Source organism: Psittacula echo (assembly GCF_963264785.1).
Source record: "Psittacula echo genome assembly, chromosome: 4".
NCBI classification, from domain to species: domain Eukaryota; kingdom Metazoa; phylum Chordata; class Aves; order Psittaciformes; family Psittacidae; genus Psittacula; species Psittacula echo.
The window spans coordinates 59,932,950-60,208,604 of NC_137738.1; the positions used below are offsets into that span (position 1 = coordinate 59,932,950).

The 275,655-nt window shown below is 40.3% G+C and overlaps 3 protein-coding genes across 8 annotated transcripts; 1 reads left to right on the forward strand and 2 right to left on the reverse strand.

Moving 5' to 3' along the window:
- Positions 1 to 43,990: 43,990 nt before the first annotated feature.
- Positions 43,991 to 67,601, reverse strand: CEP57L1 (centrosomal protein 57 like 1). 3 transcript variants are annotated; one of them, XM_080616127.1, is made up of 13 exons: positions 67,480 to 67,601; positions 56,903 to 57,039; positions 56,698 to 56,835; positions 54,763 to 54,907; positions 53,110 to 53,289; positions 52,409 to 52,527; positions 51,878 to 51,994; positions 51,509 to 51,586; positions 49,643 to 49,741; positions 48,822 to 48,899; positions 48,487 to 48,716; positions 46,680 to 46,824; positions 43,991 to 44,698 (listed from the first exon to the last, which is right to left on the reverse strand). In XM_080616127.1, the coding sequence occupies exons 4-13, from the start codon at positions 54,902 to 54,904 to the stop codon at positions 44,468 to 44,470; spliced, it is 1,419 nt and encodes a 472-aa protein (XP_080472253.1). In that variant the 5' UTR covers positions 54,905 to 54,907; positions 56,698 to 56,835; positions 56,903 to 57,039; positions 67,480 to 67,601; the 3' UTR covers positions 43,991 to 44,467. The 3 variants fall into 3 exon arrangements, with proteins under 3 accessions (XP_080472253.1, XP_080472252.1, XP_080472251.1); XM_080616126.1 differs by lacking the exon at positions 43,991 to 44,698 and adding an exon at positions 48,106 to 48,283 and having other exon boundaries at positions 46,697 to 46,824; positions 56,698 to 56,803; XM_080616125.1 differs by lacking the exon at positions 43,991 to 44,698 and adding an exon at positions 48,106 to 48,283 and having other exon boundaries at positions 46,697 to 46,824.
- A 95-nt stretch (positions 67,602 to 67,696) lies between these two features.
- SESN1 (sestrin 1) lies at positions 67,697 to 146,715 on the forward strand. 4 transcript variants are annotated; one of them, XM_080614777.1, is made up of 12 exons: positions 67,697 to 67,928; positions 68,092 to 68,455; positions 137,483 to 137,548; positions 138,461 to 138,661; positions 139,702 to 139,884; positions 140,635 to 140,877; positions 142,132 to 142,279; positions 143,112 to 143,224; positions 143,461 to 143,651; positions 143,901 to 144,045; positions 145,171 to 145,224; positions 145,602 to 146,715. In XM_080614777.1, exons 2-12 carry the CDS (start codon positions 68,174 to 68,176, stop codon positions 145,686 to 145,688), a joined length of 1,713 nt encoding a protein of 570 aa, XP_080470903.1. In that variant the 5' UTR covers positions 67,697 to 67,928; positions 68,092 to 68,173; the 3' UTR covers positions 145,689 to 146,715. The 4 variants fall into 4 exon arrangements, with proteins under 4 accessions (XP_080470903.1, XP_080470904.1, XP_080470905.1 ...); XM_080614778.1 differs by lacking the exon at positions 145,171 to 145,224; XM_080614779.1 differs by lacking the exons at positions 67,697 to 67,928; positions 68,092 to 68,455 and adding an exon at positions 130,412 to 130,519.
- A 2,990-nt stretch (positions 146,716 to 149,705) lies between these two features.
- On the reverse strand, positions 149,706 to 212,490 carry ARMC2 (armadillo repeat containing 2; the record flags this gene model as incomplete). Its single annotated transcript, XM_080615905.1, has 18 exons — positions 212,231 to 212,490; positions 210,805 to 210,877; positions 207,876 to 208,044; positions 206,392 to 206,599; positions 203,130 to 203,180; positions 193,805 to 193,875; positions 190,417 to 190,509; positions 189,160 to 189,335; positions 187,697 to 187,799; positions 184,937 to 185,157; positions 180,336 to 180,481; positions 178,049 to 178,148; positions 161,676 to 161,997; positions 160,015 to 160,137; positions 158,026 to 158,139; positions 156,521 to 156,653; positions 154,186 to 154,343; positions 149,706 to 149,842 (listed from the first exon to the last, which is right to left on the reverse strand). Exons 1-18 carry the CDS (start codon positions 212,446 to 212,448, stop codon positions 149,706 to 149,708), a joined length of 2,616 nt encoding a protein of 871 aa, XP_080472031.1. The 5' UTR covers positions 212,449 to 212,490.
- Between the last annotated feature and the right edge of the window lie 63,165 nt (positions 212,491 to 275,655).

Genomic DNA, 275,655 nt, shown 5'->3' on the forward strand with positions numbered 1-275,655 from the left:
TGCTTCCAACTAATAAGCTCAAAGTTCACAGGAGAACTTCCTATTATTATGTAGAACCTTAAGCTTTGTGTTATTGATGCTTATCTCCTTTCTACTACGCCAGTCCTTAGAACCATGAGTTCTTCCTGTAAGATATTCCATTTCCATATCAGTTTTATCTGCCAGCATTACAATGTCCTGAATTTAATAACACCCTCTTACGTTTTCTATTGAGAACATTAATAAAAATGTCAAGTAATATGGAGCAGAACAATAGGAACTTCACCAATAACCTGCCTCCAAACCTATAGTTCAACACTACCCTTGGTAGTCTCCCCACTACCTCAGTCCTTATCTTCCTTGTCTTCCTGTACAAATTGTTATCTTCTTCAGCTGATAACTCTATAAACACACGACAATGACTTCCCTTGTGTAGATTATCATTGTAAAGATCAGCATAGCCAGAACAATTTTTATGCTTTCCTATCTCTGGTGGTGAACAAAGCTTCTACTTCTTGTATGCCTTTCCTCACATTGCACTCCTCTTCATAAGAAGGTGGTTAAAACAACTGTCTGTCTAAAACTCTGCAGAAGGAGGCATCTTTGAGTTCATTCGGTCACTGGATTCCTGCTGCTCCTCCTCCTTTTGACAAAATTTTATCGTTTTCACTGGCAAAGGGCCTCTCATGGTAGTTTTGAGGAGCAGCATGGCTTCAGCTTTTGAAACTAATGAACATCTGCAAATCCCAGGCAGGCTCCATCTACACATAACAAGCAAACACACCTCCCGCAGCACAAATGCAGGCTCCCTCTCTCTGTGTTTTTTGGTTTTTTTGGTTTTTTGTTTGTCGGTTTGTCTGGGTTTTTTTCCCAAATATAGTAGGTGGTCTAAACCAGTGGAGAAGGGTAGTCATATAAAAGAAAAAATTACTTCAGAAAATACACAAAAGCACAAACAAATCATTATGTCTGTAGACCTTTTATTACTAAAATTGAGAGAAGGAAGGTGCACTCAATGTGTCAGTCACCTTGCACAGAACCTGAACAGTGCAGCAGCAGAACATTAGGCAGCCAAATAGAAGCCAATAGACAGCTTACAAAAAAAAAGACTCGTTCTCAGTGGAAAGGTGATTTTCTCCTAAGAATAAATTTACACTTGCTGTGAAGTTAAAGAAGAGCGCACAGTAGAAAATGATACCTGATAGCAACCACAGCTTGGCTGCTTATAAGACTGTAAACTAAGTACACATAGTATTTGCTGCTCAGAAATGTGCACCTTTCCACAAAAATTTAAATCTGTGGGAAACTACGCACATTGAAATCCACAGAAATGCTTACTCACTGCAACAGTGTTCTGCGTCCAAATTAGATGCCTTTCGTGAGGCAGTAAAGCATTACAAATACAGTACTTTTACCTGCTCACTTTCAAGTTAACTCTTCCCTGCATTTGTAGTAATGTCAACATTGGCAGATCTCTACCATAAAAAAACCAAACCCTAATATGTAAATATTTAAGTCCATTTTTAAGTTCATGTAATCAGTCACAACTGAATACTGAGGACATATTTTTGTTGACCATTCTTCCCTTGCAGTGGCTGTATCTTTAGGTAGATATCAGTAACACGAATTGCAGAGGAGTGAAGTTTTTTCCACATCTCACATAATGAACTGGGGAAGATTTAGGTCTGTGGAGAGTCCCAGAAGCTTCGCGAGATTCCTGGTACTCTCAGGACATATATTGTTAATATGAAGGACAAGTAAGGCACAAGGGAAGGGATGACTTTCCTTCACATCCCCCCGATTCAGAACAACTTGTGAAGCCCTGACATACTTTGGAAGGCTGCTGGGCCATTAGGTGAGCCCCAATTGCACAGCCGACTCCTTGAGAACTCCCAAACTCGATGCTGAACTCTTCCAAGTCCTTCTACTCCTTCCAGCAAGGTTCTCCTACCACTTTCCCTTGATTACTTGCACCTGAAGCTGGCTATGTTCCCACCAGCATCTCTGAAGCTCCGCTCTACCCATCAGCTTGTCCCAACGCAGTGTCCAGGTGATGCTGTTTTAATCCAGGCAGGCTCCAGCCTATAAAACCTGGGGTGGGGAAAAGCAGAGGCCTTTTTCTCAGTCAGGATCAGCTCCTATAGGCAATAGGTGTGGAGCATGTGTCTCTTTTTGGAAGGAAGACCAGCAACACAGCCTGGAAAAAGGTATGGTCTTTGCTACAGTTATTAACTTGCGGTTCTGCCCTGTGGTGTTGTTCTTGCCTGGTGTGGGAAGGTTAATTGGGCAGCTTTGTGGAATCAGAGAATGGTTTGGGCTGGAAGGGACCTCAAAGCTCATCCAGTTCCACCCCTCTGACATGGGCAGGAAAATCTGTTAGACCAGGTTGCTCAAGGCTCCATCCAACCTAGCCTTGGAACACTGGCAGGAATGAGGCAGCCACAGCTTCTCTGAGCAACCTGTGCCAGGGCCTCACCACCCTCACACCGAAGAGCTTCTGCCTAAGATCTCATCTCTGTCTCCCCTCTAGCAGGTTAAAGCTATTCCCCCCTGTCCTGTCCCTGCAGGCCCTTGTCCAAAGTCCCTCTTCAGGTTTCTTGTAGCCTCTTTAGGCACTGGAAGCTGCTCTAAGGTCTTGCTGGATTCTTCCCTTCCCCAGCCTGAACCCACCCAGCTCTCTCAGCCTGTTTCCAGAGCAGAGCTGCTCTAGTCCTTGGAGGTCCAGGGATGGGGCAGCCAGAGTTTCCCGGGGCAACTTGTGCCAGTGCTTCACCACCCTCACAGTGAGGATTCTTTTCCTAATAGCTCATCTAAATCTTTCCCTCTTTAAACTTAAAACCATTACCCCTTGTCCTGCGATTCTAGTCCCTCTCCAGGCATTGTCTCGCCTGGCAGGGTGCATGCCTTCTCTCAGGTTTGTGTTGCCCATTCAGTGGGATGAGGCCGGTGCCTGTCCTGCCGGCATGGAACGCGCTCCATACTCCACTGCGGCGACCGCGGGAGGCCGTGATGCGCTCCGCAGCCGCCCGCGCCTCGGGCCACGTAGCCCGCAGGGCTCTGCCGCGCACAGCCATTGGCCGCCGGTTCCCTCCGCCTTGACGAGGAAAACCTGCCATTGGCTCGGCGGGGCCCAGTTGCTGGGCAGATGGGGGTTGCCAGGCGAACGCTGATTGGACCCATCTCGGGCAGCGGGACCTGCAGAGCCGAGCCGCCATTGTGAAGCGGGCGAATGGTGGGCGGGCTGTGTGGGCCCGCTGCTTCCGTGAAGAGTTCTTAAAAACATCCCGAACAAAGCGCCTCGCCGCAGACCCGCGCTTGTGTGCGCCTCAAAGGGCCGGTGCGCTGCAGGGGCTTGGAAGCGTTTGCCTTGCCGTCAGGGACGCTGCTTGATGTGCACAGCCGCCGGTGTGCTTGCTTCTGTTACGCTTTATTTCTCTACCTGTGACTAAGCTAAGCTGATGCTTTGCTTCCGGCTGTGTGAGACTTCAATAAAATGACATAACTGCTACAAAGCAATGTGCTGTTGTGTGTCCCACAGAGCAGCACGGAGTTCTAGCCAGATGGAGTACCTGCGGTGGTGTGAATCTCACACACAAATCCAGCTCCCGTGCTGTGGCTGTTCCGGGGCTGGATGGGGTGGTCTTTTGCCTGTAGCACTAGCTGTTAGCAAACTAGGAGCTATTTCTACAAAGGAGGTTTGGAGTAAAGAAGCTTGTTCCTTCTTCAGCAGGATGGGTTAGACTGGGAGAAGCTTCTGGGTCTTGTGCTCAAAGCAGGAGCAGCTTCAGGGTTGGACCGGACAGCTCAGGTGGTGTGACTTCTCCTCGGTGGGCAGTGAAGCACCACACGGCTGCTCCCTCGATTCCACTCACTCCTGCTGTGATAGGAGATGGAGGAATAAAAGCAAGAAGAAGGGGGGGGTGTGTGTGTAGGTGTGTGTCAAGAAGTGGAAGAATTGAAGAAAATAACACAAGTGAAGCAGAGGTAACTGCTCGCCACCTCCTGTGGGCAGGCTGATGCCAGTTTCTGAGCAGAAGGTGGCTAATCCTCCTAAACCCCTTTCTGTTCTCTCATTGCTGAGCATGATACCTGTTCAGTTAGTTTGGGTCACCTGCCTGGTGGTGTCCCTTGCAAAGAAAGAAAAGAAGAAAAAAAAAAAGAACCAGAAAGCATTTACATACAGATAACAAAGGTCTTTAAATACTTTAGGAGACCAGTCTTCTTGTTCTTCTTCAGAAGTAAGTCATAACTGGCAACCCATGCAAGGCCAGAATTGTGCCCACCTGACCTGTCCTGACTCCTAAAAATACACTGGTGTTTTGCCACTTGCTTCAAAGGTAAAGACACTGTATCTATAAAGCTGGCTTTACTTGAAGGACTTAATGTTTATCTTATTTATTTTTTCATGTTTAACGCAAGACATTTGCCTTTTTTATAGTAATCAAAATTCAGAAGGCCTTCAGGTGTATATACCTTTCTAAAGCAGGGGCCCTGTAACTTGACTGACTTACGACTAGATGAGGCCATTCCATCTCTGAAGAGTGTGCAGGTCCCAGCACATGTGCCACTGTACATATGATGCTCCCAAAATGAGGACAGTAAACTCATGGTCAACTAACTCAACAGAGCTGAACCTGTTTTCTACTGGGATGGTGGAAGCCTCCAAAAAAGCAGAAACCCCAGGAAAGAAAAATGATCAGAAGCTGCAGCTTGGTTATGTGGAAATCTGGAAAGAAGACAATGGCCCATTGGCTGTTGTGCTGTGGAAGTGGTGGCAGGAACATCTAGCTCTATGTGCATGAAAAGATGGTCCTTGTCTCCAGCTGTCACAACCTGTGCAACTGTGCACCCTGCTCATGACAAATGGGATAGATATGGCCACTGCTATAGCTGAGTGCCTTCACACTGCTTATGACCAGTGAATCACAAATCATGAGGACATCTGAACCCAGCCATGCAGTTGTTAGTAATGAAAGTCCAGATTTCAACACCTGCCATTTGCTACACCTTCACAGCTACACTGAAAACAAAACCCCAAAACAACAAACCCAAGCAATTTTTTCTTTAAAGACAACACCCTGAGGTTTCAGTGTCAGAAGTTGTGCAACTTTATTTTGTCCCTCTTACCTGGTGCTTTACAACATGCTTTTGTAATTCTATGACTCTGGATGGGTGGGACAGGACAACCCATCTTCATGTGCTTCTTCACAAAGCTGCTAGAAGAAAGCATGTTCCATATTTCCAATGAGGACAAGAGAAGGCACAATAAGCTTAGACTGTAACAAGGCAGGTCTGTGCCTTGGTAATGGTGAAGCTGGTGGAGCAGTACAACTAACTGCTTGGAAAAGTCTTATAATCTCTTTAAGAACAGGGCAGCAACTTATCTCATGGGAAGAACATAAGTATAGCTGATCCTGGCTTGGGGTGAGAGAGAAAGATCTCACAGTTTCCTGGGGATCATTTAGTTTTGTAATTTCAGAATTCACTTTTTTTTTTTTTAGGGGCTCTGATATTTCTACATAGGAAACCCACCTGTTCCCAGGCTGGCAGCATCTGTATGTCACCCCTGGGTATTTTGTTTATTATGAAGTTGAAAGATGTTTATGAAGTCAGATGGGGAATAAAAATTGGGTCTTGTAAAACCATCCTTAGGGAAGGGTTGGGAAAACATGAAAGAATAAGGTCCAAGGTCACAAAAGGAACAGTCCAGGAATGACAGAAATGTTGATCTTCGCACATGAAGTCATAAAGAAAAACAATATGTGATCATGTAAAGACTGCATCATCGTGTCTATGCAAAAGGAATTCAAATTAAATCTGCTCTGAGAAAAGTAAATTTCCTAAAATTTAAATGCTAGACTTTTATAACCTTCTAAACATTGTCTGATTGTGTGTGTCTGTCTCACCTGCAGCTTCTGTTGGAGGAAAAGGAATGGGCAAGAAGTTAGCACAACAAAATCCTTCCCTTTCTCCCATGACAACAGCATTGTGGTAACTTTATGATCCATGCACAGATCCCTGCCACTGACTTTTAGGATTTAAAATTTTAAAAGTAAAGAATTGTTTGTGATCTCCTGTGGACAAGAGGGTAGTGGGACACTTGCAGTGGATTTTATTGGCAGCAGAGATATGATGGATAAGTAATTCTTGGGTTTTGTTCTATGGCAGTGAGGGGAGCATCCTAGGAGGCTGTGCGCTTCTGCTTTTACCATTCACTGTCTTCACGGTCTCTTAACTTAACCAGTTCTCCCTCCACACCTCAGACTTTTCATTTTCATCCCCACTCCCTTTATTAGAAAGCCCTTCTACCAGTGGGTTTTGGCAGCTTGTGCCAGCCTATTTACGAAATCCCTCTTGACCCTCCACCACCACCAAAGGTGCCGCCTTGTCCCAGTCCCACTTTGCAGTGTAATTCTCCCCCATATATTTTCCTTCTAAAAGGAAGGAACCCACTGAATCTTTGTTCTAGTCTGTATCTCCCATCTTTTCATCTACTTCAATATTCATTCCCATTAACTGATTGCCACCCCAATTTCCAAGCCAGCTGCATTTTCTCTGCACTCCTGTCCAGCTCCTGCTCCAGTAACAGAGCTGCTGCATCTCCTCTTCAGTCTGCTAAACCAGCTTCCTCCACTGCCTTTGGTGAAGGCAACACAAGTGACAGTGCAGGCTAAAGAGCTCCTCATGCTCACTTTCAATGCTCAGACCCAAATCACATATGGATCACCTAAACCAGAGCTATTATTGCAGTGAAAAGGCCTGATTGCCTCAGGTTATAGATATACCAGGGCACACAACAACTTCAGATAATGTCTTCCTACTGAGCATGTTGCAATAGTGTATTTTAGTTTAGTTTATGCTGGTCAGACTTGGCATATCATTGCCTAATGAGCCTTCCCAAACTTGAAATATATGCTCCAAAGCACAGCTGTATTACTGTTGTGTACAGAAAACATATAAAATCATTTATTTTCCATTTGTTGCTCTCAGCAACAGCTAATAAAAAAAAAAAAACAACAAAAACAACAAAACAACAAAACAAACCCTCAGCCTAATAGAGACATCCAGCATCAGTAATTTCATTCACAATAATTAGCATTTATCAGAATTGCAACCAACCAAATTCCAAGTCCTACACCAGGAAATGGTGGACATTAACTGGTTCCTCATATAACAACATTTGCTTTAATGTCCAGTCTTTTTTTTTTTCCAGACTGTACACACACACGAGCATGAAACCTGGAGGCTTTACTGTGATCTCACATCAGTTGTAAGTGTGCATATTTTCCTTCTCATTAAGCTGATTGTTCTTACTTTCTACCATTGGGAAATCAAGCTGCTAGATATCTTTCTGTGGTCATTCATAGGGAAAAAAAAATCATGTTTTAAAGGTGGATAGAATGGATCTTCACCAGTCTTAAGCAAAATATTGAATTAAGAATGACATCACTAGAACTTTAGCTGGCAAGTGTAATTGAACTAGCAAGATCACAATCTCGGGCATTTTACTTTAAAGGCTAAGGATTATTAACATAAGCAAAAATGGAACTTACATCTTTTTGAATCTGAGAGCTGTAGAAAGTTTCTGGTTTTTTACAGTTAGCTACTCATCAACTACTAGCCAAAGTACTTGCTTTTTTAGATTGATGGCTTTACTAGCTGCTTTTCATCTGCAGGTGCTGTAGAATTCCTGGTAAATATACTCGAGATCTTTGGGTATCAAGCACAGCAGACCAAGGAAAGAGTGAAACTCCAGCAAATAAATATTCTTCAAAGTAGGAATTAAAAACATCAAAACCAAAGAAAGAATAAATAGCTCTCAAATAAGGCTTTTATAAGATGTACATATAAATACACATTGCAATTGCTTAATTTGCAAGCATAAATTGCAATGGCTTTAGTGCACATCAAAGATCAATCATCAAATCTGAAAATAGAACTGAAGCCTTAATAAACATAATTATGTTGGAACACATTTAAGTAGTCTCATTTGCTAATGAAAACAGAAAATGTTTAAAATTCTCTTTCATTGCCTGACATGTTTTATTAACCACATTTTCATGTCTGTTATGCCCACCCATTAAAACTGCCTGCACTTGAAAATAAGGCCTCAGATAACCAGTACAGAATCAAAATATCTGTAGGGGGAGGAATAAGGGCAAGGGGCTTCAGACAGAGGCAGGAAACAGAAGGCACCAGAGCAAGGGGTTCTTGGCTTCTGGGTGCATGTTAGCTGCTATGTGAGTGCTTCACATAACCCACATTGATGCACAACTGAAGGATGGGGCACATGGGGCAGGTCTGTACTGTAGGTATGTGTGAATACCATGTGTGGAAACACAGTACACACGCATCCAACTAGCAGCTGTGCTCAAAAAAATAATAGACTGTCCAGGGACTAGTGAAAATTATAAAGTCAGGTCAGGATACTGGTGTAGCGAGACTCAAGCTATACTAACCTCAGTACCTATGTTCATTCATCATTACTGCTTCATTTCTGTACCCACAGGAATATTAATGTCCCAGTGCACTGCAAGATACAACTGTTAAATCTGTTGTCATGGAAGGACAGTGTAAAGGTGTTGGTGCAGGAATTACTTTGTTCCTTAATTGTTTTTCTGGCTATGTAAGTAGCATGAGATTTCTATGTATTGCTAGATCCACCTGAAGGCTATCATTTTTTCAGATAGTCTTAGTTTTAAGCACTGGCTCCCAAATTTTTACAATCAGTGTGGTGGGTTGACCCTGGCTGAACACCAGGTGCCCACCAAAGCTATCCTCAGCTGAATGGGAGAGAAAATGTAACGAAACGCATGTGGGTTGACATAGATCATTCAGCAATTACTAACACAGGCAAAACAGACTCAACTTGGGAAAGGTAGCTTAAGTCATTACCAATCAAATCAGAGCAGGATAATGAGAAATAAAACTAAATCTTAAAACACCTTCCCTTCTTCCCAGGCTCAACTTCACTCCCAAATTCTCTACTTCCTCCCTCCCTGCCGGTGGCACGGGTGGATGGGGAATGAGGGTTGTGGTCAGCTTGCAGGTTTTCTCTGCTGCTCCTTCCTCCTCAGGGAAGGATGCCTCACACTCTTTCCCTCCTCCAGGGAGGGGTCCTCTGCAAGTAGGTATCTGCTCCACTGTGGACCTCCATGTGCCGCAGGGGGACAGCCTGCCTGAGCATGGTCTGCACCACGGTCTGCAGAGGAATCTCTGCTTGGCACCTGGAGCACCTCTGTCCTTTTCCTGCACTGATCTTGGTGTCTGCAGCTGTTGCTCTCCCATATAGTGTATGTAAGAGCAACACATACTCCTCTCTTCTGACAGCTGCTGGTGTTGCACACAGTTTTTTCTCCTTAAATATGTTATCCCAGAGGTACTACCACTGTCACTGATGAACTGGCAGCAGGTTTGTGTTGGAGCCATCTGGCATTGGCTCTATCAGACACGGGGGAAACTTCTAGCAACTTTTCACAGAAGCCACCCCTGTAGCTATTCCGCTACTAAAACTTGATAGGCAAACCCAATGCAAACAATCACAGAAACTAGAACAGAAACAGTTACATTCCAGAAAAATAAAACTGTATCATTTACCATCCTCCAGTGTTAACAGAGATGAGCTGGTTAATAATTAAATTATAAGGAAGTCCAAATTCACTGATGCCACCTCTCTGTGACTTTCCCAACAAATCTTGTGGAGGTATTCCTTCTGGGTATCTTTCTAAAACTTAGTAATAAACACAAGTTATTAGCCAATAAAATTAATACATAGCTAGAAGTCAAGGCAAGCTCAACTATTTTTCATTTAAACACAAGCTGCAAAAATTTCTATTCAGATAAATAAATGTTCGAGTTAGTTCTATATGTACCCACTCTAGATTAGTTATTCCTGCTAACAGCATTTTGAATATTTCATATGTCTTCAGAAAAAAATTAGAGCTCCATTGCTGCTGACAACACACCATTTTCTACTGCTAGCAATATGGTATCATTAGTGGTGACAGCAGCACAACAGTAGCCTCTTGTACCAAACCCCAGACTTCTATTTGTGGGCTAAAAGCTCAGTTACAAAAGTTAGCTAATTAAACTTCCCAACTTTCAGCCTCTGAAATCAAACCTCAGAGAAACAAAATACTCTGTGGCAGGAAACAGAGGAAAGCTGAAGCAGATTTTTAAGCCAGGGTTAAAACGTGAGGATTTCAAATATTGTGCTTTAATTATTAGCACAGGAATTCACAACTATCTGAAATATACTGCCTTTCAAAGTGCACTTTAAACTAAAAGCTTTGTTTATATTCTCTTTAAAGTCTCTTTTCTCTTACTTTAAACAGGGCTAGCTCCTTATCCACTGCATTACAGAAAAAAAAAAGAAAGGTTATAATTTTATTTATCTTCCACATCTCTCAACTATTTCTGATTGTCTCAGACAATAACAGATGTAGTTTTAACATGACACAATGCTCTGCTATCTTTCCAACATTTTATTTCTGATACTGAGGAATTGATAGCTTTCTGCTCTTGAGACCTTCAATTTATAGAACATCCATCCAAATCAGTATCGACCCATCTTAACACTCTAAACCCATGCAGACTTTAATCAGTTTCCCATTGTGGATTTCACCTCCCCCTTGCCAAAGATAGATATACCATAAATTCAAAACCTAGTCATTGGTTTACTGTGTCCCTCAGCAGTTGGAGGTGAAGCTGCAAACAGATGCATTCATCTTTGTAGATGCTGACAGAATATTCAAGCTTGAGACCAACTCATACATTATGTCAGTTGCTTGGGCCAGAGCAACTCTTTCCTCTGGGTCCAGAGCATGTTGGTAAGCTTCAAAGTAAACATCTAGAAGTTGAATTGATATTCAGAAGCACATTTAGAAGTATTTATTCACCCAAACATTCATTCTTTGCTGGGGAGAAATTTCTGAAGACCAAGGTTGCTACCTATATCAAACCAACAGTAAGCTGATATGGTATCTTGTTTCTGGCACAGGCTATTACCTTCATCAGAAGGCTCAAGAACAGAACATAGAATAAACCACCCACAGGAGGAATTTCTTCCAAAATCTTAGATAGTTAATATTGGGTTTCTTCTACTAAAGCATGAAGATTTTATTCTACATATTTTTTCTTTAAGTAACAAGGCAATGTAATTACTGCTTCAAAAACACCTGCTTCTTTCCATGACTAATCTATTCTCTGTTTCTTTTTCAGCACACATACTGGTTACATATCACTGAAAAACTCCATTTCCCTCAACCTGAAAGCTGCGGACTCATCCAGGACTCTGTTATCTCGTTTGGCAATGACTGTCACAGTTACTTAACGTTTTTTGGAGAAACTCCAAATTAATTTAAGATGTAACTAAAGATGTATAAAGGCACATGCCCTCTTCAGGCTTCTCTACCAGGAATAGCTGTAAATTTTAATTTAAACAAAAATTTTAATTGCAAATACCCACAGCTTAGGACAGAAGATGAAATGTGCTAAGTATGACAGCATGTGTGAATTCTGAAGATGACATTGTAGTACTTTGTGGTCGAGTGGCAGTTAAGGGATTGAAAATATGAACATCCAGAGCTCTTGCTTCTGGACAAATCGGTCATGTCAATATGAAATGATCTAGGTCTGGCTATTTTGCATAGACACAGAAGTAGAAAAGCATCTATGTTACTTTCCATACTGAGACCAGAAAACTGTGGAAGAAGAAGATGCAGAAGGGCTTAGGAGGTAACCCAGTAGCTGAGAATTCAGATTTTAGCAGACAAATTCCCTGATTTAGACCTGCCTGACCTGAACTGTTCTGGAGGAAGCTAGGATAGTGCTTGAGGAATAGGTCGTTAGCAAGTTTTATATTGGTTAAGCTAAGATGTCTCAGCTGCTGAACAAAGTACTGTTTCTTCATTCTGAAAGAACTCTGTCCCAGCTGGAAACAAAACTAGCAAGACCCATTTCCATTTAATTTTAGCTAAAAATTAAAGACATCCAGCAACAGCACATCTGTACATTTAATCTTGCCTAGAGAGCTGGGTTGTGAGAGCAGTTCCAGAATATACTCTTTGATGGCTTTGGAAGAGAATTAATGTATTGTTGCTGTAGAGGTTTCATTCTTCTCCAGTGGGAGTTTTTCTTCCAAAAAGAAAGGAAGTTTCCTTATACGGAAGGTCTGTGATAAAATAGAAATGTAGATTCACAGAGGTTGGATGATCATACAGCAATGGAAAGCAAAGTCTATTGGGATGAGAGCAGAAAGTTAAATAAATTATGCAATTAGATGGTATTTTATATACCTCTGCAACACAAAGCCCCTCTGAAAATGGGTGAGTGGCCTTAAGAGATTTCCTAAGCTACATAAAACCATTTTATTTTAAAAGCTTTTCTATTTAAAGCCTCTTCAGTGGTACACAGGGGATTCCCTAACACCCTCTACCCTTCCTATTTTGAGGGCTGCACTGTTTTGCTCCAGGACTGAGAACAAAACATTTCAAGTGTGTGAAGGCAACCTCAATTAGTGTCATTTCTTTTTGCTTCTGAAGTGGACTACCTGCTCCTTTCCACTTCTGACGCTCACAGCACTGTCCTTGGGACTGGTGGTTCTGACAGACAGAAATATACTTCCAGGCTCCTCTGGGTCCCTTCCGCTTAACTTGTCTAACCTTCATCTTTCAAGACTGAAGTCTTTCGGCAGAAACCCTGTGTGCTTTCATGTCTCATTGGCAAAAAATACAGACACATGACTAGATTCAGAGAAAGAAAGGGATGCCTGCAGGATGTGCAGCAGCCCTTGTGAATCACAAAGCTACAAATCACTTAATGCGGTTTGCATTTCTAGTGTTGGTTTGTTTGCTGTTAAACTCCATACTAAATCATGGAATTCTTTTCTCAAACAGATTAACTAACAAAAAATAAATAAATATGTAATATATAATCATATATATAGGTTTTACTAAGGAATTGATTTTATTTTCATGCAATAACATACAAAATACTTCTCGGGTTCCCTCTGACAAAGGGTAATCCAACTGGTGGGCCTGGCGAGCTGCAGTCTGAGTCTCTCCTCCCTGGGCCTCACAAAGATGCAATAATTACAATCCAAAATTCCCTGCACCAGCCCCAGAAAGCAGGGACAGACAGGACCTCAGAAAAAATTTGCATCTGGGAATTCCTGGTGGCCCAAACATCTCTGGGCTGGACCTGATTCTTCCTTGTCTGCATATGCTCCATTCCCTGGCATGAAGGTAGGGGCAAAAAGCACTCTGCAGTTTTGCTTTGGAGATCATAGAATCACAGAATGTTTTGGGTTGGAAGGGACCTTAAAGATCACCTTCCACTAGACCAGGTTGCTCAAAACCATGTCCAATCTGTCCTTGAACACTGCCAGGGATGGGGCAGCCACAGCTCCTCTGGGCAACCTGTGCCAGTGCCTCACCACCCTCACAGGGAAGAACTTCTTCCTCACATCTCATCTAAATCTACCATCTTTCAGTTTAAAGTAATTTCCCTTTGTCCTGTCACTACATGCCCTTGTAAGAAGTCCCTCTCCATCTTTCTTGTAGTCCCCCTTTAGGTACTGGAAGGCTGCTCTAAGGTCTCCCCGGAGTCTTCTCTTCTCCAGGCTGAACACCCCCAGCTTTCTCAGCCTGTTTTCATACAGGAGGTGCTCCAGTCCCCTGATCATCTTTGTGGCCCTCCTCTGGATTTGCTCCAGCAGGTTCACATCCTTCTTATGTTGGGGACCCCAGAGCTGAATGCAGTGCTCTGGGTGGGGTCTCACAAGAGTGAGATGGCCTTGTCTTTCCAAATCATCCTTTCCAGTGGTGGGGAACTCTCCCTGAGGCCTTGCAGAAATGCTCCCAGCCCCTGGCACAGCAGCTACAGAGGCTGCTGTCTGACCAGGGAATGTCTGCTCCCTTTCTGCAAAGGCTGTACCATGGGGTCCTTTGGACACAACTCACAGCACCCAGCCCAGCACCAGGCTCCCAAAGCATCTGAAACCCATACCACCAACCACAGTTGATGGCCCTGGAATCCATGTGTATACACAATAGGAAATGAAAGGGAACTTCACACAAGCTGACATGAACTGATTGTAAATCACCAGTTTCAGACCAAGAAAAGCTTCTGTACCTGGACTTTTTTTTCCAAGAGAGCAGCTTCACAGGTCCAGAGGTCAAGCAGCACAGCACATCGATCCACAGAGGCACATGCCCAGCCAAGAAGGTTGCTGCCACTGAATTGCTCACAAGTTACATTGCCTAAGATGAGAAAAAAAGTAGGAAACAAGCAGACGTCAGTATCAGAGGGGTTTCCACATGCTTAAGAGTCCCAGGGCTTGTGGTAATTCTATTTATAGCAGAGGGCTCTGGTTTTTGCTTGCCAGGGAACCTTAGACCAGGATAATATTTCAAGTCCCATAAGCTTTGGAGGGACCCAGAGTACTCTGCAAGGCAAAGAACAAGCACAACAAATATTCCTTGAGAGGCTGGAGTTCAAAAGACCCGCATAAGAGATAAAGCCAGAGAAAGCACACAAAAAAATAAAACCAGGGGAGGAAAGTGAAGAGAAACTTAATTTTTCATGGCACCAAATCATGTTGGGATAATCTTCACCTCCTCACCTTCACTCTCAGATCAAAGACAAGCAGCACAGACTACCCAAAGATGCATTTTATAAAGAGATACAGCAGGGCAGAGTGCTGACCCAGGGTGGGCTTTCTTTTCAGATTGCTTGCTATTAGGAAAGTCAGTCTTCATAATTTAAAAATGACTGTGAAGAAAGGCAAAAAGATCACTACACTAGCAGCCCATGAGAAATCATTAAAGTCATGCTTTTGGCTTCTTGGTTGTAACAGTGTCTAAACTGAAAAAATGTTGACAATAAATGATTAATCAAGTAGTGTGAATCTGAAATGTTTGGAGCTACAGAGTTAAAAATCAGCCATGAGGTTCAGCAGCTACCCTTCAGCTCCAGACTTTAAGTATCTTGTTTTTCAAAAGCTGAACAAGGGAGTTATTTGAAGTCCATGATCACTGAGAAGTCAGCGTTAAAAGTGTTTGGGTTTATGGCACACAGAAAGAGGCCATAACAAGAAGGAGTATGAGGAACCTGCACAGGTTATATATGATCAGTCCTCAAGTGTAATGTGCAAGGGTAATAATTTAGTGGCTTATAAATACAAGAACTGCTATACCAGACTCATTCAGTAGTCTGCCTCCTGTAATGACAGAGTCACAAGAATGGCTGATGTTGAAAGGGATCTCTGGAAGACCTCTAGTCAAACCTTCCGCTCTAAAGGAAGGTCACATAGGATGAGTTGCCCCGGACTGTCCAGTCAGATTTTGAGTATCTCCACAGACCTCTTGGCAACCTGTGGCAGTGTTTGATCACCTTTGCAGTAAAAAAACTGTTTTACTGTGTTCAGATGGGTTTTCATGTGTTTCAGTTTGTGCCCAGTGCCTCTGGTCCTGTCAGTGGGGACTGTCTTCTTCATTCTCTTCCACCAGCTATTTATACACATTGATTAGGTCCTTCCTGAGCCTTCTTCAGGAAGAACAGCCCCAGCTCTCTCAGTCTCTCCTCACATGAAAGATGATCCAGAAAATGGTCCGCAATGAAGACCTTCAGGTTACTTGAAAGGAGGTCCTAGCAGGCATTTAGGCATTCAGAGGTTTGTAAAGGTTTTCGGTCATCTTAGTCCTCAACTCGGCCCTGCATTCTATGTCAGAACATTAAATTTTAGGGAAGCATACTAAAACATCAAAAACATTATCCTAGCCATACAGAAAGTAATTCCAGTGCTGTAAGAGATATTTTGTGCAATTCTCTGGATACCACAGGTGTTTGTACTGATTTAATCACTGATTTCTACAATTACTAGCTTCTTCCTCTTCACTATTCTAGAAGTACAGCTGCTGTTTTTAGAAATGTGTAATACAGTCTGCCTCAGCTCAGTTCTTGCTACTAAAAAAAACGTAGCAAGAGAAAAAGGAAGTCTAGAATCTAGAACATCAAATATTTTCCCATATCTTATTTAAAACAGACGAAAGTTTCAAAATGGTCAGAGGTAAATTTAGCTCTGGAGAAAAGCAATCCAATACATTAATTAAGAGACATTCAGAAATAATTAACATTTTTCTTTTCTGACTTCCTCTCTGTGCCTTGAAGATGTGCTTGCTTATTATATTACTTAACTAAATCAGTAAATGTCCCTTCTGTGTTATTTTCCCCTCCAGAATGACTTTGATGTCTATGACCCTGAAGAAGTGCAAAACTGTGACATTAACAACATGTGACGAACAATTCCACATGCTCAGTTAGGTCCTTCACATTTATCACTTAGCTAACTATGAGGATAAAGAAAGGTCCCCAAAATCCAGTCACCACTTGGTCTTGAAGAAATACAGCAACCATTCAAGAAGTCATAAGAATTGGCCTACCTTCAAACCAATTATCACAGGTCTTTTGGACCTGCAAATATCTTCCTTTTATCTTTCTCATTGTACTGGCTGGCCACAAGCAGCAGCTGGTTCTCAAGCTCCTTCAAGCCCTCTGAAGTCACATCATACATTATGTAAATGTCTTGCTGGTCCTGTGTGTGAATATATCCATCTTCACTTGTGTGAAAGTTATCATGGTTTTCCACCTCTGCAAACTCCATGAACTGACTGCTGTGGACCTATGCCGTGAAAAAGAGACACAGAGATACAAGCCATCAGCTCTGCAAGGACTGCAGTTCTGTATAGTGAACATACCTAGGGGGGCCCTGGCCTAGGAACATGGTATTTTATCATTAGCAAAGAACACTAAAATAGAATATTGCCAAAATACTATTTTTTTCACAGGTAACACCTACACTGTAGGTTTATTTATACTATTATACAGTTAGATAAACTACGAAATTTCTATTGTGCTTAGCTTGTCCTTCAGGAATATAAACCCACAAAAACCACCACGAAGGCGTGAAAATGAGATTAGCTCTTGAACTACGATAGAACTTTTTTTCCTTTTTCTAATGTAGCTTAAATTTGGCAAAAGGTGTCTTAAATTCTGATATTTAAATACTATGTCAACATATTTTTTAAAGCCTTCTTGGTTGCACTTGCAAATTATACTTCCAAGATTTGGAGATAAGCTCACACACACACAAAGACTTCAGAACTGATTAAAAGGAACACCCATTGACTGAACTCCTGAATGGCTGTGACATCAGCCCTTGTTCAATACAATAGTTTAGCAATGACCTTAGTTTTCAAGAAAAAAAGAAAACCATCAGCATTTTTAAAAGAGAATCGTCTACCTTAGCCATGAGTCACTGGTTAGCTTGGTGACACCCCAGGCAAGAATCCAGTACTGCAGTCAGCAGAAGTGACATTAGCTTCCAGAACATTCTGTGTCTTGACTACGAGTGCCACAAAATGAATTCCATACATCTATCTCTAGGTGTATAATTAGAGAAGTTAAACCCCTGGTGTAAACACTTGGTATAGGGGTATAGTCGTAAAAGCCTTTAGAAATGGTTCTTTTTGTAAGAAGCTGGCAAGCAAATATAAGCTTCTCTTTTTCCACTGTTTGTTTTTACTATTTCCTGGTATGTAATGAACCTTTGTTCTCACGTCAGTGCCAGATAAGGATGCACAGTGTATTGGGAACTTCCTCCTTTTACTGACTTTCCTAACACCTGCCCTTACAAGATCCCCAGTGCTACTCACATTTACCTGCTAGCACCTGGCTGTCTCAAATTCTCTTAAAAGAAAGAATGGAGGAAAGAAAAAGGTACTCATTTTAGTCATGGAAATCTTAGTCAAATTTAAACGTAGTGGGAAGAACAGCTTGCCTATTGCTTCACATATCTATGCTGATCAGAAATCATTCTTTACCATAAAGTTAATGAGGCAGCCCTGCAAAATATACACCTAATTTCAACGTTATGTTGAATCTTTTTTTCAACATAGTGTTCTGCACTCTCTGTTCTTCCCTTATGCTTCTGAACAGACTATTTGTTTCACCGCTTTTAGTGATGGGGTGCAGAATTTGCTAAAGGTTAAATCAAAGCCCTTTGTAGAATAATTAAATTCAACTTGATTTAGGTAAATAACTGAGCAAATACTAGGCTGACTTCACCATAGTAAGTAGAAGGTTATGTTTTAGTGGTTTTAAACGTCCTTAAGGAGAAAATTCATTGAAATATCTCCACTTTCAAGCTCTTGAATTTTTTTCTAGTGTTTTCTGTTCTGTCACTCTCCTAAAAATCTTAGTAAAGGCTACTGCACTCTGCAGAAGGGAGCATGTGACTACAAAAACAAGACCAAAAAGAAATTAAGACTTTCTCCCTGTCATGTTTCTTTGGGAGTCATATATTAAAGAGACTACCCAAGCCTTCTAAATACTACCTTTGCCTATAACAAAATGTTAATGCCCAGTTATATGTCTGTAGCAACAAAGCAAGTAACCGGATATATATGTGCTATGGTTTTTGCCTGTAGTTTTTGTCTTTGCTCCTCCAGCTCTGCTCAGGTTTACTGGGGCTTAACAAATCCCTTCTGGGTTATAAAGCAACACTTATGCACCTACATATACTATCTACTTTCTTCCAAGCTGAATCTCAACAGGGACAGAAAAGAGTTTTGATTTCACATAATGTATTGTTTTGCAGGGCCTTCTGTCATTGAAACTCACACCTCTGATGATGTCTATTGCAAGCAGCCTGCTAAGGAGGGTGCAACACTGCCTCAGAATCTCAGTTTCAGACAGCTTGTGTCCTGAGCCATCACACTGGCTCATAGCTTACAGTGCAGAGGATTTCATAACACTCCTCCAGTCTGCAGCATAGATTGGATGCTGAAAATATTTTCAAAACAATGCCATACGTTTCAGGTTTATAGCACATGCCAACAAGTATGTTAGATAGGTCTCAGTTAGCTTGCTAGTAAAATGGCTCAATTATTATTTCAGTTCTTGAAAGACAGTCTGTGCAGTATATTAAAAAAAAACCAACCCCAACAACAACAAAACATTAGACACTGTTGTTAAGAAAATACTATTGTCCCTGCTTCTAAATTTGTTGCCATTTAAACTGTAATAGGATTAGTAAATATTTATCTAGTTGAAGTTCAAGTGTATATATCTGTATGTATGTATTAGTCCAGGGGACAGAGAGGCGATAGCTAGGGGCTCTCCAAAGTGTTTCACAGCTAAACTCCAGATCAGAGAATGCTTAGATGGAAGGTCAGAACTGGTCTTTACATCCTTTCTTCTGCAGCAGGAAAAAGGGGAATGAAAATGAAGGTATATTATGCAGAGTTCAGAAGGAGACTTTGTCACAACGCCTTCTTCCCAGAAATCTGATGCCTCCCACTGGGAACCAGACACGTTTTGAAATTACTTCTGACTTGAAAATTCAAAGATTCTGGACCACCCGGTTCAACATTCCTTTAGCGGAAAATCACAATTTCTACTTCCAAGTAGCTTTTCATTTGGGAACACTGATTACATTTAGGAACATTGATTATATTTTTTAAAGGATAAATGTGGCCATATTCAAAATAAAACTAAAGATACCTTAAAAATATCCATGTCCTCCCCACACATTTTATTTATTTCCTAAGAGGTTTAGGTTTTTTCATGTTTAGGAACATGAAGGGTTTTTTTTGTTGTTTGGTATTTTTTTGGAGTGGGAGGGAAGTCTTGTTACTTAAACAAGCATTGCTATAAACTGCAAAACACCTTCGATTTCTCAGAAACATCTACTCTATGTGATGGTCCCATACTCACAAAGGTCCTAGTTTAAGCACAGCCAGTGGCACCCAAGTAGATGACTATGTGGCAGGCCTTATTGACATGGTACTTCCTTGTACCTGAAGTTTCTTAGAACGTTGCAGGCCACTGTTAGGTACAGGTATTCAGCCGGTTAGGGTGAGATACATGATTCTGAGGAACAAGCTACCCTGAATCCCCCAGATGGTTCAGCATTTGATCACAACACAGTTTGCACGGAAGAGAGAAATGGATTATGTGCTACTGTCGAAGCACACATTTTGTAAGACTTAGGTGGTACCTCACCTTGTAGTCAGCTGGTGTGTAGTGAATATATGGCTGAGAACTCAGGCCACCAAAAACACCAGAGCCTCCTTTGGCAGCACCAACCCAGGACATGTTTTTGTGTACTGGGAATTAGGTGACCAGCAGTCCTGATGGTCAGGCTTCTCTCCACAGACCTGAAGTAATAAAGGATCCCCAGCCACACTCTCTTAACCAAACCAGAGCAAATGGACAGTTGCATTTTCAGTTGAACAACCCCTCTCCTCTTAAAAAATTTAACTCTGATCTCTGCAAATTTTATATTGAGGTTTTTTTACCTTTAGCTCCTGGAGTCTCAGGTGACGTAAGAAAAGAATCATAGAATCATAGAATCATAGAATAGTTAGGGTTGGAAAGGACCTTAAGATCATCTAGTTCCAACCCCCCTGCCATGGGCAGGGACACCTCACACTAAACCATGCCACCCAAGGCCTCATCCAACCTGGCCTTGAACACCGCCAAGGATGGGGCATTCACAACCTCCCTGGGCAACCCATTCCAGTGCCTCACCACCCTCTCAGTAAAGAATTTCTTCCATAGATCCAATCTAAACTTCCCCTGTTTAAGTTTGAACCTGTTACCCCTTGTCCTGTCACTACAGTCCCTAATGAATAGTCCATCCCCAGCATCCTTGTAGGCCCCCTTCAGATACTGGAAGGCTGCTATGAGGTCTCCACGCAGCCTTCTCTTTTCCAGGCTGAACAGCCCCAACTTTCTCAGCCTGTCTCCATACAGGAGGTGCTCCAGTCCCCTGATCATCCTTGTGGCCTCCTCTGGACTTGTTCCAACAGTTCCATGTCCTTTTTATGTTGAGGACACCAGAACTGCACACAATACTCCGAGTGAGGTCTCACGAGAGCAGAGTAGAGGGGCAGGATCACCTCCTTTGACCTGCTGGTCATGCTCCTTTTGATGCAGCCCAGGATATAGTTGGCTTTCTGGGCTGCGAGCGCACACTGAAGCCGGCTCATGTTCATTTTCTCATTGACTAACACCCCCAAGTCCTTCTCTGCAGGGCTGCTCTGAATCTCTTCTCTGCCCAACCTGTAGCTGTGCCTGGGATTGCTCCGACCCAGGTGTAGGACCTTGCACTTGGCATGGTTAAACTTCATAAGGTTGGCATCAGCATCGAGCCATTGACCACAACTCTTTGCGTGCGGCCATCCAGCCAGTTCTGTATCCACCGAGTGGTCCACCCATCAAATTGATGTCTCTCCAATTTAGAGACAAGGATGTCGTGTGGGACAGTGTCAAACGCTTTGCACAAGTCCAGGTAGATGACGTCAACTGCTCTGCCCCTGTCCATCAGTTCCGTAGCCCCATCATAGAAGGCCACCAAATTGGTCAGGCAGGATTTCCTCTTAGTGAAGCCATGCTGGCTGTCACCAAGCACCTCCTTGTTTTTCATGTGCCTTAGCATGCCTTCCAGGAGAATCTGCTCCAAGAGTTTGCCATGCTCCTCTCCTCACCACGTGCTCCCTGTGGGCAGTCACTGTGCCCTTTTCTAATTCTAGCAGCTGCAAGCTGCCCATATAACTACACCTTTATTCAGACAGGAAAAATATAATTACATTTTTGCTACTTGAAGTGATTTCTAAACCTTTCTAAATGAGACAGTTTTGCTACGTCTGTTGCCTAAGAGAAGGCTGCTGTTGCCTACAGGACTGACTGTCATGGAAACCTGCGGTATGGAATAATGGAAAAGGATGCTGTTACTGCTTCTGCCAGAGAAACAGTAGGTTGATATAATTTTTCTTCCTTCTTTCAGGTTTTCTTAAATACATTCATACATACATATTAACAGTTTTTTACCCTCTTTCAGTCTTATTTCTGAAGGACGCCAGGGCCTTACCTGAGCTGATATTTCTTACATCCTCCCCACTGTGAGCCACAGCTGTGTTATCATCTTCGATAGTTAGTTCCCAGTTCCAACACATGTTGTTAAAAATTGGTGTGGTAAGTACACATATGATTCTTATTTGACAGCTTTATGCATCGGCTTTATCGTAACAAAAGGAAAATAAAATGCAAGGAAGTGCCATACTGGATGAAATTCATGATCCATCCAGCAGTGAAATCATTGTGACATATAACTCCGTAATAATTGATTGCTTTCCAATCCTTAGTGTTTCACACTTACAAAGTCCTTGGCTGTGTGAAAGAGCTATCCCTGTTTCATTGACAATACTGTGGCAAGGGTCAGATTGAGAAAACTTTCCAAAGAAACTCAGAACATCTCTTCCATCAAAATCTCGAACCAGCTATGGCCAGTGACATGTCTGACTTCCTAATCCACCCTTTATCCTCCTGCCCCAAGTGAAAAACTGGTTTCTGGGCTCCAGCAGATCGTAGGCTGAGCATGAAGCAAAATGATAGCGTGGCAACAAAGAAGTAACATCAGACTAGGCTATGGAAAAGCTTTAATGTGATGTGTACTTAACTACCCCAACACAAGCATATATCAAATGTTCTAGCTAACATTCATAAAATTAAATTCATTAATTGATTGTCTGTGGGTTTTTTTCTCACTCCTTTCCAGCACACTCAACAATGTAATACAAAGAGTAGCAGGAGAGCAGCAAGCAGGGAAACATCTACACCTGCCATGTTACCAACTCCATCAAGGCTTTCTCACATGCATCAGGAGTTACTTCAGCAACATCAGTGAAATTAAACTGGCATTAATACCAGTGTAAATGAGAAGATCATTATGAGTCACACAGTATTTATTAATTGTGGAACATTATGGACAGTGATTTCTAGGCTTTATCCAATTAATTTCCTCGGTCAGTCAAGTATGTAAGAAAAATTTGTCCTCTTAACCTGCTTCTTTATCCCAATTTATTTTACCACTTCATTTGAACTTGGATGGCATAAGTTGGAATTCTTTTCAGTGTGGTAATGGTTTTATAGCATTGATTTTGGCATTGTTGTTTTCTGATTAGAGAAAAACCTAATAATGTATCTTCACAAATTGGTGCTTGTCAAATTTATCCTGTTCAACATGAGACATCTTAACAAAGCTACTCATAGAAGTGACACAGATAAACTCAGGACTACATTGGCTGTTCTATAAATTTTCAAGTTGATGTGAGTGTATCGTCTCCAAAAATTCCTCCAAGCCAAACAAATCTGATTTGTCAAGCTGTCAAACAATGAATTCTTTACAGAATCCTTGCTATGATAGATGGGCTGTTAACTGATTTCTCTGTCCTTACTAAGCATGATCATCCTTACTCATCCTGTCCTCATTGACTCCAAAAGTCTAATTTCTTCAATTTTAGAAAAACTAGATGCTTCTGTCTCTTTTATTTAAAATAATGTGAGGTCAAATAGGATTAACATATATATTCCTGAATCAACAGCATTAATTGTACATCTTTATTAAATACCATAATAAGTATATGGACTATATGGAATGAGGCATTTCCACTTCAGATTTCTAATTTAAAAAGATACAGACAATGCTGTCTGAAAAATGCGAGTGAAATGAGGAAAAAAGTGATGTCATGTTTGTGGGTAGCAGGTGAATTTTTATGTTGAATACACTGAGACCTGGACAGCACTTTTTTTCTTTTTTTTTTTGTGGAGGATCTAATTCTAGTTTTTCAGTCACCATCGTGACTAACCTGCTTCAAAACTGAGATCAGTCACGTCCCTTGCATTGCCTCCAGATAGGTATTTCTTTCCCAACCCAGTCGTGGGCTCAGTGTACTTGACAGAAGATGTACTGTGCAATCTTGTTGTCTTTCTTTTCTTAAATTAATCACCATGTAGCTGGCATGAGTCAACCCAATGTTGGTTTTATTTCCTGAAGTTTTCATTAAGCAATAAAATATTTCTTGGTCAGGGTCAGCTTGAGGTAGGAAAACTGTATGTTTTTACATATGGGAGCTTTTCCTGACAGAAAAATGTGGGTTTATTTTTGAACACAGAACTAGTGTCAGGCTTGAGGCAGATTATTCAGCAGGAAAGAGGGAATGAGGACAGACTAAGTGCTGACTCTCTCTCTTTGTTCCCCTTCCACTGCTTCTGTATTACTCGCTGCCCTGCTTGGTCCTGGCCAAGTGCAGGGGTACAAAATCTTCTCATTAATGTTACGGCTGCATCCAGCCCCAGTAGCTAAGACCGTTCCTCTTTAAAGAACAAGTGGAGCAAGGAGAATTTTCAGTCCTTCCTTCACTAGCCACCAGGGCCCACTGGTGCAGGCAGGCGAGCACGGGTAGAGTGAGCCAAATGAAGATTTGCTGTAGGTACAGGAACTCCTGGGATGTAACAGCTCTGTGTGTAATGCTTTTATATTCATCAAAGCAGCAGCTGTGAACGACTTCTGAGTCAGAAGGACAATAAAGAAATAGGGAATCAAAGTCCATCTTCATCAAAGGGGTAGCTTCAGATTCAGAAGATTAGTCATCAAGCTCACCATGTAAAGCATGCCACAGTTACTACAAATTCCCTAGATACCAGAGGCATAGATCCTACTTCTCATTCACTAACCTGCCAGCAAGGCCATTTGTGGGCTCTTTTTTTTCTTCTCCAAAACTTGAAGATCTCTCACAACTTCCACTTTAACAGCTTCTGAGTCTCCGTGAGGCCATGCCCGCAAATGCTACTTCCTCCCCAAGAAGAGGAACTGCCCCTGCACAAAGCAGACTTCTGCTGTCAGGTCCACAAACCTTCAGCAACCAAGACATCCCACCATCCTTCCTCCCCTCCGTACACACATGGTAACCCATTCCCTAATACCGCTAATTTACTCTCCAATAAATACTAAGACACACTCCTATTTCTTGTGGCCAAATCCACACCCCAGCCCTGCTGCAGGCACATATGCATGTTATTTTTAGGTAGGTGCAATCTCACGCTGTTTATGCTATAACTGGACCAGTGGCTACACAAGCAGCTAGTGAGTACCAAGGAGAAGAGGATATGGCGCATCTGGCTTGGGAATGCAACCATACATTGCAGCTTGGCAGCTCCTGCTTAGCAGCAGTAGCAGAAGACTGGATTTTGAAAAGGGGGAACGCTGGTATCCAAACAGAAAGCTGCTAGAGGAGCCCTCTGTAGCCCTTGATCAGAGCTGACAAATGCCTGCTAGACGTGTTAGTTGACCATTATTCATCATTTCCCTTTCTAAGTACCTGGTGGAGCTCAGTGCAAGCATAGATCTCCTTCCAGACACAATTGTAGCAGAGGCCTGAGAAGAAATGGTAGAACTTGACCACAGAGGATGTGGTTCAAATACTGCTGCCGCATGTTCCTGGATACCCTCCATCACCCTTTCTACGTCTGAGACCTTGTTTCAAACCACATCAAATACAGACAAAAGATTCACAAGGATAACACGTCAGTGTGCCAGCCCCCATCCCACAGTGAGTCAAGGTCAATTCAGAGCATCTTGTGAAGGAGGGAGCCTCCTCAGCACTTCTTTTATTTGGGAAAATTGTCTGCTGCCCCTTCTCCAAGGTTATAATGTAGAAATGGACTTGCCTGTCACAGCATATGGAGAAAATACGCCAGATAAGAAAGAATACAAAAGTGCTTTTTTCCTGAGATTTATGGAGGGGTGTGACTGCTGGGTAATCCCCTCTCTCCTGTTACCCCTCACCCTCAATGAGGTGTACATGTTTTTTGACCAAACTCAAACATATTGCATTTGGTGAGAAGCCACTATGGAAAAAACAAGGAGAATGATCTTTTTATCCTTGTCTCAGAGCAATGGCTGCAAAGCCATTTTTCCTTTTGTTAGTGGTGATGATGGCCTTCACGCAAGCTTTCCACAAAGATTACATGCTGTGGCAAGATTTGAAAGAATGGTTTCTTTGTGAAATATCTGGCATGGGGAAAAGGTCTGAAAACAGGGATCATAAAAGAAGCTTATTTCAGTCCTAAATTTAAAAAAAAAAAGTAAAACAAACAAAAAAATCCAACCCAAACCCACAAAATCACCCCGTAAGTGGCTGATCTTTCCGAGAGTATCATCAAAATCAAATCCATTCAATTATTTAAAATATTGTAAAGCCAACTTCAGCTGCAAAGTCTACACATCCACTTTCTGATTTCTGTGATTTAAAAAGAGTTCTCTCTCAAATGCTTTGTGAGACCCACAGAAGTAAATAACGAATGTTAAATAGGAGCTTTGGAGAATAAATATATACAGAGTACTGCCAAAAAACAGGTTAAACAACATCAGCAGTAGTACAAAAGTAAGTTTTAAAAAACACATCTAATCTTGCAGGATTTTTCTTTAATTGCTGCTTGCACCAGAAGTATAATTTGAAGAACATGGTCATGCTTCAGCAATGATTGGCATCAGTAAAATTCTGTTGACATGAATTCTAGCAAATCATTGACAGGAATTCTAAGGGGATTAAGACCATGAGTTTTACATCTACAATCTGTTTTGAACAAAAATGCTAAGAAGTCAAAACAAATGGAACCTTGCTTAACACAGGAGGGGAAAAAAAAAAAAAAAAAAAAAGCAGCCTTCAATGAAAATGCAAATTACAAATTTCCCAAGCATTTTCTTCATTCATTTTCTGACCGGTTGGGAGTCAACAACTTCTGATCCATACTGTTTCTCTATTAAACACCTTTACTATCTGGTATTCCACTGCCAAGCACCTCTCCTCCCTTAAAGTTATTGTTAGGCTTATTAGACACTGAAACACAAAATCAGAAGTCAGGAAGTGGGAAGAGGCTTGTGAAGAATTGTGTGGGAAGCCAGGAGCTTCCATTTTCCCGTTCCCAAGCCGCAGCACATTTTGCACCAGCACAGCCTTATGGTCCGTCCTCCTGCCTTCAGCCCAAACAAAACTGCTTACAAAGGCTCCCTTGTTGCCATTTCACTGAGGTCAGCTTCAGGTGTAGGCAAAGCAAGTAGCTGCCTAAAGAGGATACAAGAGGCTGATGGGATCCTAAGCAATCCTGAGGGGGCTCGGCAACAGAGCAGGCACCATCCCCACATGTGGACCATGGCTACAGCACTGAGGGCTCTACCCTGCTGAGCTGGCACTAACTGCTTCTGCCTTTTGCTGGGTGTTTTCATGTTGCCTTGGTTGCTTTTTTGACACCTTCTCCCCTGTTCTGACCCAGTCTTCATGCAGATGGGAAGATTCCTTCCCTCTACAGCTAGCACTCCAGTGAAGGCAGCAACCCCTGTAAGGGTCCTAAATCAAGGGTTGCCCAGAACTTGAACATAGTCACAGCATCATCTATGGCTCTGTGACATGTCCACTACTCCATTTCTAGACAGCAGGGGTTCTTTAAACCTGAGGACAGAGGTAATTGTATGGACTGCAGCAGTGGTTCCCTGGGGAGAGAAGACCAAGGAGCCCAGTGATGTTTTAGTAATGAAATAGCTTCATGTGAGCTGGAGACACCGCTTAGGCTGCTCTGGTGTTCCCAAAACCACCCAAGTACTAAAGGAAGAAAGATAGAGCTTGCCAAAGACTTTCCATTTGGCAGGAATGTGACTATTGGTAGGAGGGCAGATAGGGGCACAACTCCTCCACAGCTTCATAAAAGGGATTTATTTTCTAGTTCCTGTGTAAAACTGGGAGCTGAATTACAAGGTCTCCTTATTGTTTGTAGTGCTTCAGGTTCACCTGGGGGATGAGCTGCAGTAATCTCATTCTCTGATTGCCACATTAGTCTAACTGGCTGAGATATCTATACAAGCCCAGTCCTACAGTAGGAGTTCACCATCTTAATTGCATTAGTTTTCCTCATCCTTGAGAAGCAGAGAACACCTATTATACCAGTTTTATAGGTGAGGATTCCCGACCTGTTCAAATTTCACTGGAAAAATGTGCCAAGACCCCAGTCCATCTGACCAGTCCATCTGACCAGCCCTGCAGTTCATTCATGCATCTGCAGCAGTCATGAATAAGCAAAGGTCCCTGGGCACATGCAAGTCAGCCTTGCAGGGTACATTCAGTGAATAAGATGCAGCTAGGACAAATGAATGCTGTTCTTCATAGAGGATCACCATTTGCAAGACAATTATGTGAGTTGTTAGGGATGCCTCAGGCTCATTGCAGATGCAAAGCAGGTCTGAACTGTGAATGCACCTTCACACTTTTCCAAGGAGGCTAGACAGCAGGCAGACTAGACAGAGCTGTCCTGCAGGACATCCTCAAAATGGCCACAAATGTCAATATATCACCAGGACCAAGAGAACCTGTAAAGCTAGAACCAAACTATAGACATTCAGTAATTTCTCCCTAGGGCACACTGTGCCCTACCGAGGTTTAGACTTGTACCTCACTACTGAAGTATCATTCCTTGTCTTTTGAGCACAGGCCACATTATAAATACTCTGTTCTGAGCAATCCTTTGAGCACCAATTCTGGGGCTTATGTTCATCTGACTTAGTTGAACTTCAGAGCTTTTGAATATTTATGCAAGTGTTCAAGCTGTCTTTTGAAACCTCTGAACTGAGAAGCGTGGGGTGGATCTTCATAGCACCTTAGTAATGGATCTTTAATGAATTCACGCATATACACATGATACATAAACCTGAGGCAACCTATCTCTAGAGATTTCAATTTCTATTTCAAGTCCAAAAAATAAATTAAAATAACATTAAATTAAATCACTTTAAGTTGTATTACTTCTACAAATTTTGAATGAAGGTCCATAAGCTTATCCACTTTTTTCCCATTATTTCTGTTTTACCGAAAGCTTTGCTGCCAGGGATCTACTTTAGGCTTAATTTGGTTGACATAAAAGTAACCACAAAACTTATGAATATCACTACATGTTTGTGGTGTAGGAGGCAAGAGTGCAATTCATTCATTTTATATTTTCAACAGACATGAAAAGCAGCTCTTGACTATACAGAAATATAGTAGTTTAATATGGCTTGAATTATTAAAAAATCATCACTCTGTCAAAAGAAACAACTTAAACTGAAATGTATCTTGGTACTGGTTAGGACTAACACAACTGAAAAAGGAAATTTCCTCATAATTACCTTTAGAAAAGGGATCCAGTTGGCTTTCTTCTTAAAAGCCCTGGCAGGATTTAGCATGTCCCAGTTCTCTGACCGAGAAACCTCAGTGTCATAAACTGGAAATGTTCTCATCATCTGCCGTTTGCAGAAGAAGTTTCTAAATTCTCAGACAACCTAAAGCATAAAGGAGATGGTACTGCTATAAATGTCCCAAGCTGGATATTAAATCCTAGAGCAAAGTAATACTGCATATTATCAGCTGAAAAAAAATAGAGAAATGAATGGAGTGATAGAGTGACAAAGGAGACACTCTGGTCCTGTGTTTTCTTTCCTTTGCAGCAGACACGATGAAACTCCCCACTGTTAACTCTGAGGTTTCCAAAAAGAAGACCAGGATTTTCAAACCCACCATCTTTCAGTCAAAGTCAATGGCAAATTTATCATCACTGGCTTCGGTAGGAATAGTATTAGCTTAGAAGATGTACTTTGAAAATCCTGTTCAAGAATTAGTATACCACTGCCAGCTGACCATGAAGGTCGTATACATTATTGCCTAGTTGTGTAAACACCTCTGCCTGTGCTTATCTCGGATGGACTAGTCAAATGTTAATTTGATGAAAGACTTACAGACCAGTTTACGCAACCAAACCTTTGTCCTTTTCCGCTGACCACCTGTTCTCATACAAGGCCCGATTTGCAAGGCAAGCCATGTGTTTGAAAGCAGTATGTAATTCTCATTTAACGGTTAGGCATCTGTTTTGGACGGTGGACACAGGCTGGAGATTTTTGATTGGCTTTCCTTTTGGATGACAGAAAAGATGAAAACCAGAGTCTCCCTGCTGGTTACCCCCCCTGAGCTACAGACAAGGTGAGGTCCTGGGAGATAATGGTGTGTTGCAGCCGACCTCTAGTGGAAGGACCACAGCTCAGGGAGACACCAAACAAGGGCAGGGAAACTCGAGTAAAACACACGAAAAGCACAAGTGACAGCTGGGAGAACAAAGGTACAGACTCAGAGCCATGATGCTGAAAATGTGATGAACATCAGCAGTTACTATAGCTTAGTGGGAGCAAGCTGAGCTTTTCTGCTGCTTCCTGTCAAGACCTAAAACGGACAATCTTAGTTTTCCATGTCGCAAAACACTGACTTGTAATCACAGTATCACAGTATGTTAGAGATTGGAAGGAACCTCAAAAGATCATCTAGTCCAATCCCCCTGCCGGAGCAGGAATACCTAGATAAGGTTACACAGGAATGTGTCCAGGCGGGTTTTGAATGTCTCCAGAGAAGGAGACTCCACAACCCCCCTGGGCAGCCTGTTCCAGTGTTCTGTCACCCTCACTGAGAAGAAGTTTCTTCTCAAGTTTAAGTGGAACCTCTTTTGTTCCAGTTTGTACCCATTACCCCTTGTCCTATCATTGTTTGCCGCTGAGAAGAGCCTGGCTCCATCCTCGTGACACTCCCCCTTTATATATTTATATACACTAATAAGGTCACCCCTCAGTCTCCTCCGAACTATAAAGACCCAGCTCCCTCAGTCTTTCCTCATAAGGGAGATGCTCCACTCCCTTAATCATAATAAATAATAAATGGAACTTCCTTCCATGCTTCCAACCATGTTTGTTTTGTTTGTTTGTTTGTTTGTTTGTTTGTTTTTAGTACTGAGAAGTACATTTCAGTTACCAGGATAAAAAGTTGCATCTCATCAGCTGAGTTCTTGAGATCCTTAAGGTCATAGTCAATACCAAAGTGAGAAAGCAGAAGCTAGAGCTGAGGTTTCAGCTCCTCAATTTCAGTGCTGTGGTTGGGCAAAGTGAATCCAGTGTCCTTGTGGAAGGATTCTGCAAAAAGCCGCAATCAGACCAGCTGGAGAACATCAACACTAAGCAACATGACTGTAAGATGACTGTAAGCAATGCTGTCAGTGCCCTTTGCTTTGCATCCACCTAATCATAGAACAGTTAGTGCTGGAAAGGACCTTAAGATCATCTAATCCCAATTCTCCTAATTCCTCTTTTTTTGTCCTGAACAAATCTATGTCAGAGAATGGCAGGGCTGGGAGGAAAACACATTGTATAGATTTCTATTATTTCTCTTTACAAATTTTCTACCCCAGACCCCCAAAGACTAACAGCTGTTGCAGGTCAGGGCATCTCCACGGTTCTTGGAGGAGTGCCTATCTTCTACCACGGCAAGGACGCCAGCTAACAAATTCTACTGGCTGACCAGAATCCTGGCTCAGGGGTGTACAACATTCTTCTCACACGCACACCTCCCCAATCTTCACATGCCAAAAGAACTTCAAGTATGTTACTATTTCAGGGTTATCACTCCTCCAGTATCTGATTCTGGCATGATGCTGCTATCACAAACTTCTGAAACAAGAGTGTACTGGGGATGGCGGAGTTTGGCCTGGTATCAGTGTTGAAAAGTCTGTTGGCAACATAGAACCCATTTTTAGAAGAACTGAAATGTTTTCTCTTTCTTTATCTCATCTCGGGCTTGCTCAAGGCTTTGAGGATATCAGTATTCCTTCATCCTTGAAGAGCAAAAACTACTGTGTTTCTGTAAGTTTTACCATCTTCCCTCGTTTCAGCTCTTTGACAGGTATACTTAACACTGGGTGTTTGGTTGGTTGGGTTTTGTCTTAGGCCAAGCCATAACAAACAGCAGCACTTTTTCTGCTACTACTTTCCCAAAGATTTTTTCAAGTCCAAACAGGTGTCAACTCATTCTGCTTTACCCAGTACTGGTAGGTACTGCCAATACACACAAAGATCCTACCAGGTAAGTTACAGTTTGCTAAAGTTCAGCAAAACTCCTGGGGTTTAGTGGAGCTACATATAATCTAATTTATTATCTCAGTGTTTCAGCAATAAAGGGCCATCTGTGTTTCTATTCCATGCTTTATTTCAGCTTTGTTTTTAATGTCTTGTTTAATCATCTGCTGTTTCATCTATGAAGCTTAGATCTGGATAGCAGATGAATGAAGTTTATGATGGTAATATGATACTGTTCCTCAAATATTAGATAACTAGATACTGAAGATCAAAATGAACTAGAGCACTTCTAGGTTGCTTTGTAATACCAATTAAGTGTCTACTCCACAGCAAAACAAATGGCATAGTTGAACTCTGTAACACTGTAGGTCTGTGTCCTTTTCTGTACACTATTAGCCCATGGTATCTAAAATAATGGATCATCCCTCCCACTCCCATCCTGCTCATATAAGAGAAATGTGGCCTGTTCAAGGGGTTGGTTTGGAGAGAAGTTTAACCCTCCTTTCCCTGTACCTTAATATTGGTAGTGCTGCACCTCTGGGGCTGTATCTCACCATCATGGGACGCCTTTGAACCTAAGGAGTGAAAGAGGGCTGCACCAGCACAGTTAGACCAGTTAGAACTTAGATCACTAAGGGCTAAAGACCCCTTATCTGTCCCAGGTAATCTGCACTTTCTCTAGCACTGTTCTCAATCCATTGCCACTGATGGTTGGGCAGTGCCACTCCAGGACAGGGCTGTGCCTTGCTCCTCTGTGCAGACCCACAGGCACATCCCTTGTGTAGAGGTTTCCAGTGGAGAAAGGAGACAGGAAAGACAAGTCACAGCTCCTCTACCCTAGCCAGCCCCCTTCTCAACTGCAAGAAGGAGGTGCACATCCTGCCTAGTTCCTAGGAGAGAGGGGTTGTTCTGTTCTTTTCCAAAAACAATCCTGTGAGCTCCCACAGTTCTACACCATTCCCATTCTGAGAAGCATGGGTTAAATCATAGGATTTAAACACTCTGCATCAGGAATGCTGCCTTGCCTGCTAAGTACCACTCATATAGGTAACTACACAAACAACATCACTCCCTTCCTTCAAAATGAAGGAGAACTTGAAAGTAACCACAAGGAGATTTTTCTAGAGATACTTCAGTATAAGTCCTAAAACAATAGTTCTTTCTCCTTAATTTCTCCAGAATCAGGCTACCCACAAAAATATTTTAAGTGATATTCTTGCAGAAAATTGGAAGGATGAGTTTTAGGGTTTGGCATAACTGGGACAATATCCTGCATTCTCCACCGGGTCAATCCCAGAAGTATCCTTCTGAACTACCTGTTTCTGCAGCACAGGGCACAGTAAGGCCAGAGCAGTGACTGCTGCAGATTCAGGGCTCCACACTCTGGAATTTGGACACCAGATTTCCAGGATTCTTGCTGACTTTAAAAACCACACTCCAAATTTCTTAAGCATACAAAACAAAGATGGCAACATTTTCACTTCTAACCTTTCTCAAAGATTATACATCAACAGGTGCATTATCTGTAGGACCTCTGGTTTTAAAGGAAAGCTGATAATTTCTCACTGTTTCTTCCTAAAGCTCTTGAACAGGCAAGCACATCAATATTAAAAATACCTGAATTCTTATCAAAAGCACTTCTTAATTTGTCCCAGTTGTCTTGGGCCACATCAAGGGTGTTTCTGATCAGCCACATTCATTTTGTGAGAAATAGGCAAATGCTGGAGAACCTGGAGTTAACATATCTGTTATTCTCAGTCATCTAGAAAGCATACAAACTGTTCAGTTGCAAATTTAGTAATAAAATAAGACACAAAAGGGAAAAAACAAACCATAGTTATCCATTATGTATAATTTCAGACATTTATTCACTGCCAATGACTTGTAGTACTCATAGAATCACTACAGAAACTAGATAAAATAAGCAAGTATTCAGATTTCAAAAGGAGACACTTAAACAAATACTCAAGTCTGTAGACTATTCACTGAGATGACTCAGCTCCTTGACAGTGTCCTGCTCTACCAAAACATCATCACAGTAATAACACACACAAGAAAGGTCTCTTCAAGCCTTCTCTTTCTCCTCCTGGATCTCTCCAAATCAAAGCAGCCCAACACTATCTACACTGTACCCAGGGATCTCATTATTCCACTTACCTAAATTCAGTATTACCATTGTAGTATTTAATTACAAGCAAAATCAATCTGCTAAAAGAACTGAAAGTCATATGTATGCAATCTAGTTCATTATCTACAAACCTTAGATTTCTTTGACATTGAATTTTATCTTCCTAGGTTTATTTTCTTATCCAAGACTTGAATGTTTCAAAATATATTTCACTATTCAAAAAATGTTTGTTTTACTTGGAGAAAATGGTGAATGACCTCCAGAGAGTGCAGGCGACACACTAAGCACTGGGTGTAAATCATTTGATCTTCCTGTGTCACTACATTCACTGGGTTTTTCTTTCCTGTCAGAAAACTTTCCCTTGCTGCTGAAGGTCTTGCAGCCTCTGAACTGCATCATTGTATTCCTCCATGATGTGACTAACTCGTTCCTGTTTATGTATATAAAGGAGACACTGTCAGTTTTTGCATTTCTGCATCTTCTTCCCTTACTAGCTAGAAGGCGGTTGCATTCCCATTGCATGAGGAATTCTAGTTTTGAGCGTAATCTCAAAGGCTTATTTCCTTCCTAAATGCTTACAAATGCTATTTCCAATCCAATGAGGAAAAGAGATTTCAGCCCAAAGAGTAAATCTCTCTGAGCTGCTAATACTGACAGAAAGCAGACAGCTGAGAGTGAATGTCTGGAGATAAATCATACTTGGGTGGAAAAAAAGCCATTGCTAACATATCTCTTTTCATGAACAGATACTGTGCTAGATATATATGTGCTAGATCCCAGATTTTGGTTCCCACCTGATAGAGAGAATAAAGGTGTTCCATAGCACTGCTGTGTGTACAAAAGCTCTTCCACCTAAGCATGTGCAAATATTTACTCTGGACTAGCTGAGTAATTCTGTCTGTAAAATGCTTGAATAAAATCAGAAATAACCAGCAAATCACACATTTGTAAACCTTAGCATTAGAGGAAACTTAAGCAGTATATAGATCATAGTTAGCATCACAGAATAACACCAAAACAATGCCTAATCAGACACCAAAGACCACTGTGCTGTTACATTTATCCGTGAAGGGTACCTCCCCTGAATTGTCCCAGTGAAAAATATTATTGTGGGAATTAAAAAAAGCAGTTAATACAATGAAAATGGCAGAATTCAGTCTGCTGGATCTAGAAATTTGAGCTCCAGCTTAAAAACGAAAAAGAAAATAACCCACAACACAGACAGACTAGAACAGCACAAAAGCTTCAGGGAATTCTTGTCCCAGCCCACCCTGGCCTGGCTTAGATTCTTGTCCTTTAAAGAAAGAGAAGACATTTTCACATCGTATAAGGCAGCCACAAGCACTAACATCTTCGTGCCCATTTTAAGGAAGGCGTTTCATACTGGTTTTATTTTCAAGTGTGCACAGTGCAACCTGCTGGGCCAGCGGAAAGCTCCCGGATCCTCCCAGCAAGCAGAAGCAACTACCTGGTGGAGCACCAGAGGCAAGTTTGCTACTGCATGCTCTCTTCTCCAGCAGCTCTCTAACTCCCTCTGCACGACATCAGCCTGAATAACAAGAGGTTTTGCTTCTGTTGCCTGCAAACGGAGCACGCGCTGAATAAATCTCTTTTTCAGGAGCTATATATCTATACATATAAAAATACATTAAAAACCAAGTGGTAAATACAGGAAAATGTTCAGGCTTTGAATTTAATTGGGAATTGCAAACAAACAACAAAAACAAATGCTGCAGAGCCAGGGCCACATTATTATTTAATCACAACATCACAGCGTCATGACCCCTTCCATTCTGTGTTTACAGGCCCAGATTCCCAAAAACATATCACTTTCTCTGATTTTTATTTTCAGTTACTACTTAGTGAAGAGCAAATAGACTTCAGCCAACATACATTTTAGCTACCTACCTCTACGCCTTTCTTTACTATTACCTCCCTTTCTTTTCTGAAACAAGATGCATCCTTGGGAATTGCAACAGAACTGCAGGAACAAAAAATGCTCAGCAGGATGTTACAAGCTGGTATAAATCAAACATTTGTCAAGCCCGACAGATGGTGAAGCTACCAGTAAGCAAATTTAATGGTATGAAAATTGTACATTACAGCAGCAGAATTTATTTAATTGGTAGACATTTTTTGGCAAACTGTTTTCCTCCACCTCTACTTTTCATTCAAAACCCTTAAAAAGTTCATTTGGATGCTTGTCAATTCTATAGACACATACTACAACCCATAACTACGCAGTGGAGTTCCTTGACAAGTATCCTTCACAATTTAATTAACTTCCTAATATGCCAGTATCACAGAAGGAAGGGTTGGAGTAAACTTCTGGAGGAGAACTAGTTTTTGATTCTCATGCATCAACACTGAACAATAGGAAAAGGTTCTTCACTGAGAGGGTGGTTGGTCACTAGAACAAGCTCTGCAGGGTAGTGGTCACAGTTCCAAGCCTGTCAGAGTTTAAGGAGCGTCTGGATGATGCTCTTCTGCACATGGTTTAGTTTTAGGTAGTTCTGTGAGGAACAGGGATTTGGACTCAATGATTCCTATGGGTCCCTGCCAACTCAAGATATTCTATGATTCCATGACCGGTATGTTTACAGGAAGAATACAGTACATAGTCTTTGTGTAACTGAATAAAATGAATGCATGAAAACTAAAAACATAAGTGAAAACATGGCTGTCAAAAAAAGGGCTCCTAAGTCTTGTCCAAAAGTGATACACGGGAAACTGCTGGAACACTTCAGAGCCCTAAAGAGGTAAGACTGGGAGGGGTTCTGTGATCAACTACCACTTCCACTGCTCTAAGACAGGAAAAAGTAAATCTGTTCCTTAAAGATGTTTGTCTATTCTGTTCATAAAGATGGATGGCCATCATGGATGGTCAGCAACCTCCTATTCTGGCTATCAGTGTTTAACTTACACTATCTTTGGAAAGCTTGAATTTTAGCCCATTATTTTTTGTCCTGTTTGTAAGTACAAACAGAAGCTTCATCTTTACAGCAATCTCTCATGTGCACGTGTCTGAAGACTTATAATCTACAGAAAATGGACTGGAAACATAAGTCCAGCTCTTTCTGTTTTTAAGTGTCCTACTCAAGTGTTCGTCACCTGTTTTCCCCCGCAAATTCTCCAAGTAGTCTACAGCTTCCTTGAAGCATAATGCCAAACCTGGGTACATTGTCATACCTAGCTTGCGTCTCGTCATCATCACTGAGGAAAGCAAGAGCGTTTGTCTTATATGTGATCATTGTGTTTATATATCCCAGCATTATGTTTGAAGCTACTTCCTCCTCACTGTAGGAAGGAACACTTGACATGCTAGGGAGGTTTAAAGTTTTGCTTACAATATAGAACATGATATCAGTTTAGTTTGTTTTGACATTCTCTTTCATTTCAACCATAATTCTGTGGTAGATACACAATGAAAAAGCTACTATTCCTGGCTCCTGTGTGTGCATTCAGGTCTTGAAATTGAACAGTTACATAGACACATGACTTCTGTATCATGACAAAAAAAAAACCTAAGAAGAGATACAAAGCATTACTATAATCTGACTCTGTCCTTCACTCCCTAGAAAATTCTTGTTACCTGTATGCCCTATTTGGTATTCCCTTCAGGAGTATGCTGTTGTCTCCTATTTCTGCTTTCACCTCTGCCAGCTGTGCTGCTAATTCTTGTTCCAGCTGCTGGACCTTCTCAGTACAAGAGATTTGTTATAATTCATCCATTTTGTATTATTTCAGTTTGGTAGACCAAAAGACAAATCAGTTGAAAAGAAGCTCCTTTCTCAAGAGGAAATCACTTGTGAATTCTGGTCCTGGAGAACTGTCCACGTAGAAAGCACAAATTCCCTATATAGACAATATATAGTATGTGGCAACTTCATTAAAGAATTGTTTATTCAGCATTTCCTTTAACAAGAAGACTTTTCTTTTAATATCAGGAACAGAACTGGGTGAACGTGATTTTCCCCATTTTGGCAGCCAGCCTGAGGAAAATAGAAGAAAAGTGCTTTGAGCCAAATATTTTCAAGTATACTCCTGCATCCAACTAACAAATGCCATCTCCTCCTTCCTTCACCCTGTTTCGTAAGGACACTTCAGGAAGTTTAGGTAATTAATAATTAATTTTGATGTGCTGAATAAAACTTTTCACAAAAGAAGAGAAAACTTGCCTTCACTTTTTTCTGAAACAAAATAAGCTGACATTCAGAATCAATTTTCTCCCCATTTCTCTCACCTTAAGCTATTATTTGAAGTTGGCCAGGTTGGACAGAGCCTTGGGTGGCATGGTTTATTGAGAGGTGTCCCTGCCCATGGCAGGGGGATTGGAACTTGATGATCTTAAGGTCCTTTCCAACCCTAACTATCCTATGATTCTAAGTTAACCAGAATAAAAGGAATTAAAGAATATGCAAGAAATGCCACTTTTTGACAAATGTACTGTCTGCAAATAAACTACTATATCAAATTCACTCAGATCTAATGGGAAACACTTGCTTTGTGAGAATTTCTAAAATAACCATGCTTTCTTCCCAACATCTGGAATTACAGTTACTCTATCCACTTGTCAGTTAAGGGCATAATCAATTAGAAAGAAAAAAAAGAAGGAAATTGTCTTTCTAAGGGAAAAAGCAAGCCATTGTGGAAAGATTTGGGATTTTTTTTCTTGGAAGCAAAGAGGAAGAATGGGCTATTTCATGTTTAATCAATCACAGAGCAACCATCTGTGAGATCTATTTCTCAACGGTTTGCAGACTCTGTTTGGCTGCTCTGGGCACATAACTTCTCCTTTTTTCTTTCATGACAGAACACTGAAAGATAACAGCTGTTGGTCCAGTCACAGGTCTGACTTGACAAATACAGGAGATGGTCAAGAGGCTGAATACAGCAGTGTAGGATGAAGCGTTTGGGAGCTCTTCTCAGTGGATTGTATCCCAAGGTCTTGGGCAAATCTTGTCTCTTGTCATGGGACTGGCCTTGCTGATAATAAGAGCTGTAAATTAAGCAACTGTGGGAAGGAACTGGAGAATTCAGATCTCTGCACCTGAATTTCACAGCTCAGAAAAACAGGAAATTCAGGTAAAGAGGAATATAAAGAAACAGCAGAGGACTGGCTGACTAAAACGAAGAAGGGCTACCTTAAAAAAATAAATCTAGAATATTTTACCCAATGCAAACAGGGATCTGGGTGAAATCAATGATAAGCAGCCAGTATATTCATACACTACAGACAGCCTTAACTAACAACATAAGACATGAAATCTGACACTGGGCATAACATAAACAAGGCAGAATAGCAACCACACCTTGGCAGCAGGATATGGAATGATCTGGAAAAACCTAATTTATGGTAAAGGTAATGGGATAGTCTGGTATTTTAATGAATTGACATTTATGAATGGCTAGCCCCATTCGAAGGTCAAAGGGAATCTATGTGCATTAGATTTACTTACTTCCGGGAATGAAGATAAACATTTTTACTAGATTAGTACTAAAAAAAAAAGTCTGCTGTGCTGCACAAGTGCCTTCAGTTAGTTACTGAACCTAAGTGATATTTCAGTTTTGGTAAGTGCTGAGAGTATTAGAGAAGTGATTATAGTCTGGGTTAGAATGGAAGAACAAAACCAGACATGAATGTAAAGTGTTAACATCCAAAAGGCCCTAATTTAGGGAAATTAATAAAAGTAATTAGAAAACTCAAATGCAACTAATACCTCAAGGATTTTAACATTGATGAATCTAGAGAATCTTTAAATCAATGGTAAAAAGCGAACTGGAACTTACCCTCAAAATAAAAGCAGGGGGAAGAAGCTGGAAGCAAGGATGGTGGAGCCAACCAAAAAGCCATCGAGAGTAGGCAGAGAACCACAGCAGAAAAAAAATAACAAAAAGAGGGAAAAAAACCCCAAAACCAGAAGGCCAGGAAGCCTAGAATTAAAACAAGAAACACCAGCTAAATTAAAAATTGTTAAGGAAAATAAAGAGCAGGCAGGATTTTAGCTATATAAATAAGAAGAAACTGAGAGAAAAGAAATTATGTCACTATGCAGGCAGTGGAGTAGGGATTAAAATAATTCAGATATGGCTGTAAAACTAATGGCGATTACTTAGCTTAGCTTTTTGAGGACACAGAAGTAAACTTAGGGTAGCAGAGTGATGCAGTGGGAATATAAATTACTATTTCTGGGTATAGAGCAAAACTTTTGGCAGAAGAGTAAAGCTGCCCATAAATAAATCCAAATTACAAACAGAAGTCATCTCAAGTACTAGCAAAATAAAATCCTATAGTAGTCTATGTTTTCCTGAACCATACAGCACTGAACCCCCAATTTCCTAGTTTTGGATCAGTCAGACTACTCATCACAGTAAGCATGAGAGGCCAGCACAAAAACAGGAGGAAAAATGGTTGCACGCAGGGCAATGCACAGGATTGCCAGGCTGTCAGCAGCCCAGGACTTACCCAATACCTCAGAAGATTTTGAAGAGCTAACTCAGGATTCCCAGAAATCAGAGGCGAGATTTCTTCAGAGCCACATTTATTCAGTATTTATCTGTCCAAACTCTTTGTACAGGGTAAATATATTCATTCAAGCTCACCATTATCACCATTATTTGGTAGAGAAAACCAGGCATAAGATTCACCTGACCTGTTTTAGCAGTTACCTTAGGCTACACTTTCAGAAATGCTTACTCCTTTCTGCTGATGGAAGAGAGACTATGGTACCCACACTGAGAACCCATGGAGACCTTCAGGTAAGCACTGGAGCCACAACCCAGGTGACGCACAGAAGCTTCAACAGGCCTCAGCCAAGGATGTGGCAGAGGTAGCCTTGACCACATCGGTACAGGCAAGCTGAGGAAAACAAAATGCTTTATCAGAAATACGAGCATATGTTTTATTATCCCCACTTCCTTGGGTTTTTTCTGCTATAAAAATCACCGTGTGTTTGTACAGGACTCTTATTCTGAGAATGTCTTTCAGTCCACACAAACATCTGCATTTAGTTACGTTAGCCAGTGTCCAAATCCCAGCAAGATCCTGCTCTGATTATTTTGCTGGGAGTGTTTTTGCCAGCTTCTATTCCCAGAACACACTGGATTTATAGCTATGTCCAACCTCCAGCTTTGCTGGTTAGCAGATTGTAACACACATGCTCAAACTGAATGCCTTTTGTACTAGAACAAAGTCTTTCCAGCATGCTTAAGTAACAAGCCATTAATTTGTGCTAGCATATTTGATTAGCAGCAGAAAAGTGAACTATTATTGGATACAATTTGCTGGTCTGTATTTTTAATTATACTGTTTGACCTACCTATTTTGTCCAATATTCTTAATGTCTAGCCATAAAATATGATCCTAGATTCAAACTCTAACAAATCCTGTTGTGGCAATTTTGCATAAGAGCATAAAAGAACCTAGATTTTGAGTAAATAAACCAATTAGTCTTGTTTGGAGTCACTGTGTGGTTTTGACTGCTGTCCTGTATAGCTAGATTCAAAATATTCATAAAAAAAAAAAAAAAAAAAAAAAAGCAGTTTCATCTGAAAAGACAAACAAAATCATGCAGGATATAAATCAAAATGAGGATCTGTAAAAGAGTAGAGCAAGCACTTATTAAGCCAAAACATACTGTTCTTGTGAAGAAGCCTGCTTTACCCACTGTGCTTTCTCCAAATGTACATTTATGCGGTTCCAGGCCAAAAGTTTTTGGAACATAAGACATGAAGCATTCAGATCCCAGCAAAACTCACTGTGATGTGCCTGCCTAATTCCTGTGGAGCTGAACTTTGCCAACACTTGTGCACAAGCTTAACTTCATCACTCATGTTTCTGCAGAATTATTGATTGCCGTGTATTTCTTTGAAGACTTACTTTATGTGATTGACAATTGCCTCAAACTGTGAATATGTCAATAAATGAATAAATAAATACATACATACATACACAAACTGATCTCCTACCCTACGCCTCACACACCCAACATACAATCTGAAAACAGATTTTCTGTGCTTCTTCAAGCACGAAAATTTGTTTGGGATACACTTCCTCTGTATCCTTTTTGGCTCTCTCAGCCCACGCTGAAACACATCTGTTTTACTTTAGTGTTTAAAAACACACGCGCTAAAAAAAGACAAGCTCCAGGAAAAGAAAGCACAAAAGAATTATCAAAATACAGTGAAACCTTCCAAATTGAAATGCAAGTGATGTACCCATCAGTTACTGTAAGCTCACATATCATTCATTCATATTTTTCCCTCACAAACCATAGCTCCTGACTCTGAGCAAAACAGCTTTTTCAGCTCCCCATCCCACTCCAAAGCAGGCAAAGATGCGAAATGCCCACCTGCAGACAGCACCAGATTCAGCTGTTTCCCTTTCCCTCCAGCAACTTGCCTCACAGAGAGGCAAACAGAGCAGTTTTATTCTGGGACTGAACAGTCCCTGTTGGCATACACATTTTGAAGAGCAGACTATTCAATGCTTCCATCATTTAAGCACTGCCCCATCCAGTACCTGGTTGACCAACCCAAAGCTGTTTGCCCTCCACCCACAGCCCCTCGTCCAAGAGGGAAACCTGTCCAAGAGGGAAGCCAGGGCCCTTCTTCTCCAGCTCTAGCACCAAAATGGCCTCTTCTCCCCGAGTTTCTATAGTCAACAAAAAAACCCCCAAACAGGTCAAGGCACAGAAGGAGCAGGTGACTGATGTGTCAGCTCCCTGATCGAACAGGCCCAGTTGTCCATATAGCAACCCCAACCAATAGAAGCTACATAGCTGCAAGCCAGGTGCGCTTCTTGCTCTCACTCCTGCCACTGCCCCCACACACAGTCATTCCACCTGGTTTTATGCATCTGGGGCAAATTGCTGGCAATTTTTCTCTTTCAGTTCAGTGCCTGATGAAGGATGGACCTCTGGATGAAATATATTTTATGCTCCTTAGTGCTTGGTAAGGCCCTTCTCACTCGCTCTCTCACACACAGGCACAGAGGTTCAGAGATTATTTAACCACCCCTTGGAATTGCAAACGCTTATCTCATGGCAGCAGAATACCTACAATCTGAAAATGTTAATAGCAGAAATGCCTACTTTTCTTTTGTCTCTGGTATCAGTGATTCCAGTGTCCAGAAATGTGTAAACTTACCTTAGAAATGCTATCTATACCAGGAAAATACCATTCTTAGAACTGTGTTTAAGTGCTTTTAAGCATAAAATATGCTCTTTTCAGACAGAGATAATCCATAAGTAAGAAGGATATCTATACAATTTCACAAAGTGAAGGAAACACATCCCTAAATATCAGCTGAACAACCTGGTCTTCCACAGTTCTGCTGAAGATGTTTAGGGCATATAAACTCCACCTCTCACCCCTAAATGCTCACAAAACCAACTCCTGTCAAAGACTGTAACAGTCTATTCTAAATTTGAATTAATTTTCTGATTTTATTCTTTTTTTAATCCTTTGTCTTGAAAGGTGACAAAGCAAAACTTACAAATCCAAAAGCCCAGTTGTCTATTAGGACCATAAATCATTACTAGCCTTTATTCAAAACCTTGATAACAGAGCATGACTCCAATTTTTATTCTTACCACCACATTCTGTCGTTCTTGCAGCAGAACTTCACTGATATATCCCCAAGAACTTAATTTTTTCTCACATATGCAAACACCCAGGAAAATCAGTGTCAGTCGGTAGCCTCAAGACAAAAATTTACTGCAATTGAATAACCAGTGTTGATTTGAAGTCACTGTTATGTCTTTTACCATATGTACATAGAGGGGGATGGAAATGAGCAGACTCATCATTAGCATAAAAATCCATCTGGCATTTCTATTGAGTACACAGATTCCACAACATGTCCTGGTAGCACTTCAAGGTCTCCTTTGTGACAGTTCAATTATTTTGTATTGTGATAGAAACAGGTTCTGCTGATGACAAGACAAGCACCCAAGCTTTTGGTAGTGGCCCCTTCCATGCACTTATCAAGAACACTGTCATGTTTTTATGGTTTAACCAAGTCATGGCATGCCAGTCCCTACATGTCCCTAAAACTGTCAATAACACTTATAGAGTAATAACATTAATTATAATGAAAACATATATAAATAAGAGATAATACCTCTTCTTCTGCCTTAGTTGCAATGATCTGAATCTTCAGTTTTTAGGGAAAAGGAAAACTACTGTTTTTATTTGAACAGAATCAGTAGCGCAAGTCATTCTCTAAAAGTAAGCTCTGAGTATCCCCTTGGCAGCATGGGGAATGAGACACCAAAGATGGCATACTATTCTAAATGTAAAAAAAGTATAAAATTTCATTATACGAGTTAACAAGTAAGCATTTCATTAATCCATTAAAACACTTTATTACAAGTCAGTGTAGTTGAGTTATAGCTACTCTGCATGAAAGTTAATTCTGAGGTGAACAAACTTGCCTGTTAGTGAGTAGGCAGTTTGGAATGTGTATCTATATCTATGCTATATCTATTTTATTTTTTAAAGGTGTTTTGTGAAATTAAAAACTTAAAACACAGTAAACTTCAGAACTGTTGTTCCCATATGATACCACCTTTTTTCAGTGTTGACTGAAGTTTCTGTACATTTTTTAGCAGCTGAAGAGAGCTTCTGCTTTTCTGCCCAGGACACAATGTACACATACATTTCCTTACAGTGACTGCAATCTCTTTTGCTTCCTTTTGGTCATCACACTTCAGTTTGACCTGAGCTGCCCCTTGCTTCAATTTGTGAGTTTTTCTCTTTAATTTCTGCACCTAGGAAAAAAGATTACTGATCAGAATATTACATACTCAGAAGACCTACAGCTGTAGAATTTACTGAACTGCTAAACTCCAAACTAAAGATGTCTAAGGAACATTTAAAAAAAAAAAAAAAAAAAGAAAATTGAAACCTACTAATCTTGCACACAGTTGTCTCACTGTAACAGAAAGCACTACAGAAAACTGACCTCACCCACACTTAATAGGTTGTTGAACTCCTTAAGGTAAAAATGCTTGCTTGAGAGAGATGGAACTCCATTGGTCAACAATTTATATTTACAATGGTCTTTTTCCATTTCAGATTGTACAACCCTAACCAACCTCTTCCCCAACCAACCTATAAAATGTACACTCTTTATTACTGGTTACTGTATCTAAGCAGCCTACTTCTAAGCCTCATAACAAAACTGGAAAACAAAATAAATAGAGTTGATTGATGAAGAATGTTTTTGTAATGAGAAATAATTAGTCTTGACTTGCACTTGGCATAAAAAGGTCACTCACAAAGATAAAATTAGGCTGGGAGCATTCCACATGCCAATTTATGCTTTAAGTCAATTTCTAAAAATAGTTAGCTTGTATTGCATTCTAGAACATATTATTAACTGTAAAACACAGAGATGACTATGGCATTTTTAGTGTGACAGGTTCTAAAAGCAGAAATATGAATCGATAACCTGGGCATGATGAACAATAATCAGACAAAGACAAAGAATGTGCTATTTACATCATGACCCTAAGGTGTATGGTCCGACAAGGGCACAGATAACTTGCCAGCAGATCTGCAGGCTGATAATAGGCAAGGATGACAACAAGGCTGCACCACATTTTATGTGCTATTCCTCTTCTCATCTTCTGAAAAGGAAGGCAGACTGTAGCCATAAAGATATACAAAAGGAATAAACAAAGGTGCGGTTGTTTGTCCATTGTCTAAGGTTCCTGGAGGATGAAGTCAGAAAGATTCTGAGGCAAGGAATAACACCGTAATTGTTGGCTCCTCAAGAATACCAAAGATTTGTCAAAAAAACAGTTGACATTGCCAGGAGAGGTAGTGAAGATGCAACAGTCAGTGTCCTTTGTCCATATTGCTAACATGCAACTCTGACAATTCTACTTTAACATGTCTGTGCTTGCAGTTAGGTGGACAGTAAAAGATTTGAGTAAGTAAAATCTATCACAGAATGAATGTGAATAAAACTGGTCAGATTTAAATTAACTATCGCCTCTCCCTTTTGTAAGGTCTCACTCAGTTTTGTTTTGTTTCCTGTATAAGCAAAGTTCTTAGATGAGTCTGTTTATCTGGAAACATAAGATGGAAGAACAGAAAACTGTCAGACAGAACTAGGGATTGCATTTTTATCTTTGAGCTGTTCATCTACAGAAGTGTGATCTTATACGGGCATGTATGAAAAGCTCTCTGGCTTTATGTTTCTATAGCTCTAAATCACATACTGATAGAATGCATACAGGTTAGGAGTTAAACAAAACTGAAAGATGTGTCTGGCTATGATTTTGGAGAAGCTGTGGTCAACAGACTATTTGGTTAATAAAAAGCTTCAATATTTCAGTAATATAAAAGACATCTAATACAGTTTGTATGGGACCTATAGCTTCTATTTTCTCATTCCCCAAAGTGACAGGAGACAAAGGAATGAAATCTCAACGTTTTGTCTTAATGCAGTGAGCAGAACTGACAGACTGAGCAACCCAGCTCTGTTTTGCAGAACTGCCACAGGGCAGAAAGCTTTCCCTCTGGCATACATTCCTAGCTGCAAGCTGTAAGCATTTTTTCTTGATCAAAAGAAGGAATTGGAGGTACAAGAACACTGAGCTAGTGCCTAATTATAAACACACATACTGAACACCATGGCTTAAGCATTTCAGTGACACTCTAGTTAATGACAACAGGAGGCAGAATTGTAGCACTACTGTATTACTAGTGTGTTACTACCCAGAGTTTACATTTTATTCTTACAGTAGCCTCATGCTTTTTCAGCTTGGATATTTGTTTTCCTTTAATCTCCATTTGTTTTACAAGGCAATCCAGCTCCTGTTCTAGGTGTTCACGAACTTTGGAGTTTTGAGTCTCCTGTATCTGCTTCAGAAGTTCTTGATGCTCACTGTTAAAGACAAGAATAGCACACAAAGTATTCATGATACGGTCTCTGAGACGTCTTCCAATATTTTCAGTGTATTGCAGGAGTTGCTAGCCATTTTCTCCGAAGTACATCAATTTAGCATGATTTACCCTCTCATACAATACACATTAATGTGGAATATATTCACACCAGAAACAGAAAAGTTTTTCCACTAATTTGCTTATTCCACATTTGTAGCTGATGTGCATCTTATTCCTCCCTCTTGCCAAGCCAAAACAACTACATGTGAAACAGTGTGCAAAATTAGAATTCAGAAAGTGAACAACAGCTATGCAGTATGGTATTTTCACTTCCTGTTCAATTTAGTCCAGACTTTGAAAGCTTAATTTAATACAGAAAAGTATTGTTTAAACTAGTACATTTAAATTACAGTTTTTCCTGACAGATTATTCAAATTAAAATATTCTTCTCAAAACGATTTGCAGTGAAGTGTGCTGGTTAATTAATTTAACCAGCTTAATTAAAAGAAATAGTGCATACACAATTATATCCGTGATACCTAGATATTTGAACTAGCAAAAACCAGAGATACTCTCTTGGATAATCTTTTTACAAAGGTCACAGCTTCTTTTCTGCTTTCTGAGTAAGTGCTGCTCCTTGACGGGTTAATTGAAGCAACTGGTTGTTGCTATAAAAAAGCATAATGCCTGTCCTTGAGTTACCATGAGTAAGCCGAACATTGCTTTTTGAAGAAGAGATTGGTTGCCAGTTTAAATTTTGCCACATCAAGGATTTCAAATCAGTGTGGACACCCTAGCTGGTTTAACCAACACATCCTCCTCTGTTCAAACCACAGCTCATGTTGACATGTTTCCTATGACCAGCTATATAGCTTTGGCCTACAAGCCTGCATTAACGGGAAGATGCCTAAGAAAATGCCTCAGAAGATGCTGTTGTAATCCACATTTACTTGTATGGCTAGAAAGATATATACACTCCCATCTAATGAGTAAGCTTCTTCCACACCCTGCCCACTTTCTGGCAGGAGAGTGTTCCTCTTCCACAACCCCCTTACAGGACTGGCAAGTTCTTCTGCTATCAAGAAGGAAAGAGTATGAACACCAGACTGTCTCATCAACAAAAACCCATCAGGTACCCACGTATGGAGAGAACGCAGAAAGAGTGAGTAGAAAGGAGTAGTCTACACGTTGTGTAACAGGCCTCATCCTGCCACAGTTGAACTAACCTATTCTACCACCCAGACTGATTGCATGCTGCAGGCCTACTCAACGTTAACATCACCTTTGCAACCTTCTCCAGGAGAACATTCTTGGTCTACTCCGTAGATCTCAGAATATGTTCAAGATTTCTGAAAAGCACAAGCTTGAAAGACTTTTCACTTGCTGCAGCTGTTACATCGGTAGTGGCTTGGTTAAGTACAGGATGTGGAAGCAGGAAAACCCAGCTGAAGAGCGTGTCGCTTGCTCACAGGATCAGTTAAACACCAGGAAAGAAAGAATTTTTTGAATGAGAAAAATCCTACCAGTTAGCGCTGCTCAGGCCACTCTGTCAACAAGTAGTCCTATACTTAAAACAGGCCAGGTTCAATTATAACACACCTGCAGCTTCACAGGGCTACCACTGAAGTCACTTTTACTCATAACATTAGGGATGAGTACTCACAAGCTCATTTGGCCCGGCTCATCTTGTATGGCCAACTGAAGGTCAGAAAGGTTTCTGGTGGCAGTAGGTGATGCAGAACAAGAGGATACAGATTCTGAAAGGGCTGTGTGTCCTGAAATCCCAGAGGTAGCTCCTCCTTGGCTTCGTGATGAGGTACATGGATTGCGATGCTTCATAATGTGCAACACACTTTGAACATTTGCACTAACAGAATGGCTGGAGCTGACAGACTTAAAGCAGAATTATTAAGTGGCTTGCATAAGTGATTAACAATTACAGTAAAGAGACTTATTCAAACTGTAGGTGCTAATTTAGCGAGATTTGGTTTCACTCACCTTCCCAGCCACAAAAGGTAGTTCACCAGCCCTTACATGTAATTGTGAAAGGTGCATTTTCTTCACTGTAGGATTTCTCTGCCATAAGATAGACAGAAAAAGTAACACAAGAAATTCCAAACTGGTGACCAAACAGCTTGAACTTTTTTCCTTTTTTTCTTTCCCCTAATAAGTAAAATTCAAATAAACAAGCAGTGAAATGTATCACCTTTGTTTCCCTCTGGTTTAAAAAATAATTTCCCACCTGTAAGTGGAAAGAGTAGTACTTTTCAACAGCCAAGACAAGAAAACTTTACTCCAGATGCATTTAGCAGATATTTTGACAATTAGGTTGACATTAAAGAAACTGAACATCATTTACTTAATTTTGCAAAACCACAGTTGCAAAATTTTGACTGATCTGTAACGTGTTACAAAATGAATGCTCTTGATTTCAGCAATCCCCTCAAAACACACCATCTTAAGATGCCTAGTTAAAATTGCTTTGGAAACTGATCTTGCCAGATAAACTGAAAGGTAGCTAAGACAGGACATGGGGAGTGGCAGCTGAGAGTGTAACAAAGGCTACTGTCGGGCTGGTAAGGCAAAGTTTTCCAGTGAGGTGTTACCTACCAGCCCTAGCACCATCTTAATTATCAAAGGGGAAAAAAACCCCAGCAAACAAAACCAAAGAGGTATTCAGCACTGTTTTCCTTTGGAAATGGAGTAAAGTGCAGCAAACACACCAAGTGCCTCTTACATAAGCATTTTTCATGAATTCCAATCTCTCTCTGAGTCAGATACTATCAGCAACAGTATGGTAATAAAAACTTTCATGTTACCTTCTTAGTTTTTTTCTTCTTCAGGTTTTCCTTTTTAGGTTCATTTTGAGATGTCACTGAAGACAACAAAATTCTGTTTATCTCAAATCCTGTTTGGAGCTGTGGGAATAAGCAACAAAGAAAAAATGTAATATTAGAAGTATGAAACCACATGGTTTAATTAATTCCCTCTTTCATGGATGAGAACCAATTAAGGTTCTCATGGATTAGATGATAAGAACCAATTAAGGGCACTATTAACTGCCCTGCTAAGAAGACATAAAATACACTTAAAAACTGAATGGATTACTCAAATGGCAGGGTATCAGGCAGATCTTCTGCTCTATCTTAGAAGTCCTCAATTTTAAATTCAGCTGCAGCAGCTGTATTTTTCCACTGTGACAACCAGCAACTGAGATAAGCCAATCCTGCCACATGCTGAGAATCTGATCATAAAATCCAAATAATACGAACATTTGGATCTTACATTCTGGGGGCAGAGAGAACTGAGCACACTTGCGTGACACTGATGTCAAACCTGCTGGACAATCCTCAGATTGCTCTCCAGTTTAGCTGACATAAAGTCCTATGATAAACAGGATAACAGCCATTCCCAATCAAACATAGGACTAGGACTTCATTTTGGCATGTGTAATAGTTCCAGCTAAACAATGCTGGAGGTCCATCACAAAAATGAGGTAATTCTGGCTTTTCTGTCATCAAAAGGAAGTGAACCACTCCACACACTATGTTTCCCAACCCAGATCCAGCAGACCTAAATCCATCCTACAGTGAACTAAGATGGTACTAATACTAGTTTAGGACTTGGTTTACTACACCTAAGTCCTTTCTTGAGCAAATGTTTATACTACTGTTCAAGTCAGACTATCTGATCTGTGAAAGTCATTCTTACTATATTTCTCAGGAGATAAAATCTCCAAGCTAGGCCTTCTGCTCTGCACCAGCAAGCAGCTGAAGCAGGAAGCCCAAAACCTGCAAGTTTTCAACTGTGTCATTCTTCTGAATTCTGGAGGTGGTCAGATACCTGGGCTACAATCTGCGATTTATTTCAAGCTTCCTGGACTGATGAAAGCCCATCGTCCTTGGATGAGGTATAAAAACTGACAGCAGTGATGAATTAATTTAATCTGTCAGCTCTGCTTATGGCTATGTTCTTCCAATATAATTCTTCAGCTTTGCACCATCCCCCTCTAGCTCTGAGAACGCCACTACAACTGCTCTCTTTTTAAAATGGCTGGTACTTCTCAGTGAAGTGAGTTTTGGAATACTACTACTTTGTCCCTTTAACAAAAGGTTTCTTTGATTTTGCTTTCTTTGGCAAATATTCCTCTCTTGGATGGTGGTCCAACAAATTGGTTATAGCCTCACAGAATAATGAATTATTCAAGCTCTCACTTAATGAACAATGTAACAGAATCACTGATTAAAGACTTTTCCATGTATAGTCCAATATATTATATTTCAGCAGATCTGAGCAGAAAGAGGAAAACAAACAGAATAACCAACCTTGCTTGGGGTATAAGGTTTCTTATATGACCACTTTCTGGTTACTGTAAGTTAAGGTTACCCGATTTAGTTGCAGATTCTCTAGAAACTAATTTTCTACCCAGATCACTTACAGCAGCTTTTAGGCTGATGAACTGCATTATTAATACAAAACCAAGTATAATCCTCCTTGACTGGGACATGCAATTCACCTAGCAAGCTTTATACTATGTAGTTTATAAGTGGTTTAGGTAGTATTCCAGGAGTTCTGCCTGGATCATAAACATGTGCAGTTTAATGTAATTAAAAAGGGTATTTGAGGCAGACAATAGAATTCTTCAGTCATAAAAAATAAGATAAAATAAAACCTTTTCAGTCTACCTGAGCAGTTTTGTCTTGTACTAGCTTACGCTGATGCTCTTCTTCACAAAGCTTTTCTTCTAAGCGTTTGATCTTGTCCTGCATTTGAAGGCAAGAATGATTAGTCACACTTCAGTTTGCCATGCTGAATCAGAAGTCTGAAGTAGGTTGCAATTGTAATCTGGGATAAAGCAGGACTGTAGGAATTTTTAAAGCCCAGACTGAAAAAATACTCATGCAAATGAAGCCAGCGTGGCATTCAGTCAGGTATGCTTTATAATCTTTAGCTTTAACAGAGGAAACTCTTGCAAAACTTAGTTCTATTAAAAGTATGACATACAAATTATATCAAATGAAGGACATTCAGACTCTCATTCCATGCATGCTTACTTCTGCAATTCTCTGAGTAGCAGTAAGTTTAAGGCATTCTTTTTCTAGCATTTCAAGCTTTTCAAGTTTTGCATGCAGTTTCAACCAGTTCTGATCTTCCTCTTTCTGAAGCTGGGCCTAGAAAAAAGTAAGCAATAATGGAGTTGGCAGCTGACTCAAATTGTTTCAGGCAGCAAAAACCCAAACACACTACCCTAAGGTGTTTAACTAGTTTAAATTTCATATTTCTTAAATTGCTAAGTGATGAAAAACACCAGGCAGACAAAGAAGACTCAAGTTTCCAGCAGCCTTTTTGTCTACCACATGTGCAAGTATTAGTATGGTTTTGCTCATTAGCAGTTCCACCTAGGGAGTCTTTCATACAATTCATTGAATGGTTGTCATCAACAAGTCAGACAGTAAAATGCTTCTGTTTGGTAGCATGCTGATCAGAGCTGAGGAAAAATTATGTCTATGAAGAAGTTCAGATCTTACACATCTCTACACTTTTTAACCACATTACTACTTTGTTACCATGTTAAAGGGCTTCACCTGTTCTAAAACTCTTTTATTTTCCAGTTCTGCACTGAAGACCATTTTCTTCATGTAATCCAGCTGTTTCTCCAGCAGGGAGCAGCGGGATTGTGCTGCATTTAACTGCACACTTACATCTATGGGGAGAAACAAAAGACATTCAGTACAGCAATGGTAGTTACACAGTTAGGCAGTCTGTCATTTCATCGAGGAATTCTCTGTCTTCAAAATATGCAAGAAAAGTTTTGTTAGTCTGAACAAGTCATGTGTTTAAGATACATTTTATATATAAAACATGAGAATCAAAATGTTTTTCCAGAGCTAGCTCCTAATTTGGATTCCAAAGGTGTAAGCACTGCAGTTACTTTGATTTATATCAGCAGATATCTAACCAGAATTTTGTTTCTTCCCTTCTCCTCACTTTTCTCAAGTTAGCAGTGTAATACACATAAGCAGCTGCCTGCTTATTGTAGGAGTTAAACATGCTACCTGAAATCTACTTATGGTCTAAAATAGCTTTATGGGTTACGCAATACTTGGTTAATGTATGCAAAAAAATATTTCAACTTTATTGAGATATCAAGTTCCTGCCCCTCCCCAGTTCTGAAGAAAAAAAAGAAAAGGGAGTGCATTACTTAGAAGTCTGTCAAAACAAACACTCCCTGGATTATGCAGTCTTGGAGTTGCTGTAGATACACCTTATCACTCAAGAGAAATACCTTTCCTCTGTTGCATCAGTTCTTCATGTGCTGTGTCCTTTTTGTAGGATTCATGCTCTACTGCCTTCTTATACTGAGCAGCTGCTATGGAGAGGCTGCACAGATTATCTTCAGCTTTTGACTTCTCCAACTGTAGACGGTGCATCTTTTCCTGAAGAGTTTTCATGGCTGCCACTACAGCTAGCAAACAGTGCTTCAATTTATGAGTGATCTTCCCAGGATCACTCATAAAATGAATTATATTCCCAGGCAGCACACTAACACATAGAGAACTATTCTGGGAGAAAATTGGTATGTTTACTGCATAACTGAGGTATAAAGCACAGGTCCTATGAGCAAAACTATTTTCACTCCAAATGAGTTAAAAAAAGTTAGGTCACAAGTTTTGGTGTAACGCAACTGGTGGGGACAGACTGAAAAAACTAAAACAGACTTGGGTCAGGGGGGAAATCAGATACAAAGGGGCATTTTAGTAGATGATTCATTTAAAAAGCTTATTGTTTCAAAAGCTAATGATTCAGTGTCTAGTTTCTTGTATTTGATGACTCTTTAAACCAATTTCAGCTACAGGAAAAGTCTACTAGCTCTCCAAAAGGTACACACACCATTGTAAGTTTAAGACATATACGGTTAACAACTCAAGCTTCTTTTCTGACATATAATTCTTAATAGTTTCCCAGTACCAATTTTCTCAGTAAAGGAATACCCAGCAAATTTTGCTAGCTCCATAACAACTCTCATCAGCTTATCATAGGCCCATTATAATTAATTAGAAAAAAAAAAAGGCAGAAACCAGAGAGCAAAAAGATCTTTTTCCATCTTTCTATTGGCATGCCAAACTTTTCCTTACTTAAGCACTTAGCTGCATAGTGTTAAACTGTCCATTTTAATCCAAAAAGCCCAAACTCTGTATGACAAAAGATTACTACATAAGTCACATATTCTTCAACTGAAGAACAATGAACACATGCACACACATAGGCTGTGCAATATTGTGAAGTTGTCCGTGATAGCAAACCCAAGCATGGTATCCTTGTGATTCATTGAGCTCTCCAGATATGCTAAACCACCAAGCATTTTCTGGTAAGCTCCAGAGAGTAATCACCCATTAAGGCACATGACAACCATAATAGATCCGTATTTCAAAGAGACTACATTTCATGCTGCTAACTTTCTTGGGAGTCTGTGCCATTCAAAAGTTCTCCCAAGGAGTCATTCCACACAAATAACCTTAGAAGTGATTTTAAGCTAGAGGGGGGTCTAATAGCACTACACAAAGCCAATTTCAAGTCAGTGTACTACCATACGAATTATCTTTTTTTTTTTTTTTTTTTGCTGTATTTGAAGTCATTAACTGCTTCTGCTGAGTTTGAAGCATTTTCCTTTGCTTTTAGAGGAAGTCTGACAATTCTAAGTTAAACAATTTTCAAAGCCAAAGTTTATGAGGATGTTAGAAGACTTGCAGTAGTTTCCATTCCAGACATATGACTTCAGGGGGACTGCTCCCGCAGGACACATATACATCCTGTCTCAATGTCAGTCTGGTAATTGCAGTAAGTCATTGAACTAAGTAAAACAGAACGGGGAGTTTTCTCAAGAGATTTCACATGAAACAATTAAAAAGAACACTTTAAGGACATATTTTGGCTTTACCTTGGTCATTGGAGATAGAAGGCCTGTCACCACCAACAGCTGCCAACTTTTTTGATTCTGTACAAGCAAAGCCTGCAGGAAGCATCCTATCTGGTGGCTGAAGAAAGCTTCCTATGAAACTGTTCTTTGATTTGGAATCCATAGCCTGTAAAACAGAGCTATTTAAAGCTATTAGATCTTTAACAGACTATGCAGCAGTTTTCAAAGTATGTCACTGTGCTGTCCCTGGCCCTGTTCATAGCAAACCAGATCATGTGCAACAAAATAATACTTAAAAAAAAAAACCCCAAACCCAGAAAACACCACAGATGCTCAGATGAATCCTGCATTTTAATGCAATTCCAAAATGATGCCTTTCATAGCATTAAACATACCTCTCCTCAACCACCCAAAATTTTCCAAGATTGGTGCTAATAATTTCTACTGATTTTTGTCCTTTTAAAGCCAAGGATTAACATTTCATATTATCTATTTTTTAAACTTCAGTATCTCCCATTCAGTAGTCCCTGCAGAGCAAGCATTCCAAGTTTTACAGTCTGTTTTCTTTTGCAGCCTTCTTACTGCTCTACTGCCTATCTTTTTACATATAATAAATAACAAAGGTATAGTTCTCCACATTTAGTGTTGAGATAACAAAAGGATATTTAATATGCAATATCCCCAACATTCTCCCTGTTATTAAGTGTATGTATTAAGTCCTAGTTTTCCATTCTCTTTTCACAATATTTATTTTATCAGAATCACATTTGAAGATAGTTTACACCCTGTCACATAGTGATTTTTTTGACACTCAAGACATGGACAGTGAAAGTGCAGAAAGTGCTTTAGTTTAATACAACCTCTAGGAAGTTAAAGCAAGTTTTAAATCACACAGCAGGTACCTAGTAAAGTAGTACCAAGCATTTCACTTGATACAGTGTAAGAAATTAAGAGTTATATACAGCTTCAGCTTATAGAAAACCAGCTTATTTGAAGGTTCAATGATATAACTATGGTATCCCTTGAGTTTAAAATACTAGGCATGCAACTGGAACAGGTTTCTCATGTGGGCAAGGCTATTTACAGACACTAGTTCTCAAGAAAGTCACCCAAAGCAGGTATCTAGTAAGAGAAGGAAGAAACCCAAACCAAGACTGGAACCTGCTGATGAAGCACACCCCAGGAAAAACCATTCATATTGGGTGGGCAGGGAAAAAAGTTTCTGATAACAGAAAAAAGTTTCCAGGAACAGCTCTCCCAGCACTGTTTCAGAGGCTGTGGAAGAGAGAACAAATATCACCTGTCCATACCACCATCCACACAACCAAAGCTACACAGAAATCCTTCCTTCCTCCTCCAAGCTGTCATTACAGAGATGCTGACACAGGCATCTCTTCGCCAGGGTTTTCTTTACTTAGGGACTAACACTCCCAGGGCAAATCCCACAGCTCAGGATGCCCCCCCACCGGCACAGCATGGCCCACCCAGACCCACAAAAGGGGAGCTGCCCAGGCTACCCTTGCACAACAGACCTCCCCATGGGGCCCTGCTGTCTTCCTGCCTGAGCCCAGGCCGCTTGTCTGCAACTGCAGGCAGCCAGGCACACCACCATCACTGGCAAGAGGTCCCAGCTGGTGACCCTGCCACATCTGTGGCCACACAGGCTGTTCATAGGCCTGCACAGCTTTGTCCTGGAGGACTGGGAAACACTGCACAGGGACAGCCGACCGGTAACAGCCAGCTAGGCCGGGCAGGTGTACCGGCCATTTCCAACAGCACAGGCGGCAGTGGCAGTGAAGGGCACAAAGCAAGGAGCAGCAGAAATCACAAGATACGGATGGGAAAGCCCTGTGGCCACACAGGGGGTTACAGGGTCAAGACAGGAGTGGAGATGGGCCTGGCATGGTATGGTGCACCAACAGAGTGTTCCACAAAACAAGAAATAGCAAGACTTACCAAATTTCCCACTGCTTCTCAACCCCTACATGTTGGTGATGAAAGACAATCAAAAAAGGGTCCATATAAATGCACACATGTGCATGCAATGAGCTTTGCACTGCTCCTGTGAACAGAGGAAGGCAACTTTGGAAACTCCTGAGGAAGAAGGTGGGTTTTCCTCAGCCATCTAACCTTTTGTCAGTCAGAATAAGTGGAGACTCACCTTTCCTATGCCCTCCAGTGGAACATGGCTTCCTTGCACACCTGCAGCTGCTTTAGTTTCCTTATGACTTTCACATAAACAACTTCTGCCGTTTCCAAGGAGATGAGTCTGTGGACAGTTGGAAGGAGGGCGGTGATCTGAAGCAAATAATGAATAAGAGAGGGAGGGAATAAAGCACCAGAAAGTTTTAGAGTTTGTGGTCAAGATCAGTAATGCAAAGGTGAAGGAACATGGGGGACACTCTATTCAGGAGAAAGGGAAGCAAACCCCTTTCTTCTGCAAGTGAAGCCAGAGGAAAGTGAAAGAGGCCAGCTCACCAGCCCCGGTGATAATGATCCAGCTAATACAGCATAGACTTCAGTATAAAAAAACCCCGACTTTGCCAGCATAGCAGAGGGTAATATGCACCCTGCAGCTGGAGGGAATGCTCCTCAAGCTACTCCTAAGAGCACAGGCTTAGCAAGGGGCGTGAAGGAATACAACACCGCATGACCAAGACACCTGTGTTTGCAGAACCCTTGCTGTGGACACAGTTACGGACGCCTTGCTCTGCCACAGCTTTCTCAGACGCAGACACTGAGGGGATGGTTGCTATAGTGCTTAGGGGCTCTGTCAGTGTTATTACTCTAGTAGATGTGCTCTGGTGGAGATGAGTCCTTTAATATCTTAGCCAGTAAATATAGTTTATAACAACCATCCTGCACAGGAGTAATGGCTACAACACTGCAGTCTGCAGGGAAGAACATGGGCCAGGAAAAGGACCAAGTCACTCTACATCAGCAAGACATCACCAAACATCCTGGACACTTTCAGGCCACTAGGACAAGAAACCTATCAGGAAATAATTAAGTAGCTTGACGTATGTTTGGACGTCAACTGTCCTGCCATCAACTTTTTCCCTCACAAGTATTTAAGTTTCTATAAAACCATCACAGACAAGTTTGTTTTCTAAAAATGCTTACACAGCCCGAATACAATGCCAGCTTAACCTACCACTCTTTTATTCCATGCTACTGTGGATGATGGTATACAGCCCTAGAGAGGTGCTTTAAAGCAGATATTGCTTCCCCAATAGTGATGTTTGTACTAAGGCTTGTATGAGGCTTAGGGGAATTTAGCACTTGAACAACACTCGCTAAAGCAGCCAAACCACGTTGTTTAGACAAATCCTTCATTGAGGAAATTAGTGCACTCACTTGAGCCTGGGGACCAGCCAAGGTAGAAGTATGCATATTAAACAGAGGCTGTCAAAATACCCCACTTATGGCAGAGCGAGTTGGAGGAAAAGAAGAAGGAAAAAATATTTCTCTCCCACCCCAGTAGCCTGCACTGCTGTGGTGAGTTGGGTGAAGCACTTGCACTGTGCATCTGGAATCAGCATCGGTCCTTTGGATTTTTTAACCAGAACTGACCCAGCCTGTGCTGGTGGATGCAGTGGTGATGCTCAGATGTTCAGTGTTATTTACACAGAAACCCACAAAGTACATACATATGCAGCAACAAACATGGGGCAACTCAATGCTGACCATGGGCTTGCCATTAACCATCAGCCTGGCCAAGCCACCTTTGTTTGACTCCAAGCCTGAGCCAGGAGGCTCCTGGAGTGCAGGGCCACACAGCTGCAACCCTGTGTATGGTGCCAGGCATAGCAAACTGCTCTGTAAAAGCACTTCACTAATGCAATTACACTGCCTACCTCCTACCTTGCTGCAGCTGGTGTGCTCACCCCTGGGATGTGAGCATGAGCAGCGCTGGTCCCTTCAGTGGGACCACTTCTGCCTGTTGGCTCACCATCACATGCAGGCTGGGAGCGAGTTTGCACAACGGCTGTTAGAAAGCAATTCCACAATCAGATCCATACCTGTATATGTGACTTTAATGCCCCAGAGGAGAGCAAGCAAGCTGGAGTTTGGTACCTTGAGACAAACAGAATTTCCCATTTCATCATGGTCATGTAAGTACTAATGTGATTTACCTTTACACTGTTTATATTTGTTTTTGCAGAATGTGGCCTGCATTGAGTGCCAGAGTACTGGATCAGGTTGCTGTAAAAATCAATTGACATTTTAGTTACTGCTGTCTAGCACAAGTAAGCATGTCAGCAGTGGAGAGTTATTGAACACCACTGAAATCCTAAATGTTACAGAAAGGCCAGCTGTGACTTCCTCATCCTCCTCCTCCCCATTCCTTCCCTTTATTCCTAGCCACATCATCAAAAGTTTCAAAAAAATTTTCTCTGATGTTAAAAAGTTCAAAACCATTTTCCTACATATATAGTTATGTCCCATATTGTAAAGCAGCATATGGAGAAGTTTTTTTCCACTGTGAACTATTGCAGATTCAGGGAATAATTCTGGCTTAACAGTTTCCCAAAAGATATACACTACAGCAATAATGTGATAATGTAAGGGATGCTTCCACTAAATTCTTGAATGTTTGTTATCTCACAGAGACCCTGGTTCATTCAAAATCACTGTGAGGGCAACCTTTTAGAACCAAAAACATGCTGTCAGAGCACCTTCAAAAAGGAAAAAGAAAAAAACAGATCAAAGCATTTTTCAGAAAGCAATACAAAGATACCGATCTTTTGACCTGACCCACTGGGCATGCACAATTTATAGTGGGTTTTTTCATAACTGAAAACAAAGTTTCAGATGAATCAAGGAATGATTCACTGTTTATCTGACATAAGAGAAATTTTTAAGACTTGCCCCAACACAGGCTATACCAAGAAACTCCCAGAATGCTGGCTGCTGCTTTTGTCTATTCAAGCCAAGCCTTGCTGGTGAAAGGTTATGTGAGAGGCCATTTTCATGACACAATCCAAATTGGTCTGTTTTTTACCCTTTCATTTTCCTTTGAGAACCAGGGAAAAAGCTTGGTCAGCTGTACTAGCTGTGCTGCAACTCTCTTTCAGCCTTATTCCCGCCAGACAAAGAACAGCCTTTCCACTGACAAAAAGAAATAAATAATGTTGTAGGCAAACTGCATTGTTGGTTTGGGAACACCCAGTCTGTAGCATCCTGACACAACTGCTTTAATCAGCCTGAAACATATGACCTTACTCAGGACATTATCTCAGTAACAGGTACTCCTGTGCCTTCTTTAATCTAAGAGGGTTAGAAACAAAATGGTGACAGCTGCAAAACTAATAGGAAGTGAAACCTCACTGAATCAATAAAGCATTTTAATGTGTTTTTAAGTTCTGTCAAGTCCCACTGTAAATAAGTTTAGAAAAAATGACTAAAATTTGTTAGAGAAATCAAGGAACTTGGGAATTTTTTAAAAAAATTACACAGGCAGATCCATGGGAATTAGTTCGCTGTACAAGCTGTGACATACAAACTGACAGTCTCAGAACTGGATATATAAAGGTTAAATGATTGGTTTCTTCTTTGGCACTACCATAACAAAACCTATTAATTTCTGAATTTCAATTCAAATGCAGAACTTTCATATAATCTTTTTTTTTTCAGTCTTGGAAAAAAAGGAAAATAAATTATATTGTGTTTTTTCATGACACTGTATGTACTGTGAAGTATGATAAAACCTTGTATTTCAATGAAGAAAAAAATTTCTTAAGGCTTTTATTTCATTGTGTGAGACCTTATAAGCATCCATACTGATATTTCTCTAGTTTGTCATTGCTAGAGACAAAAGAGAAGAAAAAAGAGTTGTGTAAGTCATTCCATTTTCTTTCTAAGTACTTTAGGAACAAGGCAAAGAAATAACTGGGTGGGAAAAAAACAGATTTTTTTAAAGACAGGATTTTTAGGAATAAAGCAAACTTGGGTCATAATGCCATTAGAGCTTTGCTGTTTTCTTTAATGAGCACAGCAGACTCAATTCCTCATTAAATTGGGCTTTCGTTCATAAGTGCATGATAAACTCAGATTCAATACTCTGTGGGGAAATAGAGTTGTTGCAAACTTCTTTAACCTGGATGAGCAAATGATAACCGAACTTAGCATTCAGAGGAGCAAGACCACAAATTCCTATCCAGTAACAATTGCTACATTAGCATGAAAGCTAGTGTTATCAAAATATTTACCTTTCTAAGTCTTTAATCAGTCCAAAGTAATTAAATATAATCTTTTTGTAATAAGCATGAAATACAAACCCAAATGCTATCAATGGCCACTAACATACTTTCTTGCTTCCCTTTTAGTACTGTTCCTCGTATCTTCTCCTTTTATCCACCCCCGTCTTATAGTTGCTTTTTCTCCCTCATCACCTCTCTTTTTCATTGTACTTACATCATCCTATAGCTTTGTTGCTTGCTCTTCTCCCTTTGGTACTCTTTTTCTCCTACTCTCTCTTCCAACACAAAAAGTTGTCTTTTTATTTTTTATTTTTTTTTTTTACAAAGTAAAAAGATCCAATTATTTTTCCCACATGGGAATAACTATCAAGTTTTTTCCCTTCATACTTAGAACCCAGTTTCAACAGATGCTGTTTGCTCATAGTACACTGACTGATGTGGAAATTGAAGTTGCTCTCCTCAGTCCTCTACATGCAGAATGTAAAAAATTACGTTTTCTCCCCACTGTTATTTTCTGCTGATAATGCCATCATGCTCTTCCATATGTAGTTTGCTTAGCTTGGTCATTTCTCAAAAAATCTGCTTTTGCTCATTAGATTGGAAGCAGCTCTCACAGCTTTCTAGAGAGCAAAGCAAAGTGTGTAGTGTCCTGATTGGAAGGCAAGAGGAAATTACTGGCTCTGGTTCTTGACTTTTGATTAAAAAAAAAGACTTTGCTGTTGCGGAAAGGGAAGGTTTTCAAGGGTATCTTCAGAATAGAAGACTGTGTATCTATGTACAGGCAGAATAATTAAGAGATTAGAGGGGCAAATGCAAAAAGACATATTAGGGTAGGGTGGGGCAAATGTAAGAGTGGGTTGAAATGACAATCGTAGTGAAGAAATAACATGAGGTAGGGTACTGACTCATTCACAGTGAACACTTCTACTGCATGATAATTTTCACCTTTTACGTCTCAAATATTCCACGGGATCACTGAAAGATAGTTCTGAACATTGCAACTTGCCCTCTAGGCAGATGAAATAGACAGATTGTGTCCTCACTGTCTCCTTGGAACTTATTTTCAAAGTAAACTTCTGTTTTTACCAATACTTTTTCAGGGAAAGTGTCAGTCTCTTCATCCAACATCCTTTAACTCCTACTTCATGAAGATGGAGTAGAAGGTAGATTTTTAGCCAGATAACTAGAAGAACATGGCAGGGACAAGCAGAGAAACACAAAGAGGGTAGTTATTCATAGGATTTGTTTCTTTTTACCTACTACCACCCCTACTTTTTTTTTTTTTTTCATATAATCATTCTGTGCTGCTGATAGCTAGGCACCTGGTGGGGAACAAGAACTCTATTCTGCATTTATACAGCAGGCAACCTAAGAACAAGAATGAAGAAAAAAAAAAAGTACTGACAAGGAAAAGATGTTTCACTCCTGGCAAGAAATGATTCCCAAAGTCACCTCTTCTCGGCAACAGATGAGTCTTTAAAGATGCAGAAAATCTGCAAGCAAATCTGAGTCAGAGTGAGTCCTCAATCTTATTCTGGAGACCTATTTTGTTGAAGAATAATTTAAAATAATTTAATCTGTTTACATGACTCAGAATATTCATAGCAACTCCAACACATCTACATTGTGCATCCTGAACAGGCACAATAACCTACGTATTAATGTCAAATAGTTTGTATATCATATGGTATATAATGAGTACTCAAAAATGGTCTATCACTACTTCTGCCCTAAATTGTCTGGGAAAACTTACAATGTTCAGAGCCATGCAATAGAATCCTTGTTTCATGTAATCTGTATATTTAAACTTCCATGACTTCAGAGATGCAAAGAAAATCTGAATACGATGCTATGAACTCCTGCACAATGTTGCAGATATAAAACTAACTTAAATTGATTACAAATTATTTAAGAGACATTCCTCCCCTATTAACTAGATGTACAGTTTCTGACTGCAAGGTAATTTAGTGAATCTCTAGGAACTTGACTTGAATTCTTGCTAGCCTGTGTGACCTTAATAAATCACCAAGAGATGGGACTAGGACTGATGTTCCAGGATGCCTGAGCCTTTCAGCCTCATTGCTGAATCCTGAGTTTGGTAGTGATAGGCTTACATTCCCTTTATGTAAAAGAAGTGCAGGTATACGGCCAAAACAAGCAGCATGCTCAGAGAGAAGCTAACAAAAGCTGTGTGGGAAACTCTATCAATTTAGATGTGTGTGAAGTCCTACACTAGCACTTAGCACCTTTTTCCTCTTGGGACTCAGAATTTGGAGTCCTCTTCTAGCAGTGAGTGCTCAAATCTGTTCTTCAGAACAATGAATAGAGTTCCTGTATCTTCTCTAGCTTCTCTGGTATATGACTTCATTTCATGTGGCTGCTGGTCACAACATATTTCTTTGTGTTATTACTGGAAATCACCAAGGTTTGTATTAACAGACAGCTTGCCAAAAGTGTTTAAAAGGCCTACTGGGCTGTCAGCAGATAAAAAATTTCCAATAAGCAATGTTCATTTTCCTTTAAAGTGTAGCTGGAGGAAATAGTGTCCATCTTCCCTATGCTGTTACCTCGGAGTTAAAGCATTGGCCAGGAAGTGGGAGTTCCTGGGAAGCATTCATGCTGCCTCCCTGACCACCATACTAGACAGCGAGGAAGACGAGCAGGAAGGAAATGGGGAGTCACCACCTTTTCGTCTGAAGTTAAGACCCTGTTCAGAAAGGCGTGTGAGAGTCTAGGACAAGGAGAAAGCAGCTGAGGCAAAAGACAGAGTAAAACAAAGATGTGTCTCTCTCTCCTAGTTGTTGAAAGTGTCCTGGGTTTTACTTACACATTTTTGTAGTAAATAGTTCCTGGATAAAAACCAGCACTGGCTTGGGAATAACTACCAGAAACCCAGCGTAAATGCCTACAGTTCCCTGTGTCTCCTTCCTTCTATCTCACACCAGTGTCATACATTTGCCATCCTTTCTAATAGGGACACAACTTCAACAGTTGAGGTGATGAATGCTCCCCTTCCATTTTGCAGTCCTTCTGAGCACCTGGGACACTCTCCAGGGAGTTTGAAGTTGTTGATGTAAATCCCTTTGAGCTAAAAGCCAATTCTATCATTGCTGAGTTACTGCACTGACAATGTGCATTCTACCGAATATGGCTGAGCACTGAAGCCAACTGTGGCTATAACAGAAGAACCTGACTTGTTGAGCTCAGAGACGTTCCCCTCAGCTGGACCTCTTTTGGAACTGCTCTACATACTTCCTAGACCACAAACGGGCACAAAGGTGCCAAGATGACCAGCTTGTTTTCTATCCAGAAACAGACTAACAGAATTTAGGTGGCTGCTAAGCGGAGTTTTCGGATCTGAATTTTTAGTTTACCCATACTCTTTTCTGGAGTATAGCCCTTAGTCTTTTTAGGCTACATTTATACAGTTAAATGGTGTATAGTCAGAGATTTGGCAAAGTACAGCAGGACTTTTAGTGACCTGTAGTTCTGGCACATGATAACTCAGCTCTTCTCAAAGCAACCCACCCTTCAGCATAAAACTATTTTACAGTCTTTTTGCTCAAAAAATTTGGTCTCCTAAAAAGAAGCCAGTGACTCACTTGCCCATCCCTGCTGCATTTGTGACATCTAAGGAGGCAGGGTTCTGGCACAACAGGCCAGAACGCATGGCAGATGTACAAACATGTGCTCAGAAGTAAACCAAGTCCATGCTTTCTCCCACATCTTATGCTGTAGCTTGCTCAATCATTGAGGCCAATCTGTGGGATGATACATGCGTCTGGGCTTGACACCAAGCTTGGGCCTGGCTTCAAAGACAGTAGAGGAGAGTAGCCTCTGGCTTTCTGGTGTCTCTCTGCAAAATAGGAGTCACAGAACTTTGCTTCTTCAGAGAGCTGCTACGAAGAAAAAATGTACTAAACACTGTGGAGTGCCCACTTATGGTGGCAACATGCCAATACACAGCTCTAAGAGGGGATTTGAACTTTTAGAAGAAATATTTATTGGTATTTACTAGTTGGAATGAAACAAGCCTCAACAAAACTAGGTGTAAATGAAAGCAGCTGAAGTTATCTAATTTAAAAAGCAGTTCCTTCTAAGTTACACAAGTTTCACTGTGTTATTACTAGTTCTCCAGTAATTGGCTAAGTGTATTCTGCAGTAAAGTGCTGTTTTGTGACATACAGAAACTGGAAAACATTTTAAAAAGTAAATATAATTCAGATCTTACATTTTAGAAAAGATACAACTATTATGTATTGCATTATCAAGAAATAATTCTGCTGTTGCATATGGCTACAGAAGTCCTTATCTAGTTAAAAAAAAAAAAAAAGGAAGTTGATAAATCATCAAGGAAGGAAATACTGAGGTTTAAAACAGCCACAAATTTGTTTTTCTTCAGCTTATCATTTTAGAAACTCAAATGTGGTAACACTGGATGAGTTGCCAGATTGTTTCCTTCATAATTCTGCCTTTCTCTTATCCATTCTTTAGGGATCAAAAACAAGCATATTAACCTCAGTCAGTGAACACACAAATCAAACAAACACATTCCCCTTACTTCAGGCTCTGATTAATTCCACTGGTAGCCTTTGACCTTGATTTCCACAGTGTCTTGCAGCACATACAGGAGCCTGACCTGGTATTGGAAAACTGCAGAGATTTTGTTTGGAAAAAATAAAACCACCTCCATCCCCATTACCAAGTACTACATTAAAAATCTATAAAACAAAGGGCTGAAATCTGAAGTTTAGGCCTTGGAGCCAGTTTCACAATCTGTTTCCTGTAGGCAGGGTTCATTTGCAGACTGTGGAAAAAACAACTTCTAAAAGATAAAAGGCTCTGCCGTGACTTTCAATCAATCTTAGCATTCAGTGTGGGAATTTAGCTGTACCAAAGTCTAATACCAACGCTTCAGTTATGATTCTGGTTGACTTTATATATCTTGGATGTATGCAGCCATTGCCAGAGACACCCCACAAGTGCAAACTTATCATGGGAAAAAGGAGATCTATCCAACTTCTTAAGACCAAGATTAACATAGAAATAAAGCAAGCGTACATGATATGCCTATTCACAGGAAAACTGGGAGACCATAACGAGTGACGACAGAACAGGACAGGAAACTTAAGTCGTAGCTGATGTAAAAACATAAAAGGCACTGGCAGAATTATTTTCTTTGAACCCATCAGTTACGATGGGTGGAGGCTTTGAGTGCTTAGAGAAGTCAAGACTCACATTTATTACAGGTAGTGATGATTTCAGTAGATATATTGTTCACAAGGGTGCCAAAGGCCTACAGGAAGCAGCTGCATGAAGCAGTCCAGGCCTGTCCATGCTGCCAAACAAGGGCAGTGCAGACTACTTGTAGAAAGCATTTTATGGAAAAAAGAGATTGGTCTTCCTTGAAAGGTTCAGGTAATGACAGAATGACACTTATTTTTCAAGCTTTAGAGAAACAGTGCCAGAAAACAAAAGGAATGTCAGATGAAGAAACCAAATTCTTTAAAGCTGTTGATGGGTGGTATCAGTGAGTCTGTCCAGGCGCTGTTCCTGGACTCAGAAATGTGTTTTTTAGTAGTATGTGAGTTGCTGCTTCTCCATCTAACTTCAGTTTTGAGGTTTAAATTTTAGAGAAGTAAATGTGTACCTGAGAAGTCTGAAAGAATTCTGCAAGATCCTATAGGCCTGATTCCTGTTTCCAATTTCCTCGCAAGCATTCTTTTGCCCTTCAGTATACTCAGAATTATGGTTTTATGACTGCTTTAATGTGACAGCTGCAAACAGGTGGTTTTGCCTTTGTTTCCTCCTCTCTGCTAAGAGGTGAATTGGATCAACGAAGTGATTTGGCTGAAAATTAACCTTATCAAAAAAGTGCCATTTTTCCCTGCAGGAAAAGCTAGGGAAACACCAATACCAGCCTGTTTGGTGGTAGATTACTTTATCATAGAGTAGCTGAGGTTGGCAGGGACCTCTGAGGGCCATCTGGTCCAACCTCCCTGCTCAAGCCAGCTACAGCTGGTTGCCCAAGGCCATGTCCAGGGCATAGACTTCTGAATATCCCCGAGGATGGAGACTCCACAACCTCTCTAGGCAAAGGGTTCACACAGGGTTCAGTCATCCTCACAGCAGAAAAACGTTTGCTTTAGTTCAGAGGGAACCTCCTGTGTTTCAGTTTGTGCCCACTGCTTCTGGTCCTGTCAATGACAAAAGCCTAGCTTCATTGTCTTTGCAACTCCCTTCATGTATTAATATACATGGATGAGAGCTCCACAGTATGTTTACTTAGGCTACATCAAAGGCTTCTGCTGCAGCCCACACCTGACAAGCCTTTGCAGTGGCTAGAACCACGGGTCTGCCGCATTTTTTGCCAATACAAATTTCTGAGGCAAGCCCACGACCGGCATTGCTTTACTCCTGGCTGCTGCCAGCCAGCTACCTGCTCCCGATAACCTGTTGCGGTGCAACACACACAAAACGAAACACCACCACGGGCACAGCCTGTGCGGAAACGGCGGCGACCGCTCTCTCTTACCCTCCCTCGGCAGCCTGCGGCGCTGACACCGCACGGCGGTGGCAGCTCCGGCTGGGCTCGGGCCCGCTGCGCGCTGCCTGCCGGGACGCGTAGTTATCCACATCGGGTGCAGGGCCGCCCTCTGGCCGGACTACACATCCCAACACCCCCTTCGGGAGCTGCTGCTCCCCGCTGCGATTGGGCTGCCGGCAGCGAGTGCTGAAAGGTGGTTGGCGGGTGGGCGCATCCGTCATGTGGGTTCCCGGCCATCCCTCTCTGCCCCCTACCCGCTCCGGGTGAGGGGTTCGTCGGGGATCTGTGGCTGCCTGGCCCCGGCGGGTAGGATTGAGGGGGCCGCCCCGCGGCGGAGAGGCAGGGCTGGGGCCGTCCCCTTCCCTCCATGCCTGGGGCGAGAAGGAGGAGCCGCCGGCGGCGCGGGGTGGTGGCTGCCCCGCTCCTCGCCGAGAGAGGTGAAGCGCCAGCGGCGTTGCTCGTTCGGCAGCCCCGGCGTCGGTGGCCGGCGGTTGGCGCGGGCGCCGGCCGGGGCTGAGAGAGCTCCTGCCCGTTCTGCCCCTATGCGGTGCAGGCAGAGGTCTCTCCGCTCACCGCCGTGTTTGTCGTCTCTGTGGGCAGGTTGGCTGCTGCCGGGAGACCGCCATGGAGCGGCGGCGTCGGGGCTGCTGAGGAGGCGTTGGGGAAGCAGCCCGGCGGCCCCATGGAGGAGCGGGAAGGTGAGGTGCGCTGGGACGGGCTGTGCAGCCGCGACGCTGCCACCCGCGCCGCCGCCTTGGACACCATCGGGCAAGCCGTTCGCCGCCGTAGCGAGACCATCGCTCCCGTGGCGGCGGTGCCTCCTACCCGGGCCGCCGACGGGCTCCTGGTTCCCGCCGCCCGCGACGGCCTGAGCGAGGTGCTGGCCCGCCTGCTCATGCTCTCCAAGCGCTGCCCCTTCCCCGACGTGAGGGAGAAGAGCGAGGTGATCCTCAGCGGGGTGCAGGTAAGCACGGCAAACCCCACCTCCGCCGTGGGACTGGGCACCCTCGGCTTTCAGCTGTGCAAAGAGGTGGGTGCCTGACCCAGGTTGGTCAGATTTATTCGTGCAGTAACGCATGCTAAATGTCTCCTTCTCCTTTCCTTCCTCCGCGAAGAAACATTTGGAAAAACATTAAAAAACGGAGGGGAAGCGTCAAGTTTTTGAGTGTAATCCCGCAGAGGGGATTTAGCGGTGAATGGCTGGAAAGTAGCTGGTCTTTGGGGCATCCCGAAGGGAGTGCTAAAATGATAACTGTAGTGCTGTAGTTTTGGTCTGTATGACCAGTGTTGTGATGTGACTAGTGTGCTTTAAACAAAAGCAGGAAAGATTTGGGTATAAACGTTCGAGGTGGTCAATTAAAAATGTAAATCAGTATGGGAAGTTTTGTAGCTTTTAAAAGCTGTGTCAGCTTCAAGACTATTAAGGCAGAGCATGTTAAAATTCCCCTTTTGTTGTTTATCGATAAATATTTTCTCCACTGCAATCGGTAATATCAAAAATATTTTGTTTATAGCTTGTAGGCTGTCTATCCAATAGAGGATTACATTTACTGACCTTTTATGCTAACAAAAATAAATGTTACTTTGTACTCTTCCACTGTTACAGTCTAATTATAGTTACTTGCATTGCAGTTCTCTTGCTCACCTAAAGTTTTTGTGCCGGTTTTGAAATTCTGATGAAGGGCTTGTATCAACGGGTCCCCAACACTGCCAACAATACCACTTGCTGCAGAGTAGGAAAAGGAAATTCTGGTATCTCTTAATCACAAGTGGATACATAGAGCTGTTCTCAGAGTTAACTGTCTGATTCCCACTATTGTGCTTTTTCTCCCTGAACATTAACAGGTTTAATACAGGGGAATCTAAGGGAAAAGTAAAATATATAAAACCATTATGAATATATTATGTACAATGTACACAAATATGTATTAATTAGATATACTAATATATATAAAAATACATGTATATAAGTATTTTAAAGGAACTTGAGATGGATAGGTTCATATTTGCTCTGTCCTACTTTGAAGTGGTTCAGAGAAAATCTGAAAATCAGGTTTGGATTTTTGAAGCTGAGAAAGACAAAATAAGCAGCCTAACTTTTCAGTAGTGTGCAATGTCATATGTACAGTATAATTTATTTTATACAGTTTGGGCTGTATTGGGGCATTTTCCTCAAAGCAGATTTTGCCAGTAGAAGCTATAAACACAATATATGGTCTTGACATCTGTACTGCTTTTCTTTAAAAAACCCAAACGAACAGAACAAAAAGACCAAAACAAGAACAAGCAAGCAAAAACTTTAATATTGAAAACTTAATCTGGCACTTTTGCATCAACATCTTCCCTATTAAAGATTCAAATGAGAAGTGAGCCCATTACCAGTGAGAATGATGAGTCAGTTGAACAGATTGCTAAGGGAAGATTTGCCCTTATCAGGCACAAGTTATCGGAGCCTATTCAAAGGCCAAGCAGGTGGTGATCTCACGTAACTCTTGGAGGAGGTCAGAATACATGATCTAATGACTCCCTTTTTAGGTTTTTATATATGAAGTTAATGGCATGTTCAACTATTAGTCTTGTTTAGAAACTTTGTTACTAGTTTGTTTTTTTTTTTAAAGAGGTCAAAAATTTCTGGCAGTAAAGATGTCCATCTTGATAGACCAAGTTCAAATCCCATGGTCATACCTGGCTTGATTAATGAAAATAAATGGCAAAGATATAATAAATATGAAACCAATTATGTACACACCAACTGCAGTAAAGGTTTAACAACAAGTTAAGCAAAATAAAATGAAATACATCATTACCTTAAAAAAAATCTTTAAAAACTGCTTTTGTAACTTTTATTTTTAGGGAATAGATCTAAGAGAGAAATATTCTATATTCTATGAATATAGAGTGGCAATTTTTAGTTTTTATGGCTGTACTCATAAATGAAATTTTTTATTGTAAACTTTGTATCCATATTTGTGGAAGAAATAATCCCATCCAAGGATTCCATTTTGGATGCTGTGGACTACTGTCAGGTGTGAAATGGTTTTCTGTTGATTTCATGGCCAAGAGGAATTTTATTCAAATCTCTGCAATGACGATGGTGGATAAAGCAAACTATTAAATTAAATATAATTATCCTATGGAGCTCATGGCCTTCAGCAGTGATTCTAAAGGTAAACAGCTTGGTAACATTATAAAAACATGAAATTCTATTCAGAACAGTATCAGTACTTAAAAGACTGACTTGTTCTACCTTATCTCCCTGTTTTGGAGTACAAAACAATCTTCAAGTTCACAGCAATATGTACCATTATGTCTAAACCTTACTGTCTTCCAAGTTATTCAATGACATAGAGCCCAGAGCAGGAGAGACAACTCTGAACCCAAAGATTCTCCTAGGAACTGGTCCTGCCCTCCTCCTCTGTCCTGTGGGATGGTCCAGCTTGGAGTGGTCATCTCAGCTTAGACTGACATCCCACACCCTATGAAATGGAAAATTGTAAAATGTGCTTTCTTCGTCTTTCTGCCCTGCATCCAGGATAGGTCAGTGAGGAAATTAAAAAACTGAATTTTCCATGTGGTCTGACAACTGTTTCTTTCTGAGGCTACTGCCCTTTTGTCTGTTGAGCTAAGTAAATAATATTGCATGAGTGACTATACTGCTGGTATTTTTACAGCTTTGTGTCTGGAGCAAGGTGGCACAATGCCTTACGTGGCTGGTGTAAGCTGCAAGGCTTGTTGGCAGCCTCTGTCAGCACAGCATACCTCTAAGTCTGTCTTTGCTGTGGTCTCTTTTTTGGAGAAAAATTCCTCTGGAATATGGTGGAATCCTAAGTGTGCAACTTTCTTCTTTGCTGTTAATAAATAGTAGTATTAACACCATTGTTAACAAATAGTAATGCCTGGTATTACTTCCAATACTACCATAGTATAAAAATCTATACGAATAAATTATTGCTTAATGTAAATTCCTGTTGTTTTGACCTGTATTGAGGATAATGAGTTTCTTATTGCTGGCTATATATATAATAATATGTTTTTCTTAGCCTAAGAAAATATATCTCTCATTTAGATTAGACAAGTTGTTTTTGTAAGAATTATTACAAAGACAGGATCAGCAAACTAGCCCCAAGCCCCCTTGTCCCTAATTGAAACTTTCTTGCTCTTATTAATAACAGTGAGGTTGCTGAAGACCACATATCTATATAGATACTTCGACAGCAATGCTTTAACCAAGTGAAAAGAGTTTGAATGTTTGCATATGAAAATACTTTGAATATTTTTTGAGCTAAACCCCCAAATATATATCATAGCTTTCTGATAACTTCTAGCACATGTGGTATTTTGCACGCATTTATAGCATATTGCTTATGACCTTGCAGAACAATAATAGGTCATTCCAGCTAGCATGCTAGGTGTCTGCACATTAACAGATACATGGGAAATGAACAGCAGCGGAAAGTCTTAACATGTGATCATTAAAAACATTCTGAGCAGCCTTAATCAGATCAAGTATATGTATGTGACTGGGATATAAATACATGGTGTATGTCAGTAGCTGGAGAAGAATCATTGAAAGTGTGAGATCTGCTACTTAAAATCTCTCATAACTATCCAATGTCTTTTGGTAAAGGCTGAGCAGATCATATTGCTCTGCTGAAGTAAGTAAATTGATAAAAATACTCTTTTAGATTAGCAAAGAGAATGCATAGATGGAAGACAGGTTCTGCAGGATTGACAAGATGCTAACCTACATAGGAAAAAAAAAAAAAAAAGATGACAGATCAGTAAAATAAAACCCACAAATGTAAAAAAGCTTAGAATTTGGCATGGAAAGCTTGACTGGGGCCAAATATAAGGAAGAAAGAAACTGGTCTCAGCCTCTTTCAGAAGTATTGTAATAGTACCAGACACTTTCATTGGGGGGAAAAATTAGTAATGAAAAAGACCTTTGCTCTCTATTGATCTCTTCATTGCTGTAAACACTAGAAACATACAGGAAATGGGAACCGGTGTTTGGCTGAAGATGCACACGAAGTGCATGAAGATGCATGAACAAAACTGGAACAGTCAAATAATGAGGTGTAGCTAAAACGGATATTGGAAGAAAGCAAGAAATAAAAGATCCACATGTTAATGGATTAACAGACAATGCTTAGGTGATTAAAATGTTCTCTGAAATGGTTAATCCAGCCATTGCAGTTAACGGTCATGATAAAAGTATAAATACTTCTAGGCTAGGGGGGGAAAAACCTGTGGGTTGCTTGGATAAACAAGATTTTCAGTCTGTTAGGGCCTGATGAAATTTGTTCTGAGGTGCTTAAAAAAAACCAAACAAAAAAATAGACAAACAAAAAACCCAAAACCACAAAACCCCCAAACAACTATCTGAAGCAATATCATATAGTGGATAGCAGTTTCAAGATAGTGGAGGGAAGCAGCAGACTCAAAAAGAATCATGGTGCATACCTCTTCAGTATGGGATAAAAGGGATGGGATGAAGAGGAAACTGATGTTTTTTAACTTTAACTCAAAGAAAAATACTGGAGCAGTGATGAAACACTCTTTTAGTGCCTAGAAAAATAAGTTGAGTAACAGCCAGAACGGACATACTCAAGATAAATTATTTTAAATCCAGTTTTTCTTTTATTTCTGTGGTGGAGTAACAGGCCTTGTGGTACAGAGAGATGCTATAACATTAATATTTTGATATACTGGAGTCCTCAATATTCACATGATATTCTCATTAACAAGCTAAGGAATTATGATCTAGAAACTACTGTGCACTGAGTAAAATTAGCTGGAAAACTATCCTCAGAGAGTAAGCAAGGTCAGGTAACATGTGCTTGGTACAGACTCTACAAGGTCTTGTCCAGCATGATCTTGATTAACAAAGGTTTGCACTTGTTGAATTGCAGATTACAAGCTGGGAGGGAGAGTAAGAATACTGGAGAGCAGCCATAGAATTTAAAGTTATGTTAATGGTTAATGGGAGCTTGGATCCTATCTTCTAGACCTCTGTTTTTTTTCTGAAGAAAGTTTGAAGAAGACTGATGGTGGTATGGTCAGCTAAAAAGGAGGTTAACACAGTATGTTCCAAATAAATGGCGGATGGAGGGGATGAAAAGGCTGGTGCAAAAAGGAAGGAAACTAGAATGAACGGGTTCAAACTTAAGCAGGGGAAGTTTAGGTTGGATCTAAGGAAGAAATTCTTTAATGAGAGGGTGGTGAGGCACTGGAATGGGTTGCCCAGGGAGGTTGTGAATGCTCCATCCTTGGCGGTGTTCAAGGCCAGGTTGGATGAGGCCTTGGGTGACATGGTTTAGTGTGGGGTGTCCCTGCCCATGGCAGGGGGGTTGGAACTAGATGATGTTAAGGTCCTTTCCAACCCTAACTATTCTATGATTTTATGATTCTAAGTTTAGATTGCATGTAAGGAAGAAGTTCTTTATTGTAAGGGTGGTGAGGCACTGGAATGGGTTGCCCAGAGAAGTTGTGAATGCTCCATCCCTGGCAGTGTTCAAGGCCAGGCTGGACAGAGCCTTGAGTGGCATGGTTTAGTGTGAGGTGTCCCTGCCCACAGCAGAGGGTTTGGAACTAGATGATCTTAAGGTCCTTTCCAACCCTAACTATTCTATGATTCTATAATTCTATGATTCTATGAATGATTATTGGTCTGAATTCCAGCAAGACTTGGGTTAGACATTTGTGTCAAAATTTCAAGGCTTAGGATAGTAAGGCAATGGCATAGGCTATCCAGTCGTGTTCATCACTAGAACTCACCTAAACTGTTCCTAAACATCAGGCAGGAGTGATATGCTTATTTGATCTCTCCCTGGGAAAGGCAGAACATGGCTGACTGGATGATATTTCCTTCCAGCCTCTTTTCCTGTGTTTTGTGTTGGTAACTGCTTGGAGGGACTCGCTAAGTGCTTTCTTTCCCTTTGATCTCTGAGACTGTATTTACCCAATATGCAGCACTAGAACTTGTTGTCTATAACTGTTGTCTCTTACTAAAAAGCAGCAGGTGGTCTGAGGAGGACTTTTGAGTACCTTCTTGTTTTCTTAGGCCTACTGGTCTAGTGGATAAATGTAACAGAATCCCATAGTTTGGAGAGGGCTGTATGGTGCATAACAAGAGGGGTCATGTCAGCAGCCAAATATTATTATGACCTTTAGGTACTACTTGTGACCTAAGCTTGTTTGGCAGGGGATATGGAGTACAATACCCTTACCTTTCCCAATCCTGGCAAAATACTTGTATGGTTTTAAATGAGCATCCAGAAAGGATGGGAAGACATGTTAAAATGTGACATGGGAAGTCACAGCCAGAGCAAGCATCCTGTCCTCTTCCTCCACCACAGTGTGTGGGACAAATAAAGCCTCTACGAGAAGGGGAGGTAGTAATTCCCTTGTGCAAGTCCATAAAGGATAAAATAGGAGTTACTTTTCTGTTTCATTGCTAGATTTTCTCACAGTGGAGTTTAGTATCTCTTCGCTTTATCTGTGCTCCACGTGTGAGCTCTGTGGTGCATGCTTTTTAAGAGCAATAAGAATGAAACTCAGGCTCCTTACTCTCAAATGGTTTATCTTGATGAGTCCAGTATTACAGGAGACTGGCTAACTTTCCAGATCTTTAGTCTGCTTCTGGCATAATGTATGATAAATGACCTCATAACTCTGTCTTTTTAGCTTTCCTGCACAATGAAAGTAACTTTCTGTAGTGAACTTTGGAATCTGTAGCTAGGCAGATCTGTTAGGTTGTGGGATTTTTCTGAGTTAATTTGACTGGGTCCTAATGCGTGACAGTGATGTTCCCCTGTGATGCCTACTGTTGATCAGTCATCGTGTGTCTCAGATGAAATTTATAGTCTATTCAAGCCTATGAATTCCAACATAGTATTCTCACTGCTGGTGGTGAATCTGATCCATCTGGAAGTTGGCTAGTCTCCTTACACAATGCAAATACCAACTTATTTTCTGTTTCCCATAGCAATGTTATGTAAAGTGAATAAAGACCTCTCTTTTTTTTTCCATACTGTGAGGTCACTTCAGAGCAGAAGTGTGTTCTGTCTCTTCCAGTCATTAGGTGGAATGGGTTTATTATGTACTGTAGGGTGCTCCCTTCAAAGGCCACATGTCATTGACAGATTGCTAATTTAAAAAACATTTGTTTGTTACGGTGGGTTTTTTTGTTGTTCAGATACTCTTGTTTTTAATATTAGGAGAGCTACCGAGGTAATGACATGATGCAATTAAGTGATCAGTCTTACTTAAAGCTTCTGCCAGGCTACAAAAATAATTGTCTCTCTGCAGTATTTATTGTAAACATGTTTTGATGATGGGTCAATATCACGTGTGGGGTGAGGCTGGCTGGAGCAGTTAAGGAAGAAGACTTAATCTTGACATGTCAGGGAGTGTTCTGAGCAGGGCTGTGAGCATATTTTTTTAAAAAAACTTGAATTGTCAGTAGTCTTTAGATTCCCCTATCTGTCTCCTCTCTCCTTCAGCCTACTTGATGCCTTTCTGAAGGTTTCAGTCTGTTAGTTGAGAGAGATGAAGGGAAAATTTCTTTCATTGAGCTTGTCAACTGCAGAATTGCTTGACCCTGAGAACATTTTGGTTGGAATAAAGAGTTGCTTGAAAACAGAAGGTTCTCAAAATGATGTGTAGTAAGATAGCTGGGTCACTTCTAATGCTGGTTCTGTGTTTGGAGCCTTTCCATAATTTTCCATGCTAGCTGTATGCCATTCTTGTATGGAAATGAGCATTGCTTAGTCAACATTTTCTTATGCTTATTTGGGGTAATGTAATTTATGGGTTTATGTGATTCTGATGATTGATTTTGAGAACATCATAACTAGAGTTTTTACTTTTAAAAGAAGCAACGAATGAAGCACACATTTGATAATGTGGCTGCATTGATTTTTATTTTTTACTTCATAGAAATGTTTTAAACTGAAGAAATGGAACACAAACATTTCCTAATCTCTTACTGTTTATTAATGTGGTAAGCAGCTGTAGGATGTGCATTAGTGGCTTACATGAAAACAAAAGGTTTGTTTCCCGATTTTTTTTCTTTTCCATAGGAGCTAATATCTAGAAATCTATAGAAACAAGAAATGCTTCAGCTTGAATACATTTTGTAAATAACAGCATCTGTTCTCCTGATCTAACAGTTGCTGAATCACACCAGCTCTGGTTTAGATTATTTTATTCTGCCTCTCTTTCTAGAGGTAATTCTAAAAGTTGGCTGTTCTTTTAAACTCATAGCTGGAGATGCTCCCTTCCAGTCTCATGTATTATAGTGTCAATTTAGTCCCTTATCTTAAATGATTTTTCTCACTCTGATAATAATGGTGTATGGGTAGCAGGGATTTTTCCCCTCTTTGCATTGATTTTGATAAAAGTTCTGCTCTGCTTTCAGTTGCCAAAAAGCCAACGTTTTTTGATTTTCTCAAAAAAAAAAAATCTTACTATTTGTTTTTCCTATTTAGTATATCAATAACTGTCTTTCTTTTGGGCCATTAGCATGCATTTGGATGATTTTTGCTAACAGATGGAGAAATTTTATGCATCTTTAGATGTTCAAACGAAATGCAAACCACTAAGAATTTGGAAAGGTTTAGAAATTAGCATGCAATATGCCAAATATCAAGTGAAAAAAAAAAGTATGGACTTCTAGGTTGTGTAAAATACATCTTCCATTAGCTTGACCAAAACACATTGTTTAAAAGAAAACTATATTGTCCTACTGTGACAAGTGTGAAGTGATCATTGAAGAAATACTTGCTGTTTTGTCATCATACTCTTGACTTTTTCTCCAGGTCAGGGTTTCTCCTTTTAAAATAAACATAGTGGAAAAGTACTGAATATACCATTGTGCGACAGAAAAATAGTTTTGAAAGCTTGAGTATATTTTCCCGTGGATACTGAGTGTTTAAATTTCCAAAAATATGGTTTGCTGTCAGTATGGTTTTCTATTCCAGTAAGTTGTTTACAGTTTAAGGGGGGAGGAAAGGGGGAAGCTTAGCTCTCTCTCCAGAAATCAAGTGAAACATGGAAATCTTCACTTGGAGCTATATACATGAATTAAATCCAAAAATTTAAGTGGTGGTTTTTTTCTTGTTTACCACTTTCATGATGTTTCCAGTTACTTTGACTTTATTTTTTTTTTTGTGTTTTCTTCTGGAAAGCTTATGTTAGATTGCTGCCAAAAGTTGGGTTGGGAAGGTGAACTGGTTTAGTTATATTTAAACCTAGTAAACAATTAACCATTTTCCTTACTCCAGCATTATGTAGAAACCAAGCTTGTTCTTTCAAGTCATTTTGGGTCAAAAGTACCACCCAGTGTTGTGTATTAGTGCCTGAATATTACCCCAAAATATACCGGGCTGGTATTTTAAAAATAGAGGTGATGCTAGAACACATACTGCTACTTATGTAATCTGATGGAAGTCTTCCTTCTGTGCAACTACAAGAATTTACTTTCAATCCAGGCATAGTGCAAAGGAAAGCACAGTGCTTCTGAAAACATGGGGTTGTTTTTTACTGTAAATGAATTTGAAATTGTAACTTCACTTTTCTATGCTTTCTGGGGTCAGTAATAAAATTTTTGCAGTTGCAAGTCTTTTGTCTTTGTAAATATCTGTTCGGCTCTGTCAGCCTGTTTTGAGAGTCAAAGTAACAGCCTCTTAGTTCTGCCTGGGATATTCTTGCTTGCTGTTTATTTGCTATTTAATTAAACAGCTGTTCTTCCAAAATAGATAGTCAAGGATTCCTTAGCTCATATAGAGTAAACATGGAATAATATGACATTTGTTCAAAGGAGGAACAATGTTGAAAATGGAAACTTACTTGGAACTCTAAAGCCTTTCCTGTGCACTTTTTTTTTTTTTTTTTTTTTTTTTTTTTGGCGGAGGGGAACCTCTTTTCTGAAAGACTTTTCCATTGCAGCTTGTTGCTGAGCCTTCACTGTTCCTGGGTGTTTTGGTGCAATAAAACTTTTAGCTTTAAAATGCAGCCTGTTTGCCAATAGCACATTCCACTTAGATTAAACTGTGTGTTTGGATTTGCCATTTATTTCAGTTTTAGTTCTAATCTAGATTTGCACTGATTTCCATGCAGAAAGACAGATTGAAGAGAAAAAAAGTTTAAGAAAAACTTTCTATTTCTCTGAATTTCAAATCAATGCTGAATGCCAACTTATGTCTGTTTAACAGTACTAAATAATTGGCAGCTGCTATGCATGCAAGGATTTCTGGAGCTCATCATGTTATGAAGATAAGGCCTTATCAGGAAAAAATTTGACCTAACTTCATATGTGTCCATTTTGTCCTTCCCATTTGTGTTACAGGAAAGGATTTGAAAGCATTGTAACTTTACCTGGATTACTTTTTTTTTTTTTTTTTTTAGAAAAAGAGCTATGTTTTAAAAGTTGCTTGTATTTACCTAGAAATTAATATTTAAATAATGTTCTATAAGAAAAGCTTTATTCTGACATTTTTATTGCTACTATTCTGTTCCAGGGTGGAGGAAAAGAAGCCAAATGGAAATGTTTTTGTCTGGATTTTAGAAGACATATTGGTATCTTGGCTTCTAGCATTCTGCTTTTCTAACTATTCAGAACATGGCAACTCTGCTTGGCTGATATTTTCTGGAATCTGTCAGAAGAAGAGTATGTGTAGATCTGGAAGGTCAAATGCTTCTCTTTCTTTCATTACTTTGTGTCAGACATTTCTGTTAAAGGATTCAAGTACTTGGATAAGGTTTCACTAGGAATAAAAGCTGTGTTTTTTAATGCAGAAAGTACTGATTGTATTGCACAGTGTAAAATATCTTGAAATTTTAGATTCTAAAGGTAGTAGTTAACTTGTTATTGCTTATGCATTAAATGAATACCTGATACTGAAGCATAGGTTGTTTTGTGTTTTTTCTACTTTTAGAGTTAGCTAGTATGTTTGCTCACAGTGCTATAAGAGACTTGGGGGAAGTGCAGTCTTCATAGACTCTGAATCCAGGGTGAAAATCATTCATTTCATCTAGGGCCAGTGGAAAATATGGCTGCTTCATGGTGCTTCTAGTGCAAAAATTAAATTTATAGTGACAGGCTGTGATGTGCTTCCTATGTATGTGGCTTACACCTATGTTCCTCCTCTCAGAGCCAGAGGTCCGCATTAGAGGGTTCAGCAACGCAATGTCTCTCACATATTTGCGTGTTTTGTGGAGAGGTATAATTCCTGTATCTCGGATCTTCTGGGGTAGGGTAGCCACATGTCTCAAAATTAGTTCCCAGTAGCAATAAATCTTCATGCATGAAGATTAATCATGGTAAGATGATTAAGAAGATTCTTCTGAAAATCTCATGTGGAAGCTGAATGACTTGCTGTTCCCTCAAAAACTAGTTTTCTAAAAACTTTGAAAGATGTCCTTGAAGTTAGACATCCAAAGCAATTTACAAATAATAAATTCAGATTTTAATATCAACTTCTGAACATGTTCTTGATGGGGTTGGGAAACTGAGGATTTCTATAGATGTACACTTTCAAATTGTCTGTTTAAAGATGACTTCAGGAATAAACATGTCTTCTGAGATATAGCATCAGATTTTATGTAGGGGGCAGACTAGATGGAGGAATTGTTTTGTTTTAAGAAGTAACTTAACATATGAAGCAAGGCACGAAGTCCTTCCAGTTAATGTGTTCAGTCAGGAAGGAAAGATTCTTGGATTTTAATTTTTAATATTGATAGACTTCCAAATAGATCTGTGGTGGCATATATACATCAGTAACAGTGTTATATAAATAAACAGAAATGGCATTAAGGTAAAATACTGGTCAAAAATACTTTTTTTTCCTGAGAAAACTTTACAGTTAACTTAAAAAATTACTTTAATTGTAGACTTGCATGACTAAAGAGAAAGAATTTGGACAAAATGGGCCTTTGAAGTGGACTGTTCAGTGCCCACACCTCAGAAATAAGACTTTAGCTTTTTCATGTTGGTTGAAACAGCTCATTTCAGTGCAGCTTATCAGAAATGTCTGAGTTCTTGTAAATGCTTATTACGCAACCTGAGAAGCTTTCTCTGAAGTAAATGGGCAAAATGTAGACATATCCCTCAATCCTTGTAACATCTCATCTTAATTTCAGGACTAAACGGTGTGCTGTCTGGGGACTGTTTGGGACCTTTGTTATTCTGTACCTGTTACCTAGATGCCTCAGTGCTTACCTCTTACTGATAAACCAGAATACTGCTGCAAATCCCTCAATGCAGCAATGACAACTGACTCTTCAGTCCTAGCCCTGTTTAACCCTAGTTTGTAATGGCCTGTTTCAGTTGGCAGTTGTAACAGCATTTGCACTTTATTCAGGGTTGCTGTCATGGGACATCGAAAGCAGTATGTTTCAGTGAAAGCCTTGTGCTGAAGATATTGCTTGGGTGCAACCCAGGTCATCCTTCACTAATATAACCTGTCTGGTTCTGTCCTGTGTGAAGAAGTCTAGCCTGTATGTGGAGATTCTGCAGTAGCAACTCCTTACATCTCTTATTTCATATTTGCACACAGAAGTTGCCAGAAAGGTACCTTGGTGGGAGATCAAATGGGCCAGATGCCAGAGTTGTAATCTGTTAGGGTGGCCTTTGTTGTGTTCATCCAGTCCCTCACGCATTAGCAGTCCAGCCAAAGCAGAAATCTGTCTGGCCATGCTGGTACTTGGCATTGTCTGCAATGGCTTAAAATTTGTCTCGGCGCACTTGCTAAATAGCTTGTTATTGTGGAGGGATAGGCTAGCGAGAAAGATACTTTCTTCCGAGTTACTCCAAAACATTTTCTAGCTTTGCCAAGCATATTTAAGCTGTGAATTAGTCCCTTGGATGTTACAGTCTCACCTTGGCTGCAGTGGTCTTGAACTGAATGGAACTATATAGGATTAAGCATAGTGGGCTTTGCTGTCTAGAGCTTGGCAAATTTGGAACCAAGAACTCTGTCACTTGCTGCTGCTGAAAATAGTTCATTTGTTGCCAGTTCTGTTAGGACTAACTGGGTATGGCATATTTTTCCCCAAAGACTTAAATTTCATTACAAAAACCCTCAGTTGTTTGTTTGTTTATCTGTGGGGTTTTTTGTGGGGCTTTTGGTTTGGGTTTTTTTTTTTCTTTATATGTAGTTGGCTTAGGCAGCTATGAGGAGATACCATCGGGTATACGAATGTATAAATCTGTATCATCATGTGAGTGTTTCCATAGCTTCAGCAGAAAAATTAATACTAATCTTTAAATAGTTCCTCTATATAATATTTGAATATTTGAATATTTGTTTACAAATAACAGAACAGGCAATTGAACTAAGTAGGACTAGTAAAAAGCATCTAGTTCCTTTGTTGTCCCAAACTTTCAAGAAACATAAAAGGTAATCAGTTTGGAAATGGCACGTGCTGTAAGTTGTTGTTAAGCATATACGATATGGTAAGAGGCAGGTGATCTAAGAACGAACTCTAAATTCTTAGTGAAGTCTTAGTTCTTACTGAAGCAAATTATGAAGTCTAGAAATGTCTTAAAACATTCTTTCTTATTTCTCTCATAGTGGAAGTAAGTCTAGGAGATGCGTGGGGCTGGTTATTGAATTGATTCCCCTCTACCCCTTTCTCTGTATTTGAATTTGGTTTGTGTGGCAAGGTTTTGGTAGCAGGGAAGGGGGACGACATGACTACAGGGGTGGCTTCTGTGAGAAGCTGCTAGAGTTTCCCCCATGTCCAACAGAGCCAATGCCATACAGCTCCAACACCAACCCGCTGCTGGCCAAGGCCAAGCCTGTGAGTGACGGTGGTAGGGCCTCTGGGATAACAGAGTTAAGAAGGGGAAAAAAGCCTTGAGCAGCTGTAGTGAGAATATGTGAGAGCAACAGCCCTGCAGACCCCAGGGTCAGTGCAGAAGGATGTCAGGAGGTGCCAGAGCAGAGATTCCCCTGCAGACCATGCTGAGGCAGGCTGTGCCCCTGCAGCCAATGGAGGTCCATGATGGAGCAGATCTCAACCTGTATCCCTTGGAGGACCCCACACTGGAGCAGGGGGATGCCCGAAGGAGGCTGTGACTCTGTGGGAGGCCTGGCAGGACCTGTGGCCCCATAGAGAGAGGAGACCACACTGGAGCAGGTTTGCTGCAGGATTTGTGACCCTGTGGGGGATCCACACTGGAGCGGACTGTTACTTAAGGGCAGCATTGTGTGGAAGGGGCACACATTGGAGCAGTTCAAGAAGAACTGCAGCTCATGGGAAGGACTATGTTGATGAAGTTCATGGAGGACTGTCTGCTATGGGAGGGACCCCATGCTGGAGCAGAGAAAGAGTGAGAGGAGTCCTCCCCTGAGGAGGAAGGAGCAGCAGAGACAACCTGTGATGAACTGATGACAACCCTCATTCCCCATCCCCCTACACCACTGCAGGGGAGGAGCTGAGAAACTGGGAGTGAAGTTGAGTCTGGGAAGAAGGAGGGGAGAGAGGGGGAGAAGGTGTTTTAAGATTTGGTTTCACTGTCTCATTATCCTACTCTGATTTGATTGTAGTTTCCCCAAGTCGAGTCTTGGTTTGCCTCTGACATTAATTGTTGAGTGATCTCCTCCTGTCCTTATCTTGATCCCTGAGCCTTTTGTTACATTTACTGTCCCCTGTCCAGCTGAGGACAGGTGGCTTTGGTGGGCACCTAGTTTCTAGCCAAGGTCAACTCACCATGGTATTTCAGCTATTTCTTTGGTGTTTTTGTTTAGAATTTGCTGGGATATCAGTGTTTGCTTGATTGTTTCAAAGATGATCGGTATATCAATAAAAACCCTTTTAATGTGAAAACATGTTGCTTTTGACAAAGTGCTTGCATAGGAAGGTCTTCTCAGTAACAAGTGACAGTCCTGTGAAGACTACGACAGAAAAATAGGGTTAGAATAGCCAGAAACTATAAGCATGAAGGTCTTGTATTCCAGTCTGTGCTTTGCCCCCCTCACATCACTGACCTGAGAGGGCAGTTGAATAGACAAAATAGATATTCTCAAGTGTATAAATTTCATGTTTTTCTCTAAAGTGAAATTAATTTTCCCCAGTGCAAAAGTGCTTTATATCAAAGCCAAAGTGGTGAGGAAGTTTCTAAGGCACTCTGAGGCAGGATGAAGGATTTTACCCAACTAAGTAGTTGTAAATTAATTTTTAAATTAATGAGATGAGCTGATTTTGGTGAAGATTGAAACATGCTAAAATTATTTTGCCAATTATAATGTTCACTATCTCTTGTTTCTTTTTTAGAACACTTCTAAATACATGCACTTCAGAAAACTAGTACATGTTTATATAGCTTGTTTAAAGTTCAGCTACTAGGATCTTTTTTTGGAGAGAGGAAAAAAATGTTATATTGTGCTACAGAAATAGGTCAGGATTTTCTTGTACCACAAGGGCATAGTATTTTTTTCTTTATTCAGATGAAAGGTTTCTATCCCTATATCCCTTACTGTGATATTAAACATATCTATTTAATTAGAACTTTGTTGTGAATTGCCTTTTTTTTTTCTTTTTTTACATAGCGATTTTAATTTTGAGCTGGAGTATTTGTTGTTTTAGCAATAGTTGTTTCGCCACCTACTCTCACATTTGCAGTGGAAACTGTTTATTACGGGTAGTTACATTATTACCATCTGATGATCAAAGAACTATGGATGAAAAATAAACCAACAGATTTCTTCATAAACCAACAGGTACTTCATAAAAATGTTGTGCACAACAGACAATTTTCACATTATCCTGAAAAAAATCACAACTGCTTCATGTTTTTTACTGGGAGCAGCCCTGAATTAACAGGACTGCTCGTGTGGTAAAGTGAAGCATACGCGTGTTTGCAGGATTGAGGCTGTGTGCTAGTTGGTTTGTCCAAAAGCATCTTGATACCCTGCTGCATGATTCCATTTCAAAATATTATTAGTACGTTCTTTTATTATGAACAATTGTGTGTTTCCTCTTACAGGTTTCCTGAACCTTTTGTGGCCATAAGTTTTGTGATCCCTTTGCCAACCTGATAGTCACAGTTGTCTCTTCATCTGTGAAGTTCCATTGTGACTACAGAGACGTAGGAAGAAGGTTCTGAATATGCCATAATGAGCCTGGAAGCACAGTGTATTTATTTGTGTGGTGGGGTACCTTTTAGCAGGGCCTAGGAGGTTAAATGTAATGTTGTGTGAATGCAGGTGCAATGTTTTCAGGACCAAATTGGCTCACTGATTGTGGGCTACCAGATGTGCCAGTTACCATAGCACAGATAAAAAGTCCATGCCAGTGCTTACAGTTAATTCAGCTTAAGCAAACTTCTGCTCACTTGAATATGCTTCACAGAATTCCACATGGAAAGGGTTTGATAGCAGATAGCAGTCTTGAAATAACAACCTGCTACAGTTCAGCTCTGCCACACTTCTTGGAGAAAGGAATAGCAGTTTTTTAGATCCCAAGCTGTACTGGAGCAAACCATTTTCTTTGGATAGTATCCAGATCCTTTTGTTTCTTACATAGGTTTGTTTTAATGTGTAGGGGATCTAAGTGAACTGAAGCTGATGCACCCTCTGCAGAAAGATGTAATGAATTTGAAGGAACACTTGGGGGAGACTTCATGTCTCAGTTTTATTTTCAGTTTTTGATTTGTTTAAAGTAATGTCACTGTGAATCTAGATCTATAATTCTAAAACTTTTGAAGAAAGAAACTTTCATTCTTAAATTACTATGTTGTGCTATTTTTGGTTATAGAATAGCAACCTCAAAGCTTCTTGAGATGGCGCATATTTTCAGGTATTTTTTGTTGGTGACGATATATTACTGGTTTTCTTTAAATATTACATAATTGTAACTGAGTGACTTCTCTACCTAGTTATGAAAGCAATGATGAGTGATACAGTTGTGCAGAAGGGAAAAGAGGTGTAATGCGTGAATAAGAAGTTTGTGATAGTAGGCAAACCAGATCATTGTAGCACTTCATATATTTGTAGTTATGAATGCCACCATTATATTAAAATTGCATTGCCTATTTCTATTTTAATCCCTGACTCTCAGTAGCTCTGTTTTACAAGGAATTTATCTTCAATGGAAACTTCCTAAATTTATCTCTGTAGTGTTAAATAAGATATGCATCAATATGTGTTTTAAAAACAAAAATGAAATAATGCACATAACAGCAGGAATTCACCTCTTATGAACATGAGACGTGCATTCCCATATATTAAATAACAAACAAAAGATCCCCCAAAACCAAACAAAAAACCAAAACCAAACAAAATAACCCTCCTTCCCAACCATAGTGACATTTTAATAGTTGAAACCGTTGGACTCAAAAAGCCATTTGTGAAGGAAATCAGTCTTCTGAGTATGTATGATGGTGTCTTCTGTTGCTGGCCATGGCAACAACGTGATAGAATGTTGTTCTATCCTGACAGAATCAGAAAATACTAGCATAGGTACTAGAAGACAATAATAGCCATAATCAGTCTGTTTTCTTTTTCTGAGTGATCTATTGAGAGGGGGAAATGAAATTCTCTGAGAACTTAGGTGAATAACTCCTAACTTTAATAATGAGTTTACCAATGAAGAGTTTTAGATTAGCATATGGCAGCTAAATAATACTTTAAACTGACAGATTATGAAAGCATAGATTCTAGTTGAGGGGAGTGGGCTGACATTTAATGTTTTGGGACTTTTTAGTTCATATTAAGCAAAACTTAACCAGTGAATGAGTTTAAGCTATCTCTAGAATAAAATCAGTTTTTCTGCTGCACTCTATTACCTGTAAAATCAAATCATGTGTTGTGTGGTAGTGTTGCTGTTTGCTAGCTTTCCCCCCCCCCATTACAAGCAGAGTAAAACTACTGCATTGTCCAGGCTGAGTTTTGGAAAAACCTATTTAAATACTGTTTATTGTCCCCTATTATAAAGAAAGATAGCGGAAAAGATAATTCTTTGCCATTGGCAATTCACACTTGCTAGAAGAAACTAGATTATTTGCTCTGTGACTGTAGTCCATTACAAAGAACTTGCTCAGTCATGCTAAAAGGGACCTTGCACAGTGAAACTTGCTGGCTGCTGTGCTTCATTTTAGCTTCTCTCCTGCTGCAGGTAGAAGGGTGCTCTACTCGATTCAGCTGTGGCTGTAACAGTGCCCCACCAGACTGCATGTATGGTCAGAGTTCTACTACCAGGCTCTAATGTATTGGAACATAGGTGGTGTTTTGAATTAAAGAAGGGGGGGAAGGAGAGGGAAGTGTTGGAGCTTGTGGCCTCTTAGATGAAAATACTCTTCAAATTGCTTCAATTCCCTTACTATATATATGCAACTGAAAGAGTTACACAGCTTATATCTTTGAGGCATTTTCATATGCAATACTGTAATACTTCTTACAGCTCTGGATGTGCATTGTATAGCCTCCCAAAATAATTTGAATGGTAATTCAGCCACTTGGTGTATATTTAGATCATGATTGTGACCTTAGTGTGCAGTGTTTTCATTGACCAATTTGCCCCTGCTTTGTTTGTGGTACATAGCTCATGGTAACAATAAGAGGTGAGGTTCTGCAACAGGTGGAACTGTAGGAAAAGGTAACCCCAACAGAAGATTTCCCCATAATAACAGAATGTAAACTTGAAAGCTGGAATCATCTAGACAGACTCAAGTTCTGGTAGTTCCTAGCATCAGAATGGTATACATTCCAAACTCGATGCTTTTATAATACAGGGTTGGTTTGTTTTGGGGTTTTTTTAATGGAATAAGATACCTTAAGATTTGTGGCACTTACAGTGGGGATTCCTTTGTCCTGTATGGTAACTAACTACTCATCAAGGCAAAGGTCCTGGTTTTCACTAAGTCGCTGAAAGACAATTCTGCAGCCCAAAGACTCTAGCTGAATTCAGAAAGCTTGTGTTTATGTCCCAACTCAGAGCTTCAAAACTCAGGATTCTTCTAACCTTGTAAGTGAAGTCAGTGAGCAGCTAGGCACAACTCTATCAGATGTTCAGCCATGTGTAAGAGCATTTGAGTTTTGAAAGTGGGCAATAGTTCCACACCTATGCTCAAACTTGCTCTGCATCCAGAGATTAAATGTTTCCCTCTCTATCTCCTCTCAGAGCTTGCAGAACATGGTGTTCTCGCAGCGTGTTTATTGAAGAACTATCAGATGGGCTTTGCACAAAACAAACCAGAGCTACCCCTCCCACTCCTGAGTAATAGCATAGTGGTTAAAGCATTCCCAAAGAGTGAGGACTCTAGGTTCAGCACCTTTTCTGCCTGAGGTGATTCAAAGTCATGCCTCTTGCATGCCTGGGCTCCCAAGATGAGAGAACTGGACTAGCTTTTGCACTCACTTCTGGGCCAGTGAACACCTTGAGGATTACATCTAAAGCAGGACTAGTGCAGTTGGAAGTGCTGACAGTGTTGCCATCATTAAATAGCTTAACTTTGTTTAGGGGAGGGGAAGCTGAAATCACCTCAGGCTTATTAATGAGCTGAACTTGGCCTCTATCTTGTTTAAGTGATCTAATAGCTGAGGTGAGAAAGCCAGTCTCTGGTCTTGAGGTTGTGGTCTTGAACAGAAGCAGGTGCCTTCTGGTGGGTGGTGTTGGCTAATTTAGGTGGCTTCTAACTTGACCTACAGGTTTTTGTGAGTGCTAGTTAAGGTGTATCATCCACCTCAATTGTTATATAACTAAAATAAATATAACTTGTGTGTTTTTGTTGATAGACCAAAGTGTGATCTTTACCAAGAGATGCAGGCACTGAAGTGTTGTTGTCTTGAGCATCACTGGACTTATTTCTACACTGTAAAATTTGACCTTCCACTAAGATATTTCTTCCTTTAAATACCATTTAAAGGCTACTACACTAGATAATTAAATTACCTTTGTGGTGTTCCCCTGTTCAAGTAAGCAGGTTTTGCTTCAGTCAGGGTCCTTTCTGAAGGTTTGAGAGCTTTTCTCTTCCCAGTAGATCTCTAGCCTTCTTTCACATTCACATCCCCCCACACTTGAGGGCACTGTGGTTTCATTGTTCCTTTATACTTGAATAGCTCTACAAGCACTTAGTGAAGGTTTGAACTAGGACTGGGTATCTCTTGAATATTTTTTTGTGAGTTTTCTCTATTTATCTTTAGTCTTGGAGAAAAATGTCATGATCTATAAATTTACATTGAAGGAAAAGAAAAATAGTTCTTTAAAATATAAGACTTTATAGTAAAGTTTGGCACCTTTCACAGTAAATAACTGGTCTCAGATGGATTTGCAACTTGCTTTCAAAACCCAGGTGCAACTAGATGTGTGTAACCTGCACTGCTGCAGCTAACAGGCTTACAGAACCAGCAGAACAGTCTGGAGGAAGAGCAAAATAGTGTCAACAAGTACTGTACACTGTGTTGATTTTTAATAGAGTGAAGCTTAAATTCTTATTGAAGAGAAATGTGTATGTTTGTTGCTATTTAAGTTTTCCCATGCCAGGCTTTTTTACTTGACTGTACTGTACAGGAACTAGATCATTACCATTAAAAGAACCTGAAGTTCTTCCAAGTTTGTATTCAGGCCAAATGAAGTAAGCCTCTAGCAGACATGCAACTAGATGGCATAATAACATATATTAAATGTGCAGAGGCCTTCTTGTTTCTCATCCCCTAATTATATCAAACAATAGGAGATGCTTCTTTAGCGACACTATGCTTCAACTCTGTTTAACAGAACTTCATTCAAACATAAATCTGTGTGCAGTTGAATCTTGTTCATAGTGGATTGCCATAAGCATCCTGAAATGCCAGAGATTCTGTGAACAGTACTCTGAAAATCTGTGACCTGACTCACAGGGTATGCTGCAACACTTCATACTCAAGTTTTCTGATTTTAGGGTAACTTCATATGACTGCACGTGAACTAAACTACCATGCACTTCCGCGTATCTCATCCGTAAAAACTGACTTGTCTGATTTACTGTGTAAAACATGTCAAGCAGGGAGCATACTGTCAGTTGTTGTGGCTGCAGTGACAAGATTTAACTCAGAAGACTGTGGTAAATTGATTGTTTGCAGTTGTGTGAACTTACTCTGGTAACAGCTCTTATTAATGTTAATTTTGCCTTCTGTGTTAACACATGCCTGCATGCTAAGGCATATATTCCATCATTTTCAAAACTTCTTAAAAGATTTTTGAAGAGGAAGGAAATGTAGCAAATGCCAAACATCAAGTGGTGCTGTAGACAATTACTGGTTTACTCTATTGGCAGTAGATTAAAGGAGGTGGCAGATGATGGCTGCTTCTTTCCCTGTTTTCCCACAAGACTGGGCTAGTAGTTTCCCTCACCTCCCTCAAGTGACATGAATTAGTTACACAATTCCTGGGGTGACTGTTTAGTGACCTCCTAGTTGTAAAAGCTTTTATGAATGTTCAGAAGCCTAGAGTTATAAATACAGAACTTCAAAATGGTGCAGGGTTTTTTGTTTTTTGTTTCTGGAATAGCTAGCATAAAACTGAAGGTTGGCCTGTTGTCTGGTTAGCAGGCTTCCTTTCCGGTGCATCCTTCCCTCTTCCCTAAAGTTTTAATCTTCGAATATCAGATGGAGAAACAAGCAACAAAACCAGAGGAAAACAAAACCCAGTAGCTTTCTTTTTAAGATTAAGTTATCAGTATCCTTGAAAGGAGGGACAGACTCCATTCAGTCCTTTGCTTGTGGGTTATTACACCTAGCGTGCGGAACCAGGGAATGCAGCAGTTTGTGCAAAGTAGAATCTAATGAGATTGTGCTTCTGTAATGATCCACTGCTTGATTTCTCCCTGCTGGAAATCTGGGAATCTCCCCAGCCTAGACAATGTACATTTATTAAACTATCCCACATTGGCTTGTTTCACTGTGGGCCTAAGATCTTGCTTAGTCAGGCCTTGTTATTAGACCCAGTTGTTTGGGTAAAGGGTGATCTATAGCAACTTGAGTGACTGTAGTTAGACCTCTGCCTGGACCAAACAGAGTCCAGAAACAGCAGAGATGTAAAGAAAGAGTAAAAACCTCTCTGGGCCCCTACAGTTTACATTATCTGAATGCTGGCTTAAGAGCTTTGACTTTTATAAGAATTATGTTGTAAGCTGAAGGGGAAAACAGACATTTAACTCTGGCATAAGGTTTCACGGAATGAGGAGATGGTCCATGCTCTAAAAATCCCATTGCTTCTAGTAATTCCTTTTCTTACTTCTTAGGGTAGAAGAATTTGAGATGCTGTTTTCAGTTTATGACAGTCTAGCAGTTTGCACTTCTGGCTCAAGATCCAGCCTCTTGGAGGATAGAGGCTTTTTTGGCTCATTGCTTCATGTGAGTTTGGAGCCTTGTCCAACAGTGCTGGTGGAATAGCGCCCAGAAGCAAGCAGGGATTGTAATGCATCCTACTGGCTTCTATGAAGATAGAGCTGAGCAAGTCTAGTTACTGTTTCTGGAGTGGGAAAGAGAGAGCTTGGTGAGGGGGATCAACACAACAGCATATGAAGTTAGGAAGATTTTTTGGAAGCTTGTACAGTGTTACCTCTTTCACTGGTACACTTAGGTTTCCCCTTTCAGAAAATTCTGTACTTTATAAAGGTTGTGAGAACATAAAGCTTTGAGAATATATTGAAAACTAAGCAGCACTTTTCACTAAGTTAGTGTTTAAATGGGTCAGTAGGGAAAGGTATGAGGAAAAAGTATAGCTGCTATTAACATAATAAATGTTGCTTTAGAATTGAGACACCTCTGGCTGATTGTTTTGTGTTCTTGTCCTTGAAAAGTGCCCTGTGAAATATGCAGATTTCTGTAGAGAACTTTTTTGAAACCTTTTTGCCCGTTTTAGCCTTTTGATAGTCCAATTACAAAATGTCAGGGAGAAAGACATTTGTTCAGTGTTAAGACAACCAAGTAGTGAATCATAACCCTAATGCCCATTTTGCATCAACTGCCAAATAAAATCATATTATTGGACAGAAATAGCATATGTCCTGCTAAGGCATAAGAATACTTGCCAGTTAGCAATCGATCATTTCACTAAGTTTCCAAATGTCGAACTGGCAGGATCTGGAAATGAAAGCACCTTGGATGGTAAAATCCATGCAATAAATGTCTTTATACCTACGTTAACTGCACATTTTTAAGCAGCGGCTGTGTGCAAATGCCGTGTTCCATGTTAATTACACTTGCATGGTATTCTTTTTGTAGCCCTGTTTTGCACTTTACACCATCGAACTTATCCATGTTTTCCATGTTAATTTTCTTTGAGGTAGACCATCTCTTATTTTTGATTTGCAGACTCCATTTTCCATCTTAGCAGTCTGTGAATAGGTCAGATTCATGCCTGTACTTGAGGACTACCATAGTTAGAATATACTAAGCTGAACTTCTTTCAGTCTTTCTGTTCCCTTGTCTCTCATCAAGTCTTCTCATTGCTCTTCCTTACAACTCTGCCATCATCTTACTATTTTCCTACAGTATTTCATGCTGCCAACTGATGTGTCATGAAATCAATGCATTGTTTTTTAAACATCTGTTCAGCTCTTACTGGCACTTACTACACGAGGCTATTGATTCTTGTGTTGACTGTTCAGACAGAATCTGTCTAACTTTGTGTGCCTATAAAGCACATAACATACTGGGCCTGTATCAATAACAGTCCTTCCAGATTGCACATACTTGCATCATACAGGATGCGTGGCTGCAGTAACGCATCCCTCTGACGCATGGTAGCACAACAGAAGAGGTATTGCTGAGCCAGGACATGGGAGTGGGGGTGTGTGTGTGAGGAAATAAAGCACACAAAGTTTAACTGTCTGAAATCCAAAATGAAAGAATGAAGTCACAATTTAGTTGCAGCTTCTTGAAGAGCATGACAACACAGCTCTAAGGGCTGACAGCAGACAAATGTAGTAGTACATTTTTAGTTGTGTGTGTTTTGGTTTTTTGTTTGTTTTCCTTCTAGGTTACTTTGACGTGTTTTATTCAAGATGCTTGTGCAGAGCTTTTTTGCTATTTCTCCAGTGCTTACTGGTGAACCAAATGAAAACCGCTTGGTAGCATGACTTAACTGTGTTTTGTCTTACCATTAGAATATCATTCAAAATTTCTAGTTTGTCTGTCTGAACACACAACACAGCCCCTGTCCTGGAATTCTTCTTGAAGGTGCTAAATTCCTTGAACAATCTTAAAACTGATCTAAAGATTAAAATACTTTCTAAAATGAAACTTACGTAATACTGTAATATAAACTGTACAAACAGACAATTCTCTCATGAAATTATTCTGATTTCTTCCTAAGAGATTAGAACAGGGGTTGTGGTTATTTTGTTGTTCAGTCATTGTATTTGCAAAGTTTTACAGTGAATCTATGAACTTGTCAGCTGCAAATTCTGGTAATGAAACCCACTGTAGGTAGCCTTTAAGATCGTATCTTAACTTCTGCAGGCTTTGCCACTTGGCAAAACACATACATTCCCATTCATGTGTCCTGTTGAAAGATACTTCAGTGTGTTGGTTTGTTGTAAGAAGGGACTGGAAGTATAATGGAGGCTTTGATCTCTCAAGGACTTGGCAGATCAGTGTTCTCACTGGCTTCTCCAGACTCCTTACTAAGAAATCTTCCCCTGGCTTTTCTCCCCAGAAATGGACCTTCTGCTTCTTTAGTAATACTGAAATGGGCATAACAGTTCTGGGACTGGCCTGGGAGTACAGATGAGTTCTCTTCCTGGCCCTGTCACTCAGCGATTTGCTGTGTGATCTTTGATGAATTAATAGCCCTATTTCAGCTTGCTTATCTGTAAAATGGAATTTACACTCTTGGAACTTTACAGTAATTTTAAGTTACGTGAAAAGCTGCTTGGATAAAGTTAGAGAAATGTTTACTTGACACTGCAATACTTCCAGAGAAGTTTTATATACTACTGTGCTTAAGAAAACAGAACGAAGTTACAGATAGATGGAATTTGGTGGGAGTTATCTCAAATAAGAGATGTAATAATTTCTTTTGATATTATGAACAGGCAATCTACAGTGCTGCTATTTGCTTTTTCATTTCAATTTATTGGCATTTCAGTTTTAATTTACTTTTATTCACTTTTAATTTGCCTTAATTCAGAAGTGGCTAAACATGTTCAAGCTTTCAAAGAAATTGAATGGAAGTTGGGGGAGAGAACTAGAGTATGAGTAATAAAAGGAGGTGAAAACAACCATTTTACAGTCGTTGAATCCACATGTGCTTGCACTTGCCTTCCTTAGAATCCTAAAACATTTGAAATTGGTGGTAAGGTAGATATTTCCATCAAGGCACTGAGGTTTTTTTTGTTGGCCATTGAAATGTTAGCTAGCTTTGAGAAGTCAGGATACAAAGAACAACATACTGAAAGTATAAAAGAAAGCAGGATTTGGCCAAACTGTAATCTGGGCAGAAAGCTTGGGCTTAATTTACGTCAAGAGTGGTGTTTGAAAACAAAAGAAAAACCCCATTGTTTGTGTGTTTGCTAGTCTCTTCAGCTTAGAAATTAGTAGTGGGTTTTAGTGTAAAGCATTCCTTTAAAACTGTGATCCTTGGTGCCAGGCGCAATTGGCATACATTATGCTAGCACAACCTCAGCACAAATGGAAGATAAGCAAGGCTTGTATGTTAGGTCTTTGTATATTTGAAGGGCATATTCTAATAAACATACTCTGCTTGCATGTTATTTCTTCTGCCATCTTAAAAGTCATATTGCAAAGTCACAGTGGCAGGAGGAAGAAAGGGGGAGAATGCCATCATCTTAGTTTTAAGATCACTGCAAAGCTGACTTTTAAAAACTGTACAATCAAGCTATGTTACGCTATACCTTTTCTGTAAGGTGGATCCAAAATAATAGTGAATTTCCACAGCTGCTCACAGAAGTTCCAGTGTTCAGTTTGAGAATGAGAGGACAAATTAAAGCCATGTTTTCACTTACATAAATGTTTTCTCTTATGAAATTCACATGCACTTAATGTAGGGTGCCAGACAGACCACTGCAGCTGTTTAAAATAGAAAAGCAAATGGAACAAACAGATTTACCACACAGTTTGATCTCTATCCCTGAAGCAGCCATTCATCATCAGCACTCCTGAAACAAACAGCAAAGCCGAGTTTCCCTTCAGAGCTGCGATTGGGTTTAGAGAGGTGGCAGAGCTGCACAACAGCCTCGGGATTGGCTGGGCTGGAACACACCTCTCGAATCTGTTTATCTCCTAAAAATAAGATACGATCTTTTAGGTTTCATCTAGAGATCTTTTATCTTGCATTTAATATCCAAATAAACTTGAATGAGCACAGTTAACCTCTTTGTAACAGCTGTAATGCTTGAGCTAAATGAGTAGACTGAATTCAGGGGGGTTATTTTTGGGGTGTTTTTGTTTTTTTCTTCTGAGTACAGTGGGGCCTGTGTGAGTTGTCTAGATCTGTTTTGTATTTTTTCTGGGTGGGTATGTATGGTATTGAAGAACTTTCCTGCGTCTTAACTAGAGCTGAAAGTTGTTTTTCAGATTTCATAATGTACTGACTTCAGCTTATACTGAAAGCAGTTATTCATTTAAAACTGTTTTTATGTCTGTTCTGTAAAACTTTGTTTACACTTGCAATAATGTCTTTCATTGTTCCTGTAAATACCAAGTTACCATTCCTGATCATGTTTTAGTGAGCTGTGGCTGCTGCTGCTGCTTTTTTTTTTTCCCCAAAAAAATTAAGGACTTAAACCCCTGTGAAGTCCTTTGTACAATAACTTCAGACCATAACTGTATTAAGACAGATTTGCTAAACTGCAGTGTATGTTCCAGCTGATGAAGTGTCTGCCATAACTCATTAACCTACTTCTTCTCAAAAAAAAAAAAAGGGAAGAAAATTATATGGAAAGCAGATAGGATTTTCATTGTGGTTCAGATGAGAGGCATGCAGAACCAGAAGGCTGTGAAAAGCTAGTTTGTGAAGCAGAAACTTGTGGGGTTTATCAAGTAACAAGGGTTTGAACAAGCACAAAATACAGGAACATTGACCATAGGGGTTGTTGTTTTCAGGAGGAAGAGGAAAGATATGTAGGAGAAGGAAAACAGAAATGGATCAGAGGGAAGATTAAAGACAAGAGAAACTGACTGCCAGAAAGCTCTTTAAACCCAAGTTCGGTGCCCCCACCATCCACCCTGAATAACTGGTTTTGCTTCTGTTATATTTAAATACGGATAAAGGCAGTAATTGGTAATATTTAAATTGCCAATCAGCTTTTGGTTAAGCACCTATATTTTCCTCATCTAAATAGAATCAACATTATAAGCTTTTCAAAAGATTAGCCTTGTTACATTATTGGTGCTGCTTAACCAGTAGTAAACATTCCATTCTTAAATATCTGCACCCTCAGTGATGGTTTTATCAGCTTCCACATTATCCCATTAAAATTCCCTATTCTTTGGAGTGAAGTGATGAGGAAATAACACCTCAGCTTATGGAGGAGTTACCAGCAAAGAGATTCTAAATTCTGTGATGCACAAGTGTCTTTGTTTAAATTCTTAACCCAGAAAAGTAACTGAGAGTAGATTTCCTCAGAAGCTTAAAAAGTAAATAAATACTTAATTCAGCAGCTACAAATGAAGGAGTAAAATGGGAATGGTATTTGTGATTTCTAATTTGTTGTTGTTGTTGTTAATTACAAGCTATGTAACAACCAAAAGTGAGAAGTGACTTTTGCCATAGAGAAAATATTTTTCCTGTTGGATAGGAATGGGAGAGCTAGCAACCTTATTTCTTTTATGCTCACTTTAATAACTCGTGAGTGGAATATATTCTTAAATTAGTGTAATTAAGGATAGCTGTGTGAAGGGGGGAAGCTTGTTAGCTGATGCAGAGATTCCTGAAGACTGGCTTAGAGAAAGGGGCTTCTCTAGCTGCTTACCCCATCCCTAGTTTTTTTTCATGTAAGCTGTAGGGACTCTTGAGAAGAACTTTTTATAACTATGCTTTACTGCTGATAAAACTATTTAGGGCTTCCTTAATTTATCAGCATTATGTTTGTATAACCTAGGTCTTCGTAAGCTTGAAGTATGAATCTAGGCTTTAAGATTTCTTTCTAGGCTTTAAAAAACTAGTGAGGAAATCCTGAAGGTTCTTATTTTGTTAAGTGACACTTTCAAAAAAAGAAAACTGGAAGCTGGTAGCAGAGATCTTCAAAAAGTGTGATTGGATCGCAGATGGCGTTTTGTACTGATAAGTGCAAGACAGGCATGTAAGGGGAAACAAATTCTCGGTTTACATAATTTGGTGGGCTGTGCTCTGTTTACTACTCAGATCTGTCTGTTCCATTCTTGGTCAAATAGCAGACAAAGAGTGAAATAAAGAAGCATCGTAACAATTAATCCCAGGTGTATTCTAGTTTAAAAAAAAAATAAAAAAAAATAGAATAACAAGAAGGGTGAATGGAGGAGTGGGGCAAGGATGATCAGAAGGAGGGAAAATATTAAAACTAAACAGAGAGCCAGGGTGGAATAGAATAGTGAAGTAGTGGTATGGCTCATTATTAAATCAGTAGTGTTGAGAACAGGAACAGTATTTCACTTACTCCTCCTAATTTGGAAGAATAAAGAGCTCTCAGTGGCATTACTGGGTGGTAGCAAAATGAGCATTGCAGGCAAAATGAGATGGCTTTCTTTTAATTTTTTTTTTTCCTTCCCCAAGAAATATATGTCAGATTTTGGCCATGTCCATAGATGCAAGAAAACCAGGAATTACTTGCATTTGTTTTACTCTAGTCTATGAAAATTATTTTAAGTCTCCCATTTTAATGTTAGATCACTATGATAAAATGTTAAAGTGGTTTGGTTTTGAAGCTGTTGACTCTGCTGTTAGGAAAACCTCTTTTCCTCAGTCTGACCTCTTAGTCTGGTCTTGGCTCCCAGCAGCCTCCCAAAACAGTGAGACTTGTAGGTTTTATTCCCTTCTGGTTCTTCAGCCTGTGGGATTCATATACTACAGAGTCATTTCTTTTTTCATTTAAGATTCTTACATTTACAGGTTTTTCTAACCTGGGCAATACATATACGACTAAAATGTGTTATGAATTGACAACACTGGGTTCTGTAGCATTTCATCACGTTTATGTTATTAAATGAAATGGAAATGGCCAATTGAGTAACAGTGCACACAGGCAAAACCAAGTAAATGTTTAATGATGGTTACAGTGGTTTGTAGGAATGTGTTCATGTTGATTATAAATGGCCTTCTCCCTAGTCTGCTTTAGAACAAATGTAGCATATATATGTTTTTATATATTATATATATTTTTATATAGATGTGTATGTATAGATATTTGGAGTCCTTGCTCTTGGCTTGTCTTTGCATTTGTCTTAATTTTTTAATATCTTAATTTTAATCTTGGAAAAACTGGCATGCGTGACTTACCCATGTTTAAACAAAAGAGATGAACAAGCCTCTGGTTGATGTGTTTCATCTTATCACCTCAGTTTAGTCATGAGGAAAAGATGGAGTGATAGAAAAGACGGAAGGCATCCTCATTCAGGAAAGCATCCATCTATTGTCTAGTGAAACTGTAAAGGAAGTTGCAGTGGTTGATATGGTAAGCTAACTCAAGAGTAAGAACAGCAGATGAGGAAGGGCAAGTACAGATGCTTGGCTGGGAAAACAGAAAGTGGATTGGTTGGGTAGCTCAGAGAACTGATTAATTCCTTATGCTGAGAGGGTGCAGTAGTTTACAAATAATAAAGATAAAATTAAGAGGAAAAAAGTGCAAAGTCCTCTTGCATGTAAGTTCCTTCTTTTAAATCTTCAAGGAAAAGGTGAATTTTTTTAAAAAGTTGAGATTTCTTCTAGAGGCCAAAATTCTATCCTTGAATGAGGGAAATGTTTAGCTTCAATTATGCTCACTTGTTCAGGATCTTTTGTCATGCAGCCCAGGGAATAGGCAGAGCACAAACATTTAATGAATTCTGGAATTTAATTACATGTATCCTGGAGGAATTAGGAAGATATCTGTTGTGTCAGCAACTGAAAGCTAAATAAAGAAATAGATTTTATCAAATCTTTAGTGACTTCATAGTAGATGTGTAGTATTTCAGAGCTTAACCAAAGCATTAGCTTCATTAGCTGGTGCTAACTATTTCTTACAATGAAGAATCTTCATCTAGAAATGGAGGTGGAAGCCATATAAGAGTTAATTTCTTTAGGCTAGCTTTTGGAACAGCATGTACACACCTGTTAGAAGGTGAGACCTGACAGAAGAAACCCAGAGTTTTAGTAACATGGTGTGGAGTGTTTGTACATGTGTGCGCGCGTGTGTGTGTATACACACAAAAATAAAACTGTCAGTTATCTCTGTGGGGTTAGGTGTAACTTATTCATAATACTGTGAACATTCCAACTGGGGAGAATGGAGAGGGGGGAAGTAGTGCCTGAATATACCAGCAGTCCATACAATGCTGTGGATAAGCATGCATTAACAGCTCTTGCTTTGGTAGGAGAACATTTGGAGTTAGAAGCCCGCCTCGGTGGTAATTAGAAGTATATTCCCTGTACTGTGGGGCATTACACTTTCTGTGATAGTCTTTTATCTTGTGTTTCTTGTTAAAACAAATCATAAGCCTGCTCTGATAAATGACAAAGCAGGAAACACCTTGGTACCCTCAGTGCCTTAAAATAAGAGGTGAAAGTAATGTTTGCCAAGAGGAAGCTGATAAATAATTGACTCTTGCACAGAGGGATTGGACTGAGTTACACCATTCTGCTTCAAGTGGAAACTAAGGCAAAAATATGTAAACAGTTTGTTCAGTCATTGTAAAAGCTCCAAACCCTGTAACATAAACCCCCTCTTCTCTGTTTTTACTTATGCAGACAGGTGGCTGTAACTTCTCTGTATTGAAAAACTGAAGGAAAAGAATGAAATCCCCTGAAGTAAGTGTACTTAAGAGTAAAGAAAGACTTGAAGCAAAAGGGTAGATTACAAGTGACTAATCTAATGTTTGAGGCCACTAAATCAGAGCTGGAGAAAGCACTGAATAGGGTTTGATTTGGAGGAAAAAGTGCATGATTCAGTAGACTGGGTTGGTTGGCTGGCTTATAGATCAAATAGAAGATGGAAATCACCCTGCATCAAGGTAGGTTTCAGTGTTTTTGCAACTTCTAGGGCTTCTTGGGTTTTGCACCCCCCCCTTTTTTTTAAACATATTTACCTATTTTTTTTACCTGTTTTATTTATAATGCTCAGAAATGTTTCTGTCAGTCTAAAATGTCAACATCACAAATTATCCATTTTATCCACAGCTATAAACTGTAGCAATAGAAGTGCTTTTGTCGTTACTGTATATTTGGAGGTTATAGCTATACCTGTATCTCTTTCTAAATAAGCATTGCTTTGTATTGCTGAGGTAAATTATATGCAAAATCTCCATAGATATGCCCTAACCTTTTCTTGGAAAGGATTGTTACGACTTTGAGAGAATCTATCCATTTTTTTGCAGCAGATTTTTTGATATTTGAAGGCAGCAGTTGAAATACACAAGAGGTGAAATACACCTTTTGGTTTTTTTTTTTTTTTTTACTATGACTACCACTCAGATTTGTCTGGGGTATAAATATTAAAAAGAAGGATTTCCCTTTGCACAGTCACATGCCCATGAAAACTTTGCAGCAGTTGTGAATATTGCCTAGGAATAGGAGGCAGCTGTCAGATTAGTTGTGAGAGTGGAGGTGTAGGAGAGTAAAACTGGGCTCTATCCACAAATCTGCGGTCTAGTCGTGTAGTCATGGTAGATTTTCCTTTCCCCTGGAGGTGAAATGGGGGAAAAAAAATTACAGTTAGAATATGGGTATAAAATTGCAGTTCACCAGAACTTCTGGAGTCTAAGAGCCTTCGGCGTGTAAAGAAATTTCTATTTGTGAATAAAGTTATCCCTCTACCATGGGGCAGCAGCATTGTGCCAGTTTCCAGGATTGCAGCTTAGTGGGGTTTTATGCAAGGTGCTGTTTGTGTTTGAAATCATACATGCAACCTGAATTATGTCCCCTTGAGTTTTGATTTTCTCTTCAATTACACAAGAAATGTGATCCTCACCACAATCACTGCCCGGTTAAATTTTAGAATATAAACTAAAATTTTAGTCAAGGGCAAGTTTAGCATTTTCCCCTGTCCAAATTATATCTTCTAAACTTTTTGATGCAGGATATTATATGGGTTAGGGACTATCAAAAGTTGAAAAAGGGAAGTTCCTGTATTTGCGTACATTGTCTCAGCTCTCTGGTGGAGCTCTGTTTCATTGTTGTAGTCTATTTATGCCTTCCTGCAAGTTCTGGAAGTGCTGAAGCTGCAGAAAACAAGAGCGTGGTTCTGAGCAACTATACAGCAAGTTCTATTTTAATCACTTTCATCAGCTTTATCCTACAGTAAAAGCTGTGTACTGTATCTCTTCATCATGGGGAAGGAGGGGGAATTTAAATTGTAATTAAGACCTATTTTAAAAATCTAATTTACATATGAAAATCAGAAATATGAATATGTTACAACTTTTCCTAGGTCTGTCAGAGCACTATGAATCAATAAATGGTAGGCTGAACGGTTTTGCACTAGCAATAAAAGTACAAGCCTATACAGTACAATACAGTACTGCTTTTTTGGCTAACAGACTCAGTATTAGGAAAAGTATGTGAAATGTTAGTTTGCTTCCTAGAATAACAGCATTGCAACATGAATTTTATGTTAAGTAAAAAACTCAAACCTGCTCTGGATTCTGGAGGACCGAGTATTTGATCTCCCAGGAATTTTATATTGGCTGCTTGAAGTAGTTTGACTAGGGAACACCTATGCAGTACTGGCATTGGTACAGATACTGAGGTAAAAAATAAACCAATAGCCTGATTGTTTTGCAAAGTTTGGAGTTGTTCTTCCTAGGTAGGTTGCGTATGTTCTCAGCTTCCATGTGAAAATTAAGTCTTGACCAAAGCAGACAACTCCTGGTAGGCCTGTTCAGCTGACAAATACTTGTAATATGCTGACAAATACCCTATAATATGCGTATGTCCTAGCTCAGTAAGGAGGTATTGCTGCTAACGCATCCCCTGGATAATAAATTAGCAAGAATTTAAAACTCAGCCTTCAGCTTAAAAATAAAATAAGAATGTTTACAACATTTAATTGGAGTCCAGTTAATATGAACTGATGTTAAATATCTACATTAAAAGCAATTATCCAAAATACCTCAGAAAGTGATGCTTTTCTTTTAATGTAATTTGCTGTACTATCACTCAGGCTTCTGCTTTAGTGATACCACACTTTTGTTCTGCATAGGAAGCACTGTCTGTAAGACATCTGAAGTTCAATTCAAGTGTTATGAACATTTAAAAGCAGGATTTTAGAGGTTTTGATAATCTTGCAGTTTTAGAAATTCATAATGTTAAATTGAAAGCTATTGAAGTGGCTGTAAAGTAACCAAAACATTGAAAAGAGGAGCAGAACCTGCTTTAAAATCCTGTGAAAAATCCTCATCTTATAAACAAACCCTTTGTCTCAGTATGCTTGGTAGAGCGTTTTATCTCCCAGAATGTTTCCCGTGTTTGTTAGATGGCTCAGCTCCAGGAGTGCTTTAGCATAGTCAGCTTGTTCTTTTCTTGTATGCCTTGCTGATGACGTTTTCATTTTCTTCATTAATTCAGGTCAATAATGTGTGCCATATTATAATTTCTTACATTTTTATATATATATATATGTTTCTTCACATATTTAAATTCCTCCACATTCAGTTATTTCTATATCACATATAGAACAAGCTTTTATATTTCTTTTATATTTTCTGAGTTCCATTAACTTAGAATTTTACTCAGGCAGAAATGGGACTTCAGGATTGAGCTGCTCTAGGCCTGTTTTTTTGAAGGGCACCTTTCCATATCGCCCTCTGTTCTGTGGATTTATAGCACTCTTTTAGAAAGATGTGGTAGATATGCATATGATTCCAAATCCTAAATATTTTATTACTGAGATTGATGTAAGACAACCATAGGCCTAACTGGTATTACGAAATCACAATTTTACTCTGAAGAAGTTCGGGATCTCCTGTTATTTTCCTGCACATGACTTCAGCCCCAGATCACTAAGTTCTTTCTGTAGCCGGTTTCTTGTCTAACATGTACCACACTTAACTCTGTCTGTCATTCCTTTTCTTCGTATGTCCCTCCTGCATTCCCCTGCATCTCTTAGCAGTCTCTGAAAGCTTGATAACCCTATATTATAACCTCCTTTCATTCTTATGTTTGGGGACTCTGCTCCCCAGGTCATCATCCCTTAGGACTCCTTTCTGAGTGTTCCTGTCCAAGCTTCAGTACACATCTAATCTAACTGTAATTTAATTTAAGTGTATATATGGCTTGATTTCTTTTAACATCACAAATATATTTATTCATGGCTATAGAGCATGAATGTATTCTGTCTCTCAGCTTACTCTGACATGTCTTGCAAAACAGCAAAAAAGTCCTAAGGTTCCCCTCTTCTGTTCTGTGAGTAAATGTCTGGGTACTCTGGAGTCATATATATGTTTGCAGCTTAATCTCTCATGTTATTAGATTTTAAGGAATCCTTTCTACAGTAATGTCTTAATTTTTAAAAATTAGTTATATTTAGCTTAGGTTCTGTTTTCCAATCACTTTATAATTTATTTTGACATACAAAATGTCATTATTATTAAATTTTTATGACATCATAGTGGCAAAAATATTGAGACCTTAAGCCTGGGACCTGTAAGTTATAAGCATGTCAGATATGCTATTTTGCTGTCACAGAAAAGGTCCAGCTGTGCTAGCAATCTTAAATTTTCTTTAGCAGATAGGCAGCATGAATTAGTTACATTGCTGAAGTGTTCTGCTGAGGATCCAGTAGCAGCCTTGACAGTGTTTTGCAGTATGACTTAATGCATTGCTGAGAGAATTTGTTCTAGCAGTACTTGTTAGGATGGCCTGAAGGTTAAATTGTCATGACAAATAACCACACTTGGAAACATAGTCTATTATTGGAAATTTATTTCCTGGTTGTTACTATAGGGAAGGGAAAGATTCCTTTGGAACAGCTTGTACAGTAATTAAAATGTAAACGCTGACTATATGTAATGTACAGGGTAGGCTTAGACATGGATTAGTCAGTACAGCAATAACAATAACATGCCTGCTTGCTTTTTGTGACATTCCTGAAAACAAAGTGACTTTGGAACTGCTTTATCAGGCAAGTTTGAGCTTATGGAGGAACAACAGAAAGCCTCAGGTACAATTAACATGAAACATGTCAGGCAGCTTTTAGGAAAAGTGGAATATTTTTTTTTTTTTTTAATAGTCTTTGGGACCAGATGAATTTAATTTCCTTTTACACATATTTCGTGCCCTGAGCCTTTTCAGGAGGCAGCTCACCATTTCTTCCCTGATGGACAGTGGGCATCTTCTTCCTGCTGTGTTCTTTTTTCTCCTTGCATCTTTTCTCTTGGCCTTTTGAGTTTTCTACTTGCCAAGTCTTAAAAGTTCCTTTCTTTGTGGAATTTAAGGAATGATTTTTATATGGCTATTGCCTTTGAGGTACCCTGAAGTATTCTTTCTGCCTATTTCTGCATCAGGTCACTTTTGTATTCAGTTCATTTGGTTCTCTTCTGCTGCAAAACACATAGACTAGGAAGTATCTAATGGAATAGCTGAGGGAAAGATGTTTTGAGGCTGCTTAGCTGTGGTAGAGAATTGTGATAATTTGATTCGATGTTTTGTGTATGTAGGCTATGGAGTTTTGTTTTTCTCCCAGAAGCTGAATATAAGAATATCTTTCTGAAAAATATCTAACCTTAGAAAATTGAAGCAGTGATGTCCATTTCCTGTAGTAAGAGATTTCAGAGTTTAATCATTCTTGCTGATAGGAAATTATATCCCTGCAAGATACATTCATGTAATGTCAGTCTCCATTAATTGTAGTTTTCTATGAGTTGATCTATGAACCTAAAAAATCTTGATTCCAGCCCCCCCAATCTTTTTCTCCTTTTCAGACATCTTAATGAGTCTTAGGGGTATGTATGTATATAAATATATATGTCCATATATATGAAAAAAATGAAGTAATCTCTCAACTTTCAGAATTTGCCTAGACTGAGGTTTTTAAGCTGTTTATTAAGGTTCCCCTTTTCTTTATCAAACAAACGGGAACCATAAAAATCTTTCCAGTACTTCCTGATAGTTTTAACACCAGAAAAGTAATCATATTCTTAAAAAGTCAGATCAACATAGTGTATATAGGAAATGTGATTGTTTGTTCTACCTGATATTCCTACTTTTATGCATTTTAGATCAAATGACCCTTCTAGGCACTATAAATGCACAGCAGAGCCTGATTTGCAGTTCTCAATATTCTTTTTGGAGACAATGATTTCCAAATTACTTTCCCATATGTACATGCTGATTATTTATTTTGTCCTTATGTGTGTGATGGCTAGCTATCTTTAGAGATCTGTTGTATCTATCAAGATTCAGCAGGGAAGAACCAATTATTACATCTAGGCTGTGCATAAGAAGTTTATCTGCTCATTTTAAAGACTACCAGCAGTCAAGAATCAATTATCTTTCTTCTCAGTCTCTTTCTCCTTAGATCAAATGTCATTGTGCTGGTTTTGCTTATAAAAAATCGTAGAATCCTAGAATGGTTGGGGTTGGAGAGGACCTTAAAATCATCTCGTTCCAACCCCCTGCCATGAGCAGGGACACCTCCCATTAGATCAGGTTGTTCAAGGCCCCATCCAGCCTGGCCTTGAACACTGCCAGGGATGCTTTCGAGTTATCTTTTCTAGGCATCTGACCATTTTTGTTGGTGAGAATGCAGAGGACAGCATTCAGTTGACACCTTTGATATGTGTTGGCCAATGATGGTGTGTTCCTGCAGAGTAGAGCAGAGAGGTTTGCTTCCTCTGTCTTGCAAGCTAAATTACTGTGTATGAATCACATTAAAGTTTTGTTGTTTGCTTGTTTCATGTTGACCTCATGATGCCATAATCCTTTATAACCTTAATTCTTTTTAAAGCCAGATGTCTCTTACATCTTGTTACCCTTTCCTATCTTTGTATAGTTCATAATTTCTACCAGAGAGTAATAATTTAAATATCTTCCCTAAGAACTGTGTTCTCTTTTTTAGGTGATTTTAGAACATTTCCCTAATTTTTCAAGAAACTTTAAAGTTCAAGCTTGTCCTCTCAGGTTCTCTCAGTCCTTACAAGCTTTGTATTACGGGTTCATAAATGTAAGCATTCTCTTGGTTCTATAATTCAAGTTGCCATTCTATGTAGAGGCAGATTTAGTGGGCATTTGCTATGGAATCCCATGTGCTATTGTCCTGTCATGATGTCGGTGAGCCATTGAGCATCAGACAATTTTGTGTTCATAGTGCTGTAGTTTCATCAAAAAGAGTTATGGTCATACTTGTAACATAGACTAGCATCTTCCTGTTGAGGAAGGGAAGGTAGAAAAATTTGTTGAGGATCTGTCCTCAACATGCATGTCAAACTGATTTTTGGCTTTCTTTCAGTTGCATATTATTGTCCAGGCTCTTACAAACTGTTTTGCCAAATTTTTGGTTGGTTTTTTTTTTTGTTGTTCCATTTTTTTTCAGGAATTGAAATTGAGCTGGCTGAACTCGTTCCCTTTTTATTTCCTTCTTTAAATAAAAATACTGTGTTTCTTGTTTCTTTGGGTACTTCTTGAAAATAACACTTGCCAGTGCAGTCAATTCTTTATATATTTAAGGTGAAATTAAAGAATCCCAGCCAATTACAAAAATTATTTCAGTTCTCTCTAGCCTGACTTTCTGTCTTCTGGTCTGACAGTTTGTGTTGATGTTGAGCTCTGAGGGTTAAAAAAGGAAATTCAGATGGTTTTGTATGAGTGCTGTTACCTTTTTGTTATTTTCCATTCCACTTACTATCTCATTTCCGAATTTCAAAATATTTGCTTTTAATTCCAGGTTAGAAGGACAATAGATGCTGAAATACTGGACCTTCTGAATTTGAGGTTTTGGCAGTCTTTCACCTTTCAGGGCTATGTAAGCGGGTTTTCCATGATATAGCCATATGTCCGTGCGTTGCCTATGTCACAGCATCTTGTTAGGTCCTAATTGCATATCTTAATGGAAATAGCAGCTGTACCAAATAATTCAAGTTATTTTTGATTGTTAACAATATAGACATACGATAAGCAGGCAAGGATAATGTTGTTTCTAATTGGAATATGGGCATAAGATCCATAAGACAAGGCATAAAACAAGGATTTTTATTAAGATAATATCAGGTTAGCTTGGCCTTGATACTTGAACTCTTTAACTGGCTTGTACCAATGTTTTCCTGGAGAAGCAGCAACGTGCACTCTTATTTGCCTTGACTTCTCATTTAGGACTAATGAAAGAGCAGGAAGTCTGCTATGGCTTTTGTAGCTGAGACCAGTTTCCTTGTCAGGAAGATGCTTTTATTTAAAACATGCATATTGTGTACACACATACTGACACATTATGTTACAGTTAACACAGAACATTTAAAGCTGGATCACTGAAATACAAGTCTTTTTAGCCATTTTTGTGGAAGAAGGTCTTCTCAATTTATGAATAGCATTTAAGCAGGGCACTACTCCCTCTGTTTATGAAATAGCTGTGAATTATTTACCAAAGTCCCAGTAATTTGTAATCAAATTAATTAATGTGAATCTTTCAAGCTATTTAAAGATGTAGAGGTTTGTGTGTGTGGGTGGGTGTGTGTTCAGACATACTTGAAAAGGTGAATGTTTATTTCAGAATTTCAAAAACAGCTGAATTTTCTTGGTGATAGACTTTGACAATCTTTGTCTGATTAAGTTGAAAATGAAAAGAGAAATGTCCTGTTCAAAGTCAGGAAGAAAGTTCCGTTATAAAAGAATGGTTGCATCATGCTAATTTAAACTCTCAATAAAACTGTAAGTTCATTTAAATTTTTTAGATATAGCTGTATATTTTACCTCTAATCTTTGTAATATTTTTCTATTTATTAACTAGTTCTTTACTGGGAGGGTGGTGAGGCAGTGGAACTGCTGTGGCTGTTCCAGAGAACCTGTGGCTGCCTTATCCGTGGCAGTGTTCAAGGCCAGGTTGGATGCGGCTTTGAAGAACCTGGTCTAGTGGAAGGTGTCCCTGCCCATGGCATGGGGTTTGGAACTAGATGATCTTTAAGGTCCTTTCCAACCCAAACCATTCTGTGATTCTGTGATTCTATGACACAAAGTAAAAAAGAAAATAATCTTTTCTTAACAGAAGGTAAGTGCAGCTTACCAGTGATTCCTTTCTCCATTTCTGTAAATTCCCTTTTAATCCAGAATGAAATCCTTTGGTAGCCACTCTTTATTTCAGTTTTTCTCCCTGTGCTTATTAAGATGAGTATTAGACTTTAGCAGTCAAGTTATATGGCCTAAGACTGGACCAGAGGACCAAAGAGTCTGGAGTAAAGTGCCTTGTCAACAAGGCTACCATTTAAACCAGGGATGCTTACTCTTGTATGTCTGTGTCATATGGCTGGAAGGAGCTTATCTAGAGCTTGGGCTTCTCTCATTGATAACAAAACCTACTTGTAAGCCATTAGGCAGGTGTACAAAAAAGATGGTATTCCTGTAAACAAGCTGATTGGCAGGGCCTTTTAGATACTAAGGCACAGTTTCAAAATGAATGAGGTCATGCCAAGCTTGGCGATACACACTGTATTTTATGACCAGAGTTTTATTTGCTTAAAATTGCATTGTAGCTGTGCTCATTCTCCAGTGGCTCAGGTAGACAAGACCTGAATTTCCAAGCTTAGCAAATAAAGCATCCGTTACCTCTGCGTGGTTTTTTTTTTGTTTTGGAAAGGGGAGGAGCAGTGCATCACACAGGCTTTCTTAACTACATTAAAGACTGTTGCAGATCTATTTACATTTTTTTTTGCTAGTCTCATTAAGCCATGTAGCATACATTTTTGGAGTAATATAACCAGTGTCTCCCTGCCAATTATTGTTTTGAAAAATTACATGCATTGAAGTATTCATGTTATACAGGTGTCATCGTAGACAGCATTTCCAGAGGTTAATTACAGACAATACCAAAATGTATAATTTTTAGCTGTTATCACAGCTGTGTTTCTTTGGTTTTGAGTTTTATGATTTGTCAATTCCAGAACTTTCTCCCTGTACCTGAAGACGCACAGTGGAGAGAGCCACTTCCCCTTCATGCTTTGCTTATGCATCTCTCTGAAACAATATTATTACAGTTCAGGTAATGTGGTTTTTGTTTTAGAGGGTATATTACCATATTTGAGAAGTAAAGAAGGCTGTGTCTCCAGCATGCAAACTTTGTGGATGCCCAAGTAAGGGCTGAGTGAGTGATTCTTGAGTTTCCACTCTGTCCTCTGCCATTTATACTGTCTGTATGAAATTAGCATTTCAACAATAAGTTGACATCAGTAATCCAGAATTTTTTGAATGCTGTTACGGAGAACTGTACCTAATTCTGAATTACAGGTAAGTAACATGCAGATATTTGGATTATGCATACTTAAATTTGCTAATTTGGAAGTTAAACTCCTCATAAATATCTTGTCTAAAGCTGGAAAGGGCCAGAGTTTGAAATCTTGCTTGGCTCATCCAGTACTTAACAGGCAGTGTCAAGTTCAAATACTTAAGCTTCAGACTTGCAGTTTTCATGTTTAAAGCGCAGAATAACTTGCACATATGTCACACAGAGCTTTTATTATCCTAGTGTATGTATGAGGATGAAGAGTTGAAACTGAATTTCTGTCTTTATTATAATATATACTCCTACAATGTCTCTTATCAGATTGTAAAGTGCTTAGACTTTCACAAGGAAACCACAGCAGTAGCTGCTCCCAAGCTGAGTTGACAGTACTGTGAGAACAACAGCAGCCATTTGCATAGCTTTGTCAGTAGTCTGTTTTACAAATGTTGTTCCATACATAACCCAGCTCATCAGTGATATACATGCTGGTTTGAATCCTGATGTAAATAAATGTACACTGGCTTATAAAAGCTTGTTATTGATTTGGTTTTCTCTCTTTCTTAAGCCATTTGTAAACAGTGTTTAAAAAAGTACACACATAGTTTGTGAGAGTTTAACCAAACCCATTTTAAATAACTGGTAGCCGTTTTAACTACAAATACTGCATATAGCTGAAGCTAGAAAAAGACTGCTTTCTCAACAGATCTTGTCTCATCTCTCCATATAGTTATCTGCTGAGCATACCAATTTGCATGAATGCTCACTTTTGACTCTTGTTAGCTTGTGAACTCTCTAGTAGAGTAAGAATGAATCAGGTGGTGATCCAGGATTAAGCAGCATCAGCAGAGCCATTTTAGCTGCTTGAAATCCGATACAATTTCTAGTTTTGTATGGTTGTTGCTGATCTGAGCAGAGTGATACTACAGGTATGTATCTGGATGTAACTTGACCTTCATAATGATTGGGTGTCTTCCAGGAGGCGTAGACCTGTTTCTCACATTAAGAGGCAGGGTTTATTAGCTCTGAAATGGTGAGTGAAAACAGTGTCATGGTGATACAGTTCCTGCACTGGAGCTGGCTTGTGTTCAGACACATTTTTGCACTGGCACAGTAAGAGTAGGACTTCACTCTGTAGATTTGCACTTTAGACTTTTGGACCTGGATGAATTTGCAAGCCCAGCTGTAAAATTGTATAAAACTTTTTAAAAACACCTTTGTTAATGGGCTTAGTATATTTCATATGGAATCACTGAGATATAGTGCAAGGGCAATCAAATAATGCTGCTTGAACACAAATATATTTTAAAGGAAATGTAAAAGAACTCTTTTAGACTTAAACTGTGGAAAAAGAATTGCCTTTCCTGATAAAGTAAGCTCTGAGCTTCAGTACAGTGCTTTATAAATAAGATTAGCATATTTAAAGAGGACAATAATAATAATAGTAATAAATCTCTATCAGATATTTGTAGAGTGGGAGTTCACATTGCATTTGATTACATATGTAGGCATTTTGCCTTCATGGATTAGTGTACTAATTCATATAATTTGACAACAGATTTCAGTCTTTTTCCCTAGGTTTTCATTTATTGCTGTTATGTTACGGCAGCTCCTAGAAGTTGTCATTGGCTGGGTTTCCCACTGTGGTAACTGCTCTAGCATGCTGTTTTCTTTCTGCTGCTTTCAAATGAGATTATAAACTTCTAAGTAGGGAAAAAATGTCTTTCTAAGACTTCATCTGCATGGGAAATTATTCCATGCAGACTGAAGTTCCTGATCATTGCCTCAAACTGAGCCATAATGATGAATGAACAGCCAGTTTAACAGAGAAGAAAACCTAGCACTGATTGACAAATAAAGGGGGAAATAGGGATTATATTCATAACTACAATAAGTATGTGTTGCAACTAAATAGCTGCTCACTTTACAAAGTTATCTGAAAAATAGCAAAGCTGTTGGCTAAACCTCTTTATCACTTGGCTACTACAGAGTTTTTCTCTGCAATCCCATTTAATGCTGAGAGTGTATGTCTAGAATTAATTGTTTGACCAGTATTTCTTCTCCTGCTCTGATACTTGCATCAGTAGACCCTTTAAGGAAAGAATTGCTATTTTCATAGAGAGAAAAAACAACTAAAACCTCTTAGCAAGTGTTCTAAACTCGTTCTTTCTTCTTTGGATAGAGTTGTAGCTGTGATAACAGCAAATCAGACTTGTGGGGAGAGGTAGTGGCTTTTCTTAGATGTGCTCATGCAATTAATAAAAGTAGATAAGCTTTTAAGCCTGATCTGAAGTAGAGCTTGCCCCCTGTAGTTTTCCAACTGCATTAGTTGATCTAATGAAATACATTATTTAAAAATAAACCTTATTTACAGGTTTATTTGGTAAATATTCTGCAAGCCAGAAATTTCATATTCAGTGATTTCTGTATTTATTTCTATGGAACTTCTGTTCTAGAACGCTGCTTCACATGAAATAATTTCTGCTCTAAGTATTATTAATGGAAGACATAGTATAGTGGAGACTAAATGCACGTAAATAGGATTTACCCTCTTGTAATTTGGGCAGAACTGGAGTTTAGCTGTTTCTGTGTGAGACCACTAGAACTGAATCTACCCATTCTTGGGTTTTAGTCACTTTCTGATAGGCCTTGCAAATAACCAAAGATTTAATTTTCCTGTTAGTTTGCCAACAAGTAAGTAATATTTATTGGGTTAAGGAATAAGGTACACAAATACCGGTATTTGTTCAATATCAGTATCAATATCCTTCAAAGTGTTTGAACTTAACTTTTTTTTCTTTCAGAACTTACATTCAGTTTCACTGTCATGTCCAAGGACCTTAAATAGTACTTCTCCAAAATGTATTAAGAGGGAGAATCCGTCCTGTTCCAGCAGTGTACATTTATTCAAACAGGACACTCTGAATTGCTGTCAGTTCTTGCGTATAGCAGCAGAATACTTCCTAATGGAAATAGGTATTCAGAAAGCAAGATTTCTGGGTTGGGACATACTATTTAGAAAAGTTATTCTTCAAAGTATGGTATGCTAAATTACCACAATAGCAAACCCCTTCTTTGAAGGCATTTTTGTTGTTTCTGTAAATTTTCTTTACAGAAAATTTGTGGGGAGGTAGGGGAGGAGAAAACCACCAAAAGGCCTATTTATATGTTTCAAGGCAACACAGTAAATATTCTTCATAGAATAACCTTAAGTACACTCAGAAGCTTGTCATATTTGTGTGGCTGTGATGTGTTTACACAAGCTGCCTAGGTGAGATCACTTACTTTGCAGTGTGATTGGTACATGCCATGCTATTAGCAGTTCTGCTGCATGGAGATCTGGCTATTCATAAATATGCCCAAATAACATCATGAGGTTACAGTGAGGGAGCCAAACTGCACTTTTTTAGATCATAATTCTCTAACTACGTGCACTGAGGCAGGGGACCTGTGACTAATACTCTTAAGGAGTTTCAGTAAGGCAGCTGCCTGAGTGTATTCAGATACAAGGTGGTTTTTTCAGTTTTTAAGGTTCACCTCATCTTTCATAGCCCTTCTAGAATGGCAATCCAGGCCTTTTTGTTGTCATATAAACAGATTGGGGCACTAATAAATAGGGAGACCCAACTATCTTATCCATGCTGACTTTGTAGCCCAAACAGAAGTAAGTACCAAGAAACTCCCCCTTTTTCAGCAGTAGGAGCTGTATAGAAGAATTACGAGCTTTGAGGAGGGATTGGTTTTGCTATGTGTATTTCCATGTCTTTGGTGGGGATTCCCTGGGTATATCATCCAGAGTAATGACTGGACAACAAAAACATTGCTGCAAAATGAGTAGTCACAACTGTGTTTTGAATGACAATATCCTTCTTACTTTGCAGGACATAAAACCATATTTGCAAAATACAAGGAGTAGAACTCATGAATACAGACAGCATACAGTAACCAGATAACAACTGTATGATGACATCTGTTGGAGATATTCATCAAACAATATTTGCACTAGGGCTTTAGCTTCCTCACTTACATGAAGGCAAAGGGAGAGCGAGAAGTTTGCTGCTGTCATGGTAGTTTCATGCTCTAGCAGACTAGAAGAAATGGGGTTGTGCTGACTTACAGTAAAACTGCATTTTAAAGATTAACTTTGCAGCCATAAGAGTTAGGAAAGTGTATGTCCTACAGCATTTGTGTGTTTTGTGTGGTTTATACAAAAACGGCAAGTAAGCTGATTATTTATTTGAATCTCCCTAGGGCTATTGTATATCGATGTTCTTCATTTCCACCCTAAATTTGCATGGAGGCAATGTACTCCCAAATATCTGTGGCTTATTTGTTTGTTTCTTAACTATAACTCTACTTCCCAGTGGAATAGCTGTCTCCTTCTGCAAGTAATACTCTGGTTATGTTTATGTAATAGTTTGCGCGATCCCTTGGAAAAAGCATAGGCTGCTAAATATCACAGATGAGTAATCAGAGTATGTTTACAACATGTTTTGTGGTGCTGTGTTGGACACATCTGAACTAGCTCTGACAGGCTGGTGCAGTGCGGTGAAGGACTGCACCAATAGATAACCTCAGGTCCCAGAAGCTGTCCAGCTTTGCTCCCTAGCCCTGCACTGAAATGGCAATACTGCTTCCAGAGCTGTCTTGTTGAGCAGTTCTCTTTGGTGCTGTGTGTCAAGTCTAAATAGTCCTTGTTCAAATCAATGGCCCAGATTCTTATAGAGCTTTCTCATAAAGCTCTTATTGTATCCTGGACAAGACTAAGGGAACCAAATCAAATGTTAGGCTATGTTACTGGCTAGGGAAACCAAGACAAGACATGGTATTGTACATTTTACCTTGAATGCTCTTTAGCTTTGGCTGTCTTACAAAGCACATCAGAAATAGGCAACTTAGGTTACCAGAATAGGCTGGAGCTTGGATGATGGGAAGATGAGAAAGGATAGGGGAGGGATTAATGAATGAAAAGAGCTAGTTGTGTGTTTGTCTGTTGTCTTATTCTAAGAAGTGATATATAAATTAAAAACCATAATAACTTTTGTGTAAAGAAGAATGTTCTAGGATACTTTGGAGGCAATAAGAAAAAAACCCTTAAAGCCTAGTTCTCATCTCCCACCCGGTCCTCCTCCTCCCAGAAATCCCCACTTCCCTTCCCACTGTCAATATTTACACTAGTTATATTGAAGGTGTACAGTTATAAAAGTTTAACAGAGAATAGCAAGATCATCTGTTACATAAAGGAGGGAAAACAACTAATTGTGATAGCATGCCTGGACAGACTCTTACAATTTATTTCTCTACTTGATATCTTCTAGCTGTACCTGGTGGGGAGGATAAATGTATACAGCTTTAAAGAGGAAGGTGGGGAGTGAGGAACAATATAGCATAAAGCACTGTACAAGCATTGAATAGCTCTAGCACAGAGCCCACCTCACCAGCTGTGCATAAGGCAGCCTGTTTTACCCATGCTGTGTGCCAAGAGACTGAAACAGAGATAAGGTTAAACAGTATGTACGGAATTCAAGGGCACAGTTTCTTTTTGCTTTCTTATCTGTACAGGGCTTTTCAATTGACTTTTAATCCTTCTTACACAGGCTGCTTAAATCCCATCAACACTGTTTATAAATGGAGATTTTTTTAATAACTCAGCCTTACCCAAGCAGACAGTTTTGAAATTGCTGCTGAATGTTGCTGTATTCATTAACTCTCTTCGTGTTGCCAGCTGTCCACTATTGCTTGCCTACTAAAAGACTTTGAGTCCCTCTTTACTTTGGGATTTAACTGTTTTTGTTAAATGGTGTTAACAGGTGCTCCTGCATCTTTTATCACTGGCCTGTGGTGTTAATTGCAAAGTCAGTTCTGAAAAATCTGGGTGAAAAATAGATGCTTTTTGTAATTTATTGTACTTTTTCTGAAGAGGAAAAATAAAGGCAGGCATCTGGATTTTCTTTCTCAGATGCTATAGATCTAATAACATATAAGGTTGTCTCTAAATAATGCTGCTGATTTTAGAAGGAAATTGTAATAAAGTCCATAGAGTTATACTGGAGACTAGTTTTTGTATCTAACTGCTGCTGTATGATCCAGTGACAAAACCAGCTGGAATTGTCCCAAGTTTGGGTTAGTGTTTGTCCAAAAAGAGAAAACAAATAAAGTAGCTGCAGTGGAAGGAATAGATAGGATACCATTTTATTTTCACATCAAATTTGTGTGTTTCTGTTTGCTAGCAGCTCTGCTTAATACTAAAACTTGAAAGTTCAATTCTAAGAATTGAATCCCTCTGCAGAGGTTATACAGCAAAGCTCTCAGGCCATTGGGAAAAATTCTGTTGCAGTCTGGTCACTGACTCGGGTAACCCATGTTTTCCATGAAATAACTGTATAAACTTTCACTGTTTGAAATTAAGTTGAATCCCATACCAAACCTCACCCCTTGAAAATGGCTTTTAGTCTGAGAGATGTGGTTTCTGCTCCTTGCTGATGCACTACACAGCAATTTATGAAGCTGCAGTCCTGGGTGCATCCCTATACTAAAGGGGCTGTCTCTAAGCCGGACAAGTAGAGAGATGCTTTTCCCTAGGAGTCCTTAGTCCCAGATGCTATTTCTTACTTTCCCCACCTAAGCCTCTGGTTTCCATCCTTCATTTCCAGAAACTGCCTTTTCCAGCTTTGCACTCCCCTGTCCTTAATGACCAGTGAGTCCAGCTGTCAGGCAGTAGCCTGGAGTGCAGCCTGTTTTCTTCTACTTTTACTAGGTATGATATATGGAGAGAGTTTTCAACCTCTACCCTCTACCCTCTGAGTTCTTTAGAGGTAGAAGGAAGTTGCGGTGTGGCGCTAGCTGAAACTCAGTCTGAACTCAGTGAACTTGTGCAAGTTTCAGGTTCGTAATAAGCTCAAGCCCCAGTAACTTCTGCCAGACTTTGTATTTCCTGGGGCAGTTCAGACAATTTCAGTCTGCAAGTGGCTTTGATAGCAAGCAGTCAGCAAAGCCATTCGCTCTTGCAGAGCTAGAGGTCTTTTGGAAATAGCAGCAACCTGCAACTTAGCAGAAATCAGATTTTTGCATACCTTAGAAGAAGGTCTTTGCTGGAACTAACACGTTCTCCGGGGAGAACATCCTCTGTTCTGCGCATGGCACCACTAAGTAATCACCAGTGCTCATAGTACTAGTGTCTAGAGTCAGACAAGCAGGCAGAGCTGCTGTACAAATCCAGAGCACTATTCAGTTAATTACAGCCCAGCCAGGCTAACAGTAAGCAATTTTTAAGATAGAGTAATAAGAAAATCAGATTCACTCTACAGTAATGTCTGGTTCTTTGAACTTAAATAGACAAGTAATGGTGGGGAAGGTGGAACAGTGAGAGAAATTAAGGGGCGATGTTGTAAGGAGGAGAGAGCCCCGGCTTGGAAGAAGGAAGTCAGCTTGTGACTGAATTGTGATTAGTGTGCACTGATCTGCATCTAAAAGCCCAGCTGTTCTCTGTACATTCTCATCTTTTTAGGTACTGCCTTCAGTAACTGGCTTTTGTGTTCTGAATTTTGTGACTGTATTTGCTGGACAGGCTTCCTATCAGGGAAGAACTTAGTGTACAAGCCTTACCTGTACACGTGTGTTAAGGAATAGGCACATTGGTTGATGTAATCTAAATGTAAAGAGTTTCAGTACCTACATTTGATTCATATTTAAGCAGATTTCCTTTATTTAAAATAGGTCATGAACCCTGTTGAAATGTATTTTAGTGTGCACTCTTCAGAGTCTCCCATCTGTGTTTGGCTGTACTAGCTACTTTGCAAAAATACTGGGCAAAGAAAAAAGGGCTGGAAAACAATTTCTCAATATGGAACAGATGAGCTGATCCTTACAAGTGTCACTTAGAAGTTAATTGAAAACCTTGGAAAATTTCTTTCTGGGTCTTTCCCCACCCACTTTTCACATTAATTGCAACACTGTTTTAATAAGTTTTCAAGCTGGTTTAAAGGCACCTAAGATAGGATCCCCTGCTTGATGTAAACTGTTGCATGTAAGCAGCAAGCCATGGAGATGAAGCACCCTTCCACCACAAGCGCTGTGTGCTTTCCAGGGTAATGATACACTTACGTAATGATCGAGGTTGTTAGTTGCAAACTTTATGAGCAGCTGCCCACTCACTTTGCCCCCTGAGACAAGTGGGAACATGGGCTGAAGGTTGTAGATGGTCTGAGCAGGAAGTTCACATTAGTGTCAAATGCAATTGAGTAGCTTCTCCAGCAGTTGGTGGAAGTTTTGTGTGAGGAGAGAAGGAAAACATATTCAGGGAGAGACCTGTATAAAACGTATGGGAAAAAATGGATGCAGCTGTATTCCTTCACATCTGATAGTGACCAAAATAGGAGGATAAATCCATTCACATTTAGTTGATAACTTGCTAGACAGAGAAAACAAAATAAATTTGATTTCAGAGGTTTTATTTACTGTTTGAAAACTATACTGTAAAGTGTTGTGGCTTTATTCTGTCAGAAAACTGATCACAAAAAACCCCAGTTATATTCTTGTATTTTACAAAAATAAAAGTTTTAACCATACATAGTTCAGTTGAGAATTTAGTAAGATACTCAAATTCAATGATGTTAAATTAGACAACTCCCATCAAGAGAGTTTGTTCTAAAGAGGAGCGGAAAAGCCATTTACTTGCAAAGTTCAGACTTCTCTTTTTACTACACCTCTTGATGATATTACTGACTTTTAAATAGGCTGCAGTCCTTCCCATGCTCTAGGTGCTTGGGATTGAGCATATTTTCAGCTATTGTTGACTAAGAATTGTTAGCTAGTAACTCTCAACATAAGCTGATTGCTTTAAGACTGGCTTGGACACCTCTGTGTTCAATGTTCCTTAGTGTTGTGCTTTTAGAAAAATTTTTGCGTTGTGGCTTGTTTGTGGTTGTTCTCTCTTTTTTAATAGCCACATAAATGTCAGCAAGCACACAAGGCAGCATAGCAGAGGTGTAGGATAACTGTGGCCAGTACCCCTCTGTCATTCTTGTATCCAGATGCCTGCTTAATTCACCCTCTCTCTTGGAGAGTATTCTTGTGATTCCTTTATACTCAGACCTGGATTTGTGCCATCTATCCCATACATGCTTGTTGCTTATTACCAGGCAGGCCTGTCAGTGCTTGAGAATGTAGTGTCCCTGTTTTGGGAAACTTGTGGCCGATAAGGCTTTCTTAAAACAAAGGATCATTTGTTGATATGTAGAGCAACAATTCAGAGGCAAGAATATTGAGCCAAAAATCTAAAATGTGTGTTTTGTTTTATGTGAACGTCTGTCTTGTTATGAGGCAGAGCAGGCAGTTGTCTTGTTTTTTTTAATCAGTGAGTACCCATGCAGAGAGTTAGTCTGGTTTTAGGACTACATAAATAGTGCTGTCATTACCCACACACATTCCTGTCCCTTCCACCCCTGCCCTCTCCTGTGCTTCTGGAAGACTGTATAGACAAGGGAAAAAAAGAACGTGGTCATTTGGGGCTTCTGGTGGCTAGCTACACAGTCTCTGTCAAATGAATGCTGTGTGTGTACATACAGGTGTCTGATCTGTTTGGGGCAGGTTCAGACCTATCATACATGCAATATTTGTGAGGTCACAGCCCAGTGAGATGTGTTCTGGATGCACCACAGTTACTTTGCATGTTTCTTCAAAATTTGTTGATTTAACACCATGTATGTATGCTATGCCCACATTCCCATCCAGAAATGCGGAGCCCCTATCCAGTGATTTCTTTTATTGAGTTTCTCCCTGTGAATCAACTCCCTAGCCTGCCTACTAGCTACTTTCTTCTGTCTGCCCCTCAGAGCAGCTGTGTTTTAGAAAGGTTCAGAATCGTTAGAAGAATTTGTCCAGTTGCTGTGTCATGTGAAACAGGGCACAGTCCTCCACTCCTAACCTGTTTGCTGTACAAGTTTATATGGGGGTTATCTTTCTTTCCTGTTGAGGTCAGCTTAGGCGTGGTCAGACGGTGAATTCTGGTTGCTTCTACAGGACCGTTTCTCTCAGCCAGCACAATGTGCTGCCAGGAACAACCTGAAGTCTCAAGTGACCCTAGCATAAAACATTCCCTCCCAGCAATCTCTTGATTGTATTTCAACAAAATAATTAATGCAGGACAGCTATTAAGAAAGTGCCTGCCTGTGTGTGTAATGCTCTATTAATCTTCTATAGCCTTGAGAACAAATTTACTGTAGAAAACTTGGCCCTTGCATGTGAAAGAAAGAATACAGATGATATTGAAATATAAATTCAGGGTCACAGAGTTTTATTTATTTATTCTTACAGACAGAGAATCAGCCTCTGGGAAACAACAAGAAGGGCCCAGGGACCCCTCTCGTTTGCCATAGCTGAACCTCCCTTTCTGGATCCTGAGTAGTGCAACTCTAAACTTCACCTGCTGGCTGTGGACGTACAAACACCTTGCCTGAACGAAATGACTCCCACTAGGCTTAAGTTTAAATCTAGGCAGATGATACTCAGGAGTCCTCTCTCTCCCTAGCCCAATGCCCAAGTCATGCCCTGCCTGTCTTCGCTGCTTCAAATCCTAATGCAGATCCTAGCTCTGGTTTCTCTGTGATCCTCAGCTCTAAGCTCACCAAAATGCTTTATTCTGGACTCATCCCAGTCTTGTTTGCTTTTAGCCATTGTGCAGTGATCCTTGACAAGTCCAGACTCTAGGGATTGGTCTCCAGCCCTTGGTGGCTATGATCCAAACTTCGTTAAGCCTCAGCCCTGCCAGCTTCAGAAGAGCGTGACAGTAGCTGCAAATTTCTTTGAAGTCGCATTTCACATTAGGATATAATTAAATTTATCTTTACATTTACAAAAATAATAGCATGAATTATTTTTGTGGTAGTCTCTCTCAAGAAGAGGACTTCTCAAGAAGACTTCTCAAACACACCCTGATAAAGAGAAATCATCCTCTCTGCTGCTGTTAGTAATTAAGGCATGTCAGCAAATGAACCAGAGTTTTTTGCTAGTAGTTCAGTTTACAGGCTTCAGTGGTCATTCTTGCATTTTCATTGGTAGTGAAAATGTTGCCCAGTTCTGCCCAAGTTTTCATTTGTTGCCTTGTTTTGCTGACTTTGGAATCCCTGCTAAGCAGTTAGAGGGTACTTGTCTCACTGGTGAGAAACAGAGGGACAGGTATGGATTTGTAGCTTTACTGACAAAAGGAGAAGGTGTTTGCTATAGCTTCGTATCCAGTAAAACAGATTTATAAGCTCAAATGTCAACTGAAAGCACCAAACCCCTTATTTAAGGACATTATCCCTATTTTAATACTTAGTAAAATTTCTGTGTGTTTACTGTGGTTTGTGTGCATTTTTTGTTTATTGTACTTTGTTGCTGTCATTTGAAAACTGCTATAAATCAGGATTTAATGCTAGCTTGATTGCAAAATATTGCTTCTGCTATGGAAATCTGAGAGCATTGTGTCTTCTGCAGCATGTCTGCTGTGAGTATTTCGTGTGTGGTTTCCGCACGTTTGAATCTGAGGGGCTACACATACAGTGCTGGCCTTTCCCAGGACTTCTGAAGTATCGCATGTTTAAAATGCTGTAGAGTAAGTAGTCAGGGTGGTCCAACAACAGTAGGTGGCCTTTCCTCTCTCACAATAGCAAGTGGTTGATTTAAAATTCTGATTGTTGACAAACAGTGGATTTAAGGCTAAGTTCCAATATTGTGGTTAACTTTAAAAAAAATCAAAACAAACAGACATTTAGCAGTATTTGAGCAGAAAGTGCAAGAATTGGTTTCAAGCCTGTTTAGACTTAGTTTCCCTAGCAAATATACTTTTGAGAAGGTAGGTGGGGGAAGGTATTAACAGTTCCACTGTCTGGAGGTCACCATCGCAGACAGCAACATTGCAAAGTGCAGAAAAGTTTGTAGGTTTATTGAGATCCCCAGCAGCTCAGCTACAGAGATCTCCCTGCGATTTTACAGTTGTCCTGCAGAGACCCAAAGCCTCTGTGGCCAGTGGAAAAGCACCAGGCTGGCAGTGGGGGTTGGAGGATAAGGAAGTTGACCAGCAGGCAGCAGGGTGGCAGGCCAGCTTATCCCAGTGGTGTTGAGGGAGCTCTCCAAGCTCCGAAGAACTGCAGGACTTGAGAGGATGCAGAAGTTGTGCTGTATTAAACCAGGCACATGTACAATGTCCTTGAAGCACATGAACGTTGCTAGTGGCACTGCAGCTTGCTGTGCCCACCCTGGGGCTTGTAGGAGTGGGTGTTTGCTACCACTGCTGCTGATCACAAGGCAGGGGTGGCCCATGATGGACAGAGGGGCTTTGCTTCCTCATTTACCCCTGGGCATGTGTCAGTGTCCTTTCAACTTACAGTAACAGAAAGAAATGGCATATTAATGTCAGTGTTAAAATAGTAAAATCCAGTCTAGGAAATGGTCTTGATTGCTTAATAGAAGACCAGATCTTTTAGAATTTTTATCAGCAGGAAAGCAAGGCTTTTTTCAGAAAAAAAGGCAAAGGCTGTTTTAGAAAGCAGAGGCTGATTTGGGTCAAAATGTCTTAGCCACGTCATCTTCTCAAATCAGGAAGAATGAAGAATACAGCACTGTTGGAACTTAAAGAAAACACTAGCAATAACTCCCAAAAAATGGCAAAAAATACATGATTAACGTGTTGTTGTTGGGGTTTTTTGGGGGGGTGTAGGGGAGGTGTTAATGCTTCTTCTCAAGCAGAGGTCTGCATGGGGTGGAATAAAAAAAGTAAAAAAACCCAGGTTTGATACAAAAATGGCAGATCTGGTATTATCTCCTTAATTTATAACAATCAGGTGTTGAGTAGTAGTACCTAGAGGATGATCTGTTTTCTTAACTGCTATCATTAAATCAATGATGTGGTTTACTCTTCTAGGATAATGTTACTTACTGTTGTACTTAACTTTTTGCCAAGATAATGTTCTAGGGGAGTTGATAAATCCTAAGTTATTATTATTTTTGGCTCTATATATTAAACAGCTATGGAGATTGTCTCAAGGAACTTGCAAACTTGCCATCAAGATAGGTCATTACAGAAGAGGAATAGAACTTTATAGGTATATTTGGATGTTTTCCCCTAATAAAGCAACAACATTGTTGGTTTTCCAAACCTCACAAACTCAGATAACTAACATCTGTTATTTGGGTCACAGCTAGACTGTGAAAACAGGAAAAAAAAAAAAAGAATGATTTTTCTTTTCTTTTTTTCCCTTTGTCTGCTGCTCTGAGGCACACTGAGCACGTGCTTGAAAGTGGCAAGTGTAAGAAGAAAGCCACAAAACAGTTCCCCAAACTGCAGTAATTGATATAAAGGTTCACAAATCTCTAATCCCATGTTAATTTAGTAATATTTCACTTGATTTTATCTCACTGTAAGAAGCAAGCTATAGAAAAATAGCTGTGAGTCTTCTTGAAGTGCATTGAATGACATGCCATGCCTTTGTTGCATTCTGTTCTACTTGACTTTTCATGGGGAAAACAATTATTTAAAAAAGAAAAAGTTGCTTAGGTTTTGGCTGTAGTGTGGATACAAGTGAGATTAAAGGCTGACTTGAAGTCTAACAAGCATTTTAGAAGTTGCTACTTTGTTCCTTGGTGAAGGCTCTGGAGAAATAAGCTTTTTCTTTATTGTACATACAAAACCAAGTCAGGCCTGAACCTCAGGTCAGAGTTTCAATAAATTTTCTAGAAATATACCTGAGCCCTTAAGCGTAAAGATGAAAAAATGCTTTTGGTGAGGAGAACAGCTTCTGGGTTGGATGTCTGTCTGTACCAGAGCGTGAAAGTAGGTTTTAGTTGGAACTTCTCCACAGGACACTCGTCCAGCATTTCTTGTATTGTCAGTGTAACTCACTGCAATGCAGCTCTGGATCATTTGCTGTCACAGAATCATAGAATAGTTAGGGTTGGAAAGGACCTTAAGATCATCTAGTTCCAACCCCACTGCCATGGGCAGGGACACCCCACACTAAACCATGCCACCCAAGGCTCTGTCCAGCCTGGCCTTGAAAACTGGTGGGGATGGAGTACACCACCGGGGATGGAGTACACAACCTCCCTGGGCAACCCATTCCAATGCTTCACTACCCTCTCAGTAAAGAACTTCTTCCTTATATCCAACCTAAACTTCTCCTCTTTAAGTTTTAACCCATTACCCCTTGTCCTATCACTACAATCCCTAATGAAGAGTTCCTCCCCAGCATCCCTGTAGCCCCCCTTCAGATACTGGAAGGCTGCTATGAGGTCTCCATGCACCCTTCTCTTCTCCAGGCTGAACAGCCCCAACTTTCTCAGCCTGTCTTCATACGGGAGGTGCTCCACTCCCCTGATCATCCTCATGGCCCTCCTCTGGACTTGTTCCAACAGTTCCATGTCCTTTTTATGTTGAGGACACCAGAACTGCACACAATACTCCAAGTGAGGTCTGACGAGAGCAGAGTAGAGAGGCAGGATCACCTCCTTCATGCTCCTCTTGATGCAGCCCAGGATACGGTTGGCTTTCTGGCTGCGAGCGCACACTGAAGCCGGCTCATGTTCATTTTCTCATCGACCAACACCCCCAAGACCTTCTCTGCAGGGCTGCTCTGAATCTCTTCTTTGCCCAACCTGTAGCTGTGCCTGGGATTGCTCCGACCCAGGTGTAGGACCTTGCACTTGGCATGGTTAAACTTCATAAGGTTGGCATCAGCCCACCTCACAAGTGTGTCAAGGTCCCTCCGGATGCCATCCCTTCCCTCCGGCGTATCAACCGAACCACACAGCTTGGTGTCATCAGCAAACTTGCTGAGGGCGCACTCAATCCCACTGTCCATGTCACCGACAAAGATGTTGAACAGGACCGGTCCCAATACCAGTCCCTGAGGGACACCACTCATTACTGGTCTCCAGCCAGACATTGAGCCATTGACCACAACTCTTTGCATGCGGCCATCCAGCCAGTTCTGTATCCACCGAGTGGTCCACCCATCAAATTGATGTCTCTCCAATTTAGAGACAAGGATGTCATGTGGGACAGTGTTGAAGGCTTTGCACAAATCCAGGTAAGATGATGTCAACTGCTCTGCCCCTGTCCATCAGTTCCGTAGCCCCATCATAGAAGGCCACCAAATTGGTCAGGCAGGATTTCCCCTTAGTGAAGCCATGCTGGCTGTCACCAACCACCTCCCTGTTTTTCATGTGCCTTAGCATGCCTTCCAGGAGAATCTGCTCCAAGAGTTTGCCAGGCACAGAGGTGAGACTGACTGGTCTGTAGTTCCCTTGGTCATGCATTTTCCCCTTCTTGAAATTGGGGCTTATATTTCCCTTTTTCCAGTCATCAGGAACTTTACCTGACTGCCATGATTTTTCAAATGTGATGGTTTTGCCCAATTCCAGTAAGCCAGGTGTTAACACACCAGTACTGCTAAAGGCGTTTGTTTCCCTGTGTGCTTGCTGTTGTGTCAGATTTCTGTCAGAAGCTAATAAGGAGATATATTTCATTGCTTTTTCATCTGTTTATATGTAAAGATTATTTCCAAGGTCAAATGCAATTTAAAAAAACCCAGAAGCTTTAAACTCCCTTCCTTTCCTATGAAGCCAGATATTTGCATTGCGTAAAAGGTTTTGTTTGCAGTGGAGCCCCCAGAGTGGTAAGACAACCTCCATCCCTGTAGGACAGGCCTTCCAACAGCATCCTTGCACAGTAGGAGTGAAGCACAGTCAGACAGCATTCCAGGCAACATAGAAAGTAAGGTACTGCCTTGTCTCATTGCTCTTAACTGAGTCAATTATGAGGACTAGGAGTTGCAGGAAGTTCCCAAAGGTGAAATTTCACTCAACTGATAAAGGGTATTTGTCTCTTTTCAGTATTCATCTTGGGGAGAGAGGGCCTGAGAAAAAGATAGTAAAATGGATCCCAGCTCCAAGGAGTTGTGCAAAATGCCTTGGACATTGGTGTTAGCAGTTTGCTAACTGAAGGGAAGAGGGGAGACCTCTTTAGGCCAAACCAGTTTTAGACACCTATGAGCTATGTTAAATTTTATTTTTCTTGACTGAACCCCAAATATACTCTTCTAATAAGGTTAAACCCGTTTTCTTTATCCTTAATGTTTATTTAATACTGAGGGAGACTGCAGAGTGGCTGGCAGCCTGCAAATGTTCTGTTCTCCAGAGAGTGGCAATCTGCAGCTGGACAACTGATCCCCTCTCCATACATGTTCTAGATACCAAAAGATCAGAAGGTATCTGTGAGTTACCATGGTCAGTTTTGAAACTAGTAAATATGGACATTTGCTCTCAGAGAGCTGGGTTGGGGTGTTGTTAACCATGGTATTCCTGCATAGTGTGTGAGCCTGGGGCCACCTCAGAACACTAGCAGAAGAATCCACTTCTCTAATACTGGCTATTTGCAGCATGCCAGGCAAACAACTTCCGTAGTTTAGCTGCTGTTTATCAGCCTAGGAGGAGCTGGGTACCCTTATAAAAAGGAGTAAGAATAATCTTGTAAGGCATTCTTTCAATCTACTAAGCTCTAGATACGCATCTTTCATCTACCTATTTGTAGCAGTCTCAGAAACCATAAGTCCGTTTTCGTGTCCTTGCCAAAGCATGAATAATCTCAAGATCTCAGCCTCTTACAGCTCCTTAAATTAAACTTCGTACTTCTCCTTAGCTAATAACTGCAGAAGGGAATGTTAAATTTGCACAAGCTTTAGGGAGAGAAGAAACAAAACAACTCGTAGTTTAGAGGTGGGGGTGAGCTGCAGGAATCTTAAAGGCAGAAGTTACCAGAAGAATGACTGTTTTGGGGGATGAATCCTGAGTGATGAACCAGATAGTTCAGGGAACAGATAAAGCCACTGGAGTTCTTGGAGCTTGCTTCGCAAGTTGAAGTTAGCTATGAGAACAGCTCAGATATAGCAACCGAGTTTTACAGCCTCTTGCAGCTTTGAGAGAAAAGATGCTGTCTCTTTCAGTGGGGATACAGTGCGCTAGGAATGACCTGATGTGTAATTATTCACAAACCACCTTAATTACTTGGAAGTCATTTGCCTATTAAAGCTGAAGGTGGGGCCATTGAGAAAGCAGTACGTAAGAAAGACCTAGAAACAGAAAAATAGCATTTCAAAGATGGATAATGTTCAAAGAACTGGCAATAAATATAATCTCTAAATATTGTAAAAAGTTCAGTCTTAGCCAGCCTTGCAATCCAAGAGACTATAAAAGGAAAACTTCTGTATATTGGTTTAAACTTACTTCCTGATGTGGCCAGTTGTCAGCCCTCCATTCTGCTAAGCAACTTGGTTTTGTTATTATTATAAAGGTATCGGGTGCAATGCCCTTCCTAAGTGCTGATCCTTTTTGACACATACAGCAAGAATTTTAAGTGTACAAAGAATACAGTTTATCCTCCTCCCAGAATTATGTACTAATTCTAATAATAGAGTGAGTTTTTTGAAGACTGAGAGATCAGATTGTTAAGGTTAAATCAAGAATGCTTTGAAATACTGACCTTGCATACTAGGATGATACATTCTATTTAATTTAAATTCTTTCATCACTGTAATGAACGGTTTGATTGCTGTGCCTGCCATACTGTTATCATGATAAAGATTTTTACTGTTTTCGAAATAACAGGTGTATAATACAGAAAAGATTAGGAGATACATTTGAAATTTATGATGAAAAGGGTAGTGGCTGTGGACAGCTTGGAACGAGAGGAATCCACAGGGAAATGTTTGGAGTGGCCAGTGTGGGGCTGCTTAGTCATTGCTGAAACACCTGATGACTTCACTAAGGCAACATATTAGGTGGAGCTGCTTGAGCTGTTCTGGTTGAATTGATTCTTGCCCCTATGCTTTTATTGCGGCTGCTTTGCTAGGAGTTACGTCTCTTGAGCGCTGGTCATTGTTAGCAATGCCTAACCTCCGAGTGTCAAATAAGTCAAACAATTTAAAAAAACCCCAAACAATCAAAAAAACCCAACTCAAAATAGCCCTCCGTTGCTTACTCTGACTGTGCAGTATGGTGTGCTGTTTGCAGCAGCTGGGTGGCAGGTCTTAGGAGAGAGACCTGTTCTCCCTGAGGGGCATTGACACCAAGGTTAGTATGAATAACCTCTTCAGCTGGAGGTCTAGTTGCCATGGGAGACACCATGCCCCAGCAGCCCTTAGGGGCCCTCATCTCAGGGGGTTCAAAAACATTTGGATGTGAATGCTGGTATTTACATCCATTCTGCTGAGCTTGCTGCATCTTGCCACAGCTGGCACTACCCCACGAAACCACAAGAGAGAAATCTAGTCCTACGAACTAATGCAAATCGGGTAGCTCAGAGCCCCAAAGAATTATCTGGTTTTACTTGTAAATGTTCCTGGGAAAGGATTGTCTGATCATCTGCTGGGATATTAATTTGATGTCCAGGGCATTGCAGTAACAGGCACTTTGAGTGCTCCTGCTTGGATAGCTTTTCTATGGAAAGAATTTAAGACCTTGGCTTGCCAATTCTTCAGAGTCATTTGTTTGTGCTGAACTTGACTCAAAAAAGTCACCCAATTGGACTGAAATGGAACTATTCCAGTTACAGTGGCTAAGTACAGACATATGATTATGCAGGATCAGGCTTTTCACATTGTAACTGGTTGGTCTTCTTTTAGTTTCACCAAGATGTTTCTTTAACTGTAGCAATAAGGAAAAACTGCATTTCTGATGACTTCACTTGGATTGCACAGATGTTAAATGTCATCCCTTTATGCAAGCAGCTTTTATGGAAGTGCTTGCTATGAAAGAATACATTTCCATGTTTTAGGTGGTGTTTGCTTTAGGTGACTTCATGTGTATCTATCCTACACTCTTTCTGGGTGAAAGGAAAATCGGTATCTATCAATATTTCATGCTAAACATTTGCTGCTGTTTGTTTCCCTTATGAGCATTTTACTAGATCTCTGTTTACTTGCATCGATACATGGTAAAACATAATGCTGTGTTTCCCCAGGGGAACACTCAAGATATGCAAACAGTACCATAGATCTCTCCCCATATCTCCTGGCTGCACTGGGGTCTGCACTTGTTAGTACCCAAATGACCTTTGTGCTCATTTGTGTCAGACCATATTCCCTCATGAAAGTGCTCCTGTAGCTTGTCTTACTAGCCCCCAAGAGGAAATAATTTCAGTCTCCAGTTGTGTACTGATTTATAGATGACCACGTAGCTCAGTTTTGCATGTTCTTCCATTTGGAGGAGTTGCACCTTGGAAGTAGTGGTGTGAGGGCTGGGGTGGAGAACATGCAGCGGAGTGGGGTGATGAGATTCTGCTAAGGCAGAGAAATACCTGGGGCCTGAGCAGAGGCTGTGTACTCAGGCCATATGGGAGAGCTTTTAAGAGCATTATTATTTGTTTGCTATGGCTGTGCAACTTCCTCTTCCCCTTTGTACATGCTTTTTCTGACGTGCTGTCACTGCCTTCATCTATCCTGATGCAGCAAGCAAAGAACATGGTATGATTTTCTACCTTCTGCTTTTGAGCTGGTTGTTTAATGTGAGAGATTTTCCCTTGGAACATGTCACAGAAAAATCTGTATCTGCCAAGGTTCTTTGTATAGCAACAAATGTTCACATAAACAGGCTTCCAAAACTAATATCTAGGCAGGGCAAGCCACCACAGTGGGGAAAAACACTTCTGGGAACTGCGAGATTGCTGCCCTCCCTCCCCTGCCCCTTCCTGCCAAAGGTGTTGAGTTCATGGAAGGGGTGACCTTTCAGCTGACATCTGAGAAGACTCCTTATGGTGAGGTGGCATCTTACATTTCAGCTTCCAGGGAGTTACTCTTTTTCAACAGTTTTTCAGAGCACAAGCCAGTTCTTTGCCTGTGTAGCAAGAGGAGCCCATTCCTTCTAGTTTTGTTATGTCTTGGCCTGAAGTAAGGAAGCGGTTGGTGGGAATGAAACAGTGTTCTTCATTAGTTTATTTTATTACCTCACAAAGTGCAACCTTCCTTGCCAGTATCACATTCTTCTTTTTCCATGCTTCTGGTAAGCATTTTATGAAGTGCAAGTAGGTATAAAGCACACTTCATTTCTTCTGGAAAGACTTATCAGCTTAAAGCCAAGGCCCCAGATAAGGAGCTGTGGTACCTGGGCATCTCTAGGTAATTGAACCTCATAGCTGCTGCTAAGCCTTCAGAAGTAGAGTAGCCCTTGGCTCACCAAGTTAATTGTATAGCCCAGAGTGGTTGGTGGTGATATTTAGAGAGTGGAGAGGAAAGGAAGCCTTTAAAGCTTTAGCATTAGAAATGTGCAGAACTGCTGCCTCGAGTTATGTTGCCACATTCCCCTGACAGCACTGTCCTCGGTGTTTTCTGCACTTCACTGCAAGGTTCTTACACCTGTAACAGGAACAGCCTGTAAACAATTTTTCAGTGTTCAGTTTTACATTTAACGGAAGTGTAAAGTTCAGTGTCACGGAATTTCCCTGCTTGGTTGTTAGATGGCTTGGTAGGACTTGAAAATGAGCTGCCTGAATTGTAGACAGAGGCCTTCCTCCCCCAAATGAGTGTGTTCAGAGCTGTACTCATCTTGTGGTCTATCGTAGTTTATTTTCATTCAAAATATTTGAAGGAAAGTGATCTAACAAAATTTAGCTTTATAAATCTTAGATTGCTGAGGAAGGGAAACCCCCCAAAACAACAGAATCACACAGGCCAGCTCAGGGACTTGTTTCTTTTGGAATAATTGATGACATAAAACCCCAGAGCAAAAAAAGGTGGGAGATGTAAGGCATCTGGCAGAGCTTACAGCCCTGGGGGGTCAGCGAGAGGAGTACAGCCTGCTGCAAACAAAGGCTGAGTGTTTTGCTGATGAGATTGCAAAACATATGTTTGCCCAGGACTGTTATGATCTTGGGAATAGGCAGGAGGCCAAATGTCTGCAGCAGCACACTTAGTCACACAGATAGCTACAAAATGTTAACCTCGTGCGATTTCTCAGTTTAAACCCCGTAATTACGTTGTTGCTTAAAGAGAAGGTAGAAACTCTTGCATAAGGAACAAGGGAGAGGGGGAAAGGTTGTCCGAGGGTTTGCTCCGTGCGGGGAGGGCTGGGGAGCGGAGGAGACCGGGGCTCCATGGGGGAAGAGGAACCCTTCGCCTCAACCCTGCTCTCCGGCCGGCTCTGAGCCGGGGCTTATTCTCCTGTCCGGGAAATGTGTTGGGGGTCCCGGAGCTGGAGAAAGGCGCAACCGGCGACACACAGCTCCCACCCGACCGGCGCTGCCCTCCACTCCGCCCCGTCGGGGCAGTGCCCTGCGAGCTGCTCCGCCCGGGGGGTGGGCAGGAGGCCGGGCCGCGGGGCGGGGAGGGGAGAGCCCGTTCCGTGCCGGCTGTGCCGGGCCGTGTGGTAGAGCTGCCGTGGGGTGCGAGGGGAGCGTGCCCGGCCTCGGCCCCGGCCCCCAGCGCTGGCGTGAGGGAGGCGAGGTCGGGCCCTCAGCACCAGGTACCGAGGGAGGAGAGGGGCTGGGCCCCCGGGGTGGTAGGTCGGTCCTGCTCTCCGGATTCATCCTCAGGGAGAGAGCCCTGCTGGGAAGTGGGGCTGGGGCCCCTTGCAGCGAGCTGGGGAGGCAGGGGGAGCGCTTCCTTGCGGGCTCCTCTCTCGACCCCTGAGGACTTTCGTTGCTACAGGAGGTGACTTTGGGGGATTTTCAGGTCCTTTGTAGCTCCCTCCAAGGGGACATCCAGCTGCTGCCTTGCAGTACCAGTGCGGATGCTGTCGTTAGCTTCCCCACTGCCACCTGGTCCCGGAAGGGCTGTGCACCGCCTGTGTGTGCGGTGGTGGGGTGTCTGCTGGGGTTTTAGGCTCATCCAAGTACTTTTTGTCTATGAATTGCCCGGTATTTATTTCGTTCTTGCACAGACTTGGATTATCCTTTTGAAACAGTGGGGCCGGAGTTCTGTTTCTGATAAGAGCTTGCTGTAATTGCAAACAAAGGCAAGTCAATAGCATTTTGGACAGTAATTAAAGTGATGATTTGGATCTCTTGTCTAAGTTTCTTAGTGTCACCACATTAAGATTTTTCTTTTAAAGGATCTTTTTAAATCCTATTTTGCTTGTTTGTATAGATCTGGTACTCTTGGATACAAATGGCTTTGCTTTGACATAACCCAGCAGTGCAGTCTACATAATGCATACTGTAACTGTCATGTTTTAACTTTTCTTCTGTGTCACTGATTTATTGGCATTTAAACAGTGTTGATGGCATGGACATTGCAGATGTGCCTTCCAAATCCCTTCCCTTTTAATAGTTTTTCTGTCATTGTACATGTTACGGAATTGGCATATAGAAAAGCCAAGCACCAATCATTGAAATTCACCCTCTTGGTTTCAGTGAGCTCATATCAAAAGTAGATTGGGTTGTGGTGTCTAGGCAGTTGTGTCACAAAACCACTTCAGGAAGAGCTATTACTGCTGAGGAAGAATAGGTAGCACTTGAGACTGCTCCGGTTAGACCTGCTCTTACTGCTTGGTCCCAGAAGCTGGCCATGGAAGAGGTGCTGGAGTTTGAGGGTGAGGAGCCTGGGCTTTGCTTTTATTCCTGCCATGGAATTGTGAACAGGGTGTGTGACTGTGGGCACACAGTCGCCTTGATTTCTGTCTTGAATCAAGTCACACAAACTGGTTGGGGATGTTTTTAAAACCTGATATTTCAGACGACTTTGAGATACTCAGGGAAAGTACACTTACTGGTATTTAAATTGGAGTAATTTAAGTATTTAAATTCATGTAAGAATAATGTATTCTCTCTGAAACAGCAACAGTTCAATGTTTGCTATGCTCTCGTCTTGGTGAAGAGCAGTGGAACAAAGTGCTTTGTAACAGAGAGGGAGTACTTGCTCTCACTTCTTAAAATCTATCCAAGTGTGGACATGTCCAGTGCTTCAGCTGAATGATAGGCTGAGCCTTTAGTAGAACTGAAGATACAGCTTTTGAGCTGAGTATGTATCGGTTTGGTGATAAATAACTTGTCACTGAGATTCTAAACAAGAAAAGTCCGATTTGTGGCCTGTCTGTGTCACTACAGTGAGGTTTTGCTGTTGGTGACCTTTAAAGAGGAAATAGGAACCAGACACAGTGAGTGAAGCAACAGCAGCACAAGGCCTCTTAGACTGGTAAGTGCCAAAGCCTGCCTTGGATGGTTTGGGACATTTTATCTTATAAGCATATAACGCTCTAAATGGGTATTTTTAATGTCAGCTTCAGATTCACCATAGTAAACACTAAGCTGAATTTTCAGCCCTGGCACATTTTTTGGGGGGGGAGGTTATTCTACTAGGAGATTATGTTGGAAGAGCTTTTAAGCCACAGCCCATTGTGCCTTTCTTAACCCTAAGCTTGGGCAGGAATGCACTTAGATTATGTGAAACGGTCACTGGTTGTCTGGGAAAATGTTACAGCCAAAAAAGGTCACCTCAAACTAATTTCCCTTCTCTGTTTCCTTCCTTTAGATTGTTTTATATTGCATAAGGGCATGATTTTCATATAATTTTGTTTGGCTCTAGCAGTATTTAGTGCTTAATTGGGACGCGGATGATTCAGACGAAGATGTTAATCCAAATGTGGTTTAGTGAAGTGAATCGATAATTATATTTTCACTTTGCCTGTGGCTTGTCTATGATAAAATGTTCTTTTGCACTTAGAGGAGGCTTAAGTAAGTACGTAAATAAGTTTCTCTGGGAGATAACATTTGATATTGGTACTGACTGTGCTTGAGGGGAGCAAAATGACTCACTGTGCTAACACCAGGGAAGCAGTCTGAAGGTTGTGGTTCATAGCTAGTTCTCAGCTCGTGAATCCCAAATGACTGAAAAGTAATAGTTTGGTACAAGTCCCCATACTCACCTGACAAAACTCAGAGTTTGGGAGAGGTTTTGTGGGAAGAGCTCTGGCTGCCAGGAGCCAGCAGTGGAGAGGAACAGGGATCTGAAAAAGTAGTTTAGGTGCCCCATGGAGCAAGAGCTGTGCCTGAGGCAGGGAGCTGTTCCTGATCTGGAGATCGTGCATCTTGCCGTGTTGCTTAACTCGGCTCCAGTGTTCCTGGGTGGAATTTCTGATATTGGGTGTCTGTTTAGAAGTGTCTTCTTTTGTTTTCTTCACTTCTATTTTGAAGAGGTTCAGAACCAAAGCAGATGGTATTCTGTCACTTGCAGAGCTGACCTCTTCTAAGCATTTGCAGTTCAACTGTTACTTAAATTCCGTAGGAATCCTGCTTTTGTCAGGGCACTTTAAAAAATTACTTGAAAGTGGGCTTGACTGACCGAGTCTGAAGATACAGAACAGCTGTAAGTAAGTAGAGTGAGTTTGTACATCTTTGTGGTTTTAGAGTGGTCTTCTCTGAGCACATATGTGCATGCAGCACAGAGTTTTGGTCTGGTTGTCGTTGGATGCACTGTAAGAGGGCCAGGCTGGTGGGACAGAATGGTAACTGAGAAGTACATAATGAAGTTTGCAGACTCGTCTCGTTAACTCTTCTGTCTCAGCTCTCAAGAGCTATTTCTTGGTCCAGATTTGCATAAAGCATATTTCCTGGCTGAGAAGTCTCTGAAAAGACACACAGTCTAGTGGCTAGGGCATTAGCCCATGACTTGAGAGAGCTCAGCTCAAGCCACCAGTCTTCTGTAGCAGCCTCTGATAGATATGTAGTGTTTATGTTTCTCAGGTGTGGGTTTTTTCAATGGGATGTAATACTCTTGCCCTCCCTCAGGATTGTTGCATGAATTAAATGCATGAGGTGAGGTGCTCAGATATGGCAGTGATGAGGGATGTGTAGATTCAGAAACTGTAGGTATCTGGTGACCATAGGACCCATGGAGATAATAGTAGTGGCTGTAGAGAAATAGAAGTTACATCACAGAAGAGCAAAGAGGAGGCTTTTCTGTGATTCCTGAGGGTCTCTGCCAGCACAGTGATACATTTGTACGGCTAAAGTCTTGCTTCTCTGTCAAGGTACCTCTGGGAAGTGGGCAGTGGAATGGATTGCCAGCTGGTGAGGTCCAGCTTCCTCCATTAGCTGAGAACTTCTGGGTGTTGAAAGTGGAATCACTTCTACCCTTGGTGCTCAGCTTTGCAGCCATCTGGGGTTTATGTTCTGGCTTTGAAGATGGAGTGCCTCTGATGTATTGTTGTTATTATTGTTGTTGTTGTCACCTCAGTTGTGGTTGGTTTTCTGCTGAGTTTGGAGCTGTATCAAGCTGCAGAGTTTCTAGGCCGAATGGAAGTGGAGTGGCAAGGTTAACAAGGGGAAGGAACAAAGCCAGGAGAACTTTGATGCAGGAAACATGGCACTAAGTAGGTCACTTTGGTGTCCGACTCGCTGGTCTGGAATCACATGGAAGGTGCTTCTTTAATAACCGAAACAAATTCTGTTTGCTCACAACTGCTGCTCGTCCCAGTCCCCCCACGGCTGCTTTGCCAAGTCCTTGTCGGTGTCCTGGGTGCTTCTACATGGGGAAGGTGCTGGAGAGAGACCTGGTGGTGTGGCTGGCCAGGATTTGGGTATTGCCTTTGAGAGGGAAAGCTGGAGAGTGGTGATTCTTGGGTGTATTTGGAAGATGGATTGATTAGTGAAGGATAACGTGGAGCACAGAAATATATTCAAAATTAAGGGAAGATACTTCTAGAACTGTTTTGAGTATTATGTCTATGTCGTATTTGAATTGTTGGGATACTGGGGGCAGCCAGAGATGCCTGCTATTTCTCCAGTACTAGGAGAATTTGATTAAACGCTGCTTTTGAAAAAGAGGGGAAGCAGTTGTTAAAAGGTTGCCACAGCTTCTAAGCGAATAATAACAATTTTCAGACGATTTCCAATGGGTCAGATTTTATACAGCTCTCATGACTGTGGTAACCATGGGCCTCACAATAAGAATCTGTTCTGAGCACCCTCTGGAAGAAACGTTTTGCAGATGGGAAACTGAGGCTCATCTTCACAGATCCCTGGCAAGGTCTATGTCAAAACAGAGGCTTGAACCCAGGCATCTGGGGTGCTAGGCTGGTGCCATGAGGGGGATGCAACTTACTCAATCCTTATAAAACTCTTTAAGTCACTTTGCAGAGAGGGTTTGGTTACTTCGGTAATGTGACCTGTTAGATGCAGTGTAATCGGAGTAGTTTGACTTCTGCAAGGTTGTAAAAAATGTGAAGTGTATTGGTACTGATGTATTTTAGATTGTGAGGCAAAACACAGCAGCAGCCTGCTGATCGCAGGTTCTTAAAGCTTCTGCTGTTGGTTTGGTTTGGTTTTTTCTTCCTATAATTGTTCCGGAAAAAGAGAAGATTGAAACATGGTGTTCAAGAGTTAAACTTCAAGGTATTTCTGTTGGAGAGCTTGATTTGCAGACAACTGCAGCCATCTGCTAAGTTAAATGATGCATACAGACTTTTTTCCCTTGCTGTCATTTGGATGTAAGATGTTTCTCTAATTTGCTGGTGTACTTGTAGCCGAGATAAGAACAGCGCTAGGGCTTTGAGGAGAGAGGGTGGTTTTAAGATGAAAAATCCATCCTATGAGTGACATAACTAGAGACTTAGCTGACAGGCAGAAAATGTTTGTGGATGTTGGGACCCTCAGCAGGATAAAGCTACATTACAAACATCATTGTCCCAGGGAGAATCTGAAAAGACAAACAGCGAGAGCTGCCCTTTGATCTCGCTTTATCCAAGTAAGATTTGAGAAATGAAGGTGTCTCACTTAGGATTTAAGGAGAATGACAGGCTCTGATGGGCTTCAGCAGTTCTGCCTTAGATCTGCTATGATTGTTTCTGGCTCTCTGAAGCTGTTTTTTAATCTTAGGGGAAAGTTCAGGGAACAGTAACTGATTAATAAAACTGCTTCTCGTACAATGAACTTGTGCAAATAGAAACCTCAGCTAAGACAGAAGAAGTGCAATAGTGAGTGCAACTGGTATTGCTTGTTACAACAGCCTTTGCCTATGTAGCAAAGTTAAAGACTGCAGTCAGGTTTTAGGAACTTGGTTTGCTCTTGAGGCCTAAAGCAGCTGAAGGAGTCCCTCTGCCCTACATGGCCTGAACTGGCTCAGTGCTCCATACAAGGCATTTATTAATCTAAACCCAGTTGAGAACCTGGATGGAGTTGGTATCATCAGAAGATGTGTGGGGGCTATGGGAGCTATGGAACGTTGGCAATGGAACGTTGGCAATGGATAGGTTTTAAAAGGTGACCAGGGAAGAGGGAAGAACAAGTAAGTATCCCAGACTGTTAGTTTTTGTATAGCCTGGTGTTTAGCACTTAGCTCCATCCTCAGCTTTAATTCCAAGTCTCCATCCATCTTCAAGAGCACTGTGCCATCAGCTTGCCCCATTGGGAGCTCCCATCTTTCCTGGGGAAGCCATGCCGCTGCCTGGGGACCAGTTCCCACAGTAGAGCTGGCTTGCAGTGAGTGCTGTGCACATGAAGTAGTGAGCCTCTGTGGTGATGGGGAGGTGGGCACGTGTGACTATGCAAGGTGAGGCCATGTCCTGCTTTGGTACATGCCCCATGGACCCTGCTGGGTCTTCTATGAGGGCTGATTGTGCCAAATGCAGAAGCTGCTCTTGAGCCCATGGCTCCCACCCTTCCAAACAGAATGGTTTAACAGGTGGGACACAAATGCACCCAAGTCTTTGTCTTTCATGCAGTTTGCTTCTTGGATACAGGCTCAGGGTGCTGTAGGCCTGGCAGAAAGCTTCATCTAGCCAAAGGAGAGGGCAAGTAGAGAACTTGCTGGAGGGGTATCCTATTCAGCTTCCCTCTCATCTGCAGGGCAACTTGTCCATAGCATGGCTGCTGCTGTTCTGATTGAGCAAAACCCCCTTCCTCCCTCCCAGTGTGAATAGCTTTTTATCCTGTCTTGAAAAGAAGCAGATGCAAATGTAGATCAGGTACTTTCAGCAGTTTAAGAGCTCTTTGAGGTTGGGAAAAAGAAATCTGATTAGGGTTACAGCTGTTCCATTTCCTGACAGATGCACAGAGTGTTATGTGCTGGTGTACTGCGGATGTACACACACACCAGTCTCATTTTGTATCAGTGGCATAACCACACAGCAGACGGCTGTGTACTGAACTCCATGTCCTGGACACCCTGCCAAAATATGCTTGATGCAGAATTTTTTGTGAACCAGGCTGTAGTGTGCATATGAATTTGTGTGTGTTTGCTTCGGTTGGCAGGGCCTTTTGTTGTTGTGGTTTTTGTTGCTGGAGTGGGGAGTACACCGTAAACAAGTGTGCCTAATTATAAAGCACTTGTATAAAACATGATTTGTATTTGTACAAATGGTACTAGTAGAAGTACCTGTGTAAGAGTACCACTAGTACCCAAATAAGCCCGGCTCTGAATGCAGAACTCTTTTCCTTCTAGCAGTCACAGCTATAACTAAATGCTGAGATGGTGTAATTTTCTTTTCTAGGAACTTGGAATAAGAATTCCTAGACCACTGGGACACGGACCAAGCAGATTCATCCCGGAGAAGGAGGTGTGGTAATGTTTTCAAGTACACAGTGAACTTTATGCTTTTAAAGAACAACCTTTTAGCAGTAACCCACACTTGGTTTCAGGACAGCTGCTGAGCTGTCAAAGATTTTCAGTTGTGATCACATTCAGTCCTGGTGAGACTTTGGCCACGGTTCCAGTGTACAGAAGCAGTGAGAGCCCTGGGGAGCTTTGGAAAAGTTATGACTCCTTAATACTGCTATCTAGCATAAGAGAAACCCAATACTGTTTAAGTGCCTGTTTCCTTGTGAACACCCGGATGTAGTTTCCTACTGGTCTACGAAGCACCTGCCCCCTGCTCTGGGGCTGCTTTATCTTGAGCTGCCTCTACTGTTCTGAATAATCTGAGAAGTGTCAGTGTTGTGGCTGAGTGTTTCTGGTGCCTCTCTTGGGATCATCTGGTAAGTGAATCTGGAGCGGGGGAAACATTAGTAATATGCCTGTGGTTTTCTAGGAATTTTAGAGCCTAAAGTTTCAATTTCCTTTTATTTCTCTCTCTTGGCATCTTAGCTTTTTTACTTCTTTCCTTCTTTTCCCCATAGTAAAAATGATTATTCAGTTAGCTTTTTGTTGTTATAATAAACTAAGTTAGATCAAATAGGGGCACTGAAGAAAGTGAAGTTGAGACAGTTAAAAATGAGAAGTCAGTGCTGTACAAGAGAAAGTGTAAAGCCAAAAACCTTTTGCTGATACAACCACTTGTGATCTCCTAAATGAGCGGTATTAAAGGGATTTTATAAGCCTTGCCTTATGCGCACTGATTTAATGCCATTAACAGATTTATAACACAGTTTCTTTCACCAGGATCTCTGGGATGCTGTGGCTAATATATGTATTTGTTGTTTTTCTGGTACTCCGTCGACAGCATTGCTGATTGCTCTTTCTGTTCATTCAGACGATCCAGGTGGGAAACGAAGACGCCACGATGCACGCGCTGTTTGCGGATTCTTTCGCTGCGCTGGGCCGGTTGGACAACGTTACCTTGGTGATGGTTTTCCACCCCCAGTATCTTGAGAGCTTTCTAAAAACTCAGCACTATCTGCTGCAAATGGATGGCCCACTCCCGCTTCATTACCGACACTACATCGGGATAATGGTATGCTGGAACAGAAAGCAGAAAGAGCCGCTTTGGCAACAGTCTCGTCTTGTTTAATAGCAATGATCACTGTGTTTTGCAGTTTCTAGTTGGAGAGGCATTTCATCAGGAGCTAAGGGGAAAAGCAGAGTAGGTTTGTTTGTATCTGGTTTACAAATTGTTTCATAAGTTCATAGTTTTTGTAGGACTGTGAGAAAGAGGGGGGAAACAAATCTGTTATAAAAATAAGACAATTGTTTAATTTTGATTTCCTTAGTGTCTCAGAATCTTTTTCAGGAAGGCTTGTTTGTGTGTGTGTCCTGTCAAATACACCTCCCTCTAACTAGACGGTCCATCCCATCATCTGTTTCTGAATCTCTATATTCTAAGCAAGTTTTCTGCCAGAAGTGGTTGATTTCATAACTTTCAGTCTGCCAGTTCAGTGGTCTTTGCTCACTGAAGTTGAATTAAAATCTTGGGCTGTGTCCTAATATGAGGAGTAAAGTGGTCTAGTGGGAGGTGTCCCTGCCCGTGGCAGCGGGTTGGACCTAGATGAGCTTTAAGGTCCCTTTCACCACAAACCATTCTATGATTCTGTGATTCTATTTCTTTTTGAATAAATGATACCGGGTCTGCTCTTTGCTGAAAAGCTGCCCTGAGTCTTTCTTGCTTATATGTGTTCTGAAACTTGCTTTTGTTTTTGCTGGTGAAGATTCACTGGAGGCAGCCTTGCTTCTTCCCTACTGGGCAGTACTGTGCAGTATGGATTGCTTACTTCAGGTCACACCATAAAGCTATGTCTGTGCTTCTCCCTGGATACAGGCATGTTGCATCTGTAGCCAGCATAGTTATAATGTGTGAGGAATGGGGAATAATTATGTTGTGAGAACAATAATCAAAACAGGCTGATTTATTCATCTCAACTTGTTCTTACTTCAACCTTTGATCACTGCAAGTCTTATTCTTGAATATTTTGAGGAAACAATGACTTACGGTATTTGCCATAAAGCACCAACTTACTGTAATTGTTTTCAGTATCACAACTGCCTTTTCCTTTCTAGGCTGCAGCACGACACCAGTGCTCTTACCTTGTTAACCTCCATGTGAATGACTTCCTTCATGTCGGTGGAGACCCTAAATGGTTGAATGGTCTAGAAAATGCACCTCAAAAACTGCAAAATTTAGGAGAATTGAACAAAATGTTGGCTCACCGACCCTGGCTTATCACCAAGGAGCATATTGAGGTAAATCTTCCATGGAGTAACGTGAGTGTACCCTTAGTTATCAGTAATGCAATCACAGATTCTTAGGGTTAAGAACCAGTCAGGATGAAAGATGTTCTGTGTTACTGGCTTTCAGTGTTGTATCTCTGTGATACTGTGCGATATTGTGCCCTTGTACAGCTCATGTGAGGGAGGGTGCTGGGCCAGGGGGGGAGGGCTTGCACTCCACCAGAAGGCCCCAAACCTCCCACTCTTTCCTGCCTGAAAGGGAAGTTGGGGCTTGAAGCATCTTGTTAAATATAGAGCATTCCACCACCCACAGGGACATGATGGAGGGAGCCCAGACCTGGTGCTGAGTTTTCACACAGCTGGTGCAAAAGGAGTTGCCAGGGTTTGCTGAGACTGTAAAGGCCAGTTGAAGAAATGTGCAACTGTTGTGGTTGCATCTTCCACCAGAGGTGTGAAATTTCTGATGTCAGTCAGTCTGGCCTCAATACAAACCATATGGTGCAAAGTGAAAACCCCAACTGATTGAATAACTGAAGGCCAGAGAGGGGAGAGAAGCCATCTCCTTTGTGGCTCAACCACATGAGTCTATGCCTGGCAGGTCTCCTGGTGAGGGCACTGAGCACGCTATTGGCAGCAGAGGGTTAGGAAGCATGTGTGGACATTGGAAAAATAATTCTACCTAGTAAAGAACTGTGTTGATAAACTGCATTAAGGTGGAATCATTTGAATGACTTTAATACTTGTCTTGCATTATTTTTAAAGCAACTTTTGAAGACCGAAGAGAACAGCTGGTCCCTGGCAGAGCTCATCCATGCAGTTGTTCTCCTCACACATTACCACTCCCTTGCTTCCTTCACGTTTGGCTGTGGAATCAGCCCAGAGATCGACTGTGAAGGGGGTCACACCTTCAGGCCCCCTTCCATCAGTAACTACTGCATGTGTGATATTACAAATGGTTACCACGGGGTGGATGAAATTCATGCCAGCCCAACTGGAAGTATTCCAGTAAGTACCTGTCTGCACAAGCAGTCTTGTTCAGTAGCAGTAGTTTCTTTGTAAACTTAATACATGGAGGGTGCCTGTGTGTGTTCAGTGAGAGTGGGGTTGATGAACCTAATCCACATGAGTGCCAGCCAGAAGAAAGATGTTTAGGAGAACCTGTAATGACACTGCTAAACTAGGGAGAATTACCAAAGTGACAGACAAAGATACAGTCTCTTAAGTTGTCTATTTTTTTTGGTCTCTTGTCATTCATACTAACAAACTGAGACCACTCCAGATCTCAGCCAGTTTATGATACACATCCTGAGCAGCAGTGGCCAGGAGTGCTTCTTCCATGGGTGTCTGGGAAAGTTGGCTCTCCCTTTGATTCCAGTCTTTGACTTTGCTGCCGTGAGGTTTTTGTGATACATCCCACCACAGGCCACGCCAAATTCTCTGTCTCTAAATGAGTATTCCCTGCCTGCAGCAGTTGTGCTTGCTGATCTGTACTTGCTTCCACTTAGTGAAGAGCATGACGTGAACCACGCGTTGGCTGAAGAACAGCAGTAACAGGGTATTTTCAGTGCAGGTTCCCTGCTGTGAGAGGTCACTGCAGTGCTGTGGGTGGCATTTAAATGTTATTTGCTGGAGCTTGCTGCTTCTCTGAAGGAGCAAACTGCAAAAGTCAGAGGAGAAGGGGGCAGAAGTGTATAGACTGGAGGTAACTTTGCTATGTGTTGATGGATTTTTACAAGGCCAGATGTTGAATTAAGTGTGTTGTGGTGTTGAAAGAGTTCTTGTGAAATACAATTATCTTGCACTAGCTTTCCTTTGAGGCTTTGTTAAATCTGCCTTTACACTCACTCTTCCTTTTTCCTCCAGTATGTTTCTTTGTGAGCAGAGAGGGGGGAAAATTCAGTTGGGCAGTAAATTGTGGTTACTTCCTCTATCAGAATTTCTGTTACAGCTCCTTGGTTTTCAGTTATTAAACATTTAGATGAAGTAAGAGAAATTAATTTTAGTGTGAGAACCACTTGTTCCCAAAAGCTGTGAAGCTAAAAATATGCTAAAAAATACCAGGGATCTAATTGAGAAAAGATAATGACTAAATGTGAACATTGGGTCAGTACAGATTTCTTTTGAGAATTGTTTTCCTCAGGAACTCAGTACTTGAAGATGTAAATGAAGGATGTAAGTTGTGTTGTAATCTGATTTCTTGATGATTTCTGTCACAGTTCTTGTGACATGGAAATAAGATGCTTCTCACTCCTTTTCAAGTCTACAGAGTCTGTCTGTGAAGTTGAAGCTCTAATGGAGAAAATGAAGCAGCTACAGGAGTGTAGAGATGAAGAGGAAGCCACCCAGGAAGAGATGGCTACGCGTTTTGAAAGGGAGAAGAGAGAGAGCATGTTTGTCTGTTCTTCAGGTAGAACAGCTGTAGTGTGTGTGTGTATGTACTTAGACTTTCCCAAATCACTTGAAGAAATACTACCACAAAAGGGGGAGGAAAATGTTATTAGATACGTCAAAACCACCACGGTTTCTTTGAAAGGATGAAAGTTGGGGGTGCCTTGTTTTCTTTCAAGAATGCCTCAAAGCAAAGTAGTGCCAAGATTTGTGGCTTCTCTCAAAAACACCATAACACCCACTGGCCAATATTATGTTGAATAGAAATTTCCAACAGAAATAGAATTGAGAGAGAGAGAGAGAGATTGCAAGAGATTTAAACATATCACAACACACTGTAAAAAGAAGCCCTTAAAACAAGCAGCTATTAGAGCATGTGAAATGTTGCTTTCCACACAATTGTGAGGCAGTCCTTAATCTCTTACAAGTTTAGGGTTGTTCACTCTTCAGTAGTTCCCTCTGAAATAAACTTGGTGTGGAAGTCTTAGAGGTCTCTGTTTTGGAACAAGAGCTTAGTAGAACAGATTTTCCCTTGACATTTTCACAGACCTCTTGAGCTAGGAGCAGAGTATCTCCTAGACATAGGGGACAGGATGAAGAATGGCAGACAAAAGAAGGGGGAAAGAGGTGTTTGTCTGTAAGAAAGAATCAGTGTTTTTCATGGAGTTGCCTCTAAAACCCAGAGCTGCAGTGACACTGAGCTGTAACAAAAGCTTTTAATACAGGTAGTCCAGGGAAACTGTGAGTTTAGTTAAAAAGCACAGAGACCCCCATTCTTCTGCAAGAGTTCTGCTAGTACACGTCCAGTCTGTTCTTACTGAAATTGTGTGAAATTCTGTTTGAATTTACAGAAGATGAAGAATCAGCACCTGCAAGAGACGTGTCTCGCCACTTTGAGGACACCAGCTATGGTTACAAAGACTTCTCCAGACACGGGATGCATGTGCCCACCTTTCGTGTTCAGGTAACAAGGCTGGGGGCTGCTCTCAGGAGGCTTAGGGTGCTATGAGTTTGTTGTGCCAGATGCCAGACCTGGACATTGCTAGGCTGTAACTTAGTGCCCCATGGATGCAAAGGCTCAAAGCAAGCAAATGAACACACACCATAGATCACCTGCCCCAAGATAAATTGCAGTAAAGAGCTATGTGTGCACAAGTTAATTTCTGAAATGCTCCATTCTCCATTTTTACTTATTCTAAGGATTATTCCTGGGAAGACCACGGCTATTCTTTGGTTAATCGTCTTTACCCAGATGTGGGACAACTACTTGATGAGAAGTTTCACATTGCTTATAATCTGACTTACAACACCATGGCCATGCACAAAGATGTGGATACCTCAATGCTACGACGAGCTATTTGGAACTATATTCATTGTATGTTTGGAATAAGGTCAGTTTTACTGCTTTTGTTCTAAGCAAACACATCAGACTTGTTAGCACTGGCCTTTTGTTCTTTATCAGATTGAAGCAAAGTTATTTATAGCAAACATGCAAGTATTTTTAAACATAATTTTGTCTATGGGAGAGAGACAGAGGTACAAATTACACAGTAATTTATTTTGCCATAGGAACTTAAAACCTCTGCAAGTGAAATAACTCGCTCTCAAAAATGAAAGTGTTTTTCTTTCTTTCTGAACAGATACGATGATTATGACTACGGTGAAATTAATCAGTTGTTGGACCGCAGCTTTAAAGTTTATATCAAGACTGTGGTTTGCACTCCTGAAAAGACCACAAAAAGAATGTATGATAGCTTCTGGAGGCAGTTTGAACACTCTGAGAAGGTACGGTTTGCATACGGGCCGTAGGTCCACTTGCCACACTTAACAGCCCCAGCCACCCAAGTAGCATTGAGGCTTTTAGCTGGTGTTAATGGGATTCTGCTCACATCCAGTAAATTCTTTAGGAGCTATAGTACTTCCTAGGCCAAAATAATTTATTTCCTACTGCATGTTTGCTAGCGAACAGCTGACACAGACTGCACGAGCTCTGAACTGTACGGGAGGATAAACACATAAGTGGCGCAGCGTTCCCCTTGGCTGTTGGGTGGCAGCTCCTGTGCCCCAGAGAGGCTGCGAGGTGATGTGAGGCCCTCAGACCCAGAACAGCCACCATCCTGGCCCAGGGTCTTTGCAGCCCAGTGGTTGTTTTTAGTCTGAATGGGCCAAAGCTGTTACTTCGTGTTAAAGCCTAAAGTCCTGCTGCTGGGTTACAGGCTGAATTGCACCTCCCAGAAATATGTTGTGCTGTTAACTCTTGGACATCGGCTCCATCAAGTTCATATCCTCCAGGTCTTCTTTGGAAGAAAAGCCTACTTAAAAATGAATGCTGATACAGTGCTGAGACATAAATGTGCCTTAATCAGTGCTCATATCATTGGAGGCTCTATTTCTTGCTAAACTTGTGAAAATAGTTTAGAGGTACCCAGTTATAGGGTACTATAACCACATTGATTTAAGGTTGTTCAAGTTAAATACTATACATTTGTTTTAGTTAGACTGAAAGCTTTTCAAGCACACAAATCCTTATTTAAAGCCCCAAACTTTGCATCTCCAAAGCCATCAAAATCCAAAGATCATACATGTACATGTCACTGAATGCCATCACCATCCATCCTCATGGAAGGCAGCACACGCAGCCATTTCATGCCACAACAAACTCACAGCTGACCTTCTGTCAGTGAGAGAGTATTCTTCACCTTCTTCCCCACATGGTTTCTGATCTCATCCTCAAGGAAATACAGTAAAGACATGGAGGAGATGAGCTGGGGAACTTCAGTTCTTACCTCCAGCAGCTACTGTCTCAATAAAGACAATAATTTTATGGCATGTTATCTTGTGCTTCATCTCAGCTCACCACTCCATCCTGTTCAGGTGATAATTACCTGTGTGTTTCTCTCTGTCCCACAGGGGCAAACGACCTTATCACCTCCTCCTTTGTTAACAACCCCCTCTGCTCCACAGGTACCAACTACCCTTTTGCCTTTAATTGATTAACTTTTAAGCTAAATTTGAACAATTATTTCCAAGCTGTGCACAATCTGCTGCTGCAGAAGGGCTTGTGTGTTTGAAAGCTGCTCTGTTTTTCCCAGCTAAACCAGTTGGTCTATTAAAGGGGACTGCCTCTTCCTGTGACCCTGCCCCGCTTAAGGGTCTCTGTGACCCGATACAGACATGTTTGCTCAGTCTTTGCTCCCTCAGCAAGCTTTACACATAGAACTAATTATCTGGGTAGCCAAAACACAAAGTGCTGCCCCACTGCTGCTGCTTATTAGCAGCCCCAAAGCCGTCCTTTCACTGTGAGCACACTGTTAAAGTGCAGCTTGTTTTCTTTCCTAAAGGTCCATGTAAATTTGCTTCTGGTAGAAGCTCGGATGCAAGCCGAACTACTTTATGCTCTGAGAGCTATTACTCGCTATATGACCTGATATCTCCCGGCTGCCTGTCGATGTTGGAATGTTCTGCAGCTGCAGCGTGGCAGAGGAAGATATGAAACCTCAGGACCAATGGTAGCTCTAAGTTACGATGCCCATTGTGCCATAACTCCTTTAGTTTCAGCTATTTCCGTGTTTGGAATATCACTGCTGCTGCTCGGCAGTGAATGCTTGGCAGTTGAAAAAACAGGGGTGTGTGGCAGTGCTGCCTGCTCCTGGTATTTTGGCTTTAGACAGCACGGGACTCCCTGTGAACTTGTGGCAATATAGCAAATGATAGATGCATAGATCTTGTGTTAAGGCAAATCCTAGGGGAGTTGGAGCATGAACAAAGTGGGACCTGATGACATTTGCTTTCCCTATGAGAATAATTTTAGAAAAATCTTGATGCTGCTATTTGTGCTGGTGAAGTGGACAGCCCCGGGCTGTTCCAGTTAAGCTACAAGTGAAAGTGAGCACTGCTATTGTCTGAGCCTTCGTTGTGTGTGGTTTCGAAAAGCCTTGTTATTTAGATTTCTTCTTTAATCAGAACGAAACCTCTTCTGTCCACACTGATCATTTGAAAGATAGCAGTCAGTTTTCTCAAATAGTTTAGCCTTAAAATGCTAAGGGACAGCTGCCCAGCATAGTGTGGTGAGCTCCAAAGTGCAATGGGCTTCCTGTGGGAAGCAGGGGACTTGTGTCCTCAGAGCTGTCTCGAGATAGAACTGCACAAAGTGTCGAGTGGCTCCTCATCCTGTTTGTCAAGGATGGACCAAGGAGGAGCTAGGACAGGTGTGGGAATGTGTTCTAGGCTGCCAAACAGTCCTACTGTATTACGTGCCCAACGCTGGTCTTACTGATTTTTGCAGTTGCTTAAATAACTAGGCTAAACCCATCTATTTTTAGCAAATCAAAACATGATTACAATGCTGACGTTTAATACACCATGGGTTTGGAGAACACATGAATACTTTTGTATGAGTGTGAATTGCTTTTTAAATTTGTCAGTATTACTGGTATTTTTTAAATAAAGGTAACAACTTTTTCTCTTGGCGTTTCTGCATGGTTGAACTTTGCGCTTCCGTTCTTGCTGGTATACTCAGAAACGGTTCAGAGACCATTGTAAACTGTTGGTAACTGAGGAAACATACTTAAAATGGCAACAAGAGATTTTTTTCAGTTGAGTCTAAAATGATGGGAGAAAACACAGCTTAAAAAAAACATCGTTTCAGTGAAGATCTAAATCTATATTACAGTGTTTTCATTCTTCCCATAGTCCTCCACCCTGTGTTGAGGAATACTCTGTCATACTGAGTTTTCTCTCTCCTCCCAGGTAATGGGCAGAGATTACATCTGTATATTTATATAGTCACCTGTTTTCAATAACCAGCTCTAAATATTATTTTAAGAATTGAATTACACTGATTTCGAAATCCTCCTGTAGTGAACTTAGCTCCAACTTTGGCTGCTGATTTCCACAGCCTGGTGCCAGAAGGGCATCTGCCACTGGAAGGACAACCAGGTCTGTGCAGCTAGACTGAGGATTTCATGGCAAGAGATAACAGGCAGCAGGAGGAGGGTTTGCCACAAGTGAGTAACAAAGCTTTTTGGACACGCTCCTACCGCTGGCTGTGATGGGGGTTACCCTGTAAGTGTAGAAACCCCACCTGCTTACAGGAAGGAGCCTTATCCGTAGGGCAGGAGAGAAACAGATTTTCCCAAGTCCACCGGCAGAATGATATTAAGATCCCTGTCCCTTGGCCTGGTTCTCAGCTCAAATTGGTTGCTCTGAATACAGAACATTCTGAGAACAGTTTTAAGTTTACAGTCCAAGAAGCTAAAATATCTAAAAAGATCTAGGGGAGAAAGATTAATAAACTGTCAAAAAATGTGACTAACAGGAAGCATCTGCTGTTTCCTCTTAACTAAAAATACAGGATTTTTAATGTTCCACAGCCAGAGCAAAACTTTCCTGTGTAAGGCCACAGCATAAAGCTAAGCTCTGCCTATGGACACAGAAGTGTCTCTCCAGTCTGTAAATGGAGTTTCTGAAGCACCTGATTCTCCGGTTGCTTTTTGGGGGTGGTCAAAGGTAGACAGGAAATTTTCTGAGAAGCCTGAACTGGCTGTTTCTGTCCTGTGCTACCCAGGCAAATGCAGGTACCTGCAGACACACTCTGCCTTCTCAAGCAGCAAACACTGCAGCGTGTGTGTGCTAGTGGCTTCGTACGGTCACATTTTCAACCGGAGCAGTAACCACAACCTGCAGCCAACCCTAACTACACACCATGCTACTTACTTTGGAGAAAGGGCCTGAAGATGGTTGGGCATTTTCCATGCTGAGGTGTTTGTGGTGCTAAGCAAAAGAGACCAAGCCAAAGCTGTTAAGTACAGTGGCAACCAAAGTCAGTGGGGTTAGTCTTTAAACAAGAAGGGGTTGAGCTGCCAGATGCTTCATGAGTGGTGATCACTGCAGAGAGCACCAGCTGTGTGTGACAGCAGGGCAGGAGGGAGAAGCCACGGCACTGCTTCGGCCACTGGTGTGGGCTGCCCTTCCCTGCAGGCTATAAGCCCTGATGACTACACCAAGCAGCTCTTACAGAGCCTCTGAACCACTCCCAAAACCAGGGCCATGAAATCTCTCTTCCCCTGTCCCATCAACAATAAAGAAGTCCCTGAGAAGCAGGGACCTAAACTACAAAGAAAGTTTCCCTGCCCTTCTACTACAGCTCTGCTTCTCAGCCTCCTTGCTTCATCTCCTCACCTGGAAGCAGAGGTCCAAGCAATGTCAAAGGTACAGCGGTGCCTCTGAGGGAGCTCCAAATCACTGCCTCAAACCAATTCCTCCAGCCTCTCTGAGGGGATGGCCAGGGAAGACTTGCTCTCCTGACGCACACAGCACAACCTGAGGCTGCTGACCCTCAGGATCAGAGCCAGCAGCCCAGCAGCCCCTGCTCAGTGGTTTGTTCTTAGTGATCTGAGGTCAGAAAAGAGGCAAATTGGTCAGGTCTGTGAAGCTTTCTGTAGCCAGTCAGGCTGTTAATGCTTGAGGCCAGTGATGCACCTGCTGAGCAACACAATTACACAAGCAACAAGCAGGGACTTCTACACTCTGAAAGGATGAAAACCGAGCAATAATACAGCATCAGTCAGAAGGAACGTGAAGGATGCAAAGCCTTTTTGTGCCCTGTGGATGGAAACATGAGCCCAGGGGAGATGGCTGGCCAAGACAATCTGAGCAGTACAGGCATACAGGCCTGGGAACGTGGGAACAGCTGAAAGAACAACACACCAGACTACTTAAAATCTCCACTTACATCAGGGATGGGGGTGTTTTGCCTTAAGACTTGAAGGTCTCAATTCAGAAAAGCCTCTTTCCAGCATAGCTGGACCCACATCCCACAAACACCAAGGAAGATACCCAAGCCACCCAGTATCAGGTAGAGAAAGGGGGATTTTGCAAAGAAAAAGGAAGCAGCTTTCCCCCTGGCCATGGACAGCACTTGATCTGGAGAATGAAGCTCAGGATTTAAGAGCAGAATGCCTCAATAGCATTTGGGTTATTCTTGCTGGAGAATTTCATAGAAAGTAAAAGTGTGTCAAAGCCTGTAGGCAAGATGCGATTCCAAGCACGTAGCACACTTTTACAGTGCACAGCATTTTTGGTACCACGGAGGCCCATTGGTACCACTCAGTGGTAATTTACCTTTCAAAAATGAAACATTCAGCAAATAGTTTAATTTCATTTTCCCAGCCAAGAAACTATGCAATTAATAGATCACACTGAACAGCTGCTTCATCAGCTTAAATACCTTGTAAAAAGTAATTACATATGCAAACACTGGATGCAAGCTTCTCAACAGGTAGGATCCAGTATATAAATGCCAGGCTTTACTGACTTCTTTAAAATTAAATTGCCACACTATGCAACACACTTACCAATGGTAAAGTACAGGTATCTTAGAAATGTAAAGCTGGTCAATCTATAGCACCAAAAAATATGACTGATTAAAATGGAGTAATAGCCAGTCACAGCTGTAAGGACTGATGATTTTGAATTCTATCAAGAAGCTTTTCTGCCACAGGCTTGAACTCTCTTTCCCAATACAGTTTGTGGTAGTCCCTTACATCTCTGTCGAGGCTGTAATCCAGTGCTAGTTCTGCATCTGTAATCAAAGAAATATCATCAGCAGTTCTGAGTAAAAATATACCCAACTATGTACTTTATGGCCACAGCACATACAACTTAGCATTTGTGTATGTTGGTGGATTCAAGACAACTCTATGTGGAAGACAAACTAAGCATCACTATCTGAGGGACTTGATTTAACTGAAAATAAACGATGTTAAGGTCAGTAACATGGTAAAAAGGAGACTGCAAGTTCTTTTTATTCTCACACCTCACAGGTGTAGATAAACTGTATCCCCAAGATCAAGCATTTACTGTGGCTGTCAGCCTGGAAACTACCGGAGTTTTAACATCACCCACAGCAATTCTGCTAATGTAAGCAATCAGCTCATCTGACTACAACTATGTTTTTCTTGTCAGAAATTGCTCTGCTAATCTGGTTCATTAAGACTTTCAAACTGTATTTACTATTATACTTAAAAAACTTGAACCACACTAGTTACTGTATCACTGATGCCCTCTCTTCCTCACAAACTTCATAATTAAAGTAGTAGGATACTCTTAAGAGATAAGCCATGTTAGGAATGACAGGAGGTCATCACTCATTATTCCACATCCATTTCACCTGGGATTGGATGAAACACAGAAACAAACCCTTACTGAAAAGAAGAAACTGGTCTGCAGCCTGGAGCTTGCTCCTGACTTATAACACTGAACAAATGTTTTCATGCAGTTTAGGAGAAGGCTATTTGACAGCCTTAAGGCCATAAATGTACCTAAAATGAAGATACAACCCTGCACCCAATGGGCAGTGTGACTTATCTTTGTCCTAGACTGTGAATCTGTTCAATAAATAATGCTGTAAAGGGAGCTCACTGCACATTGACAGCAGGTAAAAGACAACTCTGAAGATAAACTTAGAGCTGAAGATGCCCATATTTTAAGTCAAACTTTGTGTAGAAGACAGATGCTCAAACAGCAATTATCCGCATTTAAGTGAATGCCAAGGTGCCTATGCAGAGCATATGGCCTGAGCTGCCACGGCTATGAAAAAAGAGATGATGTTACTTTGGCACAAAGATGGGCTCCATTCCACAGTTACCAGTAACTGCAAACAATACGTGACTTCTATGCCACTACAGTGTTTCTAAATTAACAAAATTAAAGAGATGCTGATTGTGAGGTAGGTTACAATAGGGGTTCTGCACAAGGAGAACATGTCATATAGAGGATTTCTGTGATAAAGAGGAAAAAAAAGTATTTCAAGAAAGAAGACATGTCATACCTCTGCAGGAAGAAACCCTGTAATCAGAGACAAAATCCAGCCTCAGATATCAGATCTATATTTGTTATATCATAGGTCCTGTCCAACCCAAATTATCCTCTGGAACAGAGCCACCACAGATCAGGTTGCTCTGATCTACGTACTGTTGAGTACTGAGTATCTCTGAGGATGAAGATTCCACAGCCTTTCTGGGCAGCAAGTAACAGTGCTTGGCCCCTGCCATGGTGGATTACTTCTTTTCCTAATATTTAATTGGAATTTTTCTTATTGCAACTTGTGCTCCAGTGCCTCTTGTCCCATTTAATGGCACCACCCAACATACCTAAAATGAATCGCAGCAGCAGAGAAGTGAAAGGAAGAAGAGGAAGATAAAGGATTATGGGTTTTGTTTTCAGGGAGAATTGCTTTGCCTACTCCTGAAATGATTGTTCTAGCCAAAGTAACTATCTTCTAACATGGAGCAAAAGGCATTACTCGCTTTTATTATACAGCTGTGCCCCCCAGAAGTTGATTGAATGGTTATGGAATCACTGAGGTCAGGAATTCTAGTCTATCAGAACAAGGGTCAGAACCAGTTCAAAAGCTGAAGTGTGAAACCGAAACAGTGTCTATCTCCCAAAGTAGAATGAAAGTAAGACGGGATAGGCGAGGCTCAGTGTCCCACATCTAAGCTGTGCATCCTCAGGTATTTTAATTTTCTCACGACCCTCCTCAAAACTAGCAAAATTGGGTACTGGCCAAACAGCCTATGAACTGGCTGTGAGCCCAGGAGCAAGACAAGCACACGGGGTCTGCAAGCTATGAGGGAAGCACAAAGCTAGAGTACAGACTGCCTGCAAGGGCTACCCATCCCTATAACTCTGGCAAGAGAGGGGCCAGGAAGCCCTGAAAGCTGGTATCTTGCCATGTAAGAGGTCATGTATACTGAGATTCCAAAATAACCCCCTCGAATTGATAGTGCAAGTAAAGGTGAACAGAAGAAAGGTCTGGAAAAAAGAGAGGTAGAAAGGAGATTTCACTGAACAACCAAAGAGAATAATGTTCTCAAGACAGAGGCTCATCTCCACTGCTGCTCCTGAGGGACAGAGGCAAAGCAAAGCTGCTGCCAGGGGCCTGGAAACACCAGCCTGCAGCTGTGAAACTCAAGGGCAGCTGAAAGAAGGGAAATGATAGTGCCACTGGAAAGCAGTGCTACTGCATCTCAGCTGCTGGGACCAGACAGGGAAAAAGAAAAACAAAGGGTGCCTTTTGTCCAACCTTTCTTGGGCCCAACATCTTTTGAAGCTATTTCCACTCCCTTTTGGCTCCCTCATATCTTTTGTCATCTTGTGCCAGGTAGGGGAAAGAAAAACAAAGGGGACGAGGCCAAGCACAGCAGGTGAAGTGAGGTGTCTGCTGTGCCATGCTCCACTTTTTCCGTTTCCTGAGGGCGTGCTGATGCTTAAGTACAGTCCACTGACTGTCAGCAGTTGCCTCCTGCTTCCTGAATGATAGAATCAGAGCAAAGACAGTTCAAGGCTGTTACTGGATACAATGGGAGGAGGAAGATGTAGGACAATATTAATCAGCTGCTATTACTAAAATTTGTTGGCTCTTAAGACATAGAAGAACCAGATCCAATAAGATGCACTTTTTCTACAGCTATTCTTCTGAGCAGTGTGAAGACAGACTTGCCTTCTCATTTAATTGTGACCTACTTTTAATTAATTGTCATTACAGTTGCATTACAATTGCAACTGCAATTGTACATGAACTTCCAGTTCACTAAAGCTGCACCAGTTAATGAGAATTCCAATTACTACCCAGCCTGGATTCTGCAATCAAATTAACTGCTGGAATAAGCAGTGTTAAATACAGTGACAAAAATAAGTAAGAACTTTCCTGGACAAAGACATATATTTCTTGCTGCACGCCAGAAAATTCAAGCATGACTGTGGCTGTGAAGTGTGCAGTTCTGTTTCAGAATGTTAAAAAGTGCACTAATGATCTTGAAACACAGGATTTTCAGATAAATAGATGGAATTACTGCTGACATTAAGGTATGTTCCATCAAAGCAAGGAATGTAATGAAAGAAAGATTAGAACAAGAATAACAGTAATTCTGGCCTCACAAATCCACCCACCTTTCTGATTGTCTAGAACCAAACCAGACCACTGGGATTTCACTTTCTGTCTGGGCCTGACTAACACACAGCCTTCTCCACAGCAAGCATACATACATCTTCCTTAAATTTCCAAATAAAATATAATCTAAATTAGGTAAGGTTTGCTTCAATTTCGTTTACATTTTAAAGATCTTGTTCTAAAAGATAATTGCAACTGACCTACCCAAAATAAAATCATATCCAAAGCAGTGCTCATAAAGGAGGAAAATTGCGTATAAACTATATAGAACTATTGCATAGCAATCAAACTCTGTAAAAGCAAACACAAATGTGCAGATGAAAAGATCCAAGTGGGTAAGCAAATCAGGGTCTTAACATTCACTTGTCAGCACCTTCCAGCCTGTGCCTGTGAAGAGGCACAGCCTCCCTTGCTTTAGGGAGCAGATGAGAAATTCTCAAGATGTTGTCCTTGCCCACAAGGAGATCATGATGGGAAAAGGAGTGCAGCCAAAGGGCTGAGCAGCAAGCTCAGACCGTTTTACCACTCAGCCCTTAGGCTGAGGGGAAAAGCCACATTCCCTGTGCATGCTGTGCAGTAACCAGGTGCACCACAGCTGAGCCTCTGCTTCTGTCAATACCTGCAGTGCTTTGAGGCCAGAAGGGCCCACATCCAGTGAAAAGTATCTTTTGCACTGAAGGTCTATGAGATAGTTGGCTCAAGCAGGCAAAAAGGCAGCTGGTGACAAGCATTAGCAGCATGCTAACTAGACAAACTAGAGTGGGGAGCGACAACAGCCAATTCCACCCTGGCAATCCGTAAGATCTGGGGGAATGTGCTGAATGGCAATGAACCAGTGTACTGCTGGATAGTCCACACCAGCCAACCACTTAAAGCTGCATGACAGACTTCCCACCCAAATGAATACTGCCTTGATTTTGCTCTATTTATTGCCTTTATAAAGGAAAAGAGACCAAGATTATGAATCTCACCTAAGAGTGATGTGAGCAGCACCAGCAACGTCTCAGTATCTTCTCCAAAGCATGAGGCCGAAATTGTGATGTTTTCGCTGTAGTTCCACAGGGTTTTGCATATCAAACAAGCCAGCTGCCAGTCTGATGGCCCAAAGTCTTGTAAACAGTCAACTAACCTGTCGGTATAAAAAACCCCCCGTGTTTTGCTCCATGTAGTTTTCTTCTAAGCCCTTCAAAATCTGGTAGCCTAGAAATGTATGCAGACTCCATGAAAGTCTGCAGGAAAATTCTCTATTAATAAACTTAAGATGCTACTTTCTCCCTCAGTAACTTCTCCTTTCCATTTAGTCTAGTTCCCTAGGGATGTGAACATGCCTTTTGTCTACACATATGTGCATTTGCCTGCCTGCATCTGTCTATCCCCTAGAACTTTTTAACCCAACTGACCAATTCCAATCACACACATACAAATGTAACCATTTGAAAGACACTAAAATTCTATCAGATTTCATGACTATCTGTAACTGTCCCAGATCCATGGCTACCAGTAGAGCAGAAACTGCAATGTGAGCTGAGCCTTATCAGGCACCAAGAATTCATCTGCAACAGACAGTATGAATGCAGAAAAAGCTTCGGTCAGAATATCCAGCTTATTACACATCAGAGGATCTGACCAGAAGACAAATCCAAAGGAATTTACTTCCATGACTCACAGAATTACCTTTAACATCCAGTGAAGCCTGACTGTTCTGCAGATCTCACCCTTTATTGTATTTCCTCAACCTGTGCTCCTCCCATCCACTGGGAATGCCAGTTTTATTAAGGACCATTAGGTTCTTGACCTTTCTCCCAGTCTCATTTCCTTGCAAGTACCAAATGCAGGCTAGATCATAAGCAGGACTCTGAAATTAAGCTGTAACTTTTCTGCCTGCACCAGCTATCCAGAATTCCCATTACCAAACAGCAGTGTTCACAAGTCCCAGGGCAGCAGAAGTAAATGTTGTTTTTCACTTGCTGTCCCTAGTGAGCTCTCATAACAGTAACCCTTCACTGCTGCTCTTTTCCCTAACCCTATGACCTTCTCTTTCTACTTCACTGTGAGATTTATAATCTGGTGATTAGTAAAGGGAACACAGGATAACTATTAGATTCGGGTATGGCTGAAAATAGCAGTAACTGAAAAGCAACCAAAAGAGGTTTGCTCTTTCTCTCCTCTCTGAAGGCAGACACTGTGGAAGACCAGGAGGCATACAATGAAAAGCCAAATGGATTTGCCCTATTTTTCTTTTTTAAATTTAACTCTCTGATGAGACTAATTCCATGTTTTATTAGGGCCACCATATAGTAATACAATAACCTCTTTTTCAAAAATCCACAGAGCCAGTTTGGCATAGTCAGGGTGACCTCCTTAACAATCACTTCCAAATTCTCTAGATTTATTTCATAATATTACTTTTTTCCCCTTCCTTCTTCACAAATCTTCAGAGAGAATATAGAAAGTTCTATATTCTACAGAACATAAATTTCTCACATTTATTATTCAATTTGCCTCTAACATTTTTATTTTTCTTTTTCAGCTTTATATTTGGTCTGGTAACTAGAAAATGGGAAGGAAGGATGAGCATACTATGCATAGTTTATATTGTATTAAAAAGTAATTATATGATGTATGAACAAGAAAGCATTTCAAAGTTAGGCATATGGTTGCATAAATGTCAGTTGTATCAACTGCTTTACAAGCACAGCAACATGATCTTTCACGTTGCTCCAGTTAAGCTGGATCCACTATTATCTGAACATCAAGGCCACAAGTGTTGCATCCACAGTGGTTTTTCAAGATCTAATACCTCTTATAATACAAGTGCCTTAAACTTGAGTTATTCTGCTGAGCATGGCTACATCAGGTAGCTTTCCCTACAATACTAAGTAGTTATAAAAACTGCAAGAGACCATATGGGATATCCTAGTTCCTGAAGTAATCTTCACGCTTACAACAGATGATACACGTTAATGGTGCATATTAACTGTAGCCCACATAGGATCCAGTTAAGTCAAGCATGAGCCATGCCTTAGTTGCTTTGTTGTATGGTACTCTCTTCTGCTGTATCAATCAGGAGGATCATTGGGAGATTATTCTATGGGGTTTGGCTCTGCAGTAGGCTAATACTTTTGCAAAAAAAAAAAACATGGGAAAAAAGATGAAAGGCTCTTGAAGAGTATTAGATGCTGACGATCTATTTAGTATATATCCTTATTAGAAGTTATTTGCCCCAGTAAAAAAAAGAATCTGATTGAAACTCTTCATCTAAACTACTCAAAATTGCATTTTTCATAAACATAATCAGGAACTTACTTTCCAATTCCTCCTTCCTCCATCAGAAATGCTCGTTTGTTCTTATCTACTGTGAGATTGAGCAGAACTCCACAGGCAGAAAAACAGACATCTTGATTTTTGGCATCAAGCAAAGCAATCATGAACTTGTGTACTGTATTGTAAAGGAGGAGACAGTATTACTGGAAAGATGGACTTACGTTACAAGTGGCATTACAACATCCTTATTAAATATGTATACTCAGAAAGCAGTCAAATGCAGGGTGCCCTACCCAAAAATTTTAACCTTGTAGCATACTCCTGTGACATTTGTAGAGTAGGCACATGACCCATTGTAACAGCCACGATTATTTCATCATGCTGAACACCAGTTTTCTTCAATACAACACAGAGTCATAGTTATAAAAATACACTGACACAATGTGAAAACCCAATCAGAAGAGGTTAAATTGACAAAATTAATTACAGCTTATTTCTTAAAAGTATGACTCTCTTTTCAATTGTAGTCAGCAGAAACTGCTGAGATTCGGCATTTGGTACTCCCAGAGGAACATTCTCACCTCTGCGAGTGGCCAGGTTGCCCTACACTGCATCAAGCCCAGCTGGAAGTGCTGCAGCCTGGAGCTCCTGCAGGAGACAGGCAAGAATCAGACACTGGACATGCAGCATTCTTGCAGCGCTTGCTGACACTGAACTCAGTAGGCAGTGGAAGGCAAAACAGCAGCAAAGGAGTCAGTCTTGCCTAATGGAGAGGCAGCCTCTCAGCTGTTCCTCAGCTTGGCACATTGATACCACAGTCCTAGTTGGAAAACTTAGCTCTTTGCCTGAGACAGCTCATCAGCAATTGTCAAAAAAAAAGCTATTGTCAATTCGCCCTTTGCAGATACCTTCTCCTCCAAAGTCAGTAATACATCCACCCTTCAAAGAAGGAGTTGTGTTTTGTTGCGTATCCCCTCAACTTCAGCACTGACAGGTAGGTAGGTAGATACAAAAAAATTTACAGTGAACTGGTGTTTAATTAAACTTATGACACACCCTCTGTGAATAGCAAGAAGTTGCCATTTTTCCCAAAGCTCTTCAGATACCCAAAAGCAAAGCGACTTGAGAAGACTTGTATCCTACTTCACCCAGAGGCAAATAGGAGATCTCTTTATTGAGACAGTCGAACATCTTAAATGCATGTTACAAAGTGCTAACAAGCTGTTGAACTGTGATTATGAGCCTAAATGAGAATTTAGTTGGATTTTCATTTATATCATACCACTACTAACCTGCAGGATTTGAAAAACTGAAGGAGAAAGGGCACCATGGCGTATTTTTCCTACTCCACTATTTCCGTTTTAATGAAACTGAAATAAAATGGTGTTTATAATGACTGCGACTGGATTCTAACATTTGTGTTAATTTGCAAAACATCAGAGAAGATTGCTTCTCCCCTTGAACTAAGACAGCTTATTAACAATCTTCCCTTTTTAGAACTATGGACATTTAAAAACAGGACTCCTACAAATGCAAAAGTAACTCACTCTTTTTCTGTATGATGAAGTCACAGATCTCATGATACTGGGAAAGATTGCCAAATGCTCTGACAGCCTCCACAACTCCATCCATATTGCTGCTCATTAACAGCTTTAAAAGCACTATTGGTTTGCAGAGAAATAAAAAACAATTAGTTGTATATCACAAACATGTGCTTGGCTTTTTATCAATAAATACAAAACACAAACAGCAACAGCAATAAATGTAATAAATGGGAATAGTTATGTATCGCCTGGTTGCAGTGAAGGGGGTGAGCTGATGGTAGAACAAGAGCTAAATTGTGTAGGGCTTTGAAGATGAGACAAAGAGCTCCAATATGGGGCTAAACGCAAAGGAACAAATGAGGAGTTATGAAGACAGCCTACACACAGTGGTAATAATGGGAGCCAGTTTTGCTATACAGTTTTGAGTGGGCTTATGTGAAAATACAGGAAGACAAAGAAGAAAAAAAATGTTGTAATATATAAGAGAATGGATTTAGATCCTGAACAGATGGTCTTATGGTGGGATGTCTCTTAAAACTCAAATTATTCTCTGACTTTAGCTCAGTGCTCCTATAACAAGCAAATACATTTTCTCTGAAAAGGGCTACTTAATATTGCCCCTGATCTGAAGCATTTACTTGCTTGCTGCTTTTCTGCTTAGTGGTTACACATATGACTAGCGTATGTTTTCATATGTCTTCAGCAGATAGAATAAGACCTTCAGTACTTCCTAGGAAAAGCTACTATCATGTAGGTTTTTGATGCACAGCAAAGGAGCAATGTCAGAGGAGTTACATTTATCAGTCTCTTATGAGCATGAAGTGAATCACTGAAACCAGTTTATAGTGTAAAGGACTCAAATCAGTCAACCTTTAACTCTTCTACCACAGAAAAGTGAGAGAAAGAAAAATCCTAGGAAAAGATGTTGGCTTCACTCCCGTTATTTCCATCTTCGAATGTTGCAATACTGAACATGCCTTGAACTTGTCTTAAAGAGATATCTGCAATGATTCCCTTTTTCTCTTTGGGATCCACCATTTGTATCAAATAGCAAGTATTCTCAAAATGTCTCCTGGAGGAGGAAGCCTGCTGGTTTTCCATCAACGGGCTTTCTCTCTCCTCAGTTCAGGCAGAGAAAAGTGATGGGGCTGTTTCCACAGGCTAACAATAAAAACAGGACAGGGAGAGCAAACAGGACAGGCAGAGAAGTCATTTGTTTCCACATTTCTCCAACTAGCAATGAGAGACAGTTGGCTTAGGGGTGATAAAATGACTCATGACAAAACAGCAGAATGTTACCTAAAGAGAATCTGATGTCTACCAGTCAGGGCACTAGGTTGACAGAATATTTTTTTCTACTCTTCATTCTACCTGTTGTGCGAATTTCAGGCTCCATCTCTCCCCCATATTTTGTCTATTTAAAGAGAAAGATATGCAAGACATAGACTCTACCTTCTGTATAACAGTAACACGAGTCCCAGAACTCAGATGCAGTTCCTACACATCACTAAAATATGACTATTGTCTACTACTGTCAGAGGGGAGAGAATCACACAACTCCTATATTGCCAATGGATTTGTAAGCCAGAAATAGACATAAATCAGATTTTGCAGGTCTAGAAGATACCAAGAAGAAAAAAAACCCAAAACTTTTACTATACTCTGATAAGAAGTAAAAAGCAACATGATTATTTTGGCTCAGGCATATGGGTTTTGAACAAGCTTAGCAAAAATTGCTAAACAGAAAACATGGCAAATTCCTTTCAGGAAGAAAAGAAGGGGTTTTGTCAACAACTTAGCTATTTTCAGACAAGTCATAGAACTACGTTCCAAAAGAATGAGAAATCATTATGGGAAGAGTTTAGCCCTATGAAGTTTATATTCATACAATATGATACCACAAAACGCTAGCACTGTCTTTATTTCCTGTGGTGTCAAAATATTTTCACTTTCAAAAACCTATACATAAAGTACTAATTTAAAAGTCCTTACTTTCAGCAATGTGTAGCTTTTTGTCTTGAACAGCAGAGTTCTTCACTTTGTAGTAGGATAAATTGTTGATTGTTATTGCAGCATTGATGACCAACTCCTCACACTCATCAACTGACTTGTATTCTGAGAGTGAAAAAAACCCCAACAAACATGAACATACACATTTGCAGATACACAGAGATGAGTCTAATTTAGCTGTACATTATACCTCAGAAACAAGCTAAATCATAGTTTACAGGGCCACTATTACAGACAACTATTCTGTTTTGCAGTAACATGGCAGAAGCTAACAGGAACAGCTGATCCAAAAATGGCAATACAAAGTCACTCTTTCCAACTCTTCATCTGCAGAAATCATTGTGACTAAGGCAACATGGTTTAAAATCTACTTACTTAAGACATTTTACAGATTCTATTTGCTATTTTAAGATGGAACTGAGGAGAATCCACATGCAGAAATAGGCCTGTGTGATAGTCACAGACAAATACCAAGGACTATTATACTGAAGTGTCAGGTATCATGAAAAACTGGGGCAAAAAAGAAAAATTAACAGTATTTTGAAAGATTCTTTCTCTCAGAGTTCCTAACAGAATGTTAACCAGTGTAAAGTCTACATCAGCAAGTCTGAAAGTCATGTATACCTATTTATCTGAGGTTTCTGGCCTCAGAAACCAAGAGTGAAGGAAATAAAAAGAAGGTTAAGTTCATAGGCAGAGAGAACATTTGGTAGTAAACTGATACAGTGCTCAAGAAGAGGGGAGGGTGGCAGACAGAAGCTTTGAGGCTCAAAAGCACTTACACAATGATTAACACAGTTCCAGTGCAGGAAGCTCCTACACTGATTAAGACAGAACAGACAAAATTGTAAATCTTCCTTCTTTAACTCACCATGTCTGGTGGTTAAGACTTGTAAGCTAGCATATAATAAGGTTGATTGTCTTTACGTAATATTTAATGCTCTCATCGCATCCTAAAATACACTAAGTTATTTGTGATGTATCTTGTCACTGCTAAACTATGGGGAGAAAAGGCTACACAGTCCTAGCCTGTAATTAGATTTACAATGGGATCAGTAAGTGGTAAAGGAACTGCAGTCCTAAGCCTTCGTTTGGGCAGAAAGGGCCATTTTCTTCTGTCTGAAAGAGATAAAGGTTGGAAATTTGAAAAAGAAGAAAAAATAAGAAGAGGCTGAAAGTTACGGGTACAGGGAACAAAAAGAATACTGAATCCACAACAGTCACGAAACCTGCAAACCTAAAGAGAAATAAATTACCAAACACATCAATGTAGCACCTGATAAGAACAGACTTCCCTTACAAATGAACTCTGAGAGATGTATTTAAAGTAAAATTTATCTACTCCTCCTTAATGATCGTATCTGCAAATCTAATCACTAATTTCTACAACATCTTTCCCCAGAAACTGAGAAGTCAGTAACAAAGCAGCAATGCCTCCACTGTCTCAAACAGGCTTTCTACATAAAACAGGTTATGAATATCAGCAGATTGACTTTGTTCTTTAGCAATGGAACCAATTTAGTTATGGATCAACCTGTGTGTTGATCCATAGTGAAAAGTGATCCAAGAAGGTCAAGTAGAAAAATTCTAAACTCTTCTTATAGACTGAACAAAGGTAACAAACACAACATAGATTTTATTACCTAGTACTGTAACAAGCAATTCTACAACATGATGGGCAACTGCCAGAGCTGTTCCTATGCTGGGATGAACAGAGAGATTGGCCAGCACTCTTATCAGTTTTATCAGAACATCTTCTGCTTCTGAAGGATACTTTCGTTGTTTTTTTGCTTCCCTTCCTTTTTCTTGGTACCATTTCTGTGTATTCAAATCAAGTTCATGGTAGGTTTGGAATAATGATATTAAGGTGTTAATGCTTCCTTTTTCTTGAAAAAATTGCTCACGGGGCTGGTCATTCTTTGCCGTTAAATTACCAAGAATGAAGAGAATACGGATAACCAAATCCTGCAATAAAACAAATATTACACAGAGAACATCAGAAGTTATTAGCTGCTTAAAAAGAAGATACTACTTAATTTGCTTCACAATTCACTTAGTAACAGGTCCAGAACAACTGAAGGAATGCCAAATACAGCAACTAGAAATAATTTTTATGCTACTATTTTTCATAAACCGGTTTACAGAAGAAATCAAAAACATCTGACAGAACTAATATAGAATTGGGATATTTACTAATGGGATATACTTAGTATAGGTCATCTATTTTTACCAAGCCCACAGTAATCCTAAAACATCTTAAAACAGCACTTTATATAACTAGAATAATAATATGGGCCAGAGCTTATTAATCTTTCAAGTAAGCAAGTGTCAGCTGGGATGGCCAAAGGCCATGACCTTCTCTTCTCTAGGCCTGCTACCCATTGTAGAGGTTAAACTACTTCCCCTTGATTTGTTAAATCCATGTTAGCTCTTACTCATTTCCTTGTTAAGTCTTACAGATAGCTGAATTATTTGTTCCAGATTTTTACCAGAAATGTTATCTAAATTGACTGGTTTGTTAGACCCCGATTTCTCCTCTTTCCTCTTTTAAAGACAGAAGCCCTACAAACTCACAATCCTACACAACTTTACAAGAATCCCAGAGACATTACCCTTCCTGTCCTTTTGTAAGCACCAAAGGGTAAGTTTCATCAGGCCTAGCTGGTTTGAAGACACTTAATTATGCTCCAGCTCATTTTCTAGTGATAAAAGAACTCAGGCTGAAGTAGAGATTAATCATTTGATCATACTTAACCCCTTCAGAAAAAGAAGCAAAAAAAGGCATTCCACACTTCGCTATTCACAGTGGCATTTGTCAATAATAATCTGAACACCACAGCAATTATTTCCTTATTTTATTCTCACAGTTAATATACCATACAAAGCTTTTGTGTTTCTTTCTATGTCCCTTTCAAGTTGCATCTCATTTTGTGCTTTTTTTTTTCTGATGATGATTTTATGTGTTCTTGCTACCCTTTTATTCTTACAATTGCTAAATAAGACCTATTTCTATTTTTGTATGGTATCTTAATCTTATGATTTAACCAAGCTGCTCTCTTAAAGCACTTTCTATCTCTGCCCTTCAGTGGAATACAGAATTACATCTCTTGCTTCATTTGGGACATGAATACTGAGAAACAGTATTCAACAACATGCTCATCTTTTTCTTACCCACCTGTACAGAAGAAAAAAATAAAATTTTGAAGTCTGAACTGACCTAAGTATAAACTTATTATAACATTTCCTCTGTCAGTTGCATCAAAACCTACTCATTTTCCAAAAGCCCATAGTTTTATTTTAACAGTACAGATAAAGTAACATTTCTTCAAGTACAGCACAGCCATCTACTCTCAGCTGCTAAAGTGCTGTACTTGCACTAACCTAGAATTTCACTAAACAATTCACATGCTGGTTTTCTTCAAATATAATTATATTGACAGATATTCTAACCCTCCCTGGTATTAACAACGTAACTTAACCAGGCACAGCCTAACTTGTTGAAGTATAGATACTAATATTGAAGGAAAAAAAGAGATGTGTCAGCAGTGAATTCTTCTTTCATACATGTCTTTATCAATAAGTTTCAGGTCTTAAGCCTCTGCCACAAGACACTGGCAATAACATCCTCCTAGGTGAGACAAGGAGGCACAAAAGCACAGAATGTAATCAGTTCTAAGTAACATTAAGTTTGATGGCTTTGTAATGGAAAATAACTGAGATGCTTGAAGATAAACCGTTGTAGTTGACATAGTTTTAGGTCCTTAAGACATTAGTACAAAAAGTGTAAGAAAAACAGGACCTGGGGATGGGGAGTATCTGGGACTAGCAGATGTCCAGGATTGGAGCAGTTAAACTAACTGATAAGTAGAAGGACAGGATGATTGCTATGTCTGTAATGTGAATTAAGCTGGTGCTTCAAAGGCTGCCAGAAGTTATGAAGATTGTTGGAAGAAGTAAACGACCCTCAGAGACCACCACCACATTTGTGTACGCATGCAGGAAACTTTCTGGAAAATGATATAATTCATACGTAGCCTCATGAATATGTATGTATGCCCACTGACTACATAAGGACGGCTTGTGTGGCAATACGGTGACACACGTTAGGAGGAGCTATCCCCCGTGTCTCCCAGTGCCGCAATAAAGAATACCTGCTTGTCAACTCGAAAACCTTGTCGGCGAGTTTGTTCCTGGAGTTTTCTCCAAATCATAGGGTCAAGAAGATAAATGCCATCCCTGAATATGAGAAGCGGGCAGTCGCCTAAGTAAGGAAAAGTTTCTCACTTTCCTGTATTTAATACGATCATTACACAGGACCAACTTTTTTTTTTTTTAACTAGGCACTATATTTTTGCTAACATCTAAATGTCATTGAGACAAATTTCTATGAACATTCTTACTGACTAACCACTAAAAGCTTTCACCTTTGCTGGCACAACCCCCAATTCACAAAGGCTGTAAGAATTTGAAACAAACAACTGATGAATCAGAAGAGAGAACTGAAAAGAGCAGGCAGTCTAGTTTGACTCGTTTATATTGACTTTCTAATTTTGGTCAAAACAGTATCAGCCCAGCAACAGCTCTACCCAATCAGAAAACAGACAAACAGGTACTGTACAGCAATCAACTGATATTTTGAGAAGTGTGATCTCAACTGTGCTTTCCACCTACAGGCTAGCAAAACAAACTTATAAAGTACTTCTTTTTAGCTAAGCACATCCAATTTTAATAGCACATTACCAAAGCTTCATTATCTTGCAGTGAAAATTTAACTTGCAGAGTCAAAGAGAAAAGCTGGTACAACTTCTCCTGAGTAGTATAATACTTAAGGTTTTGTATTATTTTTGGCTATATATATTTTTTTAATGCTCATTAGTAAGCACTACAAGAGTAAGAAACACCAGCTTAGAATTGCTGTGTAAAGAAATACATGTAATGATGAATGGCATTCTGAAACTGCTTGCGAGACTAAACCTGTACAAGGCCCATAGGCCTTTCTGTACATAATGAAAAAATCAGTACAATAAACGAGATTATTATGCATCTCTAAATGTTGGGAATATTAACTGCATATGGAATTTCAGACATTCTTGCATACTTACAGACAAATAACATCACATTAATTTATATAATTTGGAGGTTTTAACATGTAGGACAGTAATGACAAATTAGATTAAAGATAGGAATTACACTCAGCCCTTTCATCTTTTTATAAGGAGGCATTCATGCGAGACATGCTGTCCAGAGTGTGCACCCAAACCTGACTGGAAGGTTATATATGAGACCACATAGTTTCACTTATACAAATTTGAAGAAACAAGCCAAGAAAAGCTTGAGAAGGAGAACTGATTTTTTTCTTTGCTTCCAATCTGCAAAGCCACTGTGATATTTTTTTAAAGTGGTAATGGCACCATATATTTCATCAGCATTTAATTCCTATGTTTCTGACAACTGGAACATATACATTTGATCACTGAAATGAAAGATTTCTTTGCTTATCTACTTTAAAAATCTCTTCTTGCACTGCCCTAGTAGCTTAAGGTACCCAATGTACTTGCTGAGTCACGGAATTTGACAGCAGTTTATATTGGCAATTGAAAGTGTACCTGCCTTTCAGTGTAAAGCATGATGAACAGAGATGCAAATAATACAGGTTTGCTTCTCAGTAGGAAAGGAAACCCAATTAGGTCAGTAATTTCTAACTAAAACAAGAAAAATAAGGGAGAGGAATGCATTCTAGAGTTTGTACAAGTTGGCCAAGTACCTGTTGTTAGTCTGGTTAGTTGTTAGTTTGTTGTTAGTTGTTAGGGTGACTGGACCCTCAAAAGGGGAGGAGTAGTGTGAAAAAGAAAAATATTCAGATGTCAGCAGCTGAGTTCCTATTTAATCTCCATCTCCAAATGAAATGTGCTTTCCATGTTACACAAACTTCAATGGAGGTAGCCAAAATTCAAGATGAACTGCTTCTCATTCAAATCTAATTTACACTTCATTTTCAAATTTGTATTTCTGCTTTATTATGTACCTTGGAAAGAAAATTTGAGAGTTTTCTTTGCAGGATCTGATAGTCTGCTTACAGACAAAATAACAGTAGTTATGGCATCCTGGAGCTAATCTATTACAAACACAGTTAGGATTCATCTTGAAGTGACAAAGCGGCTGTGAAAATTCCTGGTCAAGTCCAGAAATAACAAATGACTCAAAATGAAACACAGTTTCAAGAAGAAAAAAGGAGGGGTCGAGTAGGGTGTAGAATACATTGGAAGTATCAAAAGCAAATGAAGCTCTTGACTGAGGGACCTGAGATAAGGAGCAGAAAGAAGCTTGTCCACAGTGATAGCAGGGAGTACTTTGCCAGTAAAGCACTCCCTCCCCTGCAAATATGAATGAATTCGAGAAGAGGCCATTACAAGAATATGGTTGTATCTCGGTGTATCACACACCACAATTAGGACCTTACCCTATAATTTCATACACCCCCAAAATATAATCTGTTTAGTTAGATTTTTCAGAAAAGGGTTCAACTGCACTTAGTGATTTTTACCAATGAAGAACTCTGTGCACTTACGTTTGTTTGAGGACATGTGGAGATGAAGAAAAGCAAGCAAATCGTCACCAAAACAACATCTGAAGAAAAGCAATATACACTCTCTAAAAATACATTTCAGAAAACACGAATTGAAAAAGAAGTTCAAAACTGTTATCTCCTCATAGTATTGCTCAAGCGACTACTGATCTCCCTCATTAAAATCATTATTCTTATTACTAGTTTAAATTTGTACAGCTTCAGCCACTCTCTCTTTTTCCCTTTTCTCCTATAGAATGGTCTACTAACAGAAACGTCTTCTTTGTGCATTCTACTAATAGCCAACTTGCTAATGGTCTGACTTTTGTCACTGATAAATTAATGTCGTGGTTTAAGCCCAGGCCATAAATTAGAACCACGCAGTCTACTTCCCCCCCCACCTTTCTTCCCTTCGCTCCTGGAGGGATGGGGAGGAGAATCAAAAGAATGCAGCTCCCATGGGTTGAGATAAGAACAGTTTAATAACTAAGGTATAACACAAATCACTACTGCTACCACCAATAGTAATAATGATAAAGGAAATAACAAGGAAGAGAATACAACCGCTCACCAACCGGTACCTCGCCCCCACCCCACCATGATCTAGCCCTTCCGGGAACTCTCAGTTCTACATCCTGGGCATGATGTGCTGTGGTATGGAATACCTCTTTGGCTAGTTTGGGTCAGGTGTCCTGTCCCTGCTTCCTCCTGGCTTCTCCTCCTCCCCGGCAGAGCATGAGACTCACAAAGTCCTTGGTCAGTCTAAACATTGGTGTTATCAGCTCTGTTCCCAGGCTGAAAGTCAAAAACACAGTGCTGCAACAGCTACTAAGAAGGAGAAAAAATGACTGCTACTGCTGAACCCAGGACAATTAATTTGCTTAAATCTTGGGGTCTTTTTAACACATCATTGTTTTAACTCTTTTCAGAGCTGTTGCAAATCTTTCAATATGTTTTGTAGAAATTAATACCAAAAAACTAAGGCAAAATATTTTAGTGAAAGCGTCTGTCATACCAAGCACTAATATCTACTTTTTTTTATTTGATATTCTAATGTTTACCTATCTGGTAATTACATTAATTTTCTTGTATCTCTGTGCCTGGCAAACTCTTGGAGCAGATTCTCCTGGAAGGCATGCTAAGGCACATGAAAAACAGGGAGGTGGTTGGTGACAGCCAGCATGGCTTCACTAAGGGGAAATCCTTGCCTGACCAATTTGGTGGCATTCTATGATGGGGCTACGAAACTGATGGACAGAGGCAGAGCAGTTGATGTCATCTACCTGGACTTGTGCAAAGCGTTTGACACTGTCCCACATGACATCCTTGTCTCTAAATTGGAGAGACATCAATTTGATGGGTGGACCACTCAGTGGATAAAGAACTGGCTGGATGGCCGCATGCAAAGAGTTGTGGTCAATGGCTCAATGTCCAGCTGGAGACCAGTAACGAGTGGTGTCCCTCAGGGATTGGTGTTGGGACCGGTCTTGTTCAACATCTTTGTCAGCGACATGGACAGTGGGATTGAGTGCACCCTCAGCAAGTTTGCCGATGACACCAAGCTGTATGGTTCAGTTGATACACTGGAGGGAAGGGATGCCATCCAGAGGGACCTTGACATGCTTGTGAGGTGGGCCAATGCCAACCTTATGAAGTTTAACCATGCCAAGTGCAAGGTCCTACACCTGGGTCGGAGCAATCCCAGGCACAGCTACAGGTTGGGCAGAGAAGAGATTCAGAGCAGCCCTGCAGAGAAGGACTTGGGGGTGTTGGTCGATGAGAAAATGAACATGAGCCGGCTTCAGCGTGTGCTCGCAGACCAGAAAGCCAACCGTATCCTGGGCTGCATCAAGAGGAGCATGACCAGCAGGTCAAAGGAGGTGATCCTGCCTCTCTACTCTGCTCTCGTCAGACCTCACTTGGAGTATTGTGTGCAGTTCTGGTGTCCTCAACATAAAAAGGACATGGAACTGTTGGAACAAGTCCAGAGGAGGGCCACGAGGATGATCAGGGGACTGGAGCACCTCCTGTATGAAGACAGGCTGAGAAAGTTGGGGCTGTTCAGCCTGGAGAGAAGGCTGTGTGGAGACCTCATAGCAGCCTTCCAGTATCTGAAGGGGGCCTACAAGGATGCGGGGGAGGAACTATTCATCAGGGACTGTAGTGACAGGACAAGGGGTAACGGGTTAAAACTTAAAGAGGAGAAGTTTAGATTGGATATAAGGAAGAAATTCTTTACTGAGAGGGTGGTGAGGCACTGCAATGGGTTGCCCAGGGAGGTTGTGAATGCTCCATCCTTGGCGGTGTTCAAGGCCAGGTTGGATGAGGCCTTAGGTGGCATGGTTTAGTGTGGGGTGTCCCTGCCCATGGCAGGGGTGTTGGAACTAGCTGATCTTAAGATCCTTTCCAACCTTAACTATTCTATAATTCTATGATATATCAGAACAGCAGATTTCTTCTTATATATGCCAGTGAAGGCTGCTTGACTACAAACTTGGAGTTCTGCATTCCTGATCATTTTATATTCAGAGTACACTTACATATTCTGAATTTTCCTTATCACCTTTGCCTTTTCTTTCACACACACAAAAAACCCCCCCAAAAACTAACAACGAAAACCAAACCAACCAACCCAAACCAACAAAACCCCCACAATCCAAATATTAGGAAGATGCAAATACACCATCAGCACAGCATGTTGACATAAATCATTCTATAGGGAAAGAGTGACCTTCTGTGTTTATTCAGACTTATGAGCAGGGATATTCCTTCAGAGTTGTCAGAATATTTATCCTAAAATGGGTAATTCCTTTTGAAAAAAAGTTAATTCAGAGAGAATGAATGATGAGTTATGAATATGCATGTGCATACACACAACAGAGGAGAAAAATCTCATATTTTTATGATCATCTTTAATGGTCAATTGCTATATTCCCTTCATAGCTTTTTTTCACTGTCCAAGGCACTATTATAATATTGGGCAAGGAGGAATGCAACTGAAAATATGTATTTGTAAACACAAGAGAAAAGAACACACTACCTATGTAAGTTCGTCATGAGGTTATCTTGACAAGCATTTCAGCAGAAGTGGTGGCATAAATAGCACCCACCCTTCATTCACAGCTTGGTTCCTCTCCCATATTGTTTCCTCAGTATTTGTAAAGAAGGAATTATTTGTGCGGCTGTTCAACAAACTACGCTGGAAAGCAAGGCATGTGATTATCTAGCAAAGGACTGGGATTGGGGTTTTTTTCCAGTTTTAAAGTTACTGGAAGCTGGATCAGTTCTGTGGCATGATGTATCACTCTGTCACACAAACAGCTGTCCTGAGCCCAAATGAGGGATGGCACAGAGGGGAAAAAATAAGTAACCAAAACACAAAGAACACTTGCATCAGCAATGATGACCATTTCTTTAAAGGAAACTATGGATACAGAAACATCACCACCCCCCCCAATAAAAATAACAGTAATTAAAAAAAGCTCCATTCATATCTGATAAGACTATGGTGCCACTGAGCAGAGTACCAATAATACTACCACACCACTTCTGAAGGGAACATGTATATCTGAACTAAACATAGCTGCAGCATTAGACTCTATTGTTAAGGGCTTGTGGCTGCTTTGGGTGACATGTTGTATGACTGACAAACAGACAGCGTTCCTGGGAGCTCATCACAGAATTCTCCATAAACCAGCGAAAAAACAGCCACTAAGGCCAGTCAATGCATGCAGATAAGCCTTCATCTAATAAATAAAGCCAGAAACAAAGTGGAGAAATTCTTTTCCACCTGTGGGGAAATTCTATGCATTTCAGGCCCCATCTGTGACAACCTTTCCCGTTGCAGCAATCCTAAGAGCAAAAAGGACATTTAACAGCCCTGAAGTGAGTCTTTTTCTTGGAGGAAGACAAGAAAAAGCCTCACAAGCAGAAGCCTGCACGCTCACAGAAGACTATAAATTTATTTAGGACCTGCTACCTGGTAGATGCACTTGGGAAGAAAGCTGCGCAAATCCAGGAACAGTCAGTGAACCTGACAAATGAGGACATATCCTTAGAGAGGATGCCAAGACAACATCAGTCTAGTCTTCATTTAATAAATTGTTTCTGACAAAGTGATTGTTAACTCAAACAGGTAAAGCAGCATGCAAATCAGAATTGTAAATTAGTGCAGTTCTACTAGCTGATGCAAGAGATGCAAAACCAATAACAAATCTTTTCAGACACACCAGGACCAGGAAGTTGGCCAGAATCTGCAGAACTAATTGATAACCAGGATGAAACAGAAGCATTCAGGAAAGAAAATGTCATTACAGAGAAGAAAAATGAGTTCTTTGCATTGATCAGCTGACTAGCAAATTTGGTGGCCTTCTTAGACAGGGAGGAATATAAGGCTGCTGCTAGAGGATGTAGGAAGGCAGCTAGGATGGCTAAGGCCTCCTTAGAATTAAATCTGGCGAGAGGAGTCAAGGACAGCAGAAAGAGCTTTTTCAAATACACGGCAGATAAAACTAACACCAGAGGCAAGGTTGGCCCACTGGTGAACGGGATGGGTGCCCTGGTGACAGAAGATACAGAGATGGCAGAGTTATTGAATGCCTTCTTTGTCTCTGTCTACTCTGCCGGAGGCAGTCCTGAAGAGCCCTGTACCCCTGAGACCTCAGATGAAGTCAGGTCAACGGAGCAGTTTGCCTTAGTTGATGAGGAATGGGTTAGAGACCAGTTGATCAATCTGGACATCCATAAATCCATGGGTCCAGATGGGATGCACCCGCGGGTGCTGAGGGAACTGGCGGAAGTCATTGCTAGACCACTCTCCATCATCTTTACCAAGTCTTGGGAAACGGGAGAGGTGCCTGAGGACTGGAGGAAAGCAAATGTCACTCCAGTCTTCAAAAAGGGCAAGAAGGAGGACCCGGGTAACTATAGACCGGTCAGCCTCACCTCCATCCCTGGGAAAGTGATGGAACACCTTATCCTTGGTGCCATCTTAAGGCATGTCAAGGATAAGAGGCTTATGAGGGGCAGTCAACATGGCTTTACCAAGGGGAAGTCATGCTTGACCAACCTCCTAGCCTTTTATGAGGAAATAACATTGTGGATGGATGATGGCAGAGCGGTGGATGTGGTCTACCTTGACTTCAGCAAAGCATTTGACACAGTCTCCCACAGCATCCTCACAGCTAAACTGAGGAAGTGTGGTCTGGATGATCAGGTGGTGAGGTGGACTGCAAACTGGCTGAAGGACAGAAGCCAGAGTTGTAGTCTATGGGGCAGAGTCTAGTTGGAGGCCTGTATCTAGTGGAGTGCCTCAAGGGTCAGTACTGGGACCAGTATTATTTAATATATTCATCAACAATTTAGATGAGGGAATTGAGTGTACTGTCAGCAAGTTTGCTGATGACACTAAGCTGGGAGGAGTGGCTGACATGCCAGAAGGCTGTGCTGCCATCCAGCGGGACCTGGACAGGCTGGAGAGTTGGGCAGGGAGAAACTTGATGAAATATAACAAGGGAAAGTGTAGAGTCCTGCATCTGGGCAGGAACAACCCCAGGTTCCAGTATAGGTTGGGGAACGACCTGTTAGAGAGTAGTGTAGGGGAGAGGGACCTGGGGGTCCTAGTGGATGGCAAGGATGACCATGAGCCAGCACTGTGCCCTTGTGGCCAAGAAGGCCAATGGCATCCTGGGGTGTATTAGAAGGGGGGTGGTCAGTAGGTCGAGAGAGGTCCTCCTTCCCCTCTACTCTGCCCTGGTGAGACCGCATCTGGAATATTGTGTCCAGTTCTGGGCCCCTCAGTTCAAGGAGGACAGGGAACTGCTGGAGAGAGTCCAGCGCAGGGCAACTAAGATGATTAAGGGAGTGGAGCATCTCCCTTATGAGGAAAGGCTGAGGGAGCTGGGTCTCTATAGTTTGGAGGAGACTGACGGGTGACCTTATTAGTGTATATAAATATATAAAGGGGGAGTGTCACGAGGATGGAGCCAGGCTCTTCTCAGTGGCAAACAATGATAGGACAAGGGGTAATGGGTACAAACTGGAACACAAGAGGTTCCACTTCAACTTGAGAAGAAACTTCTTCTCAGTGAGGGTGACAGAACACTGGAACAGGCTGCCCAGGGGGGTTGTGGAGTCTCCCTCTCTGGAGACATTCAAAACCCGCCTGGACACATTCCTGTGTAACCTTATCTAGGTGTTCCTGCTCCGGCAGGGGGATTGGACTAGATGATCTTTTGAGGTCCCTTCCAATCTCTAGCATACTGTGATACTGTGGTTACAGTGCTGGTGGATAAGGGAAGAGCAACCGATTTCATCTGCCTGTACTCGTGCAAACATTTGACACTGTCCCACACGACATCCTTTTCTCTAAACTGGAAAGACATGGATTTGACGGATGGACCACTTGGTGGCTAAGGAATTGGCTGGATGGCCGAATGCAGAGAGCTGTGGTCAATGGCTCGATATCCAGGTGGACATCAATGATGAGTGGCGTTCCTCAAGGGTTGGTTCCTGAGACCAGCACTGTTTAACACCTTTGTCAGCAACATGGACATTGAGATCAAGTGCACCCTCAGCAAGTTTACCAATGACACCCAGCTGTGTGGTGCAGTTGATATGTTAGAGGGGAGGGATACCATCCAGAGGGACCCTGACATGCTTGAGAGGTGGGCCAAGCACAAATACAGGCTGTGCAGAGAACGGATTGAGAGCAGTCCTAAGGAGAAGGACTTGGGGGTGTTGGTTGATGAGAAGCTCAAAATGAGCTGGCAGTGTAAATCTGCAGCCCAGAAAGCCAACCATGTCCTGGGCTACATCAAAAGGAGCTTGACCAGAAGGTCAAAGGAGGTGATTCTTCCACTCTGTGCCTCTCTCATGAGACCCCACCTAGAGCACTGCATTCAGCTCTGAGGCCCTGAACATAGGAGGAGATTTACCTCTTGGAGCAAGTCCAGAAGGAGGGCCACTAAGTTGCTCTGATGGCTGGAGCACCCCTCCTATGAAGACAGGCTGAGAGAGGTTGGGCTTGTTCAGCCTGGAAAAGAGAAGGCTCCAGGGAGACCTTAGAGCAGCTTCCAGTACCTAAAGGGGACCTACAAGAAACCTGAAGAGGGACTTTCTACAAAGGCATGTAGTGATAAGACAAGGGAGAATGGCTTTAAACTGAAAGAGAGTAGATTGAGATTAGATATTAGGAAGAAGTTCTTCACTATGAGGGTGGTGAGGCACTGGCACAGGTTGCCCAGAGAATCCGTGGCTGCCCCATTGCTGGCAGTGTTCAAGGCCAGGTTGGATGGGGCTTTGAGCAACCTGGTCTAGTGGAAGGTGCCCCTGCCCGGGGCAGCAGGGTTGGAACTAGATGAGTTTTAACCCATTCTGTGATTCTACGATATTCTCCTTCATGAAAGCACTTGTTGTGTGTCTGCTTTCAGAAGGAAAAACTATTTTCATGGGAGAGTTTGGTGCTGATGTTAAGATATTCAAAGCAGCAAAGATGAAGGCTGGCGGAAGAGCAGAAAAAGGATTTGTTGTCAACTGGTAATAAAACAGCAGATGAAATTTAAATGCAGATAAACATGAAATGATGCATGTGGAAAAACACAGAGTAGACATACCTTCATTTATAAAATTACAGCCTTTGAACCAACCATAACCTCCTGGAGAGCAGTCTTAGGGATAATGACAGATTCCGCATGGGGGTTTAATGCTCACAGGAGATCAAGAAAGCAAATAAAATCTGGGAATTATTGGGAAATAAACTTATGAAGGCATGTAAATCTATGATATGGCCACATCTTGATTGCCATGTTCTGGTTACCTCACCTCAAAAATAAAGATACAGGAATCAGGATTGTAAAAAGTTCTGAGAAAAGCAACACAGATACACAATGGTATGGAATAGCCTCTATATCAGAAAGTACTATGGAAGCAAGGACTCTTAACTAAGCAAGGGCTCTTCAGCCTGGAGAAGAGGTAACTCAGAGAGGATATGATAAAGGTCTAGAAAGTCAAGGGTACTGTGAAGTGAATGATGGGATTAAATATTCACCAGTTTTTCAATACAAGAACCTGAGGGCATCAAATAAAGATAGTAAAGGCCAAATTCAAAACAAGCAAAAGGAATTATTTGTGCAATAGACAGTTGCTATGACATTTCCTTGCCAATGGATGGTTAACATGTTAGAAGTTTATTTGGGGCAGAGGAGAGACTGTCAAATTTCATGGAAGTCAACTGAGGTTTATTTCATACACACAAATCTACAGCTGGCTGAGGAAGTTTCCAAACTGGAAAGAGACAGAGGTTTCGTTAAGTATACAGAGGAAGTTTCACATGTGCTTGCTCTGTTTTTACTGTTCTTTAGGCACCTGATTTTCACCACTGCTGAGTATGAATAGTAGGCTGGATGAATCTTTCACATGACCTAATGTGATTATTCTTTGCTGAATAGGCAGTTGTTGTATCCAGTGTTGTCAGATGTTTACAAATGTTTCCTAATTAAAAAGTAGGCTACACTAAAGAATAAAGGGGCTTTTGTATACAACAGGGACAAGATTTCCTCTATGCAAATATTAGTAGCACACCCTGTGTTTATGCACTTAGGATTGAAAACAGATTCCTAACTGTACACTGATAAAAGATCACACTGAAGCTGGCAGGGACACAGAAGGCCACCTAAGCTCGGGTAGTGTCAGAAGCTACTGCCCTATTTAGGCAACCTCCCTGTTCCAAAAGCATGGCTTCCTGGTGACTTATGACATTAACCACAGCCTGGGAAAGTCATCCTTTATATAGCTCATCTGAAAAGCTTAGAGATGATTATGATCTGGGAAAGGGGAACAGCATCTCGTTAAAAGATTTCTGGAGATGGGCAAAAGTCTACAATGCTGACTAGAAACAGAAGTATGCAAAGCTCACCCTCAAGGTAGAGGCTCTACAAGAACACCTCTGACAGGTCTCACAGCATGTGGCAACTACCAAGGGTTTTTACACATGTAAGCCACAACACCAACCACAAGTCGACAAGTGAAATCCAACAGAATACGTACTTCAGATGTGTAGACAAGCACTGCTGAATACTCAAGTCCTACCTTGCAGATCCAGCTTTTCCAATCCCTTCCTTACCCAAGGAATTACACATGAATTTAGCAAGTCTTGCCAACTCCATTTCCCAAAAAGTCTTTCTCAGAGTTAAATTACTACTCTCCCATTCCTTCTGACTCTTTTACCCAAGAGAAAAATGAGCTGAGAAAAAAAAAAAAAGAATAGAGCTGAAACTGTAGTGTGGTGAGAAAAACAGACACTATTTGGGTGGCAGCTGTGGAATTCAGTGAGTGGTATGGAAGCAAGTCATTAATCCTATTTTCAGTGCTCACATTTTTATTTTCACTTATGAGAAAGTCTGAATGCTCATTTTCTTTTATTTTTTCCCATTAGATTTCTGCTGCCATGATTGCTAGTAAAAAAACCTGATCCCATAAACTCTGCAACCTGAAAATACAGAAAACACACTTCCTTTCTTAACATATTGGTTCTTAGTCCTGAGGATTTTTAATGCTTTGAGTTAATAATACTGATTTATCCTCCTCTTTGCTTCTTACATAGCAATTTTACTCACACTGCTGTTACTTGTTTTCCTTTCAACACATCCCAACTCATGCTATAACTCACTAGCTATCAGCATTTTAAAAGAAAGATTAGCAGTGCCAACTACACCTCAGGAAAAACATTTGCACTCCTCATAGCTAAAGTGTTTATTATATGCTACAGAAAAAAGTGGCGCACTACATTACCTATGTCCTTTTTGTTTCTGCAGGGCTTCACAAAGCTGACAATTGACAGTTGCATGCTTGTTTAAAAACTGCAGCAAGAAATAGTTACTCTGAAGACTGCACATATAATCATCACAACATAATAACTAAGTTGGTTTTTTTTTAATACATGAGCTATTTCTTTACTAACTTGTATTTTGGTAAAACAACTGACAGTTTAACACAAAAAGCAATGCTAATCTAGTGAAGAATGATACATTTTAGGACCACTTAATAAAGTAGACAAATGAGAAGCTAAATTCTCAGCACTACCTGGCACCAAATGATTTGAATTTAGGTTTGAGCCTACAATTTGTTGTAACACAAAACTGTTATCTCAGAGGCCCAGAAAACTTCCCCTTAAAATTACAGATGAAGATTGAGAGGAAGATTTAATTCAATTTAAGCTTTTTATTCCCAGTCCCATCATTTGTTGAGTTTTTAATGCAGTGCTCACAAGGAAAAATAACTATAAATCTAGTAAAATATCATGCCTTTGATATTTATCATATTATTTACATAGCATGTACATAGCATTTTTAGACCATACAATCCAAGAGCAGCCTGAACCTAGAAATACTGAAATATGCTGAAGAAATGTTAATCGACAGGCATTTAGAAGAATAGAAACAACTTCATCTTTGTTCCTTTCCCATGAGTGTGACCACCAAAAACAGGGATGCAGGTAAACAGGAAAGGGAGAAATTATTTTTGTATTTGGCAAGAGAGAGAACAGATTGTTCAGCATAGCTGATATGGTCACCTTCTGCCTTTAACAATAGCAGCACGGAAGACCTCTTTTCAACAATCCTTCAGGAATTACTAACCCTGGGAGAAATTGTATAGGATAACCAAATGTCCTCCAGCTAATTTAGATGCTGGAGCAGCCAAGAAAGTTCCTTACTTTTAAGACTAATCTGAATACAATATAATGTTCTGTGTTTTGAAACCTCATTCCACCTTTGAACATCTATGCTTTACATAAAAATTATTTTCTTCTTAAATCTTACCTGGCAATAGAGCTAAGTTAATTGCCAGACATGGGGAACACCACTCTTACCTATGTGGCAGTCTTTAAAACCATGATCCTGCACCAAACCCCCTGAGCCTGGTGCTCCAGTAAACATACAAAAGACCACTGATACAGCAGGACAACATAGCAACATCTGACCTCTGAAGGTCAAAATTTAAACATCTATTTCTAGGTGTATGTTTCAAATGCACTATCCTAGGCATATGGTTTTCTCTGGTAGATGATACATTCTGATACCTTCTGCAGTTATCAAGGAAAAAATTTTCCTTTGTTTTCCGACTGCTTAACTCTGAAAAATCCACACTCGTTTTTCAGAGAAGGAAGGCAGGAGAAATCCCAATAATTTCCTATTATTAAATACTCAAACAATTTGCTTTCTGCACATGCAAAGGATAGACAAGTTAATCAACTATCTGTCCTCTGTATTGCTTTGGAATTTTAATCTAAATTATTTCATTTCAATTATTTACTACTTAAAAATGCTGTCAACCATTTAAAATTTTTATTTGGTAAATGCATAGAAGTAGGTCACTGAAAACAAGCTTATACACAATAATACATAGACACATCCAAGGATTAATATATAAAAATCAAGAGATTTAAAAACTGACCTGCTGTTTCTGGTGTTGGTTTAGTAGGGCTAAAAATAAGACGTAACATCTGGAGCAGTCTGCTAAAGCTGCGCAGAAATCATTGTAAGAAGAAAGTTTGCTGCAAAGATACAAAAATATAACAGATGAGAATGAAAGCACTTTTTTTTGCACAAAAGATCCTTTTAAAAAAAATCACTCTACTTTTGACTCTCAGAGCTGTATTTTCCAACAAATGAAATGAATGCTAACACTCTAACTTCTAGGAGAGAAATCTAGCTACCCATGCCACAGTGAATTACAGCAAGAAGTGAACATAAGAAGCTTCCCAACCTGCTTGCCATATGGGCACAGTATGCTAACACTAGCACTTCTTAGTGTTAAATGGCAGAACTGTAATTTCAAGATGACATAGTCAGACAAGAGAGGAAGTAAAGGGTCCCTTCCTAATGCACACCTCGTGGAGCCCAGCACTGACAGAACACATCTCTCACCAGCAAATACGAAGAACAAGCCTTTGTGCAGTTGCAATTTTATCTCTGTGCATTCCCTAACAGCTGCTGCTGTCCTACACTGCTCACCTTGACCATTACAAAAACAGAGAATTTGACGTGCTTTGGTCATACCAGAAATACTGCAATGACAGAACAAACTAGGACAACTTGTTACTTCCCATAAAGTCAAAACCAGCAAATAACTGTGTTGATGTTCAATTACAACCAATTACAGCAAGACCTACAGACTTGGAAAAATTAATCATCTGAATAGATTGATCATATTCTCTACAAGGAAGCTACCTAAAGTAAACCGACTGAGAGAAAAGAATAATCATTCTGTATTACTAGAAGACAAAACAGAACTCAAATCTGTGCTCCGTAAGGTACAGTATTTTTTGTAACGTGACTGTAATTTCCAGGAAGCTAATTACACTGATTTTACGGCTAATTTGTATTCTTGGAGCATGCAGTTCACTAAACTTAAGAAAAAAATAGTAAAACAGTAGGAAACTTTAAATAAGACAAATAATTTTTGCTCCATATTGAATTCTAGATCAAATAAATGTCCTTGCCAGAATTACAGTATAAATATTGATATCAATTACAATTACAAACCCATTGCCCCACTTTCCATGGCATTTTCCAAGTAAACGAAATGCTCTCTCCTTAGAAGAAGTAAATATGCTCAAAGTGGTGTAATTTATTGCCAGAATTCAACTTATTTTTAGGAACAAAATTAGAGAGGCAAATGTGGACAATGCGGCTTGGAACTGTGGAAGCAATTCACATGTTTTACAGGTAGCACAAACAGCAAAGGACAAGATTTGCCTGGTTTTAGCTGTGGAGAGGAAGAAGGAATGACACTCCTTCACGTAGCTGCTCTTCCAAGCACAACTCAGTCTCATCTAGCAAAGAGAATGTGATGGATAATTTGGAGGGGCTGAACAGGAAAAGCAGTCCATAGCAGAATTTCAATGAACATGGAGACACAGGTGACATGACTCAATACAGTAACAAAGCAGCAATGTTAAACACTTCATCCAGAACAGCATTCATAAATTGTGCTTATAACCCAGCTTCTCTTGAAATTACTAACAGCTACTTTCACAACTTCTTCAAAATCCTTGAATTGTTTGCAAGTTCATTTAGCATTGGATATTGCAAGCTGGTACTTGGTAGCTGGAAGATTTTTGACTGAGAAACTATTCAGACTACAAAAGGATCTCTTGGGGTGATTCACTCCTACTGATCTCCCTCTAAAAAACACATCTTGGGAAGCAGCCACTGAGCTGCTCATAAAATGGAGATTCTTTCAGTGCTTCCATCTGCACACTCAAGCCCTGATCCCACAGATTAATCTCAAACACTCTCTGACAGCTCAAAACAATGAACACTGGTCACATTTTCTCTCTTTTGCATTTTATTTTATAAAACACAGTCCCTGATGCCATTTAAGCTTGTGTAACGGATCTCATTATTTTTATTAAACATGGCCCAACATAATATTTATGCAGCTTTAAAATATAAGAAACAGTACTTTAAAAATCTTGATCAAAATTTATAGGATCAAAGAATGACACAATACAACAAAACATTTTTCACAGGAACAACGAATCCAAGTTTTGTATGGCTATAATTAAACAATTCTACCAGTATTAATAAAGACACAATTATTGTACAAAATCATTAAAAATCTACACAGAGCTTTTAAGAAAACAGTTCAATGTAAATCTTTCAATTTTAGCGGGGTCACTCGAAGCACTAACACCAACTTGACTGCAAGAAGAAATAGGACTACGTTCTACACATACCTGAGTATCCTGGCAATGTAGGTGCACACATCCTTATCCCTCATGCGCTGCTCTAGCGCCACACAGAGCTCAGAGACTGCACCACTGCGAATGAGCTGGCGTCTCGCCGGAGCCAAGTCAGCCAAGTTTCGCAAGGTAGCTGTCAGCTGCAAACACAATATTTGAAGATTTATTAATCACAGCCGCTTACAGCAGAATCCACGCTGTTCCGAAAATCTAATAAAGCTCACGTCTCACTCGTAATGTCTAAGGCAGTCTGAATGCTCTGCTAACATTCTGCAGGGATGTATCTACCAACAATGTAACAGGAAATGTGAGAGTAACAAAATCGTGTATACTGAGTGCTTGAAAATGAAAGCTTCATACTGGTCTTTGCCAGCATGTAGCCTCCTTCTCTGAGGGAAACATGATCTTCCATACGTTTTAAAATCTTGTATGCATCTATACAAGCATATACCAATCGGAAATTAGGTTAAATGCTGTGGATAAAGTGACTTTTTGCATAATATCCAATTTTGCAAATTTACATTTAAGTCTTACAAAGCAACCCTTTGTATATATTTTGATAATATATACATTATATATTATATCATATAATAATATATATTATAATATATATCAGTTATGTATACACTATATATAACTATGCATTATGTATTTGATAATATATATATTTTTATAATAATTGTAAGTTGCAAACTAAGTTAAATTTATTTTAAAAGGCAGTAAAATTTATTGTGATCTAGAATTTTAGAAGTTGATCAAGATAAATCTACTATTTGAACAGTACAAAAATGAAAAGGTTAAGCCCTCAAGTTTATTTTGGAAAAAACAAAATATTTTCAGAAGATATCGTTCTATTTCAAGGTGTTTTAAGCATAAAATATCTAATCTCTTGTAGGTTAGATACATGCAAAATGAATAATCTATTGCATATTTTGAAATGTTCCGGTTCTCTTCCAAGGTAAGGGTATTCAAATGCCAAGGTCAGACAGGCAACGACATGCAAGTTAACAGTTGATCTAAACCAGAATTTACTATAAAAATTAATGTGAAGCCATTCAATCTCTGTGAATATGGGAATTCTTCACATTTTCTTTATTCTAGGAGTAGGTTATTTAACTTCAATTTGGTTTTAAATGTAGTCTGATAAGACACAAAAGCGGTTTGTTTAAATTTTTTGTTATCACAAAAAAACCTCTAGAAGTTAAGTATTTTATCACTGAATTGGACCTCCTGTCCAGTTACACGTGATTGTTAATTTCAAAGGAAAAATCTGGCAAAGAGCAGGTTAAGTTGCTGTGTTTGAGGAGCTTTTGCTCATAGGATTCTATGCACTACTCTGCCCATTCTCAAGTTGCTTAAATATTCACTGCCCTGCTTCAACAAATTTGACAAAAGTGTATATGTCTTCAGTTACCGCTCAGTGTTCTGTGATGGAGGAGTGGGAGAAGGAATAATGTGTCAAAATAAGAGGAGCAAGGTACAGAGGGGAAAAAAAAAAAAGTGATACGATGTGAACATGATACGTAAATGGATTTAGCTTCAGAACTAAATATGAAATGCATATTATCTTCAGAATAAACAGAAACTGAATCAGTGGAAGCCATTTGCTTCATATTGCTCATACTTCTATAAAGACACCTGGAGTTTCTTGTTATTTTAAGTGAACAACTGTAAAAAAATACATTTCCAGGTATGCATTCACAAGCATAACACAAGTCATAATGGTTCAAAAAGCAACAAAATACTGGAGACGTATTTTAAAATAAAAATGTTCCAATATATACTTTGCTATTCAGAAGTTTTAGTGGACGAACTCCTGCCAAAAGGAATAGACACAGAAGACTCCATTCAATCCTCACATACAAGACATTCACATTCAGCTTAGGACGACACTTGAGGTCTAGCTAAACTTTGCAATAAAAAGTTGGAAAGGAAAAGTAATGCAAAATAGTGTACATATTTAAATGTGAGACAATGAAATTCAAAAGAACAGCTAGTACGCAAGTGAAATTTGAAGAGTACACATTAAAAAAAATAATAGAAGCTAGCCAGACAGCAAATGAATTCAAGAGATACTCTGATTGCTTCAAGCAGATGCCATGATTCAGGAAGAAATGCATAACAATTGGCTCTAGTAATCCTCACCAGCCCTAATCCTTATATTGCCATGCAAAAGATCAAATTCACCCAAACAGAAAAATTTCACAGCAGACAAATGCTATTTTTAAAGGAGAAGACATTTAAGTGCTTTTCAATTAAAGAACATGGAATACTTGTTAAGTCTTGTCAGCAACACTTCAAAAGCCTTGGCTTTTGAATAAGCAATACCATATTTCATACAAATATAATCAGACTATTAAGTGAAGCAACATAACATGAGTCAAAACTGACCTTGGTTTCATGTCCTCTGTTAAGGAAAAATAATTATTATTACAAATATTTTTATTCTTGTATTGTGGAATTTCTACATAAAATCTGTTGAGTAACACTGAAGAAATCAGAGAGGAGTTTATTCCCACAAAAAGGACCTGGCAAGATTATGTGTAACACTGCCATCTGGTGATTGTGCAATTATACAGTTAAAGAACAGACAGTTGGTACCAGTTAACTGAGCTCATTCAGTCATCAGCACTAAAAGATGGCAGAGCCTCTCTCAGAGACCACTATGACTATTTAAGGTGTTTTCTCCTCCAATATAATTTTCTCTTTATTCCTGGAGACTTGTATTTATCCATTATTTTCTGTATGCCACTGGATATTTCATCTTTTGCTACAATTTAAAGTATGCCACAAAAATTTCCTTTATTCAGAAGACATAAATCGCAGACAAAACTTTCTTCAATACGGTATACCTGAAGACAGAACTATTCCCATGCCTGTCTATAAGGACTGAACAATTAACTCACACGTAAGAAATGGTGCACATGAATGTAAATTTGTTAAAGAAACTGATATGAGAAAGTCACATAGCAGCAGGAAGTACTGCTTTTCTCACAGGAGGAAGAAAAATTAAGTATCTGCACTACTATAGATGATTTTATAAATCACAGAATCATGAAATGATTAGGGTTGGAAAGGACCTGAAAGATCATCTAGTTCCAACCCCCCTGCCATGGGCAGGGACACCTTTCACTAGACCAGGCTGCTCAAAGCTCCATCCAATCTGGCCTCAAACACTGTGAGGGATGGGGCAACCACAACTTCTCTGGGCAACGTGTGCCAGTGCCTTGCCACCCTCACAGTAAAGAACTTCTTCCTAATATCTAATCTCAATCTACCATCTTTCAGGGGGAGAATTCACAGTGCCACAAGAAAGTTAACATTCCCAATTCTAAAACCAGAAGTGTATAAAAGGCAATTTTGTGATTTATATAGGAATTTAATGATGAGAGGACCACATAGGAAAGAAAACAGGAACATGACAAGCACAAAATTTCCGGTCTCATCACATATTCTTCCAGTCTTCAGCAATTTGCCACTTTGGGACTTTCTCAGCCAAACGTATGTACTAAGCCACATCATTTCATTCAGTATTTTCTAGCGTATCCCATTTCATTCAGCACTTTCTAGCATATCCCATTTCATTCAGCACTTTCTAGCATCTTCCAGTTTGTTTGTTTGGTTTATGACTATCCTGGAGAGACACACCTCATAGCTCCACTAAAATAAACAGACAAAACCCAGTAATAGTAACTTGATGATGTAAGCTGTTTCCTCATACAATTTCAAGTAGCATAAAATCCCTTGCTTGTAAGTTAGCAGAGAACAAAATAAACCTGGCATAATTAGTAGAGAAATTGAATGTAAAGATGACCTCAGTAAACTCTTCAGTGTATTTTCCTATGAAGTACCCCAAAACCTTAAAATTACACCATTCACTGCTCTTTACTTCAATAATTTCAACAAACAATGCCAGGAATCTATCTGTCAAATGCTTGACAAATACGAAAAAACCCTACATCCTATACATATCTTAAGATTTAGCTACATCTCATCCACTACCTCATCAAGGTACCTTATATGTGAAAAGATAGTTTTGAGCCTGATACATGAAACGATAGTTTTGAGCCTGCTGCCTTCAAAATTATTCAAAAAGTGTTGGCTTTTACAGATACCTTTTCCTTAAATCAGTTCTTCAAAAACACTTTGTCAGAGAAACAGTTATATTTTCCTATGCATTCTTTGAAATATATTATTCTTGTAATAAAAAGTGTTTTGTCACCTCCCAAAGTATTGTAAAACCAGTTTGTATTTACTATTTCAGTTTAAAGAATTTAAACAGGGAACACATTTTTATCTGTTTACTATAATATCCAGAATATTAACAGCACCATAAAGTAATAAGAAAAAACTGGTTTATTATGTACATAAAAATATTTGGCAACTTCAGAATTGCTAAAGCCTTTAAAATTCACTACACAAAAATATCTATGATAATTAAATTTAGGTCCTGAACAACTTCACGTAAACTTTAAAGACTATTCAAATACAGGTACAACTCTGTCTGTGGCACGCAAGGTTATCTTATCACCTTTAATTAAATTTTGAATTGACTCTTTAAGTGTATACTTTTAGAAATAAAAGTAAATGCTAACCTGGACTAATAGGTGCCCCAAGTTGGAGAAATATTTGTCATTTTCTTCTATATTATTAATCTGCTTCATTAATTGCAGCAACATTTCAACAGCTCCTTTTTTCATCATTTCATTAAGGAGTACTGCATTTCCAGACATGAATTTTATAGCTCCCATGCAATACAAGAGAGCTTCATTGTTTTTTTGTAGATCTTCAGTTCTCAGAACCTCCAACAAACAATCTAAAAGGAAAATAATTATTCAGAAAGTCTAATATTAATATTTATATTTGATACAGTCAAGTTACTTAAGAGATTAACAATTGGGAAAAAATCTCAGATTGAACTGTTACATTTCTAATACGTGGGCCAGAAAACTTGGGCATTTGGATTGAAACCAAGAAACAATTATTGATGAACAGAGAATGGGCCTGACTTCTGCTCTCTCAGGCTTCAAGAACCAGCACCAGCTGTACACACATAGCAGTAATCACTGAAAATCTCAGTCAAGATTTGCAAGAGTGAGTGTGTGTGTGCGCGTGTGTGTGTAATTTTGTGTACTAAACTTGAGACATTCTTGAGAGGTTTATTCTACTACTTGCTTAATAATCAAATGTCTTAAGCATCTCAAATGGAGCACTAAAAAGCATAGGTGCCTAACTCAAAACTCACATCTTAAGTCTGTTCATATCCTTTTTAGATTTACTTTCTATGTAGATAAAGTTCCTGTAAAGGTTTTGCTTTATGCTACCACTGTCAGATATTTGAAACGTTAAAATTAACAGCTGTTAGCACAAGCCCAATGTATCTTTCACAGTCAAACAGACATGAATTTGGTAGGTGTATCTTGAATAAGTAATCCTGTCCAATTTTTTAATTTTGAATGTCTAGGAACTGATTGAAACTGATACTTACTTCTGCTTCCTGTGTTCCATCCAGCTAAATAACAACATTTTCCCACCTCATTAAACTTAAGAGATTTCTAAAGTTTTTTCAGTCTCAAGTTGAAACTTTCTCCAAGTGCATGGGTGTATATGGTTGAAGTACACACACTCTAGGATATTGCTCCAACTCCCACTTTTGTCAAATGCCTAGTGGTCAGCTAAATCAACTGGGCTGTGGCAATGTGAGAAGTCAGTTTCAGGTTCCTGTTCTGCTCAGTATCAAAATGGGTCTTGAACAGTAGTTGTTTATTTTAGAACAAACAGTTAATTTCTTTCTTCTACTGAAGCTGCTCCAGATGCACATAAATAGTTCACAGGGCCCGAGAAACAAAAAGCAATTGAATATAAGGAATCTCGATTATGATGACAACCCAGATTACGATGAGGTCCATGTCTTCAGCGTGGATAAGGTGGGTCAAAAACGCAAACTGAATAAACAAACAAGAAAACCCCTACCAAAAGCGTCTTTCCTTCACTAGTTTTAAAATCCAGGGAAAGATGAGCAAGTGAAAGAAAAGTGAGTAAAGATGGAAATGAGATCAAAAATCCCAGTGCTTAAACAGACGTAGCCACTCAGCTCGTCCAAAATTTTGTATGATGCTCATCTCTACAAAACTGTAGTTCTCAGTATTCAAAGTCAGTTGAGCAACCTGAGCTGTTCTCTTTTCTCCAAGTCCTTTCCTGTTGATCTTACCACTGGAAAGGTTTATCTGGTCTTTATCTCTGACAACACTTATATACTAAACTCTAAGACCGTGAATACTCTCATTTATTTAAGCAGATATACACATATGCTTTAACTTATGCACATGCTACAAAAAAAAAAAAATATGCAAAGTCAAAGCCTACATTAATAAAACATAGTGAAGTTTTAATGAAAGGAATGACCACCAATTGATACTGAGTATCATTCATAGCCTGTCATTTTCCTGGTATTTGTAAGATGTTTGTGTATGATACAAGTGCAGTTACAATAACAAAAGAGATCTTAAAGCCACTGCTGCCAATTCTCCAAAACCATCAGCTAAACATGCAGAGGCAGCTAAAAAGGCAACAATTGTTCTCAGTACCCTTCCCAATGATGGCCAACAACACAGACAGCATTATTTCACTTGTATAAAAATTGGTGTAGACACATTCTGACTTCCATGGACAGCTTTGTTCTGTACATCTCAAGAAGGATCTGCTGGAGTTGGAGAAGTTACAGAAAAGGGCTACTGAAAAAACCAAAAGAATGACACAATATTCTTTCAAAGAGATAGCTAAAAGGCTGAGGTGCCCAAGTCTGAAAAGGAGAAGGCAAAGATATGTGATATGACTGCAGTTTACCAAATCATGAAGGCGGAAGGTCAGCTGACTGTAGAAACTCTTCCAAATCATGCAAAGCTACAAGCAGGGGCATAATGAAAAGCAGATAGGTTTGAAACAGCAGACAGAGAACTTCTGAAACTTACTGCTCTATGAGATTGTAGAGACAGACAAAAGCTGAAAGTTCAAAAAGGAATTAGGCAAATTTATGAACAAGAGGTCTATAAACAGAAGCTCAGAAGGATTAGGCAAGGATGCACCATTTAATGTCCTTAATACAACATAACAATTCTAGATGCTGTGATAGCACAAGGGAAATGGATCAGAGAAAACACATGGGCTTTCATACTCTCCCTAAAGAGCATGCCCTGTCACAATCATTAGACACAGAATACTAGACTAGATGGACTGCTAGTTTGACCTAGTAAGCAACTTCTAATGCATGACTAAGTTAACTCTGAGAATGTTTCTTGAAAGATCTAACTACTGCATTTCAACACCTAACTTACATACAAGAAGAGAATACATACCCAATAAACCGTCATTTTGAATGATGTAATCATTTTTTTCATTCCTGCAAATTTTAAATGCAAGCTTGCAAACACTGAGAAGACTTTTTCCATCCACTTTCATCTGCAAAGAATGTAAAACACATAAAAATCACAACCAAAATCTACATACAAAAATGTACCATAACATTTTACAAGTTCAGACACCACGGCAAACTTGTATTCTCACAGAACTACTAAATTCCAACCAAAACCCTGACAGCACACTCAGCCAAACTGTCAAGTTTGCAGAATTAAAGGACTCTGAAACCTAGCTAGTTTAAGCTCTCTTTAGCAAACTGTGCTGGCTGACTTTAAAATAACAGATGATATAAAAACTTCTAATGTATCCTCTGCAGTATATCAATAACTTGCAGATTTTTTTTCTGTAATTCACTCTTACAAAGAAATTCTGCACAGATTCACTGGTTTGGCATCTATGGACATGCATAAGGAACTCCAGTGCAACAACACATGTCATAACGAAAGTTGTTCTCAAATCTCAGAAAACATTGTATTATGGTGTACTAATGGTCATTGAGAGATCATGAAAAGGACAATTTTTTATCTTGTTAATGATTTTTAAAACATACGACAGAAAAATCTCTGTGACAGAACTTTTTTTTTTAATTAGCACCACTTGACATCTATGTAGTATCTAAATTTATATCTTCTGATAAAAATAACACATATACCTCTTACAGGAAACACATACACTCTCCCCAACACACACACACGTATTGTGCTAGCTAGTATCCTTTCACCAGCGACTGTCCATACATACTTAGAAGCTGAACCAATAGGTTCAAGAGTACCAATAAACTGAGAGTTTTAAGTGGAAATACTAGAGAAAAGAGATAATTATACCTACTTTCTAAAAGAACAGTTTTGTCATGTTCAAATAAACATGTTCAATATGGTCAAGATGCTATTAAAAAACTAAGCTTCATCCCTGGAATTGTTCAAGGCCAGGCTAGATGTGGCATTGAGGAATGTGGCCTAGTGGAAGGTGTCCCTGCCCATCACAAGGTGCTGGAACTAGGTGATCTTTAAAGGCCCTTTCCAATCAAAACCATTCTATGACTCATTTTCATGTGTAATTTTTTTCATTGTTGTTTTCATTGTTGTTTTAAATCCCTGCATGCGTATCCTGGCTTAGGACACTGTCCCTTTTCCATGCCTAAGCAATATTCCTACCAACATACACCAGTTATTCTATTTTATGTATATCCTTCCTCCCACAGATGCAATTTCTTTGCAAAAAATAGGCTCCAACAAGTGTTGATCTGGATGACTAGGAGCCTAGTATCCATGTGGCAAGAAATTGTGCTTAGGAAAGGATTAGTTTAGACACAGCTTAAAAGTATGAAATGAAAATTAAATGCAAGTTGTAGTTCATGATTTTGAACTTCCTATTCTAACAAACAACATTTTAAAACACTTACAGACAGAATAATCTTTGCCAGCTTTAGGCAAAGTGGGTCTGAATCAATGTCTACAAGTTTATATAATATCTTCAGAAGCATATTTCTTCTTTTAAATCTTTTTCCAAGCATATTTTCCTCATTCAGGGCTTGATAGAGCTTGGTGCAAGCCAGACAAAGATTTTCTACATTGTCTTCTATTTGAAAGGAGTGGGAAGGGAGACAAAAATAAAAAAATAAGTATCAGTACAACCTTTTTCAGAACATCTCAATAGACAAAGAAACAGAACAACAAAAGAAAGAATGGGTTGCACAACAACAAAAATAAGGCACCCAACGAATCTCTTAAAATGATGCGATTCTCAGAAACAGTTTTATTCTGCTCTTACAAAAAGAAAAAACTCGAGCCAAGCAATCACGAAGCCAAAATAATAAAATGATACCCACTTACTTTAGCCTAAACCTAAAATGATACTCACCTTTAATGCTTAATAATCACGCTGACTAAATATCTACCAGGGAACTGTCACTGAACATATTCTTTAAAGAGCTCCACCAAACATGTCATGTGAAAAAGTGGCAGTTAACAAATATTTTTCTGCCTACATGCATAAACTAATACGTAAAACCTTGCCGGGACTAAGAAAAAGTGAATGTAAAAATTCAGTAGAACTTTCCAATGAATAGTAGAGGTGCAAGATACATCTGAGTGGACAGTCTGGCTATTGATAAAAAAGTCATCTACCTCTTCACCAGAGTCCCTCAGACACTATTTAAAAAATACAAAAATAAAACCTGCAGTAAATTATTACAAATCTGCATCTCAACACAATGCAATCATGTACATGTTTGTTTTAGAGGAAAAAGAAAAAGTCTTGCCTATTTTTAAAATTCAAGAGATTTGGGGTGGTTTTTTGTTTGGTGTTTGTTTGTTTGTTTGTTTTTGTTTTGGTGGTGTTTTTTTTTTTTTTCTTTCTTTTCTTACAAGACAACATCTTCTTTAAACCAGTACTATATTTTTTTTTTAATAGAATCACTGAATGGTTGAGATTGGAAGGGACATCTGGAGGTCATCCAGTCCAATCCCCCTGCGCAACCAGGGCCAACTAGAGAGAGGTGCCCAGGCCAGTTTTACACTGCAAAGTCACAGAACATATGAAAGCATAAATGGCTACATAGTTCAACTACTGCTATTCTTTTGTAGTAAACGCAAGTGAGTCCCATGTTTCCTGCAGGAAATAGTACAGAAAATACACCTTTTCAACAACAGTTACCTACCTTTTTCCAGTTCACGAAGAATTGGTAGAATCTTTAAATGCCAAAAGATTTCTTCCTCTTCTGATTCATTTATTCCTGTTTCAACTTGTAAGCCTACAAAATACATTCAAAACAAAAGCACATATTCAGCAAAGGTTTCAACTTCTACACAAACAAATAGCTACAAATATTTTACTCATCAGTCAGAAAAAAGAAATAAACAAAAAATGTCACATTTTGCTATATTCTAGGTTATTCTACCTCTTCAAGCTTTTGTTTTTATTTGCATTTTCTCAAAAACAAAACTAGATGGATAAATGTTGTGATATGTAAAGCTGTACTGTAAAGCCAGATCTGGTTTTGTTTACTGACACTGTTCCATTTGATTGCTGAATTGGAAGGTAATGACTACTTTTACATCAAGATGTCCTACTACTTTTCAGCTCTGAAAAGTCCACATGACAACTTATTCTGTGTTAGAAAACATCCGTAGTACAGGCAATCCTCCAGGATTGTACAATTTTATCTAGTACACATGCACAATATTACATTAAGCTTCATTAACTGAGACTCTGGTCAGTTAGAGAAAAAACAGTCTTGTTAGTTATTACATCCTGTTAAAATTCTAATCACTTCATGCAATTAGTTTTGAGAACTTCTTAGCTAAATTTTGTAAAATGCATGTTTCCCTCCTAATCACTGGGAATTATTCCAAGTTGCTGAACATGCTTTTCACATTCACATGGCACTATGTGAAGTGGCAGAATCCTGGTCTTGCCCATGGGCCCACTACAGAGCCAGAGTTTCTGCACAACTTGAGTTTTAAAAGATCTAACAAGTGCTTACAAGGTGCATGTAGGCATATTTTTGGAGTTCAGCATTAGGTTAAGCTCCTTATCTTGCAGGCAACCAAAGCTGTTGTTATAAAGATGGGGTTTGGTTTGTTTGGTTTGGCTTTTTGTTTGTTTTTTTAATAAGGAAGTAAGAGTCACACAGCTCCACTAAATAACATGAAGAAAACCATTAAGACTAGAATATATACATTAAGTGACAGATTTGTCAGAAGAAAGCATCTCCTACTGTTCATTACTAGCTCTTGCATTTAAATGGCAATATAAATTCTTAATATAATCATTAACACAAAAAATACATGAGAACACTGACATTCAGAGGTTTGCATCATGAGAACAGTCTCAGAACTTGAAAAAATTACTGAGTTATTTCTTGGAATACTGAAACAATTAAAACCTTCCTATTTTAGAAGTTTGTTCTTTTTAAAAAAAACCCAACAAACCAGACTGTATTAACTGAATCCTTATTAACTTTAACTGTCTACCTATATTTTACACAGAATTAATCTATCAATTGTATCTATTTCATCAGATTATTCAAAAATCCTGCTGTTTCATAAATAATAACTAGGTAAGTATGTTATTACAATAGCTATAGATTTGTGCATATATAAATTTTATATTTGTGCATATATAAATATTAGTGTAAGTACATGTTATTAGGTAATATTACTTATTTTGCAACCTTTTCCATTTTCTAGATTGACAGTTAATAGTCTTATTTAGATCAATGAGTAGCTTAATTAATAAAACACTACGCAGTATTTACAATGAAGTGAAAGTTCTGCTCTGGATAATATAAGAGCAGAGCTGAAGTGAGAACATTAGAATAGTTTGCACTGTTCCTTCCTGCCACAAAACCCGCATATTGACTCATTTATTTTCTTTCCAATTTGTAGCTACCTCTCAAACTGAAAGATGGGACTCACTTTCTAAGTATGCACATGCTTAACTTTATTAAGCAAGAAATAGAATAGCTCATGTATGCATTTGCAGATATGATCACACTCGTCAACTAGGGGGAAAAAAAAACCCCCAAAAACCCAAACAAAGCCATTCAATTTTTAGTTCAGAACTAAAAGGACTGATTTTCTTGTGTCACTGCTGCACTTGTCTCACATTCATCAGAAAAATATAAAAACCTGAAAGTTGTAACAGCTTTTGTTGTAATTAGGAAAACAAACATAATCAGCTTTTAATAAAAAATATTAATCCTAGCCATAAGAATAATCAGAAAATACATTATTATGAAAAAAGGCAATATTAAGAAATTGTAGACTTGCACATGGCTCAGTCTTGGGAGATTTTTAAGGTGCTGATGAAAAGTTATGGCACTAGCTGTATTCAAAATACTGCAGAGGCTGCCCTGAACTTTCTAATTGAGCGAATCACAACTCAACAGCAAAACTACCCAAGCAAAAGAATTCAGCAAGTTGAAGTTCGTTGTCTCAGTTTTTCATAGGTCTTAACCACAGCTTTGCATTCTGGTCAAAAAAAAAAAAAAAAAAAAAGTCACTAATCAGTCTACATTTATTGGTTGCTGTTTTTAGCATGTAAATACAAGAGCCTTAGCAACACTGAGCTTTCAAAAGCTGTGTACTGCCTGACTTATCACGTTTAGCCTTTTCACAGAATACTGAGTGGCTATGAATATATCTATATTAAAACAGTCTACCTCCTCTCTAAAATGTGAAAGTATAAACATAAATCATATCAGAAAATAGAAATAATCTGAAAATGAACACTCCCCCAGGACTCAACTATAGAGAAGAAATGACTGAGAATTCCTACTCCTATCCCACTGATTATTCTGGGATTAAAGATGAAGTATGCACAAACTAAGGAAGCTACATAATGTTATAAAAAAGAAACAATCCTAATAATACATACTATATTTTCAATAGCACCAATAAAACAGCACAAATAAATTAAAAGACTTATAAAGAGAGAAAATACAGCCCCAAAGAATACTAACTCTCATGACATGTAAATATTCTCAGCCTTCGCCAGAATGATCCAGAATAATGCATCTCCTCAGTTCTAGAAAAACAGTAATAAACCATAATAACAGAAGAGCAGAAACTTCAGCTTTCCATACCAGACTCTCAAATAGGTACTTGCCATGTATGAAATGTGCTAGCTATGAAGAAAAATGAATTAAAATCTGTTATGTAAAATCAGCAAAATGCATCCCTACAGGGCAATGCAGAATCTGTATCTTCAAACAATATTGCCTGGCATGACTTCATTAGTTTCTGTGCAACTACACCAGTTTACAAAAAGCAGTGGGCAAACAAGGTGTTAATGGACTGGCAAATTCTTAAGCCTGCATACGAGAAAAATAAGAGGGAAAATAGCAACAGATTTTGAGTCAAGATCTCTTGAATATTGTTTCTCTTTTCTAATAATGGTAAAAAACCCACATACACCTAGAAAACAAAAAATATTGTTCAGTGAATACATAAGAAAAAGATCTTCAAATCACAAAATTTAGATTATTTCTATTTTACTGTAATTCACATTTTTTTGACTGGAGATTGAAATGCCTTATGAAGTACCTGTTTCTCTTCCCTTCCAGTCTGTACTTCTTGGCTGTGATGGACTTGTGGCTGGCTTTTTCATCTGCTCACTAAAAGATACAGTAGAGACACACAATGTATATTAGAATACAATGCTCAAAATGCTTCTTCCTTCATATGCACTCAGTATGAGATCTGCATATTAGTAACTAATTGTAGAAGATTATAAGTTATTTTACTGTTAGTAGCTTGTCTGCTCATTAAAAATGATAATACAACTTCCTCCAGTATATATTACAGAAAGCTCCTCCAGAAATACTGGATTTCACCACAAGAGGTCACTATTATAGAACACAAAACCTAAAGCATTTGCACTTGCACAATAAATCTGAAAGCTGAACTAAACTGAATTCAGAACAAATTTTTGGTTTATCATCAGTTTATTAAATGAATATAAATTCAACTAGCTTAAAACTTGCAAGTTCATCCATTCACAAGGACAGTGATTTCTTCTGATACAATCAACGCTTTTGCAAGATGAGAATAATTTGCAAAGAAACAAACACTTCAGCAACCTTTAATGTAAATATTAGAATATCCAGGTTTGCCTGTGAACTACTGTTGAGTAGTGGTCACTAATTCTGTTAGTACAAGAAAAAGGTATGCTGTCATTTCTTTGTAAAGCAACAGTGTGTAATTCTTGCTGGTTGAGCCAGAGGAAACTACCACATACATCTGTGATAAACCTATTCTATTTGTCTAGGTACACACTCAAGCAGCACTGACCTAAAGAAATACACCAGATAGAGACTCTCTTTGCTGTTAAACAGGGATCTTGCCTCCTTTAAATTCTGTACTAAAGACAAAGGTCTTAATCTACCTTTTCTATTCTCAGTGTAAGTTTAACCCTTTTTAATCTATTTATAGTTCATGTACCAATAAAACCTAATCTCCTGAATTTCCTTCTCAAGATAACAGTTGTGCGCCAGCAATGGTTTTTTTTCGGTTTTGGTGTTTGGGGTTTTTTTACCTGTTAATTTTGTTTCTATAAGGCTTAAAGCTAAACTGTTGTTTAAGTGGTTTGCTGGATTGGCGCCTAAATCCTGTCTGCCAGTCCAGACAGAAGATGTAAGTCATCCTATCAACAGATGGAGACAGAATAAAAGACAAAGCTCTTATAAGATCACTTCCCTACAAAAGGGACTGGATAGCTCACTATGATCAGTCAAAAATTTCCCAAGCAATCACATTACAGAGGAACACTTGCTTCATTAACATCACTAACAGTGAATAATGCTTTCTTTTACAACATGAGAATTTAAGCATTCCAAAATCCAAAGGCTTACACAAACTACCTGGAGATTATTTCAGCTCATACATTGCAATTTCTACTCTGCTGGGGAAGCAACGCTTAAAAAAAAAAAAAAAAAAGTAAAAAAATAATAGACTGACATTTGTAAGAAAGAGGATTTCTATAGCACACATTAAATACAGTTCAGCCTACTAATATAAATCAAAATTTAATTCCATTTATGCAAATAACCTGTCCTAAAAACATCAGATGTTTAAGAAATAATTGTACAAGGTTCATCCATCCCTGAAATCAAGGAAATTGTCCTGAAAGGACACTAGATAAGCAAGAGAAAAACAAATTCAGTCACCTCACCCTAACCCAGATATATTAAGAAACCAGATTACTTAGAATTTTACGCAGGCATGATGGTGCTATCTACCTATATGAATACAGATGTTTGAGTTTGCTTTCCTCAGAAAAAAAGAGTTTTATAACTATATCCTGACTATGTCTCCTCCCCCAAAATATAAGTCCAAAGGCTGAATCTAAGAAACCTCAACACAGACAATCCTACAAGTTTTGCAGGAAACAAAAGTAGCTGAATAGAAAAGTCAGAAGAAAAGGATGTGGTAACCTGAACACTTATCAGAGAGAAACACCACATACGTGAGACGAAGGGCAAGACCATGTCAAAGTCTGAACTGTGTAAAAAAAAAATAAAAATGTTGGTTGGAACCTATTATCTCTTAAACACCAGTATCACCCAGTTTAGAGGCCTATGCGAGTAGGAAAGCAGATTGCTGGTATTTAGAGAACTATCTGTAGTATTTTCAAAAAACCAGAATATACTGAACACAACCATGAGAATGACTGGTGAGCAGGCTTATCTTTAGGAATTATGTACAATTTATGAATTTTGTGAAGATAATAAAATTCCTCTACGTATCTTTACCATGCTGTCACCTCCATTTTAGCTACAGAGACTTTTGCTTCTTTATCTTTTCACTTGCATTCAAGGCTGAAACTTAAGCAGCAATATCTTGTTAAGAACTATGCAGTTAAAATGTAATCAACCTACTCTAAAAAATAAGTTACCTACTATTGAAGGGAACTGGCTTGTCAAGAGAGTGGTTGCCTTGGAAACAAAGTCAATTGGCAGAAATCTGATCATCTGATAAGGGACTCATCAAGAAATCAACCGACAGAGGCTCTGATGATTTATAGAGGAAGAAGAACTTGGCAACTGGATCATCTCGATCCTTCTCATATAAGGGAGATCATAGTAGCCCCTGTAAGGAACACTGCTTTCCTGAATGGACACAGACCATGAGGACTTCCCAAAAGAAGGAGAGCCAGTGCTGCAGTAGTGTGCTGTGGTGGGTTGACCTTGGCTAGACTCCAGGAACTCACCAAGCAGCTCTATCACTGCCCTCCTCAGCAGGACAATGGGGAGAAAATAAGGCAGAAAAAAACCTCATGGGTAAAGATAAAGGCAGTTTCATAAAGTGAAAGAAAAGGCCACACACGGAAGTGAAGGAAAACAAAATATTTGTTCTCTACTTCCCATCAGAAGGCAATATCCAGCCACTTCCTGGGAATTAGGACTTCAGGTTGCTCTGGAAGACAAGCGATATAATAACAAATATCTCTCTCCTATTGCTTAAGACATGGTATGGTATGAAAAATCCCTTTGGTCAGTTTGGGTCAGCTGTCCTGCCTATGACCCTCCCCAAGATCTTGCCCACCTCCCAGCCTACTGGTGAGGGAGGAATGTTGGAGAGACAGCCTTAATGCTGTGCCGAAACACTGGTGTGTCACCAACACCTTTCTAGCCACCAATACAAAGCACAGCACTATGAAGGCTGCTATGTGGAAAATTAACTCCATTTCAGCCAGACCAAATACATGCGTTCAGTACTTTTCCCTGGTAAAAGAACGCATAATTAAGTGAAAGCAGCACTCATTCAGAAACTCTGTATGTTTAGACATTTACTTGTTTCTGCCATGAGCCTCATGTTAATAGTAAATCTGCAAACTCTCACCTTCAGTGGTATTCCAGAGAAAAATACAATTGCATTGCAGAGGCAAAGAGTTGGGCTATTTCTCTCGAAGAAGCTGCACACAACAGCAAGGTCTGATTCATAAACATCAGTGTAAGATCCCAACAGAAGAACAGTGTTTGGGCTCTTCCCTCACAACGCAGAGCCTTAAACATCTGAGAACCTGGCTACCTCTTTACTTGTAAAGCAGAGTCTGGCAGTGGGCCTGAATTTTGGACCACACAGCCTTACATACAGTTAGACCCTTCACATGGTCCTTGCTACGGTTTTGGCCCAAGAAAGGTAGTACTTTAATTGACAAATGCTTGTGCATAGGGCACAGACAAGCAGAGGCAGGCACATTCCTACCTCTGGGTGGCAGGGAGGGGGTTAAAAACACTTTCATTGTAACATAACCCATGACACAGCAGGTGGCCACCAAGCCAGAAACTAACTCCTTTGTTTAATTTTTATTAATTATTAGTAGAGATGTAGCCCTTGTGCCCCATGGATTATTTAGTTACCAGTTAAGAGGGACACAAAGCCTAATGCTAACAAGTTAATGCTTCTCTGCAGAACTGCCTCTAGCAAGCACTTTTGATCAATGAGGTAGCAAAGCTTAACTAGAAAGAAAAGAGAACTCATGGTAGTTCTTGTAACACCTACATATCCTTACAACTTCGAGAAGCAAAACTCAAAAATATGGAAGTGGGAGAAGAACAGGGGAGCACAGTTAATGGAGACAGTGCAATAAAGGATGAAGAATATGGGGTTAGTTTTCAAAGAGAAGAGTAGGAGTAATGGGGAATGAGCAGATCAGGGCAGTAGGTAAGGAAAAGTCCATAAGCCCCATACTATCTGCTTCTGCAAGTACCAAGATCTCACATGACTTTGCTTCTCCAGAGATTACGACCCTCTTGCACCCACGTAAACTGAACATGTGGACTCTCTATCAGAGATAGGAGCTAGGACTATCCTGGAACGGACTCTTACAAAGGCAGAATGCTACTCACATGCAGATGGTACACAGCATGACCTGAGCAAATACCATGGGGAAGCCATATACAGTAGAAAATAGCTTATGTCTGGAAATAGATTTCCTCTCCACTTTTAAATAGAAATTGAAAATTAATTACCAATTTTGTGATACAGAAGATAATAAGGTGCTCCGCATCTGTATTTGTATTTATAGGCATCTTTTGATGGCAATTTCTACATGACTAAAGCAACTTCTTTGGGGGGGGTGAGGAGGAGGTGGTTGAAGACATCAGAAGCACCAAACTGCTTTCCACTGACAGAAATAAAAGGAATATTAGGCTTAACATCCAAGGACTTCATGGAGGCTGACTAACAAAAACATCACTTTCTTTCAGTCAGTTTCACGCAAAATTTTCCAAATAGCATTAAATCTCAAACATCAGCAACACTTAAACCGGAAAAGGTTAACTTGGAAGACAGTTGGAAAAAATACACAGCACACTGCCTTCTGAAGGAGTCACCTGCTGAAACTACACTACACTAAAATTTACATTTAGAAACTTTTTTCAAATACAAAACAGAGCATGGTCTAATTAGTCCAAAAGCCTGTCTTCAGCTACCTCTTTTTACTGTATCAGAAGAAGACATAAGACTGGAAAGTACAGACACTCACAGAAAAACCTCTTCAGAAGTTCCTTCCTGATAAGAAGCCTTAGTTTGTGTTGCCACCACGTGAAAGATCTCTTATCATCCATCTGTTCTCAATAAAATGCTGGCCTCATTGCTAACTTCTAGTAGCATTTCCTAAAGTAAAGTAATATTTGGTTTGGGGTGGGATTCAGTTTATTTTTAAATAAATTTCTAAGGCATTGAGTTTATTGTCTCTCAATTTCCTTTTATTTCTTTGACGCTCTTTTTCTAAGTCGAAAACTGTAATTACGCGAATACAATTTCAGCACATTCATAACTGCAGAGCATTTTCTGTATTTATAGAACCACAATTCTAATCTTCTAAGTTACTTACTCATAAGCAAATCTAAGCCCCTAATAGTTTCATTGTTTGTCCTTACAGCCCTTTTATTTTTCGTCTTTATTTTGATAAGGCAAACAAAACCAATGATACTTAATCTAAAAGTACACTAGCCATTTATATAACAAAAACATACAAAGGCCACAACAGGTCATGCTGAAAGTCCACCTTTCTCAGTACCTTCTAACAGCTTTTGAGATGCCTCCAGCAAATACAGCATGCTCTTGGGCTGCCCTGCCTTCAGTTTTCTTTCAGTTTCTGCCTTCACATTTTTCACTTTGATGCACTCCCCCACTCTACTTTCTTCTATTTTCCCACCCATAATTTCTCCCCAATGTATTTTTCTTCATTCCACCCCCTTCAGCCCCCACATAATTCCTTTCTTCTAGTTGATTTAAAACCCCAAAACGTGACTCAAATTTTTACAAACTTTATTTTGGATCGTTGATATATCAATGTTTTCAGGTCTTCAAACATCTAGGAGAGCAATTTCTAACTTCTCACAAGGCTCTAAAAACAGCCTAGACACTGCAGTATATAAAAGATGCAGACTGTTTATACATAAATACAAGCACCGAACATCTGATCTTACAAACATACATTGTGTGCATTGGAAAGCCAGACATGATGTATCTACACCCAAAAAATCAAGAAGAGATTTAGAGCAATGCTCTAAAGATCCTGGGGGCCTGGCTCAGGCAAGCTGGATGTATCAAGGGACTACTAAGCACAAAGGTGTTTCAGACTAGATCAGAGCTCAGTCCCCCGACTATGTATAATCACAAAACAGATATGTCATTTAGAAAGACTGTTCTTTGAGATGTTACTGACATGTATATTTAGAGTGTGACTACATCTACACTGTAATCTGAGTTTATTTTTAATGACAGCAGTATCCAGGATGGCTATTAATCTTCTATAATTCTACAGATAAGAATCATTTAGCTATTTAAGCAGTTGTGTATTTTCCTTTCAATCAAAGATTCCCAAATTCTGTACAGACTACAAAGGGAAAAGCTACAAGGAAAGTACTTACAAAAGTGGAAGTCTCAACCAATAAGTCTCTAAAAGGAATATTAACAGGCAAACAGCTATTTTTTTTTCTTCTTTTGAGTGCCTGCCACGGGAGAGAAGGAAAAGCTCTTGCCACACAATTAATGAGGGTGTCATAATGCACCCTCCCTTCAGGTATTTATATTCATTGATAGGAAGCCTTCTGAGCCTTTTCTTCTTCAAATTAAACAGTTCCAGCTCTCCCAGCCTTTCCTCATATGAATGACTCCATTGTAGCTGGACTCTCTCCAGCTGCTCTGTATCTCTATTGCACTGGGGAATCCAGAACTGAAACCAGCACTCCACATATGGTGGAAAATTTCAAGATGTAAATGAACAAGGTGCTAGATAATCTCATCTAGGCTCCCTTTTCCACAACAGATTGGACCAGATGATCTTCTGAGGTCCTTTCCAACCTGAGCTGTTCTATGAACGTGGTGTCCACTAGGACCCTGAGGTCTTTTTCCCAAAGATACCTCCCAGATGGATGTCCCCCAGTATATACTGGTGCCTGGGGGTGTTCCTTCACAGGTGCAGGACTTTGCGCTTGCCCTTGTCAAACTGCATCAGGTTCCTGTCAATCCATTTCTCCAGCCTATTGAGGTCCTTCTGGATGGCTGCACAACCCTCTGGTGTATGAGACAACGGGTTGCTTATATACTGTCAGTTGTAATTTTTCTAAATTATTCACAACTGTGGTCTCACGACCTGCCCATCAAATGTCTTGGCAGGAGCACAGTACAAAGATGCATAAGGCATAATCAAGTTTATCAGGGCACAGCCAGACTCAGCAGCTTCATCTCAAAAAGAAGAATGACATCTCCAGGGAAAGTTAAAAGAAACTAATGGTGATCCTGGGAATAAGGGCAAGATGCAGCAGATCCTGAGTCAGCAGCAGGGGATAGGATGGTGGAAGAACCCAAGGCAAAGGAGAAGAAGAGTCAGATGTAGAGCTGGAACAAGTAAGAGAGGCTGCAATTGATTTTCTCAGACAGCTTGATTATTTTTTTTTTTTTTGGGGGGGGGGTGTTAACTATTTTCCTTTCAGAAAACAATGGGTACATAGTAAATTACTTGCAGGCAGCTAAAAGAAATATGAATTAAAGTATTAAACCAATTACACACACCTCTAGTCAATTCTGTTTCTCAGTTTTTCAAAAGCATGCAAATAATTTAAAAACTGATAATATAGATGTCCTGAAATTACTTCAGGAATTATAGAGGATTATATCATAAGTAACACCACCAGAAAAGAGAAAAACAAAGGGAGTGAAAACTATAACTGAGACTGATACCACTGATACAAGAAAGGATAAATAGTAGAAAGGCAACATAATTTGCAAAAATACGTTGACAAATAGTCCAACTACACTCTGAGTCATCCTAAAGATGAGCAAATAACAATTTCTCTGTAAACACAATCATGGGCATAGCCCATTACCTATGACAGCTCCAGTGATAAAAAGAATATAGAATTCTATTTATACAGGCTGTTGATGAAGAACTTCATGCACATGTTAAATAGTATGGCTTAAAAGAATAATAGAGGTTGATGAAAAAGCTATATCCTTATCCTTTTTCTTCTTTGCATCTTCTGCCTAATTCAGAAAATATTAACAATATCTACTTGTGGCAGAGTATCTCTAAGCAAGCAGACAACTGACGGCCTAATTCTAACTATAAAAAACACCTAAAATACTAGCCTAAATATATTTGAGTCTGAAAACCATAGCATCTTCATCTTCCTAACTTGAATACGCATTCTCATCTAAACAAAATTTCAATCCAAATCCATCGTTACTATACCTAGACTGAATTGGCATTCCTTCTTTACCCCTTGCAAGGCACACTTTCCCATTCTACAATTGCCATTCAATTGGCAATAAAGGCTCTCAAGACCTAGATCTCCCACACTTGGAGACCAACGACCTTATCCTGAAATTAATGACTACAGTGGAGAGACTCCCATTGTCATAGGCAGTAGAAGTGAGCCTAAACTCCAATATTTCACAAGTGAAGAGACCAGAGATAACAGCTACGTATTGCTCTTTTCTTCAGAAGTCTAAAGAAAGTTAAGAAAAAAGAATTCTTTATTCTCAATTTTCTCTCAGTGTCCCATAACCCTACATAAGCACCTTCTTAGAAGGACAGGTGTCATACATCCTTGGAAAACAATGCAGAAGGCTCTACTTGTGACAGCTTTGCCACCACTCAATTGTTTCTTTCTTAAATTAGTGGTCTCAATAGCTAGTGGAACTGAGGCAGAAATAGAGAAAGTAGATTAATGTCCCATTTCCATGGCTTTATGAGAACTCCAGAAATTGTGAATATACATAATAAGACAAATTCTGAAAGAAGTCTGGAGAATCTTCAGCAATATCAACTAAACCACACAACAAACTAATGTCCACATCATGTCATTCATTTCAGAGTGAACCAGAATGGGTGTTCCCTTCAGGAAAGAAATCTACCTCCTCCATAGGAATCCTTTTCTTTGGGGAGAGGATGAATGAATATTTTGGGCACAGATGTGAAGCTCATTTAAGCCATCAGACAGAAGCCATTTCCAGTAATCACTTGTCCCCTGCTTTTATCATTTTCTACTGAACCATTCCAAAACCATAAAAGGCACAAAAAAGAGAGAAACTAGTCCTACAGAAGCAGTTAATGAATACCTCTCAAGGATTCTGTCAAACAGGCATTTAACATGGACAGCAATGGTGAAAGAAAACAGGGCATAGTTTATGTTCTTTACAGCACCTTCTAATTCTTTGGCAGATATTTATAGAAACCACTTTAGAGAAAGCGTAGAGCAGGCCACTGTTCGTCAACTGTTTGTCACCAAGCTTTTCCTCACCAAAGGCAGCTATGTTTCTAAGGAGTCCCGCAACAACATCTAAGCTTTCAGAACACTGAAAAATTGGAAGGAAAAAAAAAAAAAAAAAAAGAATAAAATTCATTTTTTCTCACCACGGAAACTGTTGCTCTTCATCAGCAAATCTGCCATCACTGTTGATACTTCTGTTGAAATATATGAATGCAGAAAACATTTTAGACTTTCATTTCTATAGCAATCACAATAGATGGCAAGGTACAATGGCTGGATGAAGATATAAACAAAAGCTAGTTTCCTTATGGTTGTCAGAAATTGTTCCTTGCTTTCCTGAGGCAACATGTCAATAAATTCAATCTACTTCAATTAATCTACCTATTCTAACTAGATGGTTATTTGAAAAACAGAATTGCAGACAAAACGATGAATAACTCTTCTCCTCAAAAGGTCTTTTTCTCCTCCTCTCTCCCCTTCACTCCCCAGTATCTTTATAAAGCAGTAGCGATTTCATCAGCACTGTTCATCTCTTCATCAGTCCTTGGGACAAAAGAATCCAAGATGGAAAGTGAGCAAGTCACTTTCTGGAATACTTCCCTTCTGTTCTTTTTGAAATAAAAGTAATAGCATTAAAGGCAAGAATCACCATGCTATTTTGGCATGCTCTACAGTTCCATCAGAAAAAAAAAAATTAAAAAAAACAAACAGCTTTATTGGAAAAGTTATTTTGGTACATATGTAGGAACTGTGGGGAAAGGGAAGTAAGGAGTCTCATGTACCTTCTCCTGCATGAAGTGTACTATTTCTATGATTCTCTTTCTTAATTCCTGCAAGGATTTTAGATCACTAGGATACAGAACTGAGGATGACAACTGCTTCATATGGAAAATGACAGGACTCAAGGTGATACAAGTTTTCTCATTCCTTTAAGCCTTCATTCTATTACTCCTGAATACAATGTACTTTAAGTAGAAATATCTTTAAATTTCATACAAGATGCCTCAAGTATTTATGACATAGAAGCAGATGCAATCTAATCAGAGCAATCATCTAGTACCTGTAAATATGTTATATGAAGAAAGAATGACAAAACTCTGTTACTGCAATAACACCTCTATGGTACTGGAACCTTTTATACAGCTCCTATGAGACCAAACTCAGTGAACTATACTGAAGGATAGGTTTGTGGTATCTTTCAACTACCCTGTCAGACAAAAAATGGCATCTCTGAACTCCGAAAAGGATATCGATCAGGATCTGCCTGACTTGTGAGTATCATATGTGAATACCAAACCAACGTGTCTATTGTCATTAAGCCTTAGCAATGAGCTAGAATGTATGAGAGCAGTTGAGATTACCTAGAGCCATTCCATCATACGATGGCATGAAATGCTTGGAATGATACAGATGAAGGATCTTTGTCTTTACTAAAGGGAAAGCATTCTGTATTATTTTTGCGCATACTGCAGCACTGCAGGTATGTCTGGTAGTCTAAGCCATATGAGCACCTAAATGTTGCTAGTGATACTTGGCACAAGGGTATAAAGCAGCACAGGCAATATCAGCCAAAATAATCTCAGTCTCAAGTCCACAGAAAGCATGCACAACTTGCAGGAGAAGGTAAAGCACCATTCAAAAATACAGATCTTGCATTCAACACAGGAAGAGGGAGGAATAATACGTTGCTCTTCTATGTTGGAGAAAACTAGTCAGAACAGGATTGGAAAATACTTTCTTATCTTAAGGCCAATAATTTGAGAAGTAATTTAAGTGAGATTCAACTACTTACAGAAGTATTCTCCCTAGTTCAAACATGGACATAATAAGCTTCATGCATTAACAACCCATCTTTTATGGTTAGAATAATTATTATTTTAGCTATCACCGTAAGAGTCAGAAAAGTGAGTTAACAGGTCAAAAAGAAATTAAGCAAGCAGAGGTTATGCAAAACAAAGCTTGACAAAATATTCTTCAAATATGCATAATGGTACTTGAAGAATATAAAATTGAAAATATATCATTTTCCCCTTTCAACTTCTCATATTTTCTAAAACTCCTCTTACACAGAGAAAGAGACAGAAAATGTCCTATAAGACCTCATGTTGCAACAAGCAGTCTTTTTGGTAAAAGGCCTTTCTCTTTTTTTCTCCGCCTGTTCCTAAGAATATCTCAGTAGAGAAATGTGTCCTTCACCCACATTTTTCATTGCTGGGTTTATTGTCTCATTTTCCCTCCATTCATACTCATGAAACTTTTTCTTTGCTCCTACAAGTCTCCAGTCTTTTCTTAAATCCTCTTTCAGTTTAATATACAAGAACAGTGCTACGATAGCTCTGCTATGTATCATTTGCTGTAACAGCCTCAATGGACAATATCCTCTGAACTATACGATACTATCAGCAAGTTAGCAAATGAAAAGCATTTCCTTTTTTAAAGCTAAGAAACTGCTCATTAATATCGAAGGTGTTTAAAATATCCAGGGAAATAATTTTTTCCTAAGCATAAAAACATGCTAGAAAGAAAATATCTGCTGGCTAATATTTACATTTAACATTGACCAAGTGTTTATAGGATGCGTTTTGAAAATAAACTGTTATTTATTCTTTGTTGTAGAGATTGTTAGTTCTGTCAATGTTATTAGCACAAAACAGTTGTCCATCCAACTAATAATGCAGCAACTGATACACCTGCTGAACATAGTGCCACGAACTATTTCTTCCTGTGCAAGAATTCAGATCTGAATGAAAAGGGGAAAAAAAAAAAAGAAGAAGAAGAAAAAGACTCAATTATGAATTACAGAATGGAAGTAATGATCTAGGTTCAGATTCAGGCATGTACATACATCTCATCAATCTCTTATGCCGGTTTGGTCATCAAAAAAAAAAAAGAACTAAAAAACTTCAAAGCCACAAAAAAATTCTTTCTGTATGGCAATGAGTTTAAGCCTGATTTTTGTGTATGATCATGTATTTCCCCAATACTAGAACTGAAAATACAGCTCTACTCATCTGTGGAGCTAAAGGAAGAACGTATAGTACCTTAAAACAACAGGCTTGAACTGTAAAAGCAAGCACACTGAATTTAAACTTGAGCATTCTATATGCAGTTATGAGACAACTTAGTTTTGAAATGTTAATGATCAAACAAAGTTATTTCATATAATGCAACTTACTACCAACAATTCTTGGACGAATCAAGTCTTCTGAGTGTAGAAACTTCTTAAGAACAGAAGTGTAAAGATTTTTTTTTTTATTAATAACTTAAACATAGTTTTGTTGTAATGCATGAATAGTGCTACCTTCAAATTCCATCAATTTTAAATATTTTGATACTTAAAAACTTAAATATATAGGAATAGGGTTGTGTGGAAGGCGCATATTACTATACTCAATCAATACTGACCTTTCTCCTCTCATTTGAAACAAAAGTTTTCCAGCTGTCCCTTTTACGAAGTCTCTACTCTCCAATTCGCTGATATGCTCATTACAAATTAATTGTCTGCTTTCACTATTCCATGATGTGTTTGACCTTTGCTCTGCTAAGCAATCACTATTAGTCCTGCAAAGATTATTCATCCTAGCTGGTTGTTCAGAATCTAGCTTTTCTTCCTCTGAAATAGCCAAAGAGAAGACATTTTGTAGAAGCATTCATACACAATAAATACAGAAGATGGAGCTAAAATGAACTACCTTAAATGTGCTTGTATCAGTTTAAAAAGTGAGAAAGCTTAAGAATAATTAGAGCAAAGTATAAAGTCGTTAAGTCTTTCCATAGAATAGTTAGGGTTGGAAAGGACCTTAAGATCATCTAGTTCCAATCCCCCGCCATGAGCATTCCATTTTGTGTTTTAACATTTTTACCTTGAATCAATTTTTTTATTTTCCTTTTAGAGATAGGTGGATTGTACCATGTGAAAAAAGTGATCATATTTCAGGATCTAAATATTATGAAGGAACTCACTCAAAAAGCAGCTGTTAATATTGTACTTTGGTATCTATACGTGACAAGAACATGCCCAAAAAACCTTACATAAACATTTGCATGATCTCCAAAGATGAGAAGAGGGAAAACTCAGGCTATCGCTACATTAGGTTCTCAACTTCTTCAGTTAGTAACATCAACTTATTCAGGCTAATGGCTTAAACTACATATACGATAAACTGCATAAACTACTAAATAGACATCTACAGAATATATACACAATAATGAAGTAAAATTTACTACTTTTTGTGTAAGACTTATTTTGCAGTAAGGTAAAAAGTGAGATAGTTTATTAAGTAAAGTAACAATCCCAAGCCATGTAAGAATTGTCATTATTACAAATAAGTCTTCATTAAAGACAGATTTCCAGCACGTTTTACGATGAGCCAATGTGCAGGAAACCAAGATGTCAAGACATTTCAATCTGCAAAAAATTACTTTTAAAGTCCATGTTTGTGACCTTTATTAAGTCTCCACTAACTAAACTCTTAACAACAAATGCAATGTAGTTGGAAGTCTGTCAAGACATATAATTTCTTTTTACTCCTCCTTTATACTCAATAGTCCATCAGGGAATCTCCTTAGAGGATGCCATCTTATTAACTCCTTAAACACTTCAGCAGTAAATGTGAATTTTACCCACTGAAGAAAACTTCCAGTAAGAATTCCATTACTTAAAAACTTATAGGAAAAAAAAAAAAAAGGCACGAGTAGCTTTCAACTCACTTTCAGAAGTGAAAACCAGTATAATTTTTTAAATCATATTTTCAAAACTGCCTTAAAGCCATTTAAGTAATTTTTAAATTATGCAGGTCATTTAATAGAATAATTCATGTAATTAACAATATTAAAACCCATCACACAGTTATTTTTCTAGGAAATAATATATATTAAAATAGTCTTACTCTGATCAGGAGGCACCGTTTTAGCAGAAAGGAAATTTCCACAAGAAGTTCTTCTAAATAAGTGTGCTCGAGCATTGCTGACTTTTCTGATCTCTGCAGCATCAGCAAGAGTTTTTGGAAAGGAAATGGAAGAATCTTCATCTTTTGCAGAAGTGACTAGTACTGGCTTCTGTAACAAAGATAAAGACAATGTTTTAATAAAAGCACAAATAACTTCACTTTCATATAAGCAAAAAAAGCAAATTATTTACACAAAAAAGTAAGTTCAGAATAGGGCAGATAAAAAGTCACATATATTTGCTCACTAAGAAATTTTCATATAGATTTCACTACCTTTTATCACCACAGAAAGCCATTTAAAAGCAAATATTCAGTGAGGGGCAGAAAACAAACAAAAACTAGCCTGAGTAGAGCAACTGAAACTCAGGATCATTTATTTCCCTCATAAATACTCATTTAGCATCAACTGCAGTATGATTATTTGTAAAAAAAAAAAAAAAAAAAAAAAAAGTTGAACCAAAGACTTGTACTAACAATTCTAGAGGCATATTTGTTCATTATTTGGTTTTGAGCATTAAACTAGTATTTCCAAAACACTTCAAATGTGTTCATATCACATGTACCACTTCCTATCACACTAAAACAAATCATGCAGATCCAGACACATGCAAGTTCCAGGTTTATTTATGTCAGTACCTTGCATTTGAGGATGTGCCAAGGCCCTGAACCTCTGGTATAGAACACTTCTTGTGCCCTATATAAAGACATTGCCCTCCAAGATCAAGGCTCTACCAATTTCCTTACAATAAAGGATCCATTCAAAAGTCTCCAGTCTGATCCTTCAGAGCTCTCCCCATTAGCAGTTGGGGATAGCAAACAGGTGAGATGCACTCCACACGGTCACCGTGACTAACACAAGCTCTTCATTTACAATGTGCTAACTTCTCTCCATTGGTAAAGTAGAAAAGGCAGGTTTTGCATTGGTCTTAACAGATACTCTTCCACAATCACGCACAAGATAAATGAAAACTTAACACCAGTTATTAAATACAACTGCAGATACATTTAATCTAAGTATGGTCATAATTTTTAAATTTGATTCATATAAACACGTTAACTTATCAAAATTATTGAAGTATAACATTTCTTAGATTCCCCCTCCCTAATTTCCTAAAGAATATTATCTTGAAGAAACAATATATGCAGCAAGCATACTTACCTGTTTTTGCACGCTCTGTTCTCTTAGGTACTAAACAAATGATCATGACTCAATCTTATATTTAAAGATTAAATATAAAAAAAAATTGAAACAGAAGATACGCTTACAAACTGAAAAAAAAAATCTAATTTTTCACGGGGGGGGAAATTTTACAAGTACTTCTATTTGTTTTTAAATACAGTACAAACATTAAATTTTATAGATGCGTAAGTCAAATACGAAGCACAATCCATCTAGTTACTTTCAAGTCATTGATCACAGAACCACAGCATAGTTGAGGCTGGAAGGGATTTCTGGAGCTTATCTTGCCCAAACCACCCGCTCAGATAGGACACCCAGATCCAGTTGCTCAGGACCACATCCAGGAAGATCTGAAGACCTCTGAGCAACCTGTGACAGTGCTTTGTCACCCACATGGCAGAAAAAGTGTTTCCTGAAGTTTGAAGGGTACCTCCTGTGTTTCAGTTTGTGCCTCTGGTTTTGTCATTGAAAAAACACTGCCTCTGTCCCCCTTCCCCTCTCCCTCTGTTGTTTTTTTTTTTTGCACTTTCCCTTTGGGTATACATGGATAAGATCCCCCCTGAGCCTTCTCTTTTCCAGGCTGCATGTTCCCAGCTCTCCCAGCCTTGGTTCTGGCCTTTCATCATCTTTTTTCATCATCTTTGTGGCCCTTCATTGGATTTTCTCCAGTAGCTCTACCTCTCTCTTTCAATGGGGAGCCCAGAACTGAACCCAGCATTCCACGTGTGGCAACTCACTGGCAACACTCCTCCTAATGCAGCCCAGAATACCATTAGCTGTCTTTTTAGTGGCAAGGGTACGTTGCTGGCTCATGTTGATGCTCATAACCTTTTTCTATTTTAGTAATCTTACACAAGAAAGCTGACTCAAGTATCCATCTTCTGATTCTTGTTAATGTCACTTAGAAATATAATGCAATACAGAGATATTTAAATAGCTTTTAATTATTTTCATATTTCTTTTGGGGGGAAAAAAAGACAAAACTGACTTTTGAAGTCTCAGACCAACATTACAACAGCCTTCCACTTCTCCCTGACCTATTTAAACTTCATCTTTTCCTTATGCTACAAATTAACGGATTTTTATGTCAGTATTGCCTGAGTTATTTCTAGAGTACTGTGTCAAGGACAATAGATAATGGTCCATGGTGAAATACACTAAGATGGAAAAGTACTGTTTGTCCACTCTGGCTCCTACCCAGAGAGTCCTGCTTTGGCTGCTCCCCGGAAAGTCCAGCTTTGGTTCCTACCTGGAAAGTTCTGCTTTAGAAATCTCTGGAAAAGTCTCAGCCTTTAGAGACCTTTCTAGATATTGCTGGCCACTTCTTGTGACTTAGGCTGGCCCCCTGAGTCGGAACGAGTACGCATTTTTGTCAGTATAAAAGCCCAAGCCTCATGCGATGTGGGGGAGGCAGAACCTCATATCACCCAGGTCAATGTTGCCTCTGCAGGGACGGCTGCTAAGGTTGAGCCTTCCACCTCGCACTGCGATGATGATTCTCGGAGCTGGTTTCCTGATAGTCTTCACAGGGTCCTTGGGGTTGGTAAGATAACCAAACATCAGAAGTATCCTTGACTGTATCCTTTACTATCTTTGTATTTTCCTATATTAATAAACTAGTTGTGAGTTCTCTATTTGTCTCTCATTTTCTCTCACCTGGAATCCTCGAACTCTGGAACAAGTACTTACATGTTGCAGTGGGCTAAGACGAACACCAGACACTGGTCTTGATTCAGCCAAATCAAAACTGGATGCATGAAGACTAGTATAAAGAAATTACACATAATATGAATAAAGCAGATCCAACGTTTTGTGTTTTGGGGATTTTGTTTCTTGGTGGGGTTTTCTGGTTGGTTGGGTTTTATTTTTTTGTTTTTATTTTATTACTTGCTTCTTGTATTTGCCAATGAATATGGCGAAAAGGAAGAAGAAAGGAAAACTGACAGAGCACTTTATCACTCTTCTTCCATGAACTCTGTTTAAGTTTGGTATGTGGGAATCCAGCAGCATCAAGGGAGAAGAATTAAAAGATCGCCTGCACACCTGCCATCACACGGCTTATTTCATGCACATCTATAACAATTCTCTAATACAAGCCTAAATCCATCCACAAACTAACTGTGGTTAGTGCCCAAGCTATCTGACACAAGCTGCAGAACACTACAGGGCAGAAACCCGAGGTTTGTGTAGGCATAAGCCTGCTCCTTCCTGTATACAGAAGAAGCACAGGCAGAACAAGCATGGATGTCAGCCAGAGGGATCTCATTACCTAGTCACCAACAAACACCAAGTCACTCTCAGTCTCTCGCCTCCTCTAAGGACACAACATGATGCAGTAAGGAGTATCAGATACATTGAGTGCCTGAAGTCATGCTGCCATGAAAACAGCATGAACACTGACTCACTTGTATGGCTTTTCCAACACATTTCAGTATCCTTTCTGGCATGCCTGACACCTAACATTATGAATACAGTTCATATCTCCTCCCTACAGTCACTACAGAATTGGCATATATGGGGAGTTTAAAATATAACTGGGAAAATGGATTTTAAAAGCCCAATATACAATTTTTTTTCTCTTTTGTCACAAGAGACAGACTTATTGAGCTCTGTGAATTATAGTACTTAACAAAATGCCACACAAATAATTCTGAAGTAGTATAAATTTTGATTAAAAATGAGCATTTCAAACTTCAAGACCTACAATTTATGATTAAAAATACATGAGAAAGCTCTGAAAAAAAAAAGATCGAGCATACAGTTTATGTGGAAACAAGCAAGCTTTCTCAGTTTTGTTTTTTTTCCACAGGGAAAAAACTGAAGCATATATTAAAAGCATACATTGTCTTAAGAAAAAAGTGAGTTACTATTTTCCTATACTACTCTTTACATACAAAAGTACTGTAAAGACTGCCTCTGGTATCTCTAGTCCACAGGAACTTCCTGGACATGTAGATTAACACCAACAGTAAGGATCATTAGAAGGCGGAGAAGGATTAGGAATACAGATTAATACAAGTGAAAAAAATTCACCAGAAACATAATTACATAATCAAATCTCTTGCTGTTAAAACATATTTGAAAAAAAAAAAAAAAAATCTTAAAGCCACAGTACCTAAAAACTGAAGGGGGTCTATTTTGGGGAGCTCGTGAGGATCCAGATCCAAAAAGTCTCCTTTGTTCTTCTGTAGGTGTAAATGGTCTCCGAGTTCTTACTGTTCGTAGAAAATTTCTGGCTTCATTTATAATCTCAGAACTGGTCTTCTGCTTTGGCACTGAAAGCTTGTAGAATGGTTCTGCCTTTTCTGTATTTTTATTCTTTGAAGCTTGCATTCCTCTGCAAAGTAGAGCACAGGAAGAACACTACAGCATATATGGAAGGCACAGAATATAATGCTAGTTCAAAATGATGAACTATTAATTCATCAAAGGATCATGCTCCCACAGTGTAGTTAAAAAGGATACTATAACAAAATTCTAGACAGTCCTGCACTATTTCTCAGTTCTGCAGGAAAACACTAAAGAGCAGGAAGCATCTGACATGGAGGACCTTTAGTTTTTTAGAGGAAGCTGAAGTACACCACACTCAGTACCACAGTGCTTTCTGGGCCAAATGTAGTACTCTCCAATACTACAGAAAATCTGCTTCTTAACACCTGGTTACTTATAAACCACCACAGCCCCAACAGGAATGCAGTAATATGCTGTAAAGAGACACTTCCTTTCCAATGAACTTAGGAAATCAAATATAAGTTATTGACCTGACCAAGGGCAGTTTCCTAATAAGTCAAAGATTCTCAGTAACAGAAGCACACATATCGGTAACCAATAAGCAGAGACAAGAAAGAATAAGCAATCCAAACTGAGAGAAATGCCTCCCCAATCTACCCTCAAGCACACGCAAATGAACTTAACACTAAATCAATAATTCAATCCGTGTTCTGTTCTGCTGCATCTTCTAGCAAATGCAGTGGGCAGTGAAAGACTTCCTTCATTGTCTCTGGAGCCCTCCAAAATCAATCACTATCCTTGTGCAGTTCTCTGCAGATACCATCCTTGTCATTTTACAGAAAATTCATCATGAGCCTTAAACCATTCAAAATTCCTCTTGTGCTTTTCAAACTTACCTAAAAAGAAAAATATGTCTCTGCACTGTCTGTGACTCAGACCATCTGGTAATTTCTACTCTCTCACATAATTTATGACAATGAACCGACAGTAGATCAGACACCAGTATCTTGGTTATTTCTAAACTATGGAGAAAAAAAAAAAAAAATCCCATTTCTCTAGTTTCTTGGTTCACTTCTTCCTGTTTGGCGTTTTCACATGTCCAATTGCCTCTCCTGTTCTTTCTTTGAGAGCCTGTACATTCTGGCACAGTTTCTTTAATTAATACACAACCGAACACCTTCAGCTGAACTACACAAGATAAAATTGGAAGCTAAGGAGCAGTGCACCAACCTCTTTCACTAAAAGGTGCACAATTACAAAACACAGGAACAGATCAGGAGCCTGAGCCTGTCAGTGTTTTTAATCTTTCTGACTACCATTAATACATCTCTGTGACTGAATTTGGCTCCCTATGCTCCCTACTCTTCCCTCTGTTACAACATGATTCAGAAGAGCTAAGTAAGGAATTCCACTGCAGTAGTCTGTCTGGAGCAATTATACAGCCATTCCTCACAGAATAGGGAAGGTAGGTTTCTATTCCCTGTTCTCCCAGCTACTGGGAGTCAAGATTTTGACCTTTACATGGAAGGTCTTCTGCACAGGCCATATGTCTGACACTATTACTATCAAGCAGATGTAGAAACAACAGCTATGAATAAACACTAAACCATAGTTAACATGATTCCACAAATCATAAATTTGAATTAGTTCACAAATATTCTTTTCTGGTCTATATATTTCCATCCACCTTGCTAAAATTTAAAATAAATCTTCTCAAGTAATCAACTATCTTTCATTTCATTTCTGAAGGACACTGTTCTTAAAATCTCTGTACTCTGACACTGAAACATGTATTTTATGGGATTTACATATATGTACCTCACAGTTAAACTAAGATGTGCTTCTTATACATCTCTGATACAATCGGCATAAGGTTTTGTTAATTCCACTGTCCACTGCAAATTTTCTATCCTAGAAGTATATTTATTTGCCAGTTAAGATTAAGCTTCCATTATAATAACTTTTTGTTGAAGCATTCATCTCTTACCTATTTCTTATTAACTGTCACAAGCTTTACTATGAGCTTAACTAGTGAAGTGTTACTATTTTGGCACAGTTAGTCACCCTTCCAATCCATTGAAAATAAAGTTTTAACAATTAAAGTCGCAAAGGGAACCTATGCCTTAGTTCAGATGCTGGACTGAGCTCACTGCTGCATTGATACTTGAGAGGAGAGGCGCGGACCGGCCTTGCCCGGCGCTGGCGGAGGGCAGCCTTCGGCTCCCGGCACCTAGAGCAGAGCGGGGCGGGAGCTGTCACTGGGAGGCGGCACCAAGCAGAGCTTGAGATAGCGCCGAACCGGTGAGAGCATTAACACCTCGTCATTTCGGCGTAAAGGGATGGTATTAGACACACTCGGCACTGAGGCAGTGATAGGATACAAATATATCATTAATAGATATCCCATAATTATTAGCCAGAAAATGTAACAGAACACAGAATAACAAGTCAGCAGTGTCACAAAATGAGATGTGTGAGTAGATACATATGATAGAGTACGCTTTCTTACCCTTTCTTGCAAACATGAAAGATCCATAAGTAATTTTTTTTATCTGAATGAGCCTGGCTGCTGTGCCATCATGGCACAACCAGTCTCTTTTGAGAAAGACAGCTAGAGAAAGAAAATTTGTACAGTTTTGAAACCATAGAATGGTTTGGGTTGGAAGGGACCTTAAAGCTCACTCAGTTGCAACCCCCTGCCACAGGCAGGAGCACCTTCCACTTAGACCAGGTTGCTCAAAGCCCCACACAGCCTAGCCTTGAACACTGAAAGGGATGGGGCAGCCACAACTTCTCTGGGCAACCTGTGCCAGTGCCTCACCACCCTCACAATAAAGAATTTCACCCTAATAACTAATCTAAATTTACCCTCTTTCAATTTAGAACCATTATCCCTTGTTCTATTGCTACTTGCTCTCATAAGTCCTTCTGCGTCTTTCTTGTAGGCCTAAGGCTGACTCATTCAAGCATCAAGCAATTGCCCTGCTGCAGCAGCCCTCAAGAAAGAAGCTTCATCTGCTACCCAGAGTCCCACACCTCAGAAGCTTTGAGGAAGCCCCTTCAGCTATATCACACCAGTTCTGCTCCTAGAAAACTACCACCTAGATCTGTGCATATAGAAAAAACCTTCCAGTCACCAGAAGCTTTCTTGAATTTGATGAGCATAAGGGCCTGAATCATTCAATCTCAATGCCAAAGACTATTTTAAATTAAGGTGCAACAAATGAGTGCAACAAGCATAAGGTAGAAGTATAGGATAAAGAAGCAGCACAAGAATGGAAGGGAAACTACTGAGCTGGCTGCCCAGCGTACAATCTGGTTTTACCCTTGGCTTTCACTGTTTACACAAGCCTAGTTCTACCTTTGTATTTATTTGTAAGAATTTCTATTTTTTTCCACAAACTCTGTCCTTTAAATAAAGTAACCCAATTGCAAATCAGAAATAATTCTAATTATTAGTGCTTCTTCTTGAAAACCCATTATTGTTCCCATTTTGCTCCCCAATCATAGCAGGGGACAGACAAAGGGAATGTCACAGTGTCAATGGGAACAGCATAATTGGTATACACAGATCTTGTCACCCACTGCTGTCACTGTTCCCCATGTACCTTTTAACTCACACACATGAACAGCTCTTCTCTGACTCAACTGGAAGGCAGAATATTGCAACAGTGTCAGAAATGCCATACTTAAGTTCTTGTCTTTTCTTCCCCAGTTGTTTACTCCAGAGGACTGGTCTTCTCTGTACAGGAAGACTTGAAAGCAGTAGACAGCGGTACAGGATCAGAGAACATGGAATTAGTCCTAGTGAGATGCTGCACCCATTGAACACTTACCTGGGGCCCACCAGCACATGAAAGCAGCACGGCTGACGACATCAAATGCGACACCACACTGACTCTGCCATCGTATCTCCCATTGCAAAACCACTGTCATTTAATTGCTACTGCACAGAGTGGGTGTACTTGCAATCACTATGTACAGTGAGGAGAAACCCTGCATTCGAGCCCTGAACACTCTGTTCCCCAACATCTGAACCCAGCTTTTGTCTTCCCAAGCAAATCTCTATAGAAAAGTTAGCACCCAAACACAGGTTTAGTAACAGTGAACTAAGAATGGGTATCATTAGATACAATTTTAAACATCAGTGAGCTACCAGTCATGCTTTCAGCATGGTGAAATTTTGCAGCAGAGAAATCACTATCAAAAAGAAATGAGGACAAAGTAATGAGAAACAGCCTATAGCCCCAGTAAACAGAGCAAGGTTTTCAGCCCTTAGATACCATGTTCCAAGTAAGCAGCACCTGTGGAGCACACGCTGACCGGGGCTTTGCGGAGTAACCAAACCAAGCCCGGCAAACAACTCTCCCGGACGCGGTGCACAGCAAGCTGCCGGTAAACAGAACGCAGGTTCTCCCTCTCCGGCCGATTTGCAGCACGCCCCAGGCCGGGCCTCCACGCACCGCGGCAAGGGGGCACCCTCGAGGGCACCCCCACCTGGCGGGTGGGGCAGGGCTGACGCCGGCACCGGACGCTGGCCGCGGGACCTGCTGCCTAACGGCCCCGCCGACACGCCTTCCCCAGCGGCGGCACGCTATTACCCCTCACCCGCCGCGCCGCGCTCGGCGGCACCGGCACTCGCTGTTCCCATGGCAACAGTACACACCATGGCCGCCGAGCCGAGGGCGAAAGGCGGCCCTACCCGGCGGCGCGCCTGGGCCAGGCGGGTCCCTCACTCACCTCCGCCGAGAGTAGACCGCGGCCTTACCGCAGCACCAGTACCGGTACGCGCCGCGCGCTCTCCTTAGGCGCACCTGCAGGGTCGGGGTCGGGGAGTCCGGAGACGGGAGGGCGCCTGCGCAGGCACCTGCAGGCGCATGCGCAGCTCGGCGCAGGCCTCGGCGCGCTGAGCGGGATTGCGGTAATGTTGTGGCGGTGCCGTTGTGGTCGTTGCTGTTGGATGTGGGCTCCCGGGGGTGGTGGCAGGGAGGGGTTTTGCTGCAGCCTTGGGCTGTAGAATGGTGGCTTTCAGGTGGAGGGCACTTCCCCTGTTCTGTTCTGGCTCACGTTTGGCGTGTAGGAGCAGGTGGCAAAAGCCCAGGTTAAGGATGGTGAAAGTTACTCGGAAATGCTGGATGTGACCTGTTACGATACTCTCTCTCTAGGGTCTGATTTACGGAGTGGACACAGTGACGTTGACAGTTTATCACAGTAAAACAAAACTGGGGGTCAGTGAGGCACTGGCACAGGTTGCCCAGAGAAGCTGTGGATGCCCTGAAGCACGAAATCAGACTCTACAACTCAAAGAGAGTTATAAAGCAGGTACATTTATTACAGGCCCGAGTGTAAGTGGGACCACTCCTCCTAACTTGCACACCGAGGAGTTAAGAAAGCAGATATTTATTACTCACAAATATGCATATTCATTAGGTTCCCGAGAGAGCAGCGGGGATATTACAGTTAGTTTAGGTACTCATTATCATAAGTCTCCTCCCTCTTGGTGCTTGCGCACTGCCCTCTGATGGTCGTGGGCAGGGGTCTTCAAGATGAACTAAGTAGTCTTCCTCACCATGCACTTTTCACCTTTGGCACAGTTGGATGCCCCAGTAATCACAAAAATAGCTGAAACCAGCCATATCTGTAAGTTTCTGGTAGCTGGCAAAGATTTAGAACAGTGTGACCTTCGTACAAAATTTATTGCAAGCAAAACAGGATGGGCAGACAAGGAGTATCCTAAGCTAGCAGATGTTTGGGAGTCACTGTCTCCAAACTAACTGATAATTAGAAGGATGGTAAGAAATAATTCACTCATTAAAAGGATGGAAAGAAATAATTCACTCTTCTTAGTAAGACTACTAAATTCTGTTATCACACCACAGACTTACAACACAAACATTGTTCTCTGTCTTAGACCTAAGTTAAGTTAAAAGTATCTTAACCCTGTGTTTTCCAGGCACTTGCTTTCCCTGAAAGTGCTCAAGGCCAGGTTGAAAGGGACTTTGAGCAACCAGCTCTAGTGGAAGCTGTCCCCGCCCATGGCAGGGGATTGAAACTAGATGATCTTTAAAGTCCCTTCCAACACAAACCATTCTATGGTTCTATGAGCTGGGCACAGTGTAGCAGCCGGCACAAAACCTCTTCCCTGAGTCCTGCTGGTCAGTCATGGAGGGTCGGATCCCTCATCTTGATGGCTTCCTACCAGGCCACAAGTGCTATTGCATCTCCTGCTCCCCTTCTGTTCTCTGGGAGGCCATTTTCACAGTGTCCGTAGAAGTGTTCCACACAAATCAGTCCCACAGGCTGGAGAACTTTGTTGGCATGGCACTAGGGGGCCACCTGCAGTGTCTCCCCCAAGGTGCCTTCTGGGCAAGGTCCTACCAAAGATACAGCCACCTCCAAGTTTTCGCCCCATTCCCAGGTGCACCAGACACTTGCTGAACTGCTCCCTCGAATGCCTTTTTCTAGAGGGATGGGGAATGCAATTGTGGCCTGTGTCAGGAAATCTCCAGATGTGTAGCAACAAGCAAGATGGGTCTGTTGTGGCAAGTGAATTGTTCATAACTGACAAGGACAGTCTTTGTTCACCATCTCTGAACGCATTTTGTAATTTATCTAAAAACTGCTATAGGAGGGTGGTTATTGCCTTTTGTGAATAATAGAAAGCCACAACAAATAGAGCTCCATCTGAACAACCTTCTTCTGTGGCTCTTTTATAACATACCTAAGATATATCTGAAACCATTCTGAGGATAAATTCATCTTGTATATACATATTTATATGTAAATATACATATATTTCTGATTTGAAGTTCCTTTTGCTAATTGCTCACAAATATCATAACTTTTACTTCCTCTTCTTAGACAAGAACCCCCTGGACATTTTAAATTTAATTTGCCTTTCTGAATGCTGTTACACATCTGTTATGCCCCTTTCTTCTAGAAAAATGTCCTCTTACAGTTCCTCTTTTGATTTTGACAGGCATTATGATAGCAGTAAAAAGATTTACACTGTCCCACATGACATCCTTATCTCTAAATTGGAGAGACATCAATTTGATGGGTGGACCACTCGGATAAAGAACTGGCTGGATGGCCACACGCAAAGAGTTGTGGTCAATGGCTCGATGTCCGGCTGGAGACCAGTAACGAGTGGTGTCCCTCAGGGACTGGTGTTGGGACTGGTCTTGTTCAACATCTTTGTCAGCGACATGGACAGTGGGATTGAGTGCGCCCTCAGCAAGTTTGCCGCTGACACCAAGCTGTGTGGTTCAGTTGATACACTGGAGGGAAGGGATGCCATCCAGAGGGACCTTGACACGCTTGTGAGGTGGGCTTATGCCAACCTTATGAAGTTTAACCATGCCAAGTGCAAGATCCTACACCTGGGTCAGAGCAATCCCAGGCACAGCTACAGGTTGGGCAAAGAAGAGATTCAGAGCAGCCCTGCAGAGAAGGACTTGGGGGTGTTGGTCGATGAGAAAATGAACATGAGCCGGCTTCAGCGTGTGCTTGCAGCCCAGAAAGCCAACCACATCCTGGGCTGCATCAAAAGGAGCATGACCAGCAGGTCGAAGGAGGTGATCCTGCCCCTCTACTCTGCTCTTGTGAGACCTCACTTGGAGTATTGTGTGCAATTCTGGTGTCCTCAACATAAAAAGGACATGGAACTGTTGGAATCCAGAGGAGGGCCTCAGGGATGATCAGGGGACTGGAGCACCTCCCGTATGAAGATAGGCTGAGAAAGCTGGGGCTGTTCAGCCTGGAGAAGAGAAGGCTGCATGGAGATCTCATAGCAGCCTTCCAGTATCTGAAGGGGGCCTATAAGGATGAATGATGGGGAGGGACTCTTCATTAGGGAATGTAGTGATAGGACAAGGGGTAATGCGTTCAAACTTAAACAGGGGAAGTTTAGATTGAATATAAGGAGGAAGTTCTTTACCATAAAGGTGGTGAGGCACTGGAATGGGTTGCCCAGGGAGGTTGTGAATGCTCCATCCTTGGCGGTGTTCAAGGCCAGGTTGGATGAGGCCTTGGGTGACATGGTTTAGTGTGAGGTGTCCCTGCCCATGGCAGGGGGGTTGGAACTAGATGTTCTTAAGGTCCTTTCCAACCCTAACTGTTCTATGATTCTATGATCTCTGTGTGTAACCCTACCCAGTTTACATAACACATGCCATTATCTCTGCTAGCTTCTACATTATCTCTAATTATTAGACATCTAGTCCTCTTTCTTCTGCAGCCAAGTTCAATACCTCAATATCTCAGAAGTAATGAAAACCCTGTTAGTATTGTACTTGCTTTTCTTTGTACATTCTTCCTCAAAAGCCAAGAGAATGTGTGTTCATGTGCATGCACGCTATTTTCAGATCAGTCACAGTTAGCTCATTCTCTGTTGTTTTCTTCTGAACCTTTCTTCTATTGAGGTAATACAAGCAAAGTTTCACAGAAAAATGTGTAGATCTATTTCCTGGTAAAGCCAGTTTGGAGCTCTTTTAACTGTTATCATCTCATCATACTTTAAACAAATTTTAAATCCACCCAGTTAAACCCACTAAGCCTTCCTTCTTGGCATCTTCTTTAATCCTTTTCATATGCACATTATTTCTCCTCTATTTTCTAGGTCATCAAATTGAAGAATTAATTTTTTATTCATTTTCTGGTCTTTGGCAGTTATAGCAAATATTTTTTTTTGTGCTGTTTCTCTATGTCTCAACTGTTATAACTTTCTCACTTAAATCCCTTTTCTCATGGGCTTTTTATTGCATGAACTCTCTTGGCACCTATTTTAAATCCGGGTATTTAATTAAATCTCCTTGTTTCAATAACACTGCTTTAGAATGGAAGTATCATCAAAACTCATAAACTGATTTGGTCTAGGCAAGCAGTGTTAGCTCAAGAGATTGCTGAGGTGAAAGCAGTGTGTTCTGAGGAGTTCTGTCTAACTAATGAAATAACGTGAAATATTCAGTTATGTCATATTCATTCAGATTATTTTTCAGATTTGAAAATCATGAAAGGGATTTTGTGCTGGTATCTAGTCTCCATTTTCAGTTTAGTGAACTTAAATCTGTCTCGAAATGAAACTTATTTGGATATCTAAGGATACAAGGCCTATATTTCAGTGCAATTCAGAATTAGTTAACAGTGTTAAACACTTTGCCTGCCAAGTGTTCATTGATCATACTTGCTGCTTCTTACTGCTGACCTGTAAGAGCAGCCTCCAGTGCAATTTCAGCAACACAAGTGGCAGTGCAATCCCCATTTCTCCTGATTTCTTTCCTCTTTTTTCAAAACAAAACAACAGTCCCACCCCCAATCTGGACAAAAATGTTCCTGTCATATTCAACTTTGCATAGACCATCTGGTATGTGCTGTTAAATAAGCTCTGTGTTTCATATCACTCATAGCTCATTACAAAGGCAGGTGAAGTAGTTCATTTTACGGCAGTTAGAAACAACTCCTGTACTAGATGGCCTAGTAAGTTTCAATCAAACAGGTTTATGAAGATCTCCACTACATGTGGCAGGGAAATCTGTGACAGGAAGAGAGCACTGGTTATATGATGAGATGACCAGTTGGTGGGTTAGGGGAGAGTGATGTATGCTGTTTATGTTAGGTAAGGCTTTTGACTGTTTCCCGTTACATCCTCACAGACAAACTGGTGGAGTATTGGCCATTTAAGTGGATAGTGAGCTGGATGAAATTTGGCCAAACTGCAGATCTCAAAGGGTTGAGATCAGCAGCGCAAAATGCAGCTGGAGGCTGGTCATCAGCAGTTGTGCACACTCAGCAAGATTGCTTATGTTGCAAAACTGGGTGGAGTAGCTGTTACCCCAGATTGTTGGGCTGCCATTCAGAGGGACCTTGGCAGGCTGGAAAACTGGGCCAAGAGGGATCTTCAGAACCTCAGCAAATGGAAATATAATACCCTGCACCTGGGGAGGAATAACCCCATGCACCAGTACATGTGAGGGGCCAACTGGCTGGAAAGGAGCTTGGCAGAAAAAGACCTGGGGATCCCAGCTGACACCAAGTTGAACACAAGCCAGCAATGTTCAAAGGTGGCCAGCAGCCTTCTGGGCTGCATTAGGAAGACCATTGCCAGCAGGTGGAAAGAGCTGATCCTTTTCTTTGCACAGCACTGATGAGGACATGGCTGGAGTGCTGGGTCCAGTCATGGGCTTACCAGTACAACAAAGACACAGACATGCTGGAGTAAGCCCAGTGAAGGACCACTAAGATGACTAAAGGACTGGACTGTCTTTAGTATGAGGAAAGGCCGAGAGGGCTGGGACTGTTTAGCTCAGAAAAGAGAAGGCTCTGGGTGGGATCTTACCTGTGTGTATAAGTATCTGAAGGGTGCAACAAAGGTGGAGTCAGACTTCTTGGTGGTGCCCAGTGATAGGATAGGGGGCAGTAAACACAAACTGAAATACAAGAAACTCCATTTAAACAGAACAAATTTCTGTGGTAAGGGTGGTCAAACACTGGAACAGGTTGCTCATAGAGGTCTCCATCTTTGGAGGTATTCAAAATCTGGTTGAAAAAGTCCCTGAGTGACCTGCTATAGTTGACTGCTTTGAGCAAGGGGGTTGGATTAGATGATCTCCAGAGGTCTCTTCCAACCTTAAATATTGTGTGATAGATTTTTTTTTTAATTTTATTTTTTTTATTCCTTGAAATCTTACTTCGATTTGGCTGAAATTTAAGATTTTGGGAATTGCCATGTCTAGCTTGCATTGCTCAGTATGATGTGGTCACTGTGCACCTTACCCTCACTCTGACCAGCTCTTGATTCCCTCCATGCTCACTGTTGAGTCCCATCAGTAAACCCCTGAGATTTCCCGATGTAGTTGTGCTGGCTTCCTAAGTGAAATACCCTTCAGCTGGTACATTTGCGCTGACATACAGCATGCAAGAAGGACTTCTTGTACCAGCTAAGCATTGTAAGCGATCTACCAGCCACACACCCACTATGCAATTGTCCCTACATCAATGACTGCTTTCATTGATTTCCTGTTAATTCTGCTGCCTCTGCGAGTCACTGGAAATCCGTGGTGTATTAGCAGAATGCCTGCTTTTCTTCTAGTCTGCCTTTTGACCTGACTAGACAGACAGGACTCCACATGACTTTGGTGCTGCTACTCAATTTAAAACCCAAATTTCTACAGGCAGACCTGGAAGGAATGCTTGGGGAAACAGCCTTTTTTCAATAAAAAATAGGTATGGAAGGAAAATGTGAAGCTCATGGAGGCCACAATCCAATGTAAAGTGTAAAAACAGAGATAAGATGCAGTGCCAGGTAAAGAAAAAAAGGCAATTTATTTTCTCGCAGGACACAACCTTAAGTTTAGGGGTCCAAGGTGTTCCTTTTAGGACCAGTTTGTTGTGCACACCTTTTGATGGTTGTGTGTTCATTGCAGGGAACATACTGAGCTGGTATACTGCTCTTATCATTCACGTAAGCCTATGAAGGATACCAAGAACTGGCTTAATCAAAAGAGATTTTGAGGAACAGACAGGGATGGAGTCAAAACTACTGAGATACAGAACCACTTAGGGAGCTCACTGAACCCACATAGCTAATTGAGGAAGGGAATTCAGTGTAATAGGGCTGGTGTATTAACATAGTGATCTTACTTTCGCAAGGTTTCTACATAGGCATTCTTTGACTTTTCCTCCTACCACATTCTCTTATCAAACTGTATCAACCAACTGGTGGGGGAGGGAATATTAAGAGTATATTAAGAGTACTGAAATGTCAGTATTTGCCAAAAGTCAAAACCAAAACTTTCACGGAGCAGAAACAAAGCTATTGCAAAGCACTGAGTGAGCACATTCATCATATTGCTTTAAACCAATAATATGCAGTATCATTGGAAGAAAGCCAAATTACTTTAGATGATTTTTAGAGACAGTGGAACCAAATGGGTGAGTATATATTTTCAGTAAATAGAACTAAAGAAACTTGAATTCCTGACTTATATCCAGGAAATCTAAAACAGCAGTCTCAGTCCGTGTGGAGCACAGTGCATACGGTCATGCCAGACCTTCTTTGCATGTGCTAAGCAGAATATCTGTGAATATGTGATAAACTGAACCTGTCCAGAACACATTGTACTTACTGTATGTATACAGACTGCCTGCAGACCAGAGGTGCTGCATGTCCATAACATGTCAGACTCATTGTTCGGGAATTCACATTACACATGTAGTTACTGGGGCCATCAGGTTCCATGCATGCGTATGGTCTCTAAGCTCTCTGTATTTTCCATCTATCTATTCTACATATATGATAAAAGGAGTGCATTTGTGTGTAATATCTGGAAATGTCATTGGAAAAAAAGCACTAAAGCACTGCTTTGTGCTGAATTCAGGCAAGGGGATGAAGCTTTGCTCAGCAAATGAAGGTACCCTCTGAGACCCTTCATTGGTTTTTGTAGAAGACCACTAAATAAGAGTTTTCTGGTTTGGTGGCTATTTCTGTTATTTTTTTTTCAGTTACAGGGTTTTGTTTTTACAAACACCTTTCCAACCAAAGCTGCCTTGTCTCTGTTGCCAGAGTTGGCTTTGTAACTCTATTAATGACAACAGTATAGATGGGGAGAGAATATTTGAGAGAGAGATGTTTGGGCTTTCTCCCAAACAACTTTCATGTAACATACTGTCTAGAGATCACCATGGAGAAGCACTGCTTTCATTTTTTGTATTCAAAACAAGGTGGGACTGAATTGGACACAAATCTTATTTGCTGTTCCACCACAGTTAGCAAAGCTCATTGTATCAGGTATATCTCATATTTCCAGTACGTTGCCCAGAATGAAAAGACCATGCAGCAGGAAATACTTAATTTTGTGTAGCTCCCTGGAGACTGAGCACCCCAAATAATGCCAAAATGCCCAGATCGGAACAGCTTTTCAGAAAACTGGCACCACCTATTCCTCCGCTGTCTCCTTTCAAACAGCTCGTGAGTCAGGGTGAATGAGTTATGAGGTTAACACAAACTTGACATTCAACTCTGAAATTGTTCACAGTATGACTGAAAACAACAATTTATTCTTGTAGTTTAGCAAATACTTACTGCAAATAGTTAGCTACCATTCATTGTCTCTATGTTGCAGTTGTCCACAGTACCCAATATTTTAGGTTGCTCTTTAGACATGAAAGAATCCTTTCATCTGCCCTAATTGAAAGAAAGAGCTCTGCTGTTTGATATAGTCTGGGTTTCTGGCAGTGAGAAATCTGCAATGTGGAGGAACAATACATATAAAAATAGGTTATAGCGAAAGATAGAAGTTTTTTAAAATCTGACGGAATATTTACGCAGACTTTGTGATGTGACATTGTACCTCACAGTATATAATGGCTCCTCCACAATATGTGGCAATAAATTAACAGAAGGCAATCTACCAAACATGGCACAAGGTATTCCGGGCTATCCTCCGATAATGCCAGACTTCTTTTGCTGATAAAAGCCCAAAGCTCTGAGAACATACTGCATCTTTAAAAAACAGCCAAACATGAACACATCCTGCTGAAACAGCTATGTCGGTAGCACATGCCAGCAGAACTTCTGCCAGTAAAACTTTCTAGTTCAAACAAGGCCAGCAGCAGCAGTAACAGTGGTACACAGCCTCAGGGCATCTCATGAGCAGGGATCCCGGTGGCTGCTTGCACAGTGGCAGCAGTGCAAGAGGTAAGGGGAGAGCCCAGCTGCCTTTCTCCTTACCAACACCCAGGCCACTGCAGGTTGTAACCCATATCTCCTCTGTATGCTTCAGCTGCTGACCTTGTTCTAACAATGCAGTTTTACTGTCAGAAGTTCTACTAGGACAAACTCTTGATATTCAACAGTTGATCTGCAGGGGTTTTCTTCACAGGTCCAGTTACACTGATGTTACACAGCACTTCTCACTAGGCTGCTGTGCATCCATCCATCTTACTTGGCTTACTCCTGCCTTACTACCAGCAGTCCCATCTCTGCAGTGCTATGCCAATGCAGCAAGCCCATCTTCCAGTAGGTCATTTTCTGCTAAATGATAATAGGACTCTGTCTGCACTCTGTTGGGAAAAAAAAATAATCTCCCACTCTTTTCAGATTGATCAGCAACACAAATGTAGCATGTATTGCATGACACATGTATATGAATATATATATATGTATATATGAATGACACATGTAGTGAGACAGATACAAACTTCAGTTTGGCTGCTGTAAGTGGAACATCAACATTTTTGACAAAAGATCATGTACAGCAGTGACAATCATTTTGCAAATAAAATACTACCAGGAAAAAAGAAATATTGCTGATCATTATTGAGGGATTTTCATTGATTTTGCTGATAGTGAACTCTCCAGCTGGAAAAAGCGATAAGAAGTAGAGAAGAGCTGAAAAGGTCATGAATCTGGGCCCAGTGTACCTTGCGAGAAGAATGGTACGGCAGCCCACAGTGGGAAGATGAGGAAATATGATTTTTTAGACCCACAGAGAGCAGGAATTCACAGAGAATGTGATCTTAAGCATGGGGATCTTCTGCTCCAAGAAGGCTGTTGTTTGCTGGAATAGTATGAAAGTGAAAAGAAATTAAATATGAGAGTGGCTAGAGGGTAAAATTGACTGCTATGGTATAAATAACTTTAAAACAAACATTTTAAGTACCAGAGTTAAATGCTTAGAAACCAGCAAAATGATCACTACACCATGGGTACAATTTATACAGTCCAAATTTTAGCTGTAAAGAGGTATGGAATTATGGAATACAATATCCCATACTTAGAATTATGAAAATCCTTACTCTAATATTTTAAGTAGGTGTTATTAAATTTCAGGTATGAAATAGTTCAGATTTGCAAAGGCAAGAGGTTGGAAAGTTTATATCCACTAGGATATGAAATTTAATTTTCACTCAGCTGAATTGTTATTTCCTGCAAATGTGAAATTGAAGCACTTCCTGCTATTGTGATACCTGGCCTTGAATGATATTTTATGATGCTCAAGGATACTGGTGTATTCTTATTCATTACCTTAAAATAGGAAGAAGGAGTTTGCTAATGAAATCTGCTGATGACAAGAAAATGGGAGACATGATTAGTATGGAAGGGGATGGCAATGTGATATGGGAAAAACTGAATAACCTTGAGAACTAGAGTAATAGAAATGGAATGAAACTTAATAGTGTAAATGGCAAGTGTGTGCCGTTGTGAACGAATACAAATTTCTGTTATAAGTTGCAAGGTCATCAGTTCAGAAACAGAAATATGCAAGTTGTGCCTGGAAGTGCAATTTGACCACTGGCTTTATATGCAAAGGGAATGTGAAAAAGGCGAATTTGAACCTTGGGTTTATGGGGTGAGATTATTTCCAGTAAGTGAGTGTGGCTGGAGAAGGCAGTGCTGAGAGCCCCTCTGGAACTCAGTGCCATCTAGAGCATCTGTGTTCAGGTGAGAGGAATTAAGACAGGAATGGGTGCTAGACGAGACTGTTCAAGGCACAAGCCTACTGTGGCATAAGGCTACAGTGGCACAGTTTGTTCTGCCAAAGTTAAGGGTGAGAGGCTCTCTCCATATAATCTCTTTAAAGAAGACAAGGAGCAGTTTACGCTAGAAGACAGTGTTGATTCAGGAACAGATGGGCATTATCTGACCTGGAAATGCAAAATTTTTTACAAATTTAAAACTACTGGAAACATAGAATTCTGAAACAACCTCCCTGGAACGCTGGAGGAGGCAAAACCTGGAATATATTAAGAGCTGTATTAAAGTTGTATAAAAAGAATGGGGTGAGGCAGTTGCCCAAAATAGCTGGAGCTCAGACCCACTTGTCCCATTCAGTATTCCTGTGAAAACTTTGAAGTGATTTAGTAGCCATTCATAAAAAAAGCGAAAGTAAATAGCCTTCATTTCTGAACAAGCTCTGCATTAGCATAAATTTAAGTAATTTTTCAATTGGTGAGCCAGTTCTTTGTTTTACTTGGTAATATGGATAGCAGTACCAGTTCCAAGGACAAGATTAATACATGTGGAATTTTGTATTTCTAATTATAGAAACTAAAAAAACCCCAAATATTATTTCTCCCTCAGGTAACACTGAAGTTCTTAGGGTATTAGTTTTGCCAGCAGATTGCTTGCTGTAAGGCCAGTTGCCTGCCTTACTCAAATGGATTGCCATTTGAAAGCTGAGAAAAGAGGCAGTGTAGCACTGTGAGCTTTGAACAGAAAACAACTGTTTTCGCTTTGTATGTGTGTGTGTGTCTGTGTGTTTTCTCTGTTATGGTTTGTTGTGCAACAGCAATAATCTCTATTGCTTTGTAGTATACTCACAATAAATGGCTTTTTAGATTGATTACATGCCTCAACTTTGCTTTGGCTATTAATCAATCTCGGCAGCTGTTTATTGCTTTGTACATTACAAAGCAATAAAGATTATCCCTTAAAGAGCTGTTAATGCCTCATGGAAAAGTTTGAAAACCATTATTTTTAGAAATAGTACTGCTGATATATAATTTTCTGGCTTTTCTTTCTTCCTTCCGTGTTATTTTAAGAGAGCTCAGTATTTGTGAAACACACAACCATGTGTCTACCATCTTTGTTGCTTTTCTGGATTATTTTCTATTGCCTCGCATATCTTTCCTAAATTGCTAAACACTGTGTTTCATTGCTCACAGTATTTTGTGTAATGTCCAGATTCATCCCTACACAGCAATGGATTCTACTTAAGAAGGTAACATCCCCAGGACATCCCAGCATCAATTCCTGTCCTTCCTCAAGTTTTTTTATCAAGTAGTGGGTTTAGGACTTGCTTACACTGAAAATGAACCAGTAAAAATCTAGCAATATATTTATGAATGTAAAGCTCCCTGAGTGGACACTTCTATTCCATGATAAATGAACTAAGGAAGAAGACATTCTTTGTTATCTTGAAACGAGAACCTCCATGTGGGGCATGATTCTATGCTATAGGTAAAAATATAATTCTACCTGTAAAATTACAGTGACAAAAATACACTTCCTGGCAGCAACTGAAGCTCAAGTATTCATAGGTATTTGAGTAGTATTTGCATGACCTTGTGACTGTTGTACATGTGCTTTCTTCATACTTGTGCCAAGCCCACCTCCTCTTGCACCCTGCTGGCCTGCTCAGCACCACCTCCAAAGATAGGTTGGGCTGGTTTGAATTTTTGCAGCCACTGTTTTTCAGCACTTCTTGTGTTCTACAACCTGTCCCTGAGCGCAGAAAGGAAGGGTTGGGTGAATTATTTTTACTTTTGTCCTTGTCCCCATGCATATCTGCCCAGCAAACTACGATCTGGGCCATCATTTCTGTCATAGTGCACAGGGGATTTACTGTCAGTGTTAAACCATAAGCTCAGGTTTTGCAGGCTTTAATGTGGCCTCCTGTCAGTGCAGCCTTCAGTCATAATGTAAGGAAAACCATTCTAGTGGTGAGAAGGTAGGTTACATTCAGTCATCTACTTTTTCTACTTAAGGTATCAAGGAAGGTCCAGGGTGTGCACAAAATTTTGTAATAGTTAACCTCTCCTTCAAAATTGGATTGTTATCTGCCCATTCTTACCACAAATACTAAGATCACTAATCAGCCATTGGTTGATGCTGAATTTGGTTCCAATCTCATTCTCATTAATAATAAAATATAGAAAATACCTGGAAATGAGTAGAAATATTCTCTCACGTAGTGGTAGTGCAACGTAGAATATTGTGGTGGTTTCAGCTGGGATAGTTAATTTTCTTCTTAGTAGCTGGTACAGTGCTGTGATTTGGATTTAGGATGAGAACAATGTTGATAACACACCAGTGTTCTAGTTGTTGCTAAGCAGTGGTCAGGAACTTTTCAGTTTCTCATGCTGACCTGCCAGCAGGTAGGCTGGAGGGCTCAAGAAGCTGGGAGGAGACCCAGCTAGGACAGCTGACCTCAGCTGACCAAAGAGATATTCCATGTGGTGTCATGCTCAGCATATACACTCTGCGGAAAGCCAGGCAGGGGCTGCTGCTCAGGGCCTGGGTGGGGGTGACGGTCAGCAGGGAGTGAGCAATTACATTGTTTACCACTTGTTTCTATATTCTATATTCTACGTATTCTATATTCTGTATTCTAATTCTATTATTATTTTCCCCCTTCCTTTTCTGTACCATTAGACTGTCTTTATCTCAACCCACAAACTTTACTTTTTTTCCCAGTTCTCTCCTCCATCACACTGAGAGGGGAAGGAAGTGAGTGGCTATGTGGTTTTTAGCTGCCTGCTGGGTTAAGCCACAACAACTACACAAAAGTAAAGAATCAAAAAAAAAAATAGATGCACAAAATGGCAAAATTAACTTTGTGACAGAAAGATTACCTGAGTAAAGAAGCGATAAAAGCAAATATGGTGAAGAAGAGGAAGTAAGTGTGAAAGGGGGGATGGAATCCCTCCCCTTTCTTTTTCCTTCTAAATGACATCTATCCTTAGGATTTTTTAAATCATCAAAATATTCCTAGAGGATACAATTTTGTGTTTTGTTAGTAGTGGAATGCAGCCCATTCATCTTACAAGTCTTCAGTTTTGTAAAATCAGTTACAGAATTAGATCCTGCAGACTGACACATGTGAGAGGAAAAGACTCAGTCATCTAAGAACAGCCATTTATAGTAGGTGTATCAGGTGGCATGGATAAATAAAGTAGGTAACATGCCATGATGAATTTTCCTGGAGAACCTCATGTAGAACATCTAGAGAACTTACTGTAGACAGACAGTTTGTAGTGGAGGATTACTTATCTTTTGAGACATCACCTGTCATCATGCCTGAGAAGAAGATACAGAATACAGTCAGAGCACAGAAGTGCTCATAAATGATACAAAAATTCCCATTCACCAAGGTTCAATATAATCAGAAGGGCCAGCATTGCCAGATGCCATGAAATGCTAAGTCAGTGTTGCATAAAAAGAGCCCTAAAAATAGCCCTGTTATAGATCTAGTAAGGTTTTTCAGCTACATTTAAGTCTAAATTTAATGGAAGTAGAGTAAGTGCAAGTTGCTAAAACCAACACTACAACATGGTCTAATTTCCTTTAATTTCCACAATATAAATACTTTAAAAGTATATCCCTTATTCTGAAAGCTGAGGTTATGCTTCTGAAGCATAGACAGATTGAACTCAGATAAAGTATTTTCATTATGCAAGGTAGCATGACTGTAGTACCACTGCCTGCTGCAGCGTCACTCAGCCTGGTCCAGGAAGGATGCACTTTGCAGTCAGATTAGATTATCAACAATGGTCTGTGCAGATACATGTTCTTTTGCTATTCCCATAATGATTATGAATTTCTGTTTCTTTACTGCAAAAATCAAGCAGGCCTCTGGGCATCAAACGACAGAACCTTGTTTGCTCTTTACTGCTGGTTTAAAAGTGATTAAGTCCTTCACGCATTAAAAGGATTTGGCACAGATTCAAGCAATGAAAATTTGTCCAAGATGTTTAATCTCTGTAGGTACAGGAGGTCAGTCACTAACAAAACTATCATTAAGTGTACTCCAGAGTCACACTAGAAATATTGCCTTTCCAGTTTGGCATATGTTTAAACATAGTCAACAGACAGGAAATAAGATATCACACCCTCTGGGGTCTTGCAGCTGCTGACACCTTCATTCCAAAACCAGAGTAACTTTGAAAGGCAAGCATATTTGGTAGGATAGACGGTGAGAAGCAGAAGAAACTGAAGGTACAAGAAACAGCATTTCTAGGTGGGAGGGGTTTAAATCTCTGGTATTTCTTTTAGCTGACTTCTTTTATCCCACCACTTTTTTAGACAGTGCTTTTCTACCTTTCAGCTCTCTACTCACTGCTCCTGGAGCAAGCCCACACAAGGGAAAAATACAAGAAGTTTTGTTCAGTAGGCTCATAAATACTTTTTAACAGTCTTCAGCTGTGATACAAGCAAAACAACGTAACATTAAGAAATGTGAGATGGAAATACTTTACAGGTGCAACTACAAATATGTGATAAAAGATAACTTACTGCCAAGCTAAAGCCAGCCTATCATGTTTTATGGTGATGTAGTATATTGACCAACACTTCTACTTCCTCAGGTGTCTAGTCATCTTTAGGACTGTGTTTAACAATTCTATGTCATCTCTGGGATGGAGCATCATTCTGCTAGTGTGTTCATACCTCATCTGACATTATGAAGAACTAGCCATGATTGAACTCCAGGGCGTTACTAGTCTGCAAATGATAGATGAAGCAAACAAATGAAGCTGAACCACAGCTGGGTTCAAGGTGAAAAATAAGAATATATTGGTCACTTAGAGCAAATTTTCTGATTTTATGATTTTTAGAAGACAGTTCTTCCCAGATATTGAGGTTTTTCCTATGTCAGGGTTATGAAAGATATTTATGAAAAACCAATAGACATAATTTCTGAAGCAACTGTGCCCTGCCCTTGAAAATCTGATCACTGGCTAGCTAATCAAAAGGGAATTTTGGAGCCATCAAGTTCAATAGAGAAGTTCTGTCTTTATACTCTGGCAGCGATGTCAAGTGCTAATAAAAGAATACATTTTCTAGTCCCAGGAAGTTCAAACTGCAAATTAAATGTGGAATCTATCAAAAACAAAAACAAAAGAAAAAAAAACCACAAAACAAAACAAAACAAAACAAAACAAAAAAAAAAAAAAAAAAAAAAAACAAAAAAAAAACAAAAACCACAAAAAAACCTCCCAAAAACCCCACAAGCACAGAAATTAAAAATTAAATAATAATAATTGCCCCCATCATCACACAGTAAGGATTTATTAGAATACATAGTAGAAGATGGAGACTGTCTGTCCCATCTCTTGAACGCCAGTGCAGTAATTCAAAGCCAGAAGTGGGGTGTGCAACCACAGTTTTGATTCCCCACTGTGTCACCTTCATTCCAGTTGGATGTGAGGACTGAAACCTTCCTCCAGCAAAGGCTGGCAGATAGAGATCCTCTGGGTTATTGCAGACCGTGCAGACAGCAGAGCCATTCCTTCCCCATTTCAGGCCTAGCTATTGTTAATCATCATTATTTAACAATGATCATTATTAATCAAACTGTAGTCAGCAGAGCCCCATCATATTTTATGTAAAATCTGGTTTCATTTTAAAAATAAAATTAAACATTCAATTGGTAGGAGGTGCCAGCCTTGAAGCAGGTCTCAAGGCCCTTGTGGAAGAGAAAATCAGTGCTACATGAGAGGATGTGGCTTTTGTGGATGTGCTTTGCAACAACAAGGGTCAAGTTACTGGTAAGTAAAATTCTGACTGACTAAAGAGAGGTAACAACCAGAAAGATCATAGCTTACAACACTGCATGGATTCTTCATCTTGCCTTGACTAGTTTCTTATTTTCTTTTTCATCAACAGCAATAAAATATCATCTCATGTTTTTAACATGTGGCAAATAGTATTTTGGAAGATTCCTCCACACCTTTTTCTGTCATAGAATCATAGAATAGTTAGGGTTGGAAAGGACCTTAAGAACATCTAGTTCCAACCCCCCTGCCATGGGCAGGGACACCTCACACTAAACCATGTCACCCAAGGCCTCATCCAACCTGGCCTTGAACACCGCCAAGGATGGAGCATTCACAACCTCCCTGGGCAACCCATTCCAGTGCCTCACCACCTTTATGGTAAAGAACTTCCTCCTTATATCCAATCTAAACTTCCCCTGTTTAAGTTTGAACCCGTTACCCCTTGTCCTATCACTACATTCCCTAATGAAGAGTCCCTCCCCATCATTCATCCTTATAGGCCCCCTTCAGATACTGGAAGGCTGCTATGAGGTCTCCATGCAGCCTTCTCTTCTCCAGGCTGAACAGCCCCAGCTTTCTCAGCCTATCTTCATACGGGAGGTGCTCCAGTCCCCTGATCATCCCTGAGGCCCTCCTCTGGATTCCAACAGTTCCATGTCCTTTTTATGTTGAGGACACCAGAACTGCACACAATACTCCAAGTGAGGTCTGACAAGAGCAGAGTAGAGAGGCAGGATCACCTCCTTCGACCTGCTGGTCATGCTCCTTTTGATGCAGCCCAGGATGCGGTTGGCTTTCTGGGCTGTGAGTACACGCTGAAGCCGGCTCATGTTCAATTTCTCATCGACCAACACCCCCAAGACCTTCTCTGCAGGGCTGCTCTGAATCTCTTCTTTGCCCAACCTGTAGCTGTGCCTGGGATTGCTCCGACCCAGGTGTAGGACCTTGCACTTGGCATGGTTAAACTTCATAAGGTTGGCATCAGCCCACCTCACAAGTGTGTCAAGGTCCCTCCGGATGCCATCCCTTCCCTCCGGCGTATCAACTGAACCACACAGCTTGGTGTCATCAGCAAACTTGCTGAGGGCGCACTCAATCCCACTGTCCATGTCACCGACAAAGATGTTGAACAAGATTGGTCCCAACACCGATCCCTGAGGGACACCACTCGTTACCAGTCTCCATCCGGACATTGAGTCATTGACCACAACTCTTTGCGTGCGGCCATCCAGCCAGTTCTGTATCCACCGAGTGGTCCACCCATCAAATTGATGTCTCTCCAATTTAGAGACAAGGATGTTGTGTGGGACAGTGTCAAAGGCTTTGCACAAGTCCAGGTAGATGATGTCAACTGCGCTACCCCTGTCCATCAGGGCTATTGTCCATTCTAATCTTTCCTATCCCTGACATTCAAAACTCATGAATTTGTTCCCCAGATCATAATTTCAGATAAAAAATTCTTCATGTTTATTGTGTCTTTTCATGTTTGCTTTTTAAGTATTCTACTCCTTAAACCTTTGTATATTTACATTTTCATCTTTTCTTCAAAAGTACAAGGCTAGGGACAAATTTTTCCTCAAATGAAAGCTGAGAATGTCATGAGAGTCACTTGACCTTTTGAGTTTGTGCATTAATAACTATGATAAATACCACAAGAGTCAAATGCAGCCCATGATAATGGACTTAGCTTGTGAGACTACATTCTCCCAGGCCAGACACAATCCCTAACACAGGTCTTCAGTGACACTCCCCACTTGACCTTGCACATTGCCCCAGCGTGGTGGAGCAACTCAAGAAACTCCTGCTGAAAAGCCATGAGGAGGTGACAGAACTGTAACCTGGGTTCAGAACTTTGCTGTCATGCTAACAGTAACTTCCTATTGCACATTAATGTGAACGAATGAATAATGATCCGGAGTCCAATTTTCAGTATAGCTTATATTTATTTTTCATGCAGAACTTCTGACTTCCATTTTTCCTCTGTGAAAATTAAAGTTTCCACTTAAATAAAGTGATTGCATTTACATCAAAATACAAACTGTTCTACAGTGGTAATTAGTGATGTTTAAAAAATGGTCTAACCTGGAAAAAGGCCGAATCAAAACTGTAGAGCTAACATGGCTGTCCTTCAGGGTACTTAGACTGTGTCACTTTGTAAGGTGAAAATAAAGATCACCAAACAGGTTTTCCCTCTAAATAGAAGGGGTAAACATTATTACTTTGTGTCTCACTGCCAGGAGTATTTCGCTTTGATTAAGAACAAAGGAAAGAAAGAGCGTGTAGTCTGGGAAAATTAAAATTGGCCCTCATCTTAGTAATAAACAATTCTAAGTATTTTGTGTCAAATTATGGTTTGTCATCCCTAGGGCACAGGACAGCTGCAATAAAACAAATAAAACTAATAAGAAAGTCAGGTAATTACAATACCATTGTGAGGCTCAGGGATTTAATTTTAAAGGCTCCCTGGACTCACCTGCGATGTGCTACTTAGTTACCTGCATGATTACAGGAGAACATGATAAAGGATGTTCACCTGCTATACAACTTTTAAAGAAATGGTCAGACTGTCAATCATAGAATCCACAGAATGGTTAGGGTTGGAGAGGACCTTAAGATCATCTAGATCCACCTCCACTGCTATGGGCAGGGACACCTTATCTAGACCATGTTGCCAAAGGCTCTGTCCAGCCTGGCCTTGAACACTGCCAGGAATGGAGCATTCACCACTTCTCTGGGCAATCTGTTACAGTGCCTCAGCACCCTCACGGTAAAGAAGTTCTTTGTTATATCTAAAGTATATCCTGGATCTGGCGATGATTCTAGACACTATACTCATAGACTTCCTGATAGTGGACATAGTTGCTTCTCTTGTTTATTCTCATTTAACAGTATAAAGTTACAAACTTTACAGTGGTACCTGTATTGCTGTACATCAAAAGGGAGAGGGGGATACAGATGAAGGCCATTGTCTGCCTCAATTTTTCTCCATGTTTAGGAAGGTGAGTAATACTGCATTTTTTAGGTGGTTGTTATGTCTGAGATAGTACTGATGTGAAGAGTAATATATAAAACCTTGTGTAAAGGAGACTTCACATATAGTTAAAAAATTATCATGCAGTGTATATTGAAGGGTTTTTTTTTTACTGTATCCTCTGCCTTTTCTTTTTTTTTCTGTCTTCGAAGTATAGAATTTGCAAACATTTTTCTTTAAAATTTCTTATGATATTACCTGGTGTTGAATTTAGTTGGGCTACATCTGACTAGTGATCAGTCACCAGTGGTGTTTTTCAGGGTTCAATTCTATGGTTAGTTCTGTTCATTATATTTATCAGTGATCTGGATGAAGGTGTTGAATGCATGAATGCACCATTAGCAAGTTTGCTGATAGTACCAAACTGGGATGTGCTTCTGACTCTCTTGAAGGACAGGAGGCCTTGCAAAAGGATCTAGATAAATTGGAACACTGGGCTATATTTAATAAGATGAAATTTAACAAGTCCAAATGCCATACTCTGTATCTAGGATGGAGTAATGTCGGGCACAGGTATAAAATGGGAAAGGAGTGTCTGGCAAGAAGCCCTGCAGAAAGGGATTTGGGATTGCTCATCGACAGCAGGCTCACTATGGGGCAGCAGTGTGCCCTGGCAGCCAAGAGAGCAAACCACATCTTGGCAGGCATCAAACACAGTATAAGCAGCCAGTCAAAAGATGGAATTATCCCACTGCATTCAGTGTTGGTATGGCCTCACCTGGAATACTGTGTGCAGTTCTGGCCCCACCAGTAAAGGAGGAGGTGAAGGTAGTCAAAATGCATCCAGAGATGAGCAACAAAGCTGGTGACAGGTCTGGAAGGAATGTCCTATGAGGAGCGGCTGAGGACTTTGGGCTTGTCTAGTTTGAAGAAAATGAGGTTGAGGGACAACCTCATTGCTTTCTACAGCTTCCTGAGGAGGGGAAGCAGAGAGGGAGATGCTGAGATCTTCTCCCTTGTACCCAGTAATAGGATGCATGGGAATGGCTCAAAGCTGCATCAGGGGAGGGTCAAACTTGATATTAGGAAGCATTTCTCTATGAGAGTGTGGTCAAACAGTGGAGTAGGCTTCCTAAAAAGGCAATTGATGCCCCAAGCTTGCCAGTCTATTGAAAAAGGCATTTGGACAATGCCCTTAATAACATGTTTAAACTTTTGGTCAACCCTGAATTGATTAGGTAGTTGGACTCAATGATCACTGTAGGTTCCTTCCAACTGAAATAGTTATTCTAGTCTTTTTCATTCCATTCCAGTCTGTTCTAACTATAACACAGCCAATGCAGCAGCAGCAGCTGCCATTATCACGATCTTGGCTTGCCCTTGTTGGGGTCACACAACCTTGTCTACATGAAACTCTGACCACTTTTTGACAACTGAGCCATTTTAATTGTTGCAAATAAAATCAGCAACCTGATGTAGATGATGTTGTAGATCTGGCTTCGGTCAAGAGGGAAAGATGTGCAGCATGGCAGCACTCGGAGATTGATATATTGGGCTGAAATACATTTTGCTGAAATATGGGCAGGAAAATTAAACACTGACTGGAGCTAAGATCATTCCCCATGAATTGTCAGAGGGCTGTTATGGGAATATGTATGCAATTAAATAGCTGCAAAGAGATATTATCAGCTTCTGTTATGTGTGCCAGCTGTTGTGGAACTACAGAAAATAATGGCAGAGATACCCAATCTATGTGATGGGAGTGGTGTTTATACAAAACTGTACAGTATCTGAAAAGGCTAAACCTGCCTCTTCACTTTAGGACACTAACATTTTGGAGTAAGGAAGATATGTATTGATATTTTAGTTAAGGCTTAAAACCTTTTCCTCTTCCATTATATTTTACTCAAGTTGTTTGAGGCTAAATAGTATTTTAGTTGAAGTGGGTTTACCAGTCAGTATGCATTGCTAAGTGATGGGCTCCCAAAAAGGTTGCCAAGCCAGTTCACTCTGTGGCACAATTTCTGTACTGGTAAACTAATCAGGGGCAGGGCATTTAGTCTGGATTCTGGTTTGCCACTATTCATACTGTTAAATTATTAGACTGATACCTGCCATGACTTTGGATCAGGCACACTTGGGACCTCAGACATAACCAGGAAGGATTTCCACTGGGCACTTTGGCTGGTTCTTACTGTAAGAAGCAGAAAAGGCAGCCAAGCAGCGCAGTTACAGAGACATCCTTGGGCAGATTTTATGAGGTGAATCACCCAATGCAATTTTTTAAAATTTTTTTGTGTGTGTGATTTTTTTCTTGTGTTACCCAAAATCTTTGGGGTGAAATTGTAACTTCATTGGACTGAAAGACTTGCCAAGGATTTCAATGAGACCAGGATTCAGCTGATACGCCTGGAGATATTTCAACCTAGTTGAAGCATTTTCCATGTTTCCCATTTCTGCATGGAGCCTAAGTGTCTGTGCAGTGTGTAACTGTAGCATTTGATACTGGATATCTGATGTAAAAATTTGACTAAAGATGACCAGGCCTTAGACACAACAAAAAATGTTCCTTCCATTCTCTTCTCATTTTGCATTTCAAAGGAATTTCTGATATTTTTCATTTCCTACCCCCAGAGGAATATGGCCTGCTGAGCAACAATTCCATTTTGGTAGCTCATCCTAGCAATTTCGAGTAGCAGCATTTCCTATGTAGTCATATTTATACCAAAGTAACGCATTATCTAAATGCACCGTATTTTAAATAACTTCAGTTATGATGCTGTCACTTTTTATAACAGATGGTAGCACAGAAAAACAATAGTCCATCAGTGTACCAGTGTAAAAAATTAGTTGTGATTGGGTGAAAAATTGAGCATTTTTTTCTATGACTTAAGACATTGGAGACAAGGTCTTTCATATAAAAAATAAAATTTCAACAATAAATCAGTAAAAGCAGCTTTTAGATGTGTGCTCTATACTTTCATTAATACTTTTTTATATTGGTTGAGTCTCTTTTGTAATTAACTTATCAAGGAGTAATGGTCTAATTTTAAAAAGCTGACTGGATGACAGAAATACTATTTGTTGTAAATTGAAAATATTTCAGCATCTGCCAAGATCAGATTTCTTTAAATTACCCTTTAAAAACATTGATTTCTAATACCGTATTTCCTTTTCTCAATAAAAGAGAAAAATGTGTTCAGGGGAAGCTGTTTTTAAGGAGGCATTGCTGAAAAACAAAGCAATTCCAGTAATATTAACCCCTCTCAGATGATCTGTCAAAAATACAGTCTCCATTTAATGCTACAGGTTTGGTGGGTAGTCATTTTTTATTATCCACCAGGCTGAGGATCTGAAATTAAATGTTCAGCAATATGTGTATAAATAAAGGAGCCCCCAGCTCTATACTTTGACATAACTAGGACACTCTTAACGTAATAACTATATAAAGATTAATTCTCCCCCAAATTAGTGCCTGATAAAAACATATGGCATGGTGTTTACCAGGTGAAAGAGCTCTGGACTCATATGTAGGCTTGTTGCCTTCATGGCATACAACCAGTGCCACATGAAGGATGCCCAGTAACGGCCCTTTGGATATATCATTGCTGTTATCACGGCAATATGGAGCTAAATATAATATCTGAAATATCCTTTACCTCTGCTAACCTCACATTATGTGGTTGATAGTAGAAGCCTCATTAAATTCATTTATTCTGTTTGGAAAGTAAAAGTTGAGATGTCTGTGTAGGGATTGGTGCATGGACGGGAAGCTGCTAGGAGGGACAGGAACCAGCTGACCCTGGGGAGGTGCTTGGGCGGCAAATATAAGGAATTCTAACTGCGCAATAAATCGTTGGTGACCCGCATTCCATGAATGCTCTATGTCTCAGCCCTAGTTCGGAGGGAACTAGTGCTTCCATCCCTCACCACACAAGTAGCGAGAAACTACAGTCTGTACTTGGACAGACCAAAGGTCTTTGTAGCTTGGTTCCCTCTTTCCCACAGTGGCCAATTGTAAATGCTTACGAAAAGCTTATTAGACATCTAAACTGATCATTTCCAGGGCATATTCTGTAGCTCCCAGTAATACAAAGCTGAGGATTTCTTTCTAGACCACTGTATAATAGTCTTCGATAGGCCTCTCAGATTGCTCTCTTTTTTTAACCTATTCCCGTTTTTGTTACCATAACTGCATATGTATTCTACATCCAATTGTACATTACAGGAAAAATTACTTCCTTGTGTTTTAAACCTGCCAAATGAGAATTTTATAGACTCCACTCAGTTCTTTTGTTGTGAGAAGCCGTACATGATTGCTCCCTGTCTGCCCTAGTACCAGTCACCATTTTCATAGGTTTATTTCATAGTAGCCTCTCAGTTACCCTTTCTCCAAACAGAAACATCTTAGTTTGCTTACTTTTCATTCCTCATATGGAAAAGTTCCACACCTTTGTTCCTCTTGCTCTGTCTTGTAACCTAGAGAAGTAGGTTTTAATGGAACCTTAGGTTCCTCTACACACTGAACTCTTTTCTCATCTATTAGGGATCTTAATATAAGCCAGGCCCCTGATGCACCATGGCTAAAGCTTGGACTGTGACTTACAGGCTTGCAGGATACAGGAAAGCCATAGTTTAGTAGAAAGAAGGTTGATAAGAAAGATCTTCTTTATCATCAAACCTACTTGCTAGTAATGGTCCTAATTCAGGAAAGCACTAAAAAGAGTGGGACTTGGTCAGAAGTAAAAATTTAATTTCTATATCCTGCCCTGTTATTCCCATGGTACATCCAGAGATCTGTATTATGATTTTTAGCTCTAGTGCTGGAAGAATGGTACTCCTGAGCTGGGGGAACAAAGGACAAGCATTGCTCAAGTTCCACATTCCCATCAGGTCTGGGATTTTCAAATATTTCCAGAGAGGAAAATCCCACAATCTGCTTTCTTAGTTGTCTTGTCTTTTGTCTTCAAATATATTATTAAATTCCTTTAATTGTAAAAATACATTCAATGATTATGCCAAAAAAAAATCTTGCATTTTTTGGGAAGGGGAGGGTATTCTTGGGCTTTGTGATGGCCCAGCCAGATGGTGTTCTTTAAGAATCTGGTGAGATTATACAGCTTAGAAAATCTATTACTTTAAGTATCTGAAAGAATGCACACTTACTGAGGTTTTGAAACTGCTCTGCCCTGATATCACAGCACTCCTGCAGTGAAGGTTGATCCAGTTTACGATCTTAGGTGAGGGTCCAGATAAACACTAGAAGTGCTGGTTTTACAAACAAGGTTAAGAGGAGGGACTCCATGGCAATTTGAGCAATGGAGAAGAAGTTTTGTGAATAGAATCCTGAATCAGTAAGTTTGAGTTTTCTCTCAGGAATATTCCATAAAAATCTCTTAAAATACTCCCTAAAATCAAGTTATTTTAAAATGAATACATAAAGAAAAAAATACATGTATTTCTGTAATATCTAGGAATTCAGTCACAAATGATAAGCCAATGGTGTTACATGTTTCTCTAAATACTGAGCAAAATTACAACATTCTTGGTCACAGAGATTTTGCAATCTAATTATTAGAAAAAATAGAGGTGAATGCAGAGAGAGAGAGATGGTATTTATGAGGGAGTGGCTATGATGGTAAGTATAAATCCCAGAGTGTCTGCAACTAGATTCCTATCATGACAGGCAGTTTTGGAGAGTGTCTGCAAAAAAGATAACATTTAAAGTAGTCTACCATACATGTTTGTAAAGGACTACTTAGACTTCAAGACTAGTGAGGAAGAAAGCATTTTGGAGCATGAGTTGAAACTCATATAGGGAAAGCGGTATGCAAGCATTGGCTGAGTAAAGATAGGAACCAGCTTCCTTGAAAACCAGGAGAGGGAACAAAAGGCTTCTCAAACCATTGAAACTGACTTTCCTTAGTAAAGCTATGTGATGGAAAAGGCCCAGATAAGTTTAAATTATTTGAGAAGACTGAACTATTTTAAGGATAACTTAGGGTAAGAATCAGCCAGTTTTACACACTGCAGGGATATGAGGACCCTGAGGAGACCAAAGTCAACACCTGAATAAAGAGATGATTAGTCATCTAAGCATAGCTTGCAAGAAACACAGAGAACTGTGATTTATTTATGTGAGGAAACAGAGGACAGTGGGGTGGATAGGTCAACTGGCCAAGAAATTATTTTGGATAGAAATCAGATCTGGAACAAAGAAGAAAATGTTTTTACTCCATCCATATGCACTCAGCCTTGCTCATTTTAGCTAGACACAAAGTTGCATACATGTAACTTCTACATGCAGTGGAAGGTGGAGAGACAAAAGAGACTACTGTGCCCACTAGATCACTCCTCATTGAGCTATGATCCTGTCTGACTATCACTGCACTGGGAAACAGACTTTGGAGGGCAGAAACTAGGAGAGGAGCTTGGAGAGAGTGTGCAGGAAATACATACCATTAATTGATCTTGGTTTAGAAACTTACAAGGCAGGCTTAAACTGACTCAAAAGACTTTGGCATCTTGTGGTTTAGGTCAGGATGAGCTAAATGCATGCATTAATTATTATATATAACTGATTAATAATGCAAAAAGCACTACAAATTTACAGAAAAGTGGTTATCTCTACTTCCCCTTTCTTTGCTGACAGGACTGGTGGTTGTCACTAGTCAGGAGGAGTAGTGCTAAGTGTGCTGGTTCCAACTATGCAAGCTTGGTCCTAGATGTTCCTGAAAGTCCTCCATGGTCAGGTGTCCTTGAAGGCAGGGCTGTGTTACTGTCCTTCAGGCTGACGTAGAGACCACCATCCAGGTTGGCTGATCTTTACTGGTTGGTAATCTGCTCTAAAGTGTTGCTTTATGATGGGTGTAGCAAGTCACTGGGCAAGTATTATTGTATTAGGTTAGTTCTGTTATTTCCACCAGTTATGTTTTCTTCATGAAACTTCCCCTGTCATGCTTTACCTAACAAAAGCTACATCCCTTACAACTACGTAACAACATAATGAAGATCAAACTGTGGGCCTTTAACATCAGCATGACTACTTGAGTGATGTCAGCTCAGTAGGCCAAGACAAGGTAGGGGCAGCTGAAAACTGCCTTTGCCTGTGCTATGGGAGATAGAACCTGCTGTTCTGGCCTAAATAATCCTCACCCACCTTCTGCCCCCTCTTTGTTTTGTAACAGGAGTCACACCAGCATTGTCCTCTTATCACCAGAGAATAAAGGCTACAGCAAAGCCATGAAGAGGTTTTTTTCCTAGGCAGAATTGAGTTGATAGAGGAAGGCAGCTATAGGTGGGAAGGAGACAGTTACAGACTTTGGAAACAATCTGAAACTCCAAGAACATGAGGAGCCACCCCTGGGAGGAAGAGATAGGGCAGGTTGAGAAAAAGAGGCTGAGTACAGTCTCCCCCTCCTACCGGGTCTGCCACAGATACACGATACCCTGCTGACCCCTCCCAGATTCCCTCCACATCCCCACACACATCTCCCAGATGTCTCACAAATACTCCCTGAGATTCCCCTTCTGACTCTCAGGAGCCTGCTCCACTGCCATAGAAGCTGAAAAACAGCAACTGCTGCCAAGGAGCTTTAAGCTGCAAATTCCTAACAGCATTCCACCCTGGAGGCTTGCCCTAGGCAATTAGGTCTGAAGAGCTTTAACTCAAGCTAACTCCGGAACAAGCAACATTATTGTTTGACAGCTATAGCTGTTTGAACCACAGAACCAAGTATACCGTGGCTCTCCTTTACTAAGCTTCCTCCCCTCCTGCCAGCCACATACCAAATTAGGGGGACCACAGGCATCAGCATCTGCAGATCCCAGCAGCTGAACTGCCTGTACTGCTGTGTCCACATTGCAGTACAGCTTGCACATTACTTGTATTCTAGAAATACTACAGAAAATTATTAGATAAGCAGGTCTGCCATGCTAAGCAAAGGGCACTGACAAACTCTACAGCTTCCCACAGGTCCTAGCATCCCTAGGTAGGGTCTTAAACTATACCATAATGGTACACTTCTGTTCCATCTTTGCACTCCAAGCTTGTTCACTTCTGCCTCTCTCCATTGCCTTCTGCTCCTATGAATCCTTGCACCTTCCAGCTGTTGCTGTGTCCATTCCAGTGCTGCATGCCATTCAGACTCCCTTCCTCGGAGTCCTTCAAATAACCTCCAAATTGCCATGAAACAGCACTGTGTAGTCATAACAGGCAGAAAGTAGAAGTTAAGGTTAGCAGAAAATAGAAGTTAGCATTTGAATTCTGCCTGATCAACAGCATGTGACACAAGTTAATATATGATCCTGCAGCTAGTATGAAAAGTCTTACAAGATTTTCCAGCAACACGTTTCTCCACATACCCAACCAGCTTGTTTTGCTGTGCACGTTATTACCACCCACACCTACAACATGGTTATCTCTCCCCAACATCTTATCATAGCTGATTTAATGGTAAATTAAATTTACCTAAATTAAAGAGTAACATGTGCCCTCAGCTCTCTGCAGCAGATCGCAACTTCTTCCTGGCTCTCATTTTTCTGTGGACACCATGCAGAGCTTCATTTCTTTTTTTGAGCAGCAGCTGACTTGCCATCAGACACGGTTTCTGCTTAACAGTCTTTATTTTATTTACCCTGGAAAAAATCATGCAAGATTCAAGCAAATGATTAAGTGGGACCATGCTATTTCTTATTTTATGCTGCAGCCTAGACTGTCACATTCTTTAATGACATCTTTATGAATGCTGTGCACTTTGGTGCTGTATGTTTCCTACCAGATATCGAATGCACTGTACAAAAGCAGGATACCAAAGCACTTGTGACACCAGTGTGTCCGTAAATGCCTGTTTTCTCTCTTTGTTTTCCTTTTTTGATGTGGGTATTTGGATAACTTAGAAATGAAAATTATATTCTGCTCTAAGTGATAATTCGTATCAGACAGCATGAAAAGGGTACTTCTTATCCTTCCTACTGCTGCATGCTTTGCTGTCTCATGAGCACATATCCTTTAATTTATCTGTTATAAATCATGGTATGTATATTCATTATGGACTAGGATTGTTTGTGCAAATGAGTTATGATTCCCTGGGAAAAACAAAACCAAAACATGATACCAACCAAACACACGGACACAGCTCTTAAACAGATAAGTAATACTGGATTCACTCCAGGGGCTTATGGTTTGTGTTAACAAGTTAACCCAGTAGCTGCTCAGCGTTCTGTGTTGCTCAGGACAAGAAATGCCCTGTAAATGCTTCTTCTTGCAGGTGTTGCCTTGTGAATGGTTGATGATTCCATTTCAGCCCATAAATTTGATATGCAGTTCTGCATGCTGAATTGTATAAATTGAAAAGCACTATGTAACTTACAACTCCTAACAAAATAATTATTCAAAGGATGCAAGAGAAGTTGAAGTAGAGTATGTGTACCAGAGTGAAGGTGTATATTTTTTATCTCAGAAATTAAAGACCTAAGGTAATAGCACTCTGTCTGTCTACTCAGAAGTCAGACACCATTTCAGTTCTTGTGTTAAAATTACCCCTTTTCTTACTCCAGACCAGGAATTCCACAGAAACCAGAGAAATAGAGCATTTTAAGTTGTCATAGAAAAGTCTCATGCAAGCATGGCAGAGAATGAAAATCAACTCTGAAGACTATGTCTAAGTAGTGTCTTACTAAGGCTGTGTCATGATTCCACTTGTGCCACTAGGGTGAGATTTCTTATTTAGTAAGCAGGAATTGACTGAGAGTGCTGAAAGTCTCATTTCCTCAGCAAGGCCTCTATTGGTGACCATGAGACAAGAGGTGGACAATAGCCATCTCTGCTGGTTTGTATTCTTGACTGGAAATAGCTCTGTTCTGAACTCTGTAAACTCCATGTATGCTAAAGATGCAGCTGTCTTCATTAAGCCATTCCACATAGGACTGAAACAGTATCACAAAGATGGTAGGTGTCTGCATATGCTCAGATAATGAAGAGGTGACGAGTGGTTTAAATGGATTTGCTTTTTTGGAATGTGGTGCTTAAACCCTACCTAGATCATACTCTAGTACCAACACATACATATACATATCTATAGGATCTAGGCTTTATTGCAGATATTTTAGGCAAGAACTTACATTTAATGTCATGCTGGTATTTACTGGAACAGTCATCTCCAGACTTCAAATTTCATGCTAGCTACTGAATAGGCTGTTCTTCAGGACTGGGGAGAGAAGGAAGGCAACTCTGAAATGTGAGAGCTAGCTTTTAAAAACAAAAATACTCCATATACATGACAGTCAGCTGACACGGTTCCCCCTTCATTATATGGGTTTATAAAAGGCCATTCCTCTCAAGTTCCCTGCCGTTTATGGAAAATTGTGCAAAGATTAGTATTACCTACTAAAATGATCATCCCAATCTAAGAGTAGTTGCCCAAACAGCCCAATACTTAATAAACCAGACTTTGTTATATACGTATAGATAAGTTTCATGAAATAATGAAATTCTATACTGCCTTAGGAATACTGTACCTAGGAAATAATACATAAAATACCTCCCTGGGCTATTTTGAACACATTCTTATTGCCTTCTTTGGTGTCCCCTGCCTTTTGAGATGTGGTCCCAAGCTACTAACAGTCAAAATAATCAAAATGCTAGTCATACAGCTTTACCACAACAGGAAAACTACAATTCAGTCCATTTTAGGAATACTGATCAATAACATTTAAAAATCCTTTGAGTCTCAGTGATGGTAAATAATTTCTTCAGCCTTCATAGATTGGTCTGTTTTATTCTGCTCCCTACACGTCAGCACACAGGAGTTCACCGTACTTGAATTGCAAATGAGTGGTATAAAAGTTAAAAACGTTTCTGTGTGTTATTTTCATTGGCATCAGTCTTAGTAATATTTTAGAGATGGAAGAACTTTTACAAGCCTCAGCAGGGCTGCAAGAAAACACACATTTCCCCTGTTTGATTGCCAGAACAGAGAACTAGCTTTATTCAAGTTCTTGATCTTTTCCCTGCAATCCTCATTAGCCTGATCTGGCCCTTAACTGACCACTGAGTACTAGTGCAACCATCCTCTTTATAATCCTAGACAGTCACCAGCATCCTACATGTTTGTCTCTGGCAAGCTGGAAGAGACTTTTTCCAAAGGCTTCACGAGATGCCTGTTGCAAGTGCTCACTAGGCAACACTGTGGAAGAAGCTGATGTGGCCTTCTATATCACATATCTTAGGAAACAAACTAGATCTGCTACCTAAGCATTGGCTGTGAAATTGAACAGAGGACTGCTTAGAGCTCTGAGCTACTGGTGCTACACCAGAGGAGAAAGCTTGGAAGTTAGCTTATACTCTAGGAGAACTTTTGTGTGTTGTAGGCACATTTAGTTAATCAACATTTGTCTGTACTCTCTAATCTAGGGCAATCTCTTCAGGCTGAAGAGCCCACGTCTGCATTTTTTTTGGCATACTGAAGCCTCCCGCTGACTGCCAGGAGGGCTGTTAGGTCCAACACACATAAAGATTGAAGCATTTTATTCCTTCAGGACTGGTGCTGCCAATTACAAAACTTTGTCTTGAAGGCAGGACAAAACAACTCTCTAGGAAAACAGAAGTGACAGTTACCATCCTGTGTAGCTTTGCAAAGCCTGATGGTGTAGCACCTAGATGTGCAGAACTGCTCACAGCAGAGCCTGGGACATACTTCTGACACAAACTATTCTTCAAAGAACCTTAGGAACAAAGACCTGATCATCAAAATTAATTCAAAGATGATCTTATCTTCTATTTCATAAAAGTAATCATTTGTAACTCCATTTCTGTGAGGAAAAGGTTAAATCTGAACAGCTTTTTGTGCCAAATTCTTCATTTTAAACACAATGAGTGTCCATTGATACCTAAGACTAATTCATGCAATAGCAGCTGCAGTGATGATTTTTTTTTTTTGCCACCTGAGAAAAATTTACACTGAAATGTGGACTAAGACTATGTCAAAGGTAAAATAAATAAACCATCATAGCCAATGCCAGCCAAGAAAATAAGAGCCAGCACTGCAATCCTCTGTGGTGTTGAACCACTCACTGTCTGACTTTCACATTCTCAGCTTGTGCAGATTTTTTTCTTTATAAACTCAAATGTCTGCTGGGGCTTGGAGTAGAAGAAAAGTTGTGGTTAAACACGTTTTCTGTCCATCCCCATTCTTTGAATAATCAGATGTAAAACAAACGAACTATGAAGTCTCTCTTCCAGGAGTGAGAGTATCACAAAATAAATTGCAGTTAATCTGTAGCAGCAGAACTGTCCCTTTCTTCCAGGCAGATGAAATATAAAATATGCAGTAATACTTACAGCACTTGCTAATTATTTAACAGAGGGATTTTTGACATGAAACATGTTTAAGAACTGAAAAGCTTCACTAGGCCTGACCAGAACATTTAAAATAGATTATTATCAATGATAATTCAGCTGAAACCTACACAGTATTATAGACAGACCCTTGTGCAGAGTGTGTTCTTAGCAACAACAACAAAAAAAAAAACAAAACAAAAAAACCAAAAACCCTGGTATCATGTACCACTAGCCTGAAACCAGAAGGAGTTCTAAAGACTGGCCAGGAAGCAGCAGTGTCAAGGCTGGGAGGGGATTTCCACTTCCACCTTGTCGAAACTTCAAGTCACTCATTTGTCTCCCAGTTTCACTGTGCCTCAGTTTACTCAGCTTTAGCTGCAATCTTTGCACACTCTGTGAAACTCTGGAGTTGAGGTGCTGCAACACACCATAATTTCCAATGAGTGTCATTTACAGTAACATTTTACTGTTCATCATTCAACATCCCCTTTCCTTAAGCATCCTAAAGTCAGGGTTTTGCTGGAGTTTGGTTTTTCTTTTTCATTGGAGCTGCACAAATCCGTTTATCAGCCAGCTGTCCCTATGTACCTCTTTTGAGCTGGTGTCACAACTTCAGCACCATCCATCCATCTTCCCCTGCAGTGTGTACTTCTTTTCTAGAGGCTGTAAATTTCACCTGACACTAATGTTGTTCATTCACCATGGTTGTTTAGGAGAAAAAAAAAAAGGACTATGAGGAAATGTTGACATCACTACTTGCCTTCTTTCTCCAGACATTTCTTAAACAGATATGTAGGACTGAAAATGAGGAGGGGTCAGGGACTGCAGTCTCCCAGGGTCTCATGAAGACAACTAGAAAAAATTACTGATGATCAAAAATTGAACAGATTAAGAATTCGGTTAGCTGCAAAAAAGAGAGAAGACTGAAGGTACCCATGCTCACAGTCTTCAAAATACATAAATTACATAAATTCTATGGCAAAAAGGGAAAGATCCTGTCTCTACATGGATACAGCAAGAAGTAATGGGGTTAAACTGCACCTAAGGAGTTTCTAATTGGAGGCAACCGAAAACTGTCCTATGCTAAGGGAAGTGGAGCACTAGAAGAGATGCCTGAGGAGATTATAAAATTCTGTCCCTGAAGATCTTTGCATAACTGGAATATTTACCAGAACAGAGATAAGGAAATTGCATCTTGCTTTATGGTAGTAAAATCACAGGATGGGTCAGATGAACTATTCACATTCCTTTCTATCCCAGTAAGTTCATACCATAGCTATGAAATCCAGAAAGATCCAGTGACCTTCCTTCTTCCACTCACATATATTAATACACCCCAAAATAAACTTCAGGTTTGTATTACTCCAGGCCAAGGGCCAAATGGCCAAGGTCCATTCCAGCACTTCCTGTCCCAAAATACTCACATTCATTTTACAAAGCAACTCATGTTCCGTCTTCCAGAGGAGAGCAAATGCCTCCTACTTTCCTTCTTCACCCAAAATCCAATGGCCTAATTTGCATTTGGGTGAAAAATTTTCTTCTCAATAAAAATCTGATCATAAGATTATAGAACCATAGAGTCTGTTTGGGTTGGAAGGGACCTTAAAGATTGTCTAGTTCCAAGCCCCCTGCCTAAGGCAGGGACACCTTCCACTGGACCAGGTTGCTCAAAGCCCCATCCAACCTGGCCTTGAACACTGTCAGGGATGAGGCATCCACAACTTCTCTGGGCAACATGTGCCAGTGCCTCACCACCCTCACAGCAAAGAACTTTTTCCTGCTATCTAATCTAAATCTGCCCTTTGTCAGTTTAAAGCCATTCCCCCCTTGTCCTATCACTACATGCTCTTGTAGAAAAAGCCCCTCTCCAGGTTTCTTGCCAGCTCCTTTAGGTACTGGAAGGCTGCTTTGAGGTCTCCTGAGCCTTCTCTTCTCCAGGCTGAGTTCCAAGCATGTGAGTGTGTCTAGAGCAGGACCACCACAAACACCTCTGGCCAGCTCTTAATCTTTTGTTAATACTGATCTGATAATTCAGAGGAAGCTGACATTCCCCCAAGTCACCCTAGAAGTAACACAGCCAGGTTCAGAGAAAGTTCAGTCAAAATAACAAAAAAAAAAAAAAGTATTTTCTGACCCTTGCAAGCAACTCAGAAAATCTGGAGTGTGGCATCAATAGACAAATACAATACATGAACAACATACTGAGTGTAGAGAGGTAATCTTTATTCCAAGCAGCTTTCCAAATAGGAAAAAGCAAGGAAATGCCAAAGGGACTGAAAAGGCACAGAATCAGTTCCTGAAAGGGGCATTCAGATTCTTCTATCTGACTCTCAGTGAAAGAACATCCTTATAAGAAAATCAGATTCACCTTGAGGACCCAAAGTTATGATATGCCTTCCCCTCCCCACTCAGAAGCTACCTCCACAGTCAGCCTTCCTCTGATGTCTGCTACCTCTGTTGCCACATCCTGCCACCATGATGAAACATCATTTTAATGTCAGCTCCTTCACACATTAGTCAGGGCTTTTCATTCTTCCTTGGGGGTACCAGCTTCTCACTCTAGCTTTAATTGCTAAGTACTAGGTCAAATCTGCCTTGTCATACTTATCATGACTGTGAGTTTATGAAACTCCACCATGAAACAGCATAGATTGTTTGCTCCTGCTGTCCTGTTGGGAAGCTGTTGAGACCTTCAGTCCCCTGGTTGTCAGCAACCTCCTTCTTCCTGGTTTCCAGTCCCAGTTTCCTCATGATAAATCTTCTCTGACACCAGAAATGTTCAGATCAGTAACATCCTGTGTGTTCAGCTTACTATACCCCAACATTGCTTTTAGGGAACCACCTCCACAGATCACCACGCCATATGTCCTTCTGCAGCCATATAACTGAATACACACCTTTTGGCAACCAAAACGCCTGTAGATACAAACCAAAACCTATGGTCACGGCTCACATCCATCTGCAAACTGAGAAAAACTTGCAGTCTGTTACCTGATGTTTGTGTGCACTCCCATCACGAGTGACACACCATTGTATGATGAGAGATGCCTGCATTTTGGTATTGGGCATCAGGCTGCAGGCAGGATGATTACATACCTCAAGTCAAACAAGTTGACTTTAATCCCGCTTTTAAGCCTTCATTCAGCTCAACAAGTTGAGCTCCACAACAGGTCTCCAGCAAACTGAAGAGCACAGCTAATTACATTTTCTACCAAGACAGACTGGTGCATTTGGATCTCGGTATTGCTTATCTTCTGTTGTAACATAACAACGTTTTGACTGTATCTGTGACTGCCGTGCTGGGAAGACAATAGAAAACAGACCACTTGTGGCCAGAAACATCTATCAAGTTTTAGCATCTGAAAGTCCTCCTTGGACTTGTTAATGCTAATCTGGTAACTTGGATATAACCTGCTGTAACTACAATCAGAAATGCAGAAGGAAAATTACCCAGATGTCTGTACCTACTATTGGCATGCTTTGTGGGCCAAACGTGCACCTTTAAATCAGTGCCACCCGTTGGGGATTTCCCTCTTGCGGCACTCCCTCAGGGTCAAAGCCAGGCAGCTCGAACACATCAAGTGGTAAGCTGTGTCTTCCTGAAGGCACGGTGCAAAGGATGAAATTCAATGCACTTAATTGCTTTTGCAATCCATGGGGAGGCCCTAGACGTGAATCAGAGCAGCGTAGAAAGGTACTGCGAGGTAACCCCTCTCACAAGCAGTTGCAGAAGTATTCTTAATGCGGAAAGCAGCCCTTTTGCCTCCTCTTTAAGAGGTGGCTTCACATAAAATTCCACAACTAGCAAGCCCACCTGCCAGTGCTCTTACTCAGCGTGCGAATGCCAACACCCCGAAATTAACTCACGCAGTCCAGGCGCTCAGAGCCACGGAGCAAGCGTACTGCTCCGGCTCAGCGGGCTGCCGAATCCCGTAACGCGGGGATGTTTCGGCAGAGCCGCTCCCGCTCACCTCCCGCCCTGTGCTTAACGCGGCCTGACAGGCGAGGCCACCGCCGCTCCCCCCCGCACAGCCGCTCCCCCCCGCACAGCCGGCCCCGCTGACATCACCGAGATGGATTTAAATAGCACCGCAGCCCCCTGCCTCCCGGATACAGCGCACCCCATTGGCGGCGGTGGCAGCCTATGGCCGCGCCGCGCCTCTCCCCTCCGCCAATGGCAGGGTCGTCGCCGCCGCGCGCCTCCCCTGTCGCTAAGGGAGGGAAATACATCGCGGCGCGGCGCGCTGTCAGGTGTGCGGGTAGTGCTGCATCCTGCCGCCGGCCGGGGATGGGGATCGGCCGTGTGGCGGGCTGGGTGCGCTTCCTTTCCTTATCCCGCCCTTGGTTTTTATCCCTGCTAGGCCAGCTGCTGCAGCCAGCCGCGTAGCGCGGCGGGGAGCGGGAGGGGAGCGTGGAATGTAGCTATTTTCGCCTTTGTTTTAAGGGCTTCAGGAGAGGCGGAATGCAGGGCGGGCACCGGGCAGAGAGGAGGTCCGCTCCGCTGCGCTGCTTCCTCGGGAAAAGCTTAGAAAGGGAGAGACGGGCCGGGGGACTCGCAGGGCTGCGGGGACTTGGCGAGCATAGACGGCACAGGGATGAAAACGGTGTGACACAGAAACGCACCTGGTGATGGTAGTGATGATGTTAGGGGAGGGAGGCAAAGAGATGGAGAGGGGCTGGGTGCCCCGCACGCAGCCGGAGCCCTTGGATGTTTGCTCCCCGCCGAGCCGCAATGGACGCTGCCCGCCGCCCCGCCGCTGCCGCCGAGGGAGAGCTGCTCGCCAGGAGCCGGGGACGGGGGTTTCCTCTTCGGCAACGCTCCGGTGAACGCAGGGTCTGCGGCCGGCCGCACAGATAGGTTGCATGGCAGCCACGGCTCGGGCAAATAGGTAAACACCGCTGTGTAGATGTGCTGTTTGGAGAGGGGAAATAAATAAATAATATATTAATATACGGACATTGGGCCTGGCGCTGCACGAGGAGATGGAATAGCCTCTTCTCCTTTGCCTTGTGAGGTGGCGAGATGTAGTGTGACGAAAATAAGATCCCTGAGTGAGGCGAGTTGGATACCTGCTGGGTCGAGCGTTGCCAGAATTACCTGGGTCTCTCCCTGCCATGCCGCAGCCTGTCACTGCGGGGCCTGTCCTAAAAGCAGACTTTCATCTGTAACAGCTCTTACGCTTAAGAGCTGCATAGCACTGTGGAAGAACCAAAATTCAGTTACATTCCAAAATCTGAAAAATGAACTCATTTCATTTGCTGCCTGGCTTACAAGCTTGAAAGGAGCTTCCACTGTGCCATCAAACCGTAACGGGACTGCTTAAACCATTTCTACATGGTTACTGTTTACTGCTTCACACCCTCCAAATATTTCTGACTTGTTTCTTTCCCTTATCCACAATGTGTTAATACGTTGCCTGAATATCCTGAAGATGTCGGCATGCATACTCAAACAGCAAATGTGTGTGTAAGAACTGCAGGCAAAACAGAACAGAATTGAGGCATCTCTTGGATTTAATCTTGGTTTCTGCCTATGTTTTAGAACAAGGTGATGAACTTCCTGCCTTGCTGCTTTTCTTCCCCTCTTCCCCATTTATCCTCAAATTAAGAGCAAAATTTAAGACACAGTTTTGCTGGGTAGATTTTTTTAGATAAAAAATTCCTATGCAAAGTGAAACATTAATTATTGTAGGAGAAGCTGCAAGTACTTACTATAGAAGCCCTGCTAAAAGCAAAAATAAAAAGAGTACTTTACCCTTCCTTGAAACAAAACCACTGAGTTACCAGAAATCTGAGGTGCCTACCTATGTATGTTTGTGTGACGTGACGAAGTTTGTGTCAAGGTTTTTCCCTTTGGGAGAGGGAAGCTTGTTATAAGAACACATCCCCCCAAGCACCCCCATTACTGTTTCCTCCTTCTCCTTACCTGTTACCCCCCTCAGTGAAGGATGAGGACTGCGCAGCCTTGTTTCCCCTTCTGTTGTTGCAGAACTCCTTGGATGAATCGGAAGTGAGCACCAGGAGCATTTGGTGATGTTCGTGGGAGGAAGGCACAAACCACCAAGGCCCCGTTCCCTCCATCTTGAGCCTTCCGTGGTGATTTGCAGGCAGCACAGGAAAGTATGAAGCACTGAGGGACTGAAGTCAGTGTTTAAACCTGACTTCAGCATAAGCAGAGGAGCAGGGCTAGAATAGCAGAAGTACTTAAGGTGCCTCTTTTAAAAGTTCTCTTTTGCGTATCTAAAGATTAAGGAACTGTTTAGAAAAGATGATGCTCCTCATGTGTTTGTGTTTATTGTCTTAACAGAAGATGATGGTCTGCATTATCTTACATGCTAGATAGGTCTTGGGTGAACCTGTATCACCTTACTGATTTCTGTGTTGATTTAAGTTAGTTAAGGAACTAACCCACATAAGTTTTAAATAATTGGAATAATATTCTCCCTCTCTTCCAGTCAGATTTGCCCTTCATGTTACTTGTGTTTCATAATCCTCCTAGCTCTCCATTTCGTCATTACAAGGCCAATATCTCTGTAGCTCTATTGTAAGAAAAAAAAAAAAAAAAAAAAAAAAAGGAGAAAGAGGAAAAAAGAGGAAAACCCCCCTTAAACGATTGTATTTTTACAATCCGATCTTTATTTTCATGTTTAAATAGATTTAGTGCACAAGCTAATCCTTTTTTTCTTTTAATAGGCCAATTTATTTTCATTTACTTACACTGGTATTTTTTAGAGCCAGAAGCTCTCAGGAAGAGAATGTGTCCAATGTACCAGAACCCTTTAGGGTTTTGATAAAAGACATGATATCATGAGTACCATCTCCACTTCTGTTATTCTTATATAGTAGTGACAATATTGAATCACCATTTTTAGCTATTCTTCAGCAGAACTCGTAATCTATCAATGTGTCAGCTCAACAGCAGTTTTCTCTTCACACTAACGTGAACCAGAAGGTCCAGCTATCACTGATTTTGACAATTTTATTTTATCTGAGACTTCATGACTTGCAGAAGCTTGAAGAAAATTAATTGTGGGACCTTTTACATTTTTCTAAAGATGTGCAAACCACAAAATATGTCATTAAATCATTTCAAACTCATTTGTACTGGGTAACGTTCCTAAGTTAGGTGTTTTACAAGCCTCAGAGTATAAGCATTATTAAATATTCATGTGACAAACAAGTATAAGCTGAAATGTGGGTCCTGTATTTTTTTCAGTGCCTCAGATTGCCCTCTGTGTTGTTACATAATGCATCATAAAGAAATACGTGCCTTCATTCTCTTTAAATCACCCCAGCATGGATTGTGCTTCCTTCAAGTCCTCGTTATGCAAGCCCTTGCTACTGTTAATAGCTGTCAGCCCTGCATGGTTACTTAAAAAACAAGGTAACCATGGACTTTTTGTGAAGCTCCTTGTATTTCTGGAATTTACAGTGAGTCAGTTCCAGGTGCGTTGCTCCCCCTCTCAACTATAAACTAAATTATTATGAACAAATAATTTTCCCTCCATTAGAAGAAAGTCCCATTCATTCCAGTATATCGCAAGGTAATCTTTTTTTTTGTTTAGTTGTTTCTATAAGCATATTACATTATGAGTATCTGAATGCACTTCTCCAGAGTCAAAACACAGTGGAATAGACCAGAATGCAGTAATATTGTGAATGTCCATTGGAAAATGCAGGCATGTAACTAAGTACTGAAAAAATACATAGCATAGTAGAAAATCTGTGACCGTTCTAGAAAAGCTATTAGATAAAAAAAAAAAAATCCATATAGGCATTAAGTACTATTATTTAAAGTAAAATATATGTGATACAGTATAAGCAGCATTTAAGTGAAATTGATGAGACATCTATATAGAACAGAAAGAATCATCTTTCAAAGTTGTTATGTTACGATGTTCTGTATTTCTTTACTTGGGAAGTGGAATTTTCCCCGTCTTTTTTGTAAAGACATAAAATTAACAACAAGCACTTTAGAGAATTAGGTGCACTGCCTGATTTGTGGTTTTGTTCTTTTACTTTTCCTCTATCAAACACAGAGCTCATCGGTGGAAAAAAAAATCAGGAGAAACCCGTCTCAGTTTTCCAAATCACAGAGGTCTTTCCAAGTACCCTGTCCTTTAACAAGGCCGCAGTTTTAAAGATACTGGAATAGGAATATCTCAAAATTTGATATACTGAAAAAATAAGAAAATTTTTGCTCTCATTTTATACTTTCAGAAGTGTAGAAGTGTACGAGTAGTAACTCAGTGATGTGTCACCACGAAAGGAGGGGTTTGTTTCATATTCCACTAATAGATCTATTAGTTTATCAATCTTCTATTGCATTTTTACATTATTTTTACCTTTTTGTTGCTTTTGTAAATTTGAGGGTATTAGCTTATTTGTTTATTTCCCTTTTGTAATAGTTACAAATACTTGTAATTATTTTGAAAGGTTCAACTAGATTCTCTTTAGGTTTTAGTATGACACATGGAAAATATATTTTTTATTTCTTTTGCAAGCAGTATGTTGGTGGCGGAGGATCTGCACTGTAAAACAGCCTACCTACTAAATTGTACTCCAGTGGGAGATTAAGTAAGAAAGAGCAGAATGGCTGAGACAAGTAATTTGTCACAGATGTTCATGCAGTTCTCATGTTTTATTTTAAGCTGGAGTCATCAAACACGATAAGGGGTAATTTCTGTATGATATGAAGTTCCCATCCAAGGAGACTAAATGGGTTAACTTTAAACTGTGGTTTGAAAAGACAAGGTTATTTTCAATACGGGAAATGCTACTGGACAGTTGACAGCTTGATTCGATAGCCAGAGTGGACGCTAGGATGTAAATTGGAGAATGCCATTTTTTGTGGTGTTTAAAATATGTCAGTTCAGAAGTAAGAAGGAAAATACATCACAAATACATTGCTGTGGAGCAGAGTTACTTTACCTACAAGATGCTTTTGTCTACGAAGCACAAATATTTTACCATAAACATCTGAATTACATAGATTATAAAGGGTACCGATGCTGCCGGAGCAAGCATGAAATCGCAGATGTTGATGTGATGACTGCTTTTACAGTATTTCATAAGTCTATAGCATAAGTTTAGTAATATAAACCTAGTGAAAATGCACGAGGTAAGCACTAGTGTAATATTTACTTCAGATTTTTTAGATGGGCTGATTATCATATTTTATAGAGTATGAATAAGAAGGCCCAAGAATAAGATTACTTAAAAAAGGGGTTTTAAAAAAATGAATATCAGACTCATTTTAATTTGTATTAGTTGCTTTTTAATGTTATTTTCCCTTTTGTAAATTTATTTCTGTCCCTTTTCCTTCAGAAATACTATGACCCTACCCAAAAAGGAGAAATATAATGGCTACAATTAGCTGCTGTTTGCTGGAGTGAGATGATTTTTTTCCAAACTGAAATATATGCATTAATTTGTTAGACTTCCAGCCATTTTTACCTATGGCATTTCTGAGAAATAGATAGCGATGTCCATTGTAATGCAGCTTACTATGCTGTGGTAGCTGTAATCTAGCATTTTTCTCTTCGGTAGTCAAATATTCAGAACTGTCAGATTGTTTGCTTTTAAGTACCTGAAAGCTGAATCAGGACGCATATTTCTGATACAATAAGTTTGGCTTTTCAATTTGTATTTCCTTTTGAGTTTTCTAAGTAAATGCTACATAGACTGATAATCAGAAAAATTGAGGCTTACATAATCAAGCCATATATTTTTCTACCGTCTTCCTTCCCCCAGTTGGCTTTCATTTTACTCTGAAAAATGAAAAATTTTGAATAGTAAATTACTATGACATACTGATTATGTACACATTTTCATGAGACTGCATAGCTAAGCTATTTGTATGTGTTTAGTAAGAGAAAGCAGCAAGCAAAATATTAAAACCTTGAGATGGCTAAACTTTATAGTAATCATTAAATACAGCATTATGTAATATGATGCACCTTGCTGTGTAGCATTGAGTCTTTTTTCTTTCATAGGGAATTAAGGTAGTTCTGTGTATTCCTTATTTAGAGTAAGAAAAACAGGAACGTCATACCCCATTTTTTTTACTCATCGTAAAGCTGATGCTCCTTCATAAGAGTTGGGTTTAATACCCAGCTTTCAGAGGATAAGCAGTGGTTGTTGTTGACAAACTATATAGCAAACAAATCAAAACTCTGTCCTGCTAGATAATTACAAATTGAATTAATTGCAAAGAATAATATTAAAATTTTACATAAATATGTTAACATGAGCTCTTACCCATAGGTGGCAGTCAGCTTTCACTGTAGTAGGGATGCCAAACTTTCGGTTCACGGCATTCATAGTTGGGCTGAAATAATTTCGATGGGGTATGCGTATGTGCATGTACGTAAGTGTATGCATGTCTGTGTGTTTGGAGAGGGAAAAGGAGATAAAATCAACCCTAAAATTAATTAATAATTAGGAGGAATCTGAATTGCTATGTATGTAAGCAAAAGGAATTATCATATTCTGGAGAAAAGATACAGATATTTTTAAAACCATGCAAATAATTTTTTATGTGTCCAGTGCTGACTTTCATCTAACTGAAATAGTGATAATTCAGAAATGAGCAAGTGGCCTACAAATTGAGCAGAAAGGCAAGTATTTCACTAGAGAACGTGACCCTGTACTGCACCCAGTCCTCCAAACTGCATTTTTGTTTCAGCACCCATTATCTGTAAATTACACAAGCACTACAGTGACAACAGTCTGTCCTGGAAATCCCAGCCATAAACTCCCTTAAACATGGAGCAAATACAGAAAAGGTAGTCCGGGTGAGGTTTCATACACGGAGAGCAAGCAAACCCTGTGGGCTGCGTTTCTCTTTCTCTTTGCAGAGCTGCCGCTGAACTCACAGCAGCGCTGCACGAGGGGAGGACTCTCTGAGAGCAAAGATTCACTCAGTTTTGCCCTCAGCTTTTTTAGGGCTTTATGCAGTTTATGGGGATTTCCTTTTGTAATATTGCTAAGGAGGCACTTGGGACGCCACTAAAACTGAAAGGGATAGAAGGAGCTAGTAAGGCCAAGTCATCTTGATCTAAACCAAACAGATCTTGTGAAGCTATACACGTGATGTATTAAGATGATAGTGGTGTTCTGAGAAAAGAAGGCTGAAAACTGAAATTCCTGAGTAGGTAAAGTCATATTATTTTTTACTATTACAGCTACACTGGGACTCTTTTCAGTTAACATTAATATTACATCAAGGTAGGCCACTGTACACATTTAGCAGAGGTCAGGAGCTACCATTTTACAAAATGGAAAATTGGAAAAATATACAATTATGTGTTGCTGCTACCGTGTTTCACTGTGATGCAAGATTAAGGGCCCAGAATTGAGCAGTATTATTAAAACAGGAGGCTTAATTCTCCTTGTGCAAGAGTCACAGCAACACACATTGTATAAGCCAAAGCAGGCAGTATGATTTCATAGTCAAACAGGGTATTTCCACACACATGCAACCACGACATGACTAATTAGATACTTGCATATGCACAGCCCCATTTGTTCCCCAACTGTAATAATTAGGAGGATTGCACTCCACGTTAATTTATACTCTTGTGTAACACTACTGAATAGAAGATAGCAGGTGGTGATAAACTGGCTGGTGACAAATGTGTAAATTTGATAATGCATTTGGAAAATCAGAGCTTTCCTAGTCAGCTCTGACCTTGACGTAGGCAAGAGGATCGCCTCAGCCATCAGGCCTGATCCCAGCTACTGCAGGCAGCTGTGTTACACTGTTCAACTTTCATACAGAGATACCAGGCTCCATCTTGAGGATACCCTTGTCATGAGGTTGCTCCTCATTTTCCATTCCTCTGAATGGGTAGAGATTTCAGATAGCGTGTATCATGACCACCTGAACCGTTTATGTTCTGCGAGGTCCTTGACTTCAGTTTAAACACCATTTCTTTCTCCCAGTGTAAAGTCCTTTCCAATCTGTCACCCCTTGAGCTTTCTTAAGTTAGTACCAAAACCTGCTCAGCTTCTGTTCAGCCAAAACAGCCGTGCTGTACCTGTTATAGATGAGGGTGCTTTTCCCTGACAGTTCTTCTAACCCTCCTTTGCACCTTTTTCAATTTCAGTACATCTCTTTTAACACGCAGAGTTAGAAGAAGATACTATACTCCAGATAAGTTATCACCAGGGCCTCTCGTGGTGGCATGTATGTCTTCCCATCCCTGCCAGATATATGGCAACTAATATTTTGATTTTTATAAATCTTTATTTTTATATTCAGAGCTACCTGCTATCACCATCTCACGGGCCTTGAGGACTGAGCGAAACACCCAACTTACCTTTTTTTGTGGATGCTGATAGCACACGTTCTTTTTATTTGTTCCTAGTTTATGACCTTGACCCTTGCACTGTTACACTGGTATTGCATGACAGAGGCATCAAAAGGCTTTTTCACAAGGGTGTCATCAGTTTCATCCAAGCCATGGGCTTCCCGTGAATTTTCTGGCATGTACAGATTTGTTCAGCAATCCCTGTGTTTTGCACGACTACGGACGTGAGCTGGCACATGCACATGATACGGCACAGGGCTTTACAGGTGAGTAAGTCTGGCTCGTGGAACAGAGTTGTCTCTTGTGTTATGTTACCTCAGGCACAACGCGTTGTGTTATTTCAGGTAAGCCTTCAGAAAGTTGTACAGGACTTCTGACTCCCTGTCCTGCACTGGCTTCATTCAACAGCTCTGGGAGCAAGAGACCAAATTCTGAAATACTTTTCCAGGATCAACAGACGAGATGGACTTGATGTCACATTATATTGTTTCCATTGATCCTGTAGGTTAATCTGCAGTTTACAGGTTATTCCTGTGAAACTGGAGGGAGAGCAGGATTTGTGAGAGTTGTGTGGCACTCTTGAATACTATGTAAAAATAAGATTTTAATTTGGCTTTTTGGAGAAGAATCTAGAGGATTTCAGTGGTTATGTTTCTGGAAGTTAAGTAACACAATGACTGTCTCCAATTAAATAAGCAAAACCCTATTTTTCTTTCTTTTCTTTGTCTTCCCTCAGAACTTGTTGTATAAAATTTGTATTGTAGTATTCTTATATAGCAATTTTATTTGATATATTTTACCTCTGTAGAAACCTGGCCACTGAGGTTTATAGTGAATATACCATACTGAAGAACTTTTGCTAGATTTGGTATATGCTGAGTTCCAGGATAGCGAGTCAAGACCGTCATGTAAAATCACTTTAGAGCCCTTTGTTATTTGATATTCCAGCCACACTTTGTGCAAATAATGCCTTTGTGTCATTGGCTGACCATTCCTAGGTTAAGGTAGTCTGTGAAAATAATGAGTAAGGTCTGTCTAGAATCATTCTTTAAGGAAGTCCACTATCTACTTTTCTCTAGCCAGAGACTTCCCCTTCAAAACTACTTTGCAAGCGTTTATTCATATTAAGAGTTAATTTAGCAATTGCTGTCTTAGGTTTCATTTGTTTGTTTTGCTTTCCAAGTAGCATATGAACAAATGATTTCCTGAAGTCCAGTCAGATTTGGTCAACTCATTTCCTTGATGTAGAAAAGTAGGGTTTGGTGGCTTTTAAAAATGTCTTTTTTTTTTTTTTTTTTTTTTTTTTCTTTTTTTTTTTTTTTTTTTTTGCCATTTCACTTCCATCTAAAGGATTCATGGAAAAGCTCATTCACAGAGATGGCAGGGAAACATGGATTTTCTTAGAGACTTCAGCATGTGGATGAGAAGACCGTAGACATAAAAGCCTTTAAATCCTGCAATTTACTCTTCCAAGATTTTCACACTTCACTTCTTAACCAGTCCACCAAGGGCTGGTTATATCTTGGAGGTTTTATAAAGTCTTAAAAAGAAAGTGAACATAGCTAAACAACTTGGTTAAGGTTGCTACAAGTTACAAGGCATTCTTTAAAAACCTGAAGCTATACCCAAATGAAGAAAATAAGTAGAAAAGAATGCCTATCTGGCAGGTTATATATGTAAAACCACTATTACCTATACAAAACTGAGTTGGAGGGAAAACTTACTGGCACACGCGGCGCTAATTTTTAGCTAATTTTTAGCAATGGCTCTAGAGAAAGAGACAGGTAACTACAGACCATTAGGCCTGATGGCCAAGCCATGTGGACTAGTTAAGAAAAGAGTTAGTGAACAAATGGGTAAGTGTGACTTAGGGCAAGAAACAGGCAGCTTTTGTGAAGGGAAGCAATGCCTCAAATCCCTCTGTATGGGGAGAGGCTCTCAAAGAAATTAAGCTGCATGGGCAAAGAGGCAGCTTCTCATGTGGACAAATGACATATGAAAAGAGAGGAACCAAAGGACAGAACTGAATGCTCACTATTCATGGTGATGGGAGACAAATAGCAGAGTTCCTCGACCAGTGTGCTCAGAAATGTTCTGGGAAGGGGCATGAATGAAAGTTGCAGAGATTACTGTCAACACAAAGGCAGGACAAGGGAATACACCATGAAGCTGAGTGACTGAGCAGCACATAACAGCAGAATCTCTGTGCAGACAACTGCACGGTGATACACAGGGGGAAATGATGGGGTCTCAGCTGGCTGTACCCTTCCGGAGCAGTGTCATGGGGCTGTAATAGATGCTTCCACAAAAGCATCAATGGTCTGCTTGGCAGTGGTTCAAAAAGCAAGCGAAACCTTAGGAGTTACAAAGAAAGGGATAGGGAACAACATTAAAAAAAACCCAACCTCATTACGGTGCTATTAAAACCTTTCTAATGCTTATCTAAATCTTGTATGTTTCTTTGGCCTGGCTGCTTTTAACATAAATGCATAGCAACGTGTTTGTTTGGAAAACATTACAAAATCAAAGTTAGAAAGCCAATATCAGACAAACAAACCCCACTGTACCAAAAGAAAACAAGAGTTCACTTCATTCCCCCACCTTCAGAAAGGGCAAGAAGAAAAGAAACAATGTAAGAGGGTAGCCCTGGCACTGTGGAAACATGCTAAGGAGTGATGAAGACGAGTCTGTAGAATATGAGTATGTAGAATAATCTGATTATAGTTTGACCCTTATTTTCACCTCTCTTTCCCTCTTTTGTCCTCCTAAATCAAATCAAAATTAATAATGGTAAAGCAGTTGTTACAATGCTGCACTAAAAATCATTAGCAAGCAGGAGAGAGCGGGGTTGTTACATACACACAGAAAACACTGGGCAGATGAGATGTGATGGCAGACTCTGTTGACATGGTTTCCTAAATGAAGCAACGAGGAGTACGTCAGAGGTCGGGGTTATTTAATATATTTATGAGTGACCTGTACCACCAGCACAATCCATGTATCAGCTGTACAGGTGAAACCTGCCAACAAGGCAAGAGCTGGGAGTTGGTGTCAGTATAGAAGAGTGGAAGTGGATGGTGGTGTCCACTGCATTAATAAAAGCAGGTGAAAATTAATTAAAGCCCATGTCTGCACACTAAGGAACTAGGAGGAGTTTCAGCTACAGATGGGAGTTTACAAGTGAGATTCCCCAAGACAGACAGGAGGATCTTCGAAGGTCACAGGATGACCCTGTGGGGCACTGGAGGGATGCAGCCGGGAAAGAAGCGGATGAAGGTGCAGGGTGTAGCAAGTGCATATGTGGGATTACCAGTATCTGCTTTCCAGACCAGTATCATTTGTGATCTGGATCACCTGTGCTCAGGAAATGTGAAATGTAATCATGTGCAGAAAGCTGTTCAGGACAATGAATTTGAGAATGAAGACACTAGGCCCACTGCAGGAGAGGATCTGGTTAGAGACCATCTTAAAAACCTAAACGTACACAAGTCCATGGGACCTGACGAAATCCATCCGTGGGTCCTGAAGGAGCTGGCGAATGAAGTTGCTAAGCCACTGGCCATCATATTTGAAAATTCATGGCAGTCAGGTGAAGTTCCCGGCGACTGGAAAAAGGGAAATATAACCCCCATTTTCAAGAAGGGGAAAATGGATGACCCAGGGAATTACAGACCAGTCAGTCTCACCTCTGTGCCTGGCAAACTCTTGGAGCAGATTCTCCTGGAAGGCATGCTAAGGCACATGAAAAACAGGGAGGTGGTTGGTGACAGCCAGCATGGCTTCACTAAGGGGAAATCCTGCCTGACCAATTTGGTGGCCTTCTATGATGGGGCTACGGAACTGATGGACAGGGGCAGAGCAGTAGACATCATCTACCTGGACTTGTGCAAAGCCTTTGACACTGTCCCACATGACATCCTTGTCTCTAAATTGGAGAGACATCAATTTGATGGGTGGACCACTCGGTGGATACAGAACTGGCTGGATGGGCGCACACAAAGAGTTGTGGTCAATGGCTCGATGTCCGGCTGGAGACCAGTAACGAGTGGTGTCCCTCAGGGATCGGTGTTGGGACCGGTCCTGTTCAACATCTTTGTCGGTGACATGGACAGTGGGATTGAGTGCACCCTCAGCAAGTTTGCTGATGACACCAAGCTGTGTGGTTCGGTTGATACACCGGAGGGAGGAGATGCCATCCAGAGGGACCTTGACACGCTTGTGAAGTGGGCCAATGCCAACCTTATGAAGTTTAACCATGCCAAGTGCAAGGTCCTACACTTGGGTCGGAGCAATCCCAGGCACAGCTACAGGTTGGGCAGAGAAGAGATTCAGAGCAGCCCTGCAGAGAAGGACTTGGGGGTGTTGGTTGATGAGAAAATGAACATGAGCCGGCTTCAGTGTGCACTCGCAGCCCAGAAAACCAACCATATCCTGGGCTGTATCAAGAGGAGCGTGACCAGCAGGTCGAAGGAGGTGATCCTGCCCCTCTATTCTGCTCTTGTGAGACCTCACTTGGAGTATTGTGTGCAGTTCTGGTTTCCTCAACATAAAAAGGACATGGAACTGTTGGAACAAGTCCAGAGGAGGGCCACGAGGATGATCAGGGGGCTGGAGCACCTCCCGTATGGAGACAGGCTGAGAAAGTTGGGGCTGTTCAGCCTGGAGAAGAGAAGGCTGCGTGGAGACCTCATAGCAGCCTTCCAGTATCTGAAGGGGGCCTACAAGGATGCGGGGGAGGGACTCTTCATCAGGGACTGTAGTGACAGGACAAGGGGTAATGGGTTCAAACTTAAACAGGGGAAGTTTAGATTGGATATAAGGAAGAAATTCTTTACTGTGAGGGTGGTGAGGCACTGGAATGGGTTGCCCAGGGAGGTTGTGAATGCTCCATCCTTGGCGGTGTTCAAGGCCAGGTTGGATGAGGCCTTGGGTGACATGGTTTAGTGTGGGGTGTCCCTGCCCATGGCAGGGGGGTTGGAACTAGATGATCTTAAGGTCCTTTCCAACCCTAACTATTCTATGATTCTATGATTCTATGACAAGATGGAACTTGACTTGACAGAACTGGTTAAAAAACATTGCGGTCATTAACCAAATGGACAGGGACACGATATTTCTCTTGAAAGGCTTTTGTTTCTGACTCCAACAGCCTTCCCCATCTGTGCTGCTCAGGTATGTGTGGAAAACTGAAGACAATGAGGAAGCAGGGCTGGATGCACTTACCAGCTCCTCTGCAAGGCATGAAGAGTGATTGTGGGAACTGGTGCTCAGCCAGTGGGTCTGCCATATAAATGATGGATGGTAACACTTTTCACCACTTTAAGGCAGCAGCAAATATTTTCAAGCGTGGTGATCAATTTTGTTCTCTAAGCATCTAATTGAACATCAGTAAATATGTTATTAAGATGCTTGACAGTGTGCTCTTTTGCAATCAAGGCCAAGATGTAGCCAGATACTCATCTTAATCTCTCCAGACACATTTCTAATGAATTTTTACAGTGCCTAGAGGAAAGGTCCCTGGTTTGAAGTGGGACACCTGGATGATAAAAGCAAATTATAATTAATAATATATAGTGTTTGTGATGTCAGATTGTCATCTAAAGACAGTAGTAAAACTTTGTAGTAAAGGCTACTGCTAGAATCCCATTAATAAATTCACTTTAAATCACTCCCAAGGTGTAGGATGTTCCTTTGTTGACAGTACTTTCTCTTGAATATTTGTATTTAACTCCCTATTTGTGGTCTATGAAGAAACCACTCAATACAGATAAACTGTATTTTGAAATAAATCCATTGGATCACAATGTTTTGTTATTATTCTGTCCTGTGAAGATTAACTTCCTTTCTTCTTGTCAGAAATATGGCGCAAAGTCAAGGCTCTGTACCCGTTGCTGAGCACAACTAGAGAAGAGAACTATGCCTACTTAGGATTAGTGTACTGTCTCCTTGACTACTCAGTCCTCTATTTCTTCAAGTAATCAATTCACACTTCTAAAATGGCAGCTTTTTGATGTGCTGTTTTCTGCTGGGATGGAGGAACTTTTTTACTCCTTTTACATATATATATATGCAAATTTTACTTAAATAATATACAAATAAAATATACAAATATATAAAATATACAAATATACAAATTTTACTTCAAAAGTCTGCCTAGTTCTACCACATATGAAAGCCAATCACAACAGTGATTGGCTAGAGAAATGGATTCTAGTTCTCATTTAAATTCACATTTCAGGTCAACCTAATTTTACTACAAAAACATTCTGTTTTCCTTTGACCCCTTGATTTTCTTATTCTTTTAGAACCATTGACCCAGGTAGGATGGAATCCTGGCCCCATTATAGTGCTGGAAAACATGCAGGGAACTATACTGAAGTGAGGACCCAAGGTGTCTCAAAGCTCAAACACAAGCTGTTTGAGTAGTGTAGTTGGCTTTGAGCAGTCTTCTCAATAACTTAGTTCAGAAAAGTTCATAACCAATCTAGAGCAGAAAAGAAAAAAATCCATTCATCAACTATTGCAGTGAAACTAGAAAGGGTTTTTGTAATAACACTGAAAAAAACCCACACAAAATATGAATTTTAGTGGTCTCCTTCTCTTCCAGTTCTATACTTATCACCATTGTTAGTTGAAGCTTATACATGTGAAAGCACATGTATGTTTTTGTCTGGGGGGGTATGGCATTGCTTCTGGAAAACAAAAATTAAATAAATAGATGCAACTGTTTTGCAGACAATTATCAAATATTCCACAAACTTCAAATAGCCCCTGGGAGACCTGAATTAGAAGACATGAAAATTGACTGCATTAAGGTATTTATCAGGAAAGCCTGAAGCAACATATGATGGATTAATTTCCAGTAAATCATTATTATCAGATATTAAGTAAGTTTTCTGTTAATTGATTACTGCAGTCTTTGGACATTCATCCTTGACCTATAGATTATTTTTCTTGGTTTTAGGAAACAGCAATCAGTTAAGCAACTGCAATGAAAGTGGTAATATGACAAAGTCTACTTGAGCAGTGGATGCCCAGAAGGGCACATCTGAGCCATAAACCCAGGCAGAGGTCAAATGCACAAAAGCAGTCATTGAACTGAAGCATATGTACTTCCTCAGAAACTGAGGTTCCTGTGGTGCCCACCTATGCCATGGTCTTTTTCCTTCCAGAAGGCTCTTGGAGAAGCTGTCTGCCATCTCACAGCAGGCCAGCTGCAGAGCAGGACTCATGTCCCCTGAGCCCTGTCCCACCAACTGGGAGCAGACTGAGCGCCTGGCCTTTTTGCCCAGGTGAAGGTGGGTGAGTGCAACACAACTTCAGACGGGGTGCAATGCTTGCTGAAATATGAATACTCACCACGTGCCTGTTCTGTCAGGGAGCTTAATGAAACTCCCACTGCCAACTGCAAAATCTGGAGGCCTCATCTGAAGGGCGCCACTTTTTGACCTTGCAGCATGGCTACAGAGATAAAAGCAGAGTGGCAGAATATAGTAATCTCCAGGATGTGTGGCATCATTATCCTCAGATGCTGCATAAGCCTGGTACAATAGCTCCTACCACATCTCGTTTGAACTTGAACTATACCTTCTTTAAGGCAGAGAAACGTTTTGAAAATTGCCTGAACATCATAGCACTTTTTAAAGGTATAATTTTCAGCTCTTCCATTGACTACTTTCTGGGCAAGTCAGTAGTTCACTTTCCCCTGATTTATTTGTCAGTATCATGGGGATAACTGTATTTGCCTGCGAGCATGGAATACTGGAGGGTCCTGCAATTTCTGTAGTTTCAGATTGCAGATTATCCTGATGTGGAACAGTATCCTCAGTTTACAAATACATTCATTTCCTTTCTGGAGCAGGTGGTTTTCAGGAAATAAAAGCCCATTCCTAATCAGGCAGGGAAATGAGGGCAGCATGGCATATTCAAAATGAGAAAAATATATGCAAATTTAATCTAAGGTGCACATGTAAGAGTGTTAACTTTGCTTTTTGGACAACAAGGAAATATGAAAAATGATAATATTATTTGAATCAAATTCTGTAAAATTCCATTTTTTATTATTGTTAAACCAGCCCCAATGGGTGTGGATAGCTGGGGTTTAAGAAGAGGCCAAGGCCACCTACAACCAGGAGTCATCCGTTGGGGTCACTCAAAGAGTATTCAGTGAAAACCTTTCCATTTCCAATGACTTTTCTGAAACCAGGTCTCAGGTGGCACATCCAAGACGGGACTGACTCTGCCATTCGTCATGGTCCGTCGTGGTCCCTCCCACCTGCATGATTCCTGGATTGCCAAACCCAACATATTCGTTAAATGCTTTGTAAACTAATAGCCTAGCAGTAAGAATTACCTCCCAGACTAACCATGGTCTGTTGGAAATCTCAAGAGGCACATTCTTGTTTGGAGCAATTGTTCTTCTCTTCGTATTACTCTCAATTTTATTTAAGTATTCATCCAAGGCTATAGCTACTGCTAAAAGCTCTTTGTCCAGATCTGTTAACAAAAATCTTTGGATTCACCCCACTCACCTTTAAACACCCACAGCGCACTTCTCTTCTTCTCTGAACTCCCCTTATATTTGTGTGAGAGAAATAAGCACCAGGTCATCTCAGCCTGAACTGGGGATCTGAAGTAGGTCATGGGAGTTGTGCTCCAGAAAGCCCTTTTTTTCCTACCGACTAAAGGGAGGCTGCACGATTTGTTGGGATCACAAGTGTTTTGATGTGATACATCACTGGAAGAGGTTTTTTTATTTGATGGTTAAATTCTGCCTCATTTGCACCCGTTTGTTCTTACTAATAACAGCGGAGCTGCACAAGCATACTTAAAGACGAGTTGTGGTCCATTATCTCGGTATGTTAATGAACTCCGGGGTTTTTTTTTCTATATTTCATGCCAAAAAAGCTGGGTGTGGGGATGAATACAGAAGTGTCTTGTTCGTCAGATTTGCCTTCTGCTCAGGGATACAAGGAGGCTTTCAGTGAGTGCAGAACATATTTTATTAATTCACAAGTTTTGTTTTGCGTGTGATACAAGTATTTGTTTTGCTGGATTCTCAAAACTTCTGGAGAAAAAACAAAGCGTTCCCACATAAATGTCTTTCCAGAAAACAAGAAAACAAACCAAAGAGCCAAGATCTTCAACTCGGCGCCGCTCAGCTGACATCAGCCGCTTCGCACAAGGAGGGTGCATAGCCTGGACCTGCTGTAACTGTATCAGTGCAGATGAAAAACAAAGGCAAAGCTTCCACTGGTCAGGCTTTTGTTTGAAAAGAACATTTGCTTTTTGTGCACATACAAGCAGCACCTGAAGAATAGGGAAAGTTTTATTTCCCAAGGACCCTTTAGGTGTAAGGAAAAACAGGGAAAGTAAGTTTGGAAGAAACAGGAAGAAAGGAAAGCAGGGAGTATTAACTACAAGTGAATGGGACAGTCCTTAGGAGGATAATTTTCTCCTTTTAAATGTGGTGCTCGTATTAAAATTTCTCCCAGCAGCATGTGCATGACTGATACTTACCCAGCTGCTAGCGCAAAGCAGCAGTGACCCTGGCACCAATGCCGAGGCAATATTTACAAAAGGATGAACTATTTTCGAACAATGTCTCCAATGTACTAAGCACAAACAGGCTTTTCTTCAACATCAGGCATGCATGTTGTCTCGTTCCAACGATTTTGTTCATGTACAAATGTATTCATTGTGGACAATGCAAGGAAAATGTCATTCTCTATTTATATCCCAGTTTCCCTTTGTCCTCTTTACAGTATCTCGGGGCAGTGATGCAGAGCAGTCTTACTCTAAACTCATGTTGTTTTCCTCCCCATCTTCCGAAGCTCTCACAGTTGCAGACCTGCAGAGAGTTAAAAGGCTCCCTACAGCAGGTTTGGGTTTTTTTTTTGTTGAGACAAAGATCACTTCTCTCTCCCTGCACATCCCAGAAAAGAAGATCTAAGTCCTGCCTCTTGCTCCATCACTCAGAGTACATAATGGTCTTGGCAGCGGAGGATGTGGTGGTAGCAGTGTTTTGAGCCATGTAAGTGGATGCACCTGGCACATCAGCATGAATGGGCAATGTTAAGGCAATTCTCCCCCAGTAATGTATTAAACTATCCACTTCGTGAACAGTCTTTCTGTGATAAAGGCTGCCTTTTTGTTGACTTGGATAAGTTCCCCAGTATGGTCAAAACAGAATAATGGAGGACTTTGAAAGAAGGGCCTTTGCGCAGAAAATAATTAATCTAGCAGTGGAGGGGCAGGGAGAAAGATTTAGTGACACTTGAAAACAAAAACCAAACTCCCAAGTCCTAGGACTTAACTAAAAGCATGGGTGCAGACTCACACTGTGTTTTCATTGTAGAACAAATCATCTGTCCCGAAAGCATCGTTTCTGGGCAGGGTGGTTGGGTAGGAGTTCAGAACGTTATTTTAAGCAACACTTCAGGGAAATGCTATTTTGCCTTTCAAGTGTTGTCTGATTTTCTTCAAGGTGGAGATGTCCACTGCTCTCAAGTGCGGCCTTCCACTCTGATAAGCTTCAGTTTACTGGTAGACTGATAAGCACCATTTTAGTATTTAAGCACAGCTTTAAAAAATCAATTGATAAGCCTACTTCTTCTACAATTAAAAACACTTTAAATTGTAAGCTCGACCTTAAGTGGAGTTTGCCTTTAAGAAATTTCTGCAATCTTTCCAGCCATGTGTATACAAACAAAATATTAATACATGCCTCGCTCAGATGCAACAGTGAAATGAATATAACACATTCCACATGTTCTAAGAAGCTGAAAAACTTGCATTTCTGAAGAAAGAATATGTAACTGTTTCCCAGTGTGAGACTCCTCAGGCCTGTGCACTCACTTGAATGGATCTCCCAGTAATGAACATCCTTTATACACAGGATTCACATCCAATTCACTGTCAAGCATCAAAACATTCACTAATGCTTATAGGCTTTGTAAAAAAGTAACTTTTTTCCCACAGATAAAATATCTGAACCAGGTTAAAGCAATTTTGTTCTCTGAAAGAAAAGTTTGAGACTTAATGAATATTACTAAATGAAAAATTTTTAACCACAAAATGCATTTTAGATAAAAGTTATATATAACACCAAATAAATGAACCCTTCTTGTAATTCGTACTTCTGATAATGCATGATTTCGTATGCTTTAGCACATAAAAGATGAGATAGCTTTAAAATTAGAACAGTCAAACTTTTAGCACAGCATGAGATGAAGATAAGGGGTATTCAGTCACTGAAAACATCTTTCCTTCATCACTGTCTTTCTCATCCTTAAGGAATTTTAAAGTGGCAATTGAGCAATTCTTAACTACTGGACAAAAATAACTTTTATTAGCTGGAAAACATTTTACTTTCAACTTTAGGGTGTAGAGATAAACTGTCATGTGCGGGCATGCGTTATCGTTGGATTGACAGTGGTAATTCTGACATTTGGAGAGATGATGAAACCCCCTAAATGACTGAAAGCTATGCAGAACCCTCAAGATTAAATGGAGATTAAATGATCAATGTATGCAATACGTATGATTTCAACAGTTAACTGGCAGCAATCATTCATTCTCATTTTTCATTTTTCTCTGTTTAGAAAGTACCATCTCCCAAAGTTAATACTGACATCTCCAAATGCAGGTAGTTTTGAAATCAAATAATTTGCTTGTATTCTAGGTTGTTGGGGTTTTTTTTTCCAAACTTCCTAACATTGTGTTATTGCCATATTGAAAATGCTCAGAAAAAGAACTGATCAGTCCCCTTTCAGAGAATGAAAACCTTTGGAAGTGTTTTAATATGACTTGAGTCTCTAGTGAACAGCGGGGAAAACATGCTCTTTTCAGCAAAGTTTTTAAAACTGTTTTCTCAATTTGCAAAGAGCTTCACTTTGTACGTGTCAATACAGAAGACCTTTTCTGCCAAAAAGTATCATTTTATCTAAGGGCAAGTCTTGGAAAATGTTACTTAGCAAGTTCTTTTAATCAGATGATACATAATGAATGATTGCATCTAACGATACTTTATGCTTTTGTTGGTTCTGCAGCAACTGGTATAACTGTTTTTTATAATTTCACATTTCTTAGCAACAAAAAAGTTCAACTTCTGTTGTTGGAAGCTATGCTAAGATTATTTTCACAAGCTGCTCAATTTGTCTGCTCTTACATCTGACAATCAACCATAAGCAATTGAGAAACATTTTCTGCACAAACTACATTAAGCCTTGTGGCAATTATTGCCATCTTGGCTGATCCATTCAAAACCATTTCTCCACTTACTGCAAAAACCTAAAGCTTTTTCTTTTCAGACTGCATATCTTGCCTCTCGGAAGGTGTGTTACCACTACAGTCATGGTCAGAATCCAGGTACAGATGCAATGTGATAGATTAAAGTTACATAGACTCAATGTCAGGTTATACTAATACTGATTATTCCCACTCTCTGATAGGTCAATACACCCCTGCACACTGTGCCAGACCTACAGGCAGTACTGAGCCTATTATTAAAGTGTATGGTCACCCTTTTTAGATATTGAAGTTTTGCATATGAAATGAACCTAACTGCAGTTCTTCTCATGTCACCACCTCTAATCTGGGCTTATATTTAAAGTATATCTTTTTGCATTTTGGTGATGGCTCAGTTTGTAAATAAATTTAGGAGCTTTTGGGTTTAAGGGTACCATATGGATGTAATGCCTGAAATAAGAAGAGGATTTGGGAAATAAGAGAGAATTCCTTAAACCAAGAGCCCTGGGTGTTATTTCTACCTTGGCCAAGGTGCATTTCCAGGTAACACAAATACCCAGCACTGGAGAGACTCATTTGCCACATCCACCCTGCACTGGCTACAGGCTGTAGACACATGCTTGATCCTCTCACTGTCCTTCCAGTTCCATGCGGGGCAGGGGAGCCTTCTGGACCTGGGTGGGAGCATGCAACCAGCACAGCGAACCCAGCCCCATATACCGCAACCCTATGCCCATGCTGTCCCTGCCTGCAGCAGTTAAATAAATGGATCCTCTTTATTTCCTGGTCTTCTCTGAATTGAAGCACATCCTATAGTTAGCTGTTATTTGTATTTCCTTGCAGCACTAGTAGTCTGTGTTATGCACGTCAGCCACTGTGATATATAAGTGTATTACTGTTGTTACTGGGGAAATGAAGTGCAAACGTTTGTTTATTTCATAATTCAACTTGTATTTTATACTCCAAAGTTAGCAGATTACTTCAGATAATCACAATGATTTTGCCAGAAAGAAATCAACTCTCTGAGCTGGCTGGCTCTGCAGAAGAATGCTGCACAACTGAATTCTCCATTCATGAACTGAAGGTTTTCTTCTGCAGCAGTAAGCACTAGACATGTTGTTGGGATCTATGAGGGAGGCTACATGACCCCAAAAGGTCCATAGCTCAGTGGCTGAGGAGTCAGGAAGCTCCTGGTCGGGCTGGCTCTGCATGGGGGCACATTGCACATTGCATGCTGCAGGCCCACCACTCGACAAGCACTGCATCTTCTTGGGCTTTTATGTCCCTGACCTGCATTCACAGACCTGGGCCAAACATAGACGTAGGCGGATTGAGAGATGGGGCCAGACAGACCTCACACCTCAAATTGTCTGGGAGCGTGCTTATGGGGCTGAACAGAAACACTGTACTCAGCTGCACTGCAGTTGAGTAGAATCACTGACATTCAGCTCAGGTTTTCAGGTGAACGCTCCCACTCTCTCCAGGCAGAACGTTTTAAGAAGATACTGGGTGAATTTCAAGTTTTACTTGAGAAGCTAATAGAAAGAGCGAGCTTCAGCCTTTATTCCAGTTTGAAGCGAGACTTTAAACCCCAGGTAATTCTTAAGTCATGACAAACAAATGGTTGGAAGGGAGAATAAAATGTTGATACAAATTTGGCACCCGACGGTTTTCAGAAATTTGGCAGCCATCTTCAATATCACCACCTACTGTGGGTCTAGGGGAGTTAATGGGCCTCACCTCTTTCACTGTGACTGGGATATCCAAACATCTGAAAGAGAATCAAATATCATCATGCTGATCACCTGTTTTCCTGTGGCCAATTACTCTTCCTACAGAAGAGGATGATTTGTTAATTAAATGGCTTTTTATTTCAATGTGTTCCTGTGAAATCCAGACCATAACAGGAACGGGTCACTGAAAGGTGACTTTCATGTACTTGAGCGCTTCACACTTTCTGGGTCAGGCAGTCCTGATGTGCGTGTCCTTGTGCAAAAGCTTCTGTGGGATGTTTTATTTCACTCCTTAGAGAGTGGCATTAAGTTTGATAGCAAAACTGTTTCCACCCTCTTTATATCAGTAACTACATAAAGGTAGGTTACAGCACATGGTTTTAATTTAGCCTTTGGTGGCTAAAACACCCCTGGTGAGTACTAACC

Excerpts from the sequence above, each read along its gene's own strand:
- SESN1 (XM_080614777.1), top strand. The coding sequence starts at position 68,174 with ATGGAGGAGCGGGAAGGTGAGGTGCGCTGGGACGGGCTGTGCAGCCGC. Across the intron at positions 143,225-143,460 it reads TGCCCACCTTTCGTGTTCAG|GATTATTCCTGGGAAGACCA; the intron begins GTAACAAGGCTG and ends ACTTATTCTAAG. Across the intron at positions 145,225-145,601 it reads CAACCCCCTCTGCTCCACAG|GTCCATGTAAATTTGCTTCT; the intron begins GTACCAACTACC and ends TCTTTCCTAAAG.
- CEP57L1 (XM_080616127.1), bottom strand. The coding sequence starts at position 54,904 with ATGGATTCCAAATCAAAGAACAGTTTCATAGGAAGCTTTCTTCAGCCA. Across the intron at positions 48,717-48,821 it reads TACCTTTTGTGGCTGGGAAG|TCTGTCAGCTCCAGCCATTC; the intron begins GTGAGTGAAACC and ends TTCTGCTTTAAG. Across the intron at positions 44,699-46,679 it reads TGAAAAAGCATGAGGCTACT|GTGCAGAAATTAAAGAGAAA; the intron begins GTAAGAATAAAA and ends CTTTTTTCCTAG.